At 40.5% G+C, this 220,659-nt stretch overlaps 2 long non-coding RNA genes across 2 annotated transcripts; both read right to left on the reverse strand.

Moving 5' to 3' along the window:
* Positions 1-5,058: 5,058 nt before the first annotated feature.
* Positions 5,059-145,908, reverse strand: LOC122462769. Its single transcript, XR_006285521.1, has 3 exons — positions 145,823-145,908; positions 9,298-9,347; positions 5,059-5,682 (listed from the first exon to the last, which is right to left on the reverse strand). It is a non-coding gene; the product is annotated as an uncharacterized LOC122462769 (long non-coding RNA).
* An 11,945-nt stretch (positions 145,909-157,853) lies between these two features.
* On the reverse strand, positions 157,854-167,982 carry LOC122462633. Its single transcript, XR_006285313.1, has 3 exons — positions 167,845-167,982; positions 159,802-159,872; positions 157,854-157,947 (listed from the first exon to the last, which is right to left on the reverse strand). It is a non-coding gene; the product is annotated as an uncharacterized LOC122462633 (long non-coding RNA).
* Between the last annotated feature and the right edge of the window lie 52,677 nt (positions 167,983-220,659).

Genomic DNA, 220,659 nt, shown 5'->3' on the forward strand with positions numbered 1-220,659 from the left:
CATCCTGGCAATAACATTTAATGTTTGGACTCTGTGTTTAATAAATGTCAATTTTTCAATATATCTCAATGGAAGGGGGAAAAGGGATGGAATTTTTGTTTTTGATTTGTAAGTAAAAACAAAAAATGATACGTTAAAAAGAATAGCATTAAAATGCTTATGTATATCATTGCCTACTATTAATGCACTGTAATAGACAACCTGACACCTTCTGGTCACTACAGTACTGCGATTTGACTGACATTGTTATGACACTATGGGTCTGATTCTTAAAAACCTTATTAAACTTAATTTGTGAGCTCAGGTAGCACAACTCTGTGGGCAAAGAAGATAACTGTGAATGCAAAAGTTTGCCATTTGCTAATTTGAAACTGCAGCCCTACCATTTAGGGTCAGTTAGGAGGCAACAAGAACTGATCTGTATTGTTATGTTATGTTAGTTATGTGCTCAAGCAGCAACATTTGGTTTGTGATTTTGAACAGTGCAACGGTGCCGGTTCAGAGCGGTTTTGGTTCAATTGATTATAAATATAGGGTCTGTTTGTATAATTTTTTAAAATGGGGGTCTAGATTTGGATTTCAAATGGCCCCAAGGTTTGAGGTGTTTCGACTCTAATGTTTTGGAAAATCTACACCCCGAGCGATGTAATTAAACCAAACTAGTCCCTGGTGTAGACAGCACAAGGTCAACAGAAATGTTTTTCCATCAACCTAGCTACCACCTCTCAGGGAGGTGTATTAACTACAATGCTGGGAAGACCCCTCCTGTTACTGTAGCAAGTGTCTACACTGCAGCGCTTTACATGTAGACACAGGCTTAGCCTTTGAGCTTCTTAGAGCCTTATCGGACCATTAACAACCTTCTCAGGTTAGGAAGTTTAGGAACAATTCAGCAAGATTATAACTTTAGAAAGCTTAACGGAAAAATAACAGTTTCTTTTTTAAAATTTATAGATGTGCCTACAGCTATACTTCAGAATTGGTTTGGAATTCATTTCTAAGCCAGAAACTGTAACAATACATCTTATTATTAAATGTGAAACACAGGGTTTCTATTACCAAATAAATCTCCTGAAGTACAAAGTCCTCCAGGACTCTCTTCCATTCCATTTCTGAGCTTTTCCATTGCAGGCAGCCTAAGGCCCAATTCCTGCAGTAACTTTGCCCTCCTCTGAAGCCGCTTTCATCCTTGTAACCCCCACTTCTTCTCCTATTGTTCAGTTATTTGTTAAATCGTTTTGTCAAGATAATTGGACTTTCCAGAGCTTGATGCACAGATTTAAGGTTAAAGGGACATATTTACTTTCTCTCATAAAGCCAGTGAATCAATTTTCTTCAGCCTGCCTCCCTGTAATAAAATATTTCTCTCTCTCTTTACTAAATGCTCATAAATACCTCTTTGACAAGGGAAAGTCTCTAGCCCTTTCTGCTGTACCTTGGTGAATGACAAAATGAATACACTAACTATGTGATGTTCAGAAGGATGCATCCAAAGTGGTTTTAAACAATTCTGTCTATACCTTCCCCTCTACTTCTCCCATATGCCCAGTTTACCCATCCCTCTTCCCCTTCCCCCAATGCTCTGCATTCATGCCTAGAGCATTTTCTAGTGGAGATAGTAAACTGAAAGCAAAGGCTTTTATGCAGAACATAGGCAAATATCTGATAAAGACAGAGGTTCCCCTTCTCCACCCCATCCCATTTCTAATCTGCTGGGAAGTTTATGAATCGTGGTGGGTGAATATATGGAGAAGCAGAACATTTCCATTTACACCTACTGAGTGTGGAATATTCTGGAAAGGGACAAAGGATAGATTAAATATAGCCACTTCCATTTGTAAATGTCTATTCTTAAAATACTCCCCTTTTCACATCAGAATTGTAATAATAAAAGGGCAACACTTTTATCATGAGGGGGAAAGGAGTCCAGGAGAGCTGGCTGTATTTTAAAGAATCCTTATTGAGGTTGCAGGAACAAACCATCCCGATGTGTAGAACAAATAGTAAATATGGCAGGCGACCACCTTGACTTAAATGTGAAATCCCTGCTGATCTTAAACACAAAAAAGAAGCTTACAAGAAGTGGAATCTTGGACAAATGACCAGGGAGTACAAAAATATTGCTCAGGCATGCGGGAGTGAAATCAGAAAGGCCAAATCACAATTGGAGTTGCAGCTATCAAGGGATGTTAAGAGTACCAAGAAGGGTTTCTACAAGCATGTAAGGAACAAGAAGGTGGTCAGGGAAAGTGTGGGCCCCTTACTGAATGGGGGATGCAACCTAGTGACAGAGGATGTGGAAAAAGCTAATATACTCAATGCTTTTTTGCCTCTGTCTTCACAAACAAGGTCAGCTCCCAGACTACTGCACTGGGGAGGAGGAGACTAGCCCTCTGTGGAGAAAGTGGTTCAGGACTATTTAGAAAAGCTGGACGAGCACCAGTCCATGGGGCTGGATGCACTGCATCCGAGGGTGCTAAAGGAGTTGGCTGATGTGATTGCAGAGCCATTGGCCATTATCTTTGAAACTCACGGCAATCGGCCCAGATGACTGGAAAAAGGCTAATGTAGTGCCCATCTTTAAAAAAGGAAGGAGGAGGATCCGGGGAACTACAGACCGGTCAGCCTCACATCAGTTCCTTGAGCAGGTCCTCAGGGAATCAGTTTGCAGCACTTTGAGGAGAGGAAAGTGATCAGGAACAGTCAGCATGGATTCACCACGGGCAAGTCATGCCTGACTAACCTAATTGCCTTCTATGATGAGATAACTGGCTCTGTGGATGAGGAGAAAGCAGTGGACGTGTTATTCCTTGACTGTAGCAAAGCTTTTGATACAGTCTCCCGCACTATTCTTGCCAGCCAGTTAAAGAAGTATGGACTGGATGAATGGACTATAAGGTGGATAGAAAGCTGGCCAGATCATCAGGCTCAAAGGGTAGTGATTTATGGCTCCATGTCTAGTTGGCAGCCGGTATCAAGCGGAGTGCCCCAAGGGTTGGTCCAGTTTTGTTCAATATCTTCATTAATGACCTGGAAGATAGCGTGGATTGCACCCTCAGCAAGTTTGCTGATGACACTAAACTGGGAGGAGTGGTAGATACACTGGAGGGTAGGGATAGGATACAGAGGGGCCTAGACAAATTAGATGATTGAGCCAAAAGAAATCTGATGAAGTTCAAGAAGGACAAGTGCAGAGTCCTGCACTTAGGACAGAAGAATCCCATGCACTGCTACAGACTAGGACCAAGTGGCTAGGCAGCAGTTCTGCAGAAAAGGACCCAAGGGTTACGGTGGATGAGAAGCTGGATATGAGTCAACAGTGTGCCCTTGTTGCCAAGAAGGCTAATGGCATTTTGGGCTGTATAAGTAGGAGCATTGCCAGCAGATCGTGGGACGTGATCATTCCCCTCTGTTCGGCATTGGTGAAGCCTCATCTGGAGTACTGTGTCCAGTTTTGGGCCCCACACTACAAAAAAGATGTGGAAAAATTGGAAAGAGTACAGCGGAAGGCAACAAAAATGATTACGGGGCTGGAGCACATGACTGATGAGGAGAGGCTGAGGGAGCTAGGATTGTTTAGTCTGCAGAAGAGAAGAACGATGGGGGATCTGATAGCTGCTATCAACTCCCTGAAAGGGGGTTCCAAAAAGGATGGATCTAGACTGTTCTCAGTGGTAGCAGATGACAGAACAATGAGTAATGGTCTCAAGTTTCAGCAGGGCCGGCTCCAGGCACCAGCTTTGAAAGCAGGTGCTTGGGGCAGCGTTCAGAATGGGGTGGTAGTCCGTGTCTCACGGCGGCAATTCGGCAGCAGCTCCGCCGCTCTTCCCGCCACAGCGGCTTTTGGGCGGCAGCCCCACCACTCTTCTGGGTGTGGTGGCAATGCGGCGGCAGCTCCGCCGCTATTGCGGTGGCAGCAATTCGGCGGCAACGGCTTGGGGCGGCAAAATTGGTAGAGCTGCCCCTGAGTTTCAGTGTGGGGTGTTTAGGTTGGATATTAGGAAAAACTTTTTCACTAGGAGAGTGGTGAAGCAGTGGAATGGGTTACCTAGGGAGGTGGTGGAATCTCCTTCCTTAGAAGTTTTTAAGGCCCGGCTTGACAAAGCCGTGGCTGGGATGATTTTGTTGGGGATTTGTCCTTTTTTGAGCAGGGGGTTGGACTAGATGACCTCCTGAGGTCCCTTCCAACCCTGATATTCTATGATTCTATGATGCTTTGCTAAGATATTCCAGCAATTTAACAATTTAACAAATTCATCTAACATTAATTCCATTCAGTGACCTAAAAAGTATTTCGCAAATGACAAAACCTTTCTAAAGTTGTATTTTTTCTAAATTGTGCTGCAAAACAAACTTGATTCTGGGGTCCACTGGTCAAATGCCCAGTAAGGTATGTATAGCGGTACGCTATACATACCTTATGCACCTGCAAAACTCCAACTGCGTATACAGGTTTATGTTTGGCATGCAGATCAAGTAACTGCATACTAAACTCCCTATGTGCACAAGCAATTATTTATTCTCCATACATAATTGAGGTTCTTTTCAGCCATATTGTGATATCAGTACAGACAGTTTTTCAAAAAGAGTGCACATACACCTGTACCATACCATCTTGAATGGTCACAGGGCTAGCTAGAGAGCCTTGCATCATTCGCTCAAACTGTACCAGCTCACGCATTTAGCTCTGGAGGTCCCTGCTTCAGTCCCTAGTGTGGAGGCCAAGATGGTGGCTGTCACTCATGCACAGAACTGTACATATACCTAGGCACAGTCTTTACTTGTGCAATCACATCTGGCACTGGGTGTGTTTAAAGACAATGCTGTGCAGATGTGCACAAGTAGTTTTGAAAATTTGGACCTGTGTGACTACTCTGCATTCATTTCAAACTGTCTAATCTTTATTGGGAACTGATGTTGTTTATTGATGTAAAAGCCAATATTTTTTCTACTATTGCTTCAGGAAGATGACTGAGTCATTAATGTTCGTACAGCATGTAGCAAATGTAAAGCACTATATCAGTATTTATTACAAATTATCATTATAAATGGCCTAACTACATTCACATTTACTTCACAAACCATTAAGGTCTATTGATGATGTGAAAGGTTTTCTCTATCCTAGTTATTTGCTGTATATCGTTATTTTTACAAAGATTAGACACCTAATTTTTCACGTACGTGTCTCAGCACATTCTATAGCAGTAATCATCCGCTTTACGAGAATTCTCCATGTACTGTCCTTTCCTGGTGAATGGGGAAGCTCTCACAGTCAATAAAAGAAAGCTATTCATTCTCTTCTCCTTGCCGTTCATTTTTTATATAAGACAGTTTCTCTCCAGTGGTGAATTTTGCCTGAACACCACTCTCTTCCCTTGGCTGGTTGAAATCTAGTGTTGCAGTAAATTCATTGTTCATTGTAGATAGGGTACATAGAAGGATGATAGTTCACAGCTCCCTAAGTTCTCTTTTTGTACAAGAATGATACATTTACAGTAGTTTTCTGTACTTTTTCTCTGTAGAGTACCCTACTGAGCTGACAGCTGAAGTCTCTGCTGTCAGGCTGCTTTCCAATGTCCATAAGCACCTTTTTCCCTTCTAATTGTTCAACGACTGGATTTACTACACTTGTTAGAGTTCATAGCAATAGAATCTGTGAACATGCATGGGGACTGACTCTTCCTGAAATAGAAACAAAATGAAGATTTAAGACTTTTATATAGTTTCTTCGCTAAAGCACCACAGTCTTGTGGAAAGTTATGTATCAATTTAACACCATTAATTTGGGCTTGAATAGGGACTGGGAGAGGCGGGCTCACTACAAAAGCAATTTTCCCTCTCTTAGTATTCACACCTCCTCCTCAATTATTGGGAGTGGATCACATCCACTCAAGCTGAATTGGCCTTGTCAGCACTGGTTCTCCACTTGTAAAGTAACTCCCTTCTCTTCATGTGCCAGTATATTTATGCCTGAATCTGTAATTTTCACTCCATGCGTCTGAAGAAGTAGGGTTTTTTACCCACAAAAGGTTATGTCCAAATAAATCTCTTAGTCTTTAAGATGCACCGGATTCCTCGTTGTTTTTGTGGAAAGTTGTTCCCTTTCTTGTGCAAAATATTTCTGTGCTTTTCCACACTTTAAAGGCAGAAGGCTCTTTCTTGGGACTCTTTGGGCTTTGTTAGAGTCACTTTTATTGTACCCTTGTCTGAGGAAAAAAATACTTCCTCACTCTTTAAAAATCAATGGTTTAGATGGCTGAAGAGATAATCTGGAGTGGCACATAGTAGAATGTAGTAGAAGTCAGCGTAAAATTGCAATGGAAATAGCAGCTTTTAGCAAAAACCAGGTTAAACAAACTGATAGTAAGCCTCTAGGATGACAGAGAATCTGATGAAAGCAAAAAACAAAACAAAACAACAACAACCTAGGAATACTTTGTATAACACCTCACGCCTAAACCAGATAAAACTGAATATCAAAGTGTTCTATCAATAATGTCGTCATGTGCCTAAGTATACAAAAGAAACTCTGAGGAACTAGCCCAAAGTTATGTCACCTAAGATATCATACCATTTACAGGTTTCAGAGTAGCAGCCGTGTGAGTCTGTATTCGCAAAAAGAAAAGGCGTCCTTGTGGCACCTTAGAGACTAACCAATTTATTTGAGCATAAGCTTTCGTGAGCAAGAGCTCACTTCCTCGGATGAATTCAGTGGAAAATACAGTGAGGAGATTTATATACACACAAAACATGAAAAAATGGGTGTTTATCATGCACACTGTAAGGAGAGTGATCACTTAAGATGAGCTATTACCAGCAGGAGATTTGGGGGGGTGGGGGGAAGAAAACCCTTTGTAGTGATAATCAAGGTGGGCCATTTCCAGCACTTAACAAGAACGTCTGAGGAACAGTGTGTGTGGGGGGAGGAAATAAACTTGTTTATTCCCTTGTTTATTTCTCCCCCCCCCCCCCCCCCACTGATCCTCAGACGTTCTTGTTAACTGCTGGAAATGGCCCACCTTGATTATCACTACAAAGGGTTTTCTTCCCCCGCCCCCCCACTCTCCTGCTGGTAATAGCTCATCTTAAGTGATCACTCTCCTTATAGTATGCATGATAAACACACGTTTTCATGTTCTGTGTGTATATAAATCTCCTCACTGTATTTTCCACTGAATGCATCCGAGGAAGTGAGCTGTAGCTCACGAAAGCTTATGCTCAAATAAATTGGTTAGTCTCTAAGATGCAACAAGGACTCCTTTTCTTTATACTATCTACAGTGTCAGTTCTCATGTTTCAGGGTAAATATCAATTAATGTTAATAAAACACCACGAAAGAAAACCAAAACAAGTTATGAAAGGTTGTTAAACAAGTCAACAAAAGAAAGAAACATCAGAATTAACTGGCACTATGCTATTAACTCTATTCTGACTGCAGTTTTTGAATACAAAGAGTGTAAATCAGGGGTGGAGCAATCACTTCATTAGCAAGGAGTTGTTAGGTTTCTGTAAGTCTGTGGCAGAGCCTTAGTGTTAAGTAGTTCAAAGTCTTAATTATTCATCACAGCAGAAACAGGAATAAAGTCTAATTTGGGATGAGAACTCCCATGCTGTCAGCAGCCTCTTCCATATTAATCACATGTTCCTAGCATGGCTAATTTTGGCAATCCCTGATGAAAAAAGAAAAGGAGTACTTGTGGCACCTTAGAGACTAACCAATTTATTTGAGCATAAGTTTTCGTGAGCTACAGCTCACTTCATTCATGGTTTGTGTGTATAAAAAGATCTTCTGTACTTTCCACAGTATGCATCCGATGAAGTGAGCTGTAGCTCACGAAAGCTTATGCTCAAATAAATTGGTTAGTCTCTAAGGTGCCACAAGTACTCCTTTTCTTTTTGCGAATACAGACTAACACGGCTGTTACTCTGAATCCCTGATGAGGTTCTCTCAGTTCCTTTAGAGTTTGTGGCCTCTTATTTGAGAATTCATACAGAATCTTAAAAATTATCCATATGTCTTACAAAGAAAAAGATTTCCACCTAAACAGTTCATACAAACATATGAAAGTTGGTTAACTGATGTTTTCTTGAGCAGGCATTTTTTCAACTAGTAAAAGCTTTAATACTGTCACCCATTACTGTAACATTTGAGTGTCTTCCACATTAAAGAGATTGGCAATAGGCAAATCCAAAGTGGACTCTCTCAGGAGTCAGTAGGAAGTGTTCATCTAACAAACAAGAATAAAAGAGATGCTAAAGTGACTTAGAAATATCTATATGCAAAACCCAGGAGTCGGACCAAATATTCAGCCCTGCTCTTTATTTTTGCATGTCCACTTTTATACCTGCAACTGCAAAATGAGCATGATGACAGAGGGCCCAGTTGCCTAATCTGCAATTGGTAACTCTCTGCCTTTGTCATTAGTACTAGTATGATAAAAAACAAATCCATTAAAGTATTTGAAATAATTTTTCTGTAGTTTAAATTGATTGGGAGCATTTTTTATCAAAAAATAAAAAGTGAAAAAAATTGATTTTCGGTTTTAGACAAAAATCTGAAAATAAAATTTGTTGGAACTTTTCATTGGGAAAATAAATAATTTTCTGAACAGCTCTAATTAGCACCATATTTTAATCATTTAAGGGTAATTAATAACTTCATTATTTCAGACACCTATAGTAAATGCAATGTAAGGGATCTCTTCCATAGGAAAGTAAAGTCCCAGTGTAGCAAACCACACAAGCATGTGTTTGACTACAAGCATGTGAGAACCCCCCATTGAGTTCGGTGACACCACTCACATACTTTACGTTACGTACATGTTTAAGTGCTTTTCAGAAGTGTGGCCTAGATGTCCAGTTTTTCTATACCCAGATTCCTTGACTTAACTTGTGTAAGTATTGTATTGAATAATCTCTTTTTATACGCCTTTTTGTGGCTCTTAACAGAGAGAGTTCACAGATCATTTTGTCGTTCATTTGAAAACAATTTTAGCGTAAAAGAAAGCTGTATTTATACTATGTACAATGTTGGGGTCATTTCAGTACGGCCATATAAAATAGTCTGATTCGACAATATACACCAACTTTTTCTAGCATTTTCATGTAATTCAGTTAGCTGCATCATTGACTCAATACAAAACCAATATATATTGTTTTTTAAATGGACGATTTCTACAAAATGAAATTATGATTTAATGAAGTGATAATTCCAGTAGACAACTATTTCCATAAGGTGGGATTTGCCCATTTTCATTCTTTTTGGTTATATTCTGTATATTGAAAACAGTTACTTACATGAGGAAGGTTTTCACAGAGTAGGCTCTAAGTAAGCAGGAGTCCAATATCTGTAGTAAAACGTATAAATCATGTGGTAGTTCTGGCTTCAGTCATTTGATGAATTAAAAAACAGAATTAACTGCATGATGAAAGAGCAACTTCAGTGTAATTCATGTTCTCTAACGTCTAGAAATAGGTAAAGTACCAGGATATATTAATCGGACTAATTTATTTTGGTAATAGACAAGAATTCAGGTCTTGCCTGGTTTTACTATTATGCTGTAATAATAGGACCTTTTGTTACAAACTATTTTCCTGGAGGAAAAATTGGAATCGGCCATTTACTGCAGAAAGGGATTTGCACTGAGGCAATTTTAATAAATCAAACTCACATAATCTGCAAACATTCTTTTTCAGTGACAAGATTTAAAGAAAACAACCAAAAAGCATGAAAATGTGCTAATCACCATGAACTGAAATGAAGATTAAATGCTTTTAACCCAAGGACTCGTGCCAAATCTGTTTAAGTAAATAATTACATTTTCTTTGTAAAAGGATACAGGATGGGTTTTTAAAAAATGTAATCCAGGTAAATTAGGACAGCTTTCCAAATGGAACAAAAACATTTTCTTCAACATAAAATATCCCAGGGTTTAAAAAAAAACCAAAATGTGAATGTAACATACAGTCTTCAATTAAATTTTGGTTTTTTGGCTCACCTAACAACAAAAAATAACAGCTATTAAGTACTACAGTATGACATTTTAATTCACAGCACTGAATTATTGCCTACAGTGCCAATTTAGGGATAGATCTTGAAAGCTGATTGATGTGGGTGGATCCCTTTGCAGAAACTCTTTAACTTCTGTGAGTTGAAGAATCAGGCCAATAGGGTAATTGCTTGCCAAAAAACAAATTATTGGACACTACATTCCATCCCTTTCAGTGTCCTTCTCCTCATAATAAACTGACTGCAGCACAGGAGCCATGGGCTGAGAGAGCATCTTAAGTGATCAACATTTGTATTATGATTAAGAATAATTTTAAGAATGAATGATAAAAATACCATCCATATTCAAAGGCGAGTGAGCCTATTTAACTTAAACTGTTTAACCATTTGAAGGACATTAAATAAATGATATGATAATATGATAATGATGAATGATAATTAATGATAATATGAAAAATACTATTTATTGGTGGTTGGTATTAAGTATTAAAGGATTTCAGCCTTTCAGTCCCTGGGATGACTCTTCGTTTGAATTATACATCTCACTGCTTGGTCAGCTAATGATACCAACAGAAGCTCTCTTTTTCTCTTTAAAATATTAAGTTAGTACAAGTACAAGCTGGCTTATTTCCCCTGAAGCTTAAATTGTCAATCAAGTAACGATACCATGTTCAAAAACCTTTCTTTAGCATTCCTTTTGTTATTGATCCACTTCTTTTCTGGCATTAGAAGATACTTCTCTGCTATAGGGAGGAAAATATACTATTTGCTAAGTTTTTAAATTACTTTTTCAACCATTAAAAGGTTCTTTCAGATGGTAAGACAGACAGTTGCTAATTATTAGCAGGTTAGTTTGCATGCCAGGCCAAATATGAAAGATACAACAGCACTGGTACAATAGACTCAGTTCTGCCCCATACTAGAATCAACTGAAATGTCTCGAGTTCAATGAAAGCAAGATTGGATCCAATCTGAACGCAAGTGTACTGGCAACATCAAAACATACTTGGGGTTTATAAACTGTTATTACTGCTGTATTAATGACATTGATACACATCATGATCAACTGGGGGAAAGGGTGGTGTCAGGAAGAATGTGCAGAGAGCAGGGTATAATAATATGGGTCAGACTTCACTGATGGCATAATAATATGCATCGGAATTTTCAGCAATTTAGATGTGACTCCATAATAAAATTGTTACTCTGCTGTGCACACAAATTAGATTACATTATTATATGTCACAGTTATTCAGGAATTAACTTAAGAGTGCCACAGAAATACTAATTGCATAGAGACTAGAGCTCAACATACTCATTCTTTTAACAGACTTATTCTTAGATCAGACATTTAAGGCTGCATAATTACATGTGCGAATGGTCAGATCTGGTCATCTGGTTTGTGAACACACTCACAGTACACCTATTCAGTGTACCATTGCACGTATAATTTTTTCAAAAATCAGGCCCAAGACATTTAGAACAACTTTAAGGATGTCAATGCAACAAACGAAACATTTTTAAAACAGTATATTGACCTTGATATCTTATATTTATATCTTTGTTGGACCCTATATTGCCATGGAAACCATTACCGTTTATATACCTATGAGAGACTTCTGTAAAGCCTTCTGCATGGTGTCTTTACCCACTTGATTTACATTTCTCAAATCATTTGATTGGTTCTAGAATGGCGTGAGGTACCAGGAAAGGACAATTCCTCAACTAGGCAAACGCCACAGCACCCACTACAGAATTCAACATTTGTGAAGAATAATTCTTAGTTCTTAATGTTCCAGAGGTATATTAAACATGAGGAAGCACCCATTCAGCTGGTGATTGTATGTGGCAGCCAACAGAATTCTAGTATTTTATCAGGGTAACGTCACGTTCATTGTATAGTGACATTTACTCTTACTTTTAATAGGCAAATCTAACAGAATGCCATTCTGCCACTTTCTACAGAACTTCAGAGCCAGCAATGAAGGCTAATCTTTGAAGTATGAAATGGAGGTGGCTGAACACAAGGTAAACATTTTTAAATGTCACCTGGGACTACGGCACTACATAGGACATACGAATTATAACACTATCAGCGTGCACAGGAAGCTGGCATTCAGCACCATGTCATAGCAGCTTTTTCCTAGCAGAAGCGTGGTCCTTGATTAGCCTACATTTGCCTTTAGGAGGAATCAGTGTTTATAGCAAACACATAGGGCTGGATCCTCGTCTGGTGGAAATCAGCATCAGTCCATTGACAACAATAGAGCTGTACTGATTTGCAAGAGCTGGGGATCCAGTCTATCATGTAAATTAGTGTAGCTCAGGCATTCATTTTTTTAAAATGTACGATTTATAAACTTGCATCACGAGATTGGGAACACTATTATAAACACTTTGGACTAGATTATGCGACCCTTACCCATGTGGATGAGCATTTATTCACACAAAAAGACACCTGGATTTCACGTGAGAATCTATTTATGTGAGTTAAGTGCTCACCAGAAAAGGCAAGAGCTCTATAGTTTGATCCATTATATATAACAATTTTTCAGGAATTAATTTAAGATTGTCACAGAACTGCTAAAATGCACTGAATCTAGTGCTCGGTTCATTTGCTTTTTTAACAAGCATTCATAAATGAGACACATAAGGCCCCATTAGCAGCCAGCTTCAAACTTTGTCCATCCACTTTGCAATTGTTGCTGACTGCTATCCATAAAAGTGGGTGTGCTCTTACTTTTCACACAAATGTTGGGCAGCAGAACATCTAACTGCCATTTTTACACATTCAGTTGACTACACAATCAAAATGCGCACTTTTGCAGACATAATCAGTTATGCATTATTATCAGTATTCAAAAGTGTGCATTCAAATTTGGAAGCACATAACAGCCCCAGAGAATATGTAAAACAGTCTCTTGAATATTTAATCTCATATTTAAACAAGCTAGCTTACTATGTTTATATTTGGTTTGTATTCTTTCCATGAATATCCTAAAAACATTTTAGGGCAAGTATATCAATCAAACAAGCATATTTTAAGGTAATATTAGAGTAACTTCTGAGAAGTGAATTTCACATATGAAACTCCCAGGGAACCTATTCAAAGAATTACATTTAACAAATAAGGGAAAAGAAACATTATCAACCGGTAAGCCAAATTAGAACTAGGTCTAAGCCTAATGAATCAAGTCCCAGGATTGTTGCACGATGTGAAAATGCCAGTTTGCCAAAACCTTTAGCTCAGTACCTTGTTATTTGATTTACTAAGTGATTTTGCAAGGAATGTACTAACTGCAAAACAAACAGAAATGTATAAATAATGCACTAACCATAAAGGTTATGAATAAGCAGCAGATGTGTGATCATACACTTGGAAATTTATGAAATGTACCAAACATATATTTTATATTTATGTTGGAAAAGGGAAAGTTGTAAGCCATAAAATAGTTATCTGTAAGTAGTCTGAGAGATATATAAGCAACTGAACCAGATAGCACTGGAATCAGTCATCATTGTCATCTGCTATAAGCTTTGGTTCCAGAGACCTGGTAATGTAATATGCCTTTCTGTTATGCATTAGTATATTAGTATAGCCAAATTAGGTACCTGAGGTTTCTTAAATTATTAAGAAAGATCAAACCTGAACTGGCAACAGTATCACGCAACCCATATAGCAAATCAAAACCTTGTTTTTAAAATACTATCAAAGAAGTACTTGTAAATAAGCTACAATCTAGGAATACCTCTCAGAAATTGTTTAGCTAATAATCCTGTAAAATGAATGAATTCAAAGAAACTAATTATCTGTTTGTGATCAAAAGGTAGCATGAGAGGAAAAAAAATCATGCAATAAGTTATTAATTGCAGATTATCTATCCAGCCCTAGCTGGGCTAAAAAATGTAGCCTTAAACAACATTTCCTATATTATGCAAACAAATAAATACACTAGTTACTAGGGCTGGTTGAAACTTTTCTGTTGAAATATTTTCCCCCCAATGGAAAATTGGGTTTTCAATTAATCGAAAACTTTCCTGAAAGTGTCTGCTTTTCTCTAATTTTTTTCTTATTTTTTTGTTAAAAAATATTTCAATTTTCAGCCAAAAATGTTTGTTTATATGTTGCTACAAACCAGAAGAAAAATTAGTTTGTAGGTTTTTGGTTATTCAAACAGTTAAAAATTACTGATGAAAATTTCAACTTAAATGAAACAAATTAATTTTTGTCAATTTTTTTCATTGGAGGTAGGAAACATTTCCAGACCAGCTCTATTAGCAATGTATTCTAGAGATCCGTTTCTATACATGTGTTACATAGTAATCTTAACATGGGTCTCTATTTCCTTCTTTCCATTGTCTCTTTCCTCTGAAGAACCTGCCCTTTTCCTTCTTTCTTTGCCTACCCATTCCTAGTCCTATTCTCTTTCCACTCTGCAGTGTTTGTTATCATCCTCCTTCCTCTATCTTCCATTTTCCTATTCCTTATTTTCCTTCTCCATATTCCTCTTTCTTGGTGTCCAAAGAATCTCTTCTGGATGTCCTCTCTATGTCCATCTTTTTCTTCCTATCTTTCCTTCCCTTCTTGATCATCTCTCCCCTTTATTAATTCATTATCCTAAGCATCAGCTTCTCTCTTCCTATTTTTGTATCCTCACTTTGTCTTCTTCCTTCCCTAGCACTAAAAGATTATCCTTTGGATTAAAAAAAAATCAAAACAAAAAACATCATGTTGTATAGATGGAACTTGAAGGATATTAGAACTTTGAAATTAGTAGAGAAAAACGTAGGCAGCGACACTGTTGTCTTCACTGGCCTGAAACAGATTGGACTTGGTCTGTGCTTCAAGCTGAAACATTTGTTTTGTTGTTGTTTCTTCTCTGAAGGGGTGAGGATGCTGGATGAAGTCCTTATTTCCTTCAGCAACTGAGCCAGGGATACTGGGCAAAACCAGTTTCTTGCTGCTGATGTTGAGTGGCCGTTGCCTAAGAGCTCATAGCAGAGAAGAATTTAAATCCAACTTCAGTAACCCAGTTTAGGGGAACTGAAGCTGTGCCTGGAGTTTATGTCTGAGGGAACAACTGAAAACAGCTTCTTTGTGGTAAAGCTGATACATCTGAAGTAAGCGCCTATAGAAAGGTAATCTTAAAGGGGTAACATTGGCAACAGAATTAAAATCTCAAATTCCAGTGCTGGTTCCATGATGTATGAGTACAGGGTTCAGAGTTTCCCAAACTAAGTTTGGTTACCAACAGTTAACAGGATGGAATTTGAAAGCTTTTATTTACCTTTTAGTTTATAGACCTGTGAAATTGCAATGAAGGGAAAGGGGGCTTCTTGCTCAGCACTATATGGAGAAGATGTGGCAGGCAGAACTGAACAGTTATGAGGACATGCTTTGCCCTATCTAAGACTAGCTGAAAGCAGATAACTGTGAGGAATTATTCCCTATGTTTCCTGTGCCCACACCCCCACTCACCCACCCCTCCCACACACACAGCACCACATACTACACTAATTGTGGTTAGATCTACAGCCGATCAGGAATTTTTCAGCTGAACTATATTCTCATGGAAAACGTAGTTTCCACAAAATCAGTTTTTTTCCCCGTGGAAAACATGTGATTTTCCACTGAGAAAATAAAAATGAAATATTTCATTTTGAGTCTGCTCAACCCAGATGAGACTGTTTCCTTTTGTTGAACTGACCTGAAATGTTTTGTTTCAAATCAGTTTAAAAAAAATTAACTGTACTTCCCTGCACTCCCTGCCTTATGGGAGTTGTAGTTTGGGCCACCAATCTCTCCTATGGGCTGAGCTCCCTGCAGCACTCCATCTCCCATAACACAATGGCACTGTCCCTCTGATCAAGAGCTGTGTGGTGCCTCCTGGGAGTCACAGGATGCTGGGTACATCATGGGAGATGTAGTTCAGGAGTCTGACGACTCTTCTCCTCTCCTTTGTGTCATTTCCCCAGGATGTGCCCAGAGACAAGTGATTCCCAGGATGCAGCATGTAGGGTTTAATCAGAGGGAAATCCACAAGGGCAGTATACAGCTCCTTATCTAGATACCCTCTGACCATGGGATAGCCTTTTCCATTGAATTCAATTAGATTAAAGATATAAATAAAGCAACATTAAATTTTTCTATACTTAATTGCCTAGCCCTTGGCACAACCACCCAAGTACATGCCACATTCAAAACATGTTTTAAAAGAGTCTGGATAATAACGTCACTTCAGTCTCTCTAAAAGGGAAGGGCATCTTAATGTCTGTCTCCAAGGAAGCATACATGATGACACTGTGTCTGATCCTGCTTCCACTGAAATCACCCACAAAGCTCCAGTAGTGGCTAGAGCCACCAGCATTTGCAAGGGTGAAACCTAGGGATGCAATATTCAAGAATAAAAGGAGATCAAGGCCATACACATTTATTTGTAAAAATAGAGCGGTGAGAAGTTTAAGAGCAAACTAGGGAAAGATAATGAGCAGGCATGTTTTATAAGGAACAACCTTTCTCTGAACTCTATGCAGAAGCCTGGGCTTATACAAAAAGTACTCCAATAAGACTGTAGGAGGGGAAAAATGTATTCATGCATGCCCTTCTCATATTTCTATGCTTCAGTCCCAAGGCAAGTGAGAGAGCTGTAAATTACAGGGTCAGATTAAACAAAATTGCAGGCACCTGCAAAGAGCAGGCAGATAAGTAAAAAACAGAATAAAAAGGACATGGTTATGATACTCATGGGAAATTGCTATGATTGGGAATTAACTGCCTAAGTTCAAATATAAGCCTGCATATAAGTAGACAGAAAAAAAGACAACCTTAGGGCTGGATCCAATGCAGCACAGGTGTGGAGTGCTGTGTCTGTAATATAAATACAAAGTAAATAGTGACCAATCGAGACAGGCAGCAGATTTTCCATTGCTGTTTCACTGTTACTGAGATCCTTGCTGCGTGGCTGTGTCATTCCCGTGCCCAGAGCAAGGCCTAAAAGGGGAGAGTCCAGTTAAGGACCTCATTTAGGTACTGAGGATCACAGTGAAGCCATGCCTCATCAAATACAACCATTCTCTGATCTTGTGTTTTAGCTTGTCTTTTGTGGGTAAGGGATTGCTCACACACAGGGCTTGAGACTTTCTAGCATAGAGGACTACACCGCTTCATGGTTTGTGTTGCAGCCATTTCGCATCTATAGATGCAAAGCAATCATAAGGCCCTCCTACCAAATACCCATGGTGCATCAGACCTCCTTGCCAGGTGCAGAATGACCATTGTTAGACCTACATGCACACCACCCAGAGGAATCTCTGGAGGCAGCTGGCGAGAGGAGGCACTATAAGGGCATTCCTACACCTTGGCAATTCACTGATAGATAGCACAACGGCCCATGGTGCCATTGCAGCTGGGGTGGAAGTATGAGCAGCCATTGTAGGAGTGCTCTAACCTGCACCAGGGTCAAACTGACCCTCAGCAACCCCAGGATGAATCACTCCCTGAAATCACGCCTCCCACTCGACACACTATTGTTTAACTTTCCTTGAGCCCAAATATAGGCTCCATTCCCACTTTTGCGAGAAGAAAAAAACCCAACATTGCTGCGCATCTTGCAGTGAATCGAAGGAGCAAAGTATCAGTGAGCAGGGAAAGGAAAGGGCATCTGGTATTATCCCACCTACTAATACGCCAGCCTCATAAAGATTTTAGGGTTCCCTAGCTGCCTGGATTTACAGCTTATGCATTTTAGCTCAGATTTTCATTTAACTGCTTGGTGCTTGAAATGCTTTCTTCTTTAAATTAACTGGATTCTATATTCATCACCTTAAAAAAAGCATGAATGTATGTGTCTTTAAAATGTATAGCTGCATCCTGAAAAGAAGTACTAGTGGCACCTTAGAGACTAACCAATTTATTTTAGCATAAGCTTTCGTGAGCTACAGCTCGCTTCAATGGATGCATCCTGTAGCAGCTGTGGCAGAGGAGAAGTCAGGGTGTGTAAATAGGTATGCTGACAAAGCTCAAACACAGAGGGACAGATTCTTTGTCTCTCGTGCTCCTTTGGAGGCAGAGGGGCTCGAGCTGTACCCCACAGGGCTGGGGAAGGGTTGCCCTGGCATGACCAGGTACAGTACAGGGCCATTATAAATGAGTTGAGTTTTCTGTAGTGCCTACTTGGAAGCTCTGGCTGCCCCACATTACAGAATGGCCCATAGGCTGCCCTCAAGAGGCTGCTGTAAATTAGAGCACAGCTGGGGCTGCTTTTACTTATCCCAGGGGCTATTTCAGACACTGATAAAGCACAAAATGTCAACAAGAACATTTACTCAGCCCCATAGTACAAATGCATTTATAATACAGGCTTTAATTGCACAACCACAGCCTATCATAGTCACATGTGTCCCTAAGACTGTAGGGAAAAAATGAATTCCTTACATCGCAGCATTTGCAAAATATTATATTCTGTCATTCTGTAATTCAGCATGAACATCCCTGGAGCTGGGATAACGTTAAAAACAAACGGACAATATTTGCTCTTTTGGGGATGAATTCACTTTGGCAAAAGCATTCAAGGGCGTGTGTTTTCAGGGAGCAGGTTGAGAAAGCATTAGAGCATTTGTGGAAACTGAATGTTAAAGTCACGCGTGAGCGTATAGTGTCCGAAAGGCTTTATAGGCTCCTTTAGCAGCACACTTACCGGATTAGGTCCTCATGTATTTGTAAGCAAAAAATGTTCTTACCAGGGCAAGAGAGTAACAACTAGTTAAAAACTTTACAGCGATTGTTCTACTGCCACATCCTTCTGGGCGTGTGACTATAACCAAGGACCGCTCCCTTACTTGGAACTGTCCTAATTAAAAATTGGTATAGTATTGAAGGCAAAAACTGTGATTATACAGCATTACGGTTGCACAGCCAAGTAGCAGTATTTGGCCCACAATGTTGCCAATTCAGCACTAGGCCTGCTTTTGTCTCTGAACACCTTTTATCTGACTTGGAACAGCGACTCAGACACATCACTAGCTCACTCTTATAGAGCAAGATTTTTGAGGGTACTGAACACCTTCCAAAAGGGACTCAGCATGTCCCAGCATGAGATCCTGAATATTTCAGTGAAAACTACCAAATAAACTACCAGACAAAATTCAGTCCTCCCTCTAAATCTGTCAACAAATCAATAGGTTAGGAAATTAAAGTAGTGTAAAAGTACTAGACAAATTCCTTGGACTCTAATTAATCTAAGAGAGAGAACTGGTCACCTTAATCTTCTGCCATCATTGCTAATGATCAAAATATGTATCTGTAAATGGATGCTTTGTTCTCTGGCTTCTAACTTGGCTTCTTAGACATGGTGCATAAGCTTATTGGAAGGTTCCATTTGCCTTTCTACAGTAACTCTCTAATAAGTTTACAACTAAGTATCTACCCTGGACTGAAGCGTCTTGGCAAACAAGATCCCAGCTCAGGAGTAATGGTTTAAAAATTCAAAGAGAGAGAGAGAGATTTTAAGTGTATTTATTTTTGCATTTAGATGATTCAGAAGAATGCTGTGTATTTCTGTGGGTCCCATAAATTGTAACCTTGGGTAGAAGTTGTGTGAAGAGATGTAGAGAAGGAAACAATTGCCCAAAACTAACCCAGGCATTTTAACAGATGGAAGGCAAGGTAGCAAAGGACTGCTGGTGCACCCAGAGTAGGTTGTTAGAAGAGCCAGGTTGCAGACTGAGCCACTGGAGAAGACGAGGAGCCCAAGTTGCCAAATAGTAGGGAAAGGGGTCCTATGTGGTAAATATTCTGCAGAGGTAGATACCTCAGAAAAAGGCTCAATCTTAGCTACTCCCAGACCCCTTCAAAACCCATGGAGCTTCAAACCACTGGATTTGAAACCACAGATTACAGCATGGAAAGAAACGACATTCATGCACATCTCCACCATTTCTGCATGTACATAGTAATTTGTTTTTTATGGGTTTCCTTAATTATGAAGCTTTCATTTCAGTAGTAGAATTTGACCCATAATTTTGCCAGTCCTGTACTAGCCACAATTGATTCTGAACCCATTAGTAATTTTGAGACGTTACTAAGACATATGACTAGCTCACTGTTGATGAAATAGTATCTTTCATAGGTTTTGTTTGTTTAAATTAAGACAGCCAATTTGTTAATGTTTGCAAATCAGTGATCATGTATATTCAGAAATCCTTTTCATGTTTTAATAGGCATTGCTGGTATTAGCCTGATAATGAGTCCTAATAAGTCATTACAAGGGACTGTGTCAAAGATCTGCAAAACAACTCTACAAAAGCCATTACCATCTATCAGACTGAAAATCTGCTTTTTAAAAAAGTCCTGACTAACTAGAGATTTACATAAGAGTCTGCTACTACTCTGAAATACTGTTCATAAGGTCAGTACACATCTGAAACACAGCCTTGAAATGTATTTACATAACATACAACAACAGCTCCACTGGAGCCATTAAGTTTAGATACATAATACAAATTTTTGAAGTACATATTTACATATTTGTATACATTACCTTTGCCAGACTTGTCTCCTTTGATTTATTATTTGGTGAGCACCTAGGTGCTCAAAGAAGAAATGAGGACAACCCCTGACCCAAACAAGCGTACATTCTAGGATAGACAGACAGATGATGAGACTCAGAAGAAGGATCTAACTTCTTGTTGGTTTTCTATTCCCACAATGATTACTTTTTTCCCTGCTGTGGGTGTCATGGAAGAATCAGTGTTTCAGCAGGCATCTAACAGGCATCACTGGAGGTTTGATGAACCAGGATTGGAAGACAGACCAGAGACCATTCCTGGTGAGGCCTCTGCTATTGAATTTGTGACAGCCAGGGCAGGTTTCCATACTGCCAGCAGCCGCACTAACTACACTGTGAGATGGCAATTTTCCGCTCCTCTAAACAGTGAGCAGTCAGCTGCTGCCAAGAAGCACTGTTGGACATAGAATACCTGATAGCTAGCTAAAGGGATAGCCCTCTAGACTGCACACTATGCCACAGTGTATGTGCCAGTGAGTAAGCCAGTCCAAAATTCAGTGACTATATTGTTCAGGAGTCACTCAGCTTTACTCATGATAACACTGAAGCTTCCCCAACCCTAGCCTTTTAGCCCACGTTTTGTTGATAGCTAGAGCTTGTGTCTTCCTCTGAGATACTACTTGAACATGCTGTAACCTACCATGGAGTTTGGTGGCAGAGGGTCAGTGGTCCCAGTATGGAGGCTTAGCATTCTAGGACTATAGGAAGGGGAGCCTAGAATATTAATACTATATTAAACACTAATCAGTCTACATATTAACCACTGTGCATACCAGTGATGGGTACACTGTGTTAGTGGTTTTAATTCTGGTGATAAGCAAAAGGAATTGGAACCCTTTCCCGCTACTTACATTTCCAACTTAAGACAAATTGAAGAGCCAGCCTTACAGACTGGCCAACGCACAGACAAAAAATTAGTATTGACAACAATGTGGGTGGGATGTCAGGTCTCCATTCATCTCATTCTTCAGTATGCTGAAATTCCAGAGCATATTGCTATTTTGTATTAGCCATAATGATCTTGAGTCATGCTCTGCAGTCAGGTAATGAATGCTCAGCAGAGATTGGTCACCTCGCTTTGCTGTATGCCAAAATATGATTCTGAGATACATACACTTCTCACATAGGGCAGCTTTTCAGTATTAATTGTTTTATTAGTGTCCACACTATTGCACTTGCAGATTAATAGCCTGAAGTCCTATTACCTCACACATTCCCTACGCTATATAATTTAGCCACAGACTTCTTATTTTTAGGGCATGTTATGTGCTCTTAAGGCTGTACATAAAATGCTGCTTTGCTGTATACTAGTTGAATCTCATGGATTAAGATGTCTCTTTTGGATTGCCAGGTACGTATTAATTTTAATGAGTACCATTTCATATATAATAGATCTAGAGCATAAACTTCTCATAGGAAGTCCTCCCCAATACAGAGAACAGTTTTATTCCATATCCAGCTCCAGTGAGAGGAAGCATAATCTTGAGGAACAACCAATGGGCTGGGAGTCAAACATGATTTCCATGCTGAAGATGTGCCCTGTTATCTAGTGGTCTGAGCTCAGGACTGGCATTCAAGAACTCTCAGGTTATAATCCTGGCTCCACCACTGATTTTTTAAATTTGTCTAAGGACAGAGAGTTTCACATCTCTGCTTCAGTTTCCTCCAATCTATAAAATAGAGACATTTACTTACCTACCTGCACTGGACTGAGAAATTTAATGTTTGTACATCACTTTCAATGCATATGAGCCATTTTAAAGTCTAGAGAACCTAAATATTTTCACCTTCATTATGCCCAGCTTTGCAAACCTCAACCTGCAGGCCATACAAACTATTAGAAGCATTCAATTTGCTTCCCTTGTCTTCAGGTCCACTATACAGAAGTGTCACTGCTTATGTCCAACAGGATTGTGAGAAAGCCAGAGTTTGAAGAAGAAAGTAAAGCCAATGTGAAATATAAAGGACTATGGATTAAACACAGAGAAATGAGACTTCAGCACAGCACTATCTCGCTCAGACACTGCCTTCCAAAATAATCCAGTACACAAGGAATCCCTCAATAGTACAGTTGATGCCATATTTAATTCCTACATGCAGGTCTCCTTGTAAAGCTTTGAAGAAGTCCAAGACAATTAGTTCTCCAGCAGGAACAGCACATAACACTCACCTATGCAAAAACCTGAATAACTCTTAACGAAGCTGAAAAAAAGGATGTGATTAAGATACTCCAGAAAAGCTCCATTGTTAGCCAGGCAGCACTACAGAAAAGTCTCTTAGCAACACACCAATGGTCCCCTTGAAAAGATTTTGTGAAGCTCCTGAAGCATACTAGTAATCCACAGAGGACTGTGTTAAATCAATCATCTCATTAATCTTTTTCAACTTCTGGCAAACCTACCCTGCTGGGACTTGAATAGGGTGACCAGATGTCCCGATTTTATAGGGACAGTCCCAATATTCAGGGCTTTTTCTTATATAGGTGCCTATTACTCCTATCCCCTGTCCCGATTTGTCACACTTTCTATCTGGTCACCCTAGACTGGAACCACACACTATATCCGAAAAGATTAGCTCTCACAAACGAGAGGTGAATTTCTCATGGTTGCCAACAACAGTGGCGCTGTTCTTGTGAGAAGTCTAGTTATCAGGACACATGTTCAGTGTGAACAGCCAAATTTTAGTCCGCTATGAGTCAGTAACATACTTTTCAGCACTACTCTGAAATGAAGTGGAGGATTACTCCAATAGCCCCAGGACTAGAGATAGGTTTTCATCTTCCTGTTGACCTAGATGAGAAGTCATAGCACTTTTTTGGGGTGGGAGGAGGCAGGACTTGAGTAAAGTTCTGCTATCAAATACCCCTGTGCAATCCCACTGGAGTCAATGGAGTTGTTTGGGTGAAATCAATGATACCACTGGGCCCTTTGTGTTACAAAGGAGTCTGTTTTCTCTTCCTCGTCTCCTCTTTATTGTATATCATATGGAACTATTGTAGTAGTGACTTTACTTGACTGCTTTCAGTAGCTTCCAATATGCCAGTATTAAAACCTGGGATGGTTTTGAACAGGGCCAGCTCTAGACCAAATGGCACCATAGGCAAAGAGCATCTTTGGCGCCCCTGACCCCCATTAGTTAAACTTTTGAATACCTTATTTTTTATTGCATTTGTAGTCCTTTTCATGACTTTGATGCACAATTTGCATGCATGATATATCCCTGTCATATAAAATGATAAATGTGTATGCCAAGAACTGTAAATCTATATTTATTCATGCATTTTGTTGCTAACAACAAAAACAGTGCCTGGAGCCCGGTGCCCCCCCCAAGCATGGCACCCCAGGTGGTCACCTGGGTTGCTTCTCCCGGTTTTGAATTAGTGAGGATCTGGGTAGATCAGAAATGATTTAGTTCAGCTAAGCAACCACACAAAATTAAAACCTTATATAAAGTTCATTCAAATTTATCCAAAACACTTTGGCCAAGACTGTCAAAAATAGAAGCCGAGGGTCAAGCTTCTAAATCCATATTTCGGTACCAAAATACATGACCTCATTTTGAAAAGTGCTGAACATCCATTGAATGCGAAGAGAGCTAGTGGGTGCTCTGCACTTCTGTAAATCATGCCATATATTTAGTTCCTGAAATATGGACATAGAAACCTGACTTTAGGCTCCTATTTTTGACAATCTTGGCCTTAGGGTTTGCAGATCAGGCTGGAAATCTCAAAAGATCGGGTTTTCTTTAGGCTTGCAACAGTAACGAATTAACCCTTTCTATAACTCTGGACAAAGACTTAAAATATTGCCCATGGTCTCACTCCATCTAATAGTATGAAGCAAAAAACACCCCCCAAAACACCAAAAACCACCACCAGTTGCCAATACATCCCTGTAGGCTGACATCAAATAGCATTGGATACAGCGTCTATTAGTGATCAGAGAAGCATCCAAGGACCACAGCAAAATATATAATCACGTCAAATCAAAGTGAAAATGGAAAACTTATGAAAAATAATTTATCTACTCATTTTCTTTCTTTTCACCATTGTATGTTGCTCCTCATTCACTGTTTCCCTGAGTGCTGGCCCATCCAGTTCAGACAAACACATCACTGATCTGTTTCCACTATTTCTTGGTACTAGCTGGAAATACAACAAGGCCTATACACTTTTGACATATCAATTAACCCCTTCAAAGCATACGTTATAAAAAATATTAAAAGAATCCCGATGCCATTTGATAGAGCTTAAGTGGTGCATTGATCCTCAACACAGCCTGAGAATTTCATCCTTTCAGATTCCCATTCCAGCTGAACTGCAGAGGCATCTTGAAGAACAAGGAGGAGGAAGAGGAGAAACACTCTCACCCAAAATTAATCCAAGCTTTTGACCCTCCAAAGGGCAATTGGCACAGGTGCTGGAACTAGCGGTGCTGGGACTAGCGGTGCTGGGGGTGCTGCTGTACCCCCTGGCTTGAAGTGGTTTCCATCATATATAGGGTTTACAGTTTGGTTCAATGGCTCTCAGCACCCCCACTATACAAATTGTCTCAGCACCCCTGGCAAGCGGTTTCACTTAGAGTTCTGGTCTGCAAGGGTTCAAGTTGTCAGGGGTGCTGAAACTAGGGGTGCTGGGGGTATGGCAAACCCTCTCCCACGCCTCCCCCCGGCTTAAAGTGGTTTCCATTATATATGGGGTTTACAGTTTCGTTCAATGGCTTTCAACAACCGCACTGTACAAATTGTTCAAACGCCACTGCAAGGGGTTTTGTTTTTTAAATGTGAACCTGTTTGCGTCTCCCTATTTCAAATACAAGCAATCCTGCTATGTTTCATATATTTTTTTATGATGGATAAGGATAAGAAATCTTATCACTCACTCTGCAGATTAAGTAACAGCAGAAGTCAAAGGAAATGTCACTTGGGAACAAATGTCTGTGACTTTAGCTGCAGAGTGAATTCCACTGGCAAATATTTTGACGTTGACGTTTTGATTTTCCTCTGCTATTCTAATCTCATGGTCTTTGTAAAGGTGATGGCAAAAGCAAGACAACCTACTGAGCTCTGTCCTTTTGCCATTCCTGAGGAATAAAACCTTTACTATCTTAGGAACAAAAATGACTGTATGTTATATGAAATAGTTTTAATTATTTAGCATGGCATGGGCATGCTAATAAGAATAAATTCATATAGTAATTAAATATACAATAGCTTGGCATCAATCCAATTGGCAAAAAATTCAGGCATCAGCAAGCACTGGGTAACTATCACTGCTGGCAGACTATATACAAAAGTAAACCTTTGCTTGTATGGCTAAAAATTAAAAGTGAAGCATATTATAGACTGTACTGACAGTGTTAATGTGCATATTTAAAAGGGGGAAAAAAACCTGACGGAGCTTCATGTGAACAAACAATGGAATAAGCAATAATGATATTTTCCACATTTATAGTGCTTTCCATCAAAGCCCTTTCCAAAGATCAATTACTCTAGTAAGTGTTACTTATGTCCATTGTACAGACAGGAAAACTAAAAAGGTGATTTGCCCATCATCATATAGGAACTCTGTAGCAGAGTCAGGAATGTAAGTTATATCCACTGACTATGTCTGTATCCAAACTATAAGATCATCCTTCCTATCTCTGTAAAAGGTAGAGCATAATATAGTGAATGCCCTTACAGAATCATGTTCTCACAGAGTTATGGGAATATGTGGAAATCCTTCTGAATTATTATAATAATATAAAATCAACTAGATCAAATAAAATAACTGAAGAACAGGCACAAGAAGGCATTCAAAATCTGAATATTGGGGGGGTTTAATTTAAAAGTTAAATGTGAATTACAAAGATCCTCAGCTGGTATAAATCAGTCTAACTCAACTGACTTCAGCCCATAATAGATTATGGATGATCTCCTTATTTAGGAGCAAATTCTTAACTGGTGTAAATTGCTATAGCTACCCTGAGGACAGCTAATTGGGAACAGTTTACACCAGGTGAGGATCTGTCCCTTGGTGTACATTGGCAAAGCTCCACTGAAATAAATGGCTTACACCCATTGAGGATCTGGGCCTGTATGTGGAATTGCACAGGTACACTGGGTCTGATCTTCACATAGTTATATGCACGTGGAACTTCAACTGAAGGACAGGGGCTTGACGGTTCAGTCTAGCCTCTAGGAATTATACAAATATATATATATATATTTCTGTTAAAATGTTTTCTATAAATGTAAGTTTCAATACTGTAATCTCTTGGTATTTACTGATTCATATTTGTAACACAATTAGTATTAAAAAGAATATGGGGGGAAATTAGCCTTGTATCTTTATTCCCACAGCTTTTCTTCCATACACAGGCACACCTGTGTTTTGAATCTAGATGTGGACTGTTCTGCTGGGGTGAGGATGGATACATTTCTTACTATTCCTTTAGGGGGAATATGATTTTTCTGGAATATGATTTTTTAATCATATCTAAAATACAGAGATTAATATGAAAAAAATCTTTAAACTCAGTATACAATAAGTAGAGCAATTAAGATTACTTCCCATTATTTGAAAGATAGAAAGAGTATTAAAAAAACCCACTGACCATTTGACTATGCTTATGAATCTTCCCATGAAGTTACTAGTCAAACTATCGCATTGCCAACACATAGGAGAATGTCGGATGTGGGATTTAAAGATTCTTCTATCAGCATAAATATTTTATACACCCGATATTAACAATCCAAACGGGATCATGAAAACCTCCATTAAATAACAGACATTCACACACTTGTACGCTATCACTGGAAGACTGTGCTGTTCATAGACTGCATTCTGTCTGTCTCTCTCGCGCAGATAACTTGGCAGACAATGAAATATTACTTGCTATTCCTGCTGCTTTGGCAAATCAGACAGGCTGCAGGTGAATTTTCAGGTTTTCTTCCTCCCCTGCTGAATTCCTTTGTAGAGTACAATACTTTCCCATAGGACAGCATGTGATAGATTTTCATCCCTCAGCCAATTTTATGGTAGCCATTCTTCATGTTGAAATTCCTACTGTTGGTTGTAGGGTATTTAATTGCATTAACAGCAGCAGTTATTTTTAGGTGAATTACATTAGTACAGTTAATAAGCTAGGGCATTCTGAAAGTTACACGCTGCCAAATGTAAACTATAACAGCAATTCATTGATGTTTTCATGCTGCATTGATTATTACACAGAATATCCTATTTCAAATATTCTAAGGAGTAGATGCAGTAATACAACAAACAATTCATTTCAGAGTATACAATAATTGCAATGAAATATGAACACTAAAGGTCCTATCTTGCTACTAGCAGCAGAATGAACATTGAATTTCAAAACATTTCAGCTCATTTGAAATAGAATTCACAAGGAATTTTATTAGACGTAAACTGAAATGCTGTAAATAAATCCAGCTGGTTGTAAATTGGTGTGGTCCCATTGACTTCAGTAGAATTGTGCCACTTTACATTAGCTGAAGTTTCTGTTCCACTGTGAATGTTACATTATTGATGTAATACACACACCAATAAAAAATAAGTACATGTTTAATTTAAACTAAAGGCTTTATTTTTATATTTTATTTGCCAGGACTAGAATTAGGGCTCTGGGCATCTCCTGCATGTACTAATGATGTCACAAATAGCTACAGCACAGCAAAGGACTGAATACCAAGCATTTCTGAACTCAAGGCCTGGCAGGCAAATAAAAGTAAATAATTTTTTCAATATTTCATTTTCAGGTTATCTACCTATTCCACTGGTAATTCAGGAGTTGAACGTGTGGTTAAATTTTTTGTGCCCATGGTTTACTTGTAGACACAACCCAGGGTGTGGCTCTAAGAGGATTTAGGTGCAAGTTGTCATGTTTGTACCTGGACCTGAATTTCAGGCCCAACATTGCAGGTCCTACACTGACTGGTGCAAAGCACGCACACAAGAGGTAGACTGCCCTTTTTGAAATGTGGATGTTATTTTTGTAGATAGTAGATATGAAGTCATAGGGAGAGATGACACATAGGAAGTCAATCTAGGGATTGTGGCATCTAAGTGGCATTTTATTTATTTATGTTAGTAGAGGTATTTTTCTGACCATAACCGTACAAAGTAGTAAGAAAAGATGTTCTTGAGGAAAAGGCATGGAGGTCTGGGTTCAGTTCCAAGCTCTGTCACATGCTTCCTGTGTGACCTTGAACAAATGCTTCAGCTCTCTGGTCCTCTACTTCCCATCTATAAAATAGCTATATTTAATACTTCCCTCTCCTATGCTGTGACCATAAATCCATGGGACATGATTAAGTCCTTCAGTGACACATCCTTATCAGTATCTAGACAGAGAGTTTCATTTAAGTTTCTGTATAAATTATCATCATTGATTTGCTAGTTAATGGTCTGGGATCGAATTTACTTAGGTGACTGAATAAAGTACTGTAATCTCACTGAGAGTTTGTAAGAAGATTTGGCTTTTGATGTTATGTGAAAAGATGGCATAGATCTCCAAAGACAAATAATAAAAACTGGAGCTCTTGGCTAATCTAAAAATTTGGGGGTTAAGGGCACGAATCTTTAACTGTGAACATGGTTTTAATAATTTTTGAATATTCAGATTGGACAAGAGATTAACTGAGGAATTACCTGTTTGTCAATCAGTATAAGCCACCCCAGCTGTCATCAACTGGCTCATACTATCACTGTATACTAAAGTGCCCAGATTTTCAGAACTTTGTGTGTCCAATGGTGTTTACAATAAGTGTGTACATATTTTCATGCCTTATTTGCACCATTGTTTACTATGATTGTAGGCACAATCCAATCCTGGTAAATACTCACATGAATGGCAACTGAGATGCCTAACTGCCCATATCAATTTCTGTACATGCAAATTTCTGCATATACGCCCCAGATCAACACTAGACAGCAATAACCCTAAAGATGTATGTCTATAGGTCTTCAGATGTGGAGGGATTCAGATCCTGAACTCAAATGTCCTGAGCACTGAGAACAGCAAGCTGCTGGTATTATGGAGTTAATATTGGAGGCTCTCTTTAGATATTTTCAAGCATAGCTTGATTCACTGACTGTGAAAGGACTGCTTTCAGTTTGTTTTCAGGTTCTTTAGTCATAAAGTAATTGCAAGTAACAGAGGAAGAAATGCTACAAAGGTTATGTCATTCACCTGTCCTGGCCGGATACCTAATGAATAGCTTCTGTGGACAGTGCCCAGACCTGACTGGAATATATATCAGGTTTGTATGCAAGAAGTTTTGTATAGGATGGGAAGGGAGTATGAAGTGTGTTCTGTATTATGCTTAGAGGTTCCTATGATTGCTGCACATGTAACTGGGCTTACTCAAGGGAGGGTTTTGTCTTTTACACACAATGCACCTGATTTTTCCAGTGGCTCTCTGGGCTAATTTACTGTGGAATTCTTCTTACGAGAATTTGAGTTGCGTTTGAGAGCAATACAGAAATGAGTCCTTTTATTTTTCCCGCATTTTTAAAACATTTTCCTTGTCCTCAACTACCCAGAAGGTGTATAGTAATAACCCCATTACGTCATCCAGAACTACTATATAAAGATGAGATTCTATGAGAACATAGGAAAGACCTCTTTCACTAACATCAAATTCCTCACTTTGAACCTTAAACTAAGAGATTAACATCCACTTCAAGCTAGTACATATTGCCAGTTCCTCAAGCTACTTCTCTTATGTTCTAAATGTATAGTCCTCTTTTCCTCCTCCTTTCCTACCTCATGGACTCACAGTCCTTGCTCAACCACCTTTCTCGCTCTGGTAATTGTACCCTAGGCTATCCCCTTCTCCCCAGACAGTCTAATCAATATATTATTAACACATTGGTCTTCCATGACTACTCCTCTGCTTCTGTTTGGTACTTCCAGGCAATATACACAGATGGTTTCCCCTTTTATGGTAGGAATCTGCAGCAGGTGAGAATGCTGACAGACCTCACATAAGCAAGGGGATGCAGGTTGTGAAACTATGTTATAGACTCTCTCGGATGCATGCACATATATTCGTATGTATAGACACACCCCACTATTTCTGCTACAACTAGGACTTAGAACTACTGGGGAATCACAAACTAAAACATGATTCTCTCTAATTCTGTTGAAAAGTATCAGAAAAATTAGGCATCTTAAAGACCTATGAAGGCATGAATTCAGGCCTAGTCAGCACATGATTGTTCACTACAACAATGTCCATAATACTCTCTCTCAGGGGAGGGTTCTCTCCGATTCTCTCATCAGCACACTCAGCAAAGTTTGAAGACGGTCTTTGAAGACATCCAGCCTATTGTAAAACAGAAAATTTGGGACCCAGAACAACACACAATTTGGATGTGCAATCTGTACTCACTTTGCATTTCTTAGTGTTACTCTGTCTTATACAACCTTTGCTTGTTTATTTGGAAGATGTTGTGTATTAGGGCTAGACGCTTAGCTGATGTACATCACTGTAACTCCACTGAAGCCACTGGAGCTACACTGACAGGTCACACACTGAGAATTTGACACACTAAGTTTTAAAGTGAAGAACCTTACTGTGGGGAATCTTGTATTCCCAGATCCTCACAATGGATATTCAGAAATATCTTGCTCTACCTAAAGGAATGAATCTCCCCTTGAAAAGCCAACTCTGGGAATGGATTTGGTGATTTAGAAAGACCTATCACTGGAAAAGTTTTGCCATAGCAAATCAGAGAAAATAGGACAACTATAAATTCTGATTCATCACAACTTTTAAGAACAAGAATGATCCTGTATTATTGCTCTATACACTTAGACTTGAAGGAAGTTAACAATGAATGCAGTCAGAAAATTTACAAGGCTGAGCTTGAACAACAACCTTATGTACTGATTCACACAAGGACGTTTCCTCTTATATTTATGGGAGTCCAGACATCTCTGTTGTCTTTTATTTTAATTTTACCCTTTTGATTTCCATTCTGTAAGTATTCAAGGTTAAAAATGATACAGAAAGAGCTTCAAACTCTTGTTCTCTAGACCTATATTAAGAATTTTTAAAGGTCAGAAAAAATGTACCCTATGAGGGATAATCTGTGATTCAGTTTAGTCACAGGCAATTCAAAGCAAATAAAGAAAGCACAGGGTTTTTTATTATTATTATTATTTTCATGATTATTTTCAATCTATAATCCATTTTTCTGTTCTTGGTCTTTCATATTCCCAGACTCCAGCTGTTGAGACAATATCTGCAATTTTCACACGACTAACCTTTACCAGTCATCACATTAAAATGATATGATCACTTCTGCGCTCCAGACAAGATCTCAGAATTTAGTCTGATGGAAAGTTCAATCATATTCCACTTGTCTGCCATGTATCTGCAGTACCTATGGCATTACTATGGTTATCACTATGTTATGTTTTTCATATACAAAGCTATCAGCTCCCTTGGGGAGTTAATTTGTGTCACAGGGTTCACTCATCTCTAGGGCACTTCCTCCTGGTTGTTCTGGGGATTAGCTCTTGCCAGGTCTGATACCCTTCTGTTCTCTCATTCTCTGGGGTTCAGCAAGCTCCCTCTTGATGACTTGGCCCTAAGCCAGGTCACAATGCGTGTTTCTCCCTTCCAGGACATCAAAGTCCCTCAGGACAAATTGTCCCAGACAATCTCCAATTCCACTGCCCTGACTGTACCACTTCCACAGTGGCTGGTAGGGGAACCCACGCCTGCCTACTCCCAACCCTCAGTCCAGCAAGCATGGCCTACACCCAGACTCTGTTGCTATTTCCCTGTTCTCCTTCCTACTTTTCTCATCTAGGTATGCCCTTCTCTCAGGGCGAGGATCCTACGGCTTTGCCTCTCCCCCTGAGGTTCCTCCTTTCTCTCTAATGCCCAGAGAGTGACTCTTCACTGCAGCCCCCTCTGCTGGCAGTTTCCTGGTTTTATCATAGTCCTGCCTGATTCTTCTCAGATGGGTGCCATTCAAAATCTGGCATTGTTTATCCCGCCTAAATCCCCTCACATGTGACCTATCAAGTTAATTGGCCCCCTTCTCAGCCTCATTAACCCTTTCAAGACTGCTGTGGGGGTGAACACTATCACAGTCTGATTGTATGGAGACAGCAGGGTTGGGAAGGAAGAGGGGAATCTTTCTCCTAACAAATGGGGACAAATTGGAACATTAAGAATATTTTGAGATTGTAATGATCTCAATCCCAGGCTTTTTCTTATTCTGAGAAGCACTTTGGGCCCCATCTTCAATCTAGCATCATTGTTGCTGCCCCAGTGGATGGCTAGTTATATATAGTAACTCACTCTAGCATTATAACCTATTTTATTACCCACCTGGGGCCATGATAATCCTGATTCCCCAACAATCCTAATTGACCACTGCCTGATATTATCATTACAATGAAGGAGGGAGAGAAAAACGTTGGTTCTTTCAATAGTGTTTTTCAATCAGATTACCACAGTATTCTCAGGTAGCAAGAAGGAGCTGGTATGAAACTCCTCACAATACGGAGTCATGACAAATGTCATATTAATATTGTCTAGGCCCCTTTAACCCAGAACTCCACCCCATAAAGGCTAATACACCTGACATGAAATCCAGATGGCAGTGTCAGATATAAATATTAGTCAGTCCCTTAGATAAATCATATACAAATTTCAAGATGGTTTGAAATATTATCTATATGGTTGTGTCTACTCACTGAAAATTTTAGCAATTCTTCCATCTAGCCACATCAGGAGCATTAGTGTAGAGGTATTTTTACCTCCACGTAGTCTAACATCTAGACAGCTTTAGAGAATGGGTAGTCAACATAATGGTCAAATTTCCAGTAACCAATGTACACTAGTGCTTCCACAGCAGGAGAGCTGCTCAAATTCCTCCACATGTGCAGTGTCTAGGTGTGTTAAGTGTGTAATAGCTCCACCTATTGATATACATTATAGCTGTGGAAGAAGCTTCTATTTAATAGTAAAGCAAGACATAATAAAAGATGGCTTCTGGTGAGGTTAATGTGGTGCGTATTTCAAGAACAAAAATTTAAACATGTTTCTTACAGTACTGTTTTGAATGTGTAACCTGCATGAAAAAAGTTGACTTTGCAATCTTGTATATGCTTTATATAAATAAGTAGGTAGTTAAGAATTAAATGTAACATTTTATATCTGCATCACTTATGTAGTAAAGAGTAAAGTATTAAATGTTTCAGTTAGATCTGAGATTTTATAGATAGCAAATTACTTCTATCAGGAGCCCCACAAACCTGTTCACTTGTTTAAGATATTTAAATGGGAACAAAACCAAAATGAGTTCTGCCTAGTGGGCTATTTTGTCGATAGTGTCCAGGAGGAAAAAAATACTTATAGTAAAGGTTGCTCAAGTGCATTTCTTATTAATTTAATTAATACAGATAAAAAATCAACAGGTTAGATCACTCCATACCAACCTCATGCACATGCCTTACCATCCACAAGGACATAACTCAATTTATCAAAATCATAGTCAGTCACAAAATCCATCTTCAGTAGATTGGGATGTCTCAATGACAGAGATCAACCCTTAAAGTACAAGTAATTCTCAGAAATGCTCCATGTGGACCTAACTTTGATGCCACTGAAGTCAATGGGAGTTTTAGCCATGGACTTCAATGGGAGGAGAGTTAGGCCAATTCTGAGTGGTTTTAAAAATCGCATCCTTAAAAATGTATGTTATTTTTCTACACCTTGGAAAACTCTTATTGTGCCAGAGGATCAGCGCCACTCAGAGAAATCTTTGCGAGTCCACCAGACCAGGACTCAGATCCAATGATAAATGCTATTGGTTCTGCAGGAGGATCAGAGTGAGGGCCGTGGAATAGGTTGTGGGAGGTTGGATGTGGACTCTAGCTAGGGAGGCAAACAAAGCAATGGGACAGGGAAGCTGGGGTTTTCAGTAGCGATTGATCCCACATTTGTACTTAAACAAATACAAGGTGGGATTTTCTAAAGGACCTAAGGGAGTTACGGGCCTAACTCTCATTGATTTTCAAAAGGATTTAGGTGCTTTTGAACATTTTCTCTCTAAATCCCTGAGGCCTTTTGAGAATCCCACAGGTGCTTAAACACCTGTCTAGGTGTCCAAACGTCAGTTTGAGTCCCCAAAAGACCGGTCTAGTCCTTGCATTTTTCAATCCTGAGGTTGTGATTTCCAAAGCTGCCTAATGGAAATGGGATGTCACAACTGCTTAGCTAGCTTTCAGAATTCTACCTTGAATCATCATAGGTCTTTGATTAGAATCGTTGAACCCTACAGGAGATTAATTTTTGTACCACTCCTGCATTTTGTTTTTACTTTCTGAATTTCTCTGGCTATGTGTGTATCAATTAGTGACCTTTACTGGCTACCTTTTTTCATCATGTAGTATGTGGTGCGCCCACATCTTGAATACTGTGTACAGATGTGGTCCCCTCATCTCAAAAAAGATATACAGTAGTGGCATTAGAAAAGGTTCAGAAAAGGGCAACTAAAATGATTAGGGGTTTGGAATGGGTCCCATATGAGGAGAGATTAAAGAGGCTAGGACTTTTCAGCTTGGAAAAGAGGAGGCTAAGGGGGGATATGATAGAGGGACATAAAATCATGCGTGGTGTGGAGAAAGTGAATAAGGAAAAGTTATTTATTTGTTCCCATAATATAAGAACTAGGGGCCACCAAATGAAATTAATGGGCAGCAGGTAAAAAGAAGTTCTTCTTCACTCAGCACACAGTCAACCTGTGGAACTTCTTGCCTGAGGAGGTTGTGAAGGCTAGGACTATAACAGGGTTTAAAAGAGAACTGGATAAATTCATGGACGTGAAGTCCATTAATGACTATTAGCCAGGATGGGTAAGGAATGGTGTCCCTAGCCTCTGTTTGTCAGAGGATGGAGATGGATGGCAGGAGAGAGATTACTTGATCATTACCTGTTAGGTTCACTCCCTCTGGGGCACCTGGCATTGGCCACTGTCGGTAAACAGGATACTGGGCTGGATGGACCTTTGGTCTGACCCAGTATGGCCATTCTTATGTGGATGTGCAATTTCCTCCTAGTGTGGAAGCATAACTTTCATGAATCCCACTATATTATAACAAAATAACTGATGATAACCAGAGAAACACTCATACTTGCCTAGTTGCATCAGGGCCTATATCCTCCATAGGCTACACACATTAGAGAAGAATATGATCTCACACACTTGAGCATGTCTGACATTCTGTCTAGTAGGTTCAGTGGTGCACAAACATGCTGTGGATGAGGGAGTTCAGACTGGCCCAGACACATACAAATGTAGTAAATTATTACAGAGATATTAATCCTTTGCACCTCTAGGTTTCCCACCCTGCAAGGCGCTGAGCACTCCTGTGAGGTGCTAAGCACACTCAACTACCTAGGGTGACCCGAGAGCAAGTGTGAAAAATCGGGAGGGGGTGAGGCGTAATAGGTGTCTATATAAGAAAAAGCCGCAAAAATCGGGACTGTACTTATAAAATCGGGACATCTGGTCACCCTACAACTACCACTAACTTCAGTGGAAGCTGAGGATAGTCAGCACCTTGCAGAATCAAGCCCCTACAACTTTAATGAAACTAGCTTCCCTATGATTGAAATTGTGCATGTGCACTGGTCAGAGAACAGACCACGTGGGGTTCTGTCTAGATTAAAAACCACAAAGGTTGTACTCTGGACCATATTTGGGGAGAGTTCATGGTAGCCGTTACAAATGTGTGACCTTTAACTACTTTGAGTTAATTGATTACCAACCAACATCAGGGGAAAATAGAGTACTGTAGACATACATATTCATGGTATGTTGTTGTTGGAGTTGTACATATTAGCAAACTAGAGAAGGTGTTGAATGACACAATTCTATGTGTGATTTGTCTTGTGAATCCCTTTCTGATTTATTAGATTAAGTCCTGATCTTGTCATAGACTAGTTTTCAAAGCACTGTAGCTCAACTGACACTGATTCAAATAAATGTTTCTGGAAAATGAATAGGTCCAAGAGATAATAAAATTAGATGTCAGTGCATTAAACCTTTTTTCCACATGGCTGGCCATCACAAAATATCATAAAATCTGTCATAATAAAGGGCAAACTGTTATAAATAGGCTGATGAGGCATTAAAGATCCTATGTGATTTCTTTGGCCATTGTTAAACTAAATGGGTGAGTTGTTCATTGGAAGACATTTTTTTTTTATGAACTTCCATTCCCCTATGTTTTCTCTACCCTTCGGTCTCCAAGACAAAATTACTATGTAACTATGAGCCTAAGTAAAAACAAACACACACACACACAAACACAAACAAACAAACAAAAGTTGAATCAACAATTTCATGAAGGCAAGATCAGACTTTTGCGTCAGGAAGCTGAACATTTCAATTTCTCTCTATATAGGAATGTTCGGGTATAGAATCATGTCCTAATAAAACTTGTTCACAATCTGATGAACAAAAAATGGAGCGTTGGAAAGAAGCTTCAGTTTTAAAAGTAATAATAACGAAGTATTCCTGATGATTCCATTGATCTCTCAGTGCAAAATATGGAGAGGGGACTAGAGAAAAACACTGAAGAAAATGTAGATAGAGTTTAAATGATTTATGGTATGCTGGGTCTCTCTCTGTTTGGTTAAAAGAACAGGAGTACTTGTGGCACCTTAGAGACTAACAAATTTATTTGAACATAAGCTTTCGTGGGCTACAGCCCACTTCATCAGATGCATAGAATGGAACCTATAGTAAGAAGATATATATATATATACATACAGAGAATATGAAAAGGTGGAAGTTGCCATACCAACTCTAAGAGGCTAATTAATTAAGATGAGCTATTATCAGCAGGAGAAAAAAAAGCTTTTGTTGTGATAATCAAGATGGCCCATTTCAGACAGTTGACAAGCAGGTGTGAGGATACTTAACATGGGGAAATAGATTCAATTTGTGTAATGACCCAGCCACTCCCAGTCTCTATTCCAGCGCAAGTTAATGGTATCTAGTTTGAAAATTAATTCTAGTTCAGCAGTTTCTTACTGGAGTCTGTTCTTGAAGCTTTTCTGTTGGAGAATTGCCACCTTTAAGTCTGTTACTGAGTGATCAGAGAGGTTGAAGTGTTCTTCTACTGGTTTTTGAAAGTTATGATTCCTGATGTCAGATTTGCGTCCATTTATTCTTTTGCGTAGAGACTGTCCAGTTTGGCCAATGTATATGGAAGAGTGGCATTGCTGGCATATGTCAAGTTGGTAGATGTGCAGGTGAACAAGCCCCTGATGGCGTGGCTGATGTGATTAGGTTCTATGATGGTATTACTTGAATAGATATGTGGACAGAGTTGGCATTGGGCTTTGTTGCAAGGATAGGTTCCTGGGTTAGTGTTTTTGTTGGGTGGTGTGTGGTTGCTGGTGAGTATTTGCTTCAGGTTGGGGGGCTGTCTGTAAGCGAGGACTAGTCTGTCTCCCAAGATCCATGAGAGTGAGGGATCGTCTTTCAGGATAGGTTGTAGATCCTTGATGATGCGCTGGAGAGGGCTAAAGGTGACAGCTAGTGTCGTTCTGTTATTTTCTTTGTTGGACCTGTCCTGTAGTAGGTGACTTCTGGGTACTCTTCTGGCTCTATCAATCTGTTTTTTCACTTCAGCATGTGGGTATTGTAGTTTTAAGAATGCTTGATACAGATCTTGTAGGTGTTTGTCTCTGTGAGAGGGATTGGAGCAAATGCGGTTGTATCTTAGAGCTTGGCTGTAGACAATGGATCGTGTGGTGTGTCCTGGATGGAATCTGGAGGCATGATGGAATCTGGAGGCACAGCGGTCAGTAGGTTTCCAGTATAGGAAAAAGAAGAAACTGTAATCCCTGGGAGGCTACATACTGCTTAATAGAGACATTAATTGATGCTGACTTCTTTGCAATGCCATCTTCTCCTTCTGTCAACAATCAGTTATTTATCTGAAATACCTTTTTTTGTGGGATATATTAAATTTGTCCGCATGTCTTGTCCACTTAGTGAAAGAAACAAAATTCATGCTCCTAAAAAAAAATGTATTTGTTTCTACTGCAGTGATTTAGGATGGAGTCTGATGCTGGAGACAAATAACTAGCTGCAGCTGTTAGATTGCTGTTGAGGGCATTTGGACAGTTTAAAGATATAATGTATCTTCTTAACACCTGTAACCAAACAAGTGATGTAAATTAAGCACAATTTCATTTGCTTACATTGTGGAGCTAAAGATATTGCAGTGATTTATCTATTTCGTAAAATTAGCTACTCAAGAGATTTACTTAATAATGAAGTGTTTTAGGTTATTTTTCTCAAAATGAATTCAGCACCTGCTTTATGGCTTTGCTACCCTTATGTCCCAATGGCTGAAAGATCCTTACATCAAAAAAATCACCCTGTAGATAAAGAAAATGCAGCATTTAACAATTAAATTATTGAGTATATGAATTCCTGATGTCTTCTGTTATTGTAATACCATTTTAAACGAATTTTTCTTTATATGTCCTTCACAATAAGAAAAGCTACATACTATTCTCAAAACTAGTCAATGTAGCCATGCTGAACCATTACATCGAGCCAAAGTTGCCTTATCCCTCAGGGACTGATTCTGATCTCACTTTCGGCATCATAAAACTGTAGCAGACTTAAAGCAGCTGCTTTTGGTTCTATGGTGGACTCGTTCCATATAACTGAAAGGGGGCAGGGCCAGAGCAAAATATACTCTCAGGATAATGGCCAACAGAGCAACTGCTTGGCACTCATTACTCACCCAGTACAATTTAGAGAGGCCCTCAGGCAGTTCTGACTTATGCCAGAGGCCAGCTCCCCTCCCAGCAGCTGCCAAAACTGGGAGGACAAGAAGGTGGTGGAAAGCTGTCCCTCACTTTCTTAGGTACATTGAGTACTGCTCTGGTGCACCTACGATTCTAGCCAAAGCGTTTGGCTAGTTCCCATAAGTATTCATACTTTCCAGGGTTTATCCAAACCATTCATAAATCTTTGGAGGTTCTGCAATTCCTAGATATTGTAACCTTAACTGACTACAATATGACACATTATCACCATGCAATGCAACATGTCGGATCTGAGCACAGACATGCTGTTTTATACTCTAACAGAAATGGATTTGGAAAGAGCTGATGAGCAATCTTCTTTGATTGAATTTAATTGACAGATGAAATAAATGATAGCTAGGTAGGATGGAGATAAGTGACGGATAGGAAGACAGAGGATGTCTTGCTTCTGATACTCTGCATACGGTGTCTGTTCTAAATATCCCCACAATCTTTTGTATGCCAGAGGGACATCTGCTGTTGGAGAGGCTATCTTCCACTGTGTTAAACTGTAACAGATTATTTCAGAAGGAATAAATTAGAAGCCTAAACCCTCAGTGAGAGCTTGCAAGCAGCTGTGGCTACTACTGAGTGAGCAGCAATATTTTGGGAAGAAGTAATGAACATAAACAGTGCCAATTAATTGGTGGTGCTTGAGAGAGAAAATATTGGCAAGGACACTATGGATATTTTTTCTTGTTTACAAATGGTGACATGAGGTGTTGAATATCCTAACAAGTGAAAGGATCTGAGCAGAGGGCGGATGACACCTCTGTACTATTCAATACAGCAGCTAAAATGTCAACAGTGTAAGTCCTGGTAGGTTGCTTTTTTTTTTTTTTTTATGTACGAAACTCTGGTATCAATTTTCATTATGCTGGACCTGAACCACTGCAAAACCTGAGATGGCTATGGTGTTGTAAATGTAAGGGAAGTGTTAAATCACCATGACAAAAAGTTTATATATTAAAATGTGTGTATATTAAGACGGTGTGTTATATATATTGCATATTTAATACACATATGTTGCTATGCATTTTGTTATGTGTACTTTAAATAAATATATACATACATGCAAAGTTTTGCACAAATTTTGCTCATGCATTACTGCCAACAGTGGTCATTGCTTATGTAGCCACCGTGATTTGCCTGTGTATTTATGGTAAACTGACAATTTTGCATATACAGTTGCATGCATAGGTATAAAAATCTGAGCATGCATAACTTCTGAATGTCTATAAAATGCACCAGAATAATTCAAGTTATGTGTACCGTGACAAAGTTCCTGCTCTACCTTGGTGGGTCTTGAGCTTATTGGCGGATTTGCTCACCTTGGAGCTTCATGGCAGCCCTCAGCTTGGCCATTTTTCTGAACTCACAGTCCAGGTTGATTCCTCCTGTGTCTGACCAGGAGTTGGGAGGATTTGGGGGGAACCTGGGCCCACCCTCTACTCCGGGTTCCAGCCCAGGGCCCTGTGGAATGCAGCTGTCTAGAGTGCCTCCTGGAACAGCTGTGCGACAGCTACAACTCCCTGGGCTACTTCCCCATGGGCTCCTCCCAACACCTTCTTTATCCTCACCATAGGACCTTCCTCCTGGTGTCTGATAATGCTTGTACACCTCAGTCCTCCCACAGTCCGCATTCTCACTCTCAGCTCCTAGTGCCTCTTGCTCCGAGCTCCTCACATGCACACCACAAACTGAAGTGAGCTCCTTTTTAAAACCCAGGTGCCCTGATTAGCCTGCCTTAATTGATTCTAGCAGCTTCTTGATTGGCTGCAGGTGTTCTAATCAGCCTGTCTTAATTGTTTCCAGAAGGTTCCTGATTGTTCTGGAACCTTCCGTGTTACCTTACCCAGGGAAAAGGGACCTACTTAACCTGGGGCTAATATATCTGCCTTCTATTACTCTCCTATAGCCATCTGGCCTGACCCTGTCACAGTACTTTATTCCTGTTGATAAAGCACCACTGTCATAAATGAGGTTGGTTCAATCTCTGGTAAAATATTAAAGACAGAAAAATAAAAACGTGTCTATATAACTTTGCATATTTAATTCACAGACTAAATTTTGAATATTTATTGGTTTGTTTGTTTAAGCGTCCCTACATTAGAGATTTCTGACTTACTGAAAATGAAAATCTACTTTTTTACTTTTTAAATCAGAACTATGTTGTGTCACTAAACATATTTCTGAAGATTAATATTAAAGTGTAAAGGGAGCAGCTGGAAGGGCAACAAATGTGTGCAAACTGTGGGAAATTATGCCATGAACTTTGCAAAGCATTTTCTTTAGGAAATCTTTTAATTTCCATGGCATCCTGCAAAATACACTGCAGAGACCCCACATTTTTCTACACACCAAAAATTTCAACTCATCTAATTGAAAAATGTTGACCAGCTTTAGGGCTCAAACTAGCACTCTTTGCACACCCCGAATTGCCAGTTAAGGCAATTGGAATTTGGAGATTGCACATCAGAAGTGAGGGGGAAAGGAAATTATTTCTATTCTTCCGAACGTATATTGCTCCCACTGTAGTCCTCTATATGTGGAATTTGACCCAAGGTGTTTATGTCACATATACTGACTGAGACACAATGTGTAGAAATTCTTGGGTGAAATAAGACAAGAGATTGATAAAAATGACTGATCCATATTATTAAATCATTGCTAAGAGACACTGACTTATTCCTTACAGGACTTCTTCAGGTCATGTTAATGCATTTTTATACCTTATATTAAAATCTTGGTTAAAAAAAGCTGGTTAAGTCATCAACATCAATATTAATTGGGATAGGTTTTCACTTTTACACTTGAGGCTTTAGCTGATCGCTTTTCATTTCATTTGTGTCCATAAAGTCAAACTAACAGGGCCCCCAAATGTTTTATTTAGAATAATAAATGTAAGATACACACTGGCAAAGTTACTGGGAAAAAAGGCTTTTTAAAGATACGTTGACTTATGCAAAATGTGCATGTTACTTAACCGTTCTGTCACTCAATTTCCCTAGAGATGATATTTACATCCTAGGTGGTATGTGGATGAGAGACGTGACTCATACAAATTTGTAAAGCAGTTTGAGACAGCAGAGCAAATTAACATTTTCTACTGGCAAAGAACTATTGTCATCACAGTAGCGTTAGGGTTAGCACTGTGATGCAGTTGGCACCATCCTCTGAAATCCAAACATGGATTTTCTAAACATCTACTGATGTAGAGAGTGGAAATACTGACGTGGGATCTCAGGTAAGAACGATTTAATCCACCACTCAAACTTGTTGCCAGAAAGCACAGATTATTCTATCTTTGAACCAGGCAACAATTCCCCAACAATGCTTTCACCAGTTACGCCAATGGGAGGTGCAGGTGCTCAGTCTTTCTGAAAATGATGCCATCTGTTTATAATTTTCAGTGAATTGGCCTTTTTTTTCTGGTCAAGAAGATTAGAATAACAGATCTTTGTAAAAGTGTAAACTATACTGTAGTTTTTGCTCTAATTGCTAATTAATAACAATGTTTACACTAAGTAGCTGTGGATTCCAATGAAATGTGTTTTGCAGTCGCATCCCAATGTAAAAATGAGTTCTATTTTGTTCACCTCAAGTGTTCATTTGTTTTCACCTTTTATGCTCTATTACAGTTAATACAGGCTTTGAATTAAATCAAGGAGACTGCAAGTTGCTGGGTTTTGGGGCTGGGAAATGTTGCCACCTAGATGAAGCCAGATGCTGAGGACCGTACAAGATCAATTAGTCAACATATAAATTAACTCTGATGCAAGAGACTGTGGCAAGTAAAAATGAATAAATTGCTCATCCTGTTCTAGCAACTTTTGCAGATTTAAACTTGAGATTTAGACTGAATATTCATTTTTCTTCCTGAGAGTAATTGGGCAATATTTTGATTCCCTGCTTGGTTCTGCGCTGATGAATATGTGGTGTTTTTGGAGCACCTGTTAAATGAGAGAAACAGTAGTCTTGTATGTAGATAGCTTTAAAAATATACTTTTCTAAACTTTCCATAAGAAATAATTGTGCCAATGAACTTTTCAGACACCTTATGTCACCGAACACATTTTTTTTCATTTAGAGTCAAAAAAAGCAAAATAAAAGTCTTTTATATATTGGATAAAAATACATCCTAAATGGACATGTTATGTATCTACTATTACCAGTACTAAACACAATGTTTCAAACTCATTTTACCTTCCCTGATTAAGGGTCAGATTTTTAAAAGCTGATTTCCCCCCCTTTGGTATCAAATAAATAGCTGCAGGTGTGATGCATGCATGGCAATACTATGCCCCAGAGTAAATGCAGGTGAAAAATTGTGCAAAACGAAAGGCCATTCTTTGAAAAACTGGCCTTCTGTATAGAAAACCATTAACCAACACAATAAATGCAATTTTAATTTATTTGCACACACACACACACACACACATATATATAACAGCAAGACTTCAGGGAAAGGGGCAGCAAAAGACGATCTCAATGAGCAAAAGTGTTCTGGAAAACCTCAGAGCATTAACCTGTAATTTTTCCTGACATTCATTTCACTTTCCCTGGCACCCCTTATCCCCCCTTCCTTATTCCATTTTACAGTCTCTCACAGGTCTGTTGGGATGTACCTGTTCTTTTCCAATACTACATCTTGTCTAAGCATATAGGCTTGAATAAGCAGTGTAAATATGATCCCTGTGTTAAAACAGCCAGGTATTTTGATGCAGGGTACAACTGTCTTTTAAAGAAAGAACAAAGGGGTGGAGCAATTTGTCTTTGCCAGAGTTGTCCGTCAAAGAATATTCCCTACATCCTAAAAATGCACAGACTGACACTGTACCTTCTTTCATGTAAGATATGCACCCCAATCTCTCTGCCTTGGTTACACATTACTGTTAGGTTTACTTTTTCATCTTATGAAGTTTTCCTTTAAAAAAATGGAAGCATAAATCACAGCTGCTGTCTTCTCCCCTTTCTCTGTGTTCTGTCATCACAGTTGGCCTAAGCATATCTCAGCAATTACAAAAGCTCTGCAGGCAGATCTCAGGCCACTTGAGCTGACACATTGAAATATTAGCAGGGAAGTAATGCAGGTGCAATGTATTGGCCAACGTCCAGTAGCGAGTTAGCAACCAGTTCTGAATTTTAAAAGGAAGTTTGTATTATGTGCTATTAAGCTGTTGAAATTAGAGATGGAAATCCTGTTCATTTTGGCAGGGAAATCACTTTAACTCTGAAGCGCTACCGTTCACTCAAGCAAAAAATCAGCATATACCAGAGCTCAGATGTAACATATTTTTAATATATTGTTGATGTGAGGGCTAACCATATAGTCTGAGAGTTAAAGCTGTGAAAATTGAGTACAGTAATATTTTGGGGGGGACACTGGGGTGGGATGGGAAATCAAGAGTTTATATTAATTCTGAAGACTTCACAGTGAGGTAAGAGAAAAAGCTTTTTCAATATAGAATCATCTGACACACACTTTGCCTTCTAGCAACAATATCCCATCAAATTAAAGAAGAACAATTACTATTGCAATAGAAAAGATATCCTTAATATACTTACTATGTTTGGGCCCCAGTCCTGCAATGTGTATTATGAGGGTGGAATGCTGCAGCTATGTTGGACTCTGCTGAAGTCATACTACATGTTCCGAGGAATGGGGCCTTTGATTGCAAGTTCTTTGGGACAAGGATTGTATTTTCTTTGTGTACAAATACATAAATAATAATTACAAGCCCGTGAAAGTAGCAACATCTATAGTTAAGGTTACTCGACAATTTCCATTATCAGATGCTTTTTCAGTTGCCAAACTTCTACTGTTCATAGCTTAAATTTTTCATTGCAGGTGTCTGCCTAAAGCTGAATTTTGTTTTGCAAGTTTCATCTAAAACAGTTTAGCTGTTTCTAAGAACGAGGTTGGAAAAATATGTTGTTCTGCACATGTTAAAAAAAAAATCCATCCAACCCTAGGGATGGTGATTGTGTCTGAAAGGTACCTCTGACTTTCCCCATAACAAAAGTTAAGTCTTTGGAAAGATTGCAATGTGCACCTGCTCAGTACAGGTTGTTAGAGTTTGGCAGCTAAACTGTCCAAAGATTTATTTTGCACTGAGCATGCTCCACCCTCTAACATCTCAGATATGTGACCAAACTGTGCATACACAAGCCCCACAGAGTGAGTGAACATATTCCAGCCAGAGGATGCAGAGGCTGAGCAGGACTTTCCCTGCAATTACTTGTCTCAGTAATTAAGGTTGCCTGTATAATTAAATACTATCATAATCCATATACACAAAGGGCAGAATTAGGGTTGCACAGGCAACCTTAATTTTGGCATTTCCTAACTTTGGAGTGCTTGCTTTTGCAACCTTTACATTCTTTTAATATAGATTTTTGATATATTATGTAATTAGTATACTTGTCCAAAGAATAGGTACCTACCTTGATATTGAAGACTTTGTCAAATTCAAAGTTTATTCTAAACACAGGGGGGGAAATTCTGGATGTCATATGCCACAGGATAAAATTTTCAAGAGTACATAATTGACTTTAAAGTCTAAACCACATTTTCAAAAGTGACTTAGGCTCTCAAGTGCTAAGTTACTTTTGAAAACTGGACTTAGGCTTCTAAGTTTCTTGGGCACTTTTACATTTTTTACCATTGATCTTTAATAGCCATGAATTTGGAAACTATGAAGCATGAGGCTGAAATAAGGTGACCCACACCAGGGGTGCCCTCCAACAGTAGACACGACATGACAAAGGGTCTCAGACCCCCCTAGGTCCAGACATAAAAGGATCCTAATCTCCTGTGTCTGATACAAAGCCCACCTCTGGGTACAGTTTATTTACATACACCAGTGCAGTAGTTTGCCAAAAACCTTCCAGTAAAACCATTCGCTCATTCCCATAGTAAACATACAGCGATGCAGCAGGTTTTTGCCATTCCCTTCTTCAGGGACATCATCTCCAAGTCAACCACCCAAGAGTCAAAAACAGCATTTTGTTCCCAGTTCTTTTTGCCCAGCTCTCCAGATCTCTCTGCCTGAGAGCAACCAGTCTTGCTGCAACCCTTCACTCAGAGTCTTTCCCCAGAGGGATCCCCATTCTGCAGCATTCCACTCCACCAGGCTTCCCTGCCTGGGAGACCAACACCGAGCTCAGGGGATCCACTTTCCCACAACAACTGTCTTGTTTCTGGGCTCAGCTTCCCCCAGCAAAGCTGGGTCTCCTCCTTTTTCCTAGGGGCCACTGCCTAAGCCTTCTGTATTTCAACACTTGACATCTTTAATAATGCACCTTTGGCTCCTAACACAATACGGTGGCAGTTGGCTTTCAACAGCTCAGCAATCATTAAGAACTGCCACCTCTTCCCCCATTATAGCATGCCAGGGAAAACATCACCAGGTACAAAACTTGTGTATTTGTTAGAAGTTTTGATTGGCAACTTAGATTTTGTCATTAAAACAACTATGTTTCAACAAGTGACAACAGATTTAGATCTGCCTTCGTGGTGACATCAAACTGACATAGCTGAAATTAGGAAGTCACAGCACCTGGTATTCCTGTGCTACTGGTATCCATCACTATGGTTACTTTCCAGACAGAAGATACTGAGTTCTTTTTATTGACTTTCACGTAAAACACAGGGGGATGGGAGTATCCCTAGCATAGATCTGTTTGGATAACATGACCTGTTGCATTGTGGCAAACAAGTTGAACCCTTTGTTTGACTTCCAACAGGTTTATGTTTGCAGTCTTCTTGTAGCCGTGGGACATCAGAGAGAGAAGGTGGGTGAGTTAATATCTTTTATTTGACCTGCTTCTGTTGGTGGGAAAGACAAGCTTTCAAGCTACATAGAGCTCTTCTTCAGTTCTGGGAAAGGTACTCCCAGCGTCACCAGGTAGAACATATTGTTTAGTGTAAGTGGTTAATACATATTTCAAGGGACCATTCAAGATGAAGTGGTCCATTAATATCTCTCCAGTCATGTGGGGAGAGGAAGGAGGGGAAGGTAAGTGGGTTATAGATTGTTGTAATAATCCAGAAATCTAGTGTCTCTGTTCAGTTCATGATTTTTAGTATCTAGCAAAATTATGAATTTAAGCTCCCAGGCTCATCTTTTGAAGGTATTGTACAGGTTTCCTTTGAGGATGAGGATGGACAGGTCAGATATAGAGTGATCACTTTGTGAAAAGTGTTCACTCAGATGTGACAGGGTTTAACAGGTTTCTGAGACTGACATGCCTAATAAGAACTTGAGAAACAGTATGATTAAGCCCATACAACAACAGCAGATGACTCTTATATTAGTACAAACCCGTATTCTCCTCCCTACTTGTAACAAATCTCCACAGTAGGGTTTTTAATATTACATCTGAGTTCACAGCAAATTGGGAAAGCCATCTTTATGCAGCTAGAGCATCTTAAGACAGGGAAAGAACAGAAACATTGCAACACACTGTATGTTTTTTCGCCTAAGATAATAATTTACACTGCTTCCTTTTATACCTCCTCCGGCAACTTGTGAGTACTGAGAAAAAAAATCCACAGAACCAAAGTACAGGAGGAGAAGACAAAAAAAAATTTTATGTTCTTTTTGCATCTCTGGGCAATTACATCTCTTGAGGACACTACAGTTTCCCCAGATCCACCTTCCCAACCTTCCAGTCACATGAACTATTCAACGGATGTTAAAATATTGTCTCAGCTAGCACCACTCGCTTTTAGAAATAGCTTGGTGTCAATGTTTTCGATTCCAATACAGCTTAGCAGTACACTTCCCAACAAAGGCTGGTTTTGATGGACAGTCACAGCCAATTTCGTGGCTGTCATTTTTCAATGATTTTTGAACATCGGAATTCTGTCAGGCTGATTTAATAAGCGAATATTCTCTAGAAATTATCACTGAGCTGTTGTGAATGCACTTGTCTCCTGCTGTAAGACTTGAGGGGTTTCACTAATCAGGAATCATGTCTGGGTAATACAAATAAGCAGTAACTTGTTTGAAAACATACAGCACAAAAGGGCATACAAAGGTGTTCAAAATACAGTTTAGATTTTGAAACCATAACCTGCAAACAATGACAACTTCCCCATTGTTATAAGCTTTTTCTTCAGTTCTCACAGGGTGACACCTCCAAGTGGTCTAAAAAAAAATCGCACAACCTTTCCTAGCTGGTGTGAACCCTTTGTTTTCAACAAATGTATTTTCTTTGTGACTCTGAATCAAAGCTCTGAGATTCCCATTCTAGCCTGTGTAATGAATACTGACACTTCCCAACCAAACAGACAGTTTCTGTTTATCCTGAAGATTCTGAGATGTTTCTGAATTTCCTTCCAATATCCCTGCATCCTGGTCTTTGTCTCAAATGTTCTTTTATCTGCTTTAAAAGTTCCCTGCACTGTGGCCATGGCATTTAGTAAATAAAATTCATATTTCTGGTGTTTGATGATGTCCACACACACCAATGCAGTGAGTAACTCCCTCACTCTTGTGGTTTACTTAGTACAACATCTCTTGAATTACAAGTGTAGGGCTTTCAGCCAAGGAGTCTTCCCCACTCATTTGAAAGGACAAGGAGTTCTGCAAGGGAGGAGCATAATATGACAATGTTGGTAGTTATTTCCAGCAGTTGCTACTTAGAGCAAATACTGCATTGAAATACTTCAGAAATTAAGTCTGCATCTCAAAATGGTTTTACTGCCCCACTAATCTAGCCAGAGAATTCCTCATTTTCACCTCTGCTGTGGATGTGGTGCAAGACAAATAGACGCTTATGATAAACATTAGATAACCGAGTGAGGACTGCATTTACTCCAGTGCCATTTTCAATGTTGGTGCCTCCTGCATAAGCTAAGATCTTGAACATACAGTAGTATAATGGAACTGCTGTGATGGAGGTCATATGAGGAGCTATGCACACAAATATATAGAAAGTTCAATAAGGACATTACATCAAAGAACAACTGCTTTTTTAGTCCACATTCAGAATAGTCTATACAAAAACACCTCCCACCTCATTCTATAGTTATGTCAGAGCCCAGTATAATGAAGGAATCAAAGCATTGTCAGACAGAAACAGCATATACCTGGAACTAGAGCTGGCCAAAGTTTTACCCCACAAAATGTGTTTCCATTGGTAAAAATGCTGTTTTCACCTAAAGGTTTCATTTTGATCAGGTCAAAACCTTTCATTTTGGCTTTAACATTTCTACTGATCAATACCACACTACATTATTTTATAAATTATATTTTATATATTATATTCAAGACATTTCAACTGTGATATAACATCACAATATAATTGCTGAAATCTTTTAACTTATATATAACAGAAGGCAAATCAATGAAATCAAAACAAAATGTCATTTTAGTTTTTCTGAAACAAAACTTTGGAATTTCATTCCACAGGAAATTTCCATTTTTTGTTCCAATTCTAAATGAAAAAAAAAAAGTTTAGAATTTCCCACAGAATATGAAGTCATGGTTCCAGCCAGAGCTACCTGGAATATACACTGAGAATAGTAGCTTTAGAGCGAAACAAATGTAAAACAATCAGAGGCTGCACCATGAAAAATAGCGAAGCTAGGTTCGTTGCTAAGAAAGTAGGGACATTTCTAATATACTTCAGCTAAGCTCCACAAACTTCTATGTCCATTAATCACTTAAAAGTAATGTCAATAAAATTCAGCATCCTTAAGTAAACTAGCAGCAACAAGAACTCTATTTTAAAATGAACTGCTATAAGTTCAAATAGAGAAGTCACATCAGATGACACCTAAGAATACACAACTTGGAAAGGCATCAATTAATTTGAATCATCTGGTAGGGACAGTGATGTGTATACTGAACGGTACAGTACATCAAACTGAATGGGCTTTATTTTGTATCCATTTAAAGTATTTTCTCTTTGGGGTCTTTGCTTTGCAATAGGCAAAGGCAACAATTTCTTGCTTAGAGCTGATCAGATTTTTCACTGTGACTAATTCATCAGACAAATACATCAGTATACACTGCAGGTATACTACACTCACAGGGTGATGGGTTCAAGCACACCTTCATAGGCAAACCCACACGTGTTTGCTTTGCTTATCAAATTCCTTTAAACTATTGTTGAGATATGCTAGAAAAGTGAAAAATTAGAGACATGCAGAGGCAGTAAATCAAAATCTAGCTGCTACTTATTGGACTTGGCTGGAGTGGGGCCAATTATTTTACCTTCTTTCATGAGATTTGTTTCTAACCTTCTAGAAAGATGAAAGAGAAACTAAAAACCAAGGAGGGCAAAAAAGCTCAAAATTGAAAACAACAGCTATGTTAATAGTGATTTGGGGTATTCAAGTGGAGACATCTGAGGCCTGATTTTCAGAAAATGATGTTACTCACCCTCACAAGCCTCTAAAATGTCTTGAATTGAGCACCCAAAAACCAAAGCACCCCAAATCAGTAGGCACCTTTGAAAATGTTGGTCAGTGCTTTTTAATTTAACTTCTGATCCCCCGTTACACCCACAGAACCTCCCCTGACTTCAGGGGAGGGAACTTGGCCCTCCTGGCTTTATACTCCCTGACTGATCCAACCGAAGTGGCTAGCCTGTCATCCAATGAAGTGAGCTGTAGCTCACGAAAGCTTATGCTCAAATAAATTTGTTAGTCTCTAAGGTGCCACAAGTACTCCTTTTCTTTTTATTGGGCTGTGGATAGATCAGAAGAAAGTATACATGGATATTCATGTCACATGAACATTCAGGACTGAATATACCAGCTAGCCAGTAGCAATTTTAAACAGAACTTTCCATTTCTTGCAAAGAGAGGGAAAGATCATTAATTCTCACCTGTCAACATCACCCAGGAAAGTGTAAAAATATTTTGGCACAGGCAGAAGCTGGGAAATTTTCCAGATTAATTGTGAAGAAACTGAGAAGATCTCAGGGGGAAAAAAGGGCACCTGCATTAAACATGGTTCTCTCTGTTAATGACACCAACCGTTCCAAATAGGAGCTTTCAACTTATGTTAGAAGTGGGACACTTAGAGTTTACTGCAATGAAAAGTGAAGCATATCCTTGACATCAGCACATCTTTCAACCTGAAGCTACATTCACTGATATAGACACATACACCTAAATCTTCAAAGCAGTGTGCAAGTATTTAACCAGGATCTGCATAGCTAAATCACTGTGTGCAGCTTTGGAAACAAAGAGGATAGATTCATTGTGTCAAAAGAAATCTAGGAGAAACTCAGACAAAAATATGTGAAGGTTCATAGAAAGATCTGTGGAACATTCGATGAACACCTCATGTTTTACAGAATTGTTCCTCTTATTAGAACTAGGAACGGAAATGCGGAAATATATGAAATATTTCAGTATCCATAAATAATGCCACTTTTCTAACTCTTCCTGATCTAAATACAAATACAATAATTTTAAAGTTTAAAAATATATCCCAGTGCACTTCAAAAATATTTGCATTATTTTCAAGGGCAATGAAAGTAAATGTTTCTTGTGGTTAAGTTTCAATGACCTAAGCTAGATGATTCTATTTTTGATCAGTTTTCTTTTTGAAGTATTAGGCATTTAAATGTTCAAAACTGAGTTTTTAAGTTAACAGATGAATGAGGGAAATTCATACTTGTGGTTGCTGCTATATGGATTCACTTTGTCAGGATGAGATGAAATTCATTTCAGGAGTGGAATCCAGTTTTGTAATTAGATATACTTATAAACATGTATTTTTAAAATGCACCCTTTTTATTTTTCCTCATAGAAGCACATAACGTACATGGCTCAGGACACATGTACAATATACGAATATCCCTTTCATACAAGAAGAGATAAAAAAGGGCATTTTCCCCCCAAAATAAGCCATTCCCACTTCTTCCAAACTACATTTATACCATGGCCTTGTCTTCACTATGAAAAAAGATGTGTTCTTAATGATAGTTAGCTAACTCCAGTTTGCTAGGATTTTACCTTAATTTAAGAGCACACCTTATTCCATAGCGAAGACGAGACCCTTGAGAAGAGATAGGTAATGCAGCATCCTGAAGTTGGGGTTCTTTTAATGAATTCCCGACCTGAGGATCCTCCTCTACGATCATATTACTACGAGGCTACATTATTAAATCTAGGGACTTTTCTGCAGACCCCTCAGCTGAACAGGCCAAAATCCAGGCTCAGTTATTTATATTTGTTATGTTGTGCTGCTGAGTGGTAGCCACCTTTCACTCCAGAATGTTACACTCAATGGTGCCAATGGGAGCAGAGCTGCTTTAAGCATCAGTAGTTGGTTGACTGAAGTATACTCCTGGTTCTTGTTATTGCTATAATTCTCTCACTTTCAAATTTACTTGAAGGGTCACATCTTCAAAGGACCTCTGAAAATGCACTTGCAGATGACTTAAGGGCTTTACACACCGTGAGTGTACTTTCAGACATTTCATATGCGTTTTCAGAGAGCAATTGGAAATTTGTCCAGAATATTAAAATCCCTTTCCCCCCCCCCCCTTTACTTTAAAAGGTAAAAGTTGATCATTTGTCCAAGGATCTGAAATAACTAATTTCCTCTCTTTTCTGGAGAAGCTCAAATGCATCATTAGTTTCATGCTCAATTTTCTGTCTGCTGTTTCATTCACAGTCTGAGTAAGCTAAGTTTTAAACAACATTCATGTGCCTCACAAGGGATTCAGAAGTCCAGGCTCTCGTGGGCTCTTCAATGTTATCACAGAAAAGGAAGATCTTCAGTGGCCATTTGAAAGCATTTGATAGAAAGCTGGCCTGGAGCAGCCTGCAAGGAACTTGAAGGGAGAAGTAGAGGTTCCTGGAGAGAAGAGTTTAGAGGAGGCACCAATCTGCACAAACTGTAAGAGTTTAGAGGTAATCAATCTGCACAAACATGGTTAGAACGCTAGCTGCAGTTCTAGCAGCTCTGTAAATAGTCCTATTAATAAAGAACCAGTTTAGTTTTACAAGCGAGGACACCCTTTCACATTTTTAAGGAGCATGCCGTACATCGAAAATTTGGGCTTCTGGCTTTTCCAAATGACTTGTGGCTCAGCATCAGCAGCAGTTAAGAAGTCTCTCAGAATCACTGCAATATTTTTAATTGAATATTTTCACATTAAACATAAGTTTTATCATTTTGATATGTGCATGAGGTTTCATGTACTGGATTCTGGATAAAAGCCATGAAAAATCTCCATGCCTGAAAAACCAGTATCTTGCAACCTATGCTCCTCCCTTCAAGTTCCATGCAGGCTACAGCATATCTGGATGAAGGGTGCCCTTCCCCCAGGTTGAAATCTAAAAGTATAGTCTCTAATTAAAGTTAATGTGTTCATATTTTTTCCTGCTACTTAAGTAACAAACATAAGTTCCACAATGTCGAGGGGAAGGAATCAAAATGAACAACAAATCTTTCAGTGTTCAGATGCTGTCATTCTAAGAATTCCTGAGCTACACTTTTGGCTTTGGAATATTGCCATTTTTTGTTTCTTTGAGCTTTTGACTATCTCCCCCCGACTGTTAAAACCTAAACAGCTCCTGAGCTGAATTCCATCAAATTTGGAAGGTTTATAGAAATATTACTCACTGATAAACACTATATATTTTAATTTGATAGCTCTGTAGGTTTTTAAGGCAAAATGTAAAAAGTGCCAGCATTTTGAACAGTGCCCAGAGCAGAATATCATAGCCAAAATTCTTCTTATTTATCAAATTTCACCAAGTTTATCAGTCTTGGAAGGATGAAAGCAGCAAGGAAGTGTTCCAAAGCAGAAAACAATATTTTTAACAGTTAGAATCATAGATATGAGGGCTGGAAGAGACCTTAGGATGTCACCTAGTCCACCCCCCTGCTCAAAGCAGGACCAATCCCCAACTACATCATCCCAGCCAGGGCTTTGTCAAGCCTGACCTTAAAAACCTCTAAAGAAGGAGATTCCACCACCTCCCTAGGTAACCCATTCCAGTGCTTCTCCTGATACACTCAGTCTGTAAAATTAACATTAGACATCTCAGTGCAGCTGATAAACAATCTCAACATGGCTGACACAACATAGCAGAATGACTTTTCATTCATATAGTAACACTGTAAACAATTTAATCCATGATCCATACCGATGGTAGTTAAATCTCCTAGTGATGCAACAAATTACAAGGTGTCAGAAAATGAAAACAAAACACTTAAAATTATTTTTAAGTATTTTCCCTTTTAAGTTGTTTGGAAAATATTATTTATTTCACACACCCAACAAGTTTGCTGGCTCAGATAAAATGACCCGGATCTAAATTCCATATAATTTTGGTTTTGCAAAACCACACCAAAACCTTGGCCTCCTTGATTCATCTCTAGTTTAAGAACCTCTAACCTGACTCCTGTTGAAGTCAATTGAAAGACTACAGTAAGAGTTAGAGCAAGGACAGTCTCCTTTTAACAAACACACTTTTTGAACAGAACCTTTAAGTAGATCATCATAAATTTTACAAACTCATCAACATAACAATACCTTTGATCAAACATTTTCATATGATGAGTTTTCTGTGTTTTAACTGAGTTGCTTTCTGTGCTTACTAAACAGTAAAAGAATGAAGCCAATCAGTCAACTATAAATACAGACAATCAGGATATTTTTCAGTTTGATTTAAAGTTTTAGACATTGCAATTTAAAGACTGTTGTATTAGGTACCAGGGGAAGCATTCTGACTGTCTAAAATAATCCTTAGAGAAAAGGTAGGTGAAGTAATAGCTTTTATTGAACCAACTTCTGTTGGTGAGAGAGAGAAGCTTTCCAGCTATACGGAGCTCTTCAGGTCTGGGGAATGTATTTAGAGTATCACAGCTGAATACAAGGTGCACAAACTTTTTAGCATAAGTCGTTAACTACAATCTGTTCCACCTTCTATTTAGCTGTGACACCCTGAGTACAAGTCCCAGACCCGAAGAAGAGCTCTTTGTAAGTTTGAAAGCTTGTCTCTTCCATCAACAGAAGTTGGTCCAATAAAAGATATCACCTCACCCACCTTGTCTCTCCAATATTCCGGGACCAACACAGCTACAACAACACAACACTGCATACGCTTCCACGATACTTAACCATAGTGTTACGAGCAGATGCAACTGCAATCAAACTAATAAGTGGACAATGCACTGGATATTCCGGGAAAGTGGAGTAGCTTTTAGGGCAGCTTGGGAAGGCTGCCCTAACTAAGACTGTCCCCAGGCCCCTGCAGCAGCCCAGGGTCAGAAAGGCACAAAGGTGGCTTAAAAACTGCTTAGCCTCCCTCTGGAGCTGCGAGTTCTATGCTGTGCCTCAGAGCGCAGCACAGAATCTCATCCCATGAATCCCAAACCATTTTTTTTTCAGTGTTCAGCAATCAAAATATTTTTGAATTTTGGTTTATCAAGGAAAACCCGAAAATGGTGAGGAAAGTGGAAGCTTTCTGGGGGAAATTTCCAAGGGTACTGTCATTAAACAAAAAAGTGATCTATCTACCACCCCACTTCAACCTGGTTTTAAGTCCAAGGAAGGGCTTGAGCTCTCTGGAACTGGTAGCTGCTCCTCCCAAACCTGTTTCCATTCCCATCTAGAAGTAACAACTGCTGACAGGACACAGGGGAAATTTACTTTAAAAAGTACCAGCAATTTGAAAAATGCCTAGCTTCGAAGCAAGTGCGGCTCAAACTCCCCACCAGACAAAATTAGCTGCCTGCCCCAGCCCTCTGAACCACTGGAGATCTTATCAATACGCACAGAGAGAAACACAATGATCTTCAGATACAGTAGCGACCATGATGCTAAAACTTTCCAGCTGCAGTTTGAGTTACTTTCCTGGGTTAAAGAGCAATGTTCCAATGATCACAAGAGAGTTTTCAAGAATTTTTTTTTAAAGGACCACAACTCTGTTTCACAACTTAACAGCAATTGCACATTTCAGAAAGGAACATATTTTTTCTCCAAACTTCAATTTAGACATTTTGTAACCTACCATCTGTTCAGTGTTTGAGGATGTGAGGGCCAGTGTTCAAAACTGCAGTGAACTCCTGCTAACAGATGGGGATGTTGTCTATTAGTCAGAAAACATCTGTCCTTCCCACCCTCCCACTTTCAAAGCCACCCATTTTGTCTCTCATTAGAGTCTTGACAAGTGAGTAGCAGTGACAGGCTTCCTGAGATCCCCTTTGAGAGGGGTCCCCTTTAATGATGACATACAGATAGGTAGCTCCTAGTTAACAGAATATTGGGAACGGGCCACATTGGGGAAGTGGGACTACAAGCGGTGGTGTACACTGATAAGAGGTCATCTCTGGAGCCACTGCAAACAGGTGCATTGCCTACCCCCATTGCATGCTATTGTTTCTTGTACCCCCGTTAAGTTGCGTTACACTTGCAAAAAATGTATGTGAGGGCAAAGCTATATCACAACCACCTTCTTCTAAAAACTACCACTCGGAATAGCATTCTGATGTGCAAGGTTGATTTAAAAAAATACCTGTCTTATTCTTCTGTGATGTCCACATTGAGGTTTTTATTTTAAACAGTTTCCCTAATAAGATTGCAGAGTATTTTTGAACTACATATTTTGTGCTCTTAAATATGATTTCACAACCCACACAACTGAGTTAAGTTTTCATTTCAAACTGTATTTGATTAGAACTGGTACTATATTCCTCCTAGTAAATTCCTTGTGATGATGAACTATGGTCTTGTTCAAAACCATTAGGGATGCTTGCAGCCAAAGGGCTCCATGTATTACACCGCTATTGTACTGAATAATTCAGCTAGTATTGGATTGGGGTAACTGGTAGCTGAAAAGTTTGAACATCCTGGATTACATGTATTTCTATAAAAACAAGTGAATTTCTTTAAAATTATTCTGTAAGCATCACTTGCATCTGAAACACATGGGTAACTAACTACCTGTGAGAATTATTGACAGACACACATTGAGTCAGAGAGCTGGTATAATGCAGTCAGCTCTGATCCAGTATTTTTTGTAACACTGATACAAATTACAAGGTTTTATTTTATCTCCTAAAAGCTTTATTCTAAGATTGTTGAAATGAATACCCAAATTAGAGATATGAGAACTTCACATATCCATGTGTGAAAACAACCAGGAAATGTTTTCAGAAATACCAGAACCTCCTGCTCTGAGTAGCACCTACCTACTTTACCACCTATTGGAAAATCATTGTACCTTATACTTTTGCTATCCAGTTAAAATGTGTTGGGTTTAATGTAGCGAGAGTAGTTTTCTTTATTTCTCTTTCTTGTGCTGTTGGGTGTATCACTCTGTGTGCTGTTTGTAAGGCAGAAAGGGCCAATTGAGTTATTGTACTACTGTCATCTATTTTCACAACTTTCTTTCACTTCATGCCTCAGTTACAGAATCTTCCAGCTGTGGTTCACACTCATTGTGTGTTAATTTGTCAGCTATCTCTCAGCAACTTCCTTTTGTATTCAAAAATATAAAGGGCCAGATTCCGCTCTATAACGTTTCCTGTTTGTGGCACTCCAATGGTGCAAAAGGGACCCAGAACTGCCCTACCTCCTTGCTCTGGGGCACAGCCCGGGTAGAAAGGGGTGTGGCCAGAGCACAGCACTGTGCAAACCAGTACAAACCAGCACAAGTTAAAGCAGCCATGAGTCAGCTTGTACTTGAGCTGAGTAACAACCAGATCCCAGTTGCCCCCAAGAGTTGAGGATGCAGGGAGAAGACACAAGAAAGGTGGTGTTATGCCACCTATGCCCCCACCTGGGTGCATAGAGCATAGCTCTCTGATATGCCTGAGGATCAAACCCAAAGCATTTAAGATGTAAATGTCCATGTGTCAAATGTTTTGGCATTACTCTCTCAATTACTGTAAGTCACTAAAACGCTGCTTTTACAAAAGCCCATAAGATTACTCCCAGAGCAAATCTGCAGTAAAACAGGTGGCTCAGGTTAGTAGAGTCAGATCATCAAGCCTTGCTACAAATGTCTAAAGCAGACTCTCCTCTTGCTGCTCTACTTCTACCGCGTAATTATCCTTTCTCTTTGACTGAAGTGTACACGAGGGGTACACATTCCAGAGCGGATGCTGGACAACTCTGATATGCACTGCACTTCCTCTTCAGCTTTCTCTTCAAACTGGATTCAAATGCCAGCCTTTCACACCTGTAAAATTTGAGCTAGCTCCTCTATTGGTATAAATCAGGTAAGTTCCACTGATTTCAATGGATCTACACCAGGGATCGGCAACCTTTGGCATGTGGCCCATCAGGGAAAGCCGCTGGTGGGCCGGGCCGGTTTGTTTACCTGCAGCGTCCGCAGGTTCAGCTGTGGTTCACTGTTCTAGGCCAATGGGGCCTGCGGGAAGTGGCGCGGGCTGAGGGATGTGCTGGCTGCCGCTTCCTGGAGCCCCCATTGGCCTGGCACGGCGAACCGCTGCCAGTCGGAGCTGCGATCGGTCATACCTGCGGACGTTGCAGGTAAACAAACTGGCCCGGCCCGCCAGCATCTTTCCGTGATGGGCCATGTGCCAAAGGTTGCTGATCCCTGATCTACACCAACATACACCAACAAAGGATATGGCTGAGGCTTTTTTACCAGATTCTGCCCTACAGTGAGAGCTTTTCTTTTGACTTCATTGGGCATAGGATCTGGCCCTTCATTTTATTTGCTGGCTCCGTACCTGATTCTGTTAACTGATTACTAAATAAAAATGAAATATGATGAATTAGGTTCTACTAAGGGGCACCAATAATTATTGCTTATAAATTTTCACAGGATTCTAGTTTAAACAGCAGTCTTTGGTTTAATGAATAATTTGCTGTTAATGCTGTGATTTAAGGGCCAAGGAAAGATTTAGAATTCCTTTTTTCCCCTCTGTTGATCATTGAATAGTGCTTTCCATACCATCTTTCTCTTCCCAAGACAGAGCAATAGCAGCAGGTAAGTGTGGTTGCAGCAACCAAGCATACTATTACACCTGTGTCAACTCTGGAAGGAGTTTATACTTAAAGACCAGAAGAGCTCGAATCTGATTTTGCCTGGTAGGTTTCACTTTTTGCCTCTGACTAGTTCAAGTATTTGAACTATATTTCATCTTTATCTACACAAGGTGCAGCAGTTTGTGGTGTGTGATCTGCTGATAAAGAATTTATTTTAGAACAATACTAATTTTGTTTGATTTGGAGATAAAATGTGCTGATGTCCATTTTCAAATGCCTTCAGGCCAGACTCTATACATTGGTCTCCCACTGAAGTCAATGGCAGCTTTTTTGGTAAAGAGAGAGAAACACACGCACACAGTGGCAGGATAAGTCTGGTTGTGACAATTGGGCAATATAATTTTTGCCTACTTGGAAATTAACCATGAAAAATAGGTCAAGTTATTTTTGAGAAACAATGTTATAAACAGGTGCAAGAGAACCAGACAGAGAGATTGAATTAGTCCAAACGAAGAGGGCCTACTGATATGGCTCAAGGACAATGTTGAGATTGGACTTAATAAATAAGAAAATATGGCCAAATTTGGCCTTATAGAAATGGTGAGCAAAATAATGAAGGGATGAACTATGCCACCCACTGCCTCCTCCCCCACCCCTTTTAGGGTTCCTTAAAGGAGACTTTTAAAAAAATTTACATCCTAGCTCATCTCATCTTCCTTGACTCCAAGCCAGAAAGAACAGACTAGACTGAAAGATTTTCTTCCCAAGAGAAAGGTCAGCAGGCCTTGCTCTTATTTAAGGAACTTTGTTTTTACCTGTAAGTCCTGAAAGTCATCATAGTATCATTAGAGAGACAAGGTGGGTGAGGTAATATCTTTTTACTGGACCAACTTCTGTTGGTGAGAGAGACAAGCTTTCGAGCTTTCCTGAGCTCTGGGAAAGGTGCTCAGACTGCCACTGATAAATACAAGGTCGAACAGAGAGTTTAGCGTAAGTAGTTAGCACATATTCTAAGGGACCGTTCAAAGTGAAGTGGCCCGTTAACATCCATGAAGTGATAGGACGAAAAGGGGTGTTAGTGGGTTACAGATGGTTGCAATAAGCCATAAATCCAGTCTCTCTAGTCAGTCAATGAACTTTAGTGTCTAGCAAAGTTATGAATTTAAGCTCCCAGGCTCATCCTTTGAAAGCATTGTGAAGGTTTCCTTTGAGGATGAGGACTGATAGGTCAGATAGAGTGTGATCATCATGACATCCAGCCCTCAGCCCATTAGTGGGAATCCCTAATTGTCAGCACTGAAGAGGCATGTAAGCTCCTGTTCTGTCTCCCCTTTTGTGTTACTTTCTTCCCACAATTGTTTTCCTCCTATCCTATCTTTCACTCGGCTTTCAACGGATTCTGAAAGCAACTGCACTGTACACGTTACCACAGCGAGGTGACATGGCCCATCCAGACCTGCCTTGTCTGAGGAGAAAGGACACAACCAGATGTCATGCCTGACTGCAATAAGAGCCTGGGTCCAAGCAACAGGTAACCTGGCCAACCTAAAGCATCAAATTTGTGACTGTGCAGTGTTCCAAGATCAATAAAAGCCGTATTTCCCCCACCTTTTTTATCCCGTCTCTCCTCCACCTTGTGTTTTTCTGTCAAAAACAAAAGACGTGAATACACTTCACACATTAGGACTGAGAGTAAAATTAACTCTTTCCTTTTTGTCAAAGAAAGGTTGTTAGTGAAAATAAGAGACTGATATTTTGCCTCCACGAGGAGAAAGACTTTAATAGGTCTTAATTAAGTTTATTTTGTATAATTAAACCATTTCCGTTTCAGTGTAAATGTTTGTTTTATTTTCTTGTTCTTTCTTGTGTTTGATAAACGTCCCACTTTAGAATGAATGCTTTTGGATGTTTGCCAAGAAACCGAGTAAACCAGGGTCTCTAGAAAAAACCCCAAACCTTTGTATCAGTGTTTTAATGTTGGACAGTGAAAGAGTTTATAACAACACCTTTAACTTGTTTGGCCCTTGAGATCAAGACAACAAACAATACCTAAAATAGTAACTCCAACTATTACTGTAGCTCAACAAAAAATTGCTACACTTTTTACAATCTCCCCTAAATCACGTAAATAGCATGTCCATTAAAGAAGTATATCATTTTAGACTTACAAAATTTAATACAAGAACTATGAGAATACAAATATTTGCTATAGTACACATTTTACATGCTTTTTATTGGTTTTAGGTCATGCATACCCTAGCAAAGAAAGCCACATGGCAGTTGTAGGTAGGTAGTTTTGTCAAGTGACAAAGTCTGGACAATTGTGTCCCTTTATCCACTGGCTTGCTTTTTGATTTTGAGCAAGTAAATTAACCTCTTTGTACACCTCACTCATATGTCAGATGGGTAGACCAGCAAATTACCAACCTGATAAACCAATTTTAAGTTTCTTAGATAAAAACTGTTATAGAAGTATTATTACTGCATGTATAATTCATGGCAATGACAGGAAACCTCTGAAGAGACAATTTTCTTCATTTTAAAATTATTTTAAAGTCTATAAAATATGTTTTAGGCTTAAATAGTGGTTAAGGTGGATGAATCAATTGTGAGTTTAAAGAGTGGGTAAGGTGGTTGAGTCTAGTCAACACTTAAAACACTTTTGGAACCACTTATACCTTTTTGTTTGCTGGCATCCCAATCTTATGTTAACCCTTAGTAAGTACTTACACACACACACACACACACACACACACGCACCCTCCTCCCCATCCCCCAGCTTTTCCCTGCAGCTCTTCTACAGCAGGAAGAGTGAAATAAAGTCTCAATATTCAATTCATAAAACATCTGAAAACTATCAAACTCTGACTTGGGCTAGGCCAATAGTGTGTGTGAATACAAATATTTCTTTTAGGGAATGTGTACAAGGCAAATGATTGCACTGCAAACCAGTGTGTGAATCTACAATGCACCAGCTTGCCACACAGTAACGTCCTGTGGAGATATTGCTAAAGTGCCATCAAAGTCTCAGAGTGCAGCTCAGTGTACCCCTACTTTAATGCTAAGTCACACTCTGAGCCTTTGATGGCACTGCAGCAGTGTCCCCACTGGACGTTACTGTGGAGTTAGCTGGTGTGCTGTAGATTCGCTCTCTGGCTTGCAGCTCAATAATTTGGTTTGTAGACAAGCCCTTAGACTATAGAGGTAAGTCTCAGAACAGGTATAGGGCATTTGTCAAACAGGTCTGTCCATTTTTGGTTTGTCATTATCATTCCTTCTTTCCTTTTCAGCACCCAAGGCTCATACCTAAAAGATGTTGAGCTTCCTGGCCGCAGAAATTAAGCACGTGCTTAACCTTAAACCCACGAGTACAAAAAAAATATTCACAGGACAGGAAACACTTTCAACCCATCTCTACCCATGAGTTTACTTTACATTCTTAAAGTTAAGCAGATGCTTAAGTGTCTTGCAGTACCCAGAATCCTTAGCACCTTAAAGGATTTAGCCCTTAGATTCTGTGGTAGTTGGTGTGATAAAAAAGTAGACAGATGCAGCGTTTCATCACCCCACTCAATCCTCTATTCAGATGTTATTTTAATCTTATTTTAGATGCTCTCTGAAGCATGGCTTTATGCTATTTGTTTGTACAGTGTCTGGTACATAAGGCCCTAATCCCTGTTTTTAGAAAATGCCATTGTAGAAATCAATTAATAACATACAGTGCAAATTGATCTCAGAGTGTAATAGATAAGAATTCAGTGTTGGTCTAAAAAAAAAAAAAGATTTTTTTTTTTAAAATGAGATGCTGTCTAAGAACAGTTAATTCATCCTTGTTAAATTATCATCTAATGATCCTGTACAGAACATTGACATGTTGCTGACCAAGTCTGATGAGAAGAGGTGTTGCTCAAAATTGAAAAGTCCTGAACTGGGATCTAGCACATTCCTATAAGGCCACATTCTTTTCTTGGTTACCACAGATTTACATCTGTATCCATGTGACCAAACTTAGCCCAAGGTCAATTGCACCAACCTAATTTAGCCAAATTGGGAAATTATGACTCAATCTTCTCTCCCATTGTGGGAGATTGTGACCCTAGGACATCTTGATGCCAATTGGCGGAGGACAAGAGTGCACAAAAGTTACAGAGGTTCCCTGCGTCTGGTATCTACATACTAGCTTACCAAAGAGAGTCATGTAAGGTCTCTTTTGAAAGCCAGTGTCACACTGGCCATCATAATCTTTGTGAAATGTACGTGCAGATAATATGTAAGGAGATATATATTATATATAGTGGAAATTATGTTCTTAAAGCCTTGATGTTTAAGGCAGGTCACCCAGAGGTACATGGCTTAAGACAGGTTCCCTTTGACAGAAGTTAGTAAACACTTATCTTCCTCGTTGACCATTGTGTACTGTGTGTCTTACAATGAAAGTCTATTTGCATATGGAGTAAATGCTAAGGAAGAGAGTGCATGGACTTCAGGAAAGAAATTAACATGAAGTGGTAAACAGCAGGGGTTTGCAGGTGAAGAACAAATAGCTGACCTAATATATCTAGGGGTGCAAAGAAATGCCTGGGCATCCTTCATCTAGTGAGACAAGCTGCCAACCGGGTTGGTCTTATGCAGCGGTGGGCAACCTTCCCGCAGCTCCCATTGGCTGGGAACGTCAAAACGCAGCCACTGGGAGCTGCGGGTGGCCGTGCCTGTGGACGGTCAATGTAAACAAACGGTCTTGCGGCCCGCCAGCAGATTATCCTGACGGGCTTCAGGTTTCCCATCATTGGTCTTATGAAAGTAGGGTCTCTGCCATCATGGTTGAAAGACACTGTGAGAAAGACTTTGGATAGGCAGTACCTCATTATACAAGAAAGCATCTGGTTAGTTAGGTTTAGGCCTCAGAATGCATGTTGTGGTTTTGTTTTATATGTAACCATTTGTTTCCAATATTTCTACGTGCTAGCTTTGTTCAATTAATTTATTCTTGTTTTTGCAATAAACAAATCTAAGTGCTGTGTGTTAAGTAGAGCTGTAATCTAGGGTGTACTCTTCCTCTGGGATCAGAGGATCTGGGAGTTCATTGGATTATTGGCTAGGCACTGCAGGGGAACTCTTGGAGGACTTGGGGTTTGGAGTGTGCCTATCACTACCTGTCCAGAGAGAGTGGGGCCTGCGGAGGCCTAGGAGGTAGTGCTTGTGTACCCTGTGGCTGGTGGAGTCAGAGAGCTGACCCCTGGCAGGCACAGACAAGGCTTTCTCAAATTAAAGGCAGATAATAGCAAGGTGCCTCATAACCCTGGGTACCCCTGGGAAGTTTCACAGTGATTTGCTCAAAAAAGAATGTAAGGACTGTGATAATTTTCATACATAATTGCACAGCAGTATCCTTCCTGGGTCCCTTGGGTGTTATTTTCCCTCACCAAAGTAGTTTCTGATTACTTTGTTTTAACTCACTCTTTTCTCAAGTATACTTTTCACTCAAATAAATCTAATTTATTTGAGAAGATCTAATTGACAAACTGCTGTTTTAGCCTTCATCACACAAGTCGAAAGATGTCTTTTATGGAGCTGTAGCTCAACCATTATACTTGATTAAAGACAGACATACCTCAGAAAGCAACTGGATACTACCGTTGGCCGTACAACAATGAGAATCAGGTACAAAGAAAAATAACTAATGTATGTAGAAAGAAAAGGAGTACTAGTGGCACCTTAGAGACTAGCCACTAGTACTCCTTTTCTTTTTGCGACTACAGACTAACACGGCTGCTACTCTGAAACCTGTCATAATGTATGTAGAATACATGTTCAGGTTACTACCCAACATACTTTCTGTGTATCCCACTGTCAATAAATGCATGAAAGCTTTTTGTAGGTGACACGTATATTCTATCACTGACAACTCAGACTCAAAGCCTACTTTAACAGTCTTAACCTGTACATTTCAAATTGAAGATAAAATGGCATTTAAGGAAGTCTGATTAAAAAAACCTGTTTATTACCCCAGATCCTTTTTCTTAGGTAATGCATTGAACTTCTGATTCTGTACTGAGGACATAATAATCTCTCTTATCATTCTACACTACTCACAGACACGGTACAAATGTATTAGTTATTCCAAACAAATATATGTCCAGATTTTAAAGGTCTGAGTTAAATCCATAAATGCAAGAACGGTTCAGAGAAAATAAATAATCCATGCTAGCTGAGCTTTCTTAAAACATCATTCCCTCACACGTAGGTCCCCTACTTATGCAAGTTAAAATACTAAGGATATTCCAATCTCATACTTCAGGGTATCATATTGTTCACTGATGAGAGTCAAGAAGCTTGATCTGATTTTGTATGGAATCCAGGTTTATGTGAAGACTCCAATGGATGTTTCAGGTTTTGTATTCTGAAATAAGAGTGTCCACATGGAGAGCTATTCTGCAATAGTTATAACAATTTAAATTCACACCCTATCTTATTCCAGAATAACTTCCCTTTGAAGGCTAAGCTTTAGGGCCTTTTGAAAGACCCAACTATAATATCTAGGTGTCACAGTAAAACATTTAACATCTACCACCATTGTCTAAGAGGCAACCTATGGCTCTTGGATGACTGTACATGGATTTTACTGAATTTAATGAGATCTGCACTTGCGTATCAAGACAAAAATTTGCCCCAAAACACTTTTAGTCAATACAAAGGTCACCATCAAAAATATGTATTCGTGGAAGAAATATTCACATTTGCTGTGATATTTGTCTTTGGAAAAATTAAGCTGAGCTTTCCATTGTTACCAGGACAATAAATAAGGCTAGAAAAAAATGAGGCTAGAAAAAAAGTTAATATATTTTGCATTCAACTTCTGAAATAAGCTACATGCCATAGCTCAGACTTGGGAATATATTGTTCCCCCTGCTCCCCAAATACAGAGATATGGGAAACAATTTGCTTCTCAGTTCTTTGCTTCTCCACTTTTATGCTTTCATGGTCATACACTGCTCCTTGTCTCTATTTAAATTCTCTTCAGAACTCCAGTTGCAGCCAGAAGCACAGAGTTAGCTCATCTGCAATTCTGAATATGTACGCTTCGCCCTCATTTTCTTCCAAGCACATGCCCTTAGCAACTCAGCAATGGTGTGTGTTTTTAGGGCTCATCTACATACAAAGCCACTGGGGGATTCTAGTAACTGTTGTGAATGAAAGTTGAATTTCCCTGAAACATTGTTTGCTTTTGTAAAATACACTCTCAACCTAAAGAACCTATTTTGGGAATAAACTAAACTTCAACCTGATAACATTTTAAGAAACATATTTAGACCATTCTATTTCACAGAAATATTGGCTTCCACAATAATTAATTATATGGCCTACCAAATAAAAATGTAGCATGATTTAAATATTTATATTTTAATTAAAACAAACACCAAAATAGCCCACTGAATTGATTTCTTTGACTTGATTCTGATTGTTATTCTATTGTTCTGATTGCTGTACCTTCAATAATTTCAGGGGAGAGACCTCTGATTTACCTTTGGTGTGTAAGTGAGGTCAAAAATAGAAACAATGTTTAAGAGCTGTGTGAACTCTCATGCCCAAGCTGTTTTCTTAAGGTAACTGGGCATTTATTGCACATCTAGATCAATTTGAACAATATTCATTTATTATACAATTATTAGTGACATTAGGTGAATATTATTCAGCAGTGTTTTGAAGTATTTGACCACTTCTAAATCTCATTGAATAGTATTTGCCAGATAAAATAAGAAGAAAGCTATTTTCACCAGGCCTAAAAGTAATTAAGTACCCAGCTCTCAAAGTCAATTGGAGTTAAAGGAGTTGGATTGGAAAATCCCAGACTGAATGAACATTGGCATTATTCATTAAATAATTTGATGACATTATTTGGCTGGCATTTGAACACCATCATCAGTTGCCTATAGGTAGCTATAGTTAGTTAATTTCTTTATTCCAATAGAGTAATTATATTCTCCCTACCTCTTCATTTGCATGCAACATCCTTGGTCACTGTCCTAAAATGTTGCATGGTCTCTTTTGTGCTCCATTGGAGCTTTACACATTCCACTTAGGAAGCATTGCAGTAGAAGGTAAGTGATTCCAGTATACTCCTACCTTTTATTTCCTCCATCTCTTTGCTTTCAATGAAACCCGGGTTTCCCTTCTGCCCCCAACTGTCTCTGTAGTTGCTTTCTCTTATGGTGGCCTTTTCTCACACAACCACCTCTTGACATTGCCAAAGGAACATGAGCGATGTGTCAGGTTTCTCTTCTGCTGCTCATATAGCTTCTAGTTGCATCAAAAATGGTTTCAGAGTAGCAGCCATGTTAGTCTGTATCCGCAAAAAGAAAAGGAGTACTTGTGGAAAAAATAAAAGGAGTACTTGTGGCACCTTAGAGACTAACCAATTTATTTGAGCATAAGCTTTCGTGAGCTACAGCTCACTTCATCGGATGCTGTAGCTCACGAAACCTTATGCTCAAATAAATTGGTTAATCTCTAAGGTGCCACAAGTACTCCTTTTCTTTTTGCGAATACAGACTAACATGGCTGTTACTCTGAAACCTGTGGAAAAAATGGTGAAGATAAAGGCAAAGGAGACAGGACCATTGAAATCAGAATTGTCACAATTTCAGAGACCTACACTTCTGATCAGCTATAAACTGAGCATGTTTTAGCACATTTGGATGGGTTTAGTAATAGCTTCACAATAAGCTGGGTGCTAAAACCAAATAGGTTGGTAGAAGTGTTTCAGGATCTAAAGACAGCTACAGATTTAAAAAAAGCTGGCCTAAGTAGTTAGCAAACTGAGGACAAATTGATTATTGTGTTTTACTTACAGAAGTGAAACTTCATTTTAGAAAATACATGTGTCTTCTACATAGATTTTAAGGCCATGTATTCTCAAGTCCTGCATAACGCAGGTCACAGAATTTTACATCAAGCCAAACAACTTGTGGCTAAACTAGATAACATCTGTTTTAGAAAAAATCCAGTCTTGATTTAAAAACTCCAAGCACTGTAGACAGTTTACCACACCCCTTGGTTATCTGTTCCTCTAGTGTATGGCTTCAGATGGCACAAAAACTGAATTAGAGATGTTGGGTAAATGATATAGCCTCTATCATGGCAGCATCATCCAGAGACATCAAAGCTGATGTCAAAGATGATAAAGATGCCAGACCTTAACCAGATGGCAAGGTGTTTGTTCTTGAGCTACACAGGGGCCGGGCCAGGGAACTCAAGAAGCACCAATGGGTAAGATATAAGTTAAACTGCCTGTGATCACAGTGTACCCTGTTTCAGTTCAGATGGTTGTTCTAAAGGACATGTGAGAGCATTTCCAGGGAGACTAGAGGATGTGGATTTCGGTTGTCTGTCTGCCAAGAAATGTACCATTGATCCAAAAGATAGTCATGTACCATCTGTTGCTGCTGTTCCTTAGGAAGATTGTGTCTGATGTACTGTCTGAGAGGCTCAGCTATTTCAGAAAAGGGTCATCTTGACTTTAGCTACCATCTTTTATGTGGCTTTGAGTTGAAATTGTGAAGTAAGCTATTTGATATTTCGCTATGTGCAGTAATGCCACCAGGGCCTTACCTTCGTGCCTAAATCATTGTGGGAGTTATGCAGCACAGGCAAGAAAGCTGGAAATTGGAGTTATCTGGGTCACACCAGCGATGATACGGAGGGCGGAGTTGATCAATGAGTCCAACTTCCCAAAGTGATGACTGAAGCCCCATGCTGCAGCACAATATTTGGGAAATGCAATAATTTAGATGTTGGTAGATGTCCATAAAGTTACAGTGATAGTGTCCCAGGAGCTGCCAGCAACACTGAGAAGTATGACTCTCAACTGAATCCTAGTGTGTGTCTTCTTGATGCAGTGTTGAAAGGACAAAGAGCAGTCAAGCTTTATCCCCAAATCAGTTGCATATGGTTCAAAAATGACTGGTTGATTGTTCAGAAGGAGCTGCAGCTGTCGATGAGATAACCAGTTGGTATGATGGAAACAAGACGGCACTGTCTTTAGTGCCGTTAGTGTAAGTCATCACTGTGAAAAGTACTTGGCCAAGGTTTTGAGGTCAGATGACAGGCAGGACTCCAGCTCCTTAAAGCTCCTTCTGGCTATTGCCAGGCAGATATTCATCAGCACACACAAACTTATTTGCCGAAGTGGGCAGCAAGTCAGCTGCATATATACTTAAGAGTATCAGAGCCAGGACAGATTGCTGTGGAAGTCTGTTCATACGATATGGGTGACTTGAACCATCTCCACACTTGATGATCACTGTTCTGTTAGGCATCATCTGCATAATAAACACTACGAGTTTCTTGTCTGGGACTAAGCAGTATAATTTTCAGATGAGTCCAGGATTCCAAACTGTGTTGTATGCTGACAAAAGATCAACAAAAAAGGTACTGACCTTCTGTCCTGCCTCAAAAGTATCCGCAGTAAAATATATCAATCTAATCACTTGATCTCCAGCATTACAACCTGGTTGGAACCCTGGTGAGGGGTAACTGAGTGTCAATTAAAGGCAACAATTGTTTAAGTACCTGTCTCTCAGGCAGCTTAAAAGTGATGCTGATCAGACCAATTGGACAATAGTTCTTTGGGTAACCTGCCTTCATTCCAGGCTTAAGACGTGCCACTACATGGGACCTTCACTAGATGGTTGGAACTGTATAGCTTTGCAAACAAGTGTTATAGAGTCTGAGCAGAAAGTCACAACAGGATGAGCTTATGTGATTCAGGAACTTCTCATCAATATGTCAAGCCCAGGAGCTAGGTAAGGTTTTAAAAAAGAAATAGCTTATTCCAGTTCCTCCCTAGAGAATGGCTAGGTTAAGCTGGAGTTGGCTCAGAGGGTTGGGAATGGGCTACATCCACCCTAATTGAATTGGCCTCATTAGCACTGACCCCCCATCTTTTCATGTGCTGTATATTTATACCTGCCTACTGTATTTCACTCCATGCATCTGATGATGTGGGTTATAGCCCACGAAAGCTTATGCTCAAATAAATGTGTTAGTCTCTAAGGCACCACAAGGACTCCTCATTGTTTTTGCTGAATCTTTCTGAGAGTAGACAATATCTTCCCAACCATGATCTCTGTGATTACTGGTTGGCTGTTGGCTGGAACATGTGTAGGGTGTTTTGGGGTCTCTTCTGCCCAAAGACAATGAACAAGACCTCAAGCACTGCTGCTTGAGTTCAGGAAATCCAGACTTTCAACATATTCATGCCATCTTTCCTGCCTCTTAACACTCAGACATTAGCAGCTTATTTTTTCCCCTCAGGCAAAGCAGACTGACTTTTTGATAGAAGTTGTCACAGACATCATCCCAGCAGGGTATATACGCCCTACAAAAATCAGGTGGAATCAGCTTTCTAGCCACACTGAAACTCTCATAGACGACCTTGTAAGCCATGTTCACTTCATCAGCCGTATGCCATGACTCCCTGACTGTGAGGAGTCTGTTTCTTCTTTTAAATGGTCCAGGTCAGCATGGTGAAAGTTCCATCTTCCATGTGGGTTTACTTTGGCTGCTGTGATCTCTAGCCCTCCTATCACTGTTAAAGGGGGCCATTACTGAGAGTTAGGAAGTTTCCAAGCGTATACAGAGACGGCAGCTACAGAGACAAAAACAAGATCTGGTGATGACCCAGTAGTCCAGGGGGCTGAGTGGAAAGTACGTGACCTCTTCAGGTCATAAAGTAAGCGTTGGCAGCATTGCCCAATTGAGAAGCCTTTCACCATCAGGAGAATCAGTGGCATGGCTAGCAATTATTTGATGGGAATTGAAGCCTCCATTCACCACTGCAAGATATGGAACAAGAGGGAGCAGAGGATGTTGCCATTGTTCAGAAGGGGGATGGTAAACATTCATTGGATTTATACCATTTACAAGTATGAGGTTCCAGGTGATGTTGTTGCCTTTCTCAGATTGTCCAAGTACTTGAAATTTAAGTCCAAGTTTCACAGATGTGCAAATTCCAAACTGTCAATGATGACTGGCAGCTGCAATCTGATAACCCCTGATCTGTAATTGAGTCTCTGCTGGAATGGGTTTCTTGAAGCATTAAAACATCTGTGATCATATTAGCAGCTAGCTGGTGAAGAATATCACAGTTAGAGAGGCAGAGATTCCTCTATATTCAGCTGTAAGATTGTTAGAGTATCCATGGCCAAGTTGTAGTTAATGACACACACTTAAAAATATGCATCTTATCTCCATTTTGAACTTTATTGATGCCAACTTCCAAAATTTTATGTTCGAGGAATATAGATACTGATGAAGTGAATCAAATGAAGCTTGACTGTCTCGGAAGTTGTAGCTTTTCCCCCTAGAAGTTTCAGAAAAATGATGGGAGATTGGAGCGGAGGGGAGGGGGGTGAAAGGTGGTTGGATTGGGAAAACTCAAAACAAATATTCCTTCTTTTGGAAGGAATAGATATTTTTACTACCCTGAAAGAAAAAGGGAAGGAAGAGGAGATGAATTTCTTGGCTTAGGAGTTACTGAGCTATTGAAGAGAGTTTACAGGAGAGGATAAATTTTGCTCGTTTATGGAACAAAATTCATGAAGTGACCAAAAAGTAAGAGACGACAAACTTCATAAAGATCAAGGGGGATTTGGTTTTTTCCTTTTCTTGGACGTGACAGCAGCATTACACAGCCTAAATAGAGAGAAATGTTAACAGGGAAAAAATGCTTAAAAAAAACAGAAGAAGATTTTATGCTGGAATTTTATTAAGTAGGTTTTAGCACTGGGTTAACTATTGGAGCACTTTTTGTGTCTCCTGGGCCTCTGATTTTGTAGAAAAAAAATGCTGAAAAGATTTTTGGGACAACTGATGTCAAAGCGTGAGGGAGACTCCATCCAAAAAAATGTAGAATACAAAAACATGAATAGAATTACCTCTGTTCCACTCAAGTAGTCTCAGACTTTATCAAATTCCTCTTTTTTTGTATGACTGTGATATTCAAACAGTCCAAATCCTAGGCCATTTCATTGAACAGTGTTACCTACTTCCAATATTTTAAACTGCAGAATGTAGTCAGTCATCCTTTTGGTACTGGTTATATACTGCCCAAGTAGCACGCATTTTAGAAACATAAGGCACAGATTCTTGCCCTGAAAAGTTACAATTTATATAGACAACCTAGATAACAATGTGGATGGTGAAAATGGGCTATAGCAATTGTTTTTCCAATCCTATTTCCAATTTTTTTTAAAAAAAATCACGGGCAGGCATTTATTTTCTTAATGGCAGCTGCTTGAAGCTGCCCAGAGGTTTGGAATGTTACAAATAATCTCATGGGAGATAAATTAGTGGAGAAAGTGCAGGTGAAGCAGTCAAAGGTGAGAGAGAAATGCAATTCATCACACACAACTTTAGATAGCTCAGCACTGGCACACACGGAAAAGCCTTGCTACCCAAGGTGAAAAGTACAATTACACAATATGTAATTAATGAAGTGTATATTGTGTCAGTCCGTTATAATGCAAGAAGACAGAGTTAGGGCACAGTTGAAACATTCTAGCGGAGTTTCAGCAGCATGAGGAGTGAGACACACAATTTTCATTAATCATATCAAGTGAACTTGTGCAGCTAAATCCCTGTGCACTGTTTAGATCACGTACTTCCTCTGTGACAAAGATTAGAGTGAGACAAACTTTTTATACTCAGGAAACCTCTATTATTCTCTATGGGGTCAATCATGCTGCTTCAGTTAGACACTTAAAAGGAAACAAGGCTCTTTTTAAAAATTCTAGCCCCAAGTCTTCATTTGGGATTTTTAATTTTCACCCTCCTCCCCCCCACCACCACAGAAGGAACTGACACTGTATCAGACTGATCTCGCTTTCCCTGTCGATTTAATTTGGCTGTGGGTCTGGCAAATTCCAGTGTAGAGAAAGTTAAAATATTAAGGGAATTCAGACTACACTTTACTTGGCATTGCATTTTTTTCAGTTGGGTACACATGCTTTGCAATATATAAAGTATACAGCTCTGAGACAGACAAATAACACAATTCAGACTCTCCATTTTAAATTCACTGGAATATAAAGTGGACAATAAATTAGGTGGTTAAATTAAAATTTCTTTATCATGCAGTATGGGCTCTTGTCCATGACGCTCCTAACCATAATTTCTCCTATAGAACACAATTTGAATTGCTCTCCTTAACATTTTATCCTTTCACTGCTAGCTTTTAATAAATTGTCTCCTGCACTTCAAACTGTCTTTTTCTATAGCATCCCAAAGACTTATGTTTAATCCATTCACTGTGCTTCTCTTGTAACTTTCTCCAGAGCTCCTAAAAGGAAGTTAGAGCAACTCCACTTGAAGAGTCCACTCCATCAGGATTGCATAGATTTGTTGGGTAAGACAATTGAAAATTGTGATCCTGGGAACAGCAAGTAACACTTTTTTTTTCACCATATGTTGATACCTTTCTAAGTCTTTATTTTGGACTGACAAATCATTGCCCAGTGAGGAATGGATAAATGTCATAGCCACATCACATATGTAATCAGAGTGCATTGTAGGAAGAAGAGAAAAAGTACAGTTTAAATGTGTTCTTTCCAAAGCTCTGGAATGGCTTTTGGTTTTTGATTTTGGGAGTGCCTGACAGGTTAGTGAAAGTGGAAAAATTGTTTAACAGGATGCAGCTAATTCCACAAATGAATTCTTCAGGGCAACAAAGTTTTATAGATAGTTTTTTAGATTGTACTAGCTCAAACAGTGCCTCTAATTTAGGAAAAGCCCTGAGGTTTCCTAGAATCTAAGCAGTTGAACCCACAAACGGAGAACCTAAAAATGACTGAATGTCACGGACTAGGTTTTCATTATAGAAAGTAGAGGAAGCAATAGCTGTTACCTAGGTAGGAAAGATTTTTCAGTAAAGTAAGCAAGGGAAAAGCAAAACCAAAGCAAATTGCACTGAAGTGAGACAATCCCATCAATGGGATGACAAGAGCAGAAACATTCCCCATTTTTAGAAGAGAGATGGATCTGACATTCAGTTCACCAGAATAACCACATGTTTTGGTTACAAAAGGGCTCTTAAATATTGTGGAGAAAGGAATAATAAGAACCAGTGGCTGGAAGGTGGAACCAGACAAATTCAAATTAGACATTAGGCACAGATTTTTAAAAGTGTGAGGGTGATTAACCATTGGAACAAACTACAAGGGAAGTGGTATTCAAGTCAAGACTTGGTGCCTTTCTGGAAGATATACTTTAGTCAAACATAAATTACTGGGTTCAACCAGGGGTAAATGGGTGAAATTTAATGGCCGGTGATCTACACAAAATCAGACTAGATAATCTAATTGTCCTTAAACTATGAATCTATAAAGTAAGCCAACAGAACTGTCTCTTTGTTATGTTTGTACAGTGTCTAAACCAAGGGAAATGAGGCTACACATTACAAATTAATAATACTAAATAATGAATATGGATATTGAGAAGGCCTGACCCTAGTACAGCCACGAGTCTGGTGGTTGGGATTCTCTCCAGAGATATTGGAGACTTGGGTTCAATTCCCTGCTCTGAATGAAGCAGAGCAATGGTTTGAACCTGGTGTTCCTATGTCCAGTGTGAGTGCCATAACCATCAGGTTTCAGAGTGGTAACCGTGTTAGTCTGTATCAGCAAAAACAACAAGGAGTCTTTGTGGCACCTAAGAGACTAACACATTTATTTGGGCATAAGCTTTCATGGGCTAGAACCCACTTCATCAGATGCATGGAGTGGAAAATACAGGAGCAGGTATAAATATATGAAAAGATGTGAGTTGCCTTACCAAGTGTGAGGTCAGTCTAATGAGACAATTCAATTGACAGCAGGATACCAAGGGAGGAAATAACCATCAGGGTATTCCAGGCATGCGCGCACACATTTTGAGCAGGAATTCCATCCCAGAATTGAGAAAGCTTCCTGACGAAATTTGTGTCAAAACCATCCCTTTCCCTTTGGGTTTGACAAATTGGCATTTCCCAACAAAAAAATGATTTGCCAGAAAAATCCTGACCAGCTCTAGTTATTAGCATTTTCCAACGTGAGTAGCAGGGTTATAGATGGTAATATGCACATCAGTAGATGATGTAATAGGTGGTTATTAGCCATATTAAAAAGCTATATATTGCCCTGCTGGAATCTAACCACCTATTACAAGTAACTAACTATTTATTAAAACACCTAGTAATCTCTTGTTAACATTTTATAAACTATTTATAAATGGAGACAATATACATGTGTGACCTTTATGTGAGCTTTGGTTCACACGAACCTCAAAACTCCAGATGAAATGTGGGCAGACCAGCTGGTTTAATCACAAACAGTGTGAAAATGATGAATTTTGTCTGTGTGCCAGCTACACTCCTGCAATAAAACTCACCGGGTTTCAGGTAATAGACAAATGCTCATCCTTTTCTATCCCTTTTGCTAAGGAAAAACATTTGACAAAAAGATCATGCAAACCTTAGCAGGTTTTACCAAGAGAACCTAGTTTCTTCACAGAAGTTTCCATTACGAGAAATTGCAAGAAAGTGGCAGAGATGAAGTCAGACAAGTTAGAACCACTATCAGAAAAGTTATTGAGGACATAGGTAAATAAAAAGATTGGCAGTTGGATATGGATGAAAATCTAGGCCACAAGTTTGTATCTGCCTCCGATTTATAGTGACTGAAAGGTATCTGCAGTCTATTTATTGGTTTATATAGAATGCTTAGGTAGTGTCAGATAAGTTCCTAGTGGTCAAATTATTATATAAAAAAATTACCATCACAGTCCATTGGCAGTCTCAACAGAGAAAGGTCAGACATGGAGACTGATCTGCTCTGTCATCCCTAAAGAGGTCCTTTCAAAGACAACAAGTGTGCACTGATACAGATTTTGCACTAGTTACTAGCTTATCTTAAGGCCAGTGGTCTTCATGGCTCTGGAGATGCAGACCTCTTATTAGGAACTGGACTCAATGATTTATTTTTATAGCAGCAAGGCAAGGAGATTGGTAAACAGCTGTGCGGGACACTAGATTAGGAGTGCTCCATGCAGCACACTTCATACACTTACACTAACGTGGCAATAAAATATTTAAAACAATATAGCTGCTGAAAGGAAACTAGAATTCTTATAAGGGGACTATACTCAAATAGCACATTGTAATTTAGAGCTGGGTAAATTTTTTCATGCTTTTTACTTTGGTAGAAAAATGCTGATTTGTGTTCACTGAAACAATTTGTGAATTAGGGTCAATTTGGTGAATTGTTTCAGTTGCATAAAAAAATTCAGAAGTGAAAACAGTTCATTTTGGCATTTCTAACATAAGACATTTCAACTTTTCATTTCAGAAAGTTGTATTTATTTTAAAAATTGAGAAAAAGGGCTTAAAACCATCAAAAATAAAATATTTTTAATTTTTTAAAATGTTTTCATTTCACCAGAAAAATAAAATAAATACAGTTGTAGATTGACCCAAACCAAAATTTATTTTATTTTGCAGTTCAAACCCCAAACCAAAATATTAGTTTTTTGTACAGTTCTAATTGTGATGTCTGCATTAGTTGGGAACTTACACCAGGGAAAAGGCAGCTGGATAGCAGAAGTGTAATTCCTGTCTCAGATGTGCAGCGTTAGCCTTTGTAGCACAATGCAGTCATCAGTGCCACTGAGCATTAGGGTATAAAATAACCTATATGTTAATCTTACACTATTTTCTCCTTGGCTTATTTCTCAAGCTCCGTTGAAGATCTCAGTGTGACATTCGGGGGGAGGGGTGGCAAGTTAGCTTAGCTCATTTTCACCAAAGGCTTCAAAGCACATTTCTCCAGGCACAGGCAGTAAAAAAAAAAATCTCTGTGTTAAATTAGGAAATTATAATCAGTATGAGATCAAACATATAAAGGTAAAGGAGAGTTAACTGCTTCTGGTATCACAGGTTTTCCTGCAAGTTCTTTAACATGTAAGAAAATATTCACTTTGGAAATAATTGTTTTTGTAAAATAAAATAAGGGATTTATACTGGAAATTTAAAAATCTGGTGAAACAGACCAGGGCCCAGTCTCCTTCCAGCTAGATCCATCCCCCTAACCTATGAACTTGCACATTTAGGCCATCCAAAAGCCATAATTCAGAGAACACGCTGGGTGAGTTCTTGGCCACATTAAAGTCAATACCAAAACTACTAGTTTCCAGTGGGGCCAGAATGTCATAATGTTTTGTCACATAGTCCTGTATTATAATAATTACTTTACACTCTAAAGTATTTAAAGTTTCTCAGCAGATTATAATAAGCTAAATTTCCAAGGCCCAGCTCAGCCTTCCTTGTGCCAGTGCAAAAGGCAAAAGCAAGCTTTGTTCAGGGGTTTGAATAAACCTGCATCCTACTATGCAAAGCTGAATTCTACCCCTTTGCAAAATATACCACTTCCAGTAAGGGGCGCATTCAGAATTTTCCTAAGGAGGGAGCCCAGAGCTCTCCCTTCCCTGTACCCAACCTTAAGCTCTCTCTGTCCCACATTCAGCCTCACATTCTTCCCCCGACATTGCCCCACAGCCAACTCCAAGCTCTCTCACATGCACCCAGCCCTGCAGTCTTACCTAGAGAAGTGGTCAGGATGAAGAGAACCATCCCTACCAGGGGCCAGGCTATTCTGAGAGCCCCAGATCCCATCCTCTCTTTGCATCTGCGCTTCCCCAAGAAGTATCAAAAGCCCGGATCCAATCCTACCACCTTTCTGGGAACTCAGGGTTCCTGGTGCTCCCTGCTATGCTTCTTCCTAGGACCAGGGGCTCCCCGTGCCCATGGGTGCTGGAAGGATTGCAAAGTGGGGGGGAGCACATGCACAGGGTTACAATGCCAAATTTGGCCTGACAGCCACTCCACCTCAACACAAGTGGAGTTTTGACCTGGTGCACATGGTTGCAGCACCACTCAAATTTGGCCCAGCTACCCTCATGACATGGGCAGCCAGGTCAAACCTCCAGCTCCAGTAATGTAAATTTAGTGTATGGAGGGGATGATATGATGAGCCTGCCTACGATGTCATGTAGCTGATCTGTGACTGTTAGCAGCAAATATCTCCAATGCTGGTGAGGGAGAGAGCTCTGAATTACTACAGAGAATTCTTTCCCAGGTGTTTGGCTGATGGGTCTTGCCCACATGCTCAGGATCTAACTGTTTGCCATATTTGGGGTCAGGAAGGAATTTTCCATTGGATCATATTGGCAGAGCCCCGGGGCGGGGGGGGGGGGGTCACCTTCCTCTGCAGCATGGGGCACAGGTCACTTGCAGGGTTGAACTACTGTAAATTGTTGATTCTCTGTAACTTGAAGTCTTTAAATCATTGAGGACTTCAATAACTCAGCCAGAGATTCTGGGTCTATTACAGGAGTGGGTGGGTGAGGTTCTGTGGCCTGCAATGTGCAGGAGATCAGACTAGATGATCACGGTGGTCTCTTCTGACCTTAAAGTCTATGAATCTATTAGTAAATTTACTTTTAAATTCACATGAATACTCTCAGGAGATATTTTATAATATTCATCCAGCTTTACTAACAATGTGCATACCATTGTGATTTCACAAAGGGGGCACTGGGAGGTTCATTATGTAGAAATAGGCTTTAGATGGAAAATTAAAATTCATATCCAGATTTCTAACCTTTCAATGTTTGGGGAGGATGTTTGAATCCAAGGTTTTCCTTCTGCCTATTAAAAAGAGAGAAGTTATCAGGAAAATTTCCATGTAGATCCAGGTCTGGATTTTGAGTAGTCTCAAAATTTGGGGGGGAAGGGGGAGGTGTTCAGTCAAACACATCTCAAGTTACAGGTGGATTATTTAAATTTAGCTATGCTTTCTGCTAGGCACATAAGTGGACCTTATGTTATATCAGTCTGAATTAGATTGATCACATTCAGAATTCATTCAGGATTAGGATAGATTCACTCAGCTTTGCAGTCCAATATCCTGATGCACAAACTGCATGTAAGTCACCAATTCAAAGAATTTCAGAGCCACTTAATAAAGAGGGCACTCTTTTTAATTAAGAGGGCACTCTTCTTGCAATACAAGCCCGCTGCTGCAATTCAGGATCTCCTGTCATATCGTTCAAAGTGAGTATCTCTCTGTACTGAGACTTTGTTTACAAATAGAAAGTTAAAGTGAGATACATTTTTAAGGTAGTAATATCTATTTTATGGAAAAGTGAAGCATTCACACGTCTTCCTTGTCCGGTAACATCTCTTTGAACTAGAACTGAGTAGATGATGTTTTGATCTGCCATTCATATTCCCAGGGGCCAACTCCCTAGAAGGAATGTGATACGTACAACCACCTCTTATTATAGCTAACATTGTGCATCACAGAATTCTGCTCCCCAACACTGAAAGGCATAAATACTCTTGGGGGAATTCTGCACCAAAAAATTAAAAATTCCGCAAAATTTCATTTGTCAAAACAACTCTTCATAATCATGCCAGTTTCAATTTTGGTAATGTATTTCAAAATATCTGTCAGCAAGTATGTCTGTAACAATACAGACACACAAAATTTTCTCCCAGAAGCAGAGAGTTAAAGAAACCCCTATGACAACCCAGTTCCTCTTTCTCCGCTCCCTACCCACCTAGAGCCCAGCAGGGGGGCCAGAAACTCACACCCCCTTACCCCAGAGGCCAGCCTTGCCCCCCCCATCCCAAACACTCACACCCTCTACCCCCTTCCCCCCCCCCCCCCCCCCCCGAGCCCAGGGAGGGATCCAGAGGGAGAAACAGCCTGACACTGGGTACCGGGCTTGCAAGGAGTTTTCTGCATGCTGCCACCACCTCCTTCCTTCAGAGCATGCTGGGAACTGCAGCTGCTAGAAATCCTCCAGTTCCCTCCTCCTTCCCCTGGCCCTGCCTTCTATTTGTGAGCTGGGCTCTGCCAGGTCCAGCAGCCCCTAGTGGAGACCATTATCTAAGCAGTCCAGTTCTGTGCGGAAAAAAGGAAATTCTGCACACACAACATTAATTTCTGCAAAATTCTGCATTTCGCAGTGGCACAGAATTCCCCCAGGAGTACACAAAGGAGCATCACAAACATGTAACTGAAAAGTAGTTATACTGTAATACTTAGACTCATCAGATCACACAATCAGGGCTAGGCACATCATCGTAACAAAGAGTTTAGTAATGCTAGGTGTTGGGTGCCCAGCAACTTGTGGATTGGATCCTCAATGTGTCTGGGGAGGAATTAAAACACACAGTTGAAAAAGTTGAATTATCTGTAAAAGAGACCAAAAGCCTGCACACAGTTGTTGCACCTACATGTTGTGTTTAATTACCATGACTCAGTGAATCGATCAGACGACTGTGCAAGTCTATAATAGATTTTAATTTACATATGAAAAAGGTACAATAGAAGAATCTTCATCATTTTGCAAAGTCAAGCACTTGCCAGTTAGGAAAAGCCAGAATTATGGATTGTCTGTTCAACCTCAGTTCTTCCCCTTTGTGCCGATGTATTAATTGTCATCATATCCTCACCCTGGGATTTATTCAGAGCACAGAATGTTGTGGTATTGAATGCTTATAAAATAAACCTTCAGACAGTCATTTTCTCATTAATATATTTGCTTAATTTACCCTATAACCTGTGGCCACTTTAGTGAGTTGTATGGTTCAATACCAGCAAAACACACACAAGAACATTTTTTTTCAAACAGCACTGGCAGCAGAGTTTAATAATGATTCCTAATGGAATGCATGTTGCAGTTTTTGATAATGCACTTCATCACAAACTAATAACCTCATTAACACTTGAAAGTGGAATAACGCAGCTGCCTATTCCAAAGTCTTAAATCCTGAAAGTCTGGAGAAGGTCAGATATTTTACAAACAACATCCCTTCCATTCATTATCACTACACATATAGTTTCAGATATTGACTCAGAGACTCTGATTGGTTCTCTGGGAATGATCATTTCTCCTCTATAACAGCAACAGCAGGAAAGGAGAAATGGATTTTTGAGTGACATCCCCCTATTAGGAGTCCATATATGTTAAACTCAGTTCATACTGTTATCTCTATTCATGAGTTTGCTTCTCTCCTGCTTTTGATCTGTGCCAGACACCCCACTGCCTAGCGTAAGACGCAATACTGGTTTTATTGCACTCAAGACTATCTGTAATGCATCTGATATCATTTCTTTACTGCTACATCTCCACATCTTACAGGTTTATGGAGACCACTTTTACCTCTAAAAATAGACTTCATAGCACAGAATGCTCAGAGCAAGAAAGATCATATTGATCTGTTAATCACTTCTCTGAACGCTGATTTAGTTAAATCTAACAGAAAAATACAATTAGCCTGATTGTCATACTAGCTCCCGCAGCGCCCATTGATTTCGGTGAGAGTTGTGAATGCCCAACACCTCTGAAAATCAGAGCATTTAATTATTTATCATTTACACATCCAGGGCAAGATTAACCCCCACTGATGTGAGGGGGAGGGGGAGGCAAGTAGCTCTTCCTTGTGTTCCAGCTGCGCTTATGGGGGAATTCACCTCAGGGAAGGCACTTTCAAAATCCAACTGCAGCTCCACACATAGCACACTAGCAGATGGTCTCCAGGTGTTGGGCTGAATCAACACATCTTGTGCTACTATAACAACCACAGCTGACTGAAGTTGCTTATGCACAGTTTGTAGCCAGTAATATTGGTGGAGCATGGCCAGCCACTCCCCTGGTTCACTGTGTGGAGGAATGCCACTTGCCTGGAGTTGGCTTCTGTGGAATTGGGCTTCACGGTATGCAAGGGGCTGCAAGGGACCATCTGTATGTTGTCTCCACAGCCTGTTTCCACACAGCATAGAATGAAACTGGGGTGGCTCTGCTATATTTGCCTCTTCTGGTGCCTTGGCGGAAGCAGCAGCATTTCACCCAAAGTGCATATTGGGAGTTGGAGATAAAAATGATAACCTGATCCAACGAGGTGCCCTACTGCTTCAGTGGGTGATGAGTGTTCAGCACCTTGCAAGATCAACCCCTCTGTCTGTGTTGATAATTATGATCCAATAAAGCATACATAATTTCATTCAACCTCCCCCATTGGGAGCCTCTGTGTAGAAAAATAATTGGTCCAGGGAGGTGGGCCAGCAGTTGAGACACAATCAAAGATGATGGCCCTCAATTGCCATGGCTTCTCCATGATAGTCCTTCAACAAGGTCTCAAGAATTTTTGCTAAGCAAGGCACCTGTCTGGGATGCATGACAATAACCTGCCCGGAGCAAGTCTAGACAGCTGCTGAGCACAGAGTACAAAATGGGGTTCCTAAAACAAAATGGAATTTTCAAGACACTTCCTACTGTCACACATACATCCCACCTTAAGATAACAGTTTCACAAAAAGTGCACTCTTCCAAAAGAAGTGTGCTGAAAGACAAAAATTGCCACATAGAAAATAAAGGAAAGTATTTCACTAGAACAAAGTAGTACTTTATAAGATTAGATTACTTATCTGCTGAGATGCATTTTTCCTATAAAAACTCTTTCAGATGTAATTCAAATTGTAAAACTGAAAAGTTCTTCCAAAATCAAGGCAATTCTGGAGAGGGTTGTCCTCTTTTACTCACTGTTACCTGATTTGAAATATGCACACGGAGACAGTGTATTCTCAAAGTACCGCGTAAATGTCATAATGCTGTATGTGCACTGAAACAATTGTGTAGCAATGCTGTTGCTAAAGTAAAGGCCCCACTTCCTATTGATATCCAATAAGGCTTTAACTTCTGTGTCAGAACAAGAGTCCAGGAGTTCTATCACATAGATTCTGATATGTAAAATGAGCCTGAGAGAGTCTGCACCAACTCCCACTGAAATTCCCACGGGTACCTCACTCCTTTGGCCTCCTTTGAGAATCCCACCGGCAACACTTTAAACTCCTCTGAAAACTTATCCAACAGGGCTGTTTATTCAAAATTGCTTCATTTAATTGTCCCCACTTTTAGCATGTTAAATAAGGAGGCTGGGGATGTTCTGTGTTTGTGCAATACCTAGTGCAATGGGATCTTAGTCCCGATGAGGGCTCCCAGGTGCTAAAGTAATACAAATATATAATAATGATCTTACTCTGAGGTATGTGCACATTAAATCCATTCATGAAAATGGGACTTCAGGGGATGTATCTAAATGGGACTATGATCTCTACATTTGAGCACCAACCAGTAACAACTCTCAGTGTTATGGATTGTCACCATGTCCACAAGGAGCCAGGAAATGGGAGAAGCGGTGCATGTTTGGAGATAATGACTAGAACTGGGTGGAGTTTTTCAGACATAGTTTATTCACTGCAAAATGCAGCTTCAGTCGACCCCAAACTATTTACGAATTTGACAAGAATTCACTGAATAGTTTTAGTCAAATAAAAATGGGCTAAATTCACAAAATGGCCAGAGGAGGGAGTGCCCCACACATAATTTATATCCTAGTGGTAAGAGCACTCATCTTGGAAGGGGGAGACCTGGGGTCAATTCCAGTTCTAGAGTGAGGATTTGAACCTCAGTCTGCCCTATCCCAGGCTATTGGCTATTCTGGGGTGGGTCTATCTCAATCTCTTCAGTTGAAGGAGGGGTATGAATTTTGTATAAATTAATTATCAGTTGGAACAGGGACCTGAACTTGGGTCTCCTGCACCTTCCCAGGTAAGCACCCTACCACTAGGCTACAGAGTCATTCTCACACTCTGATTCAATGACTATTCAAATATTTTATACAAAGTGGAACAGCTTCAGTGTAACAGACAGGGAGACCCACGCCAGAATAACCTCTAGCCTGGATGTGGAGACTCGGGTTTGAATAGTCTCCTCCTGTAAACTAATACCCATCCCCTGACATCACATGGAGTAAAGGCCCACATCCGACTAGGTATATAAATTTTCTCACTGTTCCTTTTCTTTGTAAATCTCAACACATCCTTCATATTTATTTTCTCCTTACTCCATGTCTTCTATATTTTACACAGTAGACAAGATACAAACCATCGATCAATTTAGAAGATTTAAATTCTCACTGGTGGTGACTCATGTGGAAATATTTCCTTATCAATTTTTCAGACACTATTGCGTATTTGCCCTATAAAACTGATAATTTCAGCTTTTTAAAATGTATTTATACATCTGCTTCTGATCATCTCTTTCTGTACTGGAATAAATAATAAAAGTGCCTGTCATAAATATTCAGATTTGTTTCATATTTGGCATGGAAGCAATACCAATATTTATCTCCATTAATATTTTAAGATACTATCTCTCCACCATCCAGTTCTGGATCATCAAGTAAAAAAGTGCAGCCCCAAATAATATAACTAAGTAAATGTCAAAATACAAAACCTAATCTTAGGGTATCTTAAAACAAATATTAATATTTACCCTAAGATTATAGGTATTTTGAAGCTATTGGAACAGCTATAGGGGTGATTTAAAGTTCTACAAAAAACTAGCTTGGTGCAGTTTTTTTAAAACTTTGGATCTCTTTGCAATCTAATCTATTGCATCACAACACAAGTTACACAGCTTCAGAAGCAAATACATTACTTTGTGGGTAAGGCCTTTTTAGGCAATATGGAGATACAGTTGATTACTTCAAATATAGCTTCAGAGAGCCTTATGTTGTAGCAAAATTAAGCCTTTGTTAGATTGTCTATTACAAGTAGGTTTCTCTAGGGGTCCAAAAGTCTTATTAGCAAGTACTTAAATTCATTTATCTAAACCCTTTGAAAACAATGGATCTTTATAGATCTCCTAAGCATTCTTTGGGCTAGAAGTCTAAACAGTGCCAGAATTATTTGAAAGTCAATCAAGCAATCATATGTGAATGAGGTCACTTTTCTCATCTTGGGGTAAAGCTAGATAACATTTATCATGCCTATTTTAGTTAAAATACAGTGCAAGCCAGTAAATCTGCCTCCCCAGCATGGATGAACCTGTGATACCATAAGCTTGATAAAAGAAAAGGAGTACTTGTGGCACCTTAGAGACTAACCAATTTATTTGAGCATAAGCTTTCGTGAGCTACAGGGTCTTCCATGAGTCTCTAAGGTGCCACAAGTACTCCTTTTCTTTTTGCGAATACAGATTAACACGGCTGTTACTCTGAAACCTGTCATAAGCTTGATGTAGTTCTCTGTGTCATGCCTTTGTATTAAAAGTCTCCATTTCTGCCACAAGATGGCATAGTGAATACAAATGATAGCACTCACAACTGCGATGTGAGCTGAGACACACACATGGACAATCTGAGATCACTTGTCATGCTTCACTAAGGAGACTGGCAAATGTCCAGCTACTGACCAATTAGAGACGTGAAACAGACGCATTGTTTACACAGATGTACTGAGGGGAAAAATGGCAAATGGAAATTTAAAATACAACTTGGGGAGACATAGGAAGACAGAGACCTGGAAACACTGAATTGACTGACTGCTTACAAATTACTGTAGAATAGCCAAACCTATGATGAGTGAACACTCTCCAAATGGAAAGATATCAGGCCTAATCCTGCTCTCACTGAAGTCAGTAAGAGATTTGCCATTGGTTTCAGTGTCAGCAGGACCGGCTCCAGGCACCAGCTTTCCAAGCAGGTGCTTGGGGCGGCATTCAGAATGGGGCAGCAGTCCGTGTCCCACGGTGGCAATTCGGCGGCAGCTCCGCTGCTCTTCCCACCACGGCAGCTTTTGGGCGGCAGCTCCGCCGCTCTTCCGGCGTGGCAGCAATTCGGCAGCAACTGCTTGGAGTGGCAAAATTGGTAGAGCCACCCCTGAGTGTCAGCAGGATCTGGCTCACAATATGAAATCAGCTGGTAACGGAAAGAAATCTCACATTTGTGATTTCACTGCATGCAAAAAGAGAATTTACCCTTTATAGAAAAAATAAAGCTTAACAAAGAGATTAATGAACTGGCTCAAAGGCAGAAATAATGAACAGTTACTCTTTGCTTCCTGAATACTGCCCATCTGCACAATGTTGGTGGGTAAATAAATGTTAAAAGAAAACTATACCTTATGTGTAATTTCATTTACTATTAGTAGAAGCAATACTGTTTAAGGGATGCATGTATCCTTACAATCTAAACAGACGAAGTAAGTGCACTGATATCAATGAGTCTACTGATGTAAGGACTACTCACTGACCACGAAGGTTTGTAAGATCTTAAAACGGACATAAGGAAATACTTCTTCACACAACACACAACCTGTGGAACTCATTGCCAGGGATGTTGTGAAGGCCAAAAATATAACTGGGTTACATAAAATCATGGAGGATTGCTCCAGCAATGACTATTAGTCAAGATGATCAGGGATGCAACCCCCATGCTCTGGGTGTCCCTAAACCTTGGACTGCCAGAAGCTGGGACTGGACAACAGGGGATGGATCACTCAATAATTGCCCTGTTCTGTTCATTCCCTCTGAAGCAACTGGCACTGGGCTAGATGGACCTTTGGTCTGACCCAGTATGGCCATTGTTATGTTCCTATCTGGCCTTGTTTTAATTTGCTAATAAATTAATTAGCTGTCTTGATGGCTCTGTTACTCCTACCTGCAGTTATTTGTAGATAATACAATGGCATTCTGAGCCTGATCCAATGTCCGCTGGAGGAAATAGATATTCCCATTGACCAGTGAGGGCTAGATTTGTCAGCAATCCCTCGAGGTCAAGGATGATCTCTTTCACAGGTTTTATTTTTCATGGGTCCTTTGGTGACTGAGGAGTCTGATCCTTGAGCCACAGGCTCACTGGCAGACATTGCAGGTGGTGTTGGAAGACAGGGTTGGGCCACAATTGCTGTGTGACAGTTGTCTGTCTTTTCTTTTCTTGTGTTTTTCTGCGACCAGGGCAAGGTGATTTTCCCTCTCTGACAAGTCTTCACCAGTTATCCTTATCCTGATCCCGGGCTGCTATCTCTCAGTGTGTGGTGTCAATGCCACATCTCTTGATGTTTATCTCAAGGGTGTCTTTAAACTGTTTCTTTTGGCCTCCCTGTTTCCTTTCTCCTTTGGTGAGCTGGGCATACAGCAGTTTTGGTAAGTGTAAAACAGGCATGCGCACACAGTGCCCGCTCCACCTCAGCTGGCGATGGATAATCAGAGCCTCAACACGGAAAATGTTGGCCTCTGTGAGGACACTGACATTAGTACAATGATCCTCCTACTTTATGTTGAGGATCTTCCGAAGAAAGTGCTGATGCTGGCGTTCCAGGTTTTTCAGGTGTTTTCTATAAGTCACCCAAGTCTCACAGCCATAGAGGAGAGTTGGGATTGCCACCGCATTATAAACTAAAAGTGTTCTGATGTCATGGTTGTTGAACACCTGGCGAGACAGTCTGCAAAGGCAAGGCTGGCAAAGCGAATTCTGTGCTGGATCTTGACGTCTATGTCTGCCCTCTGTGAGAGATAGCTGCCAAGATAGGAAAAGTGTTCTACATTTTCCAGTTCTTCTTTGTCAATGTAGATCTTCCTTGTTGGGTCTGATGATTGACTGGCGACAGGTTGGTGGAGAACTTTTGTTTGGTTGGTGTTCAGACTTAGCCCTACGCTTTTGTAAGCTTCAGAGAAGCAATTAAGGGCTGTTTGTAGATCCTCCTTTGAGTGTGTAACTACAGCACAATCATCTGCATATTGGAGTTCAGTTATTGTTGCCAATATTACTTTAGTTCTGGCACGGAGATGAGAAAGGATGAAGAGGTTGCCATCCATCTGATATTGATTGCCAATGCCCTGTGGTAGATGGTCTTGGGTTAGTGTTTTCATAGCTGCTAAGAAAACAGAGAGAAGTGTGGGTGCCAATACACAGCCTCATTTTATACCAGTTCGGATGACAAAGGGCTCAGAGGTAGAGCCACTGCACAGGATGAAGGCAGTCATCTGGTCATGGAGGAGTCTTACAATTGTGATAAATTTGCTTGGGCAAATTTTGATTTTCCACAGAGCATCACGGTTGAGACTTGAAGGCTTTGGTCAGATCAATAAAGCCCGTATATAGCTCCTGGTGTTGTTCTTGACATTTTTCCTGGATCTGCCTGGCTGTGAAAATCATGCCAATTGTGCCTCGTGATGGTCTGAAGCTGTGATGGAACTCTGGAAGTACTTTCTCTGCAAGAGGGAGCAGGCGATTCAGTAAGTTTCTAGTAAGAATCTTCCCAGCGATGGAGAGGAGGGCAATGCCTCGATAGTTGCCACAGTCGGCCGTGTCTCCCTTTTTGAAGGGAAGGCTGGATTAGATCCTCTATGAAGGTATGAAATGGGAATTCTAATGAATATCATTCAAATCTTAGGATACTTGTATAACCCAATAACATTTATAGTATGAGTTATAAACTGAACAGGACACAATTATTGTTTTTAGACAGATACTTTTTTGAAAACATGAAGTGATGCAAAATTTAAACATTTTTAATAATTTTCTTGTAGGGATATTCCAGTACAGTTGAAATAAAGTTCTGCCAAAATTATGCTAAAACCCTGTAGAATTCAATTGAATATGCTAGTCTTTCTGTAGGTTTTTTTAAACAGACTATTTAATTCTAATGCAGGTTCTAAACGTCTATGACTGGTCCAATTTCTATCAAATTCTATAGGACTTTTTTTATAGGGAAAAGATTGAATGAAATCGGAGGGGGATTTCTTTACATTATCTATGTAGCTGAAAATGTCAGAAACATTTTTATTAACAAACATTTATATGGCACTGTAAATTCACACAATGCTTTACAAACATAGATAAGACATAGTCCCTTTCCTGAACAAACATAAATCACCAATCAGCTCCATTTGTTTCTAATATCCAAGACAATGTTGATAATTGGTATCCAACATGTACTCAGAGACCTTTTGAAACTTGGATGGGGGTGATGTAAATCAATTTTAGAAGTAGCTCTCTTGGAAGCCACCTCATTTTGAAACATAGTCATTGGCTCTAAATCTCATAACAATGACAATTGCTTTCCTATGCAGTGCTGCACTCCATCATGCACTGGAGAATTTTCTTTTTCTCAAAGCAAGTTAATTTGTTAATACTGAATAGTGCCAAATCCTTTATTCCTTCTGTGGTGCTGAAAACATTAACTCCACACCAGTCTCACCTTATAGATCGGAGCGGGCAAACTTTTTGGCCTGAGGGCCACATCAGCTTTCCGAAATTGTATGGAGGGCCGGTTAGGGGAAGCTGTGCCTCCCCGAACAGCCAGGCATGGCCTGGCCCCTGACCTCTGTCTGACCCCCCCTGCTCCAAGCCCCCCAGGACCCCTGCCCCATCCATCCCTCCCTGTCCCCTGACCACCCCCAGACTCCCTGCCCCTGACTGCCCCCCACCACTCCATCCAACCTCCCCTCTCCTTCCTGACCGCCCCCCCGGGACCTCTGCCTCCATTCATCCCCCCTGTTCCCCACCCTCTGACCACCCCGCCCCCATCCACACCCCTGCCCCCTGACCACCACCCTGAACTCTCCTCCCCTGTATCCAACCCACCTACTCGCTCCCTCCCCCTTACCGTGCAGCCTGGAGCACCGGCGGCTGGTGGCACTTCAGCCGCGCCGCCCAGCACACCAAAACAGGCAGCCGTGCCGCCCGGCTGGAGCCAGCCACGCCACCGCGCAGCACAGAGCACCGGGTCAGGCCGCGGCTCTGCAGCTGCTCTGCCCAGCAAGAGCTCGCAGCCCCCTCGCCCAGAGCATTGCACCAGTGGCACAGTGAGCGGAGGCTGCTGGGGACGGGGAACAACAGGGGAGGGGCCGGGGGCAGCCTCCCGGGCCAGGAGCTAAGGGGCCGGGCCGGAGGATCCCGCGGGCTGGATGTGGTCTGCAGGCCATAGTTTGCCCACCCTCTGGCCTATCTGTATTAACTAAAAGGAAACATGGTCACATCTCCACAGAGAACTGTACTGAGACCAAAGAGCCATCATAAGGTGAAAACTTTCACTCACTACCAAGTTAGACTGGAAATGATCCAGTGATTGAAGTTGAAAGACTCTTAATGATACGCCATTAACAATACCTTGAGTCATCTGCTCATCTAAGGAAAAAAAAGTTATATCTTTCCATGAAATCCCTATAGAGACAGAACATCTATTTCTCAGTTTCTTGAGGTAATAACAAGTAAGGAAGACACAGTCACATTACAGAAATCTTGTTACACACATCTACTAGAAGAGCCATAAAAAGTTTTAAACTCTCTGTGCAACAAACATTTAAATCCTGCATATATGGCTGGTAGAGCACATTATTGTCTAGTAATGATAATGTCAACTAAATGTAGTAGAGGTGAAATACACAATACCAAACCTATGTTTCAGCAGCAGGAATCTTAAAACAGCGGTTGATACCTGAGATGTTGAGTACCTGTTGGTTGTGAATGCTTGGAGAAAGAGATAAGGGCTTCATCATTCAGATGAAGAACTCTATAAGCCTAATACATTTGTTTTCAAGCATGAGGAGACAACCTACCAAGTGTGTATTCAAATGAATTATAGTGATGAGTATTTAAAGGACATTAAAACACAACTCATTAAAGGGAGCATATATCTTTTAAAGATAAGTCTCAGACACAATGAAGTAAACATTACTGGCAGGCCCCACAATTGAAATCAAAGCCAGAATAAGTAATTTGCTATGCAATTGAAGTGATATATAATTTTAGTGTCGTGGTAAAGGGAACAAATGTGATTATCTTTTTAAAAAAATATATTATTGTGAATTGTAAAGATAAATCGGAAGGGACAACATTTATACCATCTTACTCACACTCAACCAACCAACTAAGGAAGGAAATAATACAACATTATTATTGTGGCATTCCCTCAACTGTAAAGGAGATAAGAAATTCTATTGGCACCAGTGTTTTGTCCAGTGATTACCAGGAGCATCTTCCACTTAGTTGTTTTCTAGTCAGTTGGACCCTCCACTCCCACAAAGAGAAACTTCACATTTCTGTGCAAATATTTTCTGTCTCCCGTGTGGAATCAACTTTCTGGTTGTAATGCCCCACTAGTCGACAACAACAACACCATTTTTCTTAACTGAACCAGAGTTTTAGGGAAATTGTGCAAAGAAGAATTTCAGTTGGAAACACCAGATAATCACAACAGCAAGAAGGCAAAGTGATGTTCTTCCAGACGGATAACTAAGGCAATCTGATAAAGTCTTCTATGCTATCTGCTAGCAATTCGGAATTAACTAATGTGATCATGAAGAGAACTGAAGTTTCAGTTTGAAGAGGAAACTTCTTTACTATGTAGCCAGAGGGCTGCCCAGACAAAATCCCAATCTATTTACAGTATGGACAATAACTCACACTTGAAGTTAATCAAGTGATTTCAACAGGTTTAAATGAATCTACTTGCCTGGATAAAATGCATTCAATGTTATTTTTGGATTATTGCTTGTGAGAGGAAGGTAACTAAATAAAGTCATGGAAGGCAATTTGAAAGAATGAAAAGCTCTATCTGTTCCTAACGAAAGCAAAATTAAGAAAAAAAACTGAAATGGTTAGAAATTTGGGGGGAAAACTGCTTTTTATGGGCCACATCCAATTCTCATTAAAATGAAAGGTTCCACTGACTTTAATGAAAGTTGGATCAGGCCCTACTGGAGTCTCTGTAAGACTTATTACTATGAAAATATTTATATTCCCCATGAATTACTATGCAATAGATACAAATTACTTTTATATATTGACATTGCTGTGTTTAACCTTACTGTCACTATATATTTCCACACAGGAGTGGATGGGTGAGGTTCTGTGGCCTGCAACATGCAGGAGGTCAGACTAGATGATCATGATGGTCCCTTTGACCTTAAAATCCATTAATCTATATTATTGACTGTTGATAATACCAATTTGTATTTTAGCAGTTTATATATATTTCCAGACTTTGTATGCACTTTTTGACTGACAGTGCATTTCTAATGCTTTATAGAAGTGTTGTACAAAGAGCACCTGTAAATAGTTTCTCTGTAGTCTGGATATTAATCTTCACTGGTTAGAATCATGAGAAAAGACACTTGCATTCTCACAACAGGGATTGTCTACCTTCCTATTTATTCAATGGGATTACTGACTAATAATGAAAGGAAGCAGCATTAAATGACAATGAGCAGTAATCAGTCCCAATCTGTTCCTAACTACAGTTAATCAGATTGCCATGTGCCATATATATTGATTGGTTTTAATTAGATGTTTCATTCATTCATTGTTCAAACTACAAGGTATCTTTTCCCTAGTAATAATCAGAGTTAAGCAGGCACAATACTTAGCAAGGTGCCAGTTAGAAAATTAAGGACCTGATCCTTCACCATTGAAATCAATCACAAAACTCCTATTGATTTCAGTGGCTTTAGAATAAGATCTGTCCTTCCATCTAACCTCTCCAAAACTCACTAATCTGTTTATACTTTAAAAGATCCTGATCTGCAGAAAAACATATTTTGTTTCATAAAATTGGTGAATATAACATTCTCTTCATTGGTCTGTTACTGTTTGATTTAACTATCTCCATTTATACAAATTATAGTAAAAGAAAACTCATCCAGTGCTCTGGGCACCATAGGCAATTTTTTAGAAATATGTTAACACAGACCCATCAGTTTCCCAAGAACATTTTCAAATTTACAACATAACTATAATTGAAAATAATTGATAGCGCATAATCTCCAGAGCCCCACACCAAGCCCTACCTAACACCCATCTCTTCATGGGCTAGGGAGCAATGGACCGGGGGAGAAAGACAGTTCCAAAGATCTGCGGCCCTAACTGTGAAGCCCTATCTCTGTCTTACTCATGTAGATTTTAGAGTATTTTGAAACAGCAGTGTTGGCTAAGTCTTAACTCTGATGCAGCAAGGGGAACCTCATATAAATGGGGCGGGAGGCCTTCAGCTTCGGCCCATCTGGTGACTGCCACTGAGGCAGTATGTCCTGGGGAGAAAGACGGCCTCTCAGACAGGTAGGCCCCAGGCCATTTAGGGCTTAAGTCAAAAGCAACATCTTAAAGACAATCCAGAAATCAACAGGCAGCCAGTGCATGTTGCAGAGCACAGGATTAACGTGCTGATGGAACAGGGGCCCCATTTTACAAGGTGGCTGCTGAACTTTGCACCAGCTGCGGTTTCCAAATACATTTAAAACATAGCCCCATGCAGAGAGCACCACAGCTTCTAATCACGGGGTGACAAAAGTACAGACAATAGCTGTGCAAATTTCACATCCAGCAGAAACCAGTGCAATTATAGATGGGCAAAGGGCAACTTGGCTGTAGCTGCAGCAGTCTAACCAAACACTGAGATTGCAAATTCAATCTGCCAAAAGGGGTAAAAATAACTTGTGCCATCTCTCCCAGTTGCTTTCTCTAAGCATCTATCATCAACTCAATCTAATCTGGATTGGATGGTCTTCTGTGGTATGAAATGTAACGGTACATGTCATATTGTATATAAATGCAGAAGCAAGGACCGCTGCACTAATAAGGAGGAGTGAAAATAGGGTTTGGGTAGGGCCCTTGCTCCCCCCAGCTATACCTGCAGAACTGTGCAGGAGAGACACTGCCTCCACCCCCACTCCAACCTTCTTCCTTCCTTTCCCTCACAATCTCTTTACCTCACCTTTACTCCACACCTGCCCCTCTCACCATCTTTTTCATCTGCCCTGTGCCTCCTCACCCCTTCAGTGTCGCCTTTCCCTTCACTTTTATGTCTATTAGTTTCCCCCTTCCTAACGAAACCACCCCAACAAAACAAAAAACCCTAACTAACATGACATTTGCGGCCTACGGCCATCACATTGTTCACTCTGCTTTTGTGTTTTACTCCTCCCCTCTACCTGTACCTTGACTACATAGATTTTACATGGAGGAGACTGTCTGCTACCCTGAGTTTGTATAGTGTTTAGCATAATGGGGCCCCATTCTTTGTTGGCTGTTATGCAATACCATAAGAAATATGGTCATTAATCATTGCAAGAAATAACAGCACCCGTAAAGTAGTGTGTAGAATTAAGTAAAAATATTAAAATTATGGCCTGACTGTCAGAGGCAGTGAGTGCCTCCAGCTCTGTTAGTCATGGAAGCTGTGAGCCCTCAGCACCTCAAACTCAGGCTTAATCATTGTGCAGCACTTACTCCATTTGAAGAAAGAGCTAAGCATAAAGCAATCTTCACAAAAAACAGCTTAGTGTGGCTTTGACATCACTGTTTAAGAAGTTCTGCAATCATTGTGTGCTGTAATTAGCCACAGAATCTTTGCTGAATTTCCCCTTAAAAGTACCACAGGATTTAGTCAAAGGACATACCTGGGAATTATCCAGGACAGATATACAGAGGGCTATTCAGGACAGAATCTAGCCAAGTTTATGGCTTTTTTTTCTTGTGTTACCACCAACCATTGTATCCCACAAATTATACTGTTAGCAGCATCCCAAAAATCAAATTGTACAACCCAACAATAAAGTCAGAACCAAAAAACTTCTGTATTTCTTTGTTATTCTAAGATTAATCTTTGCCTATTTCATATATATTAAATCACTTTCTCTATTGTTGGAACCAAGCTTTCATTTTAACCAACACTGTGAAGTTGGATTATTAGATTAGGGTATATCAAAGAACAGTACCTGCCTACCACTGTTGAGAAAGGTCAATCAAACAAGAAACTTTTCAAGATCCTTTCTGAAAGGAAGGGAATGTAAAGAAAAGAAAATCTGACAGCGTGCCCTCTTACAATTTATCTAGGAAAGAGGGAGTCACAGACATCAAGGCTACCACGCTCAGGAAAGATGACATTAAAAAAATGGAACTGCTTCCTCTGGAAATGTAGATGACAGAAAATGGAAAGGTTATAAGCTCTGAACGGTTATAAATAAAGCTTCATGTTCACATATTTTGTACTTAGCTGTATTTTGTACATAAGCTTGGCCAGGGCTTCTCTAATAACCCACGATGTAGATGTGTTCAATTTCAGACTATGTTGCATATCCTCCACTAATGCCTGTTAACCTACTTGAATGGCAGGCGACCATCTCTTCACATGGCTGATGACGCTCTTATCAAATGGCTGGACACACTGCGCATATGCTGAGAGAGACTTCGCTGCATACAAAGGAATGATGACTTCTCATGTTTTTATGTCTTTTTTTTTTATTACACACACACAATTTATGCTGACTAGACATCTTTGGTTTGAACTGTGAAAGCGACAGAAGTTCAACAAACATGTAAAGATAAAATAGTCAACCTGGAAACTAACAAAAGCACTAAAGGGAAAGAAAGATGTAGAACATGTGCTGTGCTACAGTCCTGGGGCATTTCCTAGCACTGGAAATTCATGTGCCATGTGAATACTGCCTTTCAAATCAGCTCATTCATGGAGCATGACATAACCTGATTATCATAAGAGCTAATCACAGCTCCCACTGATATTTCAATTGGAATTTGGGGGGCTGAATACTTTTAAAAATTGATATCAGTGGAGTCATGTGCATTAACTCTGGCTAAGGAGTTGGTCTTACTTTTTTTTAAATAACCTCCAAAATATTTCTGTGTCTGCGCTATTTTTCAATCAAAAGGTAAGTCAGACCCAGAGCTCAACACATTCACTTTCTTCTACTCCGAGTTGAAGCCAAAAGGCAGGAGACTTTAAAAAGGGAGACCACATTATCAGCAGGTGCCTGGAAATTGGCATAAATAAAATCTTTGTATTTAAAATGGGACTCAAAAGCCATAAGGGAACCAAAGGACCCTTTCTAGAGACTTTAACAGTGAGGTTTAAAGGAACTACACAGTTAAAATTGTCAGCCATTTCTCTAAGATGATAGGGTTTTTTTCAAAGAAAAAGCTGGAAGTACTAAGTGGACATACTCTCTGCTGAGAGCTGCCATGGCCAGTCTTAGAGCTCTGATGCACCAAGTGAGACTATATTATATGGTCTCATATGAAGTCAGAGATGAGAGAGTTTTTAGCAAACTTGTATCTGTGAATGCACATTTCAACTTAGTGCCCTTGGTAACATCTTGTTTCAAACACCGGTTGTGAAAGATCCAAAAGCAGGGGACACAAAAGGAATGCCTGATGCTCTGATTTATTTTTTAAAACATGTACAAGAAATTTCTCTGCCCCTTTAAATAAAATAGAATTGGAAAGAAAGGGTTCCTAAGACAGGAGAGTATAATCATGACAATTAAGACACATTTAAGTTTCTGAGAGCTGCATGTTGAGTGGATTTGATTCTTTGATTCTTGTGGCTGACAATCTGTACAACAAAAGAACAGTTCTCTAAGCCTGTGTCTGGATCAAAGACCAGATGATTCTCTAATTTATACTCCGTGTCTCTATAGTTATATTTATTTCATTAGAATTGGTTATTTAGCACCAAAAAACAGTTGAATAGCAGTTGACAACTCCAGTTTAATGACATGTGCAAAACATTGCATGTGAAAAAGAATGTAAACCATCGTCAAGTAAACAGTGGGGACTTGGTTTGGTGAAAATTAAAAGACAAATTTTTAAAATTTTAACAAGCCAATTGCTTGAGAATTTTTACTCCATATTATCAGATAAGAACAAAGATTTTTTTAAATTAAAAACATCACAACTTTTCCTAATTGAAATGTAAAATAAATGCATTTGAACCATTACATTTCACAAGACAGTCAACTACCATTCCCATTCGTAGTCCTAAAGTGCACACTATAATGCAAACCAAATTAAGTAGATGGAGTTGTTTCATCAGTGAGGTACGCAGAGCTATTTGACTAAAAGAAGGACTTTGGTTACAAAAGAAATGAGATTTTACTTTATCTTTAATCTTCATTGGTAGCAAACTGTGGTTCTTAATGGTGAAAGTCCTATTGATTTCAGAAGTAGCACAGTCAGGTTCAAAAAGGTTGTTTTTGTTTAAAGTCTCACGGATCCTTACTCAAGGAAAACTTCCAACAGAAATGAATAAGATAATAGGAAACCTGCACTACTTAGTTAGTGCTTAAAGAGCAGGCTTTTGCCTGAGCAATGACTGAAGTTCAAAGATCATATTAGTATTTTTCATTTTTCATGTTTCTTCTCTAACTCTAATCAAAGTCCTAAACTTGTCTCCTTTTTTCTAGAGATGATATTGTGTTATTACGGATTATAAATTCTTAGAAGAGCTCAGCTCCACTTAGTCACCAAAATCAGTGACCACATTTTCAAGAGCTCTCAGTATCCTGGGTGCAGAGTTCTTTAGGACAGTCTGGCTATGAATGTCAAAATGCGAGCTACTGCATGTTAAAACTGTTGAAAAGCTGGCAATTATTTGTGTGTCTGAATGGGAACTGAACTCCTTTGACAATCTGGCCCCAGTTGTGTACACTGTGCCCTTGAACATCTGCCTTGATCAAGTATTTCTTCATCAGGTACAACACGCATTGACTCCACTGGAAGTTTGCCTGGCAGAATAATGCACCTAACCTAAGAAAACTGATGGAAACAAATCTGGTTTTGGCAGATATTAGTACCAAACCACTACCAGTAGTGATTACATTGCTGACTGGGTAGAATTCATTTGAACTGAGAACAGCTGATGGCAGCAAACTACTGACCTTGTTCTTTGACATTTTTACCCTACTGAGATCTATTTTGGGGCTGTATTAAGACTTTCATGAATCTGCACTCCCCAAAGGAGAAAAACAACACAATTTATGTATGCAAAATGATTTTCAAATACGTTTTATAACAAATGTCCACGAGTTTTCTACTAGTGAAGAATCTGGTTTATCTGGATATTCTATGGGCTATAAGGGCTGCAGTGGGGGGCAAAAAACCTACTGCCTCAGTAAGTTCATTGAGGCTTTACGTAGGGAACAATATCCCTCCTTAGGTATCTACTTTATTAACCAAAGGCCCAGTGAAAATACAAGCAAATCTTCACTCCAGCATTTCAGCTGGGAGACAGAATCAGTCTTAGTTTAATCTGTTTCCTCCTGGGTACACCACTTCCCCCTCCAGGAAGGTTCTTTTAGCTCGGGTCTCTTTCCTGGAGTCAGGCTTCTTGCCACTACCTGGGGACAAACCAATCAACTTCAGCTCTTTTGTGGGACAGCATGTAATTTCTGACAGGGTGGACTTCCTGCCGTTGTTTGGGAGTTCCTTGTCCCTAGGAGCACATCTTTCATGTTCCTCGCTCTGGTGAACTACTCTCCTCTGGAGTTTCCTATCTCTATGAATCACCTCAGCTGAGCCCTGTAACCCTTAATCAGGCTTATTAGTTAATTAGTTGCCAACTAACCACTTAGGGATTTCATTATTTCCAGATGGGTCTGAGTTGGCTCATACTGCTTTACAAGCACCTGCCAGAGGTAGGCTAGTCCCTGACTCTCCTTAAATGGCCAGTCCCCATGACAAGGTCATTGTTATCTCCATTTTACAGATGGAGAACTGAGGCACAGAGAAATGAAAGGACTCGCCCAACTTCACAAAAGAGGTCTGTGGCAGAGCCAAGCACTACATCTAGATCTCCTGAGTCCTCTTCCAGTCCTAGACTGAATCTACTCACCTTCACAGAATGTTGCAAGGTACAACTGTGTACATGGGCTGCTTGGAAGGAGGGATTTAGATAAAAAATCAGATTTGGTGGGGAGGAAGCAGAATCTGATGTTCTGGAAGTAGTTTGTTTTTGGTAATTTTTGTCAGGGTTGCCTAAAGCCTTGGGCAGATGCTCTCCTTTTAGTCTTTGTATAACTTTAAATAAATAAAACATCTACAAGACCGTCTCTGTTCTTAGAATATGGCCAGCTCTAGGGTAAATTCACTCCCATTAAATGAAAATCCAGATTAGAATGAAACAAGGTTTTCAGGTGCAGTATATATGCACATCTTGGTGCTTAAATTGTAAAATGAGCATGAGAAGTTGTTAATAATTTCATTTTCTTTTTTGTTTGTTTGTAAGCAGAGCTAAAAAATTAAAACCACAGTCTTCTGTGCTCTCTGTGGTGCACTCAGATGAACTACAAACTTACATGAAAAAATACAGATTAAAAAAGCAATTTGTTCTGGTAAAATGTAAGTCTTTTCCTATTAAAGATATGACATGGTGCTAAAATGGATTAAAGGGTTCAATATAAACCCCTACATTTAAACTACTGTAAAAAATATGTCAATTTCACAATATTTTATAACTCTTCTCCCCCCCCCTTTAGTGCACTTTGAGAAACAATATACTTCATGCCTGTAAACTGCAGAACAATTTACTTTTTGTCAGTTAAGGTCATAACAAAAATGTACTTTGTTTAACAGCACATAAATCTAGAGGTTTTTTTCTCATGTTCAATTTTCCAGGTAACTATTAGTTGGTAAGTAAAAGGACAATTAGATATTGCTACTTATACCGATCCACAATTATAGTATGCTCTGCAGCATAAATTAAAACTGAAGGGCCAGAGAGGCGCTTGCTGTAAATCAGCATAGCTCCATTGAAATAGTTGGAGATACACTGGCATACACCAGCCAAGAATCTGGGCCTCTAATATCTAAATGTCAATCAAAACATGTATTACATATATCCTTCTTTCCAAAATCTTTACAGTTTTACAGTTTATTTACTGTTAAAATACTGTGCTTAAATAGTGTTTTTATTAAAGGTCGGACACATTGATTAAAACAGTTTTTCAGTGTTGCTGATGTAGCTGTGTCCTGTTTATTATTAATGGTTGAGCTACGTCCTATGTTACATTTACATTTAACATTTAAAGAAAGCAATTATTTATAGTTAACGCATACAACTTTGGATTAATAAACTAATGACAAATTAGATTTTAAATCACAGGGAATTTCAGCTGCAATTCTTATCTGTTTCACATGCACTGTTTATTATATTCTGGGAGACAAATGCATTTAACATTCTGACAAGTTCAATTTCCTCACTGCTTTATTACACAAATTGCTTATTACAAGGAAGAATGTCAAGTGTCAGCTCTCCTAAACTATGAGCATGCCTCTGGAGCACACTCAGGAGGTGTTAGTGGGGCAGCCGGTGGTTTGTTTTCTCATGCTAGCTTCAGTACTGAAATAGCTACTGGGAGGTGAGTACATGAAGGAATGGAATGCCCAATATGTTGGATGCCGTGTTGTCTGAGCTGTGTTGGTCTCAGGATATTAGAGGGACAAAGTGGGTGAGGTCATATCTTTTATTGGACAATGTCTGTTGGTGAGAGACACTACACAGAAGAGCTCGACAATTTCATCAAAAAAACATGGAAATAATTATTTCCCTGATGACTGCTTGGCCAAGCACAATTCTTACTTGGATTATTAGTTCTCTTACTGATTAATACATTTTGTATGACTGAGCAAGCTGTTGGCATTAAAGAGAGCTCATCAATAAATAGTTCCTTATACTGTACCTTACAGAAGTCCCAATTTGCACGTGGAGACATCTAGGAAGGTAACATGCACATTTCACGAATGGATTGCAACAAAGATTCAAAGAAATGCACACTTTCAAAATTTATCTTAGTAGCTTGTTTGTCTGGAAGTGAAACAAGAGCAATCAAAAAAATCCCTAATATCTTTCTACCAAAATAATTGAGGATAGTTAATAAGGGCTGGCTCATCTAGTAACATTATTGTGTTGCTCCTAATTTAGTCTAATATTTTTATTAGAGGATTAAGCACCATCACGGTGCACATTATCCTACTTCAATGAGTGTGTGTATACCATTACAGTAGCAACAGTAGGAGGGGATATGCAGCCAAGCGTAGCATGTGGGACATAATCTTTAGTAGACTTTAAAGTGTATGACCAGTCATTTTCTATTAACAGGATATTGTGAAACATGGCAGTGCATTAAGACTTCTCTTTTTTTGCTCTCCAAAGACCATATATGAAAGTCGTTTATCATACATTCCTACATAAAATATCTGTGTTTATAAATATGATAATTGAACACACACACAGTCAGAATAAAGACTAGTACTTATCCAGATTTTCCCAGGGAAGAAATCTAGAGGGGGTTGTTTATTTGCATTTGTTTCTAAGGAAGTTCCATAGCACTTATATAATCAGCCCATTACCCCAACCAGAGACCAAGGGGCCTGATTAATGGTATTTCAGTTAAAAGAGCATCATATCCCACCTAGATTTTATTTTAATCTAAAGCTGTCCATAGTCAAAGAATTCTTCCCTAAGTATTGCCAAGCCACATTTGATTTAAGAAAGTATAGGAATGAAGATCAATTACAAGCAAACTGAAATGGAGGAGTATTTAAAGAAGCATACAGCCAGGAGACAAAAGAAAATATCAATACAGGCCAGCGTGAAGGCATGTTTTTAAAAAAATAAATGATTGATAAAGAGCTTTATTATTATTTTTATTACAGCAGCACCCACAGAGCCAAATGAAGACTGGAGCACCATTGTGTTAGGGGATGTATAGACACACAGTCAAAGACACAAAGTAAAAGTCCCTGCCCCAAAGAGCTTACTGTCTAAGGCCCCAAATCAGGAAAGTACTTAAGCATGTGCTTAAGTCTTATTGAAGCCAATGAGCGTAAAGTAAAGCATGTGCTTCCCTGAACAGGGGTACGCTCCTGAACTGGATCTAAATAGAGATCAAAAAGGGCTGGAGCGGGAAACAGAGGCAAATGACTTGCCCAATGTTATCAAGCAAGTCAATGACAGAATTTGGAATAGAATGCAAGTCTCAGGGTCCCTGAGCACAGCACCTCTCTTTAGTACAGTCTTAATGGAAGTGTGAGTTTGTTGATTTTTTTTTCCTGACATGGACAAATTCTCAACACGATATTTTTGCACAAACCCCTACTCACATCTGAAGTCTCATTGACTTTTTTGACCCATTCATAAGTGCCTCAGGAGCCTGTGGAATTACTGAAGTCTCAAGAGTAACCACCACTTGATTCACAAGACACAGACTAGCACAATGCACGCAAGTTGTAAAAGCACAAGAACAAATATGGGGAAGATTTATACAGCCTAAAAGAGCTACATTTTCCTTAATCGCTCCTGTAATATCCGTGAGTACATCTCCTTATTCATGGAGATGAGCAGGTGCATGAAGCTACTCAACATGCAATTACCCAAACCACAAACCCAACTGTGGCTGTTCATGTCACAGCAAAACTTCTAACTTTGATACCCCTGCTGAGGCTTGCGGCTTCATGTCACGTCAGAGTCAGACTATACAGCTAGGCAACGTTTACTTCTGAGTTTGGAAAAAAATCCTGCCCTCCTTGATTTAACTGTGGCTAATCTGTTGAATCAATTGTCTTTAGAGTAATGAAAATCTTTTAAAAGTGCTAAATTCAATTTTCCTTCTCCCCACCCCCCTCCAGTCCTAGTTAAGTCAGGCATTATCAGAAACAAGAATTCTTGCATAGTAAAACTGATGGGACTTTAATGATGAACCTAACATGCAGTTTACAAACTCTGCACACACACAACCCAGCCTACCATGCGAGAATCAATCTTTAGGCATGTCAAATTCAGTGGGATGGAAAGTAGTAATAAAATGCCTCCCTTGTCACTGAACTGTCTATCATTGCACAAAACAAATTTGGAAGTGATAAATGTCAAGCTGGTTAATAGTTGATATGGGTTTTTTGTCCTCTGCTCACATTCTGTAGAATTTTGACTAGATTATAATTCACTAAGCAGTCAAAAGGGATGAGACACAATATCCTGAATCACTGTGTGCAGTGCAGACTTTTCTGTGAACCTACATAAAACTATGTATACAAGGTGTCACTGGCAATGCCAGCCAGATGATGTAGCCCCATGACACGTCCACTCCAGTTGCCAAGCAGCTGATTAATTTACACTGATGCTGGCACCAGAGGAGGCATTTGAACAGGTGAAATTTATATTAAAAAAACTAAAGAGAGGTCCAGTTTATACAAGTACTGATTGCACATCAGTTTTCATAAGACACCTAACATGCTCATAAAATTGGCTTTTAAGTAAAAGTGATTGAAAGGTCCCTCACCAAGAACAAGTTTAAAAATAAAGTCATTTTCACAAAAAAAGCCTCTTATTACCCTTAGCAGATGAATATTAGCCATTGCTCTGGACACATCATGTTGAGCAGTGTGTTTCAAAGGAGGAATGAGATGTTATACCATCTGTGATACAATATAGAACTTCTCATCAACAATAGGTATTTGAATAAAGAAATTTAAATGATGTAGATGATGGTCTAAGTCCTCTGATGGTGTAAATCAGTGTATCTCCGGTGTAGTCAGCAGAGGTAAACTGGTATAAATTAGTGTTGTTTCATTGGCTTCAATGGAGCTATATGAATTTACACCAGCTTACTAGCCTACAACTGTATCCTTGACTTCTGTTTGAAAAACATGGTCATCTCCCCAACTATTTATTTCTCCATAGCCTTTCCTGCTTCCTACCTGTCCTGATCAACACCATATTGAACCCCAAGAAAGAACAACCCAGTTCCAATTCTCATAAAAGAAAAATCTAATTAAACATTCCTACTCTAATTGTCTGATTCAATTCAACTTTAATTTTTATCTTTCTTTAGAATAGATTTGTTTGGATAACCACTCAAAAAATTTGATTATTGGTGGAGAAAAAGACGTGTACACATTGCACCCACAGTTTATAGCAAAAAAAAAAAAAATCAGATATTTGGGATGCTTTGGATATGAGAACTTATACATTTTTAAAATTGCAGGGCCTGATCCAGTGCCTATTGAAGTCAATAGGAGTTTTGCTATTTACTTCTGAGGGGACAGGATTAGCCTCAAGTCAGAGGTTGAGTGAAGTGGACAAAATTATAAAGGAGGTACAAAATTCTTTATACAAATACACACACAATCTCATTATGTTTGTTGGACAATGTATGCCAGTATCTACAGTGCAAAAGTCTGGCCGTAGATTTGTATTTTTGTGAGCAGTAATGCAGTAAATGCACACTGCTATTCAGCAGAGTTTCGTTTTTATAATCAGTAGCTTAAATAGTATACAGAGTAAATATGAAGCTTTTCACACAATAACTTCAATCATGGGCCTTGTACCCTATATACAAATCTGGAAGTGCCTTTTAAGAGGCTTTCAGTATGAAGGTCAAAACCTCCTGGAACCTCACCATTCTTTGTGAGCATTTTACATATTAAATGACACATTGTATTCAAGGGATCTATTATGCCTTTATACAACTTAATCTAATCTACATACGCATTCAGCAAGCCATGCTCTTGACTATATTTCTGTTGTCTAACAGGTCTTTGTACCAATCCTATAATACTTACTCATGCGAGTAGTCCCACTGAATGGAATTAATTGAGTGAATAAAGACAACTTGTATGGGTAAGGTATAAAAATTCATGCCTTTAATATAAGAGCCAAATATTATAATGAATGTGCCTTTTATATCCTGGTTAAGTGATAATGGATCATATATGATTGCCTTGTGATTGGCTAATCTAAGTCTGTAAAGATGTCAGCCGCATGCACTGTTCTAAAACATTCACTGACGGGATTACATATTAGATCTGAGAAGGCTGCAAATTGTTTGGGTTTTCAAATAATATGATTTAGATGCAGCCTTTGAGCCCTATTCCTGTATATGTTCAAGATAACTAGCATCCATACATTGTGTTTAGATTTAATTCTAAGCAGAAAAACAGATTATCCCTGTGTCTTCACAGAGAGAACTTGATACATAAATAATCCACATGTGGTAGCTAAAGCTGAGTGCTACAAGGTCAGAAAATGTACATTGTGAAAATGAAACTCATCAGGATGCATAGCCTGCTGCTCCATGTACATTCCTAGAGGCAATTTCAAGTAACTGGTCCTCAGCTTTCATCTTCCTACATTGTAACTAGAACTGGTGCTTTGATGCACTCCGAATGGAAAGGAGGGTTGGGAGGAAGATAGACACAAAAGCTCTCGCTTGAAAATTGAATAGAACTTGCATCATTCGTTATAGATTGAGGCAGCCACAGGGTCTGCCCACATTAGAGCTGGAGGTGTAATATGCAGCTGGGACAGATATACCTACGCTAGCTCTGGCTGAGCTAGAGCACTAAAAATAGCAGTGGAGCCATAGTTGCATGGGAGGTGCTGCCCACGTCCCCAGCTAATGTCCTAGATGGGATTGTACTTGGAGCATTTAGCCCATCCCGCTGCCTGTGGAGTCATACACTGTCATTTTGAGTATGCTAGTGCACTCAGAGCCATTCCCACTCGTAACAACTTCTCCTGGTGCCTCATTAATTTCCACATTGGAGGCTCTCTTCTTTGAACAAAACTCTTCCGAACTTGATTTGCCCTGAAACCCCTTTAAATTGGGCTTCTAAATGTCCAACAATTTATTCAATAATGCCCTGATCCAGCAAAGCACTTAAGCACATACATGGGCTTTAAACAACTTTAAACGTGCTCAAAGTTACACACGTTTAATTTGTTTGCTAGGTCAGGACTGCAGCTCTGAAAAAAAGGGTTTTGATGAAACGGGGTTCTTGGACAAAAAAGAGTTTAACAAATTTTTTTTGCAAAATATTTGTGTTACAATTCTGATTTTTCATTGGATCAATTTTTAATGAAAAATAAAATAATTTCAAATCCAAACAATTTATTGTTTAGTTTTCTTAGTTTTAACTCACCCCCCTTGCCGTTTCTTCTTTTTACACCCTTTTCCACTGGAAGAGGGGGAAAACAAAACAAGTTACAGAAAATCCAACATTTACACTAGTTTAAACCTGCAAGTGACCCATGCTGCAGAGGAAGGCAAAAAAACCCAAGGTCTCTGCCAATCTGATCCGGGGGAAAATTTCTTCCTGACCCCAAATATGGCAGTCAGTTGGACCCTGAGCAAGTGGGCAAAACCCACCAGCCGGACACCTGGGAAAGAATTTTCTGTAGTAACTCAAAGTCCTCCCCATCTAGTGTCCCTTCACTGGCCATTGAGGATATTTGCTACTAACAGTTGCAGATCAGCTACATGCCAGTGTAGACAGTTTCATCCTACCATCCCCTCCATAAACTTACCAAGCTCAGTCTTGAAGCCAGCTAGTTTTTTCACCCCCACTCCTCCCCTTGGAAGGCTGTTCCAGAATTTCATCCTGTTGACGGTTAGAAATCTTTATCTAACTTCAAGCCTAAACTTGTTGATGGCCCTTTGTTCTTGTGTCAACATTGGTGCTTAACTTAAATAACTCCTTCCACTAGCTGGTATTTATCCCTCTGGATTTATTTATAGAGAGAAATCATATTTTCTCTCAGCCATTGTTTGGTTAGGCTAAACAAGCCAAGCTCTTTGAGTCTTCTCTCATAAGGTAGGTTTTCCATTCCTCTGTTCATCCTACTAGCCATTCTGTGCACCTGTTCCAGTTTGAATTAATCTTTCTTAAACATGGGAGACCAGAATTGCACACAGTATCCCAGATAAGGTCTCAGCAGTGCCTTGTATAATGGTACAAACACTTCCCTATCTCTAAGGTAAATACCTCATCTGATACATCCTAAGATTGCATTAGCTTTTTTCACAGCTGCATCACATTGGTGGCTCACAGTCACCCTCTGATCAACCAATACACACAGGTCTTTCTCCTCCTCTGTCACATCCTCAGCTTATAGCAAAAGCTCTTGGTTTTTTATCCCTAAGCGGATGACCTTGCACTTTGTGCTATTAAATTTCATCCCATTTATATTACTTCAGTATTCAAAGTCATTCAGATCTTCTTGTACCATATTCTGGCCCTTCTCCATATTGGCAATACCTCCAACATTGTGTCATCTGCAAATTTCATTAGCGCACACCCACTTCTTGTGCCAAGTTCATTAATAAAAATGTTAAATAAGATTGACCCCAAGACTGATCCCTGAGAAACTCCACTAATAACTTCCCTCCAGCCTGAGAATTCACCTTTCAGCATGACCCATTGTAGGCTCCCCTTTAACCAGTTCCTTATCCACCTTTCAATTCTCATATTAATAACCATCTTTTCCAATTTAACTAATAATTTCGCAGGTAGAACTGTATCAAATGCCTTACTGAAATCCAGGTAGATTAGATTCACTGCATTTCCTTCGTTGAAAAATCAGTTATCTTCTCAAAGAAAGAGATCAGTTTTATAAAACCATGTTGTATTTTATCCCAATTACCTCTATGTCCTTAACTACTTTCTCTTTCAAAATTTGTACTAAGACCTTGAGTACAACTGAGGTCAAACTAACAGGCCTGTAGTTTCCTGGATCACTTTTTCCCCCCATTTCTTAAAAATAGGAACTATATTAGCAATTCTGCAGTCATAGGGTACGACCCCCGAGTTTACGGATTCACTAAAAAGACCTATCAGTTTCTCAAACCTCCTAGCAAATTCAGAGAATTCTGGCAATATCTCACACTGCAAAATTTCCTTCCAATTTTTCAATGTTATTTTTAATTTAGAACTTTCCCTCAATCTCTGATTTCACTGTCCCAGTTTCCGTTAGCTTTTCGTAGTTAAGTATCAAGTTCAAATGTACAAACATTGTTTCCAGTTATATAAATTACTTTTCTACCTTTTTTAATGTTTGAAAAGTGCTTTGAAGAGAAAAATACTATATAAAAGGATTCCCTAGCTGGCTGCTCAGGGCAGCTCTGTAGCCTTTTGCTCCACTAGGGGAGTGTAAAGAGGAAAGAAGAGACCCAGGACCTGGCCTTTAGCCCTAAGTACACTTTTCATCTTCAAATCACTTTATAGGCATTGGGACTGATTTATCCGGTCTGGCATAGGGTAGCAGCTACATAGCAAAGTGATTCACTGCCAGGAGGTAGGAACCAGGAAATGGCAACTCTTCACCAGTGTTCCACCAAGAGGAAGCAACTGTAAGTACTTCTGGGGATTCCATAGATGCTCTGTTGGCAAAGGCAGCTCAGGAGCCATGCAAATGTGGTATGTGAGCACAATTAGAACATGCACATAAGTTAGTATGTGGAAGAGAGACTGGATGAATCAAACAGAACAGTAGCAAAAGTCATATAGCTGAAACATGGTCTATGGGGTTGGGACCAATTGAAATTTGGATTCCCCTTTGAAAATTCCTCTGCATCTCCAGCTGCAGAGGACCTGCGAAGGGTCTAACAAAGCTGTCTCTCCGAGGATTTTGAAGAAGTCAGAATTACAGTGGAAGGCTGATCTCGTCTCTCTGGGAAGAATTTTTCCAGCATACCTGCAGATTCTGTCCATTTAGTGAATGTGGTGGATGGATAGAGTTGATCAACATATTAGAAAAGGTGATGTATGAATTTTTTTTAAAGAATAAAAACAGTGCATTTGGTTTGCTGTCATTATTTGTGTTGTCACATTTGTTCATGAGCATTTGGAAAACTGTTGGGTAGCCAGAAAATATTTGCAAGTGTCACAACATTTTAGCACAAATAACCAAATTGTTAGATCAGAAACTGTGTTATTTGCCATTAAATATTAGTTATTCTCTTGTTAGCAAAGATTCAGTCAGCGAACAGAAAAGTCATGTTGACTTAGTTGGCCAGTTGCAAATATAGATGGCAAAGAGTTCACAAACATCTTATGGGCTGCATAGTTTTCCTGTATGATTTTTTTTTCAATTACTGTACTTATCATTAAGGAATAAATTCACAGACAGAAATACAGAGCTAAATTTGCCCTGAACATTGTAACAAAGAATTCAAACTGCTCAGCCCTCAAGGTAGAAAGTTTGGCAAAACAATCATAGGTGGCTGACAATTCAGTTAAACGTTTTCCATAAAGTCTGTAGTGTGAAGGTTCTTTTAATGGTGTGCCTGCACCAGCTGGCTTTCCCATTAGTCATCCATGGTAACCCAAAATGTGAACTGGTATAAGCTTGCTAGATAATGTTTTTGCAATGCCTTTTTTTTGCTTGTGCAAGGTTAAACGGGAGATTGGATTTTTAGTGTGTCAAGGCCACACACCTTGCATTTCTGGTTTTCAGCTTCTCTATGACACTTTGCTGAGTAACAAACTACATTCTGGATTTTGTGCAAGACAACCACCGAGATTGTAAATGACCCAGATCTCCTCCTTCCCCCCACTAAACAGAAGACATCTTTAAATGCAAGCATTGCTGGAAATTATCCAGGCTATTTTTTGAAAGTTAGAGTTTCTTTTTGTAGGCATTTGAACACTTGGCTGCTAAAGGGATCTGAATTATATCTACCAATCAATAAAGTTTTCATGGATTCCATAATCAAAATTAATTGCATGTAGTTTGTATGCAAAATATCCTTTTTCCATTTTATGTTAATTTTTATAGTTTTATTTTAAATCTGTAAGCAAATATCATGCTATTGAGGGTGACAGGTTGACAGTGCTAGAAGTGCTTATTTACCAACAGAAAACATCAGTGAAGACTTCCCCACCAAATCCCACAAATGTGCTTCACCCCCCCTTCTAGATTTCAGTGAGTAGGAGCGAGAGGGTAAACTAAATCAGCATGCATGTTTAATTCTTCTCCTAGTGAAACTGCGAGTATCTATTGCATTTGTAATGATGATTTTGTAATGTGGAAATCGATCCAAGAGGAACTGATTTAAGACGACCAATTCATTTCTGAGTACATATAAACTTTTGGTCATTACTGACATGGGAAAGATTTGAACCCATGACCGAGAGGTGAATGTATTAAGAGTTTCTCATTATGAGTCACTCAGTTCCGTGTTTGGATGCACGTATTTCGATCTTTTCAAATATACAGAAGTTTGTAATGTACACCTTCACTTTAACAGTCTATCAAGGGTTGTGGTGGATATTCCATCACTGACCATTTTGAAGGCAAGATTATATCTTTTTTAAAAACATCCACTCTAGTTCAAAAGGAATTATTTTGAGGAATTTCTATAGCTTATGTTATAGAAAGGAGGTCAGGCGACATGATCACAATGGTCCCTTGGAATCCATTAATCTATGTACAAGGTGGCACTTGGAAGTAATTTCTAAACAAGTTGAACTAGAAGAGGTTTACCTGTGATCCATACATAAGCAAAGATTTAATAGTACAGTTTACAGACAAAAGTCAAGTAGGTGAAGGAAAATATAATATTAAAGAATAAAATTATATTTTCTATCTGGCTGCCCGTAACTGCTCAAGAGACTAGAAATAGAGTTGGCTCAAAAATCAGCCCTTTGTTTCTCATTTTAGCCCATAGGAAAATCACACTAATAGCACCAAAAAAAAAAAAAAAAAGGTTGGTTCGTGCTAAAGACTTCCTTGTAGTTTGCACGGAATACTTCCTTTCATGGCTTCCATAGTCTGCTTTGCCCATTAGAGCTGTGCATTTATTTTCTGCCATTTTCAACAGAAAAACATGGTCTCCTGCTTATTATTCAGCCCGGTGTCCTGTCTACTCTTTTATCTCAGAATCACCAGCACCAGTAATACAAAACTCTGTATTCCTAAACAGCACTGAGAAGCAAAATAAACAAATTCCAGCTGAGAAAACATTGCATGGAATCTTTAAGGTTTACAAGAAAAGTAGTCATGGAAGACTCCTGATAGATTAAAAAAAATAAGAGACTGTGATTATGTTAATATCAATGGAATTATATTTGGCTGTTGTGAATTTGTGATTTCTTATCAGTTATTGTCACCTATTGAAAACTTCTTCCATGTACGTTCTAGTCACCACTGACATTTACACTGCTCCACAGGATACAGTGGGATTAGATTCATAAAATGAACCAGGCACAGATTCACTATTTGTTTATGATACATTCCTTATGCCAAATCCTGAAGTCTTTACTCGATTTTGAACTTTGCCTAAGGAAGGAATACATCAAGGCTTCAGAGTTTGGGTCTTTCATTGCAGATGTGTTACGATGTCTGGGGTTGACTTGTTTTTATTCTGTAAGGTTACCAAGCAACATTTTGAATAGAGGGCCAATAGCATGTGCCATAAAAGTACACATACTGATATGTATGTGCAAAGTAGGCCCAGATACAAACATAAGAACAAAATTAGTGAATTTAGTAATTTAACAAATTTGCTAAAGTCACAAAGCACATCAGTTTCAGACTTATAATTAAAATCTGTATCTCCTAGAACTCAAACAGATGTCCAGTCTACGAGACCACAGTCTCATTCATTATTATGAGAGCTGAGGGGAAACCAGATTTTCTGTTTCTTGGGAAATTTCACATTTGATTTTTTTTCCATTCCAGGACCAAATGAAAACAAAATTTTTGAAATTTCCCCAAAAATGAAATTTTAAAAAATTGTTTGAGATCAAAATGTTTCTTTCCAATTTGTACATTTTAAAAAATATGTTTGTAATATAAAAGAAATTTCTAAATAAAAAATCATTTTAAAGCAAACAAAAAAAAAGTCAAAATGTTCCCTGCTGAAGCTGATAGTTATCAAACAAATTCATGTCAGGTTTTTTCCCTAAATGAAAATGTGTTGCAATTGACACACTTCTGCAAAATGTTTCATTTTTGACTAATAAGCACTTTCTAATGGAAAAACGCACCAGTGAAAAATCCTAACCAGTAACATTATTATTTTTGCCTTATGTTAGCACCTAGAGGTCCCAGCTAAACACGGTAACATGAGAGCATCCTCACCCGAAAAAGCTTACAATCTAAAAGATCAGGCAGACAAAGTGAGGAGGGAAAGGAGTATGATAATTTCAGAGATGAGAAATTGAAACACAAGGAGATTAAATGACTTGTCTAAGGTCATACAGTGTGTCTGCGGCAGAACTAAGAACTTTGAACAACAAGAGCACCGGGTCCTTAATCACAAGACTAATGTTCCTCACAGGGGTATCACTTAGGCTTCCTCTATCTCAAGTCGCTGCACTGTAAAGAGCTATTGGGGAAGATTTTCAAAGGCAGAAATGGAGGCAGGTAACCAATTGCTATTGCAAGTCAGTGGGGCTTAGGTGTGTAATTGCCATTTGTTCCCTTTGCAAATTTCCCCAATTTACCATAAACCAAATCTAAATATCTAGGATTAAGTAGTCTGCTTATTGGTAAGTATGTTATTATTCCCATTTTACAGATGGGGAAACTGAGGCGCAGCACACAAACACTTTGCAGGAACTGTGATCTAGTAGATAAGACCTAGGAACCAAGATCTAAAATTCTGAGTCTGACACAACTTGTGTGACCTTGAGAAAGTTACTCAAACTCCAACTCTCATGTTCCCATCTCTAAAATGAGGACAATGATATGGACCTACTTCAAAACTAAACAAAATATGTAATAAGGAGCCAAAGAACGGTTTATGGAGTCAAAAAGACTTTACATAAAGAGTAATTTGTCCAGCGATGATTACCAACACTATGACAGCAGCTTGCAGCTAGCTAAGGATGTTAGTAAGAAAAAAAAATTCCCCTGGGTTTGTCCTGAAGCCCTCTTGGGCAAAACTTCTGTTTCTTTAATTATTAGATATATATTGATAATAATGGGATAGAAAATGTAGCGTGGGAACTTGATTTCACTCTGAATGGACTGGAGCCTTCATAGCCAATATATAAAGTAAAATGTGTTTTGTAGGGATGATGACAGCCAACATATCTGACACCCACATAGTTGTCATTTAGAGTCACTCACTTAATTTTCTTCATCGGTTCATCTCCCCTGCCACCCTCCCACCTCTTTGGCCATCCATCCCCATCTTCTTTGTACATTTTCTTTTCCCTTTAATGACTTCAGTGGGCGTCCGTGTTCAAAGCCGTGATTTAAGAATGACATTTCTTCCAGCTGTCACGTACCAAAGACTGTTTGGCAGCTGTTTTAGGATCAGTGGATAAACTTTCCATGCAACTTGTATGAATTGGTGGTGAGTGCCTGGGGAGACTGACACTGCTTGAATATTTCCCTTTGCTGCAATACCTCCCCCAATATGTCTTGATTTAATGCCAGTCTTGACCTATATTATAATTACTCTGTACCCCAAATGCCTAGTATGCCAGTAGCATGCCCCGGGTACCGCATTACAGAGACAAGCACTTTCAATGCTTCAGCAGCTAGGCCTTATAGGCACTAGCCCTGGTGGGTCCCAATAACCACCCAGACTTACAGTTATGGGAAAGAAGAAAGGTTCCAAATACCCTAGGCACAGATGCCTAAAGAGTTACAATTCAAAGTGTGCAGTAATGGTTCCTGTTCGGGTCTCTGGGGCAGTCCACTTGACTGTCAGGGCTCCTCAGGCCTGATGGGTGTCCTCTCCAATACAGTCTCTATTCAAGCAAATAAGCATTTGCAGGTTTCCAAGCCAGGCCCAGATAGTGTCAGTCCCTTTGCACTGGTTCCCTGCCCAGCCACTGCTGCTCCCCCGTACGTCCCACACAGACACTGTGGTGTTCAGCAATCACAGCATGTTCCACCTGCAGCTCTGTCCAAAGTTCCTGAGGCTTCTTTCCAGCTCTCTGCTGCCATGCAGCATCCCCTCCCAAACAGAGCCTGGCCACTTCTTGGTTCGGGACCTTTCTCCTTACCTGGCCAATATATTGAATCCCTTATGAGTCTTTCTTAGAACCCTCAAATCCCATGCTGCACTCCTAATATTTTCTTTGATACAGTCACAAGATCTGCATTGATACACGTCACATACATCATTCTGCAACCTCTTCCGTAGTCCTGACAGGACTTGTGCCAATCATTTGTTTTCTCTCTCTCTTCTCTCCCCAAAACTGATGACAATTTTCTTCTTCCAATGGTAGGTTAGTACTGGCATCTGTACAGGAGAAGTCATGCTGTAGCATGAAAAGAAGTGTGAGAGAAACAGGAGATGCTGTACAAGAAGACACATTGTCATTATAAAAGAAACAACCTACAGTAATTCTAGAAAAATGGCCAAAACAACGATAGCGCTATTATATGTTGCCATGATTTAGGCTGTTGATCTAGAATGCTGTATGTATGAAATTCTAGATTCTCCTGAACAAAGACTAAGAACTTCATGATTTAGCTCAATTATTGTAAATGGGCCCAAAGTCTATTTTCTGCTTGTAGGAAGCTCCTTTTGAAGAGCTTTGATGGATTATGTGTAATTCCTGGAAGTCTCCTCCCTGAAAGCAATACTGATATATGGAATGATGATGCAGACATACTGAACAGGTTTTTTGCAGTGAGAGCATTTCAAGTCACCCTGCCATCAGGACTGATGACAGAAGCAAGCTAATCATCATGGGGATGATCCAGTTAAAGGAAGACACAGAAGAGAGTACAAAAATAATAGCTAAGCATGCAGATCATGTTTTCTTTCTAACAAAGCAGCAGCAAGAGACAGCAGGTGCTCTGACTAAAAGCAGTGACTAGAATATTGTCACAGAAATAATGGCAGTAGCAGTGTCTAAACACACACACATACATGAAGTGTGACAGGGTCAGGCCAGATGGCTACAGGAGAGTAATAGAAGGCAGATATATTAGCCCCAGGTTAAGTAGATCCCTTTTCCCTGGGTAAGGTAGCAGGGAAGGTTCCAGAACAATCAGGAACCTTCTGGAGACAATTAAGACAGGCAGGCTAATCAGGGCACCTGGGTTTAAAAAGGACCTCACTTCAATTTGTGGTGTGCATGTAAGGAGCTGGGAGCAAGAGGTGCTAGGAGCTGAGAGTGAGAACGCAGACTGTTAGAGGACTGAGGAGTACAAGCATTATCAGACACCAGGATGAAGGTCCGATGGTGAGGATAAAGAAGGTGTTGGGAGGAGGCCATGGGGAAGTAGCCCAAGGAGTTGTAGCTGTCGCACAGCTGTTCCAGGAGGCACTCTAGACAGCTGCATTCCACAGGGCCCCGGAGTAGAGGGCAGGCCCGGGTTCCCCCCCAAACCTCCCAACTCCTGGTCAGACACAGGAGGAGTTGACCTGGACTGTGGGTTCACGAAAACGACCAAACTAAGGGCTGCCGTGAAGCTCCAAGGCAAGCAAATCTGCCAATAAGCGCAAGACCCACCAAGGTAGAGGAGGAACTTTGTCACAGAAGCTTCAAGTCTTGACTTTGGGTTGATTCAGACCACACCACCAACACCAATCCAGTTATTATAGCTATCTCGAAGAATGACGCACAGAACCCAGTACCCTGTGTGAGCGCTCCCTGTGCTGCAGCATGACTGTGTAAACTAGTGAATATAACAAATAAAATGCCAAGAACTTGGCATAGCAGATTAATTTACAGTGAAAGCAACCCCATCCAGAAAACTACAGTGTAAAATAATCTGTGCTATATAGCTTGCCCTGTGCCAAGGAGCTAGTTCATATTGGTAAATTCTCACTGATCTTTTCTCCCTTTTATAATTTTATAAAAAATATATATTTTTATTTCAGATATGGTGACTATTCCCAGTTACAAAAATTGAAGCTGCTGTGAATGCTCTTCCTCTTAAAATTTAAGCTAAATGTCATTAAGTTAGTTGTTTCAGGCAGATCTTGGTTCTGTTCATAGTTTTGCTTGTGATCTGACTTTGCAGATCTCTTTTTCAAGTTTTCTCAAAGTGTTTTCTAAAATACACATGGATTATGCCACTGGACATTCTTCAATATTTTGATATAGCACAAAGAAAAAGAACAGTTCTATCCCAAAGCAATAGCTAAATAAAGGTTCAGAATAAAATCAGTGAAGAGAATCCCTTAAGTCTGAAATGATGAAGTGTTTTTATTAACCAACATCTTGTATTTCACTAGTTGTTGTTCTGTGTTTGTCCAGAACATTTTAACAGGCCAGAGAGTAAATGAGTGTTGTCGCACTGAAACCAAGGTTTCATTGTTGACTTCTGGAATTCAGAGGAGCTATCCTGATTTACAGCAGCTGTGGATTTGGCCCTCCGTTTAACTTTTTTCACTTTTACATGGTATAATGTTCCTATTTAATACATAAGACTCTTAAAATGAGTAAAGAAACTCTCCTCAGCCTTAGAAACTCATGACAAGTTTTTTTATTATTATTTTTGTCATGAAGGATTGTACTTTAAATATTAAATAATTAGTATCCCCCCCCAACTATTCTAACACATACAAAATTTAAACTGCTTGGAAGCAGAAAGAGTGGAGGGATGTTTGTCTCATAAGAACATCAAAATCTATGACTAGTTTCATGTGAGATAGTCATTTAAGAACTCTGCAACCAGGGTTGTGATTATTGAGTGTTTTGAGCTGTGTTTTTGCTAGTAAAATTGATATATCTTTAATATAAAAAGTTATGTGATCATATTTCTAGAGATCTTCCTAGCATAAGATGGTCATTTATAGTCATAGTAGAAAAATCAAATACAAAAATCTATATTTATTTTTGGGGGAGGGGAATATTCTATTCCTAGGTAGATTTGGTCAATCTTAGATTTGGTCAATCTTAGACCATGTTCTGGTCACTCCATCCTTTAAGGTGAAGACTTGACTATGACACAAATGACTAGCATAGTTCATCAGATATCTCCCATTCGCCAACCACACCACAACAAAAGCTCCTTCTAAAGTGTTACTGTAGGTAGTCCTGTATTGGATGTTAGGGAATTATATCAGGTGGCTCCAAGAAAGCCACATATCTGCAGCAGTATCCCCAACTTACAGTTGGGAGCTATTTGAAGTGATATGCTACCCAAATACACCAGTAGTGGGATTTTCAAAAGTGCTTAGCTGACTTAGGAGCACAACTCCCATTTATTTTTAGTGGGATTTATGTTCCTAAATCACTCGGGCACTGTAACAAATGACCAGTAAAATTTTGAAAAGTACTTAAATGATGCAAGGTCCTAAACCCTTATTTTCCAGTTGTGACATTGGCTCCTAAGCACCTATGTCTCACTGACAACACACACACGTACTTTAAGATGGTACTGATGAATTAACACCAGATACCATGGTGATGGGTGCAGTATAAGAACTTTTACAGACTAGAACTCACTTCATGTGCAACACTCAAGCAACTGTGTTAACTAAAAATAAGGAAACAAAGTGTAAATTTTTAATAGTGAGCATAATTAACCCTTAGAACAACTTACCAAGGGTCTTAGTGGATTCTCCATTACCGGCAATTTTTAAATGAAGACAGGATGTTTTTCTAAAAGTTAAACTCTAGGAATTATTCTGGGGAAGTTCTATGGCCTGTGTTATACAGGAGGTCACACTAGAATCTAGATTATCACAGTGGTCCCTTCTGAACCTGTGACACTATGAAAAAGGATTAGTGATTTACATAAATAAAAATAGTTGCCATTACACTGATTAGGATTAAATACATAAAGAATATGAGTCTTCCTGTTTTAGTGTACAAACCAACCACCAGCTGCCTGAGGCTAGGAGTTAGAAAAAAACTCTTTACTCCTGGAGTAGCATTCCACTTGTCCATGATGGGACTTCCTCCTTCCTCTGAAGCTCCTGGTACTGGAATTACCAGAATACTTGACTAGCTGGACCACTGGTTAGATGCAATATGGCAATTCCTATGCTCTGATGGATAATTCACAGAGGAGCTGGAGATGTAACTTCCAGTGTGGGTTGATGTACATACACTAGCTTTCATTGAGCTAGCATGCCAAAAAGAGCAGTGTAGCCACAGCGGTGTGGGTAACAGGATGTGTTTGCTGCCTGAGTACATATTTAGGGTCTTGGACTGGATTGTCCCCAGGGAAGCTAGCCAATCCTGCCGCCTGTACTGCCATCACCACACTGCTATTTTTAGCACACTAGCTCGATCAAAGCTAGCACTATTATGTCTATCTGAGCCAGAAATTACACCACCACCCACAGTGTAGACATAACCTGAATCCCTATGTTGTGACCAGGAGCTTCCTAAATACATTAATAATGCTGCCATCTTTGACTACTCATGAGATGTCCACAGCTCAAGCAGACAGAATTTATTGCCACATGCAACTATCCAGAGGCTGATTTCTTGCTTAATGAGCCAGCCATATGTGGAATCATTTCCTCGTGGCTTTCACATTTGAACAGCTGAAAAATATTTACTATTCATTATAGCCCTAGGCATCTTATATATATATAGGTGCTAAACTGAACAGCTCCCACTGGCCACAGTTGGAACTGTGGTACTCAACTTCTGCGAGTCAGTCCCTCTATTATTGAAAAACCTTTGTATGCTATTAAGCAAACAGGCTGACTTATCTGGAATCCAATTCTGATCAAGTGCTATTTTTCTTCTGATACAGTAATGGATAAAAATGAAGAGAAAAGATCTGCAAAGTGATGTTTCCAAGCTCTGTCTCATAATCATTCAAAACCTTTGCAATATTTGAAGATGTCAGTGACAGCCATTCCAGCCCCTTTATTGGTAGCTTTTAATTATGACAATTTAATCCTGGGAGAATTGCCTTGCACTCATCCATACTTATAGCAGAATAAATGGGCAATGACTTATTTCTGAAATAGACATCAGCTCTACTCCTAAACTAGACACATCATATCTGATCAACTATTTAGTACCCCCAACTGGGGAGGGGAGGAGTTACAAGTTGATTTTAAAAGTTTCAGTTCCTTATGAGTCCTTTGGTTATTTTAAATGAAATATTGTAGCTGTTAAGTGGATTCCTTTACGAGACAAAAATATACATCTTGAATACTCCTACAGATTTCTAAATGCAGCCTTATTTTAACCATTCAAGAAAATAGATTTCTGTGCAGCCAAAAGATTAAAACCATAGGTAAAGCTTAAATTGCTGCCTTTGGATCATTTTAATCTTTGAGGTCATCTTTGCAATTATACACCCAACTTAGACTTTTATTGCCCAGTTGTGACCCATAAATGAGTGTGAACCTATTGGAGCTGTGAAAGTTGGATTTCTAGAAGCCATTACTCGCTTAGCATAGACTTGTTTTTTAAGGCTCTAGCTCTAAAGCAGAAGGCTTTACTGAGTGTTGGTGAAGGTGGTTTTGGTTAGAACTGGATTTTGCCTGCATTTTTACTTCCTTTAATCTGTTGCAAGGACAAAACTGGATGTTGCTCGACTTTGTTGACCTTTCTATGTATATATAACCTGCCTGAACCTAAAGAGACAAAACTAAGTTAGCATGGTAATGGGTGAACAAAAAAATAAAAAACAAAAATAACCCTGTTTGACTTTCCAACCCTAAAGTGAGTTTCATGGTTTGCCAGTTAGAGAAAACTTTAATTACAAAATGGGCACATATGGTTTGAAAATTGTTCACAGACAATAGACATTTTTTAGAGTATTTGTACTATAACACAGGTCTTATTGGGAAGGTGACAACATACTTTCTGTAGCCAGCATAGTTATGCTTGCAGAACTAGGTTTGCAAGGGCATAGGTGCGGACTCTGTGGGTGCTCCAGGGCTGGAGCACCCACGGGGAAAAATTAGCGGGTGCTCTGCACCCACCGGCAGCCAAGTTCCCCGCCCCACCTCACCTCCACCTCCTCCCCTGAGCACTCCGTGTCCCCACTCCTCTGCCTACCTCCCAGTGCTTGCCGCTGCCAAAGAGTTGTAGCAAGCTCTGGTAGGGAGGGGGGAGGAGCAGGAACATGGCGCATTCAGGGGAGGAGGTGGGGAAGAGGCGGAGCTGGGGCAGAGTTGGGGCTGGGACTTTGGGAAAAGGGTTGGAATGGGGGCAGGAGAGGGCAGGGCGGGGGTGGTGTCGGGGCTGGGCCAGAGGGGGTTCGAGCACCCACCTGCGCCAGAAGAAGACGGCACCTATGTGCAAGGGGGATTTAGGCACCTGCCACTTTAGGTACCTACTTCCAACACATAGGCACCACTGACATTCAGAAAACCACCTCTGAAAACCATAACTCTGTGGGTTCCTAAAGTTCTTAGGTACTTAAGGCTAGGTCTACACTTACAAGCTGAGGATTCCCCGTCACATACACATACTCACACTAGCTCTCATCAAGCTAGCATGAGTATACATAGCAGTGGAGACCAGTGGGTAGGTACTTAGCGCAACTCAGCCATGCCTCCACTGCAGCTACCCAGGCTACACTGCTATTTATACTCCCACTAGCTCAATAAGAGCTAATGCAAGTGTGTGTACACGAGCAAGAGAATCACACCCCTACCTTGTAGTGTAGATGTAGCCTGGCGAAGTGCCGTGGATGCGTACATTTCTGCCAGTGGGCATGCATAAAGCTGCCTAAGTCCAGAGAGTGCCAAGTTGCTCAGTGTCTAACTCACACCTAAGTCCAGGATTAACAAACTAGGTGTTCCCCCACCTATCTCATCTACAGGGTCCAATCCAGCAGGTGCGCTTTGAGGCCACCATAAAAGCAAGGTTACCAGACTGAGTTTCACACAAAACATAGTCAAGGAGGAAGTGACAGTGGAGGCCCCCTTATGCCCAATAACCCTAGAATACTCATCTAGGAGGTGGGAAGATCTGGGTTCGAATCCCTCCTCTGCTTGATGTGGAGCAGAGACTTGAGTCCAGGTCTCCCAGGTGAATTACCTATCCACTGGACTTTCAGGGGTGGGTCTCAGACTCTGCTGTTGGAACTCTTCCACTTGTGTGACATGCTTACATTATCATTAAGTCAGAGAGAGAGAGAGAGAGAGAGAGAAAGAGAGAATGACTACAGCCCAGTGGTTGGGAGGTGGGAGACCTACATTCAAGTTCTGCCTGATTCAGGTAGAGGAGGGATTTTAAGCCAGGTCACCTCCAGATCCAGGATGAGTGTTCTAACCGTTCGGTGGTACCATCACCACTTCCTCAGTTTTTCATTAGAAAGGGCTGGTTTGGGCACCCATCTCCAGGAGAATGTTCATAGCTGTGAATCCTAAGCAGAGATAGGTGCCTCTCTTCAGCATGGAGTTAGGCCCCTAACTCTCTTTGAGGATTCGGGCTTAGGACACACCCTCTCATCGGCATTTCCTGACGGCCAGCTTAGGTGGCTCCCCATTCAGTGTGCTGGATTCTGTGAATCCTTTTTTCAGACGCCTAATTCTCCCCATGCATTGTATGGGGTTCCTGATAAGTAACCTGGGGTTGTGAATTCCACTAATCAGCAGGGTGCCTAAAAGTTAGTCACTGCAATGCTCAACATTGCAACACTTAAGTTCCCCTTGTGAAGTTAGTCTGTACGGCCTTCGGTCTACTATTATAGCACTATCCATTCCATGTCCATTCTTCAGCCCTGAGCCTGGTCTATGGTGCATCTACAGCCCAGCAAATGCAAAGCTGGCTCAGGAACCCCTACAATCCCTTTAGGTTCAAGCACGTTATATTGGCAGACAGTCAAATCAAACTATAACCAGATTTGTCATTAACACGGTTTTAGGGGAGCAAAATCCTGGAAGGGCTCAGCTCTAACCAAAGAAAGGTAGGATCAATATCCTTTTCCAACTCAGGCCCTCTCCTGAAGTATCTACCTAGGAAAGAGAGTTTTGCCTAATTAATGGCTTTAAGGTCAGAGTGTTACGATAGAACATGTTAATGGAATGAATGTCTAAACAGCTAATCTGGGTTTTTTAACACACGTCTATTTCACTGTGTATGTGCTTATCAGCAACAGTTTTAGGAGCTCATCCTGTTCCACCGGTTATCAGCGGGGATTTTGCCATTGAGTTCAGTGGGAACAGGTTCACTGTCCACAAAACAGTATGAAGATGCAGTGTGAAACTCTTAAGAAGCAGAATGTGAAGAAGAGGAATGTTAGCAAATGGGAGAAAGAGAAGAAAAAGTCTGTTTTTAAGTGCACAACATCTTCAAAAGACAAGCCTGGAAACTTAAATTCATAAGACTCTGGACACTAAAAACCCCAGACTTATGGCTCACCACATCGATTTGTAATACAGCCTACTGCCTGCTAACCCTTAACTACTCACTATATTTTAAGTCATCTCCTACAGTATGCATGAACCCATTACGCTAAACAATCTGTCCCATCTTGTATTTAACTCAGACACTCCACTGGTTACCTTCTCCAGATCTGAGGAAGAGCTCTGTGAAACTAGAAGGCTTGTCCCTTCCAACAACAGAGATTGGTCTAATAAAGGATAATATCTTACCTACTTTGAGCTGTTTTAAATTTGCCAGTGTGCGTATTGCTCGTGCAATTCTGAGAAAAAATAAAAGACACTACATGTGATTTTTGCTAAAGAAAGGGAGAGACTGACAGAAGACATCCCTGATGATAAAAAGCTGTTTTTTAATAGAATTGTCACTTCTGAACAATTTTCCTTCAGTTTCTATCAGGCACTTTGCAATTCCATTCACTGCAGTACTTCCGCAGAAAGAAAGTTAGGATTCGAGAGTCCCCAGTTACCAACTTTAGACACAGTGCAAACAAGAAGCAGAAAGTAAAGAAAAGTATATGTAGTGGCTTTTTTGTCCCTCTAAAGCTGACAAACTAGTATTCTTGGTATTATATTGGAGTCACTGAGGTACTACGAAAAGTGGGACACAGCCTAAAAAACAATATAATATCCCACACGGTAGGATTCCTGACGTATGAAAAAAGTTTTAAATGTGCTGGGTTTATTTTTATTCCACCCTTTGAAATCACAAGGCTGACTCTGAAAATGAAAGTGAGTCACTCAGAAGTAAAAAGTTCAACAGACATAAAGGAAAAGTAGGTACTTAAGGACATTTTCTCAACATCTTTCAGCTGGTATGTCGGGGTTCTTGGAGAAATACATACACTCACTTATAATACCTGGCACAATGGAGTCCTGGTCAATGAATAGGGCTTCTAGGCCTACAGTAATAAAATAAAATAACATTTATAGGGATATCTCCTAGGGGAATGATTTAGCCTGATATTGTGAATGGCAGTGTCAAAAAAAATAAATTCATTGAGGTCTTAATCATGCTGTCTCCTCGTATTCTCCAAATTCAGACTGATCTCGGTTTGAGTTTGGTGTATGGAAGCAATGAAGGAGTGGGGGCTACCTTTCAACCAGCACTGAGTAGGTGATGCTTAATTATATATTGTTAAATATGCATGAAATTGCAAGTTTCTCACTTTTATGGCTTCTTTTTCAGAACACCTGCAATTCTAATTGATATCCGGGGAGCTGCAGGTGGCTCAATGCCATTGAAAAACCAGGCCATGAATGCAAAAATTACCAAATAAAGAGAAAAGGACAAAGAAATAAAGACAAAATGATGTAAATGTTATATACTTAAAAAAAATCAAGGTTAAAAATCGAGGTCAATATTCAAACAGAAAATTCACTTTAACTTTTGGCATACTTGAACTGGTATGCAAATGCAAAGTAAAAATCTGAACTCCTGATCTTTATTAATTTTTGTTACAAATATTTTGCACAGCTATGGTCACATGCTATGGTCACACATCCTGGTATGATCTCCTGAATTAGAGTATAGAGCATTCTGCTTCATTGAGGATTAAGCAGGAAAACAAAATTATGCATTTATACATAACTATTGTTTATTTTAAAAAATATTTTTACAAATACCATTATCTGAACTTAGCAGCATCTGGTCATATTATGCTTTCAGTTGAATTAATATGTTCTTATGTTCATTCATCCTTTACCTAAAGATATATGGGTGCAATGGACAGCAGAATGCGGCCTTCTGGTGCTAAAAGCTACTCTCTCATTTATCAGTCATACATTGTAGGATCCGAAGGGATCATTAAGGGATCATCTAGTGTAAACCCCAATATATCACAGGCCATAGAATTTCACCTACCAATTCCTGCATCTAGCCTATCAACGTGTCGAACTAGAGAATCTTTTAATAACAATCTTGATTTAAAAACTCCAAGTGATGTAAATTTGCCTGTAGTAATTTGTTAACAAAAATTGTTAGTTTGTCAGGTATCTCTGAGTATAATCTAATACACCAGCATTCCACTGAGTATATCGCAAAGAAGATTATATAAACGCAGATTATATAAGAAGATTATATAAAATTTGTGCACACAATTTTGAGCTCCTGTGTGTGTACCTGCATTTGTTCATGACAAATGTGTTGAACAGGTAGGACAAACACTTCTCAAGAATGGTCTATGTTTACTTGGTCCTGCCTCAGCATAGGAGGCTGGACTGGATGACTTCTCCCGCTCCCTTCCAGCCAATGTTTCTATGATTCTATGACACTGGCACTAGTGCACATACTACTCAGGTATTTGTATGATCAGATGGCAAGACAGATCCTTAACTATCCATTTACATGACACCCAATTTGTCATACATGAACCATGGCTGCATGCACAAGTGTACTGTAGGGTGAATGTCCTCTGTCAACAAACCTTAAATCTGTAAATTTAAGTGGGATTAAGTGATGCATAGGCCTTGTTCTGACCCTGCACATGTGTGAATTTTACCCTACATTTGAATGCTTTATCCAAATGTATGCATAAGTTGGAATCTCTTTTTCTAAAATGTGGCCCTTCCACTTAAAAGAATGGAAAACATTGCTGGCTATAACTGAAGACAAAACACACTGACAAAAAATAACTTCTAACAACACTTAATAAATATTCTACAAACAGCCACATCTCTCATTCACACATTAAATATTTTATAGTATCTATGGCCTATAAAAATAACTTTGAAGGCTGTAAAATTAAGCAAATGGAAAAAACCTTGGGCGGGTTTATCACCAAGATAAATTTCATATTACAAAAAAGGGGTATCAATTCAGTTTAACAAGAAAACCAGACAGTCTACATTAGATCCAGCAGCTTGAACTGATAGAGCAGACACTCTTGTATCCTCAAGACTCTGTTTTATATCCACTACTTTGTTCCTTAAATTCACAGCTGATTTTCTGATTTGGAGATTCCATTATGATTTCTTTAAAAAAAAATCACCCCACTACTGCCAAAATAGACACATGAAATGTGATGTAAGTAGTACTTAAGTTATTATCTCCCATGTATTATAACTATAATAATGATTTAATAAGAATTAGTATTAAATTACGTATTATATCACATGAATACAATGATCTAAAGTGATACTACATCTCAGGAAAAAAATATTCTGCAAAGATCCAGTCTCGCATATCTTTTGTTTAACCCTGGTACAGTAGCCTTGTTATCATCCAACTGATCTATAAAGTCCGTCCTTTTTAATTCTATCCCATCTCCCACATATCTCTCTGAAGTCCAGAGCCTAAGATAGATACAGAGGATTTAAAAAATACAGAATAAAAAGAAATTGAAAAGCAAAAATAGGAAAGACTAAAATAATTGTTTAAAAAGAACTCTGCTTTTGACTGTAGCTTCACCAGCTGGAAGCTCTGTGCCCTCAGGGCCTGATCCAAAGCCCATTGAAGTGAATGGAAGTCATTTGAAAGACTCCCATCGACTTCAATGGGCTTCGGATCATATTCTCAGGGTAGTTTTGTGCATAATTCACATTAACATTAGTCTGTCTTCCCTTATCTTGTAACTTTACAAAAAAATGTTCCAGGTTTTTAGAGTTGACAGAACAATCCTTAATGTCCTCTCTGTCACTAAGCCATATTTCCAACAGCACTAGTAACCCTATCAATTTGATACTGTTGCTTTGTTCCTTCCTTGTAGGTAACTATAGAGGTTTTAAATCTTTATTAATAAAAAGGGGGTGCCAATTCTGCAAATACATGGGTAAAATGACATATCTGAAGTCCCTTCAAATTTCTCTATTTGTGTTGAAATACTCATCGATTTACTTTGGAAAATCCACCATTTGCATTCTATGCAATTACATATATTAATAGATCTCATGAAAAACTGGGCTGTTATCATGTTCAAATATATATTTACAAACATCATACATTTTCAGTTAACTGAAGCCTGCTTAGGTTAAACACAAATCAAAGGGGTGGGATTCTGACAGTGCATTTGAACTTGTCACCTAAAGCAAATTCCCGTGCAGAAGCATGAAGAGTCAAGGGGTTTGTTCAGAACTGTGTGTCACCTCTTTTTCTTTCAGTACATAAAGGACAAGCAGAAAAATGTAAATTCCACATTTATAAGCCTGAACTTCCATCCCTCCTCCTCTACTGTGTTGGAGCTGAATGTTCAAAGTGAAAACTGAATTCAGGTGTAAACTGTGGTCATTCAATGTTTTTCAAAAGAGTGTATGTGCTCACAGCCCATGAATATTCCTCCAGTGGAATGAAAGTACAAAAGTAAATTAATTATGATACAGTTTAGCTTTCCACTCTCACTTCACTTTACAATACATATGCAGTCTAGCTTTTAACTTTTCACTGTAAATGAAAAATTTAAAGAATTACCGTGAGGTACTTTTCAACTATAACAAAGGGACCTGCTATATTTTGAGATCTTTCATTGGTGAAAAATAATTTATTTTAATCTAAATTTCCTTAGTATTTTACCAAACTACTCTTTAAATGGTGTATGCTGTATTTCAGGCACATATATTCATGTAGAACTGTGCATGCAAGTACACAAGTATACAGTTATTAATGAACAGGGATGAGTTTTATTCAAAAGGAGGTTACATAGTGTGAATCTGTCTTTCCTTGGTCCTTACAAATTATTTTTTAAAAGAAGAATGAATGATACATGTGGAATTCAGATTCCCCTCACACAGGGATTGATCCAAAGCTTATGCCACTGGAAGCCTTTTCATTGGCTTCAATGAGCCAGATCCTCAGCTGGCATAACATGAGGTTGCTCCATGAAAGTGAATGGCTTTATGTTGATTTACACCAGCTGAGAATCTAGCCCAATGAACTTTGGATCAGGCCCATCTTTATTAAATTTGGTTGGTACTTTGGAACATTAATTGGTTTTATTATCTTGAGCATTAAAGAAATTAGGTAAAAAAATGTCTTCTGCACTATCCAGCGCACAGCAGCAGTTCCATACTTTCAATGAATGCTAAAACAGGTCAAATAGTATTCACCAATGGAGAGGTCAGGGAATTCTGGCTTAGTCAGCATTCAAAAACTTGTCTTGTTATATTGTAATTTATTCAGTATTCAAGCTTTGAAATTGGTCCTCAGGTCATGAGTAGTTCAAATATGGCTTAGAAGGATTAGATTTTGTCAATAAAAGACAATTTCACTGTACATATACTAACCAATGAAAAATATATTTCCGCTGATGATAAACAAAAATGTACAGATAGGTAAGTAAGAAAAATGCCGATTGAGAACCTAGAGTTTATTTAAGGCTGAAAACGTCACATATGAAGTGGACAGTTTGTGTTTTAATTGCCTTATCTCGATTCACATTTGAATTAATGTATTTTGTGTATTTGCAAATAAATACATGTATTCAACCAAGAATATGTGTATCTGACTGAATCATACATATTTGTAATAAAAGCTTAACAAATTCATGAAAAATAAAGCAACTGAATACAATCAAGTGACACTGATGTCCTATTGTTCACAAAATATTTCAGGCCAGAACTTATACAGCTGGCATAAATTGGCATACTGAATTCTTATATAGTACTTTTCATCTGTCCATCTCAAAGTGCTTTACAAATGATCATTACCCTTATTATTCAGAATGGAAAACTGAGGCACAAAGGTGAAATGACTTGCCCAATGCCACCAGCAGACCAGTGGCGCAACCAGAAATAGAATCCAGGTCCCAAGACCCAGGCCAGTACGCTATTCACTAGGCCACACTGCATGCATACTCCATTTACTTTAATACCATGCAGATTGCAGAGGATCTATCCATACTAGGAGTCAAACCTGCTGTTATGTGGGGAGAGTCAAACCTGCCCCCCAAGAGCAAACAATCCAGTGCAAACTCCATGCAGAGAATCCCAAGGGAGTAAACTGTGTAGGGGACAACAGGACAATAATTTAGAATCTCTTCCTAATTGTCTCTAAGGTTAATTTTGTTCTATTCAATGTTACTGTTTTCTATATATGTTTTCTGGTGCATTAGCTCCTTATAGATGTGGCAACGCTTCATTCTGATTTGTGTTCTTTGCTTTACAGGTAAAACTCTTCATTTATTTCCTTAGAGACTATCCAAGCCTGCATTTCTCTGCTATTTTAGAGACCATTTGTTTCCAGATTAACTTCATTTCCACATGAACAGATCCCATTCACAAAATCAAGACCATCCATGTACCCAAAATGCATTAATGCCAGTGACAGTGAGGGCTTTTTGAAAGTAAATGGAGACTACAATTTTCTGGTCAGTAGCTGTTAATGTATCCCTCTAGAATACCATTACAGCATATATCTGTCAATTTAAGCATTGGAACATAAGGAAATGTTTTCTGAGCATCACACTAGTCCAGGGAAGTTGATAAATAAAATTCTCTTTAAACCATTAACACTGTGCCCTCAGACTTTAAAATAATACAAAACAAAAGGACATTAACCTACTAAATAATAAAAACCTACGATAGCCTACTATAACAAGGAGAAGGGGGGGAGAAACAGCCCTAAAGTTCCTGTTGTACTGCTCCTTGTGCTTGCCTACTTCACCTTAAACCTAGAAGCAAAGGAAACCATGTGCCCTCTTGGTAAACTCAGGTAAGTGAACAAAGCAATCACAGGTTTCAGAGTAACAGCAGTGTTAGTCTGTATTCGCCAAAAGAAAAGGAGGACTTGTGGCACCTTAGAGACTAACCAATTTATTTGAGCATGAGCTTTCGTGAGCTACAGCTCACTTCATCGGATGCATACTGTGGAAATTGCAGAATATCATTATTATATACACAGACACCATGAAACAGTACCTCCTCCCATCCCACTATCCTGCTGGTAATAGCTGTATTAAGGGAATCCTTGGGTGCATAAAGCCAGGATAGCCAGTTTTATGACATCTGCTTCTGCCTTCTCCCCTACTACCTTCTTGGAATAGTGGTTAGGCTAGACAGGAGTATGGCCAGAGCTAGCTGGTGCAATGGTCACTAAGGCACTGGTTGTGCCAGGGTAAGATATGCCAAGGACACAATTGACCATGGCTGGCCCCAGGCTTTGGGCAGTTTAGAATCACCTTCTCCCTCCTACCCTCAGGTTCTCTGTGACTGAAAAAGGGGAAGCCTACCCTATTTTCCTCTTAGAAAAGCATCCCACACTAAAGACAGAGGAAAGTGTTACAGGAGAGTACTATGCCTATATCTATTTAGCATAAATCGTTTATACATACGGTGCCATTAGATGGCACTCACCACTATGCAACATAGCTCCTTGGTTTTGTTGGACAAATATAACTTCTTGCTGTGTATTGCACATAGCTTCATCTGTGCTGTGTGCCATTCACAGAGCTCATAACAGAAAGTCTCCAACCAGGTCTGCTCCTAGATTGCATGGTGATTAAGTCACGTATACATATCCACGAGAACCAGAAAGATTTCCTTTGAGCTACATTTTGCAGAGATCTGACTAATACCTTTGCGGGAAACCAGAAATCTGGAGGCTAAAAATACTGTCTTAGTAAGACATCACTTTTATGTGTCATGTTGGGTCACCTTTGTTAAAGTTTCATTCCCTATCAGAGACAAAGAAAGACGAATTTCTGAAAAGGAAATGGCTGTACCACTGAACAACAGATAATATTATTCAACAACTGGTGAAGTACAGTGGTTTTCCCCTTATTTGTCAGTATAACTGTCTTCCTTTCTTTAATATTGCTTTTTAAAAAAAAAATGGAGAAGGCTTTGCTGTTTGGTGCCAACACATTCCTTCTGAATGATTGTCTCTCTCTGGTCCCTAGCAGTTGTCAGGGTATTAGGCAGCAATTTCATATGCAAATATTGGATCAGTTGGTTAGAAACAAACTCCCTGATCACATAATTTATGCATCGGGAAGCTGGCAGTTGGAAATGTTCAGATCCGCAGTAATTCAGATAAGATGGCAAGAGAAGTTTCTTTGATCACTCCCCACAGGGTATGAAGGAGTAACAAGATTACTTCATTATTATGAAATAATCTAAAGATATTAGTTAAGAAGCAAGAAGTGCAGACAGTTAACAGCAAACAGTATCCTAACAGAATTACCCATTTCCCTTTTTAAGAAATACTGGGGTTACAGAGTTTAGGAAGACACCTTTAGGACTTTGAAGAGCAAGCAGTTTTATTCATTATTTCATAGCATATTTTTCCTAAGAGGACTCAGGAAACATTCTTATTGTGTTTCCACAAACCTTAGGAAAAAGGCAGGTATGATGCTCAAATAGAACCTTGCATCTTTGTCCTTCATTCATGAAGAAATGTTTATAGTATCTGACAAGCTGTGTAAAGTAGCAGCCTTCCAAGAATCAGTAGCCCAGCCTTTATGCTTTCTATTGTTGCTCAAATGTGCAACCACTAGTTCACCTCATTAAAAGAAATCAGTAAATTTCAAGGAAACTGAGCACTGTGAACAATTTCGCAGTGGATTAGGCCCAAATTTATCAGATGCAGGTTTTTTTGTCACTGTGATACAGGAGGACAATTCACAGTGTGCAATAGTCTGCAGAATCACACCTGTATGAACATCAGTTTTAGAACGGTTCTATAAAACATGTCAAAACACAGGTTGGCTCAAGACCAGTTAAGGTCCTATGCTTTTTATTCAGGCAGTCTTCTTTACTTGCATAAAACATGTATGTGTTAAAGAAAAGGGGGTCAAAATAAGTTGTACAAGACTCGTTTTCTACCGTTACTCTGAATTTCTTGGCTTCTGAAGGATTTAAAACCCTTTATGTCATTGAAGTACAGCATTTTTCATAGTATAGTTTATAAATGTTATAGTTAAAAACCTTGAGAAACAGGAACTGAGAAAAATGAGAGGCAAAATGGAAGGAAAAATATTACTTAAAACAAATATGAGATGTGTGCTTATTGTTACCTCTGCAGCTTGAGACCATTCCTAAAGCACTTGCTTACATGAGGGCTGCAGGCTTGGGAATGTGTGTGTGTGGGGGGGGGGGGGGGATGGGGGGGGAGTCGTCGTTAGTTAACTTAATACATTGAAATTTGCATATAATGTCAGGAATGATGGCCATGCTAGAGGTCACTTGCACAGTTTACAGAGACACACTGGTTATGGGAAAATAGAATATCCCAAAGTTTTCCAATATATTTAAAGGCTCAGATTTATGGCTATAATTGGTCACATGCAGGATACAGGCAATGGAGGTGGGGAAAAGCAAGCATAGCGGAAACACTCCTGTGTGCAACTGATCCCCGGGTATCAAAACAGCCTCTGGGGGACATTGGCAGATCCCCTATGTTATGGGCCAGGCTAATTCTTGGCAGCTCTAGAATATGGGCGGTATAGAGCACAGCTTGATTGCACCACAGAACCTGATCCTTCATCAGCAAATTGCAATTTCAGTTGGTGTGAACTGTGAAGTTATTTTGAGAGGAAAAAAGAACTTCATTACCACCTGTTTCCATTATATTTCAGTTTTTAAGAAAGGCATTTAGAAGACACAATAGTTTTTGCTACTTTGAGTTCTTTTTCAGTCATTCAAGTTGGCCTTATTAGCAAAGAAACATAAGAAACAAAAATTCTCTTTTGCTTATCTCTGCAGGTATCATATACTCCAAATGGTGTCTTGCATTTTCTAGCCAATTAAAATCATGCTGTGTTTAACTGTAACAACATAAAGCAGCTGACTTATTTTTTACTTGCCTTGCTATGCAAAGTGTAAGGTAACTTTATTAGTATTTGCTAATGATCCATATTTTTAAATCTTCCCTTATATTAAACTTTTTGACTTTATCAAATGAGTTTGTAAACTAGACAGAAATGATGGATGCACATAGTGACTTCTGTAACAGGTCATCATTAACAATTCTAGATGTACATCAGTTTCAGTAACATTACTACAAAAATCAGAAAACTAGGTTGCATAGTTTTACAATTTTTTGTAATATATACATATTGAACATATACACACTTCAGTCACAGGACAGGGACTTCTCCAACTTCCACTGACTTGTACTGAAGTCTTGACTTCCATAGGAGTTGGATCAAGCTCTCAGTTTCTGGAGATCTATTTTCCAGAAGACAAGAAAAACGATCCCCTCTCCCTAAATCACAAATATTTGTAAATCCAATGATCCCTTAGTTAAATATCAGATATAGGACAAATGGTCAGCTTGTTATATAAGCTAACTCAATGTCACTACATGATGCTAAGGTATTGTGTCTGAATCACTTCAAATTGTAGTAATTAAACTACATTAAGGTAACAAATCTGGGGCCAAAATCACATTTGATGAAGTGCATGCATTCCTATTGACTTCAATATAGTAGTTAACATTTATACCATGTGTGAATTCATCCTATGTTTTCCCTAATAAACATGATCACTGGTCATGGCTGCTATGTTGTAACTTGTAAAATGTATATTTTAACTCATTTTTAAAACAAACAAATGTAGCATTTGGGTGAATTGTTAGTATGTCAATTTGTATTTTTATTTAGACCATAATTACTTGGTCTGAGCTTGTAAGCCACACATGAAAAGAAAGATAAAGGTCTCAGTAGGAATCATGAAAACCAAGGCCACAAGACTAACATATTCACATGGAATGACTAGTAGTCTTTTTAGTTTTTTTCCTGTTGCAGTCTTTGTTAAGAGAAAGGATGTGTGTTGTCAATTTTCTCTTATTGCAGTCAAAGCCATTAAAAAAAGACACACAGAATTGTAATGACGGCAAAAGATAGCGATGTGTGAGACTGTATTACTTTGAACTTTTCAATCTCTTACAGGAATATAGTATGAACACCACATTCTTTCTACATGAATTACCCTTCTGAAGAGAGAAAAGGAGTACTTGTGGCACCTTAGAGACTAACCAATTTATTTACTCCTTTTCTTTTTGCAAATACAGACTAACACGGCTGTTACTCTGAAACCTTCTGAAGAGACTGCACACGAGTATTTGTATTTTGGTAAGGGATAGTTTCTACTGATTGGCTGATTGTCTTTTTCTGTCTTTGGGGTCCTATCAGAAAGAGGTAAGTTAGCTATCGAAAAAAGTAAAGAATCATTTCAAGTTTGAGGTGCCGGCTCATTTTCATTAAAACCTAAAGACAACTGCCACCCTTATGCCCCCTCCTTGAACACTCTAGCCTGAAACACCACAAGATGAAATTGTCATGTACAATTTGGCTTTCAAGGTCATGCTGCCATCTCTCCTATTACTTTAAAGCAATTTGTACCACAGTTTATAAATGCATGGTCTTGCTGGGCCAAAGTTATAGCCTGAGTGATCTCCACTGATGTCAGTAGGGTCACAACTGAGATGAATTTGGCCCATTAACCCCAGGAGACCAGCAACTCTGCTACATGGAAACTGAGGCAAGAAATCATAATTCCTGTCATCAAGGGGATAATGCCAGTGTAATTCAGAGCAATCTATTTCGTTGCCCTTGGAAGCCTCTAATTCCACTTGACATAGCAGTAGCCAGAAGCCTGATCCAAACACCACTGAAGTTAACAAAAAAACTCCCATTGACTTCAGTGAGTTCTGGATCAGGTCCTCAGACTTCTGGATAAGTCTTGCAGGTAGATGTCGTTCCAGAATCCTAGCTATGAACTAACCATCTTGTGATTCATATGAATGAACTGCTCAAGGAAAGGTGCCTCCACTCCACAAGGATTCAACTTCAAGCTTTTAAAGGAAATTAAACAGGATTTCCATGTTTCTTATCCTGGGATTGGGCTGGTATAAATCAGCATAACTCCACTGAGTCCAGTACTGATTTCAGTGGAGTTACACCAATTTACAACAGCTGACAATATGATCAGTCAAAGCATATAAAAGCACTTGTGACCAAATGGTTACATTACATTTTACATTCTAAAAAGTTACTTTATTAAATGATCCTAGCAAGATGTTTTTATTTGTATTTCTCAGTGATAGTGGACAAAATGAATGGATATGAGAAGTAAATATGCACATCAGAAAGAACGGAATGTAAACTATTGTACTCGCCAGCAACGCTAATTTTTCCATTTGTAGCAGTCAATGTAAATGGAGAGGTAGTGAAATATTCACTGTGGCAAACTGTTTGAAGATAAAAAAAAAAAAAGTCCTGCAAATATCAAATTAAATAATTACATGTGAAATATTCTGATCAGATGTCTTCTATTTGAATTGTGTTATTCTCCAAAGGCTATTTTGGCAGGCTTTTTTGCAGCAGACAAATAGGAAATGGTTTAAGATTAACACTACTTGAAAAGAAATGCTTAAGCTCTTCAACCTCAGATGAATTGCTAAGATGTTGTAACATTCAAGCTGATTTGAGTAGCACAAGTACTGTTAACGAATGGAACTATTTCTACAAGAAGCCCACTTATGCATGTACAATAATAGCATTATTTATTTCAACAGCTTTTGAAACAAAGTGTGTGTTGAGATGCTCAGACATTATGGTGATGAAAGCCAAAGAAAAACTCATATGCATGTTACACTGTTTAACTCATTTTAATTCACAGCTCTCAGTGCCTGATCCAATGCCCACTTAAGTCAATGGGAGTCCTCCCTTTGGTCTTTTGATCAGACCCTTAATCTACAGCTCTCTCTAAATGAATTATTAAGTAACTTTGAGACAAATTCTGCTCTTGAAAGCATTGTGGTTGTCCTCCTGGAATCTGGTCCTTAAGCATTTTTCACGTGCTCTGTTATTTTATTGGAGAATATGGAACATAAGAATTACACCTGAGTGACAAAAATGTCAATAATATAAAGAGAAACACATCTCACTACAGAAGGGATGTGGATAAATTGGAGAGAGTCCAGTGGAGGGCAACAAAAATGATTAGGGGGCTGGGGCATATGACTTATGAGGAGAGGCTGAGGGAACTGGGGTCATTTAGTCTGCAGAAGAGAAGAGTGAGGGGGGATTTGATAGCAGCCTTCAATTACCTGAAGGGGGGTTCCAAAGAGGATGGAGCTCGGCTGTTCTCAGTGGTGGCAGATGGCAGAACAAGAAGCAATGATCTCAAGTTGCAGTGAGGGAGGTCTAGGTTGGATATTAGGAAACACTATTTCACTAGGAGGGTGGTGAAGCACTGGAATAGGTTACCTAGGGAGGTGGTACAATTTCCATCCTTAGAGGTTTTTAAGGCCCGGCTTGACAAAGCCTTGGCTGGGATGATTTAGTTGGTGTTGGTCCTGCTTTGAGTAGGGGGTTGGACTAGATGACCTCCTGAGGTCTCTTCCAACCCTAACCTTCTATGAGTCTATGAATATTTCAGACTGAGCCTGAATTACATCTCTGATATTTGCTGTCACATACGCTTATGCACACAAAATTCTCTATTTGTGACTACAAACAGATGTTGCATACGACTACTAGCTGTATGTGCAATTACCCCTTTTGGGCACATATGTGGATGCATGTGCAAGCACTGAGGAGAGCAGCTGTAAGTTTGCCTTCTATCATTATCTTCAGACATTACTCCTAAAGCCACACAGCTCCTGTCGGTCTCTTCTATAGTATCCATTTTAAACATGTATTGAAAATAAGGATCAAATGCCACAGAAAAACATATGACCTACAGACAGAAGCATTTCTGAACAGAATGGGATTTTGAATGTTTCTATCCAGGAGATGTCGGCTGCTCATTTAACTGTACAGTGCTGACCCAATCGTTTATAGAAGCCCTGTGCTCAGTCCCACACATAATTGTGTTACTTGCAAATAATTACACTGTGTGAAAAGATCTAAATAAAGTCTCTTTTGGGTATGAAATTTTAGCCCCAAGAGCACACAAAATCTAAAGCCATTGGCTCAGGTTTAGATACCTGTTATACTTGGGAAATAGAGAGTAACTCCAGGCTTTATGGGACGGAGTTTACCTCTGTGTTTGTACAGGATCTATCAGAATGGGGCAGGATCAGGGCCTCTGAGTGCTATAATATTATAATTTATTTGATATTTTATAAGAATAAGAATCTGGCTCATTTTTATCTTCCAATTAATCCCAGATTCAGACAAATAACAATTTAAACCCTGTAAATGAAAAAATAAAGAAATAATATTAATAATATTCTGAACATCAAAGAACTTGATTGCAAGGTTCCAGCTCAGACTGAATGTTTACAGTCACTTTCCTTAAAATATGCATTTGAAGGGCCTAATACTGGTCAGAGGCTACCTAAGACTCATCTTGTACATTCATTCATTTTGCTCACAAATGCAGTATTCAGGGGCACAAATACCTTTTGAAAATGTGTCTCAGAGATGAAATTCTGCTTTGGAATGTGAGTGGGTCTCCTATTATAGGATTTCAATAGGATTTCTCAAGGGAGTAACTGCGCACCCTTGTGAGGGGTTCGCTACCTGGCCAATGCTGGCCACGCCTCTACTTCAGAGGGAAGAGATTTGGCCCAAAATATCATAATGGAAACCTGAAACAGCCTTATCTACAATGGTGCAGAATTTGTAACAAAGACAATATCTAGTTAGTTGCTGATCATTAAAGCTTGTTGGAAATTTTTCAACTAAACGTTTCATCAAACAGTGCAGATTCCTCAAAACCTGAACTTTTCCTGGACACTAATCTGTTTCAACAAAAGTTTCATTGGAAAGTTCTCTTAAGTCCAGGATGGAATAAGAGAGAGAGACCCATCCCAGAGTAGCACAGTGGCTAGGACACACAAAGTATGGGATAAAAGCCCCATGACCTGTGTTAGCTGGCTCGGCCTCATGGGGCGAAAAATCGCTGTGTAGAAGTTCAGGCTGGAGCCCAAGCTCTGGCATTCTCCACCCTCGCACGGTCACAGAGCTCAGGCTCCAAGGGTCTACACATCAATTTTTCAGCCCCCGAGCCTGAGCCCAGGTCAGTGGACCCAGGCCAGCCACAAGTTTTTTATCTCTGTGTAGACATACCCTCAGAAACCCAGGTTCAAGTCACTGCTCCAAATCAGGCAGGGCAGAGACTTGAACCTACCTGGGTCTTCCACATCCCAGGGGAGTAGCCTGACTGCTAGGCTACTGGATATTCTGGAGTGGGGCTCATGGGGTTTTTTTTGCAAGCAATTTTTAAAGTTCTAGTTTTTGTTCTGATGTTGACTGAAAACTGCCAACACCTCAACATTTTTCACTGAACACAATTCTTGGGTTTTGGTATCCCTAATAATAATAATCATTTCAAAGGAGATTGGTATCAAAGTTTTGTACTCTTTCAATAAAGTAAAAGTGACAGCAACTTTCCCTGTGCTATTTAGTTTAATGAGCAATCACCTACGTTACTGAACTTTTACATCCTGGATAAAATTACAATGAAGGGTTATACTTCAATATAATCCCATTCATGCTAATCAATATTTAATGTATTTGGAGCAGATAACCCAGACATGAAAGTTTGTGTGATTTTTTTCATGGAAACAACACAATGCTTGTAAGTAGGTTCTTCTCTCTCTTATTAAAAAACTATGGGAATAACAAACCCCACCTCCTAAAATAATCACATTAAAGTTTGCCTACAGAGACTGTCCCTGTTTAATTTGATTGTGAATGATCTTCAAATGCATAATCCAGAAAAATCTGTTGAGGAAGGACAGGGAAAAAAATGAAGCTAAATAAGTGCAAATTATTCTTTCAGATCTAACACCTGCTGTCTATTCAGACAGTTTGGATCTGATGAGAATTAATGCAGCAGATGGAGCACAATGAATGGTCGCTGCTCAATTCCACGGATCATCATCATCAAGTCGTTACAGGATTTCTCTATACATATTTTTTGTAAAAGAATAAAACTATAGTCTTAGAAAACACTGAAGTATAGCTAAACTAGATATTCCTGTGCTGCTCCTAAAAGAGCATGCACAGTTTGGATATGGTCTAAACGTACCCGACGAAGTGAGCTGTAGCTCACGAAAGCTTATGCTCAAATAAATTTGTTAGTCTCTAAGGTGCCACAAGTACTCCTTTTCTTTTCCTTACTTGTTAACTTAACAACAAAACATAATCCTCAGTCTAAATTGTCTCTCGAGTCTGGCTGTTCCTAAATCTTTTCCCTAGAGGATCGTCACTCTCCCTGATCATAGTTCCCTCTGCATCTAAGACATTCTCAAGTGCATTATACTGTACTGCAGATAATAGGACTCACATCATCTTGGAATGAGGGATGGGTCAGCAGACATCTATCTCAGCATGTCTTAGCAGAGTCTTAGCACCTGAGATAAAGGTGATTTAGCTGAAGAGAGCTGCATCTCTTTACAGGGTACTAGAAACTGATACACCATTCACTAGAGTAGGCATTTATACATAACAATACTCATTCTTAGGCTACCATCCATAAACTTTAAAGCCTAAAGCGGTTAATTTTAAATTACAAAAATGAATAGAAAAGTCTCCACGGAAAAGCACAAAGTGTGTGTAATTCCCTGTAAGAGACTAGTATCTTTGAGAACACACTAGCAAGTATCTGAGCAGCAAGCAGAGTTCTTGGAAATGTAAAAAGCGCATTACACAGAAAACACATGTAACTTTAGCGCCCTCGTGGCCAAGATGGAGTAGGCTCTGCAGGCAGCTCTGGCCAAGAGACGGCGTGCGCAGGAATGCAGCAGGAAAAATTTCTTCCACCGCAGGGGCACCTGTTCCAAACCCCCCAGAGTGAACACACCCACCCACAGGAAAGGTACAATGAATATAACAAAGGGAGATATTTATTTATAGATGGATGAGAGGACAAAAACAACAAGGGGAAGTATAGGGGGAGCAGTAGAACGGGGTTGCATACAAACGAAGGCCCCACAGGCCCAGTGGTAGCACAGTCTGAAAGGGCAGACACTGAGCAATGTGTCTGCACACAGAGTTCAGGAGTCCCGAGCAAAGTTCCAGTCCAGCGCTGAGTCTTGGGTGCTCCTGGTCGTCTTTGGCACCAGTGAACTTTCCCCAGCAAACCCCTCCGGTGCCCTCTTCTGCCACTCTCTGCAAAGCTGTACAGAGCGACAACCTCCCCACTTAACTAACTAGCAGCCTCCCTCTTTATTCCCAGTGCAGAGTCACAAGCCCCAGTACGCACAGCCCCATGCAGCTCTGGGCAGCAGTGATACTGGGTCCAGCTCCGGCCTGTTCTTCTTGGGCAATTCCTCCCTGGCACAGTGCTCCTCCTGGCTCCTGTCCTGGGGTGTCCCCGATCGGCCACCCTGTCCTTCCCAGGCTTCAGGCAGGTTCTCTCCTTCACTTTGTTCAGGGCCTCCCTGCTATAGCCCTTCTCTCCCCAGGCTCCAGAGACACACCCCAAGTTTCCCTCCTTTCTCTCACTGTTCCCTCTCCCCAGTAGGAAAAAGATTTAAAGGGGCCGTGCTCTCTAAACCCCAAGGGGTTACACACAGACATCAGGGTTTCATAGCAATACACACTACACCTGTGCCCGCAAGGGCGGGGGGGAGATATCAGCGAAAGGAGGACACTCAGGCCTAAGAATAGTAAACTATGCTTTATTGAAGGAAGGAAGAAAGAACTTATGCTCCAATCTGCGCGGAGAGCCCCTAGGACGTGCTGAGGGGCTGCAGGGGACTCCGATGTTCGGGACAGCTGACCAGGCAAGACCCCGCCGACCGGGGGGTGGGGGGAAGGGGAGAGTCCTCTGCGGCGCTATATTCTCCGCGCTTATCTCGGAGTTACATGGGGTCAACAGCTGGTTACATTCTTATATGTACGATTTATGCTTAGTACATAAACTGACTTGTTTACAGGCAAAAATATGCTGAGCTATGCTACAATATCTTTTGGCAGGGTCTGTTGGACAAAGTTCATTGAAACTACCTGCATCCTCCGCTTACATCCAGTCACGTACTCAGTCCACCACTTAGCTCCTTGCCAATCTTCTGCAACCTTGCCCCTACAGCACCCTTCCCCAGTCTCTGGCTCCCGTATAGCTGCAATAGAGAAGTTCAAGTTCCACTAAGTGACTGTCCCCCAGCATGGTTCTAAACTGCTGTACTATAGAGAGAGGGCAGGGAGGAACAAAAACAAAATAAAACAAAAACTACAGTCCAATTTAGGGGTAATGGAGGCAACAGGAAAAACATCCAGACTTGGTATTTGCTTCTGGGGGCAATGGAAGGGGTAGGGCCTACAATTTGTCTCAGGTAGAGCCAGTATAAACCAGACTGGCCCTGTAAGAAGGGTTGCCCTGAAGCTGCAGGCATGGAAGCCTGTCTGAACTGGACCTAGATGGAGTAGGCTTTTCAGAAAAGCAGTACAGACAACTCCATGATTACGGGCTCCCAAATCAGGAGATCGTCTTAAAAATCATGAGAGTTTTAAAAATAGTACATTTCGATTCTTTTTATTTGCCTTCTGGTTTCTTGAGCCTCTGGTTACACTCCAGGCAGGTTTTTAATGTTTTCTTCACAACCACAAAGGCTAGAACTTTTTTTTTTTAAATGAATGAAAACTGAGATTTTCACACAAACTTTTGATCCCAGCAGCGGTTACTTTAAGAAACACACAAAATGTCACAAAAATTGTGATAAAATTGTGAGAACTGGCAACACCGGAAACGATGACCCAAGACAGTAACAAAGTTGGCCTTTTCTTTCTGAGTGAGTGGAGGGTAATTATTTAGGTTGCTGCTTTATTAAACATACTATACCATAAGAGTTTCATAGATTCATAGATATTTAGGTCAGAAGGGACCATCATGATCATCTAGTCTGACCTCCTGCACAACGCAGGCCACAGAATTTCACCCACCACTCCTACAAAAAAAAACAAACCTCACACCTATATCTGTGCCATTGAAGTCCTCAAATCTTAGTTTAAAGACTTCAAGGAGCAGAGAATCCTCCAGCAATTGAGTTCAATATTTTAGGGAAACAAACACTTTTTTAATATATTCATCACTACAAATCTCCACTGTGACAAACAAGGCACGTCCCAGGATCAGAAAGCTACTCCTCAGAAACCATAGAACAGTGGTGGCAACCTGCGACCCGCACGCAGCCCGTTGGTTGTCCGCTGGCAGGCCGCGAGACAGTTTGTTTACAATGACCATCCACAGGCATGGCCGCCCACAACTCCCAGTGGCAGTGGTTTGCCATTCCCGGCAGCCAGCACGACCCTGGTAACAATGCAGGGCTAGAAGTTAAAACTTTATTCCACTGGAAATGAGAAATTCGCAGCTTTCAAAGGTGGCCACTGATTTGTGGTGCCTCCGTTTTGGTTGCCCAGTCTGAGATGCTGGGCCTGCTTTCAAAAGTCCTGAGACATCAGTTAGAGTTGTGGTTGCTCAGCAGGTCCAAACTGTCTCCAGGTGGACACTGGAGCAGATTCCATGTGGGGAACTTATGATGGGTTTGATTGTAATGGTATCCCCATATCCATAACAGGGTAGAATGACATGGACTTAATGAGGCTTCAGCAATATTCTCTGAATGTTCCCCCCCCTTTGTTCCTCCCTACCCCACACAATCCTGCTTCAGCTTCATAACCTTTGATAAAGTCATGGAGCCTCTCCCCTATGTAGCCCTCCTCATCCAAGATTGGATTTTCCATTCTACCCTATACCCCATTTCTGTTGTTGCCCTGAGCCTCTCTCATTCCTTAAATGAGGTCACTGCCAAATTCTCATGTATAGTTAGTTATAAAATAGGTGTAGTAGAAAGATAGAGTCCGAGACATGAGGCCTGGTGTAAGAGGCCTGGTGCAAGGCCTAAGGCCCAAACTAAAGTCAGGCCCTGCTGATATAAAGCAAAGTTAGCAAGAGTCAGGCTCTGAGCAAAAGTCAGGTTCTGTTACAAAGCAGACAGATGCCTGCTTGCAGGTTCACTGTCCGATATATGAACTTGGCAAGAACAGGCCTGGCTTTGCAGAAACACAAGTACTCCTAGGCATAAGTATTCACATAAACAGATTCCGGAAGGGTAGGAGTACCAAAACACCCTGATACCAGATTATGGTGTAAACAGACCCCTCAAAAATGATACAAGGACACCCTGGCCCATCCTAAAGATAAGGTCAGGGTGACAGGCTGATGGATAGAGATGTTTTGATTGAACCAACATGTACAAGGTAAAAGGTGGTAACTAACCATGTCAGAGGGGCAATATGTAACCTGTTTGTATCAGTCTATAAAAGAGGGGTCACAGAGGGGGTGTCTTTTTCTGGATGAGGGGGAGAGCAGAAAGTCCCGCAGCTCACTGAGCTGGTCCATTGTAATGAGCATATATGTGTTAGTGCACTTGTAACCACTGAGCCAGGGCACCAGAACTGGGCTTCGTTAACAATAAACCTGGCCGAGTGCCTTCACCACTGAACCGAGTCTGTGGTCATCTTGGGCAGTTCAATCAAAGACTGCTGTATGGGCTATCTGGCCAGAGCCAGCACAGCACGCAGAGAGAACACACACACCACCAACAACGGACAACAGAATAGACATTAAAAATGAAACTGACATTTAAATTTGCAAAATAGTTGTGATTGTATCAATGCTCATTACCATTTCTCAGCATGGAATGATTTCTATCAAATTACAGTAAAAAATATACACTAACAAAACATGCAAATGGAACAGTTAACACATTTTTATTGATTATGCAGCTAAAGTGGAAAATAAAGGTGGATGGTTTTTCTACTCTCAATCACTACTATTCTTCAGAGATGATCTACAGAAACAATGACTATATATTGTATATAACATATACACACACTACACAAATGCTCTTGATTAAGGGACAATAGAGCGTATCAGCACTTTAAAGTACAAGAGTACTCTGACGTTAATTAAGCTATGCCCATTTGCACCAAGGTCCGAAGCTAACAGTACCAATATGAAACAAAATCACTAAAAAGTAACAATGAAACCCAGATGACTTCCATTTGTGAATGGGCCAAAGGCTATGAAGTTCAAATGCATATTTCTTGAGAATCATGGTTCAGATGCAGGATCTTATTTTGGCTGTTTATAGCGCTACCCTGGAAAGGGGTGGGTCATGAAATTCTTAGCCATCTCTAAACTTTCCAGTGGGGTGTTCACCAAAGCTCCTCTCTAGTAAATACACCTGGCATCTTTGCCGTTGTTTTTTCTTTTTAAAAAGGCCCAAATCTGAAATTTAATAAAGCACTGTGAAAGTGTTCTGTGACTGTGAAAATGGCTAAGTGATATTTACAGTGTCAACATATGCAAGCCTGCATTAAATGATAAAGAGATCCTTAAATTAATCCACCTTTCAGCAGGTTGTGATGGCCTTTGATGAAGGAGACACAGTTCACCACTGCTTTCTAACATATTTCTTGAAAGTTTCAGAATAATGAGATGTCTCCGCAAGAATAAAATGAAACATCATTCTCCTTTAACTACAAATGATCAAATGACTTCAGCAGTCCTCAGTTCTGTCCCCTAATATGCCAAGAAGGACTAGTAAGGCAAAGCATGGCTCTATACTGCTCAAACTCTTGAAACACACACAGAGAGGTAACTCAGAAAGATGCTGTCATTAAAATAATGGTAAAATTGGACCATTAGAAATTTTCATGCATGTACACATTGAATAGCAACAGATACAAACAAGAGGGGCGCAATTAAGTGAGTTCTAGGGTCCCCCATGTCCTGTGAAAAACCTTTAAAATAATATATTAGTATATAAAAAAAGAGATTGACCCCAGGATGCAAAAGCTTTAAGCTGGCATGCTAAATACATTCAAGAAAGACTCCTAGAAACCAGTGATGTGCAGTTCAGCAAGGAACCCAGGGGTATTAATTACCTTGCTTCCATGCTGCAATCATGTTTTGTTGAGAAGTAAAGCTAACTAAAAATATACACAAACCACTGCTTCTGAAATGGTGTTCTAAACTGATTATCAAAAGTAAACTTTCAAAGCATCTAGATATGATAAGGCTCAAGTGGACATGGCAACGAACCCTCCAGTCATTATTGGGCAACAGCAATATCATCATGTAGCACCATATAACTAAAAAAAGAACAGGAGTACTTGTGGCACCAAAAAGACTAACAAATTTATTAGAGCATAAGCTTTCGTGGGCTACAGCTCGCTTCATCGGATGCATGCAATGGAAAATACAGTAGGACCATATAACTGTATTTTGTATATTTGGATCCCACATGCTTTTAAAAAGGAATGAAATAATGCAAGGCAGAAGCCATCATGTGGTCTACTTTGCAGTTAGCCGTGACTTTAAGGCACTGCATGGTGAATAACATGACGGGCTAACACAATGTAAGCGGGGGAATAGTCCAGCTAATGTGGGGAACTTTCCTGGCTTCTGTACTACCCCGGTGAAGTGGACTAGTGAAAGGATCTGAGTCCTCGCTCCCACTTCCTTTACTCAGTGGCCTCCCTGCCCTTGAGGACTCCCCTTCCACTCTCCTGTCTGGCAGAGTCCTCTAACCCCAACAAGGCTGGGCCTAGGATTCCTGGGGGGCTCGACCCCCAACCCTGCTGTGGTCACCTAGGACAGGGACTAGGGAGTCCCCACTCTGGGGTACTCTCTCTGCACTGGGCACTTCTCTGACCCACTGACCATTACATGCAATTTAAAACAAATGTAAGTTATTTAATCAACAATTAATTTTAAAAAGAATAAAGGAAAAATGGGAAAGGTTAAAGGAAACACATCACCCCGCTCTGTGGCAGGGAACATCACAAACAGTGTCTCTGGAATGTCCGGGCAGTTCACAGTCTGTTCCTTGTAAGTCCCAGGCCTTCTTCTCATGCCCTGGCTGTGCTGTAGGGGTGCTGTGGGTTGGACACTCGCTCTGGTGGTGGCCACACGCTCTCAGGCTCTAAGTGGTAGGACCCTTCTTCCCAGTGTCGCCCCCGCCCTGTCAGGGTTACGATCCAAGCCTGGCCTGCAGAGCCTCTTGGCTGAGGCGTCTCCCTGTGCTGGGCCCGCTGCCCAGGGTCCCCCTCGCTCTCCCCAGCTGCTCACCGCACCCAGCTCCAGACTGCTCCAGCCCCAGCTCCACCACTCGGTCTCTGCACTGCTGCTGCTGCTCTGCCTCCAGCTCCCTGGGCTGCTTCTTTGGCCCCTCTGGCTCTGGTTGCTGCAGCTCTGCTCCCAGGACAGGTCTGCTCTGCAGGCTGCTTCTGTGACTCTGCTCCCAGCACTGACCTGCTTCCTGGGCTGCTTTTCTGGCCCCTCTGGCTCTGGTTGCTGCAGCTCTGCTCCCAGGGCAAGTCTGCTCTCTCTGGGCTGTGTCCCTAGGTTTGGGGCTGTAGCTCTGCTCCCAGGACAGGGTCTGCTCTCTCTGGGCTGCTTTTCTGGCCCCTCTGGATCTGGCCCAGCTCTGCTCCCCAACTTAGCTTAGGCCCCTGCTTTCTCCTTATCTCAGCTCCCCTCTGTCTGACCCAGGCAAATCCAGCTCACACTGAGGAGGGGACCTCCCTGGCCTCCTGCCTCTCTGATTAGCCTGCCCGCCCTGTCATTCAGGCTGACCTGGAGCATTGGCCTCTCCCCATTGTTCCTGGGGGCTGTCAGTCTCAGGGTCCTGATTCCCCATCGACCCTTCCCCCTTTTTAGTACTGGGAGCTAGCCAACCAAAACACCCCCACTGAATGTTAGTAAGGGGGCAACAGTCCCCTTACAACAAGGAAGACATCTATCACAGCTGAAGGGCAGATCTGTGAAATGCTCAATTTAATAACATGTTATTGGTTATCATTCTTACCTTGGAGCAGTATATTGGCAGAGACCCAGGGTGCTTCTAATTGGTGTTGGAATCCATTTTGGGTCATGTGAGGAGGGGGTTGGGGGAACTGTAGGTGCCGCTATTTATATCTTTGCAAAGCACCATCTGGTGCTAGGAATGCAGTATTGCAAGGAAAGCCACACTAGCTTCCCACTGAAATTGTATGGAGAGGTGAAAGAGGCTGGGTGAGAAAAAAGAAAAAACAACAATAAGGGGTGGTGCCAGGGCTATAAAGCTGGCCTCCAGCGGTGGGAGTTTTCTGCAGCCTGGAAGTATTCTGAGAAACTCAACCCAGTCTAGGATTCTTGGCTAGATGGACAAAGACACCTGGGAATCTAACTACCTCTTCAAGTGCCACCTACATTCTTAAAACTGCTCAGCTGCCAGCTAACCCTGTAGGCACCTAATTTCTGCCAATAGTCAGGTGTTCAACCACCTCAGTACTGACACCACCCCACAGCTAACTTGCTGTTCAAAATCCAAGCTCATGGTTAAGCCCTGGCAGGATTCAGAAGCTAGCTGTTTCCCAGCCCTACATCTCCTTCCGGGTCCAATGTGATAGGCATGCTCAGCACAAAGAGGCAGCCAGGAGTGAGAATTCTGAGGACCCATATCCTGGTGGTTGGGGTACTCCGCGGGGATGTGTCCCTGTTCAAGGCCCTGTTCCAAGTCAGGCAGAGCAAGAATTTGAATGTGGGTCACCTACATGTCCAATGAGTGCTCTAACTACAGGGCTATCGGCTACAATGGGATTGAGAGAGGTATAACTTTCCCTGTTTTTTTTGAGAAACGGCTGAACTAGTTTAGGTACCTAACTCCAGGACTGGTTTCATGGCTGAGAAATCCAAATGGAGGAAAGTGCTTCCCTCCAGCCTGTTAGTCAGGCACCTGTGAGGATCTGAGCCTAAGTCTTGCACCTTTTGTCTCCATTTCACACTTAATTAGCTTAGATGGCTTTCTGTTCAGCTTGCTACCTTATGAAAATCCCTTTCTGAGGTGCCTAATTCTCTTCATGTATTGTATGGCCCCTCTGCCCCAGAGTTAGGCACCTATCTCCCTTTTACAGGGAGAGCTTTCTATTGGCTAGCTTAGGCGGCTTCCCTCTCAGCTTGCTGGCATCTGTGAATCCCTTTTTAGGTACCTTACTCTCCTCATGCATTATATAGCGAACTTGAATGCCCAGCTCAGCGCTGTGAATTCCATTAAGTGGCAGGGAACCCTAAGTCCCTCTTGCAAATATAGCTTCTGGATTCAGGAAGAATGAATAATTCCTTGGCCACCAATGGACATTCAGGGTGTATAAGGTAATAAATACTTAAAGGTTCATTGTGGAACCTTGCTGAATTGGGACTACTCGTGTAAGTGCTCAATAACATAAGTGAGGATTCCACAGTTTATAAGGTCCAATTCTGCAACCCTTACTTAAAGTAAGGGATAGGAATTAGGCTCTACATTTGGGGATACTTGGTATCAACAGCTGGAATCTGGTGGGCATATCCCCCATAATTATTTTATTGTGATTCAACAGGACTTGAGACACTGCTGGACCTCAGCCTTTCCAGTCTTCTGTGTCACACACAGTCCTTATGATGAAAGCCTGATTCTGAGTAAAGTCAAAGGCAAAGCTAGCAACAAGAGTAAGATCAGTCCCATTGCCTCTTTAGGGACACAATTTGAAATTCTATTAGTTCTGTAACATCTCATTTTAATAGCTACTGTGCCATATGTGAAGTAGTGTGACATTCAACACATCAGTACTTACTGTGGGTCTTTCAGTGATGGGCTCCAAGAAATTTGTTTCATAAATAACTTTAGAAAGTAGGCACACTAAAATCATTGGGGTTTACATGAAAAATAATTGAATATCAATCTAGACACAATGGCAACCTCTTGACAGCTTCAGTTCTGCTATAATTCATTGAATTAATCAAGTCGTGACATTAGATGTTATTACAGTGGCTAGAGTAGGAGTAAGAAATTACAAAGTTTTTTTTTTTTTAAAAGAACCGCTATTCTGAAGGGAAACTTTCCAACAAAGGAAAATAAAGCCATTATAGGAGTTGCCATACCAGTGATCCATCTAGTCCATTATCCTCTCTGACAGTGGCCAGTACTAGCTGTTTCAGAGAAAGGTGCAAGAAAAGTTGCAGTAAGAAGTTATGGCATAACCTGGACACAGGAACAATTTCTTCATAACCACTGGCAAAGCACTTTTGTGGCAATGAGTTCCACAATCTAACTGTGCATTGTTTGACAATGTGTTTCCTTTGAGCAGTTTAAAATTTGCTGCATCTCAAATTCATTCAATGCCTCCTTGTTTCCACAGTTGCCAACTTTCATGTGGTAAATAAGCACCCCGACTTTCACAATAAGCCAAAAATCAGGGTAATCCCATTTCAAAACAAGGCCAAAACAAGCCAATCCCTAAGAATCTCAACACTCTATGTGTCTAGATCCCCCCGGCGTGCAGTCTGGGACTGTGATGAGCTTGCTGTGCACCCCTGACTCTTTGCCCCCATTGCTCCTGCTTTCCCCCCCCGCCTTTGCCCCTGCTTGCCGGGAGCCAATTAAAAAAAAAGAAGCAACAAGCTACAACAAGCTACAAGCCAAAAACTAGCCAACAAGCAACTCACAAGCCAATTAAGCCAAAAACAAGCCCAATTTCTGTGTTTTTTTCTGTGGGTTTGGCATGTCTGCTTCTATTATGAGAGATGCTGAATTTATCATGTTATATTTTCTTCTATCTGCTTCTCAATATGCAAATTAACAAGAGACAAGGTAATGTGACCAAAGCATTATGCTGTAAATTACACTAATCCACTATAATTTAGGGGTCAGGAAAACATTGTGAGGTTTCCTAGATTCTGAGGCCAAAAGGGAACACTGTGATCATCCAGTCTGAGCTCCTGTATAACACAGGCCATCAAACTTCCTCAAAATAATTCCCAGAGCAGATCTTCTCAGAAAACATCCAATCTTGATTTAAAAATTGTCAGTGACGGAGAATCCACCATGAACCTTGGTAAATTGCTCCAATGGTTAATTACTCTCCTTGTTAAAAATGTAGGGCTTATTGTGACAGCTGCTATTTTCCAAGGTATTGAAAGATGTCTCTGACTTTGGATTCTGTTGGCCATGATTTGCCACTTCCTTGTACCTTGTATAATCACTGATACCTGTATAAAGTCTTTCTAATTTGAAAGGTCTCTCATTTCCATTTTGCCCACATGTAAATGACTATGCAAGGTACAAGGCCAAAATTGAGCTTATGTCTTTTTATTAAGAAGACATCGTAGTCCAAATTCTCAAGCATATGTGCCTGCTATATAGTCACACATGTGCAAACAAGTAAGCAGAATATTTTTTTCACAAACTAAACTAAAATAATAAAAAATAATAATAATAATTAATAATTAATTGATAAAATAATACCTGCCACCCTGCTTCCATGGATCATAAGGTACATTATATAGAAGCTTGTTAACTATGATTAACTATCTTGGCTTTTATAGAGAAAGTGAATAATTGCAATTGCAAAGAAGCATTTGGAAGCACAATTATATATTTAATTATGAAAATATGTGATTAATGCATACAAATTCCTGTTCTTATTGTGTACATGTCACTCAAGAGCATAAATTTGACTCCAAATAATCAGAACTAATGCCCATTACAATCTGTCACCAGTTTATAGACACACAACTTGAACAAGGTAAAAGCCCCAGTTATATGAGCCACTAAAGGCTAAGTTGGAAACAAAAGCACTAAAAATATACTGTAGTGAACAATTCTTCACTGGCAAGAGGATAAGCCAGGTGACCTAATACATTCCCACCCCCCACCCCCACCCCGCATTGCTAGCCTCTTTGATTTTGTGCCATAAGCAAAAGCAAATAAACACATGGCCATATGCTAAAAAGTGCAGACAGTTCATAAACCAGGAGCGAAATCGTGCCATGGGATCTCATTCTTCTCTAAAAGACCTTCCCAATAAATGCTGCGTAGGAAAAAGTGAAATGCTTTCACTTTTTAGCAGCTAGAGTATGATGCTGTACCTGCTGTTTTCAGGTGTTTTGCCTCTACAAAGGGAAGACAAGGGCTGTAGATTTCAATTCCTCTGGAAGGGAGAGGATTTTAAGACCGTCTTGTCTGGCAGTGTACCTTGCTCACTCATGCAATGCAGAAAGCAGGTCATTTTAAAGAGCTCAGAGTACTCCAGTGCTTCAGACATGAATGCACAAGTCTATATCTCAAATGTTTTTGGAGGAAAAGATATTTTATTCAAATAATATTTTATTATTATTTTTAATTAGTTCTTTGAGTTCTGGTGAAAAGATACTGGATTTGCATCTATGCAGAATGAGGTCTGCGCTTTATGCATAGTCATGCAAAAATGAGAACTGATTAACCTCTCATCTCTCAAAATGAACTGAACGTCCAAAAAAATGTGACTAATTCAATTCCTTTTTTATTTCTACTCAGCTCTGTACTTCCTGGAACTTGTTAGGATTGGAATTGGACATGCCAAGGTATCACTAGCAAAGCTGTTCCTCCATATTTCCCACCCATTTTGTGACGGGGTCTGGTCTCATGAGCTTGAAGCAAAAGCAGTTCAGGCTGACCAGAGAAAACTGAAGCCCTTCACTCTTGGATGATTTTCTGGACAGATAATCATTTTCATTCATCTCTTTTATTAATATTCCTTTCTTGTTATGCTCTTTGATGCTTACAACATCTTCATGCAGCTTCAGCATTGCCTATTGCTAGGGCTTTCTCAAAGTCATCCATCCAAAGAAAAATAAGTGAGAAGAGTAGTGTAATAATACTTGTGAACACAAACAGTCAGCACCATAAGTACAAGCCCCTGCCTCCTGAATCTGAAATAGTAATGGTCAGGCTGCTATGAGCATCAATAAAGTTGGATTTATTTCATTAGCAAATTGCAGCAATTCGGGGTTTCTGTTTCCAAGCACTATTCTAGTCAGTTCAATTTCTTATGCCATGAATACTTTGCACCGAGTGACTGGACTATATCTGCCATGTGTGGATTCTTCCATCCTTCTCCCTTCTTCTCACCCAGGTGAGAACTGTATGCGGCTTATTTTTTTTAAGCCATGCTTTGTATTTTTATTGGTGTAGGCAAGTTGAAGGAATGTGTCTTGCACTTGGAAGAGAAAGAGGTGGTGTTTGCAGCAGGTTTTAGATTTGATAGGAGATGGTTCCACAATCTTGGGCTGGTCCCTCATCTCCCACACAAATGAGCTTTACCTCTGTGGTAGATAATGCCTTAGGGCTGCATTGCTGTCCTATAATCCGTCCTGAATAAAGGACCCCAGAGAGGCAATTCACCCATTGCTTCCCTCTCACTCTTGGGGGATATTAACTGCATCAATTCTTTTCATAACACAATTGATTCCTTCTCCACAATAGCTCAGCTATGCTGACTGGTGCATGGGGGTATGCAGTGTCTTGCCTCTGCCCTTCTGCATCAGAGTAACCCCCTACAGCGCTTGCTCTCTCCTCCCCACCCTCAGTGCATGAACTAGTGATGCTGGTAGACCCAGCAGGGCAGCATGGGGCTAGTTTACACCCCAAATTAGGGTACCTTGCACTTCTTACTCCACTCCATGCCTTATCCAGGCAGCTCATGATCACACCAATTTGTGAGCACCCTATTGTACGATTCTTTACTTGTCTTTTATTTACTGACAAGTCTATTCCAGCCGTGAAAGGTAAAGCGGCAGCAGGTATGCCCTGTACTGTAACTCACTCAGGCATGTGGATGTGACATTGTATGTTACAAGTGCTAATTTCTATTTGAAACTGCTAGTAAATTTTGATATTCAGGTTAAACCAAGCTAGAATCCACCTCTATTTCGCTTATAAATCTCCACTGTGCTTACTTTAAAATAAACAACTGCACAGGGAATGGTTGATGTGCAATAAGACTGGAGCAAAAGCTTTAAATGATAAAAGGCAAAGTACAGTACGTGGAGGATATTTTCAGGAACAAAATTCTCATCTTCAGTTTACACACAAACACAGACAGGGCAATGATATTTAATACCAAGGCACAGTCTTCTGGAATATGTCCAACAGCAATCCTTAAAAGTGGAAATGGCTTTTTGCAGAAACAATAAAGCCAGCTCTCTTGGGCAATAAGAAATAAGATGTTTTTGTTTGTCTAAAATATGAGCAGTGAAAATAAATAAATAGCTGTGCTATATATAAAAATGTCATTCAGCTAATAAACTGCACTTTCTTCTTGATGGGATATTAAATACAACACTGTAGCTGTCTGATACTTCTCCCATTTGCATTACCCTGCAGACACCACTTAGTTACATATATTTGTTTTATTATTCTTAGCATGCCATATTAATCTATTCCTCGTTAGTAATTAATTACTGTTACATATTTTCACAGCTCCATAGCCTTCTCAGGGGAAAGACTCTACCACACATTTAAGAGGAGAATTAATGTGTATTTATGCAGATGGACCCTCTGGAATAATTTACATTTTGTTCGGATGATTTCTGAGTCAAACATCTCTGAATGGCTTTTTTTTTTTAAATAAATAAAGCAAGAATAACAATGTGCATGCCGTTAGGAATAAGGTTATTGAGGAATAAAAATGAAATAGTCTACCACAGTAAACCTGTCGTCCTTTGGAAGCTGAGGCCCCAATCCTGCTTTCGCAATCAGTGATGTTATACCAGCATAAAATTGGAGTAACAGAGTACTGAATCAACTACTTGCCAAAAGAGGTGGATGTTATATAACAACTGTTAATCTGTTTACTCGATTACCGTTAATCAGAAACAGATACAGATCACAAGTACTAGGAAATAAGGAGAGAGATCCTGCTCTCTCTTTCATGGGTATAAATCCCTTAGTGACAAATATAGTCACTCCAAATTTATGGCCTGATCTAAGCCCACTGAAGTCAATGTAAGTCTTCCCGTTGGCTCTCATTGCACTGTGGGACAGGCAGCCCTTTCAGTGGTATATCTCGGAGCAGGTTTTAGCCTTACAGGTATAACTAATACAGTTTAAGGGTATATAATTCCCACTGAGATAGTTACAGTGCAGTATTTCTAGAAAGATCTATATCTCCTCATTGGACAGATCATCATCGTGTTCTCACTTCATATTAGAATCTGTTCCCAGCCAAAGATAAATAAATAAATTGCTAGGAATGAATTAATTCAAATGTGACAGGGGAAGTGAGGGAAGTTAATGGAGAAAGTAACATTTCAACTATGAGGAGTGATAAATAACTATGTGGGTGACATGGAGACAACAATAATAGTAGTTAAATGTCTGTTGTTCATCTTTCCTACAAGGAAGCTAAGTAAACCTTTTCCATCCTTAATCACTTGGTCTCTGTTTCCTAACTTCATCTTATTTATTGTCTTGTTTGACCATTGAAACTAGAGCTCTGAAATTACATTTGTTTAATCATCATCAATGTCTCTGATGTCAACTCATGATTTATATAGACTGTGCAGGTAGCAATGTCTATAATTAAGGTTGCCCAACATGTACCATTATAAGACCCTGTTTTCAGCTGCTTCTTAGTCAAACTTTGACTATTTGATTTGAAATTTTCCATGATTGTCTGCCTCAGGTTGATTTATTTATTTATTTATGAGTGAGGAGAGAAATTTCAGTAAAAATTGTTCAAATATTTCTCAGACCAAAGGCAGGGAAAAATACATTGTTATCCCATATATATTGAAAAAGCAGCTTACAGTTGTTTTGTTGACAATCTCTAGTGCTTCCATACTTTGGAGCAAGGGCTTGAAATTTGGTAAGGGGGGTTGGGAGGAATGCCCTGGTATTAGGGATGTCCCTTTTGCTATCCCCATGAAAACCCACCCATATTTGATCAAGTTATGAGCCTCTGCAAATCTCAGTCTGCACATGCTCAGTAGAGACTTGTTAGAGTTAGGCAGCTAAATTCTCCAGAGTCTGACTTCACTGGGCAGGCATAAGTCCCTCACATCTCCTACTTGTGACTGGATGCCCCATCCCCACAGAGTGACTGAGCATGGTCCATCCCACGGCTAAACTGGACTTTCCCGAGAAGTGCACCCCCTTAGCAACCAGGGACCACTGTAGTGCCAGCCACTGGAGCACAAAGCAGGGAGATTGTCTCTCCTGAGCTATAAGTGTTGCCCAGGCAGCAAGTAGGAGATAGAGAAAGAGAAAGGAACATGGCTGCAATGCAGAAGGGGGAGAGCAGTGCTCTGAACAAAGTATTGTAACATACAAAGTTCTGTGAAAAATCAGGCCAGGGGTATCTCAAATTGGGCACCCAAAATTAGTGGAGACTTTTGACATTAATGACCCTGTGACTTTACTGTCCATCCATAAAATGGGGATAATAACCCCTCAGAGGAGGTTTATATAGATAAATGAATTTATGTTTGTGGAGCACTCAGGTACTATAATGATAAGCCCCATAGAAAAGCATATGAGGACATTAATAATTCTGCCTTCAGAGCAGAGTTTGAATAACGTACAGTAAATAAAGCTTGGGGCCACACTCTGAGCAATGAGGAGAAAACAGAATATTTACCAGCTGCATGTTCAGTGAGAGCTACCCATTCTCTGCACTGAATGAAGCAGGGGTCCTGTTGAAAAATAGTATGTGATCATGTAATTAAATAAACTCATAATGCATAAGCATAAGGAGGCCAAATTACAGTTGCAACCTTAATTCTGGCATTCCTAACTTTTGAGTACTTGAATTTGCAATCTTAACATACCTTTAACATAGTGTTTTTGTTTTGTATTGTATGTAATAGAAGTATAAATTAACCTGAGAACTATTATGTACCATAGAAGGAAGTAAACCACTATGGTTAGAAAGAAATTCTTCCCTTAACATATCAACACATGATAGCTCTAACCCAAACTGGTCTGTTCTCTGATGCTACACTTATCTTCTGAAACTAGAAAAAACTATGAGATACTTTTGAAAAGCCTTTGCACCATGTCAGAGGTTACTTATGTGTCATCTACTGTCAATATAGCTTTATGGATCAATGGCAAAAGCTGGGGAAAGTTTTCTTTGGTCCAGTTTTAGGAAAGCTAAGCTATACATTTGTTCTATTGTCTGCTTATGTTATTTTTATAGAGATGGATAATAAAAATGAATAAGACAAAATTAGGAAATGGAGGCGTAGTAATAAAGGATGGGTAAGATTTGTTAACTGGCTTCCTACTGTAATCTTCTTTGAGGAGGGGGACTCAGGGCTGGGGCAGGGAGCTGGGGTTTGGGGATGGGGCGTAGGCTTATCTCCGCAGCTCCCAGTCAGCAGCGCAGTGGGAGGCTAGGGCAGGCTTCCTGCCTGCAGGGCTGGATTAACCTTTTGTGGGCCTGGTGCCCCACGGAGGTTATGGAGCATGGTGCAGGGACATGACTCCTTTTAAAAGATGTCCCAAATAGATTCATCTCTTCTCCCATACTACTTTAATGTTGTGGTTATTTGTGCCCATTTTACGACTTCTTCATTATTAATTCTATCAGACCATTCTACTGTGAATACTCTATGCAGACACCTGCACTGAAAGCTGTTCAGTTTGCATTGGATGGACTTATTTTTCCAGGAATCTGGGTCAACCTTTGTGAGTCTCTATGGACAGCTAGTGTCACCGGGGCAGGGTCCAAAGGCCCCACAGGAGAACCCATAGCCACCCCTGGAGATTGCAAGAGAGTCATGACTTATTGTGGCTGCTAAGTTGTTAGCCCCCAGATCAGTAGCTGTGAATGTTGTTTTTGCTGGGCCACCATCTATTGGAGAAGTTGCTGCTGGTGGTGATTCTTTGCCATCTGCTTTACCATTTGGATTAGGTCAGGGGTGGGCAAACTATGGCCGGAGGGCTGGATCTGGCCCGTCAGGGCTTTGGATCCAGCCCGTGGTATTGCCACTCCCATGGCGTCGCGGGCCCCGCACTGCTCCTGGAAGTGGCCGGCACCACATCCCTGAAACCCCTGGGGGAGAGGGCTCTGCGCGCTGTCCTCGCCTGTGGGTACCTCTCGCTGCAGCTCCCGTTGGCCAGGAATGGGGAACCACTGTAAACCACAAACCCTAAAGGCACCTACACTTGCTCAGCACCTAACTGTTCCTGTATAAAAATTCCCTGGGCACCTATGTTTCTGCTTCTCTTTAGGCATCCAGATGCCCATCTCCTGCCTAAGCCCCAGAGCGATCCACAAACTGGGGGAATATAGGCATACAGCTGCCTAAGTCGCATATCAAGTCAGCATGCTCAGAAGGCATCTACCAGATCACGACCCATTCAAAATCTGGATGGGGAGGAGAGGTAGAGTGCACTTTAAAACTTTTAGCTCTGTCATTAGAGTACTCACCTGGGGCATGGGAAACCCAGATTCACATTCCCCCCTCTCTTCTAGAGAAGGGGAAAGGATTTGAACAGGGGTCTCCCACATGTAGGAGAATTTGCTACCCACTGAGCTATGGGATATTTTGATGTGGGGTTCCCTTGGTTTCTCCAATGGAAGCTGTTCCACTGTGGATAAATAATGAAGGTGTGATTGGACTAAGAGCTTGTCTACACTACCGTCCAGATCGACAGGCAGCGATCGATCCAGCGGGGGTCAATTTATCACGTCTAGTATAGACGTAATAAATCATCCGCCGATCGCTCTAGCGTCGACTCCGATGCTCCACCTCAATGAGAAGCACAAGAGGAATCAACGGGAGACCGTCTCCAGTCAACACACCGCAGTGAAGACACTGTGGTAAGTAGATCTAAGTATGTCAACGTAACTTAGATTGATCCCCTCCCTGGTAGTGTAGACCAGCCTTAAGAGACTGGACCTGGGGCCTCCCACAACACTTGCAGGTGTGTGCCCTAACCAGTACACTACAGAGTCATTCCCATTCCCTCTCTCTCTGGCTCAATAATTATATATATATATATATATATATATATATATATATATATATATATATATATATAGGTATTTATACACAGTGGAATATATATATATATATATATATATATATATATAGGTATTTATACACAGTGGAACAGTCATAAACAAGATGAGGAACTGGCCCTTAATGCAGTACTCTTATTTAAAGGACAAGAACATTTGCTTATGTTCACAATGGGCACAAACTGTTACGGATTGAATTTGAAAAGATTGCCACTTGAATTCTAGGTGAAAGTATTAAAATGTGACATTGATGTCTATAAATAATGAAAAACTCTTTCCACCAATTATTGAAATAAAGTGCACTGTGTCCTAATAACCGCTTTTAGAGGCACATATCTTTTAAAAGGCCAGAGTGCCAAAACATTAATTTTACATCCTAATGGATTCCTGTATGTAAATAAAGTACTCTAAAAAGAAAAAAAGTTTGATATGCAGTTCTGCTCTGAAAAATGTCTCAGTAAAAATGGCAATGTGAAGTTCCTTAATAGTGTTTAAATGGCTTCCTTTAACATTTGTTCAGTTTACTAGTAAAATGTTTCTTCTAGATTCCAGCCTTGCAAACCTAAATTAGGATCTAAAGGTCAAACTAAGTTGACTCCTTTTTGCTCATCATCACCAGTAATAAAGATTCTGTGGTCCAAATTCACCCCCTCTTACCCCGTGAAACCCATTGTCTGCTCTAGAGCTACTTATAATTTTTCATTGAAAATGAAATGGGGAAAATGGAGGGGGTGGCAAAAATACATTTTTAACCAAACTTTTCATATAAAATTGTTTCCACCAAAAAACGAAATGATTTTTTGCTTCCCCCCTTTTTCTTCCTTCTTTCCTTTGTTCACCCTTTAGATAAAAAGGCAAAAATAATTTGTTTTATTTTTTGTTTAGTTAAAAAAACAAAGTATTCAATAAAAAGTTTGGAATTAAACTTTTTTTTCATTTTATTTGAAATGTTTTGCAGAACATGTATAGTGTTTTTCAAACAGTTCAGCTTTCTTCAAGATATTGAACTTTATATTACACACCAATAGGAGGTGAGGGCCTTGAGTGCTTCTGCATATCAGGACTGTACACCTGTGCAACCTCATTCAGGAAAACCTTTCGTCTCACATGTGGAACTTGGTTAATGATTCTGAAAATGATGTGAAAGTCAGAATAGAATCCAGCTCACTTTCCCACAGCAGTATTGGCTCTGCAGTGCTAGCAGAGTATCCATAATTATTTATTGTTATTAAAGCAAACAGCTATTAAAGCAAACTCTGAATAAGCACAGGGAGTTGGTCTATGACATAATTATTTCTACACTATCATGTTAGAACTGCTTTTGGGAGCTGATTGTGAGAGCTCAGCGCTGTATTTGAGGGCCTGCATATAACTAAGAGGACAATTTGTGCCATTTAGGTGTCTAAATACTCAATTTGCATGTCCTAGACAATTAAATGACATCAGTTTGAAAATCAGGCCCTTAGGCTTGGAAGATAATTATTTTGAGTGTTTCAGAGTAGCAGCCGTGTTAGTCTGCATCCGCAAAAAGAAGAGGAGGACTTGTCGCACCTTAGAGACTAACAGATTTATCTGAGTGTAAGCTTTTGTGAGCTACAGCTCACTTTGGATGCAACATTTTGAGTGTGTAAGAGTGTGACACCAAAAGTGCTGGTATGATGCTGGTCTTTAATTCCTGGCCCAAGTCAAATGACATAGGTTATAGTTAGAAAAGTTTATACTGTAGCCCACATGGTGGGGGTTGCTATTAACTGACTCTAGTAAAAGCTGTTCAAAGATCACCTTGCCTTTTCTGAACTATTAACTGGAAATTGATCCAATAACTCTGATGATACATGCAATAACCCTCATATTTTCTAAAACACACATGTAACTGGAAAAATACTGCAGCCTCGCCTGTTTGAAGAGTAGTAATTATTGTGTACTGGATCAAAACTTTCATTAAACTGGCATATCTGAAGGTGGACTCTGGCTCTAATCAGTTTTTTCCTAGTACTGTATTTAAGACATTGTTTTGTTTTGTTATAAACAAACAAAACAAAACAACGTCTTAAATACAGTACTAGGAAAAAATAGGGATGATTGGAAATCACAGGAGATAAAAATCAGTCATGTTATCTTTTTGATAAAGCCCACACATGACCTAAGAAAATCTGTGATAGTTATATGGAGCATTGTTGCTGCCCTGCCGGTCCCAAGATATGAGAGAGACAAGGTGGGTGAGGGGTAAACTCGAAAGCTTGTCCTTCTCACCAACAGAAGTTGGTCCAAATTAAGATACTACCTCAACCACCTTGTCTCTCTGTGATAGTTACTCAATTTGGAGCTCACATCAGAAAGTGTTAATAATGAGTGAACACTACTTTTGGTTTCCCTGAGGAGCATTGCAGATAGAAAAATTGATCTCATTAGATGGACTGAAGTGAGAAGTGCTTTATGGTCAACTTACTATACTCTTTAAGAGAATGCAAACTTTTCAGGTTCTACTAGAAGTTTCTAGTCTAAAAGAATTCATTCATGATGGGTCTAATTTTGAAAAAGTCAGGTGTGAAATTACTGTGATTGAGAGTGCAAGATGATATTCACACACAAAAATGGGCAGCTATGTATTTAATGGGCCATTTGGACATGCAAATGCCTATTTTGTGAGTGAAATATTGTCAGTTGCTTGTGTAAATTGGACACAAAATCATGTATAGATTTTTGCATGTACAATTTTGCACCCACAGAGCCTGTATATTGAACAGAACTGTTATTTGTGTGAAATGCCAGTGTTGCAGAATGCAAGTTTTAGCCCACATAGAAAGCAATAAACTCTAGAAAAATATGTCTATATTCTACTCCATATTTGTTATATTAGGATTCAATATAGCTTTGAAATGGAACAGAATACTTTATAAAAACAGAGATACAAAAAATAATATATTTTAAAACAAATAAATGAGTACACTGCTTATAAAAATGAGGGAGTAGTTGTGCTTACCTTGCTAAGGAGCAGCTGGTGTGCATTCTTGGCCCAGGCACCTCAGTTGTGTCTTGCTATTCCAGTCCCAGCTATTTCAACATGAACAAATGGGCAGCAGGATGGGAACACCAATATAAATTTCATTTTTTTTCCTAGTCATGCTATAAACTTAGGATTGGAGAGGTGAAGTTAACATCTTTGCTGCTAGTCACCTGTTTGGCTATGCATGCTGCCATATTCCATTGATCTATTATTCTGTGGGCCAGCATGGAATACCAGGGCATACCTGGTACATTCATCTATGTTGGAAGTGTGTTTTGGCTGAAATTCCTAGCATGTCAATAGAAGTAAATTAGTGCACTAGTCTGTTTGATGCTATCCCAACATTATTCCAGCATCTGTGGTGCTATGAGATATTCATGATATCTCTGGCATGTTCTGTGAATTGACTAGCTCCCAAATGCAAATCTTTTCATTAACCATCCTAGTACAGAGGATTATGCTGGCGCCAGCAATGCCATTCTTTCTCATTCTATCCTTTATTACACATGGCCCCCTTTTAAGGCAGCTAATTAGATAAAAATCAGATAAAAGAAATATTCTAAAGTCTACTTAATTCTCCTGTTCATACAGTCAAATGGATTAGAGAGAATATTTTGGTTTCCATAGAAACAGAAAACCTCACTGAACTTATTAGTGGTCACTTGGCATCAACATTGCCCTTTGCTGTGAAGAAGTGTAAAAAAGTTACTTTCTTCACTACTAATACATCTCATAGCAAGGTATTAACAACCGTCTTGGGGAAGAGGGCGAGTCCTTCCCTCCTCCCACCACGTTTAAGTTACAATAGGTTATTGTTTCAAAGTAAGGTGTTGTCTCTATCGTTCCTCCGGTGCTTTTTTGTAGTAATAGTAGTACCAGCAGCACAGCATGGTTGTTGAATACAACACAAAATGATTCATCTAAATGCTAACAAGCTGCCATTGAGGAATGAGGCCCATTTCCAAAGCACAAGTAATCCCCGACATGCCACAACACCTGATATTTCATTCACCCCCTGGATACATTATCAATTCAATTCCCCTTCAAAGCAGCCCGGACTCAAGCACCTTATCGCAAGTGTTTTACAACTGAGTAGTGCAGTAATTAGCTTACATTGTTAAAACTAAGTGTGTGTCTGCATGGTCTGTGTCGCTGTGTTTATGAAGGGTGGGGCTGGGTTGAGACGAGCATTAAAAATTAGTTCTCAGGCAGGTGAATCACTCTACCTTTGTGCTTCCAACCTCCTCCTTGGAAGCCTGAAATAAAATGATTAAAGGCAATGTACCATTATAGTGAAATCTCTACAATAGGCTGCCCTTATTAGGCAACTTCCACCCTGAGAAACTGCCTCAAAGGATCCACAGATGTATTGAGTACAATTCTTCTCTAGTTTGACAAGAAGATCATTTTTGTTAAAACGGCCCATTCTTTGGTCATCTTTTCGATGGTTTCTCAAGACAAGGCTTCTCTATGGGTAAATTAAAACCAAAAACATACTGAAATGAATGTGCAGCCATTCAAGACTTCCTGGCTATCACCACACTCGGCTTGGCTACCTGGTACCTCAGATTGTCCTTCTCCAAAGTACACTGACCCCTACTATTTGAGCTAAAGGGGAGCATTCACTTACTGTCTGCACTATTGAATATAGCTGTGAATGCTGAAACTAAAGGTAAAACTTTGTATTGGTAATAGTAAAAAGAGTTTTGAACAAGTGTATTCAATAGTGACAGTGAATTCCAGATGCAAGAAGTGAAAATGCTGATTGCCTTTAAAAATGGGTCTGAGACCCCAAACTTCACATCCAGGAATATCCCCAAACTTTGAAGCTGTTCACATTTGAATCTGAACTTTGTGGTTTCTAGGCCCAGTTCTAATTAATCTATTCATTGGACGTGGCGATGTGGAGGCACTCCCTACTATAAAGGGAAAAACTCTTTTTTTTTTTAGTGACTTTCTGCCTAAATTGCTGCATTTTCATTTTTGTCTGAACTTTTATGAGCATGTTTCAGCTAAAGGAAGGGATTTAGGAATGAAGAGCATGACTACCGCCAACAAGCACACGCACTATTTCCTCTAATAATGACAGGTTTCAGAGTAACAGCCGTGTTAGTCTGTATTTGCAAAAAGAAAAGGAGTACTTGTGGCACCTTAGAGACTAACCAATTTATTTGAGCATGAGCTTTCGTGAGCTACAGCTGATGATGAAGTGAGCTGTAGCTCACGAAAGCTCATGCTCAGATAAATTGGTTAGTCTCTAAGGTGCCACAAGTACTCCTTTTCTTTTTACTATTTCCTCTGTCACTGACAAGCTGTGGGAGCTAAAGTGATTCTGGGTCTAAGCAGTGACACGGAAAAATAAATGACAGCAGAAACATACCCAGGTATTCCGCTCAGTCTGAAAGTTCAGGAGAGCATTTGCAGTATCACCAATCTACTGGGAATTTACTCCTAGAGCTCTAAATAGCTCATTTTGTATAAGGAATAGAGGTAGATAAGTCTAAAGACAGTATCACTGCTAGAAGTAGACTCCCTCCAGCAGTACATATCACACTATACAGCATCAGCAGCCCTCGTGCCACTGTCAGAGTATTATTTCTGGCTGTGAACTGGCCCAAGCACTGCGCAATGTTTTACCTTGAAATGATCCAGTCATTCTTATCTTCCTCTTTGACTGTAACAATAAGGAGTCTGATCTATCAAAAATGATTCCCTGCTGTTGTAGCAGCAGGGCCTTTGCTGCTACCTGCTAGTACTTCTGCAGCAAGGAACAGTAATGGTGACAGAGACATCAGTGAGAGAATATCATTGTAGCCTATTGTAATTCCTCGACAGAATAGCTGCTCTCCAGATCATAACTGCCCACTGCTAGCTAGTGGTCATAGACCTACTGGACACTTCGCAGAGCCATTGCAGGCTTGGGCAGGGATTGTGTGCTGCTTTACTTGTGGGGGGAAAAAAACTCTGATAAGCAAGAAGAGGGGAGAAAATTCTCAGGGCATTCAAAGTATACTGGGTTAAAATCACAGAAATATAGAAAACGTATTTAATTGTAGTCTATAAAAATCAATATATAACAAAAACATAGGGCTAGAACCAGACCAAGTCCCTTTGCACTGCTGAAATCTCCCAATTGCCTGTATGCCAAACATTCCCAGCTTTCTGACAATCAGGGGTGTCCCAGGGTAGGCTGACTGTGGAAGTGCGCATGACCAGAGCACAGTGTGCTGGTGATCTTGGGCTGACACAGGGTATGGCTACACTGGAATAAAAGACCTGCAGCATGTCCATGGTCTAGGTCAGCTGGCTTGGGCTCACAGGGCTCAGGCTGCAGGGCTAAAAATTACCATGCAGATGTTTGGGCTTCAGCCTGAGCCCAAATGTCTGCACAGCAATTTTTCAGCCCCGCAGCCCGAGCGCTGTGAGCCTGCGTCAACTGATCTGGGCCAGTCGCAGGTGTTTAAATGCTCTGTACATGTACCCAGAATGGCTTCTAAGGGACTGTTCCAGCCAGCATAAGCAAGAACAGCCCCAAATTTTTGCACTAAATTGCGCCAATGACCCAGCTAGCTCCACTTGTCTCTTGGATTAGGGTGCCACAAGTCCTCCTTTTCTTTTTGCGAATACAGACTAACACGGCTGTTACTCTGAAACCGGAGGTAAGAAAGTGAGAAATAAAGTCACTTCTGCCCCGGCCCAGGCGCACCAAGTGGATCTCTGTCACACTGAGGGTCTAGCCCATTTTATTTAAATATAACAAAGTTAATCGCCAAATAACAATAATAATTCAGTGATTATGCAACAGCCATAATTTTATGGACCAAACTTTTGAAGTGGCCTCAAACCAGTTGCTAAAATTCAGACTGTTTTATGCATTTACATTTTCAAGCCTCAGAGATTATTATTTTAAAATCTCAAAGATGCTCATGATGGTCACATACAGTTAGAGAGAACATAGGAGAAAATACAGCATAATTTTGTTGTGTGTTCTAAAAGGGTGCACCAGATTAGAAACAATTTAACCTACCAGCTGCTGACAGAATCATCGCGTACCAATTAGGCATGACTCTGATCTGAGCTTTGCCTCACTAGTGTGAGGCCTTTAATTTCTGTAACTCAATGCCCCTCTGCCATGTACATTGGCCAAACCGGACAGTCTCTATGCAAAAGAATAAATGGACACAAATCTGACATCAGGAATTATAACATTCAAAAACCAGTCAGAGAACACTTCAGTCTCCCTGGTCACTCAGTAACAGACTTAAAAGTGGCAATTCTTCAACAAAAAAACTTCAGAAACAGACTTCAATGAGAAACTGCAGAACTGGAATTAATTTGCAAACTGGACACCATCAAATTAGGCCTAAATAAAGACTGGGAGTGGATGGGTCATTACAAAAACTAATTTCCTCATACTAATTTCCCCCTACTGTTACTCACACCTTCTTGTCAACTCAATTGGGCCAAAAAGTGATTTTTCCTCCCTTGGTATTCTACTGTTGAGAATAGCCTACTTTAATTGAATTGTCTCGTTAGCACTGACCCCCTCCCCCCCCCCCACACTTGGTAAGGCAATTCCCATCTTTTTATGTACCGTGTATATATACCTGCTACTGTATTTTCCACTCCATGCATCTGATGAAGTGGGTTTTAGCCCACGACAACTTATGCCCAGATAAATGTGTTAGTCTCTAAGGTGCCACAAGGACTCCTCGTTGTTTTTGCTGGTACAGACTAACACGGCTCCCCCTCTGAAACCTGTAACTCGCTAGTTCTCCTCAGCAAATCAATAGAGCCCTTGTGAGGAATAGTATGCAGCTCCTCAGTGCAGCCTCTTCAAATGGGATGTCATGACAGTGCTCATTTAGGGTAGAACTTGTCACGTGACAATGGCAAAATATCACATTAACCCAAGAAACCTTTGCCTTATTTTAATACATTTCCTTGTTCAGTGCTAGAGTTACTTTCTTTTAGCACCGAACAAGGAAATGTGTGAGAAGGCAAAGGTACTCAACTTGAAGGGTCATGGTGTTGGGGGTCATGACCACTCTGACCTTCCCATATTGGAAGGGGCATCCCAGTTACATAGGAGGGGGGTTTGCAGGGTGGTGATGGATGTGGGGGTGGGGTTCCAGTGTGGAAATTGTTGACAACCATTGGAATAAGGCAGCGGTTCTCAAACTGTGGGTCAGGACCCCAAATTGGGTCACAACTCTGTTTTAATTGAGTTACCAGGGCTGACATTAGACTTGCTGGGGTCAAAGCTGAAGCCTGAGCCCCACCACCGAGGGCTGAAGCCTGAGCCCCACTGCCCTGGGCGGTGGGACTCGGGCTTTGCCCCTTCCCCCCACACACTGGAGGCAGCGGGGCTCAGGTGGGCTCAGTCTTGATTCCCACCCACCCACCTCCCTGCCAGGGTCATGTAATAATTTTTGTTGTCTGAAGGGGGTCACGGTGCAATGAAGTTCGAGAACCCCTGGAATAAAGAAAATAGTATTATCCCTAAAGTTTCTCTCCCTCAACGTCTCTCTTTGCTCTGCTGTACAGCTTCTCCCAGATGCCTCCTGCCTCGATCGCTGCCATAGTTATTTTAAAAAAAAGTATACATTGCCTCATAGACCTGCCTGAACTTTTTAAAAACCTCCCATCAAACTAACACCTCTGATTTTACAAAGAAATTGACACCTTGAGCAGAGTGTTCCATTGATTAACAGAAGTCAGAAGCATACTAACAGATGTTAAACCCAGCACTTACTGAAACAATTAGTTGTAACAACAAATGTATTTAAATTAAAGCTGTAGAGAAGTTAATACCATTGCAATTAGGCGCTAAGGGCCCTTTAAAACATTACAGTTTGCAGCTTGTTAATACTTGTCTCAGCTTTTTTCCCCCAATATACAGTAATAGCGGTAATAAGTAACTGAAGCATCAGATCTTTTAGTTCACTGGCACTCATACATATCCAAAAGATTGTTTTGTGGGAATCCCTTTGCTGCCTTGATAAGATGGTTAAAGCTCCATTTCTGGGGAAGTGGGGGGAGAGGGGGTGAGAGTCAGTGTTACCAGTGAGGTCAAAGGTCAGAGCTGAAAAAATACTTCATAATAAATAATGTCAATGAAGTTAGCCTCACTTTATGCTCATGGATATATTGTGATCAGATCACAATTTTCTGGAATGTGTTCATTCAGATATTTTACCCTATCTACTGATTGTGAATATTGCAAACTGGAACTGCTCTGCTTACTTAATAACTGGCCAGATAAATCACGTAGTATTGTTTCCCTTCCCTGACTGGAAGATTTGACATGAAGACTAGTTTAGATGAATTTAATATGCTGTTTCGGTGACCCTGGCACATGTGATATTGAAGTGAGCTTTCTGCAAAGATTTGTATCATTAAAACTTGATTGTGGATAATGAAAACAAAAGAAACACAATCATGGCCAAAGCTGAAAATACAAATAAATATTCATTGAAATGTTTGTATTGTTTGCCCAGTTCTACATGAGATAGCGAGCTGAATGAGACATACATATGTAGCAGCTGCTCTTTAATCTAGAAAAATAATTGGACCAGATTATTTTCTCACATACATTCAGTGGGGCCAAGACAGTGCAACCCCACTGGATCTAAGTGAAAGCACAAGTTGATACACACTTATTAGTCTTTTATTTGGATGAGTATCGGAGTCACACTGTTTTTATAGTAAATGAAAAATGTACGTCAGCTCTAGAAGCTCAATTTCTAGAGTTCACAAATGTGGCCTCCTCTACATTTCGCAAGCTATGCTCTTTATCCACTTATCTGTGATGGATTTGAAACTTCTGTGATGCTGGCAAACCCAGTGCCAGCTCTGGCCAAGGTCATAGGTGCCAGCTAAGAACTGACAGACTCATAGCTGGAAACCAAACCAGCTCACCTGTATGTTAATTTTGGTCAAAATAGGCATGAATCTTAAAAGAATATATTTAGTGTTTAAACTCTATGAAATGCTTGTAAATTGCTGCGTGCATTAATCTCATTTGTAATGTCTGAATTCCATGCTATAACGAAATATGTAAGTTTGGCTTTATAACTTTGAAAATGTTTCCTCTGAACTTGTTAATCCAGGCATGGCAATTGTCCTACCTCCCACCCTCCCCATCCAGGAGGAATATCAAAAGTTAAAACAACGAGGAGTACTTTTGGCATAATTTATTTGGGCATAAGCTTTCATGGGCTCAAACCTACTTCATCAGATGAATGGAGTGGAAAATACAGTAGACAGGTATATATACACAACCATCTTTTCATGTACTGTGTATATATACCTGCCTAGTGTATTTTCCACTCCATGCATCTGATGAAGTGGGTTTTAGACCACGAAAGCTTATGCCCAAATAAATTTGTTAATCTCTAAGGTGCCACAAGGACTCCTCATTGTTTTTGCTGTTACCGACTAACACAGCTACCACTCTGAAACCTATCAAAAGTTAAGTGGGCCATTATAAGAAAAAAGCTTTGTTAATTATCCCATCCACCCATGGAAACATAGTTGAAAACTCCGTGAGTGCTCCGGGGCTGGAGCACCCATAAAAAAAAATTTAAAAAAATAGTGGGTGCTCAGGACCCACTGACAGCCCTGCAGATCAGCTCTTCTTCCTCCCCTCCAGCTCTCCTGCCCGCCAGTGGGCCCTGTCGATCAGCTCCTCCCCATTCCTTCCAGCGCCTCCCGCCCACCACCATCAGCTGTTCAGCAGCATGCAGGAGGCCTTGGGGGCAGGGAGGAGAAGGAGTGGGGGCAGGAAGAGAAAGGGGAGGGGGAGGAACAGGGCAGGAAGAGGTGGGGGTGAGGGCTTGGGGGAAGGGGTAGATTGGGGGCGGGGCCTGGGGCAGAGTAGGGGGTCTAGCAGGTCAAGGCTGATTCCCCACTCTGGCACTTCAAGTGCAGAAGGTGGGGGCCGCAAGGATTCTAAAAATTAATTACTGGCCACTCCAGGCTTGTATTAAACTCCTAAGGTTACAGCTTTTTTCTGACCTTGGACTGGTAGATGCTGCCACCACTCTAGTGCAGAAGCCCTTGAGATCCCAGGAAGGCGCACTTGGAAATTCCTTCCTGTGGGGTATCCTCAAGGCCTTTCATGCCCCCTCTGGGGAAGAGCTGAGACAGAAAAAAAAAAAAGGAAATCAGCTCTTGCCACCAGCTAATTAAACAACATGTGCACACACCTCTTAAGACACAAAAATCCAATTCTGTTCTTAAAAGAGGTAAATTTTATTAATAAAAAAAAGAAAGAAAATGTATCTGGAAACTCAGGTTATTGCTAGATTTTAAAAGAGCAATTACAAGGATTAAGCACCAAGAATAGCTTTCTTGAGGTCCAGCTTAAAGGTTACAAGCAAAACAAAAGCACTTGGGGTTAGCACAGAGGAGTCCACAAGCCATAAAGAAATAAAAAGGACCTAGTATTTCAGCTACGGGCTCTTATGAATATTATTTGAGTCCACTCTTTGTGTGTATTTAATATTTATATTGTGTAATTGTTCACATAGGATTGTTTCTGTTCCCTGACTGCATCACTACTGAAGGTTTTGAAGCAGGACAATAACAAACCATGAATAATGAACTTTTTCAACACTTTTATTTATGAATCACCATTTGTGCTAAAATTCCTGGAATTTTCAGAATATGCAGACAGACATTTTAATGAATGCTTGGCAGTCATCTGAATGCACATGAATAGCAAATATAATGACCACTTGAAACCCAGCTAACAGAGCTATGTTTTTAATCAGTAAAGTATTTACAACTTTGTTTTTACTATTTCAGCTCATTTTAAAAGCAATGCTCCTGATCATGTCACTTTCCCACAATCGAGCAACATAAACACATTTTTAAAGCTATAAAACTTGTAACAATGAACAAGATGTGAGAATGTTCACTTTGATCAACCACTTGTCTGTTTCAGACACACTCTCTCTTCCAATGTATGTACTGAGCCTAGTAAAATGGGCCTCCAAATTTTGGGTGCTACAAACATATGATTAACGATAAATAAAATAAATTATTCTTCAGACTTTCATCAGGGGATTTACCAAAGCAATATAAGTATTATTCCCCATTATATAGATTGGGAAATTGAAATTTAAATGAGTAAATAAGTCACTTCTGAACAATTTAGTGGCAGAGTTGGGAACAAACACTAGGGGTGAAATCCTGACCCCTTTGAAGTCAATGGCAAAGCTCCGAATGGAACCATGATTTCACCCAAGAAATCCTGAGTCCCAGTCCATTAGTTGAACTGTTTTATTATTGAGTTTTCTGCATAATTCACCATGTTAGGTGCCTTCGTAACACAAAGGAAGCCACAGTCCCTGCCAAAAGAATACCCAACCTAAGAAACATGTTGCCTTTTCTTCAGGGCTCTGACAGTGGAATTTACTTTAGCATTTTCTATTTCCCTAGTCAATAAAATGACTCAAATACTTATGTTGCCCCATGATGGATTGATTTCAGAAATGAAAGCTTAGAAGTTCTTTCTCCTTGGTTGTGCTGCTGCTGTTGCTGTGTTTCTGTTTTGTCTAAAACATGAAGTGCTAGTTATTAAAGAGCTTGCTCCCTATTAATAGTAATTATAATCAGAATGAAAGCTCATTGCTCCGTTGTGGGTGGTTATCTTTTATGCTGCTTTGAAGTTAAATGCCTGCACAGACACAGTTTCTGAGGCATCACAGTGATCCTGAGCTATTGAAGATCTAAACCTGCTCCTACCACCTTGTTCACTGCAGCTTGAATCCCAATTAACTTTCAAAACACTTTTTTTTTTCCTGGAGACACAGAGAGAGAGAGAGCGATGTAAAAGTGACATAAATGAACCATATCCCATGGCAGTGAGTTTGGATGATTAGGTGGTCAAAGGAGAGACAGCATGTGACAAATAAAAAGATGTTCCCTGTGTTGCTTACCATAAGCATGTTTGTGGATAACTTGCAACTGAGATACTGAATGATTCAAAAAAACTCTACTCCCTAAAGTACCATGATGTGGCCTCGTTCTGATGATAACCTCCTGTGCCCAGTCTTTTCGATGGTGTCCATTGTTCAACAAGGATAAAGGCCAAGTCACAGTTCAGTACTTGAGTTTGTGTAAAGTCTTGTGAACTGTAATTACAAGATTTTTGGCCCCAGATACCTGAAATTTTAAGTGGTGTAAATATTGCAAGGTCAGCTGTCTAGTGACATTTCTGCCATCATACCAGCCATTTTGAGAAAAGGCTATCCGAGTTTTCACTTTCACAACTGTCAGGCATGTCCGTGACTCTTAAATGGTAATATTATGCCTGTCTATGATTCCCTACCTGCAGCACAGATACTTCTCCCTTCATGTCATTCACTTTCATCTCAGAGTCCCGCTTTTCTTGTCTGACCCTGGAATCACCTCCTGCAGAAAGTCGAATATGGAATTAATAATCTCAGAAAGGTTTTCTTTTATTACTGTCCAAGTCACAAACCCTAAAGGATCTGGAAGAGGAAAACAATGCCTGTAATTGCATCAGAGTCTTAATAACCCAGTAGTACCTCTCACTCACACCTATCCAGTTTAGTATTACACATAAAGGGAGCTCTCTCATTTGTGATGGGTAAATGTCACAAGGCTGTGTCTGGTACAGTTATGCAAGTCTCAAAATTTGGTCACATAAGTGCCATCTTGATAACGTGTTGGAGAGTGGTCACAAGCGAGGTGACTGCACAATGGCGAGACTCTTTGAACCCTCTGTGAACAGGAGAATCTCTGACGAACCTTGAATAGGCTGGCATGTAAAGGGAACTTAGAACATTCCAAGGGCTGAAATACTGCATTATCAGTCACATATATCCAGTAGGTCGAAAGTTCCATATAAGAGAAGTGGAACATCTTCCAGCCTCCAATCTGAGCTAGTGAATCCAGTCTAAATCCCTCCCAATTGCTGTGGCAATGTGAGGGATGTGAAATTCATCCTATCTGGACCCACGTAAAAAAAACAACCAACCAAACAACAAAAAACACACAACTTTGATCTGAGCAATCCTGAACTCTGTGGAATACCAGATGCAGATCTGAATTTTGCAGCTTGCACACAGCTCTAATCTCAACCTTTTAGTTTTCCAAAACCAGGATAGAAATCTTGTACGAACATGATTTTCTCATATTATTTCAGCTCTCCCACTTCCAATCCTGGTCAAGACCTTAAAATGCAGAGACAGTCCTCCTTTTTGCATCAGTCCCATCCAGTGGGGTTTGCTCTACGAATCCTTTCCCTGCAAAGTGCCCTGTTCAGTGTGCCATACCCTCTATCACACCACATCCTAACATGTCTTTCTTTATGACTTTCCACCACTTCCTGGGTCAGCCTATCTGAAATCCAGAGAAAGTCTGAAAATGAAAAGAAAATTATCTTCACAGTTTTAAACCACAAAAAAGAATTCAGGTCAAGTTTGGTTTGTGTGAAGTTTCAGTTTAGTTCTTAGTTTACTTAAACTGGTACTTACTTACCTTGCCTCTTCCATCTGCCCACCTTTAGAAAGACACTGACATAGGAATCTATGCATGAAATAGTATACTGTGTTTTATATCAGGTCTTCCATTGTTTAAAAACCTTTATTTAGAAAAGCATTGTAATGGTTATTAATTCCCACTGAGCTCCATTATGTTGACAATCATCAGATGCCTTGAAAGGGCAAAGTGTTCCAAGCAATGTTCACTATTCAGTTTTGAGAAAATCTGTGTTGCTCTCATTATTCAACAATGAAGTATTTCAGGTACTTCAAAAATATTTCTCAGTAACAGAAAGTGTTTTAAAAGACTGTTACAATCTGGCAAATTAGCCTTAAAAATCTTTAGAAAGAGACAGAGAGACTGCAGTGTTTACTGCAGAAGAATCTTCTTCAGTCATCAACAAAGAAGCTATCTCATTTATTTTCAACTTGAAATGAATGCAACTGTAACTAAGATGTTAGTTTCTTTGTGGCAGTGGTAGTTTTCTGCAAGGGTCACTGAGAAGCCAATATGGGGAAGGAGATACTTTTGAATAATAGTTCGAAGTGCAAAGAAAGCTTTTCCAGAGTCCTTCCTTTGAAAACAGTCTTATACTTCGCTATTCAGTGATTGCTAAAAGTGTTTCTATTAATAATTTACCTATGAACTATTTCCCTTTGTAACGTTAGAAGATTTTAAAGAGAGTTAATTCCTATCTCCGGCCCTCATTTGGAAAAACATTGACATCAGTGGGACTTCAGCAGGTGCTTGAAGTCAGGCCCATGCTTAAATCCCATTGCAGTCAATATTTCCATGAATCCGTATAAACTTACAGATGTGTATAAGGGATTTTCTGAACCTGGGTCTATATTTGGCAACTGGCAACTATGAAAGAATTTGTTTAGGTGAGGCATGAGGGTGGCATGTTGATACAATGCTCACTGGCCCCACCTGGGAACAAAAAGAACACACTTCTGAGTGGTGAGGGAGAAAATTGTTATATACTTAAAACTATTGTGACGGGGCAAGGCCAGATGGCTATAGAAAAGTAGTGGGAGATAGATATATTAGCTCCAGGATAAACAAATCCCTGGTACCAGGATAAGTGAAATGGCAGCTGCTCCAGGTCAATTAAGACATCTGGGGCCAATTAAGATCTTTCCAGAAGGCAGGGAGAAGGCTAGGTTGATTGGGACACCTGAAGCCAATCAGGGGCTGGCTGAAACTATTTAAAAGCCTCCCAGTTAGTCAGGTGGGGGTGCACGTCAGGAGCTGTGGGAGGAAGTTGTGCTGTTGGAGAGACTGAGTAGTACACAACCTTTTCAGGCACAAGGAAGGAGGCCCTAAGGTAAGGGTGAAGTGGAGCTTGAGGAAGTGAGGGCTGCTGTGGGGGGAAGTAGCCCAGGGAATTGTACATGTCATGTTTCTAAAAGGTCAGCTACCGTAGCTGATACTATTTGGGTCCCTGGGCTGGAGCCTGGAGTAGAGGGTGGGCCCAGGCTGCCGCCCACCTTTGACCCCTGATTAATCACTGAGATTGTGAGACAATAGAGACCGTGCAAGGAAGGATAACATCTCCTCACCTCCTTCGTTGGCTTATGATGAAAATGGCTCAGTAGACTGTGACCCTTGTCTCTAGAGAGAGAATGGTTACGTGGAGGGTCACAGTGAGACTCTGAGGCTAGCGAAATCCACCAGGAAACATGGGACCCACGGAGGCAAGGACAGAGCTTTGTCACACTAACATGTAAAATAATCAACAAAATACTGACAACCAAGTTGTGTATGGACTGGGGCCAGTTGCGGGAGGGGAAAAACAGCTGGCCCATATCTAAATCTTCCTTTTCTTCAGGGAGACCTGGAAATCCTCTCCCACTGACAGCATGGCAAGCCACCTACCAAATGAACATTCTGCTCCGCAGTGGAATGCTTTTGTCTCTACTTCTCTCTAGTCACCAGCTCTGGAAATTCAACTCCCTGTAGCCTCTGGAGGATGTGTTCTCCTGTTAAACATCCACCACTGAGGTCTGTGCTCTTTCCTTTATATCTTGTCCCTTCCCAAACATTAATTACAGATTTGACACTTCTGGCAGGTGCTACACATGGGGCCAGCTTAACTCTTTGTATCCAGGACAGGAAATTAATCCCTTCCTGCCATGAACTAACATGGGGGTACATGTTTCTACATTTCATTAGAATGGTGCCAGGACACCACACACCCAGTGCCTCAACACACAGGCTGAACATAAAATATGCCCTACTAGCTCGCAATAGGTGTAGGGAGGACTAAAAAGGATCTGTGCCTATGACAGAAGCACACCAATTCTCTTGACAATAGTAGATATCCAAAGCCAGATTGTTTGTCATGCTAGGAGGATGTTCGAGCCAGACCTGCACAGGAGGAAGGGAAGGATGTCATGATAAGGGAAGAAAGACCAGACTTATATACAGGTTGGAATGCCTAGATTGGGTTTTCTCATGCCTCTTTAATTAAGGGATGCATTTGTGCAAACTCTGTGGGTCACCCTTTCTGAGACTAAAAGGAAATTTGCTTCACCACTCTTTAGACCTTTGGCTTCAATTTAAACCTTTCATATTATTGACCATTCATTTAAAAAGATGTTAGAAAGTAGGGGGCAGATTCAAAGCTGACTTCAGTGGAGCTATACAGTTTACACTGAGGATCTAACCCAGGATCTCTTTTTATTTGTTCATGCGTTGTTTTTGCTTGAATCACTAAAGAAAGATAGATGAATGAGGCATAAATAATCACCTAAGCTTGGGAAAATTTTGAGACAGCCACTAGTACGTAATTTCAGCTTTTGGAAATAGAAAACCCAGAGGAAAAGAAAATACAGAAGTAAAGGCCTGTGAACCACTGCAGATAGTAATAAAATAAAATCTCTAAAAAATCATTTTGCAGATTGTTCCACAGCCACAACAAGCTGCAGAGTTTATTGTTTTGTTTCCAGAGTGAAGTCTGCAGAAAATAAATATGTGGGGCTCAGGGCTCTGCAGATAATGAACATTCAGAGCTGAGAATGTGCCCCAAGGTATTTTGTGAATTGTCTCACTGACAGAACAGAAAGCAGATAAAATAGCAGGAAGGAAATATGATCAGTGGAGACTCGAACTGACTGATAAGTAATGGGATCTTTCCACCCATCGTACAAATAACTGCAAGGGAAATTTACTGAGGAATGGATTGCAGATGACATAGCCTGACCTTGCTTCTTAGCTTTTTACTCTCTATAGTATGACTAATAAACTTGCAGACCCATTGGAGGTCTATGGAGTCAGTACTTACCCGATTCTTTCCTTCACTGCTGTCACCTTCCTCTTCAAGCTGCAGATTAAAGGCAGATCTGCAGAAGTTGTTTCTTATTCACCTTAAGACAAGGTGATCATTCAGTCAGATTTTTTTCTCTTCAGACACTTTTTGCCAGGATAATACAAGTTAGTTTTTTATCTTTAGAGAATGGCATTGCACACTTGAAAACAGAGGGCACTGGCCTCAACTTGCCTACAGAGGAATGGTGCATCCTCCAAAAGCTTTTCACACAGTTCTTGTGTGTGTGGGTCCTCAGTGACCCAATGGCCCCATCACAGCTGACCCCAAGTGTGGGTGTGCCAAGGCAGTGGATTGCCTTAATTTGGCCCTGCTTCTTGTGTCTGTCAAACGGTCTTTCTAGTGCAGTGGTGGGCAACCTGCAGCTTGCGGGCTGCACGTGGCCCATCAGGGTAATCTGCTGATGGGCCACGAGACAGTTTGTTTACATTGACTGTCTGCAGGCAAGCTCGCAGCTCCCGGTGGCCATGGTTTGCTGTTCCCAGCATATGGGAGCTGCAGGAAGCAGTGCCAGTCCACCCCACTTCCCGCAGCTCCCATTGGCCGGGAATGGCGAACCATGGTCACTGGGAGCTGCAGGTGGCCGTGCCTGTGGACGGTCAACATAAACAAACTGTCTCACAGCCCGCCAGCGGAGTACCCTGACGGGCCACAGGTTGCCCACCACTGTTCTAGTGAGCAGTGCTTCATCACTGCCATTGCATCTATTGTGACTTTTTCCTTAAAAAGCAAAACTATAAGAGGAAAATATTGTAGCAATTCAGGTTGATGAGCTGTTTTCTGATTCTTGGACACAAAAATAACCTTGCTCCACTTTAACAAGATATGTTACCATGTTGTCTAGATTACATTTGCTTGTTTTGGGCTCAAGATGCAACAGTTTTGACTGGTGTGGGAGAAAATTCAGTGTTATGCTCCTCCCAGTCAGGGAATGTACAATGTGATTGATGTAACCAATCATGATGAACAGACATACCTCTAATATTAAATATATTTGCACCAAACAAGTCATAATTTGTGACCAATTGAAAGAGTGAAAAAAAATCCTTACAAATATGCCTGAAGAAACTGATCTGCTCAATGGCCTCCTACAGGCAGAAAAAGAAGCTGTGGCTTGCTATGAATTACTTCCTCAGGTTTTGTTTTTATGTTTCAAGACTGGCTGTAGTTGATACATTAGTGTTGACAGGTTCTTTTCATCATTACCTAAAATGCACAGGTTCACAGACAGACTCTTGAGCTGAAGAAGTATATTGTTTATTCGCTGCTTCGATGAGTGATTAGTTCACGGTAACAGGGCAAAGCATAGGGTTAAACATAAATACACACCCATATTCAGGTGCTGGCTTTAAATACATTGTTACATAATTATTCATTATGTATTGCATAAACACTTTTCTGCCTAACACTATGATTAGTTTGCTAACTTAGTTGTTTACCTGATTGGACTGCTGACCAAGTTGTTTATCTGATTAGATCGCTGCCTCAGGTTTTTATCTGGCTGTTCTCTTTCCTTGACAGACAAGCAGGCATCTTTTCATGTGTCCCAACACCTAAAATATACTTTCAAGGTATTACATCCTACAGTTAGTTACAGTTGCATTTGCACTATAAACACAGTGTCAGATCCTCAGATAGTGCAAATGGGTATCGTTCCATTGGATCCAGTCCATGAAGCTTTTCTCTGCTGCATCTATGAGCCATATAAATATGATTACAGCGCATTCAGACACTGGCTTCAGCTTCTATGTACCCGTTTACAATTATTTAAACAAGAAAGACCCTTGAAATGGATTATCACAGTTCGAGAGTCATACTGGGAATGAAGAGAGAAAAAGCAACAGATGGGTAACAGTTTCAGAAGGACAATTCAATTTCCCAAACAATAAACTATGACAAACACATCATCTTCCCTAGTGGTTCCTTTTTAAATGTATTGATAATCTGTTGAAAAGGCCTCCAATTGCGAAGAATTTCAGTGTAAATATTTCACTGGGTTTCAGGTTACTGTAGCAAAGCACATTAAAGCCAGGTGGTGCTGGTGGGACTCAAATCTGAAATGGCAGTGCTACAGATATGGCAAGTGCAATGCCGCACAGGGTTCAGGGAGGAACTGCCTGGTGTTTTAGAAGACTGCAATGGCTTCACTTCCTCCTCAATTCCTTTGGAGCAATGTGCACCTCAGTTGCATACAGAGAGAGCAGCCCATGTGTTCCGCTGTACATAGGGACTGCAATTGGGACTACACCTTGTATAAGTTAAGGAAGGTGGGTGAGGCTAGAGAGGAGGGCAGGTCCTCATGCTTTGCCCTCAGTGTTTCCATCTTTGGGGAAGGGACTGTCTTCATTATGTGTTTGTACAGCCCCCAGCACAATGGAGTCCTGGTCCATAATTGGAGCTGTAGGGCTCTACCACAATACAGATCATCATCAAAATAATTAACAATAATAATCTGTCCCATAATAGTTACCTTACCCCATGTTTTACCACTTTTGTAAATAGATGGGAGTGCTGTCTAGTAGTTAGAGGAAGAGTCAGGAATTCCTGGACCCTAGTCCTGAGTTGGGCACTATGTCATCATGTGGCCCTGGGAAAGTTACATAGGGACATATTTTCAAAAGTATTTAGGTGCCTAGTGGAATTTTTAAAAGTGCCTGTGATGGGTTCGACCACAAAAACCCCCTTGGGACTGTCACCTGATGTGCTGAGACTACCTCTGAGCCCATTTTATCTGCAAGTTTGGGCCTCCAGAACCCTGCCCTTTTGAGCCAGACACTCCAGTCTGCTCCAACACAGACCCAGGGTCTGAACCATGTGCCCCAAAGCTTCAGACTTAACTGAAAACAGCTTAAGAAGTACTCCTGTCTCCAGCACCCAGATACCCAGCTCCCAAGGGATCCAAACTCCAAATGAATCCGTTTTACTCTGTATAAAGCTTATACAGAGTAAACTCATAAATTGTCTGCCCTCTAGAACACTGATAGAGAGATATGCACAGCTGTTTGCTCCCCCAGGTATTAATTACTTACTCTGGGTTAATTAATAAGTAAAAAGTGATTTTATTAAGTATAAAAAGTAGGATTTAAGTAGTTCCAAGTAATAGCAGACAGAACAAAGTAAGTTACCAAGCAAAATAAAACAAAACATGCAAATCTAAGCCTAATACATTAAGAAACTGATTACAAATAAAATCTCACCCTCAGAGATGTTCCAATAAGCTTCTTTCACAGACTGGACTTCTTCCTAGGCTAGGCCCAATCCTTTCCCCTGGGACAGTTCTTGTTAGCTCCAGCTCAGGTGGTAACTAGGGGATTTCTCATGACTGGAACCCCCTTTGTTCTGTTCCACCCCCTTCTATAGCTTTGGCACAAGGTAGGAATCTTTTGTCTCTCTGGGTCCCCACTCCTCCTTCTAAATGGAAAAGCACCAGGTTTAAGATGGATTCCAGTACCAGGTGACATGGTCACATGTCCTGTGAGACCCCAAGCCTTCATTCTTCCTGGCTTGACTCACAGGAAGGCTTGCAAGTAAACAGAGCCATTTACAACCAATTGTCCTAGTTGCTGGGAGCCATCAAGATTCCAAACCACCATTAATGACCCACACTTTGCATAATTACAATAGGACCTCAAAGTTATATTTCATATTTCTAGTTTCAAATACAAGAATGATATATTTATACAGTAGATTGTAAGCTTTGTAATGTTACCTTACAAGAGACCTTTGGCATGAAGCATTATTTCCAGTTACATTATATTCACACTTATTAGCATATTTTCATAAAATCATATGATGTGCAACCTCACAGAGCCTAAACAGATTAGTTGCCTAACACCTATTGAAATCAATGAGGATTTTTGTCTAACTACTTAGATGTTTTTGAAAATTCCACTAGGTTTCTATCTTCATTTTCTTCATTTTTAGGTACCTAAATCCTTTTTAAAATCTGGCTCTTAATATCTTTGTGTCTGTGTTTATCTCTGAAAAATACAAAAAGTTATATTTATTAGAACAGAGAAACAATCCATTAATTTACCTTTTTTTCCTATTTAAATATTGTTTAAGATTCTTTTCAATATATACAATATCCAAATTTTTAGGTGAAAAATTTTTGGTTGGGTGTTGCTCACATGCAACTTTCGTTTTCGGTGAATATTCTCAAATATGGATTTAAAATTTATTGTTTCCATTAATATTTCTTCATCCTGTCATGTTTGCTACAATGTTTGTGGAAGAAGAACAAGAAGGAGGAACAAAACAAAGCAAAACAAAGTTGATTTTATATTCGAGCAGATGTGAAAATTTTGTTTGTTTAAAAAAAAACCACACACACACACTTTTTTGGTATATACCTGAACACAGCAATGTTATGCGGCTTACTAAATTCATATTCATAAAACATCTTGGGCTCCCTGGATGAAATGTGCTATAGTATATTACATTTATTGCACCCATATATTTTGATAACATATTTTGGACAGCAGACAAAAACAACAACATTAATGTCATGTATTTTTTTAGTATGGAGAATAAGGTTAATAGCCAAAGATATGTTCTGCAATCTTGGTTTTTTTGTGTCATGAATGATTTGTGTTCCAGTTAAAATGATACAAATTCTGTAATAATTGAGAACTTTCCAGGTGCATTTATTGTCTGGATTCCCCACAAACTCCTCACCCTCATTATGTGATTACTAGTCTTTTCCCAATGAGTCAAAGGCTGAAGCACTTTAATGTAGCTCCCATTCTCCTTTAGTTTATTTGATAAACTCCTGAAGTTGTTACAGGCCAGATGAGGGATGATCCAGTGGTTAAGGCCCTACCCTTGGACTTGGGATATGTGGAATCAAATCCCTGGTTTATCACAAATTTCCTGTGTGAAGTTGGGCAAGTCACTTAAGTCCTCTGTGCCTCTATTCCCCATCTGTAAAACGGAGACAACAGCACTTCCCTACCTCACAAGGTTGTGTGGGTAAACATGTTAAAATACTATGATAATGGGGAACATATAAGGATGATAGATAGAGCATTTGTCAACCAAAAAGCAAAATCCCCCCTCTTTCTCCCCCCAGATAGCCAGCTAGCGAAGGGAGAGAATGGAAGCATCAATTTTACCAACACTTACAAGTTTTTAAATTCCATTTTCACAGGCTGGCAGGAACCCCACTCTCAGTGAATAAGGCTATTCCTCTGGGAGAGGCACTGTAATGACCTTCTTGAATAATGGGGTTCCAGTTCTGAGGAGTTCACCCTAAAAAAATGGCAAGATCTTTCAAAGAACAAACCCCCGCAAAACAAAAAGGAAAGACCAGCAGTGTCTTTGTATTCAGTCAAAAGGATTGATAAAAATCACAGTTATCTGTAAGAGCTGAAGGGTGCCATGAATACCAGACACTAATTTCCGAGGTGGTTCAGGACTGTTTTTCATACCTGACTGTCATAAATATAAAGGGAAGGGTAACCACCTTTCTGTATACAGTGCTATAAAATTCCTCTTGGTCAGAGGCAAAGTCCTTTTACCTGTAGAGGGTTAAGAAGCTCGGGTAACTTGTCTGGCACCTGACCCAAAATGACCAATGCGGGGACAAGATACTTTCAGATCTGGAGTGGGGGAAAAGGCTTTTGTCTGTCTGTGTAATACCTTTGCCGGGAACAGATCAAGGACGCAAGCGCTCCAACTCCCATAAAGTTAGTAAGTAATCTAGCTAGGAAATGCGTTAGGTTTTCTTTGTTTTGGCTTGTGAAATTCGCTGTGCTGGAGGAAATGTGTTTTCCTGTTTGTGTGTCTTTTTGTAACTTAAGTTTTTGCCTAGAGGGATTCTCAATGTTTTTAATCTGACTGCCTGTAAGATTATCTTCCATTCTGATCTTACCGAGTTATTCTCTTATCTTTTTTTGTTCTTCTAATGAAGTTCTGTTTTTTAAGAATCTGATTGGGTACTTTGGGTCTTAAAAATCCAAGGCTAGTTTGTGCTCATCTTGTTATTTCTCAAGCCTCCCCAGGAAAGGGGGTGTAAGGACCTGGGGGGATTTTTAGGGAAATAGGAACTCCAAGTGGTCCTTTCCCTGTTCTTTGTCTAAATCACTTGGTGGTGGCAGCATACTGTTTAAGGACATGGCGAAATTTGTGCCTTGGGAAAGTTTTTAACCTAAACTGGTAAGAATAAGCTTAGGGGGTTTTTCATGTGGGTCCCCACATCTGTACCCTAGAGTTCAGAGTGGGAAGGGAACCCTGACACTGACAATTTTGCATAAGAGGTCAGCTGGCCTAGTCTGAGAAGATGTAGCACAATTTCCTCTACTATTAGGGTGACAGAATTCTTGATGTTCAGGCAGGAGTGAACAGATGCAAGGACACTCTTCCTGAAAGGTCTGGGACAGGGAACTCTGCAACAGGGAAGAGTTTGGGATTGGCCGGTTGGCGGGGGGAATCACAGCGGTCTCAATGTTATTCCTGTTCCCCCTTAGAGGTGGAGAAAGAAGGTGGCCATTAAGGAGATAAAGCCATTCCCCCTAGTCTAACAGTTTTTTATTTGGATACCCTACAAACCCCGAAATAATGAAAAGTGTTCAGCTGCCAAAAGTCTCCTGTTAACTTCCCCAAAATGGGGTTTATGTGAGGACCTCAACTCACCAAAGCTGTTGGGCCAAATTGTGACCAACGGGTAACCACATGTTAAATGAAATCAGAATTTGGGCCACTGAATTCAAATACTATTGAAGGAAGAGAAAAGTTACTAAATGGAACTTCATGAACTTGCAGGAATGAGAAAGAACATGCTAACAAATGGGGAGCTCATTTGGCTCTATTCTTGCAGCAGTCCTCTGGGTCATCTGCAGTTTCTACTGAATAATGATAGAGTCAGCATCTCCCTTCTTGCTCTGAGGTGGTACAGTAAATTTAACCATCTGTCACATTTTGCTAGAGCTGGGAGGAAAGTGCACAGACTATGGTAAGAATAGCTGAGTAAATTCTGTCTTTTCTTTATTAAAAATGTAAACACAGATGTATCACTATGGACTGATTTTTTTAGGACTCTCTCATCAGTGATAATGGTGTTCTAGACTTTGCAAATTCAACACCACCTTAATGAAACAAACACTTACAAAGCAAATTCCTGATTTTTTTTAAAGAGGGAGCAGATGAAGGCTGGAAATAGGGAAGGGTGGGGTTCTGCTGACAGAACTAGTCTAGTTATACCAGTTGACAGAAAAAAATTCAAGTTTGTTTATATGTAGCTCAAAAGACGTACTTGGGAGCATCATGCCTGATTTATTATATATATTTTTCCTGTCAGCTAAAAGATATCCTTACCACATAGTATTGTTGATATCAACTGATAGGTTAGCACTAAACTTAGCATCATAATGACACTAGATTTTCAAAAGTTTAATTTTAAAAAGTACTATTTTGATCTATGATTAAAAGAACTATGGATACACATATTAAAAATAATAATTTTAATTAACATATTGGGATCTTTCCTACAAGAGTCATAGGTATAATAGAAATGCCTAGATGGGATGGACAGATGATTGAATATACTCTGAAAAGAGGTTGCAAAGATGGAGTAAGCATCATTATTCCCATTTTACAAATAAAGAAATGGAGATACAGAGAAGAGAAGTGATTTGTTGCTTAGCAATGTCATACAATAAATAAATTGATGGGTCAGGAACATAAACCAAGAGTCTTCTCAGTCACCTGCTTTTAACCACAGGACTACATTGCCTCTTATGTAATAATAATAGAAAAGTATGTGCACCTTGGTTGTTTCATCAAGGGTTTCTTGTATTGTAGTGAACAAAGAGCTGTTCTCAGGTGGTTTAATAGGGTCACAACAACACAACTGGCTGGATGCCCTGGACATCTCTGAGACGTTCCCGTTTCTCATGGTGCTGCATACACTCCATTCACACACTGACATCACCTTGCAGGATCAAACCCTTTTACAGTGGCGCTGAGAACCAGACAGGGGAGAATTATGAATAAATTGACATCTGAAAATAAAGAAAGAATCAAGGAGTAAAGACAATGAACAAAGTCTTACTCTTGTTCTTCAGGCTCTCATCATGGGTGAACAGCAATTCCACGGTGGTTATGTTCCCTGCAATGTGTGTGTTCCAACTCACCGTGGGAAGAAGGGCAAATCTGAACTAAACTTCTATTTGCTTCCCCATGAAAGGTGTGAATGTTTTCACAAAAGCCACTTTTTCTCCCCAGTCATGGCTGTGCTGCTAAGCACAGTAGATAGGGTATGTGAAACAAAGGGTTTAATCCTACTCCCACTGAAGTCAATGGGAGCTTTCCCATTGATTTTAATGAGAACAGCATCTGGACCAAAGTGTGCTACAGGCTAGGGAGGAAAGGAGCCATAACTGTTACTGTACAAAGTAGGGATCAGCAAATCCACTCCATAAGGTAAACACATGCTGACCAGTGGCTAACTGTGCCCCTCTATGGCCAAGCCCCAAAAGAAGTGAGTCTGTTACAACTCTCATATTGAAAGCCTGGATCTTTAGCTCAAGCTTTGCTTTTAGCTCTGGAGTTCCCTAGTTCAATCGTCGTGTCAGCCAAGATTGCAGCCATTTCACACGCTCTTCTCCTGTCCCCAAGCCTGTGGAAGTTCACTGCAGATCTCTTGGATAATTGGGGCTCCATAGTTTAGGGGGGAGATGCTGATGAGCATTGAAGAAGGCAGTCACCATACATGACAGACTTCCCTAAGTCATTCAGTAGAGTTCCCTTACAAAAAAGGGCCTGCATGCTAATGATGGTGCCACTTCCGACAGAGGGGGTTGCCATGAATAGTTATGGTAGAGGAGCAAATGATAGCATGGGGCTTCCTTTTGACAGTGTGAAATGACTATCACTGTTTCCAGATCTGAAGAAGAGCTCTGTGTAAGCTTGTCTCTCTCCCCCCAACAGAGGTTGGTCCAGTAAAATATATTACCTCAGCCACCTTGTCTCTCTCTCCATACATCTGTTTTGGGCTGTGGAAGGGACCCTCAGTCCTGGGGCACCCCTAGCCACCCAGTGCAGCACTGCAATTACATCTCTGCTTCAGTTTTCCATAGTACATTTTTGATAAGTCCAATGAGGCTTATGTGCTCCTTCAGGCATCTAGTTTATTTAGACCAAAGGCAGAACATTATCAAAATCGGCCTCAACCTCTCAACTCTGTCTGGAGGGAGAAAGGTGCTAAGTTAGTCATAGTCCATCAACATCAGTTATGTCCAGGTCCCTTAGCAGTGAGGCCTTCTTGACCTGGAATGCTCTTCTGGAGCCAAGGCCTCTTGCCATCAGCTGGGGAAGGGGGTCTGTCCTGTTGGATCAAGGTCCCCACAGAGGTAAAAGTGTGGGGACCCTTCCTAGGAACAGCACATAAATCCTCTGATCTGGGGCATCTGCTGCTCCCCGGTGAAATCTTTCCAAGAGGGCCCGGTTTTCCTGAGACTTGGTATTCATAGCTTTTCCCTTTCACAGCCTCTCCCACCTGTGATCATTCTTCGTTGGTTTCCTTTCCTGGTGACCCCCCTCACCAGCTCTCCTAAAAAGTCCTCCTCTCTGGATCTTTGTCTGAATTCCAGTGCTTCTCTCCCCAGGAACCTCTGTTTTTTAGCCCCACCCCACTGCAAGTAACTTCCTTTAATCATGTCCAAATGCTTTCTTGCCTGATTGATTGCTTCCCAGTTACTCAGTGAGTAAATTACTCCCAGGTGAACCTGAGTTGCCCCGGTGGAGTCTGTCAGAGGTCGGTTGAGCACCTGACCCTTTAGAGGCTAGCAACCCTCTGACCAGGCCTGGAGGCTTGAGACTGTAGTTCTTGTGGATTTCCATTAACCCTCCCATTAGGCTACCATTCCTGCATTAGAGATGAGCTACACTATAGCCACGGCCTGCTCCTGTGTCTTGCGGAACTCTCTCTACCACATCTGGATCAGTGGGAGCTGAGAGTATACACCATGTCAGAAGAGTTGCTCCGCATCCTGCAAGGCCCTTACATACCATGAGCATCTCGTCCCTGCCCATAGGTTTTTATTCACATTAGGATTATAAGGCCTGCAATTTTTGATATATATACTTCTGACACACTGAAACAAGTCCTTAGTAATCAACCATACTGGCAGCCCATGTATTACCATTAGCAAATGAAATTCCTAGCATGTATCCTTTATATTTTTCAACTTGGACTTGCAGTTTTAAACAGCTATCTCAGTGGGGTTGGAAATAACCTGCTTTTATTTTTCTTTTCCAATTTGACTTTTCCATGTTTGTTTCTTATTTGCAGTCCCAGCGTTACATATTTTTAAGCACAGATATGAATTCATATCCTGCTACCAGAAATAATTGAAGTACTTGATGATTTGTGGTGTTCAGCAATTTGCAGATTCAGAAGACACGGTATCTCGGCATACCTTCTGCTTGGAGCTCAGTTTCATTGAAGAGCAGAGAGCATTAGGAATGTTTGATCTAGCAAGCATAGGTTTTATTTAATTGTTGGCATTCTGTAGCTTTTCACACAGGCAGATGACGTGCATTGCTTCTCATGTCCTTTGGCTAAATTGCGTCATTCCATGTTTGACTGGGCACAAAAATCAAGAGCATACACATTGCTATAGCAGACATTAATACAATTTTAATTAAAACATGTAAGTTCCCTGGCAGACGTACACAAGCCCTTTGCTCATTATGTTTAAAATTTGGCTAATTAGTGACTTGAGTATTCATTTGTGTTATCACCAAGATAATCTTGAATCAAAGATAAAGTAATGTCTCCTATGCTCATATCTAAAGTACAGATAGAAAGAATACGTGAGTCAGTCTACATTATGATAGTTATATTCATAGAAGTGGAGGGAAAACATGGCTAGAAGAGGAGTAAATTATCCTCTTTACAGGAAAATATATATGTCATATACAGTGAAGAGACTTGTTGTATAAAGTGCTACATTGTGCCCAGACATACACAGGTGGGCAAAAGTGGAGAGAGAGAGTTCAAAGAGCTATCTCCAACCCTTCATTGCACCCTGTCTGCAGACCCAGGCACAGTCATGGACTGTGTGCTTCAAGTGTGCAAAGACCGTGGGATTCTAGTACTAAAGTGGCACTATAAATCCAAAGGAGAAGGGCAGGATCATGGCCCTGGCCACCCCCTGCATTGGCCAGTGGAGTTCTGTCAGAGAGTGGGCAGAGTATGCTGTACCATGGTAAAGTTTGTAATAATGATACTCTGTCCTTAGCATTTCTATCTGTAAATAGCATTATCCCCTTTCTACAGATGGGGAAACTGAGTCAGACAGAGGCTACACAACATGCCCAACATCACAAAGAAGAGTTGGAAACAGAACCAATATCTTCAGACTTCCATGTTAAGTAACCTATGCCCCAAATCAGAGTATCTCTCCAGGTCCAATAGGCATCACTTCAGTGTGTGCTCACTCAGTCGCAATACCTCTGGAGATGCCAACTGTGCGCAGCTCCTCATTTGTCTGGCTGTTCAAGTCTTTTTCAGGCCTGGGACCACTTGCAGGAATCACTTTGCCAATCAATGAAATGTGGTCACTTTGAGTGGTATGCAACAGCTGCTTAACACCACAGACCAGCAGTTCAAGTTTAAGACACTGTCAGACCTCTTACAATTAGTGAATGATCTCCTCAATTAAATATTAATGACTGTACGTTCAGCTATAAAATTGCATGCCAAATTCTGCTCTCTGTTTCACACATGTAAGCCCACTGGGCAGCACATACAACGATAATATAATTTAATATTAATGACAAAACCCCATGCTGTTAGTGGGTTACCCTGAGGGATGTTTTCTTTTCTTTGTTGTAACAGAAAGTGGTCTAGGCCTAACATGACGTCAATATCCATGATTCCTGCTTTTTTTAAGGTGAGACTGCTGGTTTTTTTCTTTTTTATTTCCTAGATGCCCTTGGCTGAAAGAACCATGTCTTTGAGCCTGAGCCAAAACCACTAATACAGTTCTTTTCTAGCTATGCAATTAGACATATGCAGCCAGAATACCAGACTAAGGATAGGAGCAATGGGTACGCACAAGAAATACGTGCCTGCATATTGTCTCAAGGGACTGCATTTGTACAAGCACAGAGGCATTTGTGCATGACCTAGTTATAGCCATTGCATATTCATCAGCTCTGTACACACGACAGGGTCACATGCAGTTTTGCAGACTCGTCATCGTGGTCTGGTTGGAAAATATGGTCCACAGGGACTTTGTTGTTGTTGTTGCGAACACCCCTATCCCAGTCAGGAAAAGGCTAACAAGCTCCTCTCAGCTCAACTGGTACCACGTAGGCACACCAGCCTATGCTCCACTTGCAGGAAATGAGCTTACATGGGAGAGTTTGGCACAGGAAGGGGCAGCACCAGGGAAAAGACTGCTGTGCCTCAGAGCTGGCTGATTCTTGCCCCAGAGCTGCTGGGAGGAAAGCAGCTTGTGAACCTCTGCTGCCCACAAGGGCCCTTCAGACCTGGTACAAACCAGCTGCAGCAGGGAGGTATTGAAGATAAGCTCTGACTTGGGGTCTTGCTGTACTTAAGCCTCATTGACAAGTCAGAGTCCTCTATAGACTCTTCTTCAAATGTCTGAGAATGAACATTCCCCATAATTAGAAGGGTCTCTGAAAATGCCCAGATGGGCCCTACAAAAGGCCCAGCCTATCATAAAATGGTGGAGAATACGGCCAGTACCTCCCCATAGCTGATACAAAGCTAGAAACCAAACAAAGAGAGAGAGTGGGGACCTAAAAGACCTAATTGAGATGGAGCCGGAGTGGAGTGGTTAGCCAAGATACAGCAACAGCAGGCTAATCATAGAATCATAGAATATCAGAGTTGGAAGGGATCTCTGGAGGTTATCTAGTCCAACCCCCTGCCCAGAGCAGGACCAATCCCCAACTAAATCATCCCAGCCAGGGCTTTGTCAAGCCTGACCTTAAAAACTTCGAAGGAAGGGGATTCCCCCACCTCCCTAGGTAACGCATTCCAGTGTTTCACCACCCTCTTAGTGAAAAAGTTTTTCCTAATATCCAAACTAAATCTCCCCCACTGCAACTTGAGACCATTATTCCTTGTCCTGCCATCTGCTATCACTGAGAATAGTCTAGATCCATCCTCTTTGGATCCACCTTTCAGGTAGTTGCACCTAATCAGCAGCAATGGTTTCAGCAGCAGCTGCTACAGCAATGGACCACCCATCAGCAAGCAAAAGTGATGCAGCAGCAACAACAGCTGCTGAGAGAGATGGTAACCCAAAAAAAGGGAGTTACAAAATAATCCAGCCAGTCCTGATTCCACAGGGGGCCCCACTGGGATCTGCCTTCACAGGAGTGATCCCCTGGCACATCCAGGTGGAGATGGAGCTGGATGATGACCTTGAGGCATTATCGATCTCCTTTGAGAGGTAGCACCAACCTCTCAGTGCCTCCTGCCCAAGCATTGGGCTTTGATACCTGTGCCCCATTTGATACCAGTGCCCCATCAGCCTGTTGCAATCCGGATCAAGTGCAAGCCAAAGGCTACAAGAGGATGAAAGCTGCCATTCCAGACTATTTGGATATCAGAAACACAGTGCGTGGGGGCCAGACCCCCAGGGGTAGCCCCAGAGCATTGCTGGTGGTGACTCCATCCAGAGGAGTGGTCTGGGGCCCAGCTTGCTGAGTTAGTCTTAACTGAACAATTTGTATGGGTATTACCAGAGAAAGATTGAGAGTGGGTATTATGACAACACCCCAAATCTTTTCCAGATGCACTGGAACCTGAGGAAAAATTTTATAGCAGCTGAAAGGTCTCAAGATACAGAACTTCTCAGACTCTACATGCCCTGTAAGATGGATCAAAAGGAGGCATTGGATGTCAACATTAAGCTACTAGCTCCTGCTTGTGAGGGACCACATTTAGAAGTCCTGTCCCAGAGACATAGGCCACCTGTCACTTGTAGCAGTGTAAATCAGGAGCAACCCCAATGAAATCAGTGGAGTTACACTGGTGTAAAATTAATGAACCACAGGTGGTCAACCAGCCTGGAAGCAGTCCTGATGAGTGGCGCTGTGGTTCACAAGCAGATATAAACCCAATCTGACAAGCCAGAGAAGGCACATAAGACTGACAGTGCCAGCAGGAATCTGAAAAGCACTTCCTGAGTTGAAGGAGGGTACTAAGCAGGGGTGAGTCTAGCTATACCAGCAAAGCTATACTGGCAAAGGCACTGCAGTATAAACAAGAGCTGCGTTAACCATGTTTTGGGGCAGTTAATTTTCCTTGTTTCTTGAGGAAGAGGTGAGCGGGCATGACTGGAGGGCACCTGTGGGAGAGGGATGATCTGCCACTTTAGCTACCAGCTCTAGTAGCCTCCTCCTGGCCCCACCATGCCCCTGGGAGGGCTGAAAGGGCCATGGGAAGAAAGGAGGATGGTAACTGATGGGCTGTGAGGAGCACATCTACCAGCTGGAGGCAGCAGGAGGAATAGCTAGTATAAAGGAAGGAGTCCTGCGTGAAATGACCCATTCACTCCAGTGAGGTGTGATCAAATGAAGTAGGATGCTCCAAAGAGATGAATAGTCCAGCACAATAGCTCTGGGTGGTGTGAAATGACCCATTCACCTCAATGGGAGTTCCCCTCAGTTTCAGCTGTGGAATACCACTGTTCAAAGTAATCTCACTATGCATGCCAGTTTTAGAGCAACTGGAATATTGCTTCTTACTGGGGGGACAGCATGTGAGGAATGCCTGAACCAAATTATTCCAAACTTGCACCATTGCCCCTGTTGTGGCATACCTATATCCTAGATAATCTCATTATGCATGTGGATTTTAGAGTACTTTGAAAATTAAAAGAAGCTCATAATGCAGGGGGAGGACATGTATTGGGAACCCCTTGATCAAATCACCTACATTTGCACCATAAATTCTACCCTAGTCCCTGAATAGCTTTTTAAATTATTGCTTCCCCAAAAGGAAAGTGGGTGGTGGAAATTACGCATGATTGATCCCGAGAGAGTAATATCAGGATCAGAGCCATTGTTTGAGCCCCAAGTATGTGTAAAAAAAGAAAAAAATTATAAGAAATGTAAAATTTGGATGTTACATGATTATTTTAGTGGAGCTGTATCTCATTTAAACAACCTAAAAAATCTTGACTACTAAACCAACCCTATGGCTATTTTCAAAATAAGAATTTTTTCAGGGCCTCTTTCCACTGATGAGCTTTCTCTTACCTCAACCTATTCTGTTGTGCTCCCAGCACTCTGTTCTATATGTACATGCAATGGTGGAAAGGGACAAATTTTCACACCCAGATCCAGTCTTTTAGCCCCACAAAGTCAGCGGTTACCCTGCTTCAGGGGAATTAGGAATGTAAAGGATAATTTCATTTTTAAAGGTGATCTATAAAGGGTCAATAACTTGAGCCTGTGCCTTTGTTTGATTTTCTTCTGATGTGAGAAGAAGGCATGAAGATTTGGGGGCCTAGGTGTTTTTTTGTTTGTATGTTTGTTTTTGTTTGTTTTGGAGAGGAGATACATTTATGTTGCCTCCCTTTATATTAAAAATCCAGGTCCTGCCTAGCCTGGGGGACTCATGCGTTGGCTTTGTCTAGACTAGAGTTGGTGGTCCTGTTATAATTTGAACTAATTGATCATAAATGTTAATTGTGTTGATAACTGTGGCTAGGGCACAAAAGTTTTGTGGTTTGCCTGAGGCTGAGCCACCATGCCCTGATACTTTGCAAATGTTTGCATCTAGATTAGCATTTATAGTCATTTAACAAACAATTGGCAATCAGTTAAACAGGAGGACACATGCTAGTCCAGACAAAGCCTATGATAACAGGAGAACTAGTTAAATGATATCACAAGAGTCCAGGGACAGAAAATTGAGCAATGGAGAGAGGAAGGGATTTTAAATCACACTTTGAAAAACTCTGTTTTGTCTGATTTTGTTAACACCTATTTAACTTCAGTGCCAAATGAGTATTTTGGATAAAGGATGCATACATAGGTGCAAGGGAGGATTGAGAGAGACAAATATTCTCCCAGATTTTTACTATCCTGGGGGCCCAGGAAATCCCCCCACCCCTTCTTCTCTTAAATGGCACCCCTGAGGACAGACACCTAAGCAGAGCAGAGCAGCTCAGCACTGGCAGAAATGGGGGAAGGCAGTGGCAGTGACTCTGCATGCCCCCCTCCCCCAACTGCACCATGGTGGACTCCCCTCCCCTTCTTCAGACACAGCAGTGGGCCCCCCCCCCCAACCAGCCAGGTTCCCTCTGCCTGAAACAGGACACACCTAGTGCTGCCTGCAGTTGGAGCCAGCTGAGAGCTGGAGCTTGCCCGGGAGATCTAAGAGGAGGCAGGGAGATCCAGGTGAGTAGGGTCTCACCACTGCTGATCAGGCTGGTCTTCTGCTGTGCTCCCCCCGGCCCATACCCACCTCTAACCCTGGCTGGAGCAGCTCCCTGAGACTGCTGGAGGAGGAGCCCCACCACCCCCAGAGGGCTGAAGCAGGGCTGGGTCAGCCTCTGCTGCAGCAAGCCCAGGGGCTAAAGAAGCTGAACAGCTCATCATAGGCCATTAACCCAGCCATCTACCAGCTGATCAGTGGGGGCAGGGCTGCCCAGGAACTACTGCTGATCCCCGGCTGGGGCTGCAGTTCTATTGCACCCGCCATTTTTTTTTCCCTGGGTGCTCTCAGCACGCACAGAGTCAGCACCTAGGCAAGTAGGGCCAGAAAAGGTCCTGCCCAAGGATCCATCCCGTGCCTCAGTTAACTAAAGCAGAGTCCTCGGATCTAGATTCTAACGCCATCCCGCGAACAAATCCACATTCTTAAAAGAAAAATGCCTCTGAGACCAGCCTGGTGACCTGCTACTGCTGTGAGCAGCAAGGACCCAAAGAAAGAATGCCCTGTCAGGGATCGTGACTATGCCCACAGCTGGACCGTGGAGAAGCATGCTCATAGGAAAGCTCCCCCCTCTCCCCACACACGCAAGTTGTCTGGGTCCAAAGGAAGAGAGCTCAAGGACTCCTAGACTCCAGGTGTACACAAAGAGTGTTTGAAGTCTCCCTGGCTGAGGAAGACAATACCTCAAAGGAGACAATCTGTTAACAATGCATATATGGCAACATAAAAACCTACTCCAGCCAGAAGTTATAAATGACTTTTGGGGCACACTTGGAAGCTATCACAGTGGATCTGGCCAAAAAATTGGTGTATCCAATAGTAACAGGATGAGTGGCTATTTTCCTGATAAACTGTAAACCAGCTGACCAACCCAACAATTATAGACTGGAACTGACTTCTCTGAACAGAAGCTGGTTCCTTGAGCCCTGCCAGGTACACAAAATACCATGGGGAGGGGACTCAAGAAGGTACCGATTGACACCAGACCTGGAGAGGGGAAAGATGCTCACCCCAGACTTCGAAGCCCTACTGCAGAGTGGATAGTTCAGAAGCAGAGAGCAACCTCATGAGCAACTGGCCTCTGTCAACAGTAAAATGATCGACCCCCAATTCCTTTTTGTGCTCGAGAGAAAGTGCCTGTATCACTTTGAGCAAGACCAGCAGATTAGGGAGACACAGACACAGCTACTAGTGCTGCAGAAATACTGCCGACCAGTAATGCAACTCATGCATAACATCCTTTGCTCTGGACGTCTGGGGTGGGAAGAGACCCTCTCCCCGGTATTGGCCAGCTTCAGCTGGACTCGTGTTCACCAGGAAGTGAGAGAATATTGCTCCTCCTGCTGGCATGCCACAAAGGGTGCCCCAAAGGCTCCCTCAGTCCCATTACTGCTCATCAAGACACACTTTGAGAGAATGGGGATGGACATGGTCGGACCCCTAGAAAAAAAGCACCTCTAGATACCAATACATCTTGGTGGTCATTGACTCTGTGACCCGATACTCAGAGGTTGTCCCCCTTTGCTCGACAAGAATGACCCCAATTGCACCCAAATTTACGTTTTGCACATATGGGATTCCCTTGGGAGGCTGTGTGAGACTTCGGCCTCTGACTCTGGCTTTGGTCTTTGATATGTACCCTAACATGACCCTGATGCCACCCCTGGCTCCGATCGCTAGGTCAGACTGCCCAATTATGGGCCCTGTCAGGGGGTTCTTGGGTCTGGTGGGATATTCCTGGAGGTTTACCTCTAACTTCACTTCAAACACAGCTCCCCTAATGGACCTTATAAAAGGCCCCAGAACCCCAGAAAAATCCAATGGGATATGAATTGCAAGAAAGATTTTTAACACATTGTAAGGTTTCAGAGTAACAGCCGTGTTAGTCTGTATTCGCAAAAAGACAAGGAGTACTTGTGGCACCTTAGAGACTAACCAATTTATTTGAGCATGAGCGTAGCTCACGAAAGCTCATGCTCAAATAAATTGGTTAGTCTCTAAGGTGCCACAAGTACTCCTTGTCTTTTTGCTAACACATTGTAGGCACCCCTATGCCAGTTGCTGGCATTTTTTAATCCTGATTTTTCACAAGAATTTATAGTACATGTGAATCCCTAAGATGTCGGTTCAGTGCCACACTTTTGCAAGACTTTGCAGGTGAGGAGCACTGAACTAGAAAATTGTTTCCCAGAGAGAGAGAGAGATAGCCCATTAAGTTATCTAAAAATCATCATTGGTGATTAAGTGGGCCATAGATTTTCTGCTGGGTAATCCTGTCTCATTGATCACCAGCCACACCCTCCTTGATTAGGCTGAATACCATGAAGGACTCAAATCAGTGTATAATGCAATGGTAGCTTGCACTCCAACCTTATAAAAGTTCAGAGAACAGTATTGGGATAGAAAAGATCATGCCAATGCTGAATTTTTTCTCAAGGGAAATCGAAGACAAAAATACGTTGAACCAAGAACTCCTTCCCCTATGTACTGGGGCACACCCATCATCCCTATCAGGAAAAGGCTAATGACTTCTATTGGCTCAACCCGTACTAAATAGGCACACCTGCAGAGCTTACTCCATTTGGAAGAAACAAGCTTAAAAAGGAGTGGTGTCACAGGAAGGGGCGGCAACTAGGAGGAAGGCTGTTGTGCCCCAGAGCCTTCTTACTACCTTCAATGTCTGCAGTATATGCCTATGATGAAAGGGAAAGCGGTATATACTTTGGTCCCCTTTTCCCAGCTCATCCCCAGATTGTTGGGAGAAAGGGAAGCTTGGCCCCACCCCCTCTGCATAGTTTCTGGCCCTGGGCCTTTAAACAAACAGTGGCAGGATTTCCTCCCAGATCAAACTTTATCCCCAGTACTACCTCCTGTGTCCCAGTATCTCCCAGGTCCTTGTAGCTTTAATCAATCCTTTCAACTCTTATAGATCCATGCCAGGTAGCAGGGTGAGATGACTAGTAGGCAGTACTGCCCTTAAGGGGAAGACTACCTCTTCACAGACATATTTTAATAGAATGAATTAACTAAGCTGGTAAAATTTTAGAATATATCCTAAACCAAACTAACCTAATGGTTATTAGCCTCTGAAAAGATATGTGCAAGCTCATGGGGATCTTCAGATTTTAGAAGTAAAATTGTCCTATTTTCTTTCAGTATTCTGAGATTTCTAGAATTTAAAGCCCCATTACCCACTCCCGCGCAATCGGAAATGTACACCTGAAATTGTGCTTGCCTAAGTTTCCAAAATGGGTTCCCGGTGCAAAGGGCTCTCAGTGACAAGAGTCAAAACTTCTAGTTGGATATGAGAGAAAATAAAAAAAGAGGCAGCCAATAAATAACTGAAGCTAGTGAAAATGTGAATGAAAACACACAGAGAGAGTTGCTGAATAAGCATATTGACTATAGTGGCAATTCGCTCCAATTAACTTGGATTTCTTACAAAACATCGACTGGGTTTTTTTAAGGTGACTAATGAGAAAAAGCTGTAATTCATAGCAAATATTTTAAATCAATTCCCCCATGAGTTGCTACATGCCTGGTAGATAATGGGCCTAATTCATCCTCTGTGTGACTCCACTGAGGCAAATGGATTTATGATGAATAAGAATTTGGCTCTGTATCTCCTGGAGTGAAGCTCTTTGAGCTTCCTGAGGCATTGTGCATCTTTGTTTGCATTTCCTCTTCAGTATTTCATAAACTTCATGAAACAACCCCGCCCCCCCCGCACTGCCCAAATGATTTTAGGTTTCAGAGTAGCAGCCGTGTTAGTCTGTATCCGTAAAAAGAAAAGGAGGACTTTTGGCACCTTAGAGACTAACACATTTATTAGAGCATAAGCTTTCGTTAGCTACAGCTCGCTTCAAATGATTTTAAATTACCCTGATGTGGCTGTAGCAATATGAAAGCTGCTATAGATCCATTCATTATCATTCACGCTGGGTTTATATCACAAGATCTAAATAGACCATCTAAATCATTCCCTCATGTGGTCACCTGTTGATTATCAATCACATTATCATATATGATACCAAAGGCTTATTCTGCCCTTTTGCAAAGCCAGAGTAAACAGAGGGGGTCGGGGAGAGGAATCTTTCCCTTCCAACCTCATTTGATGGAGAGCCCCATTGCCACGTCCAGAGTGCCTAGTGTCCTGTACCTAGTTTTAGCCATGCAGATCCGTTTCGTGTACTATGGAAGACAAATCCTGCTAAGTTAGCAAGCTAATTGCTAGTCAACTGCAGCCATTCCTTAGGGCTAGTCTACACACAGAAGTTGCAGTGGTTTAACTAACTTAGTTCAACTCTGTGGCCCCGTCGACATATGTGGGATGTGCATAGGCACCCCCTGGCTAACTCTCCTGCTGGGCTTAAACTAGTGGAAGGGTGTCCACGCCCAAAGTTGCACTGGTTACTTGACTCAGTGCCACATCACATCTTTAGCTAAACTGCTGTAGCTTCATGTATAGACCAGGCCCTAACTCCAATGCTCTGTGAGGTGGTATCTGTCTTTGGGTGTGACAGCCACTGCCAGAGAGGCTCTGGGAGGGAGAGGTTGGGGACTGATCTTACTCCCATTGAACTGTAGGGCAAAAGTCCCACTGACTTCAATAGGCCTCGATGGCCCTAAAGGATGAGTCTAGTGGGGATGTTGCTACCGGGTCCTTTATCAGGGAGTTGTGTCCACGAAGGGGATGAGATCGAGCTACTGGCCCCCACTTTCTAAACACAGCAATGATAAGAAAGTGTCATTTCCCCACCCATGGGGCTTTGAGGAGGGGTGGCAGCTCAGAAGCATGCAAAGCTCTTACGCATGGAGGGTTTTCCTTGGAGGTGCTCGTTCTGAAAAAGCCAGACCTCCAGGCAAGGCAGTAGGGTTGATTTCTTTTCAGCCCGTGCAAACAAACCTGTGAGTTCTGGCTTGTGAAGCCCACACAAAACAAACCCAGGGGATTTGTTCAGCACGGATTCTATTTATTCAAATGGCAACCAAGATGTAAAACAGATGTCTGCATAGTACTTGCAGGAAAGAAAACGCAGTATATCACTCTCGCCTCCAAATCAGATGCCGGTGATTAAAGACACTCATCAAAAATGGCACCACTACTAATGCATCCAGAGATGTTTTATGAACAGGCTGACAGCTCAGAATTTCCTCGGGGTGCTTCTCCAGTGGAATGAATTCTATCTCTAATCTGTACTGGGGGGATGCGGAGGGGAATGGATATTTCTTTTGGTTTTCTAAGTTATCAGTATTCTGCTGTGTCCCTCTATGCCAGATATCACTAAAATACAGGGAATTCACTATTCTTATATCCAAGACTTAGTGATGCTACCTTAAAATAAGCATTGAAAGCCACTGAAACATTCCCAGAAACTTGAAAACCCAGTCACTGTGATCTGCACCGCAACACATTACATTGTTACAGGGAAACTTTGAATGATTTTGAGGGTGTTTTATGCAGAGGATGTTTATTTATAATGGACTTCAGCAGAGTCACAACTGAGCCAGAGCATGGGAGAAGTCTCTGGCAGCGATGCTAACCAGGATGCTGAACTGCATTTTGAATAATTAGATCCTCTGCATAATGCATGCATGTTGGAGAGGGTGGGATTAGAACGTACCCATTAAATTGCAGCCTTTCAAAACATGATGTCACAAATCAGATCCTATTAGAGGAATCTGAAGATTAATATATGCTGCAGGCTGGTGAAAGTCAGAAAGGAAATACATTATAAATCATTCCACACTGTGTGTAAATTGTAAAAGATGACATTTAGTATTGCTGAGGTTTCTTCCAAAGAAGAATCTTTTCCCAGCAAGGAATAACCAGAAAAAGATAAAATATCACACATATACAGGCAGAATCTAGATATTCAATGAGAGATATGTTGTGGTTTGTTTTCAAATGAAATTGTAGTTCATCTGACATACAGTCCATATACTACAGATCTGTACTTCAAAGCCATTTCATTCCTACTCTTGGGGAGGTTTAAATCTTAGGTTTGGATTTCAACCATTATAGAGATAAGGGCCCACTGTTTAATATAGATCTGAAGCCGAAAGCCTGTAAAATTAAGGAGGTCCAGATCTGGGGTTTGGTTACATCTCTAATAGTCATATAAAAAAATCTGACCTGGTTTATACCTAGTGCACCCAGACTGAGTTCAAAATTAAGGACAAACTTTGTCCCACAGGAAAGAGTTGTGCAAACACTGAAATCATTGCAGTTCTGCAGATCTATTAGTTTATCCATCAGTATCACGCCTATCACTACAGTATTGAATGACAGAGGCTCTGATTCAGTAGAGAAAGTAGGACTATACACACATTTAAAGATATGCTTGTGTTTAATAGACTGGGCAAAACATTTTAGACAAAATATTTTTTTTCAACAAAAATGCAGGTCAACGAACATATTGCAAATTTGTGTTGAATTTGCCAAATTGTTTCAATCAAAACAAAAACAAAAAACGACAATCATTCTCATTGACATTTTTAAATGAAATGTTTTGATTGGAAGTGGCTTTTCATTTCCAATTTTACTTGCTTCCACTATTTTCAAAAAAATTTAAACCTGAAAAATGAAACAAAAAACATTTCTAAGGCCACTTATGTATTATGCGCTATGGGTGAGATTCCCCTGCCTCTGTGCACATACTCGCACTAGCTGTCATAAAGTACAAACCTGCCTGAAGTTGGTGGCTCTGTATTTGTCCCAGCTCAGCCATGCCTTTGCTGCTGCCATCCATGACTACAGTGCTATTGATTCTCACGCTAGCTTGATGAGAGCTAGGGTGAGTATCCATACACGAGCAGGGGAATCACATCTCTAGCTTGTAGTATAGATGTAACCAAAGTGTCAGACTATGGATTCTGTATATCTCTTTTAAAGGTAAGAATGAAATATTTGAATGGCAGAAGAAAGTAAGAATAGTGAGAGTGAAAGGGGGAGGGAGATCATTTAAGAGGAGAGAAGAGGAAGAATGGGAAAATGGAGTGATATGTACTATAAATCTTTAGACTGGCACTTCTCTGTCCTGGATTCATTGCTGGCATTGCTGGAGGTGCAGTTGGAATGTCCAACATAATTTCTATTCAGTGCATAGATCTAGAATGGGTTGCCATATCTCATCATACACATGTAGTTTGCTGGATCTCAGAAAAGTAACTTGTTATAGTGTTATTTCCTGCAGGGAATTCATTCATTGTTCATCTGGTTTGCCAGGCATTAGGCTGAGGGTTTATTTTTGCTGCTGAAGGAGCTCTGAATAATCGTTTCCATCCATGCTGACCATTATGGTTTGCTGCATTTTATCGATAGACAATAGATCACATCACACAGTTTGTCAGCACATGGGCTAACCCTTTAAAGGAACTGAGCTCAGCCCCACCTGTGTCTACTCATCTGCCTTCTAGGGGAATGGTTTGCTTAGGGGACCTATAGTAAGAAGATATATATATACATACAGAGAAGGTGGAAGTTGCCGTACAAACTGTAAGAGGCTAATTAATTAAGATGAGCTATTATTGGCAGGAGAAAAAAACTTTTGTAGTGATAATCAAGATGGCCCATTTAGACAGTTGACAAGAAGGTATGAGGATACTAAACTTTAGGGAAATAAATTCAATATGTGTAATGACCCAGCCACTCCCAGTCTCTATTCAAACCCGAGTTAATGGTATCTAGTTTGCATATTAATTCAAGCTCAGCGGTTTCTCATTGGAGTCTGTTTTTGAAGCTTTTTTGTTGCAAAATTGCCACCTTTAAATCTTTTACTGAGTGGCCAGAGAGGTTGAAGTGTTCTCCTACCAGTTTTTGAATGTTATGATTCCTGGAATTCCAGTAAAAGATTTAAGGGTGGCAATTTTGCAACAGAAAAGCTTCAGAAACAGACTCCAATGAGAAACTGCTGAGCTTGAATTAATATGCAAACTAGATACCATTAACTCGGGTTTGAATAGAGACTGGGAGTGGCTGAGTCATTACACATATTGAATCTATTTCCCTAAGTTTAGTATCCTCACACCTTCTTGTCAACTGTCTAAATGAGCCATCTTGATTATCATTACAAAAATTTTTTTTCTCCTGCTGATAATAGCTCATCTTAATTAATTAGCCTCTTACAGTTTGTATGGCAACTTGCACCTTCTCTGTATGTGTGTATATATATATATCTTCTTACTATATGTTCCAGTCTATACATCCGATAAAGTGGGCTGTAGCCCATGAAAGCTTATGCTCTAATAAATTTGTTAGTCTCTAAGGTACCACAAGTACTCCTGTTCTTTTTGCGGATACAGACTAACACGGCTGCTGCTCTAAACCTTAGGGGACCTAGCATCAAGTGATAATGAAAGTCTCCATATAAGTACAGTAGCTTGTACTCAGTAGGCATGTGGAGCTGCTAGAGGCATGAGGTGACTGGAAAGCCAACAGAAGGGAAAAATGTGGGTGCTAAGAAGGGGAAGGGTATGGATGCTAAGAAGAGTCAGGAAAGGGAACTATGGGGGCCGAGAATGGTCATGAATGTTGACCAACCTGGGGAAACTGAGGCAGGTACATGACCGGAAGTCAGGGAAGGGACAGTCATCTTGTCACAGAGCTGTATAGAGGATTATGTTTTGCACAGGCATAAAGGTGTCCAAGCATGTTCACAAGAGGCAACCACTTCAGCCACTTGAAATGCTATTTAAGAAGTCTTCATTGCAATAACATGCATATCCCATTAAGAACTGAAGGAATCGGGGGAGGGTCCATTCTTAAGCTATCATTCAGTCAAAACTGCCATGAGTTCCAAGATCAATGGAAGTTTTGTTCAAGTAAGGAGACTTGGAGTAGGCCTATACTATACCAGCCATCAGCATGTCTTTGAACATATTTATGAACCGAGTGTGTTTGAGATCATGAACTTGTGCATAGTTTCTTACAAAAGATGCATCTGGTGAAACTGATCGGTTATGACAGATCAGTTTTTTTCTTTCTTAAACACACACCTCCCTCCCCCCTGACATGCCGCTCACATCACCCACAGAGAAGATTCCCCTGGATCACTTTGCTACAATAGATGGCTTGCAGTCAAAGATGAACTAGTGCCATATTTTCACAGCATTCTTCTTGCCATGGATTTAAACCACCCAGAACAGACTATGGCTGCATATGCACAGACATTGCAGTCGTCAGAGGAGTAGAATCTGGGACTTTCAGCACACAGGACTCTATAATTACAGCTAAAGGAGCTTTGAGTGAATAGCAGGCTATGATAAGTCATTCAAGTGAGAGGCCCGATCTGGTAGAGGTGCTCAGAGGGTACCTACTGAGTTGGGCCACCCCTTCTCTGTGACTCAGGTGGCTGAATGCCTATCTTCCCTTGTTTCAGAGTAACAGCCGTGTTAGTCTGTATTGGCAAAAAGAAAAGGAGTACTTGTGGCACCTTAGAGACTAACCAATTTATTTGAGCATAAGCTTTCGTGAGCTACAGCTCACTTCATCGGATGCATACTCAATGAAGTGAGTATGATGAAGTGAGCTGTAGCTCACGAAAGCTTATGCTCAAATAAATTAGTTAGTCTCTAAGGTGCCACAAGTACTCCTTTTCTTTTATCTTCCCTTGGTTTGTGAATCCTTCTTGGGCGTAGGCCAGAGATAGGCACCTAGACAGAAGCTAACAGTGGCTTGGGAATTACTCAAATCTATACCTCAACTTCAGACACATTCTGAAACTAACTGTAGCAACGCAGACAGATCAAAATCAGGCCATATTAGTAATAATAAAAACCTTAATGGACACCAGACTGTCAGGCAGTTAACTTTCTAGTCACAGCTAAAAGAACAAAATGCAAACTTTGGAGACACTGACACAAAAAAAGCAACTAGCAGCGATTTTGAAGAGAATTTGATGTGATTGTAAGAAAATCAGCTGGTTCTATCTGGGTTGCTGTAAATAGACTCTTTAGTGACTCCCTGCACAGCAGAAGTATAACAGTATGAAAGATGAAGCGCATAAATCAGCAATCAACTCTTCCCCCGCACCAACACATTAATAAAAGCTAAAATGAAATGAAGGACAAAAATGACAAAACTTCCACTGATTTGAGGCCTTGTTAAATTGCACTGCACTGTTCCATATTTATAATGCACACAGTTTTGATGCTTCACTGTTCAATGGAATTTTGCAGAATCAAGTAATTATGAGGACTGACAGTGCTTTTCAAGGGGCTATTAATGTATCAGTTTACTACAATGACAAGAGGATTATTTTGATTCCAGGGAACAGTACAGATGGATCCCACATACTTGTTCTTCATTCAGGTGAACAGATACTGTCACATTTTGTCTGAAACCTAAAACTAACTCCTTACCTCATTTAATAAAGTAGATCTATCTCTGTAGAGTGTGGAAAATATGTCCTCATATTGAAGGAGGGAAAACTGCAGAAGGACTGATGGCCTCAATAAAAACTGAAGCATGACGGTTGCAAATTGATATATACATGCAGTATACATCTTCCTATATTTCAGCTATAGGAACTTATTAAATAATGAGCTGATGACCATTAAAGGACATCAGACAAAGTTACATCAGTAGGATCCAACAGGGTGCAATCAATAAGAGAGGCAAGACATGGTAGTTTGATCTCTTGATTGGTTCAGGTATGGTTCATGAAAATCAACAGCGCGCAGCTGGAAAATTAAATAGAAGTGATTTTAGAATCTACAAATCCTATGGCGAGGAACATTCCACTACTTATCTTCAGAGCCAGAAATACAAATCTTAGCATTTTCTCACCATGTTACTCAGCGATGTGCTGATTAATTCTTTATGCTAAGAAAAGTGGTTCCACTTACCAGTTTGTTCATAGTTTTACATGTTGTTCTCCACTACCATATATGCTCAGAGTCATATACTGGCCAGCTGTCCATATGAGATTGCACTATTCTGTCAAGAGGTTCCAACTTTGCTAGAGATGGTACAAACCCGGTTTCTGTCTGAAAATTTGAACATAAGAGAAAATAATCTTGGATTTCATGGGTAGGTATAGCCTATTGATATGGTCGTTATCTGATGGTAAAGCATGGATCAAGGAGTGGGGAGCTGGATTCTGTTGCCATCTCTACCACAGCCTTGAGAGTCACTTAACCACTGCCTGCCTCAGTTTCCTTATCTGTAAAATGGGGTTAATATGCATATAAATCTGCAGAGCTCTATAAGCTACACTCATTAATGTTTGCAATGTGCTCTCAGATCCTCAGATGGAAGGCGCCTGAGATATTCAAAAATCTCATCTGAACAAAACTTTTTTGCGGAACATTTTCCAACCAGCTTTGCAATTTATATTTAATCTCCATTCAACATATGAAGACAACCTCACAGAATAGGGATGAGCCTACATTAGGGCTGGAGAGAGCACTAGGATCCAGTCCTCTCTTTGGTGAAGAGTGAGCAATTGGGTTCTCTGAAAATTGGGGTGGGATGGAGTCCTTCTGCTGGACTTGTGGGCAAGAAGAGCTGTTCCTGTCTTCTGATTGCCAGACTCTTGAAGACTGCTGCTGTCCACTGGGGTGCAGGGAAGTACATTTGACCTGGTCTTTTACTTAGGCACAGTTTCCTATAAGAGAAAGGGTAGTCCAGGGGGTAAGGTAGAATTTGGGCTAGTGGGATTCCAAAACAGACTTTCTGTGGGACCTCGCACAAGGCATTTAGTCCTAGATCTTCAAAGGTACTTAAGGTGCACAATACCCATTGAGTTAGGAAGTTAAATACCTTTGAGGATTTGTCCCTCAGTCTCTCTCAGACTCAATGTCTCATCTGTAAAATAGGGGTAATAGCATTTCCCTACCTCCTGGAACTGTCATGAGGACAAGTACATTAGAAAAAGATTGTGAGGCCCTCGGCTCCTATGGTTATGGGAACATAAGTACCTAAGAGATTCATTTAAGCAATGTTATATGCCACATAGTTCTCATTTATCTCACCTTTACCCTAGAGGGAGTCTGGCTCCTGTGAAGTTAACATAGCTCCCAGTTCCAGCTGATGATTCCTTTTTTTTGAAGGCAGCAGGAGTGTTATAAATGAGATGTTCCCTTCCCACAAAGAGCCAACACAAGCCGAGTTTGAACACTTTGCAATGTCAAAAAGTATGTTCTGACTCACTAAGCAGCGAGAGAGCTCAAACCCCAGTTTGCCAGGGAAAGCCAGTGCAATTATCTGTTTGAGTAACTCTAACTTCTTCGACCCAGGCTTTTCACAGAAGAAAAAATAGAACACTTTAAAATCAAATAATAAACCGCCAGATCGGGAATGAGAGAGAAGTGGTTTGTCCCATCAAGTTATCTTTACTGGGCTGTTATGAATGCGTTTTGTACTGTATTGCTCAGATCCTCGGTTTGTAGTGATTTTGGAGCTCATCAGCATAGTGACTCGATCACAAGCCACTGGAAAGATACAAGGCAAAATGAAGGGAAATTAATTATATCTCATGTTTGACTGCAGTTTAAAATGAAGCTAAAGGATCTCTTCCCAATCCTGGGAAATCTTTTATTGATTTCATTGTTGAGAAGTCACAGTTTCAGAAGCTTGAAATGGAGCATGGGCTATCTGCATCACCTGGCTCGAAGGGACGACAATGGGTCTGATGTTTCCTACGTACTGCCACACTAAAATACTATGTATTTCCACTCCTGGTTTTGCCTCCTAATTCCTCTGTCATGATGTGTGTGGTTTTTCCCATCCAGTGGAGCAGAAGCCAAGTTTGCTCTCTTCCCCATGTCCAATCCTAGAGCCAGCTGTGCACTGGATAAGTACCTGGAAACCAGATAGCTGATTTAAATTACAGCTGCTTGGAAAAAGCCCTACAGGGGCACTACAGCAGCCCAAGGTGCTGGGGTGGTGAGGGAACAGATATAGTGATGCAGGGACAGTGGATCTATTGCTACATGGCTTCTTTGGGCACGAGGCTACTGCAATAGAGACCATGGAAGAGCTCTGCTACCATCCTATAGTCCGAGGTGCATTCCTTCCCCAGCACGGCTAAAATTCCCACAGCCCAGGAACTTTCCTCGTTTGGGTTCAGGATTAGGCCCTTAATTATGTGCAGCTCTGTCAGATGTTTTTCAAATTATTTACCTCTCGCTTTACTGACGAGCCCATTTTTGCCTCATTTCTTGTTTTAAGATGTGCTGTGTCTTGTGAGATATCGCCCTTCGGAACGGAACTGGTATCCCGCCCATGGAACGGAAGTCAGTCGAGTGGGAAGCGGTTATAAGTCTAGTTCCCGCTGACAATAAGGGCTTGCCTTTGGAAGGTTGGGCTGATGACCGCTCTTTGTCAAGAAGGCCAAAGGCATCTGCATCTCCAGAGTTCTGCTAGGGCTTTATAGCGTTTGTGTTTTGTATGCATGGTTCATGGTGCATAAACAGGTCGAGGCAACTAAATCTATAGCTCAGTGAGCACAACCTTTTCAAAAGCAGGAGGACTACTGCTAACATTTCATGTGTAATGACATATCAGACTCAAATTACCTGATAAAACTGAGAAAGTCAGTGTTATTCTGCTGATTTCCTACTCATGTAGGAACAAATTACCAAGTCTAGGAACATGACCAAATAGCATGTAAATAATTGTGATCGGAACTAACTGTTATTAGCAATTAGTGGTTTGAAGCATTTAAAAAAGCCTCAGATTTTCAAAGGCACAAATAACGGTTGTGTGCTTAGCTCCCATTCATGCCTTTGAAAAAAGTCACTTTTCTGAATCATAGAGCCTGATTCTGAGTGGTCCTGCTTGGAGTTCCAGGTGCTCAGCACCTGTCAGGATTATGCCCCTGTTACAGGGTGTATTTTAGTTTCTGTGGTTAGTTTCACAGATAGATACATAACTAGGCCCCTGCAACAGAAAAGAAATGAAATCCTCACTTTGAGAGGCCGGGGGCGCAGCTGTGTGGTTTCATGCCGTGAACCCGATTGTGCTCTAAATGGGAGAGCTCTTCAGAAGACAGCACTGAGTGAAGAAAAGGAAAAACAAAAGCAAATGGAGAGCTTAAAAATCTACAAAAAGAAAAGGAGTACTTGTGGCACCTTAGAGACTAACAAATTTATTTGAGCATAAGCTTTCGTGAGCTACAGCTCACTTCATCGGATGCATGCAGTGGAAAATACAGTGGGGAGACTGAGATACACAGAGAACATGAAACAATGGGTGTTACCATACACACTGTAACAAGAGTGATCAGGTAAGGTGAGCTATTACCAGCAGGAGAGCGGGGGAGAAAAAAAACCTTTTGTAGTGATAATCAAGATGGGCTATTTCCAGCAGTTGACAAGAATGTGTGAGGAACAGTGTGTGTGTGTGTGTGTGGGGGGGGGGGGAATAAACATGGGGAAATAGTTTTACTTTGTGTAATGACACATCCACTCCCAGTCTTTATTCAAGCCTAAGTATAAATTTATTAGTCTCTAAGGTGCCACAAGTACTCCTTTTCTTTTTGCGGATACAGACTAACACGGCTGCTACTCTGAAACCTGTATCCAGTTTGCAAATTAATTCCAATTCAGCAGTCTCTAGTTGGAGTCTGTTTTTGAAGTTTTTTTGTTGAAGAATTGCCACTTTTAGGTCTGTAATCTAGTGACCAAAGAGACTGAAGTGTTCTCCAACTGGTTTTTGAATGTTATAATTCTTGACATCTGATTTGTGTCCATTTATTCTTTTACGTAGAGACTGTCCAGTTTGCCCAATGTACATGGCAGAGGGGCATTGCTGGCACATGATGGCATATATCACATTGGTAGATGTGCAGGTGAATGAGCCTCTGATAGTGTGGGTGATGTGATTAGGTCCTATGATGGTGTCCCCTGAATAGATACGAGGACACAGTTGGCAACAGGCTTTGCTGCAAGGATAGGTTCCTGGGTTAGTGTTTTTGTTGTGTGGTGTGTGGTGTGTGGTTGCTGGTGAGTATTTGCTTCAGGGTGGGAGGCTGTCTGTAAACAAGGACTGGCCTGTCTCCCAAGATCTGTGAGAGTGATGGGTCGTCCTTCAGGATAGGTTGTAGATCCTTGATGATGCGTTGGAGAGGTTTTAGTTGGGGGCTGAAGGTGATGGCTAGTGGCGTTCTGTTATTTTCTTTGTTGGGCCTGTCCTGTAGTAGGTAACTTCTGGGTACTCTTCTGGCTCTGTCAATCTATTTCTTCACTTCAGCAGGTGTACTGTAGTTGTAAGAACGCTTGATAGAGATCTTGTAGCTGTTTGTGTCTGGCTGAGGGGTTGGAGCAAATGCGATTGTATCGTAGAGCTTGGCTGTAGACAATGGGTGGTGATGTGTGGTCTGGATGAAAGCTGGAGGCATGTAGGTAAGCATAGCCATTAGTAGGTTTCCGGTATAGGGTGGTGTTTATGTGACCATCACTTATTAGCACCGTAGTATCCAGGAAGTGGATCTCTTGTGTGGACTAGTCCAGGCTGAGGTTGATGGTGGGATGGAAATTGTTGAAATCATGGTGGAATTCCTCAAGGGCTTCTTTTTCATGGGTCCAGGTGATGAAGATGTCATCAATGTAGCGCAAGTAGAGTAGGGGCATTAGGGGATGAGAGCTGAGGAAGCGTTGTTCTAAGTCAGCCATAAAAATGTTGGCATACTGTGGTGCCATGTGGGTACCCATAGCAGTGCCGCTGATTTGAAGGTATACATTGTCCCCAAATGTGAAATAGTTATGGGTGAGGACAAAGTCACAAAGTTCAGCCACCAGGTTTGCCATGACATTATCGGAGATACTGTTCCCGACAGCCTGTAGCCCATCTTTGTGTGGAATGTTGGTGTAGAGGGCTTCTACATCCATAGTGGCTAGGATGGTGTTTTCATGAAGATCACTGATGGATTGTAGTTTCCTCAGGAAGTCAGTGGTGTCTCGAAGGTAGCTGGGAGTGCTGGGAGTGTAGGGCCTGAGGAGGGAGTCTACATAGCCAGACAATCCTGCTGTCAGGGTGCCAATGCCTGAGATGTTGGGGCGTCCAGGATTTCCAGGTTTATGGATCTTGGGTAGCAGATAGAATACCCCTGGTCAGGGTTGTAGAGGTGTGTCTGTGTGGATTTGTTCCTGTGCTTTTTCAGGGAGTTTCTTCAGCAGATGGTGTAGTTTCTTTTGGTAACCCTCAGTGGGATCCGAGGGTAATGGCTTGTAGAAAGTGGTGTTGGAGAGCTGCTGAGCAGCGTCTTGTTCATATTCTGACCTCTTCATGATGACGACAGCACCTCCTCTGTCAGCCTTTTTGATTATGATGTCAGAGTTGTTTCTGAGGCTGTGGATGGCATTGTGTTCTGCACGACTGAGGTTATGGGGCAAGTGATGCTGCTTTTCCACAATTTCAGCCCGTGCACGTTGGCGGAAGCACTCTATGTAGAAGTCCAGTCTGTTGTTTCGACCTTCAGGAGGAGTCCACCCAGAATCCTTCTTTTTGTCGTCTTGGTAGGAAAGTCTCTGTGGGTTAGTATGTTGTTCAGAGGTGTGTTGGAAATAATCCTTGAGTCGGAGACATCGAAAATAGGATTCTAGGTCACCACAGAACTGTATCATGTTCGTGGGGGTGGAGGGGCAGAAGGAGAGGCCCTGAGATAGGACAGATTGTTCTGCTGCACTAAGAGTATAGCTGGATAGATTAACAATATTGCTGGGTGGGTTAGGGAACCACTGTTGTGGCCCCTTGTGGCATGTAGTAGTTTAGATAGTTTAGTGTCCTTTTTCATTTGTAGAGAAGCAAACTGTGTGTTGTAAATGGCTTGTCTAGTTTTTATAAAGTCCAGCCACGAGGAAGTTTATGTGGAAGTTTGGTTTTTTATGAGAGTATCCAGTTTTGTGAGTTCATTCTTAATCTCTCCCTGTTTGCTGTAGAGGATGTGGTAACATCCATTGTTTCATGTTCTCTGTGTATCTCAATCTCCCCACTGTATTTTCCACTGCATGCAGCCGAGGAAGCGAGCTGTAGCTCACAAAAGCTTATGCTCAAATAAATTTGTTAGTCTCTAAGGTGCCACAAGTCCTCTTTTTCTTTTTGTGGATACAGACTAACACGGCTGCTACTCTGAAACCTTAAAAATCTAGTAAGATAATTAAACTCTAATTAAATGCTAGGTTCTCACTTCAAGCAATGGATTATGCAATTTAAGCAATTTTCCACAAGGATTTGACAGTCACGTGTTGCAAAGGAAAAGCAACTTTGGATTGATTTTGTTTCACTCTGTAAACAAGTAAATTGAATAATCCATTGGAGAAACAGTTATAAATAACCGACCCCCAAATAAAACTAAATGAAATTTATTTTATATATTGCTGCTCTAGTTGAACCCCCGCTTCAATCAATCCTTATCATCGAACTGCAAAAGGTTGGCAGAGATCTGCCACGCCAGAACTTTATGCTCATAAATATTTGTTGTTTGGCTGTCTTATCTGGAGAAAAGAAAAATATGAAACTAGAGACATGGGCAAAAACAACGAGGAGTCCTTTTGGCACCTCAGAGACTAACACATTTATTTGGGCATAAGCTTTCATGGGCTAGAACCCACCTCATGGTTTTTAGGGAAGAGGAGGACTTGCCACCGTTACAATTAAACATCTCACTCTTGCTGCAGATTTTTTGACATCCTTTAGACAGGTTGCCGAGAAGCGCCTTTGTATAGATTATAAGTGTGTCAGGGGGAAAAGGGTTAACACTGTAAAAAAGGATTATTTTTTTTAAATGTGCAGTTAGCACACAGGAAAGGAATTGGCTTGACAGTCCTTCAGATTGAAATCCTTCTGAACATTCACTGCCTGGACAGTAGCAGCCATCTTGTCTGAACCATCAATGGGCACCATCCCTAGCCTGGAGGGACCACCTCTACAGTGAGAGCATAGTGCAGTATCCATGCTAATTCATTCATTGCCAGCTAAGGAGCAATTTTGGTCATGGATTTATTTGATAACATTGAAAAATAGACTGAGACTCTTACTGAGACCGGTGCAGCCTTGCCTGGAAATAGTGTGCCTTATTGAATGGGATGCTGGACTGGGATCCAAAGGATTCTGTCCTCATATCTGCCACTGGCCTGCTGTGTGGCCTTGCAGTAAGGTCACTCCACCTCCCTGTGCCTCAGTTTCCTTATCTGTAAGATGGGGATAGTGGTACTTCCCTCCTTTGTAAGAGGATTTGAGATCTATGGGTGAAAAATGCTGCATAAAAGCTATGCATTATTAATATTATTACACCAATTTCATTTAGTCCACTGAACGTCAATCAGATGTTGACAGCTTTCAGTACACAGCCAGGTTCCAAGGAGTTTTAGACAGTCTGAGGGGTGGGCAGATGTACTCTTAGAGAACTTAAAGCCTGAAGTTATGGCAGATCACCTAATGATTGATTTTATAAACTTCTTAATCACTGTAGTATCTAGACGCTAGTACCACATTCAGGGTTGCATGTTGGGATTCAAGACACTACCAGTCCCATGACACAATTCATAGGGTAGATATTTTCCCCAGTCTTTATGGCAAAATATCACATCCTTCCATGGCTAAGGTAGAGTCTCTTGTGTTGGCTGCTGCTCTGCACCCTAGAAGTCTGTATTTCGGTGGTGAAATGATCTCTGTCATTATAATGGTCCTGACTCTTCATTCTGCTGGATCTATACTTGGCATAGGAGCAGGGCAGGGATATCAGAGACAGCGTTGCAGAGCCCATATTTGAGACCACCCGCTCAGAGTTACTTTAATTTGCCCTTGGCAACCTGTGGTCTCAAGGTATTCCACCAGCAGAATATAACTAGAGCACAGCAGTGCTTTGGCCACATCCATTTTGGTGGTAGCTGCAAGATAGGGTGGTGTTGAGCCATCATGCCAGCTACATTAGGGTTATTCTTTAGAGGCCAGATTCATCACCTTTAAGGGCCCTTTTATACCTCTGGAGGGTCACAGTAAGTCTATTAACATAACAGAAAATCTGTCCAATATTTGCTAACACTAGGAAATACTTTGGGATAAAGGTTACTGTATGCATGCAGGGTTTTACGGTTATCAGTGGAAGTTCTGTGTCTGGAACAAAAACATGATTTGGCCTCTTACTTAAAGTGCATGAGGTGTACTTAGCTCTCATTCTGTGCCAGGGAATCCAAGGGAAAAGGGACCATGGACACTTTTTTGACATACCCTAGCAAAGTTCTCTCACTGCGGCACATTGCTGCAAGGTGGGATGCTACTGTATGAGGAAGAGAGCCATAAATCTACTCGCAGTACCCTTGGCATCAAGACACTAGAAAATAACATTATTAATACTAAATGTAGATGGCATTTTATCGAACTAAATTATAACTAAAAATAGAGCTCATGCATCATTAATGCCATAAGGCTTTCATAGGAGTCATTACATGTTTATGGAAAAATGAGGTGTTTATGCAGATATTAACTCAAGTTTTATAGATAATATATTTTACAGAGGACACGTCTTCATCACAAAGGGTTTTGTAAATCATTGTGGTTTGCATAAGTTTTATCTCGCTATGTAAAATGAAGAACTCTTTGTTCAGTGAAAGATAAATTTTCTTAACAAGTGAATTTCTTAGTATATCAACTCATTGACCTCCTCTACAATGCTCAAATAAATTTGTTAGTCTCTAAGGTGGCACAAGTACTCCTGTTCTTTTTGTGGATACAGACTAATACGGCTGCTACTCTGAAATATACATTGCCTGTTATCCAAGGATCAAAACCCTTTTTGGCACTATTAAAGCCTATAACTTCCCCACTCCTGATTAATATAAAGGACACAGATGATGCATCCAGCCCTGGGTGGAGTATGGAAGCCTTTTAACAGATCACAGCACAACACAAAAGTTTAGGATAGGAAGGGAAGAAAAGCATATGCAGTAGAAATTTGAAGGGAAAGTCAGGTAATTAGTTAATTTAAATGTGGCCAGAATGCAACTCCACTCTTACAGAAAGTACCATGGGATCTATAATGAGCACAAGTAATTAGTGTCTGTTTTACATCTAATCTGAAAGGCAGCATGTCCAATAGCACAGCCTTCCTTAGAGATGTAGGTGGCCCTCATTACTGTAGTATCTGTGCACCTCACAGTTATCAACGGGTCTTTATGTTCACAACACCTATGCGAGGTAGGGAAGTGCTAACTCCTAAAAGAGGAGGAAACAAGTTTAAGTGATTTACCCAAGATTATACAGGAAGTCTGTGGCTGAGCTGAGAATTTAACCCAGGTTATCCACTGGACTGTCCTTACTCTAACACCCTGCTGGAGCATTGCTTCAGAGTTTGAAGGAGAAAGGAAACCTACTGAATACTACTCCCATTTACTTCAGCACCTTCCTGGGAGGTCTCCAATCCAAGGGCAGTCATCCGCCTGACCTTGTTTAGCAGCAATGTTCAACCTGTGGGCTGCAAGCTCTAGGGACACGATGAATCTCTTCCCATTCCATGATTTCAATGTTCAGTGGAAATGGATCTGCTCAATTCCTGCTGTGAAGTGCTGCAGAACCCACTGCTTCCTTTGAAGTGCTGTGGATGCAGGGGAGCATCAAAGGAGACCATTTCCAAGTAGCTGACTGGGGGGGTATTTGTCACAGGCTTGGTCTCCCACAGCATCCTCTGGGGGTGTGACAGGGCCCCTGTACCCATCTTCCAGTCCTCAGTGTCCAGGTAGTCAGCAGCACAGAGCCAGGTGTGGGAGACTCAGCTGAATCCCCACCGGAGTCCACCCTTGCAGAGTTACCAAACGTCCCCCACCCCCCCAAAAAAGGGGGGTGGGGGGAGAAAACAAAATCTGAAGCAAGCCCACAGCAGGCAAGCCATGATCCAATTCTACACCCACGGGTACGTCACTCGGAAGAGTTCCAAAGCAATCATTCAGAATCCAGATCACCGGCCACTCAAGGAGTTCAGACAGGCAGCAGTTGCACTAGCAGTCCTTGCTCTCTGCCACACTTTCCTCTGGGAGTAGAGGACTGAAAGTCTGTTCCCTCCCAGGCCTGCTGCTAACTGAGTTGGGCTTCCCCTCTTTTAAGCCTTTCTTCCAGGCCTGGAATGCCTTGCAGGTACAACAGGGCAAGCCCATAACAGTTCCTTAACCGTCACCTGGCAGGTGCAGGGTTTGTACACTCCACCACAAGGGATCACAATGATCGAGAGCCCTTAATATCCAGAATGTCTTAGTATCTAAGTAGTCTGCAGCATGTCTTGTCAATAGTGCTGCAGTACATGTGGGACAGAGGAGATATGTGGGACCTGCCACAGGGATGATCTTGCAGCTCTGAAGTCAGTGGGAGCAATGACATTGGTGTCAGTAGACACATAATCAAGCCTTGAATACTTGCATTGCAACTAAGGAATTTTTCTACATGACTGCAAGAGGCACAAATTTGAATCTCCATCTCTTATCTCAGCGTCAGAGGAAAGAAATGCCCTCAAAGACAGCAAGTTCTGTTTCAGTGGAGCTGGGAAAGATTGCAGCAGTGAGTCAATAGATTCTCTTTTGCCAGCTGGAGCATTATCTGTGATTGAGAAGGAAGTCTGGACTGTATGTGAAGGAAAATAAGGATGGTGATAGGGATCAGGAATGGTTTAATTGGGGAGGGGAGAAGAAATACCTCCTTCAAGCGAGCCCCGGAACCTCATGCTGTGTTACGATAGCCACCTGGGAGAACTATGCTGCAGTTGTGTACAGTTAGACAGTCCTCCAGCTAGGTGGGAAGGAGCTGACAAGCAGACAGACAGGACCAATGCTCATTTACATGCTTTGCTTTTCATAAATGTTGCAAGCTGCAGGAGAAATGTGTATAATTTAGGCTCTTCCCCAATTACACCAACCCTCCCTTTTTCATGTTGTGAATCACCCTTCAGTGACAAAGAGAGAGACGCCAAGACGCTTGCTGCTATTTCACAGGCAGAACAATCCCCCACTGTGTGTGATTCAAGAAGAGTCAGCAGCACACCTTTGTTTAAATCCTACTCCATCCTGATCACCATCTGTGTAAGTGGTGGACGTACAGCACATCGGAAATAATTTTGAATCCATAGTTTTCATTTCTGCAAAGGGGAATTGTAGGTCTCCAATCCATTTCCACTTTTATTGTGTTTCTCTAAAAGGTTTCACTGCAGAGATTTCTTTTAGAATAAACCAAATGTTTCACTTTGTTGCTATTGCTATGCAAGCAACACGAAGGATAAAGCGTAGAAGCCTGATATGGCAGAAATGGTGGAAGGTGTTGTAAGATAGATAAAGAAGAAAAAGCACAGGATAGTTTTACTTTATTAGCTATAAACCCCAGTTTAGCCAGAGAGCAAAGAATAGGGCAGATACTGTTAAAGTAAATCGAGTTGTTCGCTTTTTCTATCACAAGGAAACAGTGACACTTAGTGGCGAAGGAGAGTGACACAAATCAACCCCACTCTTTAACAGGGAATTCTCTCAGTTTGATTTCTGGGAAGTTCAAACCAGTTGGGATAAAATAAGAATTGAGCCAACATTTCAGACGAAATGGGAACTGATTGGTTCACAGTTGTTTCTCCCTCAGTTGTCTTTCTTCTGTGTACATGCAGGTCCACTGATTGACACAAGTCCTCGCTAATGACAGCAGTGGAAGAGAGACCATCTAGGAGGTTTCTAAAATAAAGCTTGTTGTCACATCCTTCTTCCAGTCTCATCAGACTCTCTGTTCCCATGCGAGTGCCAGCCTTGGTTTTAGCATTGAAGAGGGTTAGATAGTTTGGATAACCATTTGAATGCTTCCCTGCAGTGAAACCTTTGAAGATCCACCCCAAAACCATCATGTGATAAAAGACCTGGTTGTACAATCCATTACACTCACTAGCCTGGTGCATTTACATTGACTTCAGTGGGTTTACGTCAACCCAGTATCATCTGGTGTATAAGGGCTTGTCTACACTGTGCAGCTTTTAGCCACAAGGCTGTGTTGACACAGCCTTGTTGCTAAAAGTCAGAGTGTGTAAACGCTTTTTTTCGGTAGTTTGTAACGAAGGGAGCAAGTCAGACTTGAGCTAATTTCACATGTGTGATTTGGGGATGGTGTCAGTTTTGTTTGAAGCAGCCACATATTTCCTCTATTGCTATCACTACGATGATTTTCTTATCTATTGTACTCATATGCCCCCGTTATCACAACATCTGAGCTCATCACAAACTTGAATGCATTCATCCTCATAACACCTGTGAAGAAGGGAAGTACTGTTTATCCTCACTTTAGAGATGGGGAATTTGGGGCCCAGAAAATAAATAGGTGACTTGACCAAGGTCACAGACAGTTTGTGGCAGAGCAAGGAATTACATCCAGGTCTCCAGACTTTCAGGCTAGTATCCTAACCATTAAACAATCCTTCCCCTCAAGATTTCATTGGGCAAATTGCACCAATGCACACTAGGGAAGTGTTATGTGTGCCAGAAGTGTCCACATGGGCAGTTAGTTTGTGACACACTGATGCACCCTTGAATTTACACCCCAGTTATGTCACTTTAGTCCACCATGCGGACAAGCCCTAAGTACTTCAAAATATGGCCCAAAGTTACCAAGAAAAGCAATGAATTTTTCTTATCAAGTATACTTGCTGGCATTTGGAAATTAAATGGGGAAGTGTAACATAATCAAGATAACCTATGTTAGAACTCTAATTAGAGCCATTTGTTTGGAAGCTGTTTTTCTTTAACTATTATGTGTTTGGTGGTAATGATAGAATATTCTGTAAAAACAAGAAAATGTTTCATTAATGTTCATGGCAACGGAAGATCAATCTGTACTTGTGAAAGTTAATGAATACACAGAAATATCATATAGTCACCTGTGATCTCAGTGCATAATAATGCTACTGCTTCAGGCACTCTTCAGCATAGCAACAGGGCTCAGACACACCTATTTTAGCATTCAGATTATTTGTGTGGTTATTTAGTTAATGGTAACAAGACTGGAAGTTGCAAACTTGAAGAGCTGCTGATTTTCTTAAAATCAACTAAAGCTGTTCACACCGCCTACACAAAAACAAACACACAAAACAAAACCCCACCACCAAAATATTAATGCAATAGGCCAATGGTGAAAAAATATGGAGGTTTAGTTTTAACATTGTAATTATCGGGGGGTTTTCTGTGTGTGTTTTTGTTTTAAATTCTCTAAATACATAGCTTCCAAGGACACGTACAACCAAATTTTTGAAGGTAGGTACAATTAGGGCTCGTCAAAATAGTCTGAATTTTGAATTTGACTTCTGTTTAACTGAAAACAATTGATTACAATTTTCAATAAGGATGTTTGTGTTTTGCAACCAGCGCTGGAGACAATGCACAAATGCCTACCCATCCGCTATTATCTCTGCACACACATCATATTGGCCAATTCTGCTGTATGTACAATTGGTTGATTTGCACAGCCATATATTACACTGGACATAAATGCGGGTTATCATAGTTACACCTTGGCGGCTTGATTTAAAAATGTGTGTGTGTCTGTGTATGTGTGTACACGTGTGTGTTATCCTGCCTCTCATTTGCCTGCATGAAGAATGTGGTATGTATGCACGTGATTGAGAATGATGGATATTTACGTATGTATCTAAAAATTATTAGTATGCTCGCAAATTAGATACATTATTCAGGATGCAATATGTGTCTGCAGCACAACCACATACTTTCAAAATCAGGCCCATATTTCTAGTGAAAATATTTAAACCTCATTTTCCCCCTTTGAATGTGTTAAATATAATCTAAAACACAGAAATATGCTTGACTGTGTAAAGAAACAGAGGACAATCAAAGCATTAGAAAGAATCCTGTGAAGGTCTCAAAATTACATCCTTGCTTCAGCACTGCTTCCATTCCCTTTGTTGTCAGTACTAAGTACAGCCTCAGGGATGGAGCAATTGTCCCACTCTGAATTTACATCTATAAAGAAGAAAGTCTATTCCCAGAGCCAAAAGACGAACTTCTGACATTAAAAACCACTAAATGTCTATCTTTAGTTTCTGGAAAGGGCAATCCTAATGAGACACAACGACAGAACCACATTTGGCTCTGTCTTAAGACCCTGTATTCTAAGAGACAATCAAATACAGCTGAAGAGCGGTAATTTGCTTTGTATTGGCTATACTAAATATGTTCAAGGAAAATCAAATTAAAATGGTCTGGGATGCCATGACTTTACTTCCAGGGATGCAGATAGTGATTTTTTTCCCTGATGTACTGGAGATCTAATTCAAGTGAAGTCTTAAAACATTATCCCGCCCCCCCCCCCCCCGAGTACTGCCAAGGTCAGTGCCAGCTTGGGTTACCTGCTGTGTTGCTGCTGGTTAAGTAGTGCAGACCTGCCCATGAGCGAGAGAGACTTGCACAGTTCAGAATACTTTCTCGTTGTGATTTTGGACTGAAGTGTAATTCGCTTGGCAAGTCACTTCCTTTTCATTTCCTCTCCTCTTCCAGCCCCAGATTTATACTTCCCTTTCCAAGTTTTGCCCCAGAAGACTATTCCTCAGTAGTGAAAATATTCCATGCTGATAAATACATGCTGATCTCTTTCAGGGGGAGGGAGAGTGAAAGGACACAGTCCACCACCATTCTGTCAGATCTATGTGGAACTGCAGTTTGACAAATAGCATGTTACTTATGTCCAATGGTGAAGGTTACACAGAGCTCCAGGCTGCCCTTTGGAGGGCATGCATATTGGCTGTCTGCTACATGTACTCATGCTGAATATTTTTGTTCTTAAGTGTTTATAGATGTGCTGAATTTCCATCGCCCCAAAGTTTGGAGGGAAAGCAAGCTGGGGGAGGCAGAGTTCAAATGGGAGGATCTGGGTGGTAGAACTGCTGTAGTCTCTCTGCTCGTATCTAGCCCACCCACTGTGCAGCAGGATTATACCTCTTGTTTGGGTGGATGACTGTTCTGTGTGGCAGGTGGAAGCAGAGAATGGGAGAGCCACGGGAGAAATAATGCTGCATGGATCCTACTATCCTTTTTCCCTGATCCCAAGGGGATCCATAAGGGCCAGGACCCAACTATTACGTTTCTAGCATTCTTCCCATTATACATCTGCTCAGTGCTCAATCCAGTGGATTAGCTATTCTATTTCTATACAACTATTGTATCAGTTAGTAAATATTTTAAAGCCCGTCTGGATGAATCATACGCTATCACCCAAAGATTCATCACTGTTCTCAACATTACATGGAAAGAGACTTCTAGGCACTTTACAATAAGACAATTAGAATTCAGTTCAAAACACACACAAACTTTTCTCCCACCCCCCATAAAGCCCTGGGCAATTTGGGTGGGCATTCTCTCTCACTCAGCTTAACTAATGACCCCTCGAGCTGATTTGTCTGGTGATGATGTCAAAGATAAATAACCCACCAAATTCATCCTGATCTGTTATCATAGCTATACATTTAGCTAACTGTTTGTGACAGATTTTTGACATTAAATGTCATAAATGATATGGCTGAAGAGTACAAAGTATTTGAAGGGAAAGTTACTTTTAGGTCATTTTCCCCACCCTGCAGACAGTTCCACTAACAGGGAAAAGAATCAGACCCCACTGATTTAAGGACCCTTCACTTAAAGACCAAGGTCACAGTATTTTCTGTCTTCTTTATAATTGGACTGTTCAACCATAGGTAAAATCTTACCATATCAATCACTGCATGAATGAAGGCTGAATAAAAGCATTTACTGAACTGTCACATCTATGATAAAACAGCATGTGCTGTCAGCTTTAAAGGGAATCCATTAATGGGACAAACCTTAAAGATAAATACTAGTCATAGCATGCCCTTAAGATCACTTATTTATGGTCGCAGTCCATAAAAAATAAAACAGAATAATATCCTTGTTTACTGTAAATTGAGCTTATCTTAGAACTGAACAGTGTATCACACAACAGGGGTGTATTGATTTCCCCCTTCACAAGTACATGCTGCCATTCTTCTCAACACTTTATGTCAGGCTGCTTTTCTCTATCACTCTCAGTTCTGCTAGTTTTACTTTCTAGGAGGTGGATACTAGCAATTTATATTTCTATAGCGCTTTGCATCCTGAACAATCCCAAATGTATCAAAACAATATACAAACAAGGGACCCAAGGCTGATTTTTTTGTTTGTTTTTACATGCACGTGTGGTCCTATTTGGAGTCAAGGGCAGACACCACAAAGAAATCAAGGCTTGGTGTGGAGATTGAACTAGCTGCCCACCCTTCTCACAGGGTTGAGGCACATTGCTAGGGAAAGTGTGGGGAAGCTTAGACTGCTTCTGACTGTGCTATGTTTGATTTAAGGATACAGAACACGAGTCTCCTGGGCTCTTAGTGTTTCCTTTCACCAGAATAAAATTTTAGAGAAAAGCCTACAATGAACCCCCCTCTCCCACAACATCCTTGAATAGGTCCAAACCCTGGAAAAGACTAACTTGTATTTGAAAAGTTGTTCATTTGTCAGATGTATGACTGAACCTCCAGGGGATTCAATGTGAAATCAATTATTAGAGCTGGTCAGGAATTTTTTAAATGAAACTTGTGTCAGAAAACGCGGATTTCTCAAAACTGAAACTTTTCAAAGCATTGTATCATTTCAGTGAGGAAGTTTTTCACGTCTAGGATGGAATCTTTGGTCAAAATGTACATGTGCATGTCACCAATAACCCAGGGATGAGGGAGACTCAGGTTCAAGTCCTTATCCTCTGGATTATTGGCTAGTCTAGAGTGGGGATGTCTCCTTGGGGTTTTTCATGAAAAGCCCTGAAAAGTCTCCATTTTGTCCTGATGTGCAACAAATTCTCAATTTATTTTTTGTGTGAAATGGAATTGTTTCACAAACAGCCCTATTAATGATTCATTTCAGCCCAAATCAGCTAAATGGTTACTTGCTTATGTACCTCAGAACAATGTTAAGAAGAGTGGAATTAATGTGTTCCCTTAACAGCCAACCTGTTCTATTTTTTCCTTCATATCAGCATTTTTACCTTCATTATTTCCATAGTAAATCTTCTTTTATGCCCCTGCATACCTTCATTTTGTTTTATTGGCTTCCAGTTTAGAAGAAACGACTTTGGTTTAAAAAACCCCCACCATAACATAAACAACACATTTTGTGCTTTTCTGTAGTTTGCTTAGCTTTGTGGGGGGGGGGAGTGGGTAGAATTGTTCATTCTTCTGAGGCAACTCTCCAGAAAGTCAGTATTGGGTCTCTAATTCAGCAAAGTACTTAAACACATGATTTATTTCAGACATATGCTTAAAATCAATGAGATTACAGACTTGCTTAGAGTTAAGCATGTGTTTAAGTTTTTATGACTCCTGAGAAAAATATGTAAACATAAACATTAAATTCCCATAAGTGATTTAGAGGCCCAGTCATGAAGAGACACATTGAGAAACAAAATCAAGAGGATTATTTACGTGAATAAACATTTGCAGAATTGTTTCCTATAATTACACAAGCCATTGACAAATTTTCCAGGTGTGGTTACCGAAAGGTAGACACCTAAATAAAGTATCTAATTTTAAGGACCAAAATTTGAAAATTTTGGCCTATGTTTTGTTTTTGATTGAAATAAAAAAATTACACTACTGTCCATTCCTTTTAATATATACAATTTCCCTAACTTTTTACTGTTTTCCTTTTACAAGTGAATATTGTCAGCAATCCCATAAGCACTAAATCTGACCAGACTATTCTTGTTAGCTCCGCCACAGTAACATGTTTCCTGGAAATGGAAACAGAACACCATACTCACTGAAGTTGTAATAACCCTTGTGAGTTTGTACATGGTAGGGACACAAAGCGCATTTATCTCCCCATTCTGCCATAAGCATTGGATATAAGCTTCATTCACAATTGCAGACCTTGAACGTTCTTGAGTACACGGAGCTCAACACACCAAATACAGATGTGGGTGGGTAGAGTGGGGAGGGGAGGTAACAGGCTATCTCCTTTCAGCAAGCTACAGAGGGGAGTGTTTGCTGCATCTCCATAAAGCTTATAGCAACAGCATGCTCCCCTCATGCACAGTGAAGCTCTAGCCAGCTTCTTGCCAGCCTCAGGTATGCTGCCTCCAGAGTCCGAATGCGGTAGTGAACTTCTGCATCACCCCAAATGCAGGGCAGGGCCTAAAATGCACAACTGAGTCTAAAGCTAGACATTTGTCAAACAAGCTCATTGATAAAAGTCAGTGTATATCTTGCTCCCTATTGGTGAGTGAACATTACGCTCAACCCTTCCTTAATCCAAAACTATTTAATGTAGGGTTAAGGGGAATGTAATAGCACATACTTACTAGAGCATTCCCTTGCCTGGCGCTCTGCAGCAACCACTCAAACTCTGTGTCCATTGTGGTCTTCTGCTGCTCTGCACAGCTCCAACATCCTCCAGGTGGCAATGACTTAACACTCTAGCAGGTCCTTTACAGTTGTATCCCTTCTGGGATTCCCGGTGTTGCAAACCAATAACTTCCAACAAATTAAAAAGGGTTCCAGACACAAGATCTTCCTCCCACCTGGGCTCTTAAGTCTCAATTTCCCAGAGCCCAAAC

Source organism: Chelonia mydas, chromosome 13 (genome assembly GCF_015237465.2).
Source record: "Chelonia mydas isolate rCheMyd1 chromosome 13, rCheMyd1.pri.v2, whole genome shotgun sequence".
Taxonomy (NCBI): domain Eukaryota; kingdom Metazoa; phylum Chordata; order Testudines; family Cheloniidae; genus Chelonia; species Chelonia mydas.